This window comes from Eptesicus fuscus, chromosome 10 (genome assembly GCF_027574615.1).
Source record: "Eptesicus fuscus isolate TK198812 chromosome 10, DD_ASM_mEF_20220401, whole genome shotgun sequence".
In the NCBI taxonomy this organism is placed as follows: domain Eukaryota; kingdom Metazoa; phylum Chordata; class Mammalia; order Chiroptera; family Vespertilionidae; genus Eptesicus; species Eptesicus fuscus.
This window is the reverse complement of record NC_072482.1, coordinates 46,911,257-47,199,614: the sequence shown is the minus strand read 5'-3', so window position 1 is coordinate 47,199,614 and position 288,358 is coordinate 46,911,257. Positions and strand designations below refer to the sequence as shown.

Sequence of the window (288,358 nt, the reverse complement as noted above, 5' to 3'; positions counted from 1 at the left end):
ACATTGACAGGCAGACACTCCCCTTCACACTGTGGTTTCTAGTAATTCAAGTAAAGAACAGTGTCAATGGGAAGGTTCAAGGAAATTTCCTGAGGCCCAGAGAATTCTAATGGGATGTGGCCAGCCGAGTGTGGTCTAGCCCTACTGTAAAGGCAGAGGTCCTTTGCACAAGGCAGGTCCCACCCACCTCATATTCCTAAACTCACAAATAGGAGATCATGCAAGTGTCTGGGTTTTAGCATTCCCCATTCCTATCGGCAAAAGAAAATGTATATAATCAGCCACAGTTACTACTAATCTCCAGACTAAGAACTTTGGGGAAAAATAAAGATCACTGAAAAGCCCAATTCCTATTAAAAAACACACACACACAACAACAAACAATAAAAAAAAAATACCAATTAACTGAACAAACTATTAAAAAAATATCAAAACATATTTATTATATGCTAAGAATAGAAAAAAAAACTTTTGTTAATTTGAAAAAAAGCTATATGCCAAAATTTATAGTAAAGTTATATAAAATATAAAAATTTTAATTCCCCCTTCATAATAGAACAAGATAAATATTTCAAATATCTTTTTTCAATTCTAAAATGTAGAGATAAATTATCATAATTTTCAGATAATCTGACCATCTACATAAAAACATTTTATAGAAGCAACAGTTGCCAGATAAAACTCAATAAAATTCAATGTTATTCCTCCAGATCAACAATAATCAAATAAAAACATAGGTATTAATAATGATATAAATAAAACTATTAAATATCTAGACATTATCCTAATGAATAATGCCCATGACTGTTAGAACAAAAGTTTTAAAACTAAAAAAAACCCAAAGAGAAAATAGGATATTCATGCATGGGATGAAAATTCTATTTAAATTAATCTATAAATATAATACTAATTAAATTGCATAGGAAATTCCTAAGCAAACCAACAAATTATTAAAATTTATATGGAAAAATAAAGATCCATGAATAACTAAGTCTATTCTGAAAAATAAGATAAAGACCTCATCTCACAGATCAAGAAATTCTACAGATGGAGCTCCAGTGGCGCAATCGGTTAGCGCGCGGTACTTATAAGAAATTCCACAGAGCCCTAGGAACAATTTTTAAGTAATAACAACATACTACAAAGGCTGGCTCATACAAACAGAAGAAATGGAAAATACTAGAAATTTCTAAAACTGACCCATGTAAGTATGGAAATTAAAAGGTAGCACCACAAATCAGGGGGAAGTGAATTAATAGATAGCATTGAAAAAAAAGAGACTCAATTTGAAGAAAAATAATCTAGATCCCTATCTCACTCCATATATAATGGAACACCTTGTAGATTAATAAATGTAAAAAGTAAAACACTAAAGAAAAAGGATAAAAGGAAGGACACTTGCTCCATGACCTTCTTTAACAAGACTCCAAAATTACATAACCCAAGGTGAAAAATGAAATGATTTGACATTAAAATTTTAAGAAAAATTATATATTTGTGAGGACATAGAGAGATGCATTATAATGGGTCCCTATGTGGGGAGGAAATAGAAATGGGTATCATGAATCAAGAGCAAACAAAACAGAACAAGGGGCTCATTGACTGAGGCAGTGTGTCATGAGCCCAGGAGATGAACAACTTAGTCCTGGGCCCAAGGTCTGAAGGAAGAAAGGAAGTCAGGGAGAGAAAAACAGAAGCAAAGATCAAGGAACCACTCTGTCAAGTTTCGTTTATACCCATACTGCCCAGGGGGCCCCAATATGCTCCTTACAAAGCACCTTAAGTCCTGAGACTACATATGTTGCTGTAGAAGTGGAGGTACACTGAAAGAGCATATAGGTAAGAATTTCCACATTACACAGTGGACTGCATCAAGCAATACATTCAAAAATACTATTCCCCTCTGCACAAACCATGAAATCTGGTAGCAATGTTTTTAAATGAACCATGCTTACAAAATGATTGTGATTTTGGGGGGTACATTATAAGTAAAATTCTTTATTATAAGACTTTTCAAGGGGCAATTCAAAATGGTTATGACTCTTTCAAATGTCAAGGTCATGCAAAATGAGGAAAATTTAAGAAAGTTACAGATTGGAGGACAGCAAGGGAACATGATGATTTAATGCATCACCATTTCCTGAACTGGGTCCTGGAACATCCCCTGAACTCATATTACTGTTTTGCCTCATCCTATATAATAAAGAGGTAATATGCAAATTGACCATCATTCCAACACAAGATGGCTGCCCCCATGTGGTCAAAGAGGGCCGCCCCATGTGGACACAAGATGGTTGCCACAAGAGGGCTGGCAGGGGAAGGCAGTTGTGGGTGATCAGCCAGCAGGGGAGGGCAGTTGGGAGGGACCAGGCCTGCAAGGGAGGGCAGTTAGGGGTTAGCAGGCCGGCAGGGGAGGGCAGTTAGGGGTTAGCGGGCCAGCAGGGGAGGGCAGTTAGGGGTGACCAAGCTGGAAAGGGAGGGCAGTTAGGGGTGACCGGGCAAGCAGGGGAGGGCAGTTGGGGGCGACCAGGCTGGCAGGGGAGGGCAATTAGGGGTGACCAAGCTGGCAGGGGAGGGCAGTTAGGGGCAATCGAGCTGGCAGGGGAGCAGTTAGGCATTGATCAGGCTGGCAGGGGAGTGGTTAGGGGGTGATCAGGCTGGCAGGCAGAAGTGGTTAGGGGCAATCAGGCAGGCAGGCAGGTGAGCGGTTGAGAGCCCACAGTCCTGGATTATGAGAGGGATGTCCGACTTCCCATTTAGACCCAATCTCACCAGGATCAGGCCTAAACGGGCAGTCGGACATCCCTCAAGGGGTCCCAGATTGGAGAGGATGCAGGCTGGGCTGAGAAACACACACTCCACCCCCACCCCCGGTGCACGAATTTCATGCACCGGGCCTCTAGTTTCTTATTATAACTCAAATGATAATATAGAATGAAGCACTTTTTTCTACTTGGGGTTTCTTCCCTACTGCCCTGCACATGCTCCCAAACCTAGCATTAAGGGTTCAACCCCCCTGAAATCTCTTTTCTGCAATCTAAATATTCCATCTTTTTCAAGGCATAGCTCAAGTTCCATCTCTCCAGGATACTTCCTGATTAACACAACCCATGATTTTTATTAGAGCACTGAAGTTCAGAAAGCAATTCAAATCTGCATCATGCATTCTATTTTTGAATTAATTGTATATTATATGTCACTTGTCTCTAGATGTTTCTTGACGTTATCCTTCAATGTCCAAATTACATTTTGAAATTCTTGAAGCCAGGGTTATCTCCCAGTTTTTGGTGTGTGTGTGTGTGTGTGTGTATGTGTGTGCATGAGCATGTGTTTTAATCTTCTACAGCACCCAATCTGTCACCAGCTGTGCAAATACCATGTAATGAATTGTTTCTCTCCCCCCACACCCCACTATATCATTGCTGGGAATGATATCCAAATATCATTTGGACTGGTATTTGTGAAGGGAAATAACATACGTGATGAAAATTAAGTATAGCTTTCAACAAAGTTCTTATTGCCATTTGGTAAAAACAAAATTCTGTTTGAATTATGATGAAAACACTTGAGTGAAACAATTTCCACAGGAAGCTGTTAGCCTGCTGGAACATGTAAAAATACAGATCACACTGGAATGGAATTTAGTCATGTACTCCCTGATTCAACTACTTAGATAATGTACTTTCATTTAAATCGGCAGCTAAGCCCAAGAGAGGTAATGTTCTTTCACACACAGGTGTAACGAGCCATTAATCAGTGGCACAGGTAATATTAAAAAGAATAAAGGGATGCTGAGAAGCACTTGCTTAGTTACACTGACACACACCATATGGCCTCCAACAGCACTGTCCAGGGGGAAGTCTACTTTTCCCCAAAGTTGTTTATCCCATCAACATATGTGCTCTCCCCACTTCAACATTTCTCCTGACTCGGCCACCATGGGGTAAAAAGACACCCCCACCTTTTTCTCAAAAGCTCTTGAATCTATGATGGTTTAAGTTCCTTCCAGAAAGGAAGCTGGATTCTTGCCTCATCATGCCAAATGATCTTGTCTCCAGTTATACCTGAAACTAGCATCTTTATAAAATGCTAATTTCACATTCTGATTTTGATATATGTGCTGCCAAAGTAAGCACAAGATGTTGTCAATCCAAGTTAAATAAGCACGTTTTTGGGAAATGTAAAAAAGAATAATTAGACATTTTTTATAATTTATACATTAGCACATCAGGAAAAAGCCTCATTGTTTAGAGACTCTGCAAAAGAAAAATTCAAACAAAGGCTGTAAATGTGCATAATTCCATGGAGGGGAAGCAAAAGATAAGAGTTTAGATGTTGTGGGGGAGTTTATTAACCTACTTAAGGCAAGTCCTAAGATATCTCAGTTAATTCAGATGATTAGATGTTGGCTACAGGCTATAGTCTATCATAGGGAATACTGGCCCTGGCCTGCAGTGTTTCTCCTCTCCTGGGAAACATAATCCGCCTTCCCTCTGACAGTCAGACCTGTTTTCTGTTTGCCACCTTCCTCTGAGACAGTCTGCAGAACAGCCCTTGTCTTGTGGTCTTCTCCAAGCCACCTGGAACATGCTCCATTTACTTTTGGCAGAGTAAGGTTAAAAGGAGACCATGAAGCTGCCCTCCTATATGATGGGTGATTACAACTGTTATACCATCAGACTCCTCATGATAATTCCTTCCTCTAAGCCAAGGACTTAGACTAGCAAAGCAAGGTCACTTAACACCAGTAGGTATGTTTTAATGGTTACTTGACATGTAAGATGCCAACATAAAAAAAAAATTCAGCCCTGACCGGTTTGGCTCAGTGGATAGAGCATCAGCCTGCGGACTGAAGGGTCCCAGGTTCGATTCCAGTCAAGAGCATGTGCCTTGGTTGTGGGCACATCCCCAGTAGGGGGTGTGCAGGAGGCAGCTGATCGATATTTCTCTCTCATCAAGTTTCTAACTCTCTATCCTTCTCCCTTCCTCTCTATAAAAAAAATCAACAAAATATATATTTTAAAAAATCAGGTGACTTTTATATAAAAATACTGATTTCTTTTGAAAAATTATAGCATAGTCAAAATTCTACCATATCCCATGCATCAGCATCAGGAGGGATGCCCCTTTTATCTACCTCACGCTAAGGCTGAGTTTCAGTTGCCAATTACTACTGAGTTTGTGATGTGGTTTTTGTTACCTCTAATAAACTTGATTCACTACATTCCATGCTTGGGACCTGATGAAGGCATTTTTGTTTCTGACTTCTGACCATGACTATAAATCAGAGACTCTGAAAGTCAGAGATTCAGCCATTAGATTGTAAGGGTCTCTAATTTTCATCTTCTTACTCAGGTAAGGTGTTATGGTTTGACTTGTGTCCCTCTCAAATTCATATTCAAAGCCTAACCTTCAATATTTCAGAACGTGAACTTATTTGGAGATAGGATTTTTACAGATATTATCAAGTTAATATGAGAGAATCAGGGAGACTTTAATCCAACATGACTGGCATCCTTATAAAAAGGGAAATTTGAAGACATATATGCACACAGGGAGACCACCGTGTGAAGATACAGGCGGAGACCAGGGCAATGCTTCTACAAGCCCAGGAATGCCAGTGATTGTCGGCAAAGCACCAGAAGCTAGACTGGGGAATGGAACAGATTCTTCCTCACAGAATTGTGCAAAATAAATGTGTGTTGTGTAAGCCTCCCAGTTAGTGATACTTTGCTACAGCATCCCTAGAAAACTAATACATAAGAAAATTAACACTTTGCCTTAGCCAGGTTATACTTTCAACCTCCCTACTCTATAGTGCTACTGGGTCACACCTTACCTTTAATTATTCAAGACATGGGGAAGTCAATTTGTTTAAATCTGTCATTAGCAAGAACCTGTCATCCTTATTATCTATTTCCACCTAACTCCAAAGTGGGTATTAGAGAATTCTTAGAACTCCTGAGATAGTCATGCCTTGAGGCCTGAGTTGTGTGTGCATATTTAGGCATATTCTGTAGATATTTTTCAGGAGGAGAAAAGGGGATGGCTATTTGCATCATGAGGATGATAAAGGGTGAATCTGTCTGCCTTTGAGCATTTTTGTCCATTTATTAAAACACACTATTGGTTTAATTGGGCTGAGGGGAGTGGATAATTTCAGCAAAACCTTGGGATTTTTTTGTAACCTTTATGGGCTTTTTAAATTTTTATTCATTATTCAGGCTTTTCATTTTTGGACTAGTTTTTATCATTCATAACTCCTCAAATTATTTAGCAGCATTTTAGAAATATTAAACTTTTTTCTATCACTAAATGGAATACTCAAAAGCAAATTGGTCACAAATGAATGTTTCCAATCACTACATAAATATTTAAATATTCAGCTAATTTTCTTACCCCCGGTTTTATCAGCTTTTAGCATTTTTGCATACTAAAATTTCAGCCAATAATTACTTCTTCCAATATTTATACATGCTGCTACATGTTCCTTAAATTTCAGCAGTCACCATAAAGCTTTCTTTATTTAAAAATATACAAAATATGCAGAAACGGTTAAAGGTTATTTGTGTGAAGATGGCATTAAGATTTTAATTGTTATTTTAACATTGAAATGTGAATAAATAATGAGCCATAGTTCTCAGGATCATCTTGATTAATCACAGATATTATTCTACCATTCATATTAAACATCCAATTTAGAATCAATTTAAAATCACTGAGTTTTGCTTATTTCAAATAATTACTTTATAAAGGTCAAGCATGGCTTAGTGGTTGATTATTGTCAATTGAAAAACAATGACAGCTATTCTTTTAGTTTGATCTTTGAATAGGTAAAATGAACATCACCAGCCAAGTTTTTTAAGTTATCAAATAATGACTAAAAGTATTCTGTCTTTATCATATTCCTGCTTCTGCAGTTTAATAGACTAATAAACAGCTTCCAAATTTATTGGTAATAGATGTAGGAAGAAACCATGGAAGTGAAAAATAAGAAATAAAGATATGCCATAATTGGTTTGAATACACTAGTTTTTACATCTACCTAAATGGTTCTAGGTGAAACCTAAGTAATAGTTTTTCCAAATTTGACAAGCCTAATACGACAAAATGAAAACTGAAAGTCAGTGTGAAATTCTGTGCCTCTTAGTTAAGCGAATGACATGCAAATTATAACTTAACCCTGGATATCTTGAATCTATTATTATATAGTCAAAATCTCAAGCATAATAGTCTTGCAGGTCTAGAAGCAGATCAGGGATTCAATGATTCAGTGAGCCTGAAGATAAAACGATAATCACCTTAAAGTGATTCTGGGAGGCTTCCCTGGGAAATGAACAAATGCATCATCTTCAGTGGTTAGGGAAGTTAAAAGAGAGGAATACTTGAAAGACAAAAGACACTTATTCTGTGGTTTCTGGCCTCTTAATTTAAGAAAGTCAGAACATATTCAAGTGAGCACAGTCATTAGTAAAATAAAGACTTAGATCAATAAGAAAATTTAGAAATTTGAAAGCAAAAATGGGCATTTTCCATACATATATGTTACAGAAAAACAAAGACACTTTGAAGATCATTTCTTTTTTTAATTTCTTTATTGATTATGGTGTTACATATGTGTCCTTATTCCCCCATTACCCCCCCATCACCCCCTCATGCCCTCACCTCCCTGTTGTCTATGTCAATTGGTTAGGCTTATATGCATGCATACAAATCCTTTGGTTGATCTCTTCCCCCTTACCCCCACCCTCCCCTACCTTTCCTCTGAGGTTTAATGGTCTGATCGATGTTGCTCTGTCTCTGGATCTACTTTTGTTCATCAGTTTATGTTGTTCATTATATTCCATAAATGAGTGAGATCATGTGATATTTATCTTTCTCTGCCTGGCTTATTTCACTTAGCATAATGCTCTCCAGTTCCATCCATGCTGTTGTTATAATATAGCCCAAACATGTTGAAATATGTGAGTGATAATGGGATGATGGCTGTCATCTTGGGGTACCATTATGGACCCCCAAAGAACATCCTCCAGAGTTGAGCCACACTAGCAAACGAGAACTCTCAAACAATATTTACTTTGAAAGGAACTTCTATTGGGGGAAAATAATATAAAGCAGCATTTCAAAATGTGAAGAGGTAGAAAAATAAAAATTTCAGCTAAAATGTTTAGACCATTGTGGGAATTGGCTCACTTTAATATGCTTTTCAATTCTGAACACATTGGCAGTGTTCAAAACACATTACAAAAGTAATAGCATGGTAATGGAGTTGGGAATTCTGTAAAGGTTACAAAGAATTCAATTTATAAATCAAAATGACTAAAAATCAAAGTTGGGCCAACTGCCTTAAAGTATTGAATTTTCACTACTGTGAATAAGACAAGGATCTCATAACCATGAGAATAAGCAGTGACCAATAAGCGTAGGGCCTACTTTTAAACTGTTTAAACTCTTAGTTATTCTTTCTCATTCCTTAAAAAAAAGTTTTCCTGCATTTTTCATTGAAATCTAATCTCAGAGATTAGAAAATTTGAGAATTTGGTAATAGTCAAATATTTGTGAATGTTGGGAAAATACTAGTAGAATAGTCTATGGAAAGAAGGATGGCACTGGAATTACATGATCCCAATATAATCATCAGCATTGGAATTAAACAAAAACAAAACCCAACAAACAAAAAACACAGGACATTTTAGTTTTAAAAACAGTAAAATTATTATGTTATTTAACTTATTTTAAATATCTTAAATGCAGTCTTATAAAGAGAGAATTGTTTTCTTTAACACATATGGTTTAAGACTTTCTGAAAACCAAATGTGTTGGGGCTGTTTGATAAAGAAGCAATGTATAATATGAGAAATTTGAAGTGAAGCATTCTCAGAGAAAAATTTTAAAAAAGGGTGTTGAGCCTGGCTGCTGGGGCTCAGTGGTTGAGCGTCGACTTATGAACCAGGAAGTCACAGTTCAATTCCCAGTCAGGGCACATGCCCAGATTGTGGGCTTGATCCCCAGTGGGGGACATACAGGAGGCAACTGATCAATGATTCTCTCTCACGATTGAGGTTTCCATCTCTCTCTCTCCCTCTCCCTTCCTCTTTGAAATAAAAAATGGGGGCAGGGGGGGTTGAGGGCGTTGAAATAACTTTTCTAATTAAGCAAAAGGAAAACATTGATCGCACTGCTAAGAATCATCCCACTCCATGTATAAGATAGTTTTTTTATTCCTCTTTCAATAGATATTAATATGGAGCAACTGAGGCAGAGAAGAAAGGAAGGCCACTCTTTACATTCTACTAGGGTAGTGAGAAAAAATGTATATAACTTCAAGGTTAGAAAAACTTCTGACTTTCTGTCTTACCTAGCATTTTATAGTGATGCTAGAATGTGTACACTCAAAAATAGATTCCTCATATAAAAGGAAATTCAAGGGGAAATTTGTACAATATTTCTGGAATGTGTTCAGGATTTAGAGTACTTCCCCACTGCAGAAAATCATCCCATCTATTTAATCTAATTGCATGCAATTGGGACAATTTTATCCCCAAATTTATAATATGTGAATAATATAGAATTAATATCATAGGCACAATTGTCCATTAAAAACAAAAACAAAATGCTGAACTAAGATAGATAGCTTTATCCTAATTCCTATTGTATTCACTTGATTTGTAAATTTTGTTATTTCCTAAGACAATCATGTAAGTGAAAGTTTTTATCAAAAGTTTAAGAGAAAATGTCCATATTTGATGAATATATACCCTATTCTCAGAACTTTGTGCCTATCAATTAATTTAATTATCTTAACAATTCTAGGACTTAGATCTTAGTATTATCCCCATATTATAGATGAGGAAACAAAGGAGAGAGATATAAATTCAGATAGTTATATCCATTAAAGTAATACTTTCAAAAATAAGGACAATGAACTGTTACTTAGTTAAGCAATATAATATCTATAGCTTAGTATGTGGAATAATAGCCCTAACTTAAGAATTACTGGTTTAAACAATAATTAATAGTATTTAGAGAGAACATTACCAAATAGATAAGTAGTTATTATTTGTAATACATTTTTTATTTTGAAAGTTTGTTTGAAAAAAGAGCTTTAACTTTTATATTTAAGAAGAAAGTAGCCTTGAAAGTTACTGCTTAGAATCTTAATCTTAAGCCTTGTCTTAGGCTGAGAACTTCACTCTAGTCCTCATAGCTCACCTTGTCCTCTCTGAAGCCCAAGTATCTCAGGAAAAATAAATGGCCTCTAGAATATGTCTTAAAAATCAAACTGAAAGGTTTCAAAATATTAAAGCAAGGAAAACTTTAAAATACATTTATTCTCAAGAGAGCTCAGATAGGTAAATTTCATGTTCATAGGATGCTAATAAGATACATAGCAAAGTCCATGAAAAATAGTGATTCAAGACATTTTGAAAGTAAAATGCAAAGAGGAAAGGCTGCTGAGGATATCCAGATTATATCTGGGATAGTGCTTTGTGCATTTGAACTACTCAAATATTTACTGTATTAAGTACATGCATGAATAAAGGAGAATGAAAACCAAGTCCCCATTACTGGGTAAGAAAAGTACAAGTCATTCTGAGAAACCGCTCTTTCCCAAAAAAATATCTTTATGTCTGGAGAGCCAGATGCCTAATGTGAACAACAACCAAAGTCACAACAAAAATGACCAACCCCTGCTTGTCTGGGAACAAGGCTCACATATTATAGAGAGAGAATCATTAAGAGTTCCAATTGATGCTGTTGGTGCTATGTACATTAATTACTAAGAAATTGTTTCAATTAGTGGTCCAACCTGTTATTATTTTTTTATTAAAAAAGAAAGTCACCTCTTTTAGTTCCAAGCTTGTATACTGTCCCTTAACTAATGTTTCAGACATGTATTTTAAACTAGAATGCTAATCTAGTTAAATAACAGGTCTACATAACAGGACCCCACATTCTTATAAAGTACATTTTAACAGAAACTAAAAGTGTTAGAACAATTCATTCAATTCTCCAAATGATTTTATGTGTCATTAGTTAATTAATTCAATAGATAGTTTGGGAAATTTTTCATCTTTATATGACTTATCTTGGGCATATACAATTATAATAGATTTTTAAGGTATTATGATCTTGAAAGAACAATGATTGTGTATGTGTACATGGATGATGAGACCTGGGGATTATGTCATGTATTTCTCCTCTTACATATTTTTTATATTCCCTAAATTTTCTTTATTGACTATATTGAAATTTTACAATAAAACGTGAGTTACATAAACTGGAGGTATATCTATAGATAAATCGATAGATAGGTCTCAGAAGGGAAGACATATTTAATGGCTGGCATCTGTCCCAAAAGAGCTTTTAGCTTCTGTACACAGCTCTGTCAGTATCAATCTTTCAATCATGTATTCACAATTTGTGTATATTCTTATTTAAAATTTTATACGTGTACTACTCTATATATTATAAATAGCATAAAACTTACTTCAACATAGATCAGAAAAAAATCACATAAAATAAATATTAGAAGTTCAAATGCTTTCTTCCTTCACCCTAATGCAATCTTGAATTTTTAACACAAAATTCATAATTGGAATGTGAGTATATATATATATTAACCTATATTTTTAAAATCTGAAAACATTGCCCTAGTCTGAAAATAGTTATTAAGTTTCAAGAAAAGAAACTGAGATGGCATAAGTTTTATTGAAAATATGCCTGAAGGAATAGTATTTCTTTCACAAATTCTGATTGCTTAACTATTGCCTGGGTTTTTAAATCTATGCCATTTATCCTTTTAATTTTATTCTTCCTTTTATATTGCTCCAGTTTCTGCTTTTACTTGTCTTTTTTAATCTTTTACTTTGATTTAGATGCTAACAAATTACAACTTGCAAAGTGAACTTGGAAATCCTCTATCATTCCATTCCTAATGAAGTGAAGTTGCTCAAGGTCATACAGCTATTAGTAAATTTGGGATTAAAACTCCGATTTTTTTTTTTTTTTTTTGCCTGCAAGTACAGTGACCTTTAGAATACTACAGGATTGTTTTCTCATATTATTTTGAGTTCTTCTAAAATATACTTACATATATATACACAAAATAATATGACATTACCTCAGTCTAGCTAATCAATTCTGATTGAGAGTGGTCTCTGAAGGTATCTCATAAACACTGTTCTAGTTCATATAAAGCTAGTAGTTGTTAAAATAAATCCTTAATGCCAAGTTTCCTGAGACTAATTTTTCCTTTATACTTTGAGGCAGTACATTCTGAAGGGTCACATTTTGGTAAACTACTCACTCTGGATCTCTGCTTTCTTCTTCCTATAATGATTTCTGGTTTATTTCATGTAAGCATAGATGTTATATTCTAAAAAGTCATGCACACACCCATCCAAAAAATAAGACTTAAGTCTTTTGTCTTTAATGAGAGTCAAAACATAAAGCTTTGTGTAATAGAAACTTTATTAAATAACAATTTGAAAACTCTTGTTTCAAACTGAGAGGTGTGTTAACAGAGAGAATAATGGCTGTTAGCATTATTCATTTAAAAGCTTATATCTGAATCAAAATTTCATTAACCATAGCTTTTCTATTTTTGTGACTAAGCAATTATACTAAAAAACAATTATTTGGCAAGCAAATTGTAAAGTTCAATGGTGTTTAAGAGGAGATACACTGTAAACACCAGACAACAGTTCTGTTACAAGATTTTATGTGCCATTAGTTAATTAATTCAACAAACATTGAATGAATTAATGTGGTGTTTTGTCCCCCTACTTTGCACTGGGAACTGTCTGGGCTCATATGGCAGCAGGCAGGCATATAAACACAGAGCTCCAATAAAACAAATGCAGTAACAGAGATGCGAAGAAGACAGTGCTACTTTCTTTAAGTCCCAGTAAATGAATTGACGTTTCCCGTGTGCAGCCCAGGAAAAGGACACTCCAGGTGCAAAGACAGCATATACAGGGCCACAAAAATGTGAAAGAGCTTAGGGTTCCAGTTTTAGGGAGATACCAGAGCACTGGGAATGCAGGAATTAATAAGGGCAGTACCCTCCCACCCCCACTCACCACTCTCTACTTCCCTCTCCCGCAAATGAGTGTGACTTTTATACTTCATGCAAGAGGGATCCTTTGAAGGTGTGCATATGGTTAATTGATTGTATTTGGGTCTAAATTTATTAAAATTTGTTCAGATCTGGGGAAGGGGTTGGACAAGGAAATATAGATTTTCATTTCCTGTATTGTGACTCTCCATTCTAGCTGATAACAAAACAAAGAATTAAAAAAAAAAATGTGCCAATTAACGATAATTTGGTTTCTTTTGTCATTAAAATGCCACACATTTGAACCAGTTCAACGTTTAAATGTCCTATCAGCTGATTCCTCTCTTTAGAGGCCTCTTTTCTGCCTGCTTAGTTCTGGGTTTGCCTCTGGTAGAGGGGTAGGCAGGTAGACAGACATAAGCAGAGCAAGGAGATGGACCAGGTACAGAAGGTTGCCAGGGCAGAAAGCCCTGGGTGCCTAGCAACAGGCAAACTGGGGGGAAAAAGACCTTACCCCCAGGTTACCTTTCCCTCTTAGAATATTGCTGGTTATGTTTAGACCCCCTGACCTTTCATATCGCTGGTCATGCTATTCAAATCCTCCCCTGACCTTTCCTTCCCTCCCTGGCCTATTGCTAGTCATGTTGGTTAGAGCCCCTTAGAGGGAGAATGAACACGGGGACTGGAGAATAGGTCTTAAGCATTAAGTCCGCAGGAGAAATGAAGTTCTGACCTGAATTAAATACATCTAGGCCTCAGTTGTGTTCAGCTCCAGAAAAGAAGACAAGTGACCCCATGGCTGCCTCAGGACCATCTGTGATGACTAATGACCCCCTATCCTGGCACTGACCGATCAGTGGAGATCATCACTTGGAAAGGATACAACTGGAAAGCTGATAAATATCCTATTGAGATTCATCCCTGGGACCTCTTCTAAAATCCTCATTCTTAAATGCCCTTAGGATAGAGGACCAAGAGGCTCTCTCTGTGAGCATGCCCATGCCTTTCCCCATCCTCTCTCCACTGGGTGTTTCCTTGCCCCTCTCCCCTAAGCTCCAAGGGCCCTTCTTCTGCCTCTGTAACTGATTTCCTGAGCTCATTTCTTCTATGGCTCACTTCTACCTCTGTGACTTCTAAATAAAGTTGAGTCCTGGTTCTGAATTCTTTCTTAGCCAGAACTCAAGTACCAAGGTCCAGTCTCTCTCCACCAGTCCCAACACCTGGTGCCATTTCACTGCCAACAGTAAGGACACTGGAACTTTTCAGAGTCAGGAAGGCAGGTCTCCAGTTGGCATGTTTTCTTCTGAGTCCTTGCCAGCCTTCCTCAAGATGGCTGTGCTACTGTGCATTGAAATGTGGCACCCTCTGGTCTTTTGACTGCCTCACCCCAATCCACACTATACTTAATTTATATGTGCCCTCAGAGCTTCTACACACTCCCAATGGGGCATATGGGCAGTTGGTGTTTGCAGCCACATTCTGACCATGGGTAATGGGGAGAAGTATACCTTCCTCTACCATTTCTGCTGATAGCAGCTCAATGCTAGACAGGAACTTTCTTCAAGAGACTTGCATTTTCTTCAGGCATACCCAGGAAAGCAAGGCACTAATTCTAACTTTCCCTGATTCCTCAAAACCTATCTAGGTTGTTCAATAATTTTCCCATCCCAAGAGTGACAACCATTGGATAGGAACTTGGAAACACACATCTCAATTCTCTTTCTCTTTTCCTCTAGTTTGCTCACCAGGCTCTGTGATGTGATGTATGGAATCAATATGCCAGTGTCAAAAGTTGGCTTATTATCTTCTCCCCAGTAATATAAAATAGATAATCATTCACTTAACTGAATTATTCACATAAGTGAAACAGCAATCTATGCCCATAGGCAGATAAAATTCTATGATGCTATTTGATCTGGTTGGACCAAAAGAGTGTGTAGGAAAAAAAAAAAGTGGTATTTCTGAATCTAGAAAACCTCACATCTTAAAAAAGCCACGCTTTCAAATTAAAAAAAAAAGTCTCATTGAAAATGAAAATAGTACAGTGATTTAAAGAGCTCATAAAACACTCCTAATTACAGGAGGATATCAGGGAGTCACTAAGCTAGAAAGGGAGAGGTGGCATTCGATGTGAGTTGTTAATAAAGCATTCAAGAGATGGCAGTGCCCAAACTAAGACATACACGTCTGAGTTGAGGAGAAAGGCAAAACCTGAGTGATACCTTAAAAGTGGAATTGATAGGAATTGGTGACCAATTGGATGTGGAAAAGTGGAGCAAAAAGAAAAAAAGTTGAGGATTAGTTTAAGGTTTCTATTGTGGACATCCTGGTGGGTAACAGTACCACTAGTTTTAATAAAGATATAGACCTGATGGATGGTTTGGGGAAAAATGTTTTAAGTTTGATGCATTTATAGTTGGAGCTCTAACACTTAGAGTTGACTAATAAACATATGGTGTATGAATGAACAAGTATATCACAGAGATGTGAAACATATAGTCAATACACCAGTGATGGAAGTTGGCTTTTTTCTTCTACAAGCAAAACAGAATGCAAAACCATGCAGTTAAGTGAATTATGTGGCTATGCATACAGTAAAACAGCAGTCTATGCCTACAAAAGAAAAGCAACAAAAAATGATGTTATGCAGATATTTCCAAAAGCTCAACCATGGGCTCCTAAATGCACATATTTTCCCTTTTCTATTTCATCTAACATTTACTCAAGAAATACTTCCTAGGAAGTATCAAAAATGAAACTAAATAATAGGTATTTTTCCATCTATCCTTCATATTAATAATTTCCCCAAAAGGTCTAAAAACCAAAATCATCATAATTTAAAGCAACTCATTTTAACCTGCCAACACACTCAGAATAAGAGCCTAAAACCTAAAAATGAAAGGGAGAATAAGTTAACACTAAGTAGGAAATCAAAATAAAAATTAACACTGGCTGGTGTGGCTCAGTTTGTTGGGCATCGTCTTTTGCACTGAAAGGTTTCTGGTTCAATTCCCAGTCAGGGCACATGCCAGGATTGCAGAATGGATCCCCAGTAGGGGGAATGCAAGAGGCAGCTGATCCATAGATATCTCTGTCTTATTGATGTTTCTCTCCCCTTCCCTTCCTCTCTCTCAAAAAAATCAATAAAATAATATTTTAAAAGAGCATTTTGCTTTTTGTTTAGTCCTTTTTTGAAAATATAGGACTAATACGTTAGTGACCTGAAGCAAAAGAGTGAAGATGAAAGCAGCAGTATCACACATGGGGAAAATCCACAGTGTTCATCTCCTACATGACAGTTTAGTTCCATCATTCATTTCATATCCCCAGGACTTATTAATGAATGAAATGGAGATACCCAAAGGACACAGTGAAATTCTTCAGCAGAAACTAAAGAGAGAAATGACAAGTTATGGAGCCAACATTCTTTCTAGTAGTACATTAGGGTTCCTGGAGCTACACTGGACAGAGCCGGCCTTGTAATTTTTTAAAAGGCCTTAAGAAATACATAGGTTAAAATCATGTTTTGAATTTCTGTTTTAATTCTCTAATACTTTTCCATTACCAGAAAGAAAGAAAGCTTAGATATATCTGGTGTGTTTTCACAGAATAATGAATCAAGGAATAGATAGCAGAAGTCTGAATTTGGACTAAAATTGATTTTACTGTCTATCACAGCTTACAGAATGTCACTCTTTTCAAAGGTAGGTAGTTTGTACTTTGTGTCAGAGACAGCCATGGGAAAGGGACATTAGAACCAACAGAGTATGAATAACAATATTGGTCTCCCTACTTAAGACAGAGCGCAGAGTAGGAAACTACTGCAGTGTCTTTCTGGTACTCGGCCAGTTGTCTGGTAAACCAGAAAGACACTGTAGTGGTTTCCTAGGGCTGCCATAACAATTTACCACAAATTGGGTCGCTTAAAACAAGAGAATTTTATTCCTTCAGAGTTCTGAAGGCCAGAAGTCCGAACTCAAGTTGTCAGCAGGATTGCTTCCTTCTGGAGACTCTGGGGAGTATCCTTTCCATGCCTCACCACTAGCTTCTGGTGCCTGCCAGTAATCCTTGGCATTGCTTGGTTTGTAGACCCAGCACTCCAATCTCTGCTCCCTTTTCACTTCATCTCTTCTGTGTCTCTCTGTGTTTCCTTTTCAATCTCTTATAAGGACTACCCATTGAAATTAGGCTCCATTCCAATCCAGTATGAGCTGATCCTCTTACCTCAATTATATCTACAAGATCTTATTCCTGATGTTCTGGGTGAATAGGAGACACTATTCAACACACTACAGATGGATTACTAGGAAGGAAAGATAAAGCCAAGAGAAAAAAACTTGAAGGATCAATAAAGACACTATTAACTTAGAGTCAGCAAATTTTCATCACCAAAACATATCAAAATTTCCATATCAACCCCCTTCTACAGGTAGATGTGGAAGTCTTAATAGAAGGAAAAGAGGTGTACATTAATTAGACCACTGGGACCTAAATGGCTTAAACCCTGAGGAAATGATTCAGAGACATAAGAGATTAGAAGAAAAGATACCATAACCAGTTTAAACTGAACAAGTACACAGTCAAAAAAAAAAATTTAAACTTTTTTTCAGGTATAATTTGTTCTTTTTTATGTTAATAGATTCATTGACATTGAAATTGTAATTTGTTTCATTATTAAATATACACACAAACAGTTTTTCCAGGAATTATTAGATTTTTTTTATTTCTAAAACTTTCCATATCTAAGTCACTTTGTGTGATGTCTGCAGGCTCTGTAAATTAATAGGTATAAGCTACTGCACATAAAGGAATGCTTCAGAAAGGAAACTTTTCATCCAGTTGAAATTTTACTAAAACTTCAATCATGTTAGACTATCATTTTATGTATTTAGCTCCAGACTTGTACCTACTTGAGATTGCTGTAACTTATCACTTTAATGTCCTTCAGGAGATTCAGTCATTCAAAGAATATTTGTTGAACATCTACTTTCTATTACACACAGTTCCAGGAAGTAGGGATATACCAGTGACCAAGATAAATGAACCCCCTGTGCTCAAATGTTTACTATCTAAGTAGAATGAACATGTAAGCAAATAAATCATGTAGGTAGTAGAAAATGCTATAAAGAAAATATAACAGGGTAATGGAAGACAGAGGTAGTGTGGGGTGAAGTTTGGGGCTTGTAATATTTGGGCTGAGAAGTAAATGATGCAAAAAAATCTACAGAAAAAGCACTGAAGACCCAGAGCACAATTGCAAGGTCCTAAAGTAGGAGAGAGCGGATGAGCTCTGTACAGCAAAGCTCCACAGAGAAAGGTAGAGACATGCAGGCAAGTCTGTCCTCAAGTCCAGAGAAACCAATCTATTTCAGAAGTGAAAATGGAACTGGCTTCGTAGAGGAGCAGGGTTGGCATCATAAACTCCAAGAGAAAGAAAGGCACAATGGTTTATCAATTTGCTCAGGATAGAAGAAATCAAAACCACTAAAAACATTAATGTGACTCACACCTCAGGTCCAGCAAGTGTTGCTAGGATCTAGCACTTGGTACAAAGTCCTATAACATCCTGGATTAAATTAGAATTGTTTTCATGTAACAGTTCACAAGTGAACATTTTAGGGTAAGTGGGGATTTTCATATTTGGATGTGAGGTGGCAAGTCCAGTTATCACTACTTCTCAAGCAAAAAGATGTGAAAGGGGGAATGAAAGCCACCAGTCCAACAGAGAAGTAGGACAAATTTCTCTTACCTTCATCTTGCCGTCCAAAAAGTAGTTACATGATCACATGGAGGTACAAGAGTCTAGGGAATGCAATTTCTTGCTAGGTGGATTTTTGTCAGGATCAAATGGATAGTGGAAGGTAATTTGCAGTTTCTGACACAAATTAGAAAAAGGAAAGTTGTAAAAGAGGTTATGGCCATGACTAGAGCTAGAGATGTAGATGGGCTGTCCCCAAAGCACTGTACCAGCTCCTAACCAATGTTCACCCAAGACAGGGGGATGACGAGAATGAGAATACTGGTAAGTAATGATCACCGAATGCAACAGAAGTGAATCACTGAGCCATTGTTGGGACGGTCAGCTACCTACAGTGAAGTGAGAGCAGAGGCCTATATGAATTTGCAAGGAATCTCCACGCCCAAGGGTAGAACTCACCCAGCAAGGCTGTTTCCAAGCACCTGGCCCATAGGTGCTAAACCAGTAACTGTGACTATTAATTTTATTAATTAGTGTGCTCTCCAGACTGAGGAAAGTGTTCTAGGGAATATCACAGTTATGAATTAATTGTCACAAGTGTGGACATGTACAAATATCCCTCTCTATGTGGACACATTCAGTTCCTGGTATTGATTGCTATAGTGTGGAGACTGGTTTCAGATAGAGAGGAATACTGAGTAAGCTAAATCTATTTGTTCCTGATTTTTACATTGGGAGGCTTCAGAGAGCAAGTATCTGTAATTGCCTTATTGGACACAATATTACAAGTCCTACTGTTTCCATATTTACAGTTTTCACCATTTAAGTTTCTTTGTTGGCATAATGTGTATTATATTTCCCATTGTAGTGTATTCCTAGCAACTATTTCTCTATTTAGTTTCCATTGCTCCAAGTAAAGTTACCTATTTTCTATTTATCCATTGCTCTAAACCAGAGGTAGGGAATGTCCAGCCCTCAGGCCATATAAAGCCCATGAAATCATTTGGTCTGGCCCTGCCACAGCATTAGGGTAAGTTAATTAAGTGTTTGATCAAATATAGCAGGCTAATTTCTTTTTAAGTTTCTCTTTTTTTAATATATATTTTATTGATTTTTTTACAGAGAGGAAGGGAGAGAGATAGAGAGTAAGAAACATCGATGAGAGAGAAACATCGATCAGTTGCCTCCTGCACACTTCCTAATTGGTATGTGCCCACAACCAAGATACATGCCCTTGATCAGAATCGAACCTGGGACCCTTGAGTCCGTAGGCCGATGCTCTATCCACTAAGCCAAACCGGTTAGGGCCTCAAATGCTGTTATAAATATCCAAATGGCCCTTGGCAGAAAAAAGGTTCCTCACCCCTGCAACTGTCAAGAACATAATTGATTCTTTGAAAATTTTTGTTTAAACACAGAACTCATAAATGACCACATCAATGTTTTCTCTTTATAAATGCCATCAAGAATTTATAAAGCAACAAGTTTACATTTATATGTACACATGTTTTATAAACCTGTGACACATTACTTGAAAAAATTATTTTCCCTAAGTCTTTTAATCAGTAAAAAGAGATTGAAAACAATATATAGTCAACTTCTGCCTCTTCCACCTCACCACCTTAACGGCTGGTCCTGGAAAGAAGCAAGACAGATGAGATGAGTAGATAGAGATTGCTTTATAACCAATTTTGTTTGGATTACACATAATTCTTGATGGAATCTGAAAGTGGTTTTATATAGGGCTTAGATTAGACTTTAATCTCAAATACTAAAAAATTGAAATGGCTCTATTAGTTCTCAAGGCATGACAATGACCTTATGATTGAGATACTGAGATGCAGGTATTGAGGCAGCGCTATCATTGGCTGGGCCATCCAGTCTCTCTCTCTTCCTCATCACACACTTCCATTCTCCAACTTCCCCCCTGTACTCATTGGCTTTCCTCTAAGATAAAGCAGGACTCTCTCCAACCCTGATTCTGTCTAAGTGAGCTATAGCTAATATGCACTAACTAAACAACTTTTATATGAATGTAGATCTCTGTACCTCATATATATTCCTTTAAAAAATATATGATGAGCACCCACTATGCACCAGATTATTTTCTAGGTACTGGAAAGGCAAGTAAGGTATCCTGTCTGGTAGAATTTCCATTTTAGTAATTTTGCTCTCTTTACTACAGCATTAACCTGGAGTGCTAACCCTTGGCTTCCCACAGTGATTCCCAAATGTCAGTTAATATTTTTTTGTCCTGCAGCACAGGAATCCATTTGATAACAGGACCTATATATTTGAGTTCCCCAGCCAAGTCCCATAGTTCATCGGATAATCCCCTAGCTTTCATTTCCACTCTAATGTCATACTCTAATAAATCTATTTTCCAGTCCTTTCCTAGTAAATTGAATTCCACCTACCTCTTGCCAGTCTCCTGAGTTAAAATCCAGAGACACTTCATTAACTCTAAATAGTCCAAATTTTGGGACAGGTGTTCAACAATAGTTGGCCCAATTAGTCTTTGACAATAACATCTATGGATCCCTACTTTTATACCGAGTTCCCCCGTGGGGACCCACTGATACCTTGCATAGGACTTGTAAGTGCTGACTATTTTCCTGACTGACCCTAGAGATTGCTAAGCCCTCATGAACTTGGTGTCTTCCTTACTTGGTTGAAAACCTTTTCCTTTCCCATATTGATACAAACATCTCTCTCCTCACCTTAGTGTCGTATTAATCCATGTATATCTATGTAATAGAAAAGAAAGTTATGGGGAAATCTATAGCCGCAGAAACTCTTGTATCTGTCCCACAATCCCTTCAGGACATAGACTATGCATTATGTATAAATTGTCATCCCAGATTTGTCACTGCATAATGGAATGTAAATCTTTTCAATTATGACGGATAAACACCATACGATTCTCTGGACCTTAGCTTTGTTGTAATAGCAATCCTTCTGGAAACAACATGTGCTGCTACATTGGTCCAAAGGCCACTAAAAGCAGCATTTGGTCATGAGTTAGCCTTTTATTCAATTCCATCATGTTGGAACAACACCACACATAAAAAATGAACCTTAATGTGAAATATTTAAATTTAAATTTTATTATCTCTTGCTCTCTATTTTCATCTGTAAGTGCATTACTAACTGATGTTATAACTTATTTCAGCTCTTTCCTTAGTAAAGTGTAACATATCCATCATGCTGAAACACTTAAGTTACAGGCAGTTTACTCACATTAGATCTCATTAGCAATTACACTAGTGTTCAAAATACATTACCTCATTTGTCACATAGCCCGTATAGTTTTTTACATAATGAATTAGACCAATTAGTCTCACATGACAGAAAGAAATCTTAAATAACACTGTCCTTACTATGAGACAAGCTTGACTGAAGTGCAATGAAGGAAACTATAAAATTAATTTGTTTTGTAAAATGGATAGCAAAAAGAAGTACATAACCAGACTTCAAGCTAAATGTTTGTAGTTGAGGTTAGGCATCAGAGAGAAGAAAAATAGCAAAAGTTGTCTTGTAAAACAAGTTCATTATTTGTATAGCTAAGAGTCATGTTTAGATGTCCAAACTAACTTGTTTATAGACTTTTCAATTGAGACCATTATTGTCCTTTAGGGAAAACATTGCTGATTGTAATCAGCCAAGAGCTTTACAGCTATTGCACTGATCAGTAGCTAGAGATTTTTGGAAACATGAAGCCAACCCTCTCTCCATGGATTCATTTACCAGGACAGGTTGTTTCTTAGTGTCCCACGTACTCCCTTCAAAGGACTCTTTCCAACATCAAACCCAATTTCCTATCCACTGTTAATATTTCTTTCTTCAAACTTCAGACAGAATCATAAAATGCACAGGGTTGATAGGAGTTATCCAACCAATTTTACATGTTAACCTGAGGGGACAAATCCTAAAGATACTCCCTGCACTTCATGACCCCATACAAAGACTGTGTCTTTGTTCCTCATCAGTATAATAATTATCTGTCTCCTTTATAGATTATAATTACTTTCCTCATTGTTCGATTAAGGACTGCTGTGCAGTGAAATGACTATGGGCTGGTTAACTAGTTGGAAGTGCCCCCAGTCTTCCATTTATGGGCACAATAAATTATGTCACATAAAGAGTCAACAAAAGATACCAATCTGGGAGCAGATCAGTTCCTGAAAATATGCTCAGGAACCTAGAGGCAAAATTTGACCCAATAATTCCCCTCCAATCAAAGTGACTCTTAATAAGTAGTTTTTAATGTCATTACTATATAGTTAAAGATAATTTATCACTGAAGGGGGAAAGTAAAATAAAGATTCTGGGTCAATAGGGAAAAAGGTTTTCAGAGAATTCTCACATTACAAGAATGAATTTTCCTTTTCCTTCTGAACCAAGTATCCTTTTCAAAGGAAGTGTACATTAGAGAAAATAAATCACCGAGACAGTAGAATTAGAGTTTTTTGAAAATGCCTGATTGGAAAGCTCATTTTCCTTTTCCTACCATTTTCTTCTGCTTTTGCAAAAATATTTCTCATACAAAAAGTTATCTACCAGACTTCACTAATACATGTTCCTGATGTTCAAATTACATGTTTTAAACTGGCATAGTTTTTTAAAATTAGGCTTTTGAAAATGCTTATTGCTGGCTCTTTGGAAAATATTGACTCCAGTATTTGTCATTCACAGCTGAACTCAGAGAATCAGGAGCTTTGCAAGTTAACTTTCCTTTTTCTCAATTTGCAAAGTTCCACAGAAATTCTCATTATACCTGGTGGGCAACTCAAGAAATCCTGTGCCTCTGAATTAGGACAAAAAGGAGATGTTAATTAAGAATTTGCATCCTTAAGCGACCTTCAATATTGCCTTAAAAGCTTAAAAATGACCCAATTTAATCAAATGAAAAATGCAGTATGTCCTCTACTCTATACAGATGGTTGAAAACTCATTTCAATTAGTTTTTATTAATGAACTCTTGATATGCAGCCCTTTGTCAGTTACATTCGGAGATTCCTAGAATTATGTGAAATAGCTTCTCTCTCAAAGACTTTGCATTCTACATAGGGAAGCAATTTGTGCGTGCAAAACAAATAATTATATCAGAAATTATAAACTTAAGTGACATTATTAGGTTTAAGAGAGAAAAGCTCAAATTGCTACAAAGAAGATAGGAAAGACATTACTGAATATCCTTACCCCAGGGAAGGACTTGGCTATTTGGATATAGTTCAGGAATCGATATGTTTTCTCAAAAGAATTTTTAACTTTGCCTAGCTGATAGCCAAGTAGAACTCAGCCCTTCTCCTGTTTGAGAGCCTCCCTGCCACAGAGGGGCCTGTGGCTTCCATCTGCCCTCAATCAGCACCTCACACTTTCTGTCAGCCAGGATCCAATGGTCATTAAAAACACTAGATCCGCAACAGTACTCTCAAACTTGTTCCTAATATTTATATCATTAATTTTTTTAAATTATAAAGTCTCATTGGCTTCCTTGCTTTCTTTGGTGGCAATCAAAAGCAAAAAAAGGCAGACAAGTCCCTGATGATTGCTCAAATATGTGGCCTCCCTGTGCCGTTTCTCAGCATCACCTTGTTTGCTTGGACAGCATAAGCCAGAAAATTCATTTAAAGTTCTCTGATGTATTGAGATGCTTACAGAGTAAGTACTCTCTCCTGTCATTTCCAAGCCCAGTGGATATGCAGTCATAGATCTATGTCACTTGGGTTTTATTATTGTGAATCTAGGTCTCCACAAAGACACTTTCTTCAATCTTCCCTGGGATTTAATCATTCAATTCTCTAGTCCCAAGTGTAGCCCAAAGCCAGGGAAAGCCTGTACCTCTAACCTAATCTAGACAACAATAAAGGCAATAGTAATATTGGACATTTACTGTGTCATTATTATGTGCCAATCACTGCACCATGAAGTTTATGTATAATAGCTCATTTAAGCCTCAAAACCATGCTGCAAAGTCACTCTTACATTTCTATTTTATGGACAGACACCAAGTCTCAAGGACATTAAATGACTTACCCAAGGCCATTTAAAGTAGCTGCACAGAAGTGTCTAATTCATTTCTAGTGCAGGGGCTAGCATCACTATAGGGCATCGTTATGGGATGAAAACCAAGTCTGTCATGTTCTTTCTCTCACAGAAGAGTGGCTGACCATCTTCTGCCTGTCAGAGAGACCCAAAAGACACTGAAGGGAGACGGTAGTCTTTGCTCCATAACCTCTGAAGACTATGGAAAGGCATCCTTCAAAATCATAAAATCTTAAAGCTGATAGAAACCTTAAAGATTAACTAGCTCCAACCCATTGTTTTAAAAAATGTCCTATCAAGCAGTGCCTCATCATCAGGTCAGAATTAGAAGCTATAACCTAATTTCAAATCTAGGTGGTTAGTGTTTTCTGGTTACCTCATGAAGCTGTCAAATGACTTAAAACACTCTTCTTGCTGAATTACTGAGAATACTGAATATTATTATCAGCTGTTGTAACAAATATAACAAATGCATCCCAAAATTTAATGGGCTCAACATATTCATCACTTATGCATCAGTACAGTGTGGATGTTTCTGGATAGCAAGTGGCTTTTCCCTGTGGGGTGATTGAGGAACCAAGGTTTCTGTGGATCTCATGGTTTCATCCTCCTCTGGGAACTTAGCATCCTCTGCTTCTAGCTGGTCTAAGGGGAAAGGAGATGGACAAGATATTCTAGCATGTCAAGGTACAAGTGACACTAACGTTGCTCACATTTCATTGGTAAAAACTAGTCACTTGGCTGCACCTAGATGCAAACGGTCTGAGAAATGTATTGTCTGTCAGGCATCTGCTTCCCAGGACAAATGCAACCCCCTATAAGAATGACCATATATTTTGGGTAGACAGCTAGCCATCTCTGCCACATTTTTTTTTCTGCCACATACTCCTAAATAACAAACTCCAGTTTTAAATATCTACTGGTAGTTGAATTTAGAAGACTTCTAAACTTCAAAATTTGAGGATAGTAGATTAGATTATTTTTCCCGACATTTTGCTCCTCCCCTTAAAAGAATCAAACACCCATGCTCTTGCTGTGAGTCTATAAATTGTCTCCCTCTATGGGCAGTGAACACTTCCCCGCCCATTGATGTAGGGCATGAGGAGATGACTTACATTGGCCAGTGAATGTGGGTGAAAGTGACAGGTGCCAGTTCTGTGGTAAGGCCTTAAGAAAGACTATCTGCTCATCCTCTGGTTTCTCTGCTGGAAGACTAAGCCACAAGTTGTCACTCTTCCCAGAACAAGTTGTTATGTGGAGCAGAACTGAATCTAACCTGCATCTGAAACCAAGCACAGCTGATTTCAGCCAAACTGTACAAAATCTGGAGCAGGAAAATGAAGTGTTTGTTTTGTAAGCCATAAAGTTTTGAAGCCTTGTTTGTTATATAGCATTACCTCAACAATAGTTGATTAATACAATGAGGTTTGATCATTCCATGAGTATAAATAATTCACAGCTGTTCTTCTAGGCAGGAATTTGTCAGCAAAATGACCAGCTTATATTTTAAAGAAACCAAAGATTTAAGAATAGCAAAACGTGTTTCTCAGTGATGTTCCCAGGAGCATTTCATTCTCTTTAAGACTTCCAGGAAAAATATTTATTGTGTTTTTTTATGAGGAGAGACTAGTTCCTCTCCAGGAATAAGCCCAAGAACCCTTGGAGAAGAGGTAGGGACACCAATTGCAGAGCCCACTTTTTTTAGACCAAGGTGGCACAACAGACATTCCTCAGGCCAGTGGGGAGGGCAACTATGGGGGAATAAAACTTCCCAGGACTTCTCAGTGTTCCTGCAAAAAGCCCTAGCCTCTTGAGGTATAAAAATAGAGAATCTTTGTTTTCACTTCTCATAGAAACATTTTCAAATACACAAAGATTAGATCTATAATCACAGGTTTGCCTAATTTATAGGACACAAAGAATAATAACACATCTTCTGTCTTCCCCAAAGCCAACAGTTACTTCCCAGGATAGGCATCTGTTACAACTGTAGATGGCAGGGGAACTGGAGCTTTGCCTTCCTAGGTATTTACATGTCAAAAGAGACATATGCTAAAACTTAAAGGCATCTCTAGGCTGGACACCTGTGGGGCTATCTGGCACCTGCAGAGATTTTATTAACATAACAAAGGGTTGGAGTTAATGGTCAGGGCCATTCCCTGTCCAAGGAGATCCTTCTAGACAACTGCCTCCTTATCCCTGATCCTCACTTATGAGGTGTCTGGCACACGGGACATTAGACCTGGTTTTTATCATTATGCCCTAGGTTTAGGGCCTTCGGTAATGAGAGGCTGATGCATTTATTATTTACTGTGAGGTAATTAATAAGAAGTATGTCTCTGATCCTAAGATTTCATGTGCACATTCAAAATAAAATTAATAAAGATAAATATTAAAAACCAAACAACTAAAGGAATTGCCAATTTTATAAATTTTAAAGTTTGCTAAATTTGGCCTTATTCCCAGGGCAAATAATGCTAAGTAAGTACTCTATTTTTGTCTGCAGAATCCTCAATGGGAGACAAATATAGACTGGACACAAGCTGAAGCTCATATCTCAACAGCCAGCAAAGGACTGAAGCATCCTGCCAGCAACCACTGCATGAACTTGAAAGCAGATCCTTCAGCCAGTCAAGATGATGCTGCCTGGGCCAACAGCTTGGCTGTAACCTAGTGAGAGATCCTGTGCCATAACTACCCAGCTAAGCCACTGCTGGATGCCTAACCCTCAGAAACTGGGTGCGGTAATACATATTTTTTGTTTTTAATTGCTCCAGTTATGCAGCCTAGGTAACTAATAAACAAATGTAAAACTTTTTTTTGCAGAGTATGTAAGACAGACAGGGCCCAATAAATATTAGCTTATACCACTCGCTAATAATGGCAAGATACTTCCAATCAAGATGCATTTTCCCCTGCATCCTTTCCCCCAACCCCAAATACTGTCTCAGAAGTCCCTGAAAGCAAGAAGAGAGTATATAAGAAAAAATATTGGAATAGATAATGACTCAGAATATTTCAAATTAACAAAAGAAGTCACACTATTGGTCCAAGAAGCCAAGAAATTCCAAGAAGGAAAAGTAAAAGTGGTATTCTGTACCATCACAGTGAAACTACAGAAGTTAAAGCAAAAAACAATGTCTTAAAAGCATCAGGAGGGAAAAATTCATCTTCCAATATGTGATGACTTAACTATTAACTTATTCTGTAGCAACAATAAAAGTCATAAGAGAATGGATTGATATGTATCTTCTGTCCACCCAGAATTTGATACCTATTAAAAATATCCTTCAATAATGAAAGCAAAATAAAGACATTTCCAGATTAACAAAACACTGAGAGAGGAAACTACCAGCATATTTCAAATAAGAATATTCCAATGGGTATACTTCAGGTATAAGGAAATCAAGCTCAGATGTAGGTTCTGAGAAATAAGAAAGAATGAATAGCAAAAGAAGTTGAAATATTTAGAAAACTATTTTTAAAAAATATTTTCTGTGAATAAAAGAGAGAATAAAAGTACACAATAGTTATGTATAAGTTGGTAGGGAGAAAATGTAATTAAACTAGTCTAAGTTACTTTGTTTTATCTATAATTAAATTTGTATACTAGGAAGATAAGAAAGCATATAATAATTTCCAGTTATCACTAAAAGAAAAGAAACAGTGCATAATTTTTGAAATACTATGGGAAGACATGAAAAGATTAAAAAATCAGTTCATAAGAAGACAAAACAAAACATTTAACAAGTATAGTAAATGAAGAGCACAAAATAAAATGTTGGATGTAAACTCCTGCATATAAGCAATTATATAAAATATAAATTCACTAAATGTTCTATTTAAAAGACCATGATTTTTCAGCTGGAAAAACCCTACAATTCAACTATATGGTTTTTATAGTAGACAAATTTAAGACATAAAATCCAAAAAGCTTGAAAACAAAAGGACAGAAAAATTATAGAACATAAACACCACTCAAAAAAGAAAACAGCTATATTAATATTTTAAAATAAACATTAAGGTAAAAGATTTTTATTAGAGAGGTCCGGTTCACATGGATAAAAATGTTATTGACCCAGAAGATATAACTTAACAATTTTTATTTTGTGTGCATGTACCTAATAATATATTTATCAAAATATATAGTTAAAAAAACAAAACTTCAAAGAGAAATAGACAAATCCACATTCACCATGGCAGATTGTAATATTTCTCTTCTGGTAACTAGAATAGAAAAAAATCTTAACTTGGTGGGTGTATTTAGAACACTGTACCTAACCACTGCATTGTGAACATTTTGTTAAGCATTCGTGGAACATTTGCAAAAGTTGAGCATGAACTGGGTCATAGAGTCAAGTCCCAACAGCTTTCAAAGGATTGAAATATGTTCTCCCACCAAAGTACAATTACTCTGGAGTAGGGAAAAAAAGACCTATTTGTGTCACAATATGTTGAAATAAACTCTTCAGTATCCCATAAGTTAAAGAAAAACATCATACTAGTAAAGGAATTTAGGAAGTATTTAAAACTGGATGATAATATTAATTACATAATCTTGTGGTGATACAATTAAAGCAATATGTATAACGAAAATTGTTGATTACATGTGTTGATTAATCTTTAAAAGTTGTTTAATTAATGTAATAAACATCCATATTAAAAGTTAAAAGAAACCCAACAAAAATAGAATGGAGATAAAGAAATAAAAATAAGCTTAAAAAATCACTAAAATAGAGCAACATATAATAGATAGAATAAAAAACCCTAAGAGTTAGTTCTTTGAAAACATTAAAGAAAACATAAATATTACCAAGAATGAAAAAGGAAACACCACTTTGAATCCTGCAGATTGATTTATAGAAGAAGCTATTATGAACACCTTTATGCCAACAGATTTGAAAATTTAGGTGAAATGGATGACTATATAGAAAAAATAATTTTGTAAATAGTCTTAAAAATATAAAGTATCAATATTTACATAAAAATCTTTCCACAAAGGAAACTCCAGGCCAATATTACTTCTCTGGCAATTTCTATCACAAATTCCAAAGTCAATAATTCTAATACCACCCAAACTCATTCAGAATATGCAGGGGCTGGGAATGGGAGCAGAATAAAACTCTCCCAATTCATTTAACGAGTCTAGCATAATCCTGGTAACAAAACCTGCTTGGACAGTACAAGAGAATTTAAGAATTTACAGCCAAACTCACTCATGAACATAGATCCAAAAATTTAAATACAATAGTTGCAAATGAAACCCAGCCTGTGTAAAATAGATAATGCATTGTGACCAAGTGGATTTATTCAAGAAGTTTAAGTTTGATCTAATATTTGAAAACCAATCAAAGTAATTCACCACATTAACAGGTAAAGGGTGGATCTCAATAGATGCAGAAAAAGCATTTGATATAATAAAATTTTTAAATATTTACAACTTTATTTTTAAAAATAAAGTGACTATGAATCACTCAAACACAGAAATGAGAATCTTTGAGAACAAAATGGATACTTTATTTGGCGATATTAAAGAATTAAATGTATCAGAAAATAAATCATCTTTAATGCTTGAAAAAAATCAATTTTATAAAAATGATCATTGTCCTCAAACTGATCTGAGATTCGATGTAATCCCAGCCATTTTTTTTAACTTTTTTACAGAAAAAGAGAAATAACTATTAAAATTTATATCCCAAAAAGAGTTTTTTTCTGCCAAGAAGAGCCAAGACAACTGACTAAAAAAAAAAAATTGTAAGACTTACTGACTAGATGTCAAATTTCTTTATAAAGATAATGTAACATTGGTGTAAATAGAAAAAATGAATTATGACAGTGTAACATTGGTGTGAATAGAGAAAAACAAGCAAATGAAATAATATAAAAGCTGATCAATAGACTACACATGTATGGACACTTGCTTTACAAGACGTGTATTTAGTGGTGAGTACTGTGGATAGAACAGACTTTTACTAGTAAATAAATGGCATTGGAACAATTTGGTGTTCGTATGGGAAAATCATTCAATTAAACCATGAAGTCAGACCATACAGACAAATCAATCCAGGTGGATTAAAGAACTAAACATTAAATGAAAAACTGTTAAGCTTTTATGTGATAATAAAGGAGAATATTTGCATAACTTCAGAGTAGGGAAAAATTACCTTAGCAAGTCACAAAAAGCACTACCAAAAAGGACAAGACTCGCAAGCTTACTACATTAAACTAAGAACTTCAGTTCGTCAGAAGACATCTCAAAGAGAGTATATAAGCAGTATAGAGAGTGAAGGGAAACATACAAGGGAGGACTCCTATTCTAAATATACGCACACAATCACACACACACACACACACACACACACAATCACACATACACATACACACACATGCGCCTTTGAAATAGGCCAAAAACTAAAAAAGGCATTCTTTTAAAAAGAAGATCCAAATAGATAATCACATATAAAAAGGATTTGACCTCACTGCTAGCCTGGGAAACAAATTAAAACAACCCTAATGAACTAAAACTGTATACCCACAGATTCTTAGGTAGTTACCCTGGAGAAACTCTGGCTCATGTTCAAAAATTTCCACAGTGGCATTGTTCTTAGGAGCCCCAAACTGAAAATACATATATATATATATATATATATATATATATATATATACACATACATACTAGCAGTAGGGTGAATAAATAATTATGGCATACTGGAATGCACTATTAGGCACTATTCTAAAACAGTAAAAATGAATAAACCATGGCCACCTACAACAAGGATGGATCTTATAAATATTGATTAAAGAAGGAAGACAGAATTCAGATTTGATTATTTAATTTATTAAAGTTAAAAAATATAAAAGTAAACTACAGTCGCTTTTATGCATGCCATACATATGTTTATGTATACATACATATAGTGATAAAATATATGGAGGATATTTTTGGTCTTGGCAGTGTTATATTTCTTGACCTTGGCCATAGAAACATGCATGTTCACTTTCTATTATTTATTAAATTCTTCATCTATGGTTTATACATTTCTCTATATATATGATTTATGATTTACTTCACAAGAAGAGTATTGAATAGTAAAATGTAAATGAAAATTACTGTCCTATGCTTATTTGGTCCCTGCCCTCCCCCGCCCCCCCGCCCAGTGGTCTATTCTAAAAGCTATTATATTATTTTTTTTAAATTTCCATATGGGATTGCCATATATGTAATACATAACATGCCAGTGGATTTCTTACAGAGACAAGAACGGAGATTAAAGTAATGATTGCATCCACAGATTCACCCAGGCATTAAAAATGTATTTGTAAAACCCCATATACTCTTTGGATAAGTAATCATGATTTTGCAGCATTTTAAGATTCCTTTGAGGTAGTTCAGTGATGTGGGACTGAATCATTAGCCAGCTCTCTAATGTGTAACTTCTCTTACCTGTGAAGAGAGGCAGAAAATGAAGTGTTTGGAGTAGAACAGAAAATTCTTGTTAGCTGAATGCTGAGAGGCTGGCACAAGTGGCTATTTCTGAGATTTACATATCTCTTAAAGATGTCCCGAGGGATATGGCAGTCCCTACCTCTTGCAAGGTTGATGACTATTACCTGGAGATCTTTAAGAAGCACAGCTGGTGAGCAATGGGACATAGAAGCGTAAAGAGTCACAGAGATAATTCCAAGAACTAATATGCCTAGGGGTAGCCCTTTCAAGCTCTTGTTTAAAATCATCTTTTTATCACACTTCCCTCTACCTTTTCTGTTAACATATACTAACTTCTCACTAAATACTGACCTTTTTTTCTCCTGTCCTTTTTGGCAATTAAAATGACGATGAGGAACTGAGAAAAAGAGGAATGTCAAATGGCATCCATCAAAGATTTCTGATTCCAGCAAAGATGGAGTAACAGGGACCACATTTATCTTGCCACATTAAACAACTAGAAAACAGGATAAAATGTGTGAAACAATGGTTTCACCCAGCCGTCTACAGCTACAGGAGTGAAGACTGTGATCCCTGAGAGAAGGGAAACAATAAAGTGAGCCCTGCCATGGTCCTAGCTTCTGCCTAGAGAGTGTCCAGGCTACGGTGCAGAGAGGAGGAATACAGACTTCAGTTTGTCCCACTGCATTGAGGAAACAGAGATTACAGTTTGAAAGGCCAAGGCAGCTAGAATGTGCAGGGGAAAGTAGCAGAAAAGGACTCTAGACAGAGAGAGAGCTCTGCAAAACTTGCAGAATAGTTACATCAAGACTTTGGTCGAATACTGCCCTGCACATGTATGAGCAAACCTACTTGAGGGTAGGATGCACCAGAAAAAAATGTAATTGAAACATATGTGAAACTTGCACAGGGTTGGGACTAGTTTCTGTTCTCACCTACCAGAGTGATAAGAGCCTTGGGGAGAACACTTAGAAAGTATTATCTTAGCAATGGAGCTAAATTAGCACTAGACCAAAGTTTGCTCAAGAGTTTTCCTATAGTTAAAAGGAAGCCTCAAAATAATCTGAGTCCAAGTAATTTATCTGCTCATCAGAACAAACACCATCATTATTTTTTAAAATGTAATAAAATTCAACAACCATGTATAATTCACAATGTATGTCATCCAATCAATGTATGACATATATTGAATAGTAATCATCTTTACATATTTCCATACACACAAAGAAGCAGGAAAATATGACCCATAACCAGAAAAACAATCAATTAGAAATATACACAGAAATCACATATGATAAAACTAGCTGATATAAATGTCAAAACTGTTATACTATACCCCAAATATTAGTGAAGATAGAGGAAAACATGAATATGATAAAGAAATAGAATATATAAAAAAGACACAAATAATTTTCTAAAGATGAAAATATCTGGCATAAAAATTATACCAGATAAAATTAGAAGCAGATTAGATATTGCAGTGCAAAGATTAATGAACTTGAAAGCACATTAATGAAAACTCTTCCAAAATGAAGCTATAAAAAAATTTTTAAAAGACTTAAAAAAAATAAATGAACACAGCATCAGGGAACTATGGGACAAATATTAAGCACTCTGAAGTGTGAAATTGGCCTGGCTGGCATGGCTCAGTAGTTGAGTGTCAACCTATGAACCAGAAGGTCACAGTTCGATTCCCAGTCAGGGCACACGCCCAGGTTGTGGGCTTGATCCCTAGTGTGCAGGAGGCAGCCAATCAATGATTCTCTCTCATCATTGATGTTTCTATTTCTCTCTCTTTCCCTTCCTCTCTGAAATCAATAAAAATATATTTAAAGTGTGAAATTAAAGCCGCAGAGGGAGGCAAAAAAATACTTGAAAAAATAATTACTGAAAATTTTCTCAAATTTGATGAAATATGTAAATCCATTATCTAAGACCCTTAAAAGCCACAGAATTAATCTAAAAATTTGAATGGAGCCATGGCCTGTGTGCTCAGTTGGTTGGATGGACACCAAAAGGTGGCGAGTTTGATTCCTGGTCAGGACACATACCCAGGTTGTAGATTCAATCCTCAGTTGGGGCATGTGTCGGAGGCAGCCAATCAATAAAAAAGAAAAAAAAAAAGAATTTGAATAAAGAAGGATGAACATTTATGTAATAAAACGTAAATGGGGGCTAGTCTAGAACCATGTTCTCAGCAGTTCCCAAAGTGACTCTCCATCTTTGAAGAAACTGAATTACTTTATTTACTCATAAGAGAATTTGAAAATCATCCACAGTAGTGTGATATAAAAATGTACTTATAATTAAATTAATTAAAATTATTATTGTGTTCAAACATCCTTAAATAAATGACTATACAAAAACATTTATTGGTAATCCCAAGATCTCTTCTGTTTCATCTGAAGTCAAGTCTTTCATTTTTTTTCCTGATTTTGATTCTTTGGGCCCATAGCCACCACACTGAACAGACAGCACACAAAAGAAAACTGCCACTGCCAGAAGACAAGGTCACTGCTTGCTGATCCAGTCTGGGGCCTTCTTCCTGCCCCATGAACTAGGGCATTGTGGAAACCCCAACAGAAGCACACACCACATTTGTTCTTCCCTAAAATAATCATCCTTCAGCTTCTTCAATCACGACTCAATGACCTCCCAGCTACCTGAGCCTAAAACTCCCAGTTTATCTAAGCCCCTTCTAAAGTGAAACACAGGATGCGCTGAGTATGGCTGGACACAATTTGGTGTCTGACTTTTCTTGACCCACAATATAGTCCAAAAGTATATGAGTTCTTTAGAGCAAGAGTGTTCCTGTTGCTTTGTTTTGAATTTGTTATTTTCTAAAATCATGAGAAATTTTATATGAACTACCATCAAGTCAAACCTAACCCATACTTCATAAAACTGGCTTAAGATAATCTCCTATTACCTAATCTCTCCTTGGCCTATCAGTATCATTTAATTCTTAATTCTATAGCCCAACATAGTCACTATTCAGCTATTGGTAATCCTAAAATGTCATAATCAAGCACTCTTTGTTTTCCTCATGCTATAGTATAGTATAGTTTATTAAATATTGCACAGGGAAAAAACAAGGACAGAACCCTGTGGCATAGATTTTAATCAGAGAGAAAGCAGGCAGTGAAAAAAAAACCAAAACACAGAAGTTTTGGAATGCCAGTAGAGAGAAGGGATCCCAAGTTTTCCAAGTTACATATTTGGTCTTTGGAGTCCTTGTCATGGGCTCTTAAATTTATATGCATTGCTTAATGTATCTTATAAAAACAAGGACTCCTCTTCCAGAAAAAATAAATACAAACAAACAGAAACAGGTTACCGACATTATTTGGCACTTACAGCAAAAGCTAAGTCTACTTAAAGCTGAATTTTAACCAGAAGTTACTTTCGCAATTTCTAGTACATTCAGAAAATAATAACGGGTGGTACCTGCACATTTACAGAGTGAATATATTCCAATAAAATGTGCTGTGCAGCATCTTTTGTGAAAAGGAGTAGTATATTTCCTTGTATGAGTACCAGTAGGACTTTTATTATAGAGTTTTTCATGGTTCATATTCTAGTTCTGACATTTACTGTGTAACTTCTGGTAAGTTACTTAACTACCCTGTGCCACATTAACTCCTTTTATACATCTGTAAGAATGCTCATCTGTCTGTAAGAGTAGATCATCAGAGCTAACATTAGTTACTTGTGATATGCCAGAAACTGTTCTGAGAGCTTTAGATATTTTGATAACCAAACATGAGGCACAGAGAGGTTAAATAACTTGTCCAAGTTCACGCATTGAGTCAGTAGTACACTCCAGATTTAAACCCAGTCTGAATCCAAGAAACATGGTTCTACACATTACCCTGCTTCTCTATAGGCTAAAAATAGTGCATACCTCAAAGGGTTGCTGTGAGAATTATAAGAAACATTGCAAGGGAAATACTTGGACTAGTAAGAATTCAAATATATACTATCATTATTGCTTTAAAATCAGACATCCTTTTGCCTCTAACAGCACATTCCCCACACACCTTTCAAGGGATGTTCAATGCAGCACAGGACAGCTTATCATTTAAAATTGCATCAATTTGAACAGTTTCAAGATGATAATTTATTTCAAAAATGTTTTAAGTCTAGTTGTCCTTTGTAACTTCCAATAGGCACATGTACTAATCCATACAACACACATCAACTGAGTATCTAAATAGAATTTTCACAAAAAGAATTAATTTTAAATGCATTTGGAGAGTTTAACATGTAACAAGAAATCCCAAGATAAATGCTTTTACAAAAAATACTTCCTCTGAAACAAGAACAATTTACCTCCCCTGTCCATGTGAATATATGCTTCATATAGTCTGAGGGCAGAGAAAACACAATGAGTCAAAGACTAAAGTGGACAACATCCTGAGGGATTGGCTCCGGGGGGCCACAGAGCCAGCATGGAGGAGATGGGTCATATGATCATGACCACTAAACAAGCAGCTGGCCACCTATTTCCAGGAAGAGGTTCAGAGAAAAGGAAGAACTGCTTTCTGGCTAGCAAGTAAAAGCTCTGTGCTTCTGCAAAACGTAAAAATGGGGAGAGAGACGGTAAGAGAGAAAATACGGTCTCCTGGTTTTGTCATTGTGTCGTCTGCTGGCAAGTGTGAGGATGTCTTTGCTACGGAGCTGTCTGACCCTGTGAGATACTCAAAGCACAAGAAGTGTAGCACTGTCTCCTTCACAAAGGAGAGGATTGAAACACTGATGAGCATAACCAATAGGCTTAGTGAGTCAAAGCACAGCATGGACAAGGAGCCAGAGAAAAGACGCCAAGAAGGAAGTTTACGAGTCCCCGAACAAAGCCAATAAATCCTTCAGCGCCTGGGTGTCCAGGCCTCAGTCTGTGCACCAGATGCAGCCTGATGGATGGGTTTATCTGTCCCAGACGGCAAATAGAGATTGTTCTGCCTTTGGCCCCACACATAGCTGAGACAGAGCTCTAGTGTTTTCCCCCTCTAGCTTTCTTCAAATGTATTACATGTGTCCCACTCAGTACTCCAACTTCTTTGCCTTCCAGTATTAGCACTGAAAGAGCAGCCTTAGGTCCTCAGTATGCAAGGAGTGTGTTTACTCTCCTTAGACTGCCAGGACATCTTGAACAAAATCAAGAAAAATATATCTCCATTAATTCAATCCACTTGAAAGAGAGTAATATCTTATTTTCTTGCTTCTCACAATCAGAATCAACTTAGCACACTTTGGATCTTCTCCCAACATTCTTCACAATCACTTATAAACAGTATTCAGCAGTACAGACTCATGTGATAGAAGAGTGTGGCTCAGGCATAGTTCCTGTTTGCTCATAACTAGATATGGATTAGGGTTGAATGCTGGCCAAGGAGTCCCAGAAGCAAATTGTTCACCTTTACCATAGAGACGGTCAGTTTACAGAGATGCATCTTTATAAACTAGAGGACTGGTTTTATGACTAAACTAAAGAGCTGAAAGAGCCCTGGCCCATGTGGCTTAGTTGGTTGGGCACTGTCCCATGCACTGAAAGGTTGCTGGTTTGATTTCCAGTCAGGGCACAGGCCTGGGTTGCTGGCTTAATCCCCCGGAAGGGTGCGCTAGATGTTCCTCTCTCTCCCTCTCCCTTCCACTTTCTGTAAAAATCAATTTTAAAATCTTTATTTTAAAAAAAGAGCTGAAAGAGGGTCAAATGTGGTCTGAATGAACAGAATTAGGGTGGAAGATATAGGAAGGTGTGTGAGGAACACACTGCCTTGAGAAGCCCTGAGTCCCTATCATGGGATCGTGTAAATGACTGGCATTAAGCTTTTGATTTCGGAGGCATGCCTTTCAAAGACATCCATCTTGAATAAATATACTGCCAGATATATAATACAGCTACTAGCACACCAAGTAGATAAGGAACAGGCTGCCCCACCCATGAGGTTCCCCTTTTAGAAAGCCCTGAGTAACCTAGATAACTGACCACCTGAATGAATCGGCTTCTTTCCACTCTCTAATTCTTGTTTTTATGTTTTAATTCACCCATAAAGAATGAACCATGAAACCTTAGACACCCCACCCTCAGACACTAATAAAGGCAGAGAGAGCCTCAGGTTCTGTTCCCTCCCACTCTATCTACCTATAACCTCACTGTGTGGCCCACACGGGTGCAGTACACACACCCCCAGGACCCACAAGTGATGTCATCTTCTGGCTCCAGTCAAAGAAATAAATGTCTGTGGGGCTCAACACAAGTAATATGGGCCAGGTGAGTGCCTCAGGTATTCTTAGCCAATAGCATCACTATTGATAGGCTGAGACTGTCACAACACCTGGATAATTGGTTGCCAGAGATGTCCTAGATGAAGTAGCACCCTCATCAGACCATGACAGTCATCTTCCAAATAACCAAACACCTGGCTGACCTTTGCACTTGCTGGCCCCTCTTTGTGGAATGCTCTTCTCTAAGATAGTTACATGTTTTTTCTCCCTCTCTTCATCCATGACCATGTTATATTTATCATGGTAATGCAAAGATAGTTCATATAAAATTAATCTTTAGTGAAATATGCCATTGACAAATTAAAGTAAAAAAACTAAATAATTGGCTCAACAGATGCAATTTTTTTTATAAAATTCAAAAGTCATGATTTAAGACAGGATTATTAGGGAAAAAAACTATAGTGCTATTCTAGTGGAATGTAATTTTCTTAACCTGATTAAAATTATCAATCAAAAACTTGAAGCAATCAGCAGTCTGGACTCAGCAATATTGAAGTTGGACAAAAGACAAGAAAGACTTCTATGCTGGCTTCCATTCAACATGTACTATATACATCCTAGATGATGCAATAAGACAAGGAAAGAAATAAAAAGTAAAAAGATTGAGAAGAGAGACAAAAACATAATTGCCTAAATAAAAAAATTCAAGGTGACTTACAAAAAATGATTAAGTCTTTGAAAGAATATTCCTATATACCAGTATAAGCAAATTAAAAACTTTAAGTAGGGGGGAAAAAAAAGTCTTTCCATTTACAAGAGCAACCAAAACCTTTAGCTACTTCATTATAAACCTAAGAAATAAGATTCAAGACCTTTATGTGAAAAACTTTATAAAATACTAGAGGCCTGGTGCACAAAATTGATGTGTGTGTGTGTGTGCGTGCGTGGGGGGGGGGGGGGTCCCCTCAGCCCGACCTGCATTCTCTCCAATCTGGGAGCCCTCGAGTGATGTCCAACTGCCAGTTGGACATCCCTCTCATAATCCGGGACCTCTGGCTCCTAACCGCTCACCTGCCTGCCTACCCTAACCACTCTGCCTGCCTGCCTGACCCCCCCCCCCCAACTGCCCTTCCCTGCTGGCCTGGTCCCCCTAACTGCCCTCCCCTGCCAACCTGGTCGCCCCTATTAACTTTTTTTAAAAATCTTATCCCCTTCACACACAATTGTATTTGACTTCCTTGTTGGCTTCTCCCTGTCACACAATTTTTCTCTCTCCTTTATGTAACACTTTTTCTTACTGACTCATCATTTATAAACTTTTCTTTCCTCCTTATTTCCTACTTCTGTTCCATCATCCTTCTTCCCATCTTTCTCCTACCCTCCCTCCCTCCACACATTCCTTCTTTCCTTTATCTTTACCCCTGTCCTCCCTCCCCTTTTCCTTCCTTCCCACCTTAATTTTTTTCTTCTCTTCCTACCTGCTTTGCTCCCTCCCCCATTTCTTCCTTCTTCCCATTCTCCTTTTAAGCTCTACCAGCTCCCCTTTAAAACTTTTCTTTCGTCAAAACTGGTTTGGTTCAGTGGATAGAGCATCGGCCTGCTGACTGAAAGGTCCCAGGTTCAATTCAGGTCAAGGGCATGTACCTTGGTTGCAGGCACATCCCCAGGAGGGGGTGTGCAGGAGGGAGCTGATCAATGTTTCTCTCTCATCGATGTTTCTGGCTCTCTGTCCCTCTCCCTTCCTCTCTGTAAAAAAATCAATAAAATATATTAAAAAAAGAAAAAAAAAACGTTTCTTCCCTCCCTCTTTCTCTCTCATCCACATTCTTCTCTACTTACTTCCACTGTTTTAATATCTACCTGCCTAATTATTCACTATCATTTATCTTTTTCTTTTCTGACTCCTACTTTTAAAATCTGTGCCCAATACCCAACTATACTTGATTTTCATTATAGCTCCTACAGTTCACTCACACATCCTCTTCCCTTCTTTAACTCTGCTCTCTACTGACTCCTTTATAAAGTTCTTCCCTCCCTCCCTCCTTCCCTTCTTAAAGCTTCCGTTGGGGTTGAGGGGGGGGGCATTAACCCCCATCCCAGGGCTCGACCCTGGCCAGATGTTTGCCGCCCCCCCTTCCCCAGCCTCCCCACCACTGTCCTGCTCCCATTCCCTGCCCAGGACGCTCGGCCCAGCGAGGGTGGCCGAGGCCCGCACGGCCTGGGTGCTGCTGCTGCGAAATAGGAGCACCTCTGCCCAGAAGACCTCAGACCATCTTCCACCCCATCCCGGACCCGTGGGCACCTCCCCGCCAATGGCCGCCACCGCCTCCTCCCACATCTGGGTGGGGCTCCCTGCTCCATGCCGCCTGTGCCCCACCCCTCGCCTGGTGCACCTGCTCTCCCCCCACCCCCGTGGTTGCCACCCCCTCCCGTGTGCAGCCCCACATTTCCTTCCCTTTTCCATTCCTGCATCTTTTTCTTGTTCCCTTTCTGTGTTTCTGTTTCTCCTCTCGGCCTGTCTGCATGCAGGCCTGCCTTCCTCTCCCTCTCCTTTCTTATCCCCTCCTATCATATCCTATCCTACCCCGGGCCTTGCAGCTGCTTGAGCAGAGGGCGGGGACGCAGCCTGCTGATCTGGCCATGACGTGATGCTGTAACAGACAAATTTGCATATTCCTCTATTATTAGATTAGATGAGGAAAATACAAATAAAGGACAAAAACTATAACCTGAATAAATAAAGCACTATTATCCAGTAGTGGATTAGAAGACATAACATTATAAAGATATCATCAATTCTCCTCAAATTACACATCAATGTATTCAATTTAAGATGCCAACAGAATATTTTTATGGAACTTGACACATAAAAGTGCAAAATGTCAAGAATAGCTAAGATCATATTTAAAAGAAGAAAAGTGGGAAAACTATTTCTAACAAATATTAAGATGTATTTTGAAGCTAGTTTGCAATATGATACTGATGCAGAGATATACACATTGATGAATAAAACAGAATAGAGAGCCCAGGGGGGAAAAACAAACAAACAAACAAAAAACCCTTGAAAATATGGCTATTTTTTATATGACAGAATTGGCATTGACCACTATGAGAAAAAAAAAAGGAAATAGACTGCTCACAAAATTTTGCTGAGATAATTAGTTATCAACATGGGGGGGAGAAATACACTTTACACAAAAAACAATAACAAATACCAGCTGAACTACATATTTCTATATAAAATTAAACATTTCCATAATTTTTAAAGAAAATATAGACATATGCCCTTATCAACTTGGGTTAGGGCAGAATTTCCTAGACAAGGTGCAAAAAGCCTAACCCATAAAGGAGACAACTTTTATTTAACTAATTATAAAATTTAAGACCTTTTCACAAAAAGAGAGAATAATCAAAGTTAAAAGATAAGTCATAGACTTGGAACAGATATTTGCAACCCATATACCAATAGATAGTTATCTTAAAATATTCAAAAATTCCTCAAATCAATAAGAAAAAGAAAATAGTAGAAAATAGGCAAAGGATAGAAAAAGAAGAAAAATCACAAGGGGCCAATAAACATGTGAAAAAAGGCTCTCAGCCCAATTGGTAATAAAATTTAAATAATGAGATGCCATTCACTCCCATTTCACACCCACCAGATTGGTAAAAATATTAAAATTGGCAAGGATATGGAGCAATGGAAATTTTCACACACTGACATTAAGAGCATGAATTGGTCCAACTGTTTGGAGAATAATTTGGCAATATTGAGTAAATTTGTTTGTTCATACCCCTTCCGAGTTTTCATCCTGAGATATTTTTGCATATTGTTTTCAATGCAATGAGTGCAAAAGTGTTTATTTTCTTATCATTTGTATTTCTCATTGTAAGAAGTAATTATCCATGAACAGGAGAATAGAAAAATATACTATGGCATATGTAGACAATGGTATGTGATATAGCAGTTAAAATGAGCAATGATACAGCACTTAAAATAATCTATCAAAGTATGTAAACTCAAAAACATCCTATATAATAAAAGAGTAATATGCAAATTGACCCTAACGGCAGAACAACCAGAACGACTGCTGGACCAGTCACTATGAGGCACACTGACCACCTCTTGGTCCCTTTCCCCAGTCAGCAGGCTCAGATCTCCTGATGGCCACCTTTGGCAGGGGTGGGGCCGGCGAGCGGGCAGCTAGGGAAGATGGCCCTGATCGCAGGCCAGGCCTAGGGACCATACCTGCACACAAATTTCATGTGCCAGGCCTCTAGTTAACAATAATAAGAGCAAATACATAGTATTTACAATGTGCCATGTGTTGGTCTAAGTGCCTTATATGTATTTATTTACTTTTCTTCACATTAATATTTAACATTCATTACAAGCCTAAGAGATTGGTACTATTATAATCCCATTTAATAGATGAGGGAACTGAGGCATAGAAAAGTGAAGTGATTTACTTGAGGCCATATAGCTAGTTAATGGCAAAGGAGTATTCCAACCCAGTCTAGCTCTTAACTTCATTCACTACCATACTACTTCAAAATTTTTAAGTTGCATAGCATACTATTTATATTTATTTTTTTAAACATACATTTATTGACTTCAAAGAGGAAGGGAAAGAGAGATAGAAACATCAATCAGCTGCCTCCTACAAGCCTCCTACTGGGGATCAAGCTTGAAACCCGGGCCTATGCCCAGACCAGGAATCTAACCCTGACCTCCTGGTTCATAGGTCGCTGCTCAACCATTGAGCCACGCTGGCTGGGCTATATTTATTTTTAAAACTGCAAAAACAATACCATGTAATTAATGTACAAAGATATACAGATATGTTGTAGAATTATGAAATCGTAAATCATTTCTATTTATAACATAATTTACAGTAACGATATTTTATAAATTATAACATAAGTAGCATATTTTAAATGTTCCACGCTAGCCCTTACCCCTGATTCAAATCTCTCCCAGGTAAAGAAACATGAGGGCATTGCTGCCATTGACGACCTCGTGATGTACTTCCCGCTTCAGTTCACTCCCCTAAGGCAGTGAGCCGCTGTGGTCGGTACAGCAGTCACTCCCAGCCTCAGTGTCACCGCAGCCACAGTAGAGCAGCCTTTGATATGCCTGCGACTAGAGCAGGAGTGTTTGAAGAGACTAAGAGTGGAGAGAGGTGGGGGTCAAGAAAGGGAAGCGAACACCACCCCTTCTCATAGCCCGTTTCAATTCCACCTGTCCCGGTTTTAAGTGGATTTGCGCAGTCGAAACCACCAGTTTGGGCTTCACCACAGGTTCAGCCTACAATGTGGACACTTCAAAGACTTCAAAGGCAGGGGACAGACACAGTGCTATATCTGGAGTGAAACCAAAAATGTAGGATTTAGCAAAGTTTTCGGAGGGTGGTTCAAGGGCTTGAAGTGATTTCCACTTCAATACACTGTAAGTGAGTGAACAAAAAGAAATAAAAAAAAATTGGCCTGAGGAAAGAAAAAAAATCTCATTTTTCTCTTTTGTTAATGCTATAGAAATATCAATCCTGAGGGCTTGGTGAGATTTTTATAAAGCCTGTTCCACGAATCTGAGCCTGACTTTCAGGAGCAAAATTCAGGAGGCTCGACTTTTATGCCTTTCTACTCAGTTTCATTTTTAAATAATTGATAGGTGGAAAGGAAAGAAAGGAAAGTTTAATAGGAGGCGACTCCAAGCCAAGTTGTATGCTAGGTGCTTTCATCTATTTTCATCTCACACTCCTAACAACCCTATAAAGGAGTGTGATTGGTTCCTATTTACAAATGAGTACACTGAGGCTTCAAGTGGCTACCCCAACTTGCTTCCCTTAAGGCACAGAACTGAATTCAGCCCAACGTTTTGAAGCTACAAAGCTCATGCCTTTCCACCAGGCCATGAGGTGTTACGATAATTGAATATGAAAACCGCCTAACCTAAATAAGCCAAAATACAATCATTACTCCTAGTTAAAAATACTCATCTTTAAACTTATATACAAACCAAAAATGCTTTTTGGATCTCCTGAAAAACTCGCTGGGGGTTGATATTGTTTGGTTTTGGTTTCCTGTGATGTGTTTAGTTGTTTCATAAGGTTTTAACTAGTGCCCATCAGGAGTAATGGTGTGTATTGCAATAGGGGCTCAGGGGCTCCAAAGCCATCCTCCAAAGGCTTTCTGGCATCTAGTGTTTGAGTTCTAAACAACTAGGAAAACTAGACATGGTTATAGTAAGGGCCTTTCTAATTGAAAAAATATAGGGTTTTAAAACCAGCTTCTCTAGGAACTGTCTTGGCAAAATGAATATTGTTTAATTTTCATTTTGAATTAAAGACTTGGAAACCTGCGCAATACAGAGGCTAATGATAAACTAAGCTGAGCAGAGACTCCTCTGAGAGCCATAGCGATGTATTAAAACAAGAATTATTTTGTACACTGTGCTGTACTCCAACACTGGATTCTCAGCAGACTGCAAAATCACTTCCCAGATAATGAAATTATAAAAGAATTTTAATTTCATGTTAGAACTTGTATTACAAATTATTAGGGAAAGAAACAGGGGAGAACATCATTTTCAAGCGAACTCCTCCTGTGGATTGCCAAACGGATGGACTTTCTGATGAGAAGTCCTTGTGAAAAGTGTTATCAGAAGCAGCAGAAACACTTTAAACTTTCAAAACACAGATTCTGTTTGAGGCCAATGTGAATGTATTAAAGTGTCAAGGACATTTAAGGGCTGTGATTCAACAGCCCTGAAAAGGATCACTTTCAAAATTATGGAAGGCAAATATCACACACCTTTCGGTACCATGGATGCCTTATTGAAAGGGGCCAAAGGATCAAGGGCATGACACTCTCCCACCGAAATGAGCAAGCAGGCCTAGCCAACACTTAAGAAGATCACATTCACGCATCTGTGGGAACAACATTTCCAGGGAAGTAATGAGCTATGCCATTCCCCACAGAGTTGCTTCCCAAACCACGGCTGATTCCTCTGTAGAGACTTAGGATTTGGTTGAAATGAAATAACATATATTAAAGCATCCTCAGTTTAATGAGGCAAAAGGAATTTCCTCAAAAGCCTAAGGCGATAGAAGCCAATTCTATCATACAAGAATGTTTAAGGACATGTTCTCTCATGGTTGGAATCTTCCCTGTCTTTGAGGCTTGGAATTCCTTCTGTCCTACATCCCAACACCACTGAGGGGAGTAGGTGTTCTCCTAGAGATGGTCACACCAGCAGGAAGCAGGTCGTCAGGATTTTCACTTTCATTCCGTGTTGCAACCGGATCCAGTTCAGCATTCAGGCTAATTAAAGTCCCTTAGTTCATTGTGTGGGTCCCACATAGCCATGAGCCACCTGGGGGCAGGAGAGCACACCCCCCTGCAAAAGGAGCCCCAAGAGGGCAAGAGGACCAAAGGCCAAGAGAGCATGCTCTTTTGTCTAGGAGTTTAAATATTCAGATTTCACACCCTTGCAGTGGCCACGCCGATTCTGACCACTGATTCGCTTTTAGGTGTGACTGACAGGAAAGCATCTTCCCACGTCACTCAGACCTTATTGGGCATGGGTCTAAACTGCCTTTGTCCAGTCCCTTCCCCCATTGAGCAGCAGGGAACAGACTTGGTGAGTGTTAAATGAGCAAAGCTGTATAAATGGCATGCTTATATTAGCTAGTCTTCCTTTTACTCCTTTCCTGTTAAATAATAACCAGATTATTATGAAGGTATCATAAATGCTAAATAATATGTTATTGAAACATTATAACATAATATCATGAATATATCGAAACATTCCAAATGTTTCAACAGAGGGAAACACACACATATACACCCATTTACATACATGTATGTTTGTATGCATGCATATACATACAAGAGCATTCATATGTATGTATATTAAGTTCAGCATAATGAAAGCTCTGAAAGTATCTGAGGTGGCAAAGCAGCAATATAGTAAAGGAACTTTCCTTGACATAGGTATTTTTTCATTCATTAGCCTAAGAGAAACATTCTACCAAATAATGCATAGCATTTTGTCTAAAAAACCAATTTACTGCTGAGTTATCTCATTGTAAAACTGACTTCCAATGCCTCACATAAATCTGCTCAAAGCTGAAACCTGCCCTAGGCTGGGAAAATAAGAAGAAGTGGAGATAAAAGCAAGAGTAACACATGTGGTTTCATGTTGGCAAAGGCGTTTATCTCAGAGCACATGTTTAAATATCAGCAATGTAATCATGTCTTTAAAATCAGTTATTTTATTCTAAATTCAATTTCAGATTCTAACCACCTTTACTATACCCTTGTGTGATGTGCAAACCATTGAAAATTTTCACAAAAAGAGCTCTGGTGTGAGGAAGAGAACCAGTGTTTTCGGCCCACTGCTTTGAAGCTGACAGAGGACCGTGTATCTCAGTGAAAAGCCCACAGCTCCCAAAGCGCGATGAGTGATTCCTATGAAAAAGGCAAAAGCTAAGCAGAGGGTTAATAGTCTGGCTCTGGAGCCAGAGCAATTTCAGCTCCACCACCTAAGGCCTGTGTTACGCAACCTTTCCAAGCGGCAATTTCCTCACCTCTAAAATAAGGACAGCAGTAGTGCACACCTCATGGGGCTGTGAGGAGAAAATGAGCCAATAGTACTTGTACATCTCTCAGCTTTCTTGTGGCCTAGCATACGATAAGCATGCAGATGCTCAGTTCTTCTCCTGGCTATTGTTTTCATCATTATTTTATTTATTTATTTATTTTATTTTATTTAAATATATATTTTTATTGATTTCAGAAAGGAAGGGAGAGGGAGCCAGCGATAGAAACATCAATGATGAGAGAGAATCATTGATTGGCTGCCTCCTGCACACCCCCTACTGAAGATAGAGCCTGCAACTCTATCCCCACTATGCCCTGACCAGGAATCAAACCATGACTTCCTGATTGATAGGTTGATGCTCAACCACTGAGCCATACCAGCCGGGTGTCATTGTTATTTTAATTATGATCATATTCATTTCTATTAGAACATACATGAACTCATAGGACCCAGTTGGTTGACTAGATTTTACAAAGGATATATATGGTAGGGTAATCTTGGAGACATTTTGTTTCATTTTCACTTTATTTTCCCTTTTCCTGGTCAAAAAATGCCTTTGTGTGTCCTGTGTTCTAGCGTGGAGCACAAAAGTTGGCTAAAAACATCCCTTGACCACTCCCTGGCATTTGGTCTCAAAGCTTAAACTCATAGAAGGTTTTCTCATCGGGACCTCAGAAAGTAATTGTTTCATGGCACCCCAAGGAGAGCTGGTTCAGGGTCTAGGCTCAGCAAAGATTGCCAGAACCTAGCTTGGCCTGGAAAAGCAGAACCACCACCTTTAAGAATCATGGGGACAGCAGGTTGACCAAAACCAAAGGGCTCTCCATGAAAGTATTACTACAGATAGAATTCTGGTTTCTCTTATCAAGCTGCTCAGGAAGGGAGACTCAGCAACAAATGGGACTAAATTCCTCAAGACCTTGGTGTGGTGGGTACTCAGGACAACATTTTCTCAGTTTTTAGGAAAATAATATGACATTTCTTGCACAGCTGAGTGTGTGTTTGTATACACACACACACACACACACACACACACACACACACACTAGAGGCCTGGTGCACAAGATTTGTGCACTCAGGGGGGTGGGGGTCCCCTCAACCTGGCCTGTGCCCTCTTGCAGTCCAGGAGCCCTTGGGGGATGTCCGACTGATGGCTTAGGCCTGCTCCCTGGGCAGTCAGACATCCTTAGTGCTGCCACGGAGGTAGGAGAGGCTCCCGCCACCCATGCTGAGCAGTGCTCCCCCTGTGGAAACACACTGACCACCAGGGGGCAGCTCCTGCATTGAGCGCCTGCCCCCTGATGGTCAGTGCACATCATAGTGACCAGTCATTCCACCGTTTGGTAGATTTGCATATTGGCCTTTTATTATATAGGATACTAGAGGCCTGGTGCATGAAATTTGTGCACGGAGGGGGGTCCCCTCAGTCCAGCCTGCACCCTCTCCAATCCGGGACTCCTCAGGGGATGTCCAACTGCCAGTTTAGTAATCCCTCACTAACCCCCCTGCCAGCCTGGTCGCCCCATGCAGCCTGCTGTTTGGTCGTCCATCCGGTTGTTTCGGTCGTGACAGCCCCAGGCTTTTTATATATTAGGATGTGCATATGTATACACAATAATCTATAATAATAAAAGCGTAATATGCAAATTGGCTAAACGGCCGAACAGAGGAATGACTATCCTGATGACCTTCGGATGAAGCCGGGGCTGTGAGGTCTGAGGCAGCAGCCAGGTCAGCTGTGAGGGCCGAGGCAGCCAGGGCTGCAAGGCCGAGCCTTGCATGAATTTCGTGCATCGGGCCTCTAGTACATATATAAATATGTATACATATATACACATATATTTAAGGAGAGAGAGAAAAATCTATCCTCAATTTGATAATTCTAGAATTATTAATTATTAGTGACAAAATTCTTATCATAGAGACTGATGTGAAGAGATGACAGTGATAATGGCATATCTATTCTCCACAATATCCACACAAACCAGAATTAAACTGATCTACTTCCAATAAAATTTTCCCTTTCAAATTACTGCATTTAAAAATATCATATCTCAGAGGACTCAGGAAGTCGATTGCTTATTGACTTTCCAGCAGGTCCATATAGTGTAATGAGTCTTTATATCTCTATTTTTAAATTGCTTATTGGATTTTTAAGATTAAACAAAGCATAGGAGAAAAATTATAGTGCTGGAAATTGGGAGTTGGTCAAATAAGTACATTATTATCCTATCAAAACTATATTTAAACTTTCCAGGATGAATATTAAATCATTGCAAAGGTTGCTTTAAAAAATTCTTACATCAAGCATTTTATAAATTATATCTTTATAAATTGACTATCTTTTTTTATAATTTTAGTTACTATAATATGAACTTCTATCCCCATATAAAAAGTCTAATGGCCTTCTCTAGATTAGGTAATAAAATTAGTTCCCAACTTGAATGAATTTGTACTGCTATATAAAAGTCATAATGAGACTTTCCCTAAAAACTTTAAAATAGCAGTGAAATTCAGAACTTTTGACTGATACCTTATAATCAGAATATTATTATAGAGGCAAATCTGATCATGGCACTCCTCTGTTTAAAATGCTTCTAAGGCTTCCCGTTATTCTTAGGCTAGTGACCAATATTTTGAATGGAGCCTGTAAGTTCCAGCATGGCCTGCCCCTGCTTCCCACACAACCATATCACATGCCACTCTCCCTACTTGCTTTCTGCCTCCACATGCTTTTGTTTCTTACCACCTGCCTCCCTCACCCAGCTAACTCCTCCCCATTCCTTCTCTTTTTCTCTATGTTCTTCTGGCGAGCCCTGCACACTTCCATAACATTCATTTTTCATGTAATCCATTGCTCTAGGTTTGACTACACCTAAGTGATTTATTTATTTACAATTGTATTGAGCCCTGGCATTGAACACCAGTGACTTGGAATCATGTCCGTTGAAGGAGTGAGTGGCACCCGAGCTCAGCTTGCCCACTCTAGTAAAGCCCTCTCTTTCACCACCATAGAGGCAAGGTGAAGGAAGTTCTCTTCTTGCAGTGAAGTAGGGGGAATCCCACTCCTCACCATGATGACTATTCATGAGTTAGACAGGGACTTATTCCTATTTTTCCCATAAATATCAAATACTACATTTGTTTGGGAAGGTTTTTTTTTTTAATTTCTTTTACCCAACCAGCTTAGAAAAACAACAATAATTTGCAAATCATATACTCGATAAGTGTCTTATCAAATCATATATTTGATAAGTATATTGGATATTCTCACACTTAGAACAAAACAATAAAAGGACAAATAACCCAATTGTAAAATGGGCAAAGGATTTGAACAGACATTTCTCCAAAGTAGATAAGCAAATGGCCAATAAGAAGTACATGAAAAGATGCTCAGCATCATTATTCATCAAGGAAAAGCATTTCAAAACCACAATGAGATACCACCAGGATGGTTATAATCAAAAGTCAGACAATAACAATGTTGTTGAGGATGTGAAGAAATTGAAACCCTAATGCCTTGCTGGTGGGAATATAAACTGGTAGAGCTATTTTGGAAAACAGTTTGGCAGTTTTCTCAAAAAGTTAAACAGAATTGTGATGCAGGCTGAATTGTGTCAACCCACCCCCAAAATTATAGCCCCTACTACCTCAGAATGTGACTGTATTTGGAGACAGGGACTTTAAAGAGGTATTTGAGGTAAAACGAGATTGTATGAGTGGACCCTAATCCAACATAGCTGGTATCCTTATAAGAAGACGAGATTAGGAGAGAGAGAGAGCGAGAAAGAGAGAGAAAGAAGATGTGAACACACAGAGAGAGAACCATATGAAGACACAGAGAGAACCATATGAAGGCACAGAGAGAAGGTTGCCATATGGAAGCCAAAAAGAGAGGCAACAGAAGAAACCAAACCTGCTGATACTTCAATTTTGGATTTTTGGCCTCCCGAACTATGAAAAAATAGTTTTTTATAAAAATAAAACAAAATAAAAAAATCCTATCAAGATTTAAGATTTTTCTTCCATTTTTCATTTTTTAAATAAAAATTCCCAGTGGAAAACAATAGTTCTGAAGGGTGACAAAGACTTTTGCAGAAGACATAGAACAGAGTGTAGAGAATATAAGTGAAAGCTGTGTGGTACCCTAGTACAAAGCCTTTGTTCGGTGACTAAAGCACCTTTATAGAAATTTTGGAATCAAGGAATCTACATTTGCCAGAAGAAATAGCCCAGAACTTTAATGAACTGCATAAATCACAATATAATCAGTTTCACCCTTTTAAGTACAATGCTAGACTATTATGTATTTATTTTCATAGCTTTCTTTACTTATTTGGTGCAGTTGAGTTCAAATTGTACTTGTAAATCTAAGAAAGACAAATGTTTATGTCACATTTATTCTGGTTTTCTAAACTGCTCTGTTATAGCTATACAATGAAATTAAAACAGATGTGCTTTGAGAAACTGTGAGGATTTCTATTCATTTGTGCGAAGATGTATTTATCTCCTTTCTATCACCCAAAAAAAGGCTGCGCTCATTTTTTTAAAAAATGTATTTGTGCTACCCCTATGAGTCCATTCTTCTGGATATATAAAATTATCTCCAAGTACCCTTGGCCTTTAGTCTCAAAGTTTTTTGCCTCTTGGTATTCTTTAGTTGCATTTCTTCTATTGCTCAGTGAATGGGGGAAATCATGTAAGAATTCAATTTGTAAATTCTGAGTCTCAGGTCCTCGGGGCGCCTATCTCTGCCTCAGCTTCCTTAGACCAAGCAATAAAAATGCTCATGAGGAGGATGTTTCTAGACTGTGTGAAAAGGCTTCTTTTCTCTTAGCCTTAAATTAGAGGATTCTAAGGGACTTGAACATTGCCAAATTTTGGTATCTGCCAGGGTTGTGGAACCAGTCCCCTACGGATACAAAAAGCTGGCTACAGTTAATATTTATGGAGTCAAAAGTTACACTAAGAATTTTTACTGTGTTTGGGGTGCGGGGGGGGGGGAGACCTAATCCCATTATTGTTCAAGGGTCAACTGCATGTTTCTGGCATTTCAACAAGAAGCCTAAAGTCTCATAAGTATTTCTGAGGACAATCGTTCCAAGAATTTGAGGGGTTGGATAAGAAATGAGTGAGAAACAGAAGTTGGTATCAGGAGCCAGTGAAGTTTCAACAAATCAATTAGTTGTCTAACATAAAAGAAAGATGAGAAAAGGAGCTAAGGACTTTGGACACCAAAGAATGATTAAGCTAATTAAGATAAGTTTCAATGTATTTGAAGCTAGCATGTCAAAAAGCATGCAGATGTTATTTTTGGGTTTCTTCTTGCTCCTTGTGCTATTTCCATGCTCAATTATGTTTGTTTCATGGCTAGGGTTTCATTAGTCATACACCATATTCATTAAAAACTGGGAAAATGAGAAGCCTAATTTCAAGACCCTGACTACATTTGGTCCAGACCTCTTAAAATGCAGCACAACATCACCATCTAGTGTCCAAGACCTAAAACTTAAGTGAGATGTCACTGACCTATAAAGTCCTTGGACAGGAACATCAGGAAGAAACCATTATTCCAAAGGTAAGGAAACTGAGATTCGGACAGTAGAAGAGATGTATTTGCTTGTGCTCACAGACCGATGAGAAAACAGATCTCTTAACAACCAGTCCAATCCTGTGGTTTCAAACCCAGTTCGGTGATAAGTGGACCTAAGCCATTTAGTATTCCTACATTCTAACCAATGTCCTGGAATTCCTTAGAGGAAACAGCAACAAGAGGGGGAGAGCCTCTGTTACTTCAGTCTTCAACTCTAATCAACAGATCTGCCCTCAAGTTAAAATATTTACGTGACAACTAGAATGTTATCAAATGTTAAAGGGAACTTAAATAAATACAGATGTAATTAAATAAGCCTTCAACTAGTTCTGGAACAAAGAAAAACAATAAGAGAATTAGGTAAGGGCACGTTATTTCCCAAAGGGCTTCTTGTTTAATAACCTACAGTATCTAATATATTAATATCAAAGGAAATGTGCACCTTATCCACATATTATTTGCTTACAAGTAAAAATAAAATTTTTGAATATATATCTTCACCAGCTTTTCTATGTCATCTAAACCTTCAAAAGATAGTTCAAGCTAGGAATTCAAAACAATGACTATCATGATTTCATTAATAATTTTCAGTGTACTGGTAATTTCCTCAAAAAGTCACCTTTTAGCCCCTCATTAGTCTGGTTTACAGACACCCCACCTGTATCACCTATGAACCCATATTTAGTAGCATCTTTCTTTATCAGCAACCTTGGGAGACTTGGAGTAAGGATGGGAAAGCACTAGGATGGGGTTCTTTTTTCCAACTCATTCATAAGTCCAGCATCAAGCAGATTAACTGTTAATCTCTGCTTCTGCTTATACCAAAGGCCTTCACCTCCTTCCTTCTGGCTGCTCCCGGTTTTCAATACCCAGAGTTGAGTACAAATGGTAAGAGACAGCTAACAGTGCTAGTAATGCTAAGGGCACCTGCCATACTTCTGATTCTCTGTGCCCTAGCTGACTACTTACAACAAACCCCCTGCCATCAGAGCCCTAGCTTAGCTGGAGTCCTGACAGGGCCTCTGCTGCCCTTCCTGCCCTAATTCCATGCTTGCCTGAGGGGTACAAGGCTTTAATCAAAGGCATAAAACCTGGATTCTCAAGAAGGGGTAGGGAGCTTATCAGAATCACCTCAGGAGATTTTCCTAATTATAGCCCCCCACACACCTCATCTTTTCCTTACAGAGGGAGTATTTCATAACCCTCAGGTATGTTAGAGAAGGAAAAAAGAAGTTGGAACCCATTGGCTTCAAACAATGAGAAAGGTAAGGTTAATCTTCTTTTGATTCAGCTAGAAAATACTTTGAAAGAAAGAAATGAAACCTGGTCTCCTAAGGATGGAACTATAATAAAACCTTAATTAATTTGGACCCCATTAATTCAAAACATGTGATAATTAGAAAAATGGTTAGGTTGAAATTTACCTTTCCTCCAGCTGGGGGGAAAGTGGCTGAAAATTACTTTCTTGTGCCTAGGAAAAATGATTTTGCTAAGCAAATTAATATTTCCAAAGACAAAAATATCTCACTGATTGAGCATGTAGTTTTCAGACAATTTAGGTACATTTAACAGATAAACAAATGCTACTGTAATTATAAAGCATTTCTTTCTAGTCATTAGAATAGACTCCCCTAAGGACCTTTCCTAGGCAGCACTCAAGGAATAAAAGTCATCTATTAGAGATACTAAAATTAAAATTCTTTTCAAACTTTTCACAAGTCTGGCTGATTTACTCCCCAGTTAGGCCAATTTCTATGGTTTTACAGAATTCCATCTGCTGATATGAAATGAAAGCAAACCTTGCATCTCTTCTTGGTTATGTGTTTCAGTCATCAAATAATATCAAAGTCCATTCAGGTCATTATTTCAGCAAAGAGCAAAGTAGACAACACTTGTGAAAAAGTAAGAATTATGGGTAGGAGGAACCCAGCTTTGTAATAATGCACACAACTGGTTAAATACCAATATTGATTTAAAAATATGTATCAGTGTTTCTTCAACATTTTTTAAAATTCTATAGCTTGTGAAAAGATGTTATTTGGAGTGAGGTTTGTGGGAAGAATTGGGAGAGAAGCTCTGTGGCCAAGACATTTGGGGAAATGATGGATTAAACAGGTTAAGCAGGTTACTTTACCACAGAACCTTTTAAGAGCCTTTCCTAAGCAAACAGGCAATGTCTATTTCCAAGACAGCAGTGCAGTACTTTTAAAGGGAATCTTTTCTTCACTAAGCAACCAGGAACCATTCTCCCAATGCTCCATGAATGCTAATCATCAGAGAGATGCCACAATGAGACCTCACCTCACACCTGCCAGAATGGCTCTCATCAACAAATTAACAAACCACAAGTGCTGGCAAGAATGTGAGAAAATGGAATCCTAATGCACTGTTAGTGGGAATGCAGAGTTTACTAAAAAAAAATTAAAATGGAACTTCCATATGACCCAGTGATCCCACTTCTAAAAATGTAGCCTAAGAAAACAGAAACACTAAATTGAAAGAATATATGCACCCCTACGTTCATTGAAGCATTATTTTCAATAGCCAAGATCTGGAAACAGGCCAAGTGCCCATCAGTAGATGAGGGTATAAAAAAGCTGTGGTATATTTACGCAATGGAATACTACACAGCCATAAAAAGAAGGAAATCTTACCTTTTGAGACAGAATGGATGGACCTAGAGATTATTATGCTAAGCAAAATAAGCCAGTCAGAGAAAGACAACAAATACCATATGATCTGACTTATATGTGGAATCTAATGAACAAACTAAGCTGACAAACAAAAAAGAAACATTCATAGATACATGGAACAGACTGACAGCTGTCAGAGGGTAGAAGGATGGTGGGACTGGATGAAAGAAGGTGAAGGGATTAGCCGAAAAACATATCTATATATATAAAAGTCTAATATGCAAATTATTCCCACAAGAGTTTGACCTGAGACTGATGGCTCACTATGACATGCGCTGACCACCAGAGGGTGGTGCGGAACAAAGGAAAGCCCCGGCCAGCAGCCAGCAGCCAGGGAAGGGAGGCACTGGCCAGCAGCTGGCAACTGGAAGGAAGGCCCTGGCCAGCAGCCAGAAGGCCCCGATCCACCCTGATCACCAGCCAGGCCTATGGCCCCTATCCATGTACAAATTTCGTGCACTGGGCCTCTAGAATATACATGATACATAGACATAAAAAAATAGTGTGGTGATAGCCAGAGGGAAAGGGGGATGGGAACTAGGTGAAGTTGGGCAAAGGGGAGAAAAAATAGGGATGGAAAGAGACTTTCTTTGGGGTGATGGGTACCAGATGCAGTGTGCAGGTGATATTTTATAGAGTTGTGCACTTGAAACCTGTATGGTTTTGTGAACCAATGTCACCCCAATAAGTTCAACAAAACAAAACAACAACAAAAAGAACACAATGCTTTTTGGAAAACACTAAACCACTTGTGTAGCAATTAATGAGTATCCTCAGATTTTCAATAGTTAACCAAAAATTTTCCATTGCCTAATTATTTCAACTCAGCAAACAGAAATAATAACATAAAGTTATATCCATCTATAATAATAAAAGTGTAATATGCTAATTAGACTGGACAGCCAAATGACCTTCTGGACATCATTCCGGACATCCTTCCAGATGAAGCCACAGTGGCGGGGGCCAAGGCAGAGGTGGTTAGGGGTTATCAGGCAGGCAGGCGAGCAGTTAGGGGCATCGGACAAGCAGGCAGAGGCAATTAGGGGCAATCAGGCAGGCAGGCAGAGTGGTTAGGGGCAATCAGGCAGGAAGGCAGAGGCAGTTAGGGGTGATCAGGCAGGCAGATGAGTGGTTAGGGGTGATAAGCAGGCAAGTAGTTAGGGGCCATCAGGCAGGCAGGCAGGCAGGCCAGCGGTTGGGAGCCAGCAGTCCTGGATTGCAAGAGGGTGCAGGCTGGGCTGGGCTGAGGCTGAGGGCCCCGTTCACCCACCCCCCTGCCCTTGCACAAATTTTGTATACCGGGCCTCTAGTATTATTATATTTATCTACCCTATTGCATTTTAGTTTCTTACAATTGCTGGCTCTACCCTGAGGCTTTGTGAACTAAAGTTCCTATGGTTTGATTTAAAATATTTTAATTAAGTGAAGCTTTCTGCCCCAAGGCTTTCTAAAGCAATTTTCAAAACCTCAGAAACAAACAAATAATCATTATACCAATGGGTTACCATTGACAAACCACAACCATTTCCAGGCCCTCATTTCCTGCTTTATTTTACTATGCATAGAAGTATTTTATTTCAAATGACAACAGTAAATCACAGAGTTAGGCACCGTAGTTAGTAGTAGTTAGTACCTAAGTTATGTGCCCTGGATATTGTGGGGAAATACAAAGCTCACCACAAAACACCTCCAGCCACTGAAGAAGTCATCTGATACAGGGGCTGCTATGCCTACACCTAACATAGGACTGGAGTCATCAAAGTTTACCTGGTGGAGAGTTATGTCTGATTTCCTTCAAAGTGTTAGGAGTATACATATGCATTTTATTGTGGAATCCACACGAATCTGAGGAGATATCACAGCAGAATTTCTCAAAGTGTGGTTCTAGGACCGGAAGCTTCTGCATCACAGAAAACAAATTCTAGAGCTTAAACGTTAGCCTCATAAAGACCAAAATGTGATATTATGTAATCTTTCTAAGCCTTAGTTTCTTATTCATAAAATGATTTTTAAAAATAATATTACCTAACTCAAAAAGTTGCTTTGAAGAAAGGAAAATGATGATATATGTAAAACACTTTCTGTAGTGCCTGGCAGTATTCAGCTTGGAAACAGAACAATTAAGTAATTTTTTGGCCCACTGGGGAAACGGGAAGCCTTACTTAGGAAGGAAATAAACCTATCTTTTCCCTACAAAGTTTGTTCTTGAATGGCTGACTCAGGGAACTCTAGTATACTGTGAATCCTCTACAAGTGTGCCCCCAAATTTTGTTCAATGTACAAAATTGATCTTTGCTATAAAATCGGTCTTTGCTACTCCAAATGTATACTTTACTACAATGGCTGTTGGACAGGACATTTTGGTGATGGGTCCTGTGGTTGATAAGAGCAGAACTAAAACTTGCTGTACGGTAAGAGACAGCACATCTTTGCCCAAGAAATATCTAGAATTGACTGGACCGGATAGATGTGAAGTTGGCTTCTGGAGCTCAAGACAGTGCTGTCAGGACAGTGGACAGTGCCAGGGCCTGGAGAGCTTTCACAGGCTCCAGGGGCTGTGACCTCTAAGTTGTTTCCTTTAATCTCCCTAATACCTCATGATTGAGGTCCTACTCTTCTTCCCCCTGTTTACAGGTGCAGAAGCTAATGATTCAAGTCAATAAGTAAGGGGCCCAAGGTCACAGAGTCGGTATCCAGACCTCCCTCTGGCTCCTCACTGCATGCCCCACTAGCTCTCAGTCCTCGGGGTGCTATTGTGGACACTGCCATTATCGTTAAATGGTAGCAGTGATTGTGTCGAAATTGTGCTGAATTGCTTAGTGTTGTTTTGAGCTTTTCAATTCCTTCAAGTACACCACTAAATGTCTAATACCCCAAGGTGTGCCAAGAGCACAGAAAGGAGGCTAAGCACCAGGCTGGGTTTTAATGATAAGTTTCCACTCAGGTATCCTGCCCTGTGCCTTGCCTTTACAAACCATGCTGCAAAGCTTGGCCTCCTTTGATCTTGTCTTCCCCTAAAATGAGTTTCTCTAGAGCAGGTTTAAAACTCATATGTGTATTCTACCTTGAATGCCTACAGTGACCTGGAGTCTCATTTTCTATCTTCCCCTTTGGAATGCTCCCCCTGGCTTCTGTTTCCTGCTTTCTCAGTCTGAATTCTTAATCGGCCATATCTCCCCCTCATCACCTCTGGCCTTGCTGGTGACCAGTCCCTGGGGAAGAGCCCAAGTCCTAATAGAGCAGAAACTGCTCTCCTTCCATTTGCTGGAATAACCCGCGACTGCAGTCCTCCGCGCCAGGAATCAATTGAACCCATACAGCTTCGCTCTTATGCAGCTTTTCGACCCCCCACCTGCTTTTCCAATATCATCTTATGAGTTCCCTTCTGATCCAATCCATTACATGAAACTGAAGTATACTTCATTTATTAACTGCTCTTTTAAAATTCTGTGAAGACGTGGGGAACGGAAGAAGGCGGAATGATAAACGCTCAAAAATGGAAATTTTGGCCATTTTGGGAAAGGGGTGTGTTGAAGTCTCAGTACTTGAGGGTTTTCATTATATACTTCAAAGTAAAATTAACACTATTTCTGGGTCTTATTCGTGCCTTTTGAAATACATATGCACACTGGCAGCATCCCGTCGCTTAGTAAACTCGTATTTAAGACTGATTGATCCTCTTATCTTTCACTAAGACTTCTTGGCCTTTGAAGAGCATTTCCTGTGTCATTAAGATTTTCATTTCCAGTTCTTGAAACAGACAATAAACACCTCTTTTCCAGTTTTATGGGACAGTTGGGCCCTTGTCATTAGCAAACACTTCAGGTTTCTGAACTGACATTTTGTTCAAGAGGATATCAGAGGAGCTAATTAGGCTGCATCTCTTGCTTTAGAGCTGTTGGCCTTGGTGAAGCAGCTTTGTATGCTGAACTTTGCAAGTTGGGTTGAATTGTTCTCAGGCCAAAGCAAATCCCATAGTGTGGTGAGTTTAGCTAAGCTCCTTCATATATTGCTGCCTCGGCACCCATTTTTGTGACCAGGTGGTCCATAGGGGCCTGAAACTGGCACTAGCTGCCTCACGTACGCCCTAGAGAACAGCCCAGAGTCACAAGTAAATGAAAGTTCCCGATATGACTTCCCCAACAGTCCTCTTGACTGACAGCCCCCCACCTCACTTAAGGGCCTTTACCCATTAGATTAGACCTCATGGAGCTCACCAAAACTCTGCTCTTTTTGGTTTGAATTGGCCAGTTGTGCCTAAGCCTGGGAAATCCCAAAGCACTCCACCCATGAATCCTAGTAAAGGCCTGTGCCCCAGGTCCTACCTCTCTCTCTCCCTGAACTCTGCCTTGGTCTCCCACTATGGCTTCTTCATACATGCCATGTGCTTCCCCTAGGACCTGTGAGTAATAGATTTTCCGATTTCGATTTCCCTCGCAGACTTTTAAACCATGGCTCACCATTCAGCACCCTGCGTTGCACTTAATCAATGTTAATTTAAGAAAGTCATCGCATACAGTGACATAAATAGAATTTATGTCTGAGGTCTCTGAGATACTTCTGCATTTTTATCAAAAATACTCCCAGAATTTATCTGCATAAACAATAAAAATAGAGATAAAAACAAGATAAACTGGGTGTTTGTTTCAATGACCTCCCCGTTGATTTAAATAAAAGGTAGAAAAGAGTAAATTATTTTCTCAGAAGAAATGTGTTTTTAATGGTGCATTCAATTATTTGGTTTTAAAAAGATAGCACATGGCCCTGGCCGGTTTGGCTCAGTGGATAGAGCGTCATCCTGCAGACCAAAGGGTCCTGAGTTCGATTCCAGTCAAGGGCACATGCCTGGGTCGTGGGCTCGATCCCCACTAGGAGGCGTGCAGAAGGTGGCCGACCCATCGTGGATGTTTCTATCTCCCTCCCTCTCCCTTCCTCTCTGAAATCAATAAAAATATGTGTGTTTTTTTAAAGATGGCACATGCATTGCCAGTTCAAGGGTCTTTCTCTGAAGTAACAGAATTGGGGGCACATAGTTTTATATTATTTGTCTTAATTTTAAGGTCTGCCTTGCACATCATTACTGGGGGATTAGAGAAGGCTAAGCCCCTCTGGTTCTTGACCCAGACGACAAACAAGATGTCTTTGTGCTGTAGTTAGTGTCATAACCTAAGTGTTGAAAAGCATTTCTGACACTTCTACAAAGTTAATCACAAAATCCTAGTTCTTCCAGCAAAGCATTCACTGAAGACTCCAAACATTGGGCGATTCGGCACCAGCAGCATTTCTGATGTGCCTGCCTGCTGAACCTCCTCCAAATGTCTAAAAAAGGACGCCTGCAGCATCTTAATTCTAACTTATGTCTCCATTCAAAAGATTACCAGATCCAGATTTTTTAAAATAATCTTTAAACACAAAAGTGAGTATTTTCTACCTAAGCTGGAGATAGGGAGAGAAAGACAGAGCTCTCCCTCTTTCCACAGCTCAGGCTAATCAAGGGTTCAATCATCCTTAGACAGCTTCCTGGGCAAAACGAGCCAGATCTTTCATTTCTTTATCTACTATGACCTCCAGATAGCACAAAACGTAATGCCATGGATTATTTTTCTTGTGATTCATGGAATCTTTGCTCTTTAGCCATGTTCATAGTATCCTCTTGTTAACTGAATGGCAGCCCTTACAAGATAAGCAGGTTACAGCATTCCCAAGAAAGAACAAATAAGATAAACCTACAGTCTGAAAAACAAAATCAATAGACATTTTTCATGTTAAATTCATGTGCTAACTATACAAAGTTCACTGACGTTATGATCCGTCTCCTCCCAGGACTTCTATTTCTGATGGGATATTTTTTTTCAATTGTGACTATTATTTTTGTTCTCAGTAAATGTTTCCTTAGCCCATTGGGGAAAGGCAAAACTCAGAACTTTCAGATGTGAATTTATTGTCGATTCTTGTCTCATTATGTCTTTAAATTGATACCTGGTAGATATATTTATAGTGTTGTCTATTTCTGTAAAGACAGCAGCAATACAAAAGCCTAAAAACGTAAAAGTAGAAGAAGTAACCTGTAATTAAACTCACACTTCAAAACCTTCCAGCCAGCTACAGGCTAAGAGAAATGGTTCCTTTCAGATGTGGAGAAAGAAGTTGAGAGACTTGAGGCAGGCCACTTCCATGCTCTTAAATGTGTCAGAATTTAACAGTCAGCTATCTGGGAGCACCAACGGATCTATGAACAACCCCTTTCTCCCAACAGCTTCAGTTTATAGCCACAATTGGCCATTTATCCTCCATGTAGACTCAGTAATTTTCTTTACAAGTTTAAACAGTGAGTTATTTTGAAAAATTATTACAACACTGGGGTCGTTCAGGGGGCAACAGCTCCTGGTTTCCGTTGCCATTGGTTTCTCTTCATTGACCCAGGAGAGCACAGTGAGGTTTCACCTATCAGTTAAAGAGGCACATTTTTGTTAGGTGCCTGGGAATTTATACCTATGCAATAATGATTCATGTACAACCTCCTATCTCTTGTTAATGTGATCTCTCATGCTTTTGACAAACAAACAAACCCATAAAAAGTTAAGGCATCTATAATTTTTTGCATTTTAAATATTTGTGACAATTCTTTCACAGAGTACAAGGCATTATTTTAAAATAAAACTTTGTTACTTAGCATATATTTGCTTGGCATGCAGAATAGGACCCTGCTCCCATTGAGGAACTGTTCTGGGACAGTGGTTTTTCAGGAGTTTCAGGGAAATGATAACATTATAATCCTTTTCTCTTATTAGTTCAAGATTTACATGGGATATTTTACTTGAACACTTTTTCCCATAAGATTTTTTCTCTGTTTTTCCTTCATTATTAAGTAGTTGTCTATCTCGCACATTGCAAAGAAGTATTTGCTAGATTTTCATAGTATTCAGACATTTCTGATTGCAAAATAACACAGCACTATTTTATGTTAAACCATTGGATTTATATCTGGTAAGATTATTTCTACTCATCATTTTATTTTTTTAGTCCCTTGATGCAGTATCCATTCAAAATTGTTTATGGAATGCATTGAAGCCTATGGTCCATCCAAAATTATTTGGACTCTCTATGATGTTTCTGTTTCTTTACAAAAATGCTTTTACTACTTCAGAGGCCTATATACTAAAAGATCTATGAATAATGTTATCAAAGAAAATAAAGACTTTGGATTCAAATCCTAGCTCTTTCATTTACTGGCTGTGTGATATTAGAAATTAAACAAACAAACAAACAAAAAACACACAGAAAAATGCTTACATAGTAAGGTAGTTCTCATAGCCAGAAAAATAATGTGCTTTAAATACTTGTCACTAAGCAGGCATTCTATATGTTGAGATTAGTATTGTTTTTGAACTAGAATATAGTATAAGAAACCCTGATCACCCACCACACTCACCAGCTCCTTCTGAATAAAGCATCAATCAATAGTTCCTTAAGCACAACCCTTGGTTTCTAACACCTCACCACCCTTCCTATATGCCTAAATCAAGGCAATCATCTGAATCAAATCAGCAGTAAGTACATGGGTTGGCCAGTAGACTGTGGCGTCACCTAAGGTGAGAAATTTACACAATAACAAGACTATAATAAATCATGATAACCAAACAATCCTCTAAGATCTCCTCATAGAATGTGAATGTAAGGCACCCAGAGACCAGATGTGGAGCAGAGCAGATGTGAAGGGCTGTGTGGAGAGAACGTGGCATGTGATGGCCAAGAGGAGCCAAAACGAGAGAAGAGTCAGGAATGGGATGGAAGCAGATAGTTTCAGTAGAAGAAGTAGAAAGACGCTGACTCCTGACAGTGAGGGAGTGATGGATAAACCCATTCCTACGTGTGGCTCCCAGAGTTGTTATTGCTTCTCTAGACCATGTCAGGTCTCCTAGATGTTCAGCTGTGAACAGCCAATTGCCAATGATTCTTCATTTCCCATAATGTTTATCCCTTGTAATAAATTCCCTCCACCTGGTTTGTCTTTGTGCCTTGTGATCATCCTGAGTGTTACCAACATGGTAATGGAGAGTGGAAGGTAGGAGAAGCCAGAAAGGAAGGACTGACTCATAGCAGAGCACACTCCTCAGGTCTTTATTCTTCTCCTTTTGCCTCCATTCTTTCACTTCTACAACTTAATCTTAATGTTGAAAAGTACCATAAAAGTGACTTAAGCTAACTATCCACAGAACATTTATTGTTCAATGTCAGCCATTAATATACTTCCTAACTATCTTTCCATTTTCTCCTTTGGAAATGCCACCTCTCCTCCTTTGTTTATTTGTTTAGTGTCTGTTTCCCATGCCAAAATACAGGGTGTCCCCCAAAAATGTATACATACTTTAATAGCTGATAGTTCAATTTTTAAAAGATTTTAATAAACACTGTCTGTATAATTATTCAAAGAGTGTGTGTACATTTTTTGGGACACCCTAATAAGCTCCACAAAACCAGGCCCTTTGTTCATTTTCTGTGGTATACTAGTGCCTGGCTCTTTTGTAGATATTCAATAAATGTTTAAATAAAGCAAAAATTGCTTCATTTTAGTGATCATGTCTGACCTGCAACTAGACCTTTGGGAGTTAACTGGTTTTTTTCTCTGTTCAAAACCTGGGCAATTAGCCTCTCCTGGAAACTCCATGCTCTCTCAGATCCTTTCAGTACATTCCACTCTTGCATAAGTGACTTAAGATGTTTAATTTTGCTTTAATAAATGAACTCTAGTTTACACACTTCTTAATCAATGTTTAAATTTCCTGTAACACACTCTTTGCTTAACCCTGAGAAGATACCAAAAGAAGCTGGAAACACGCAATCAATCCCACAGCTTCCCACCTTAGAAAACCCTTTCTCACTATCATAGGTCCTAGTTCTGCCCTCTGCGGCAAAAGCAAACCAACTTAATCCCGCTATCACTAATACAAGTCAATAATATTAAAGTAATCAATAGGAAGATGGTGTGAATGGTCAATCTCATTAATCTGTAAGTAGTTATTTGCATCTCAAATAAGGAATTTCTTAATTCATAAAAGCTTATAGTTTCTCAATAAACATTAGATGATGAGGGGCCAATTTATTAGGTTTAGGTTTCTGATTTTGCTTCTTTTCTACTCCAATTTGTGATCTTCTCCCAACATTTTATATCCTTTCCTCTCTTTATATTAGAACAAAAGGAAAGAGAAGAGAATGAAAACAAGGGAAAATAAAAGTACTAGAGCAACAAATATTATTTAGCAATTTCCACCCACACATCCCTTGCCACCTTGATCATGTGTCTGAATATGTGCTATTGTGATGGATTACATACTGAACCTTGTCTATAACATCACAACTTGGCTAACTGTGACCTTATTCATCTGACATACATGTATTGAATAAATAAAGTATTTTCTATTTCCCAGAAGACTCAAAGCCTTGAAATTTTTAAATTAGAAGCTTTCTAGTTGAGAGGAACAACAGAGGTAAATAGAAAAGTAGCCTGATTTCAAAGTAAATAAAATGAGGCTGTAAACTAAAGCATTTGGAACAGAAAAATGCAGTCCTAGACAGATCAATAAGAAGAGTTTTTAAAGTGAAATAGGGCTAGGTTTTGTATTCTGAAACTGTATTATCTATTTTGTATGTAGCATGCACCTGGGTTACCTTCATTTCTGTTATAAAATGGTTTTGTCTATAATGAAGAAAACCAGCCCCAACGCATGTAGCTGTTGTGGCAATTTATTAACCTGGAAAGGTAAAGGAAACCCAAAAGGCCCAAGTTCCTAAGGCCATAGCCATGAGAGAGAAGCCCAAAGGGTGTGCGCAGTAAGTCATCATCCAAACTGACTCTCCTCTTTTTCTTTCAGAACCGACCTTTGCATTGCTTCGCATACCCCGGGTATCTCTTACTTAAACTACTCCACTACCCTGCTTTCTCTCAGGCATAAATCATCTGCTCCCACTGCTTCCATACTCTTACTTCCTTCAACAAGATTATGCTAATATGAATTCTCCCATTCAAGTTATTTCTAAAACCAATTGTACAGAATTATTAATTAGCCCACTTAATGACATTGTTTTACTATTTTGTTAACAATAGAGATATGGAAAGTAGCAATATGCAACATAATTATTGGCCAAAACTTGTAAGAAAACTTGTTTTTACATGAATATGTCTCTCTCATATCTATGCTCTTTGCCTATTCCATCACTATGGTCTGATTCAGGCGTTTTCACCTCTAAATCATACAACTGCCCATTCTAACATAGCCTTCTAACTATCCCTCTCTTATAACATCAATATCTTTCCATTCATCTCTCACGATACTAGGCAGTCTTTCTAAAATACAAGTGGAGAATATAACATCAGTCCATAGCACAAGGATGCAGATATGAAATAGTATTACATTTAAAAACTTCTGAAAGCTGCTGAATAAGAATTTTCATACTTTAGGATTTTATAAAAAACACATCAAGACAAGTAAATTTTAAAATATCAATAAAAAAACAGTTTAGCTATGGTTTACAGTAGACATAAATAAACAAATAAAGCTGCCATATGCTAATGCCTTTCTAGCTACTATAAGATACAACAGTGTCTTACATGCTGCAGTCCTCAATCTCAATAACCATATTTTGCACATTACTATCCTATGTATAATGTCCACATATAGTACAGTGAATTCTTAGAAAATTCAGGTGGAAAATTACTTTTTCTCCCCAAATTCAGCTAAATAGGTGGAAAATATAAATTTTTATTTTGCATTTTAATTTTGGAGCCTAAATTGTTTTGGGAGAAAAAGGTAGCAATACTCTTGATATCACCAACATTTTAAGATATGTAAATCAGGAGCTCGCAGTGGACATTTAATCACCACATAGTAGAGACCCCATCTGAGACTAAAGCCTTCCGCAAAGAAAGCAGAGCCCCAAGAAGGACAGAAACAGGTCCTTATCAGTGCTTACCTTATCAGTGTAACTAAACCTAGCTGTGCTTGAAACCAACCTATTGTCTAAATATCTCAAGTGAATTAGGCAATGATTTTTAATAATATGAGTTCAGTTTCTAACACTGCAACCTGGATCATCATGACTAATATAGCAACCTATTCTTTATAAAATATCAAGGTGAGAAAGGAAATATAGGGAAGATATGAGTGGTCTTCCTCCTATGGAAAATACACTCATTCATACTAGGGATTTGCCAGGCTTTCTCGGTGAAAGTTGTTAGAGATTATAGCCATTCCTTCATCTAATTGTTGCACCCTGCCCCAGGCCCTCTTCTAAGGGAACTTATCCACACTTGTGAGTCCAAGCCTGACCCCACAGCCTTGATAAACAGGCAGGAAGTTCCAGGACCTCTTCCTAGTCACAACAGAATTCTCTCTCCTGAAAAACTGAAATTGTCTACTCTCTGATGTTGCTTAGACTAAAAGGACATAACTTGGTGTGGACATTTTATACACATGCTCATTAAAAAAATAAATCAAACAAACAAGGCAATAACAGACATAACAAAGAATAAAGCTAAATATTTAATACACACCAAAGAGACCACAGAACGATAATTCCCTTGGTCTCAGGCTTATTCTCCTTCCAGGTCCTGGTTGCAGTCCCCCTAAGGTCTGGCTACATTGATTGCCCTTCAAATAATTCAATATATCTCTCCCCACAACCCTCACAGCTAGAGCTAGTTTGAATGGCTTGCAACCAAGCAATTTCGCTCTGAAAAATAGCCCATCTAGTGTATGTGGAATATTTTTAGATCCTTTAAAGAAAAGGCTAAACCAATTTGAAGTATGAATAAAGGTAGTTCCAACTTTTAGATTCAACTTGTGCTTTTGGCGACCCCATCTTTAAGAGAAATTCCACAAAGGCAAATCCTCTGGCCTGTGCACTGTTTGCAGGTTGATCATTTAAGGGCCTTAGATTTAGTTGTCTGGACATTGATGGAAAACATCGAATGATTCAGTACAGTCAGGGAAAATAAAAAACAGATGTACAAACCATATTTTTAAAGCATGACTTCAGAAGTACTTATGGGTACTTGTCACCAGAATGATCCTTCTAAAACCCTGAACTGATCATGCCATTCCTGCTTCTAATCTTCTTTTAGTGCTCCATTTCCTTTAATATAAATGCAAACTTATAGATGCTTAGTGCCTACGACCCCTCCAATTCCATGTTCCACTCAATTATTTAAGTATGCCTTACGAGCACTCCTTGAAGCCTTTCAGCACAGTATCTCTGACTCTAGAATGAAATAAGCACATCTTCTGGGGTCCAGGGCCACTGCCAATAGCTGCTCTTGCAAACAGAAAATTCCTGTAAAATATTCTTACTTGATGGCATAAGTTATTACATTCTACTCAATAATATATACACATTTGTTTTGATATATATATATATATATATTGTTCCCTGGAATTGACAATCCATGAGTTTTAAGAATGTCTCATTGGTTTGTCTATCCCTCATGTCTGTCCGAGTGCCTAGCACAGATTAGGTGTTCAATAAATATTTGTCAAATGAGTAAACAATTAATTCTTATTGGATGAATAAAGTCATATCTCTTCTGGGCCTTTTACACCCCCTGGCACAGGACTGTGTATGCCAGCTCGAGAAGCAAGGCTCTGGTCATTGAGAACTGCCTGTTCTCTTTCTAACACACTCTTCAAGGTACAATGAACTGTAATCTACTTGGAAGCTCTCCTCCCTACATGAAGGAGGGAGATTTTAGTGCTCTTTAAGCATCACTACTAGGAAATGTAATATATTGTATTATAATTATTTGTCTGCTTTACTGTCTTTCCTACAAGATCTGAAACTCCCAGAGGTGGTGATCATGCTGTGTTCCCCTCAGGAGCACCAGCACCGGGCCCATGGCGGGCTTGAAGGAACACTGTGTCGAATGAGTCAATGAGTGAATGATTCTGATGACTTGAAATAGACACATGGTTGCCACTGCTATAGATCTTGGCAGGTCACCACTAAATGCAGAAATCAACACAGTGAGACACTATAACATCTGGGATATGCCTCTGGCCAAAACATCATCTGTTACCTCTCCTTTAGAAAAGCTGGGCAGATGAAGAAGTTACAACCTGAAACACGTTACATTCAGAGACACCAATTCTGTAATTGTGCTGGCCCCAAGAGCTGCAGTACATTACTACTAGTATTTTCCACCTCAATGGGGCTGACAGCTAAGTAGTCATGAACTAAAGAGCAGAAGCACATCCCTCTCTCCCTGATCCTTTGCTTCAGCCACGTGGGCCAGTGACTATTGCCAGAGTTTAACTTTATTCTTAGCACAACTAAGCATTTAAATATGTCAGAAAATTAAACCCTAATGAATTTGTCTGGCAGCCCAAATATTTATCTTTTGCTTTAGAAACACCAAAGGGAGAAAATAGAATCCTATACAGGTAGGTCATGGGTACGTAGAATAAACAGCCACTCTCCAGTGCGGTTTGTGCCCTGCTCAATGTTAGGAAACCCTTCCAACATCACTGTGTCCTTCATAATCTATAACACTTTGGGGAATCTGGAAATTGTTTTGCTGCCAAAGCATAGAGGGGAAGGAAAGGCAACACGCCAGCTCCTCTTAAAGCAAGCACAAAAGTGCCATTCTCTCCTCCAGCAAAACAATGCGATTAGCTCTTTTATCACTAATTTTTCACTCTCCTCGCCTACTTTGTAAACACAGCATGGATGACTTTGCTCCTTATCAGTGGCAAACTGAATCTGCCTTTGTGGAAGCGCAGTCCATCAGCAGGCTTTCTGTGCATACGCTCCGTGACATACCCCAACGAAAAAAGACAGACTTTCATTTTCCCCAGTAATATCAGAGAGAAAAAAGCAAAACACAAAAAACAAAAAGGACTCCTCTGTACAGTATAACCTGGAGTTCATTTACTCTGCCAGACAGAATGAGATTAAAAACCAATCAAGGTCAAAGCTATTAGCATTTGGATCAGAGGGCATTTTGCCTGTTAGAATCTAGTTAGACGGGGCCTTTGTAATTGCCCAGTTTGTTTCCAAAGTGCCCTGTAAACACTAACATTAGCTAAAGCTTGGGTGGTCTCAGGCTACACATACGTAGCTCCAAGGCCAGCTTTATCTTTGATTAGCAGCAACAAAAATACGCAGTTCTTTATACACCCATTTGAATAGTCAATGAACCGCCTCATTTTTGCTGTGACATTTCCATTTCCAAATAAACCACAACTTGATTTCCCTTTAGAACCCTTCTGCTGTACATGTTAAGTACATGATTGACAGCTTCCTTGCACACTAGGCAACACTGAGGGTTAGCACGTTCAACTTAACAAAGAATGCCCTTGATCACCAGGGGAGACTAAGGAAATGTGAGTGCTAATCCAAAAGATAACCTTTTTTTAATTAAATTACTGTCAACACACCATGAAACATCTTATTTCTCAAGCTCTGGCACTAACATCTTCCCTTAGCTCGTATGCTCCCCAAAATTATAGCTGAACTCTGAGAGCATTTCCTACTAGACTAAATGGCAAATAAGGCATAGGGAAACTGTATATAACTTTGAGTGCATGTCCAACCCCTTCAAAAATAGCTGAGCAGTATTTACATTTCTGTAAATATCGGTACACATAAAGGAAACTCTTCTACCTTTTTATACCTTCTTCCTTTTATACTTCTACCTTTTTCTTCTCTACTCACACATATCTCAGTCCTCAAATCTCATCCCTGACCACATCAGAGGTCTGGCGTCTCCCATTTGTTATGAGTGTTCATACTCCGTCCAGGCTTTATGTGGGAACCATACAGGTTTGCTATTGTTTCTTGATTACTTATATCAGTCTTAAATTATTATTTGTTGATTCTCATCTCTCCTGCTGCACTCTGAGCTTCTCAAGGGCACGCTCTTGTCCACATTTTTATCACCAGCATCCAGTGCTTTCTTGGGACTGACTCACTGTTAAATGAATCTTTAGAAGAGCAGAAATCATTTCAAAAAGTGTTATATTCCTTTACTCCCAAAATCACTGAAGTGATTTAAATTAAACATCATGGATCTATGTATTAGCTGTCAGAATGTTGTAACTATTCTTAAGAAAACTTTATTATATATACTAATTCATGTTGGAATTATAAAAAAAACTCATAAATTCTCGAAGTTTATTTTTAAAATATTTTTATTGATTTCAGAGAGGAAGGGAATGGGAGAGAGATAGAAACATCAATGATGAGAAAGAATCACTGATCAGCTGCCTCCTGCATGCCCCACACTGGGGATTAAGCCCATAACCCGGGCATCGAACCGTGACTTGATTCACAGGTTGATGCTCAACCATTTAGCCATGCCAGCCAGGCAAGGGTTATATTTTTAAAATTAAATGTTATTTGTTGCATTGCTTTTACTACCTTGATTTGGCTAGACTGTTTAATTGCAAAGAGACAAACTCCCAATGAAACTAGCGGTATATATATATATATAGGAGAGACCAGGCTGAGGAAACTGCAAAGTCAAAGATCTACCCCTCTGTTCCTGTCTCTACTTTTGCTTCTCAAGTGACTGTTTAATTTTTTCTTCTGCCTCTATTTGGCATATCACTGTAATCTCAACACTGTGGTTTCATCCCTTGAGCCTGTATAATATTGCAGACCCAGAACCCAGAGTAATCTGAATTGTTCTATCCATGTCTCAATTCAAATTTTGGCATGGAAAAACTAGTTGGCCCAGTTTGATTTATGTTTATGCCTCTGGTCCAATCACTTATTGCCAAAGTCAACAATACATACACTGACTCTATTATGGGATATGAGTGGGATATGCTCTTTAAGATGGGAAGGAAGAAAGCAAAAACATACTAGACATCTCCATTATACAGATTTATGAATGTTTCTACCATGACAGAAAAGCTGAAGTAAATATTTTATTATCTATTAATGCAACTAATACTTACTGAACTTTGACTTTTTGAGGATCTAAGGTACATTCCCAGATACAAAGATAACTTGCAGACTCAGTGCAGAAGAAACACACACTGCAATGGGAAAGCAGGCATGGAAAGAGATAATTAAAGCATATTATGATATGACAACGTTCTGCCGGCTCTTCAACACATAATGTTGGAACATTTGGATATTCATATGCAAAAAAATAAACTTAGACCTAAACCCCACATTTCATACAAAAAAAATTAACTCCAAATGGATCATAGGCCTAAATGGAAAGTGTAAGATTATAAAAAATTTAAACAAAAGCATAGGAGAAAAACTTCATGACCTGGAGCTATGCAAAAATGTCATATATGTGAAAACAAAAGCATGTTCCATAAAGACTGATAAGTTGAACTTTTGCTCCATAGAAGATATTTCTAAAAGATTAAAAATACAAGTTACAGACCTGGGGGAAAGTATTTGAAAAGCAACATAATGAAAAAGAAAAAAGGTATTTATCTATATAAAAGCCTAAGTGACCATTGCAACCAAACGGACGACCGAACAGGCTGCATGGGGCTACCAGGCTGGCTTGCAGGGGGGTTAGTGAGGGACGACCAAACGACTGAACAGCAGGCTGTGTGGGGTTACCAGGCAGGCAGGGGCGGTTAGTGAGACTCAACCAAATGACTGAGCAGCAAGCTGCATGGGGCGACCTGGCTGGCAGGGGGCAGCAGTGAGGGGTGACCAAATGACTGAATAGCAGGCTGTGTGGGGCTACCAGGCTGGCTTGCAGGGGGGTTAGTGAGGGACAACCAAACGACTGAACAGCAGGCTGTGTGGGGTTACCAGGCAGGCAGGGGCGGTTAGTGAGACTCAACCAAATGACTGAGCAGCAAGCTGCATGGGGCGACCTGGCTGGCAGGGGGCAGCAGTGAGGGGTGACCAAATGACTGAACAGCAGGTTGTGTGGGGCAACCAGGCCAGCAAGGGGGGTAGTTGGGGGCAACCAGGCTGGCAGGCAGAGGAAGTTAGGGGTGAACAGGCTGGCAGGGGGGCAGTTAGGGGTGACCAGGCTGGCAGGGGTGGCAGTGAGAGGCAATCAGGCCAGCAGGCAGAGGTGGTTAGGGGTGATCAATCAGGCCAGGCTGGCAGGGGGGCAGTTAGGGGTGATCCAGCAGGCAGGCAGGTGAGCGGTTAGGAGCCAGAGGTCCAGGATTCTGAGAGGGATGTCCGATTGCTGGTTTAGGCCCAGTCCCGGGATTGGGCCTAAACCAGCAGTCAGACATCCCACAAGGATTCCCGGATTGGAGAGGGTGCAGGCTAGGCTGAGGGGACCCTTCCTCCCCCCACCCCCAACCCCCGTGCATGAATTTTGTGCACTGGGCCTCTAGTAAGAATTAGAAAAGAGGAACCAAAATTGTCACTAGTCACAAATAATAAAATTATCTTATCTACCTTATAAAAGATATTTTGAATTGTTTCTGATAATCATGGTATCTGGACCACCTCTGGGGATATTCCTTTTGTCTGTATTTTGTCTTGCTTTTTATTCACCTAATTCTGTATCCTCATATGCCTGATCAGTATTTGTTGAATGTTGGATATTGTGAATGCAAAATTGGACAAATCTGAACGATGTTTCATTCTTTGGAAAAGATACAAGTAAACTTTAATTATTCTTTGGGAAAGACTGTTTAAAACTTACTTTTTCAACTTATGTCAGTTTTTAATACATACTTTATATTTTCCCAGAAATTTCCCTATATGCTCTATCTTCAAATTTATTCAAAATAATAAAATTATGTTTGTATTTTAATATTATCTTATTTCTGCTCTACCTTGTTCTCTGTTTCATTCTATAGATATGTGCCTTCTCTCTCTCTCTCTCTCTCTCTCTTTTTTTTTTTTTTTTACCTTGAGCAATATTGCCAGAGTTTATTAGTCTTTTCAAATGATCAGTTTGGCTTTGTTGTTTCATTCTACTCTACCTTTTTTTTTTTCTGTTTCATTATTTCTTTACTTACTTTTATCCTTATTCTCATTTGATTTTCCTAGCTTTATTATGGATTTAATTTTTTAAGTTCTAACATTGGAAACCTAGTAAGATTTAATCATTATCTCTTCTTTTGGTACTTCCTTACAATGCATTTGCTTATCTTTTAATATCCAGTCTTTCTTGCTTATGTGGTCTTCTTTATATGTAGATATAGTTGGATTTTAGCCAACTATTCTTAAATCTTTCTGTGTTTGCTGAAAACAAGAAATATTTAAGGAGATTATTTTTCCTTTTAGGCTTTGATATGGGAGAAAGAAAGTACTGTGAAGCTGGAAATAAATTATTTTTAATATTGATATTCCTCTAATTAACTTCAAGACTTTTGAAACTTCCATAAAACTTCTGCTTACATTTTTCCAACTATTAGATTAGAAATATAATACCTTCTTAATTTATCATTTAGGTTTTTTTGAAATATAAATACAGAAAAGTTACCGTATTTTCAAGTTGTACATATAAGATAACATTACTTTTAAAATACATTATATTTTTCCTTGTTAGCTTAATTGGGAATAGCCAAGTTTAATCTCTTGTAAACTCATGGCCATCAATAAAACAGTCCAGTAACTTCCCTATTTTATTACATCAATCATGGTATAAGAGCTGAGATCACTGCTCTGACCCACCAGAAAGAAATACAAGAGGTACAGCCACGCAATGCACTCATTAGTAAGTTAATTCTGTGTTACTGATTAAATTGGGACAAGTACATTTAGAGGTATTTCTTAATTTCAGGTATCAATTCTTATTTCTGCTTTTAGAATATTTTATTTGTATTATCTGAGGATCTTTCATATTAAAATGTTGCTTTATCTTCTGATTTCCACAATTTCTCTTTTATTCTTCTGATTTTTTTTTAAATATTCTCATGATTCACGGTATCTCTCTTAAATCCCCATTATTCTTTGTCTCAAAAATATACTGAGCTAGTTTTCTGTTTTTGCCTAGAGAATAGTATACGACTGAGTGTGGCTTTTGGTATACTTCCAAGGTCATTTACCCAAAATTTATTTTAGCCTTTATTTCAATTCCATAGTCCATAGCCCTTATTTCACTCAATAAGAAATATGGAGCTCAGGGAATTTATTGACCAAGAAGTAGATTTGAAAATACTGACCCATGAGAAGCCTATATTATTTTCTCATTATCATTTCTCCAGAATGTCTGTGACCAAGAATTCCAGGATAAATATTGAGGGCGTAAATTACAACTTGGTCAACCAGAGTTATCAAATATAACTTAGAGACACTGAAAAGATGACTATATCTTGGAAATCTTTAAGCCTATTATGAACTATGGTTTCATAAAAGGATACTGTCTAATTTTAATCTACCTTCCCTATACTGGTCAAAAGAAGACAAGAACTCAGAAATCAGTATGGGTGTTTCTAGTCAATGTTTTGTGTGGGGGGTTTTTTCCACAAGAAGCATGGACATTTTCTTCTTTCAAGTAAGAAATAATTTTCTAACAGATTTTCTGTCAACTTTTAAACAAAGTTTCAGGTTAATAATTGAGGGAATTGTGTGTGATCACAGACAATTTCTAACATGTTAGATTACAAATATTAGATGTAAATGGATCCTTGGATATAATTTAGCCCAAACTTCTACATGGTAAACCTGAGATAAATGATTAATAATAAAGATATATGTTTGAGGTTAATTCTCTAAAAAATGTTACAAAGAATATATACTATAAGTCTGTGAGCAAGGATTTAGACATTTAGTTCTCTATTATCTGTTCAATGCCTAGTTTAATTTTCCTATTACACAAAAAATCCAAAGTCAACATCAGTTGTAAGAGTAATAAAAGGAACCATCATCCAAGAAATCTGATCACAGCCTTGATTCCCCCAAACTACTATAGAGTTGCATCAGAGATATTTCCAGTACTTATTCTCAGGGAGGTTATGCCTAACACATCTCTCTAAAGCTGATAATAGGCATGAGCCCACAGTTCAAAGAAAATTTTTTCTAAAATAAGTTGTGTTTTAGGCATTAACAGCACACAATATTCTTTTTACATGAGGCAAATTTTGTAATTGCATTTCTGAATCTCTTCTCAACATGGACTCTTAGCACCATTAGTAAGGAATCAGTCTTTCAGATGACAGGAAAATGTTCATGCTGGTGGACCCTTGGCACCTTAGTTCCCATTTTCTGTTAGAGGTTGAAGTTGCTTGATGAATGCCAGAAGTTATACGCAGCAATCTATATCTACAATTTGATAGGAGAAACCGACAATGATGGCTATTCATAGCAATGTTGCAAGAGACTGTTTTTGCCATTTCTGCCATGAACTTGCTAAGTGGTTCTCTGCATTTTGTAACTGCCCTTGAGTCAGCCATGTCTGTCTTAAATATTTTCTTAGAATCGTTTTGAAACAAATTTTTAAAAGAGGATAGGAGCGAGAGACATTTCTATTAATTTTGGAGGCTTAGGCAACATTGTGAAATGGGTGACTCCTGCCTTAAGCATCTGTGACCTAGCTGTTTTATTTGTGTGTGTGTGTGTGTGTGTGTGTGTTGTTGTTGGGTTTTTTTTCGTTTGTTTGTTTTCAGAGCGGGCAGTCTTACTTTCCCCTATTCTGTCTCTTTACTACAATCCTATCTAGTATTATTCCAGGAAACACCCTGTTCCCCCACCAATTAAACATGTTCTTTGAGAAGGATCTGGTAAACCATTTATTCTGAAGTATAAAGGACAGATAAGGTTTAGTAAATAACCTCCCTAAAGGCATTGGTTATTTTAGAAAAGGAAAAGCAATGTTTATAGTTAAGAATAATATAAGTGACTGAAATTCCCATTAAGGAATTCCAGATATTAGATAATAGCTATATATTTCTTGGAAAAGGTAGAGAGGTGTTTCAGTACTCAAGAATATAACTGTTGCTAGAGCAATAGTACTGTTTATAAGTAAAAGTTGTGTATTAGTATGTAAAAGAGATAAAATAAACAAAACAGGTTCTCTTCAGTTCTGAAGAACAACAACAAAAACAAGAAATTTCATCATCCTCTGAATCAAAGTTCAGTCTCACCCTTTTTATTTCTAGAATGTACAGTCTCAAGCAATGTCTATAATGGGCTTTGAATGAGGTCAAGAATGAGGCCACATGCACTGTTCCCCATTTCTGGCTGTGAAATGTGCTCTATATTCATATGCACCTCTCCCCACAAAGGTCTGAGGTGAATGAAGCAGGCTATATTTTGATATGGTGCTTTGGGATATAAAACAAGTGTAGAAGATAAAACCAAACATAATTTAACTCAATAAATACTTTTCTGAATATTCCCTTAAGAAAGAAAAATATATATGTTAAATATGCCTTATTTTCTCAAAAATCTTAGTTTACTGACTCTAAATAATAACTATATGCATGTTTCTTTATGGTACTTTTATACCAGAATGTATACTAGTAAATAATCTCTTAACACTAAGTCATTAATCCTTGGACACCCCATGGGGGTGCTGGTGGGAGAAGAGTGAGGATTGTGAGAAACATATAAATATGCTCACCTTGGGGGTTAAGTTTCCCAGGACTGATTTCATTTTTGCCTTGAAACAAAAATAGTGTGAGTCCTGCATAAACTAAAAATAAGAACAGGACTTTATTGCTGGCTTTGAACAAGTCACTTTGATCCCTATGTCTGAGTTACATACATCTCTGAAATGGCAAAATTCCATCAGGTTTTGATGTGTTCCAATGAACTAAATTATTTCAAAGGCACTTGGAACCTAGAGTTGTTCTCAAATGGCTACCAAAATTTCATTTTAAAATGTGTATGGAAATTACATATACCCATTGTAACATAAAATTATGAGTGAGATGAGATTGTGAGTACCATAGGAATTCTAGTATTCCCAAACACCATCACAGTGCAGGTTATGTAATTTTCCAGGCATGTGCAAAATGAATATGTGGGTTCCCTAAGAATAGCAAGAGAACAAAAAGCTTTCTTCCTTTCTTTGGCAGTCATTTTCTTGACCTATTATGATGTTTTCTATTGGCTATATTGTCATACTCCCTCTGGCCTATGTATGCTCCTGCAGAGAGTGCAGACCCTGCCCAGCAAGTCTCTGTCCAATGTGCAAGGGCGTTCCCATCTCCAGGCCCCACATGGTGTGAAAAGTGGCAGCAGTAGCTACGCTGGGACAAGCATGGGCAGGCCAGCAACCTGTCTGGGGCGGTGGAAAGCCGAGGCAGCAGCATGGATTGTAAGCTGTCCAAGTACCAGGTGCATGCTCTATTTTCTCATCAGACTTCACTCAGAAAACATAATTTCAAAGATAAACTTATTGAGGATTTCAAGACGGCCACCACAGAGCATTAAACCTATGCTTAGGGCCACCTTCTGAGATACTGCTTGTGCATGAAGCCAGCCCTGCACTAGTAAGCTATCGATTAGAAAGCTAAAAGGACAAGGATACTATTTGCAATATAAATAACAACTTTGATGAATTGTCTACAACTAACTCTAATGAAGATGTACAAGAGATCTTTACAGAGAAAATTGTGACATATTATTAAAAACACAAATTAGGACCTGAATAAATTAAGCAATGTACTACGCTAATGGATAGAAAAACAATAATTAAGACATAAAGTCTTCCCCAAATCAGTCCATAAAACACAAGACAGTGACAATAAGATTTTTTAAACAGAAATAGGCAAACCAATTTTTAAAAGTCATATGGAAAAGAAAAGTCTGATAAAATCAAAGTTAATTCAGAAAAAGAATTTTAAAATAGGGCTTTTCCATCAGATTTCAAGACTTATAAAGTTTTATTCATGCAAAAAAAAGAATGATAGATCAATGAAACCAAAGCCTATAGAGAAATCTGATATATGACAAGGTGACATTATAATTCAGTTGGAATTATGTAACCAATAGTAATGAAACAAAGGGATTTTTTTACATAAATATTAATTTAGATTCTTTGTTTATACCATACACTAAAACAAATTTCATCTATTGGGTTCAGGGCTAAAGTTGGCTGTGCTTTCAGTCTCCATGATGAACCCATTAGTGTGGCTTTACAAGGAGTAAGAGAGTATTGAATCAAGAGCCAAGTTAAGAAGAAAAATATTTAACTGCCAGAAGAAAATACAAGAGAGTAAATTATGATATCAGCATATGAAATAATTTTTTAAATCAAGATACAAAAACCCTATTCATCAGGGGGAAATTATTAAGATTAACAACGTAAAATTTTTAAACTAGAAAGATAAGACAAGACACAAACTGGGGGGTGGGGAGGGGGGGAGATCGTTGATATTTTCGATGCATCTAATTGATAAAGGACCAGAATTCAGACTATCTAAAGAAATCCTACACATAGATTCAAAATATGAACAACAACCAGCAGAAAATGGGCAAAAGATATGAAGAAGCTATCACAGAAAAGGAAGCCCATATTGCCAATAACCATTTAAAAAAAAAAATGCTTAACCTCCCTTCTAAGCAGGGGATGCAAATTAAAACAATGGTAAGGTGACATTTCACATCAAAAGATTAGATGTATCCTAGTATATATATTGACAAGAATGTGGGTAAGACAGGATTTCTACATGCTTGGAAGTAACAGTATAAACTAGTGTACTTTGTACAACAACTTGATGATATCCCATGAATCTAAAAAAAACAAAAAACATATGCACAATAACCTATAAATTCTACTTCTAAGTATATTTCTATTACAATTTTTGCATATGTGAACTAGGACTCATGTAGGAGATTTATTATAGGTTTAACTAGAGGCCCAGTGTACAAAATTCGTGCATGGGGGGGAAGGGGGTGTCCATCAGCCTAGCCTGCACCCTCTCCAATCTGGGACCCCTTGAGGGATGTCTGACCGCCTGTTTAGGCCCGATCCCACTGGGATCGGGCCTAAACGGGCAGTCGGACATCCCTCTCACAATCCAGGACTGCTGGCTCCCAACCGCTTGCCTGCCCCTGCCTGATTACTCCTAACTGCTTCTGCCTGCCAGCCTGATCACCCCCTAACCACTCCACTGCCAGTCTGATTGACAACTAACTGCTCCCCGGCTGGCCCGATTGCCCCTAACTGCCCTCCCCTGTGGGCCTGGTCACCCCAAACTGCCCTCCCCTGCCAGTCTGGTTGCCCCTAACTGTCCTCCCCTGCAGGCCTGGTCACTCCCAACTGCCCTCCCCTGCTGGCCCGGTCACCCTTAACTGCCCTCCCCTGCAAGCCTGGCCCTCCACAACTGCCCTCCCTGCTACCCTGATCGCCCACAACTGCCCTCCCCTGCAGGCCTGGGTCCCCTCCCCCCCAATTGTCCTCCCTGCAGGCCTAGTCCCGCCCAACTGCCCTGCCCTGCTGGCCTTGGCTCCTCCAACTGTCCTCCTCTGCTGGCCTGGTCAACCCTACCTGCCTGCCCTGATCGCCCACAGCTGCCCTTCCCTGAAGGCCTGGGTCCCCCCCAACTGCCCTCCCCTGAAGGCCTGTCCCCCCTGAACTGCCCTCCCCTGCTGGCCTGGGTTCCCCAACTGCCCTCCTCTGCCATCCTGGTCACTCCCAACTGCCCTCCTCTGCTGGCCTGGTCACTCCTAACTGCCCACAACTGCCTTCCCCTGCAGGCCATCTTGTGGAGGCCACCTTGTGTCTACATGGGGGCAGCCATCTTTGACCACATGGGGGCAGCCATCTTGTGCCTTGGAGTGATGGTCAATTTGCATATTACTCTTTTATTAGATAGGAATATAACAGCAAAAAGTGTAACATACATTATCTCTTACCCTTTTATTTTTTTTTATGTTAGTGTTGGTTTTTATTGAATTCATTGGGGTGATGTTGGTTAAGAAAATCATACAGGTTTCAACTGTACAACTCAACAAAACATCATCTGCATACTGTATGATGCACTCACCACTCAAAGGCAAGTCTCTTTCCAGCCCCATTTTTACCCCCTTGGTTCACTCCCCCCTCCCCCACCCCTTCCTTCTGGCTAACCCCATATTGTTGTCCATGTTTATGTGTCATATATATGCATTTTCGCTTAATCCAATGAAGTTTTGTTTCTTCCACTTTGTCTCTACCTCAGAAGTTACACTTTTTACTTTCATTTTAATAACTACAAAATTTTAATGTGCTTATTTGAATTAGAAAAGTCATAAATTAACATTTGTATCCTCATCCTGGACAGCTCAAGGATTACATATATATATATATATATATATATCTGTATATAAGAGATATAAAAAAAGATGTAATACAGGAATTTGCTCACCTGGTGATAGAGGTCAAGATATCCCATAACCTGCTGTGTGCAAGCTGGAGAAGCAAGAAAACCTGTGATGTAATTCAGTCCCAGTCCAAAGACTCCAGAATCAGGGGGCTGATGATGAAAATCCTGGTCCAAAGACTCATGAACCAGGAGTGCTAATATCTAAGGGTAGGAAACGATGGTTGCCAATAAAGCAAAGAGAACAAATTCACCTCCCCTCTGCCATATTGTCTTATTCAGGCCCTGAGCAAATTAGATGATGCCCACCGTCCCTGGGGAGGGTGAATCTTCTTTATTAGTCTACTGATTCAAATGCTAATCACAGACTCTCCCAGAAATAATGTTATACAGCTATCTGGGCATTCCTTAGCCCAGTTAAATTACATAAAATTAAGCAACAAAGGGAGTGTTCAGTGAGCTCCTACTAGGTCAAGTACAATACTCAGCACTTCACTGCTAGGTCATTTAATCCTTACAATAATTTTCTAGTCTTACAAATGGGGCAAGGGGCAACAGGAAGTCTGAGAAGATAATTAACATGCCCAGTGCCCCACATAGGTGCATGGCAGAATAAGGGTATAAACTAATGAATGACTACATCCAAAGTCCCTGCTCTTTCTATCCAATCCTGCTACTACCTTAACACCAGCATAAAACTTTCTCTCCTTCTCTCTCTCTCTCTCTCTCTCTCTCTCTCTCTCTCTCTCTCTCTCTCATTTGTCCAGGAAACAAAGAATTCTTTGTTTTCATTTAATTTTATAGTATTTTATTTAATGCACAATATATTTATCCCAATTTAGTTAATCAGATAAGGTTCAGCTCTGTCCTGTAATACAAAGAGAATCTAACCCTAAGGGGACTAGATGGAGAATAAGTCCATTTAAATGGATGGGATGATGTCAAAGGGGCCCAGGAGGCAGAGGTGCCCAAGCAGATGGAGGCAAGAGGACCCTAAACACAGATTTTGCCTTTTGGCCTCCAGTCTTTTCTATACTTGCTATTTCTACTCACTGTTTTTGATAGCTCTTCTGGCATTCCTAAACCCTTGCTAATGCCCCACAGGTTACACATCCAGGTACAGAAATCTTCAAGACTCATACCTATAACTCTTAAAAAGTTCAACAACAAACTCTCAAAATGAACTTAAACCTTTTATTTCTTCTTACATGCACTCTTTCTGTTTGTATCATCCAAAGAAATGAAAGAAAACAAAATCAATTCCATTTCATGTTTGGATTTCAGCAAAGTGTGAGAATGATTTGAGCCATTTCCTTGTCCTATTTAGGGAAATATGTTTTCCATGACATGGTTGGCTGGAACCACACAGGTAAAATAAAATGTTCAAACTACTTCCCTTCTGATCCAGAAATGATGAGCAATTTGACATTCTGTATCCCCCTGACTGCAAAACAGAAACCTCTCTGTCAGAACCTATTCTTGCAATATTATACCTCTAATGTGTGGGAAGTTGTTTGAGGCAAAAGGCAGCAGTCATAATGGGATTGTGTTTCAAAAAAGAGCTGGCTGCAAGGCCATGCTGTAAATGAAAAGCATAATAAAAGGAACATTACCATTCTTAAAAAACAGTGAGACTGCTCAAATAACTCATTGCAGGCTATTTTATAGTCCCCTAATTCTGTTTTTAAAATCAAATCCAACTCTAAAAGAATAGCTCACTCCACATTGGGAAGAAAGCCAAACCACTTCAGTTTATGGAGAATCTCAAATCCTACCTGCTAAGATTCATTCATTCTTTCATCATTCATTCATTCATAAAAGCATGTATTGAGCACCAACCATATGTAAAGTATTGAATTAGATAGCGAGGAGCACTTCCTATGCAGTATTTATAACCAGAGGCAATAAGACCTGTACATATATCACTAATAGAAAGCATACCAGGTTAAATGTGCTAAGAGAAAAACAAACAAAGATGCGATGGTAGTGAGAAGTTGGGAAAAATAAATTCTGGCTGTGGGGATTCAAGAAGACTGAGGAGGAAGTAGCATTTAGGCTCAGCCTTGGAGGATGGGAACAGAGAACACCCTTGACAGGAGAGACAGTGTGTGAAAAGGCAGGGCAACAGAGTGCACTCATGGAAAGGCAAACAACTCCATTCAACTGGAATCCGACCAAAAGCTCAAAAGGCAGATAAGAGCAGGATCATGGGGAACCCATTTCGCTAAGGCTAGTTGTATGGCCCACTGTCCAGCAAAATCTTCTGATCATAAAATAAACTCAAGAGTTTTAGTTGGCTGCTGTGAGTAATCTGCTTTGTAGGGGAAGACTGAAAAGGGGATTACTACATAGTCAAAGAATGACTATGAAGATGTTCTCTCTTTGCCTTGGTTGTTATGATGCTAAAGTCAACTCCTCTAGCAGAGAACGAGGACTGCTGGCATTTATTTTGCACACCTCACTCATTTCTGGTTTCATGTTAGGTTCCTTAGTCTATTTTATCCTTTGTTCTTAGTTCTTCATATAAAAAATATACTTCATATTCCATATGTTTTTATTGTAAAACAGTGACCAAATAAACAAATTAAGATTTGCAACATTAAGATTTACATGAAGAACAAAATAAAAAAGGGAGGTATGCCTCCAAATGAATCCATTTTCCAAAAGTTATTGAGTAACAAGTGCTGTAATTTCTACAGACAGAAATGTTTTCCATAGGTAATTTTTTGTATCTATGGCTCTATAAATACAAGTGAACACTACTTTATATAGTAACATGTCTTTAAAAAAAAAAGAATTAGATCTCTTAACATGGAATTGTTAAGCAAGCAGGCAAAATCATTTTTTATGCAGTGTTAAAGCAACAACCAAATCTGTTTTTGCACTAAATCCAAATCAATGCTAACAACAGCATTATGATGTACTTTAAGAGCAAAACATGACAATTCACAGTTATCTGGCATGTCCAAATATATAACATGGCCATAATAGTAATAGTGATAGTGATAGTGATAATGGATAATAAAACATGCATCCTAGGACATCAATGTCCTATGCATCTTCAGATGACTCATCATATCACCCTAAGTGGGTGAATATTTAGTTTTCATTAAGGTATAAATCTGAGTACTAAGTATGCAATTCATCAAGGTATCCTAATACTTTCTGCTCACCTCAGCATTGTTCTAGCTGTAAACTGACAAATATCAAAGATCATTTCAATATAATAGTATGCATGCTGATGCATGTCAAAAGAAACATCCAACCAATGACCAAATGGCTTGCCTAGGTCTAGTTAAAACATTGTTTATCCATCTAAAGCAATGAGAATAAAAATGAAAAGCAGGAGGAATCAGAGCTGAAATTCCTGTAGTCCTGTAAATATTTGCCATGAGCACTGGGAAGAGATAGTGGATTACACACATGGTTGGTTGTTTATTTCATCTGTTAAACAATGTCTTAGCAGCTGTTGAAATAGATACTTAATTATAAAACATATGCCTTCACCCTGAGTTTATGGAGGAGTATAGTGTGAATTCTGTACCAGCATGACCAGGGAGTCAAAGCTCGTCCTATTTTGGGATATAAATACATTTCTTTGAGAGATTTTTAGCATTTGCTAGACTCATACATATTATCTAGCCAATACCTCCTTCCCAAAAATATGTAAGAGAAAAAATAATAAAGGCAGGAAGCTTTCAAATTTCTACCTGCATTAACATACAAGAGCATAATAGTTTTGAAACCATTTCTGTTTAATAAACACCCATTCTTGCATTACAAGAGCACCTCAGGGTGCAATAAAGTCAATAAAGCATAGATAATTTTGAAACCAACCCTTCTCACTTCCTAAAAGATCCTTTAACTATAAAAAACAATTTTAATAAAAAGGCAGCTGTACTCAGATCCTCCATTATATATAATGTATTTCATCATGACATAAAAGTTTTGGCCCAAAGACCAACTTTAAGGAATTCACAGTAGATTAATGTCGTTATTAGTCATGACTATGTACAACAAATCGTGTTCTCACGGCTCTTCCAACATGAGGTTAAAAGAGGAAATTTAATTTTAATTTCTGTAGAATAAATCCTTAGCTGTCCATCTACCTTGGTTACTGCATGAAGGATGAAGTTGAAAATGAAGTCTTTCTTATCCACTAAAGAGACTGCCAAAGGTATTGAAGAAAGAGCCACATAATGAACACTTTTGGTCAGAAGTAACAGCATTAAGTTACAACTCTCTAAATCAAACTCCAGAAATGCCTCAGGTTGTAGCAACAGATAATAGGGTCACCTGTCTCCACGTGCCCAAGACCTAGAATGTCAGTGCATAGAAAATGATGAAGCTCACAAAAAGTGGCAATTCTTAAAGCACAGAACCCCATAAAGCACATTTTTATATCAGGTATTTAATTTAGAATTTATATTATATATAACTTATAATGTATATTTAAATTAACTTATGATCAGAGCTATTCTTCTGCATTTTTAAAATTACTTCTTTTGAGAGGCCTTCCCTGACCACCCTATGAAAAGTAGCTACTCCTTTCAGTTCTAATTCCCATAACTTATTTTACTTTTCCTCATAGCACTTATCTCCCACTGACATTTTATATTTTATATTATGTGTCTTCCAACTAGTTTGTAAGTTCCAAATGGTGAGAATGTTACCATTCTCCAGTGCCTAGAATAGTGTCTGGTATATAACAGTCACCTATTAAATGAGTGAATGAATGAATGAAATAGAACAAGTTTTAGATCTTGATGGGAGTCTCTCTCTCCTCATCTCCCATGGTGAACTCTTCCAACTATGAGCAGGTAGTTGAGTGCCTGGCTCCTAAGGAGCATTCAATACCTCAGAAACTATTTTTTGGGTGAGTGGTGTATGATTTCCTACTGTAACAAAGTACCATAAACTCAGTGGCTTAAAATTCTTATTTTATAATTTATTACCTTATAATTTAATAGACCAGAAATCTAACACATGCTGAAATCAAGTGCTGGTAGAGGTTCATTATTTTCTGTAGACTCTGAATGAGATATGTTTCCCTGTCATTTCGAACTGCTAGACTGGCTGGCATATTCCTTACGGGGTGGCCCCCTTCCTCTAATCTCTTCACACCTGTCTCCTCTGTGGTCTTCAAAACCAACAATGGTAGGCTGAGTCTTTCTCACATTGAATCACTCAGATCCTACTTTTGTCTTCTCTTTCTCTTTTCAGCCTTCCTCTCACACTTTTAAGGACTCTGATATCATTTTATTAGGCCTACCTGGATAATCAAGGATATTCTCCCCATCTCAAAGTCAGCTAGTTAGCAACCTTAGTTCCATCTGCAACCTTAACTCCCTCTTGCCATTGAACATATATATCCACAGGTTTGAAGATTTGATGTAGACACTTTTGTGGGCTGTTATTCTGAGGGGGAGGGGGAAGTTGTGGGTTGGTGAGTGTTTGAATGAGTGAGTGAGAACACCTACAAACCAGTGAAAAGGTTGTTCTAAGCTGCACAGTAACTTGACAGGTTATGTAAAAGTAGTAAGATTTTTTTAAATGACCAAATACGTTTTTACTCGAGGAGAAGGGACATGGGTAATCCCTGACTCCGCTTTTGATCAGAAGAGTGAGATAATAAAAGTTGAGTTTATGGAAGACTAATCAGGAAACAGAGCACCAAATGCTTCAGAGAAAGAGGAGACTGGAGGTAGCAAGACCCACAGAGGAGGCAATTGTGAAGAGATCTGAGTATTAGGGATAATGGCCTGAGTTAAAGATAGAAAGAGATAAATGTGAGAGATACTTCAGAAAATGATAGAATGATGATGAGGAATAAAGAAGAGACAGGAATCAAAGATGTCTACAAGATTATGAACCCAAGAGATTAATGAAGAAACCAAGAAGTGGGAAGTGGAGCCAGTGTTCACATATGAAAGACATAAGCTTGAGATCACAAGATCACTAGGTAGAAAAGTTCAGTTTTATCCAACCAGACAGAGTTTAGATAAGGAAACAAGACAGGAAACCATTACCTTGGAAGTAAATGATATCCTCAAGAGGTAATGTGACAATAAAGGAGCTGTAGCCAAGGACCCTAAGTTGTTTTATCCAGAATGCATCTCACCTGCATCCACATTTCTTCACTCCATAGTCTATCAACCTGCTCCATTCCTTAGCTCAGAACCACTCTCACAGACACCTGAGGGTGATTCTTAATGAGCTGCCACTTGTGTTCTGATTTCTGCTGCTCACCCATGTCCTGGTATCTCCCTGGACTCCAGCCAAACACACTGAGAGTTTGGGCTGCTAACTTCTGTTCCTGATATCTGACAGCTGTCACAGATGTTCCTGGGCCCATGTTAAAACTCCTGGTGTTTGAATCCTTGCTGTTTTTCACATCTGCTAAGTGTCCTCTCCTTGACTTCTCTTTAAACTTTCTAGACCTTCTGCCCACTCCTATTTCTGATACTTCATCATTTGGAATCCAGATTTTCCCACTTTTTACCTATACCTTGATTCTATTGAAAAAAATGTAAAGGAAACCTTATTCAAAATGGAGTGGGGAAGCCACAAAAGGAGAACTCTCACACATATACCATTCATCGCAACCTGTGTAACAAGCAGGAAAAAAAAATATTAAGAGGATTTTAATAAGGGAGGACATTTTTCACATGGGAATTTCATCTCCTGCTTAAAAGAGAAGAAGAAACAATGCACTAACCTGCCCTTGTAGCAATGCACTAACCACCACTTTCAGCCAATAAAAAATCACCAGTCTCAAACCCTTGTTTTCCATCAATGAAATTTCATTAAAAGCTGACCTTCCCTTTGTCTTTTTGGACTTGCCTGTAGCTTGTTATAGTTTGCTTGTTCCAAATTGCAATTCCTCTACTATTCCCCAATAAGCTTATCTTTTATAATAAACTGAGCTTGCCTTAGTTTACCTTTTGTTTATGTCAATACTATTCATTTCTACCTACTATGATATGGAGGTAAACAACACAGATCTCTGTAATGAATGTAACAAAACTCCCAGCTGATATGCAGAAGCACATTGACCTGCCCAACTGGGCTAGAGATATGCCAAGAGAGGAATGTGCTAACCTCACTCTCCCGTCACCTTCAGACTTGGAGTCTCACCTGAAAACTCCTCTGTGCTGCACAATCTTCTACAAGCATTATAATTTGAACCAAAAAAATTGAAAAGCATAGATCTCCAGTAGAGATCATAGAGGAGATGAAGAGCAAAAAGAACACTCAGAGGGAAAAATGAACCGGGAAAACAGTGTCATGGAAGCCAGAGGACAAGGACATTTCAAAAAAGGGGAGAAGCAGCAGTGTCAATTGCAGCAGAACAGCCAAGAAGAATGAGGACTGAGAAAAGGCCACTGGGTCTATAACTGTACAAGTTCATTTTTCATGTCAGGCAAACAGTTGATTCAAAAAGAAAGTGTAGGACTAAAAGCAACTAAAAAAAAAAAAAAAAAGGTCAACTTGATGCCTGAAGAAGCAAAAGAATGTTAAAAGGTATCAGGAACACTTTACTGGTAAAGCCTAAAAATATGCAGGAAACTTAAAGCTATCTTCAGCTAGCAATAACATAACTGAGAGAAATCATTTACATAACTGAGGCAGCTTATTAAATCAACCATAACTGTCAACATTTGCTTAAGGATCTCAAAACAAAAAGGAATGAGAGGCAAGTGTTTAAGTTAAATAAAAATTAATCCAGTTCACAATCAAATGGAAATGTCATAAGCCCAAAGAACATTTATGTGTGGGATTTCATTTCAAGACCCTAAATCTAACAAGCTGAAATTACCATGGCATTCAATAGTTTGAAATGAAGAATCTCCTTTTAATCAGATATTTTCATTTCATTCAAAAAAAAAAAAAAAAAAAAAGTAACAAAGAGTCCTTAACTTGGTTTCCAGAGAAGCAAATATTTCTTGTGCTATTAAGATAAGCTTTGTAACAGGATAAAATGGAAATGGAGCTGTCCCTGCCCACCGCACTTCCCATCCCTCTCCAGGCCTTCCAACACAGATTATGTTTCTTGCTTGCAAATGGAGGCTTGCCACAGCAACTTGTGAAAGCAGCTAGGTAAACATGAGTGAGATCTAGTGTCTTTGGGGAAAAACACATCATATTTGCAACCTCAACCTCAGTACACAGGAGCTCTTAACCAGTCCTCAAAACCCAGTTGCCTGTCACTATGACAGGTAGAATGATAAAGTAGTGTTGAGTAAGAAATTTGCATTCAGATAGAACTGAGTTCAAATATTGGCTTCAATACTTATTCCATGACCTTGGGCAAGTTACTTAACCTTTTCAGACCTAGACTTATCACTTTCAATATCTACCTAAGTTTCTGTGAGGATTCATGTATGTAAATGGCTGGCACACAGTTATTTGAAGGATTTGCTATTTGTCTCCTTCATCATCATCCATTCTCATTCCCCCAAAAACCATTTTCCTGCTCTCCTGAATTCTGTCTTCCTTTGCCTCACCTGGGTGGTATGGGTCTCTCTATGCAACCTCCCATACTCTGGCCCTAGTTCACATTTCAGCTTAAAGATCTATGGATATCGGGCTCCTGAGGAAGCTAAGTACCAATGGAGAACAAAGACCAGGAGAAGGAGAACAGCATACATGTCAATCAATGTTTATTCAACCAGGATTACTGGAATAGGACCAAAGTCACCCAGTGATGAGCATGGCAGTTTTCAGCTACCTGAGTAATGGTCAGAAAACTGGGCAATGAAGTCTTTCATTGTTTGGAAACCAACTCTGCCAAGTCTATATCCCAAGTTACTACAGTAAGCAATTGTACAAACATTAAAAGTTCCTAATAAATTTGAGGGGGGGGGGGTCATCCTGCTCATTCAGCTTTGCTGTCCTCACCTAAATTCAAATTTCAAATAATTGATCTAAGACTTGATTACCTAGAAGCAAAGAAAGAATATTAAAAAATTTAGCTAACTTTTTTCACCTTCTTACATGTTAAATGTATTACTGAAAGTCTTATAACTAAAATCAGGAAAATATGAAAAGTTAAAAGGTTTGAAGAAAATGTGATTGGGTCAATTCCAATATGGGGTAGAGCAAAGCTGTTTGTTAAGCATGATCTAGCATTGAACCATGCTCTCTGTAAAGTTTAAGTTCTTGCTTGTTTTAAGGAAATTTGACAACATATTTAAAAAACATCTTAAGTAAGCAATAAGTAGTTCAAATTGTAAAAATTGATGGGAAAGAAAGTATACTGAATCTTATTCCCAAAAGCCCAAACTCTTTTGAAACATTTTAGTAGTTTAATTAAGAAATCTATTAGTGATAAACTAATACATTCTTGAGTTGATTAACACTGCTCAGGACTTAACCATGATTGATAGCTATTTGGTAACACAAAGATTTCCTAGAGATAACATATTATTATTCTAAAGTAACCTTTTAGATCATCTAGCTAAAGTTGTGATGCCAGGTTCGAAAGATTTATAACTATGCATGTCTTACAAATAAAAATAAAACAAGTATAGAAAAACTAGAGGCCCAGTGCACAAAATTCATGCACGGGTAGGGTCCTTAGACCTGGCTGGTGATCAGAGCTGATCAGGGCCTTCCTTCATTCTGTGCCAACCCCTGGTGGTCAGTGCACGTCATAGCGAGTGATAGAACTCTCAGTCTCCCGGTCAAACTCCTGCAGGGACACTTTGCATATTAGCCTTTTATATATATAGATAGTAAGTCAGTTAGGAGGGAGTCAAGAATTGAACTCATACTTTTTATAGAAGAGAAGGCAGAGTCCTCAAACTGGTCCAAGTAACACAAGGAGTTATTGGTGAAATCACAACTAACAAGTCATCTACTGGCACCTTGTCCATGCTGTGGATGCGTCATATTGCTGCTACCTCACTGTTCAGGCTAGTATCTGATGGTCAAGGGCCATGCTGAGTCCATTGGCTCAACTAGTGCAGTCTGTGTAGGGCTGCAGTCATATCTCATCAGTCCATTCAAAGTCTGGCCTGCCTTGTCCATTTGTCATCTAACACATTCACTATGGCTTTCACAGAGATTCACCAACCAATCTATGGCAGAAACAAAATGGTAAAGTCCTTGTTGATTAAAAAATTTTTAAGTGTTATATGTACATTGTTTAAAAATCAAATAGTACAGAATATTATTATGAAAAAAAAGTGTTCTCTAGTCCATTCTCCACTGTGAATTCAACCACCCTTTGTAGTCACAGTTTAGTCAAGTGGTCATAAATATGTAAAGCATCTCTTTCATGATTTCTTAATTCTAGACATTAACTTTTGATTCAACGATACCCAAAAGCCCAAACTCTTTTGAAACATTAAAGCTGAGAAAGGTAACTAAATTATACTTTTTCCCCGTTCCCTCCCCATCAAGTTTTATTAGTAATATTACTTTTAGTCCTTCCACTGTTTAACTTCATAACTTTAAATAATATAGCTAACCTTCCTTATAATGTTCCATTGACTAAAAATTGTATCTCTTGATTTTCCATTGTTAGATAAAGAAATTAGGACCCTCCCATCCCTTCCACATCTTCCCACCATCCATCCTCACCTCCTGACTCCTGTCAGCGCTACCGTAACTTTCATAATGTCAGGGTTTATAAAAGTCACACTTTGCTCCATAACTATAATGTTCAATATTTTGTCTGTGGGTTGATCATAAAAGTAAAATCCAATAAAAATATCATTTACAATATTATGATGAGTACTTTTCACTACAGAATCAAGTTATGTCATTGGACCTAAAGAGAAAATAATCCTATACATCACCAAATATCAAGGGAGAGTGATACAAGTATAAGCATTAAATAGTACCAAGCTACTCCAGTCTATCAACAGTACTAGAATTATAACCCATTAAGAAACACTTCTTTTTAATAATCATAGGATTGTGACCAAAAAAACAAAAATCACTCTTTATGACCTCAGTATATTTGCACACTCAGCAAACATGTTAAACTCAGCTACCTGTAGCCAAAACTAGCTGCAGATATTCAAGGCAATATCTTGGATTCTCATCAACAAATTGATGTTTATAATAAAAGAGCTTCCCTAACAAAGAGAGGTGGCTCTGTATTTTACAAAGGGCTTACAGCTTCAAGTCCAAATTATACTTTGCTACACTTCAGCAATTTACTCCCCAAGCCTCAGTTTCCTCATCTAAGAAAAATTAGAGCAATACAGTCTATCACATAGGCTAGTTGTGAGGATTATGTTAGAAAATACATGTGAAATGAATGGAAAATTATAAGCTGCTATGCAAATACAAGGTATTATTGTTATTAACCAAGAACACAGGGTGCTGCTTTTTATGAAATTAAAATGCAGTACAGATACCTAACATCAAATCAAGGCCATTTGGAGATAAAAGAATCAAAATAGTATGTGCACAAATTGGTGTTATATCCCAGGAAGGAGTTTAAAACTGCTCAACAAGACATTAAGAAACCTGCTGCTTTAGATAACTTATTCAATACATCGATAATTTTATGCAAGACAGACTCAGCAAGGAGCCTCATTCTTGCAGCTATGTCAACGACAGTAGCTTCAAGAACTTCTGTATGGAACATTTCATTGGTCAAATGAGGCTAAAATAAAAATGGGTCTTAAGGTTTTGTGTCATGAATCTACCCATGTGTGCCTGTCAATAATAAGGAATTAACTCAGATATCATTTTGTCTCGTCAAAGGAAATTTTAAAATGTCCAGGAACCTAGATTGATTTAAACACTCTTAGTGCTACTCCTTGGACAGTCTTTCTACATGTTAATAACAACTCCTTTTATCATTTCAGCACATACAACACACAATCTTCTGGTATTATTAGACTACTAGAGGCCCGGTGCACGAATTCGTGCACCAGAGGGGTCCCTTGGCCTGGCCTGTGGGATCAGGCCAACACCAGCTCTCAGATATCCCCCAAGAGGTCCCGATTGCAAGAAGGTGCAGGCCAGGCCGAGGGATCCCACCAGTGTATGATCGGAGCTGGGAGGGACACGGGAAGTTGGCCAGCCAAGAGGAACTGTGGGAGGACTCCAGGGTGTGTCCAGCCCCTCTCGCTCAGTCCCGATCAGCTGGACCCCAGCAGCAAGATAACCTACTGGTTGGAGCGTCTGCCCCCTGGTGGTCAGTGCATATCATAGTGACTGGTCAACCAGTCCACTACTGTCCCCTGGTGGTCAGTGAACATCATAGTAAGCTGTTGAGCAGCCTTAGAATATCATTAGCATATTACGCTTTGATTTGTTTAACGGACAACTGGACGACCAGACACTTAGCATATTAGGCTTTAATTATATAGGATCATTCAAATTCAAAGGACTATGGAGACCAAAGAGTCCAATCAAATTACCCTAGGGATGTAAAGGAGGATCTAGGTCTGATGTAGGAATTACCCATGGCACATGTTCTTCACAGTATCTTACTAGGAACCTCAAGTCCCCAGCAAAGAGAATACCCATGAATATTACTCCCCCAATCCCCAGGAGACAAAATCCTAACCTAAGGACTCTATGTCAGTGTTCAGAGTTGTTCCTCCCATGTTTGCCTTTTCTTAAGTTTAACACAGACAACCCTGGGGACCAAAATCATTGAACTGTCTCTGGGATCCGCTAAGACCAAAATATGCCTGAGAAACATCTGCATTCCAATAAGTTAGTTGTGATCCAGTGCAAGACGATGGGACTCGTTAGAGCTGCAGACCTGCTGAACTCAGGCCATCTCCATTCCTATTAAGAGGCTGCCTCTTTTACCCTTAATGGCAACTGAATTTTTCCTCAGCTGTTGATGAGAGGAATCTCTGTCTTTATTGAGTAGATATTTCCCTCAAGTGTTGCTCTCCTTAATGGCAATTTTACCCTATTATGTGTATTTCCCAGGGAGCCAAAGAATGTTAATGAATGTCAAGTCCACGTTTCTCTCAGTGGCTGGATTTCCGAATGTGGTTAGAGCAGTGGACTGCTGCAAGCGCACATGCTAATCAGCCTCCATCTGCACAGGAGGCTGCTTGCAGAAACAGACAATTATTTTGCTCCATGTAGGGCTGCTTGGAGAGGGGGAGCAGCTGCAGAGAAGTAAATTCCCAGGGCTTATGATGATTAGGGACCCCCCAAAGTACACTTAAGTCTTTGAAATAAACACCAAAAAAAAGTTTCCAAAAAACATGAAAAAAAGAATCCTACTCTTCGGTTCCCTTTACCATTTATTTCAAAGCCTTTTCCATCAGAGGAAATATTTCTCTCCAGCTGATTCAGGGACAAGGGCCCAGGCATGGGGAGCTATCCCACTGTGTACTCAGTAGTAGGTGGGTAGGTTTTCCTTTCAACTAAATGAAGAAGTTCTGGAACAGGAGGCCACAGACAATGCTATGCCATTGACACTTGAGAGTGGAGAATATTAAATATATCTCCCGCAGAGTAATCGTTTCTCTACTGCAGTGTGCCCAAGGGGAGAAGTCATAAATGAATTACTGATCATCATAGGAATGTTGAATTTACAAACCACCAGACATAGTCTCTGGTGGCCTCCATTCCACAAATGGACAAATTTATGACTCTTTAGGCACTGAGAAACTCTACCTCAAGTAATCACTTGACATCATTATTTTGAAGTTGAGAAATATTAGATGACTCTGCTTCTCATGTTTCACCCCAAGCCTGGAAATATGTTTTTGGAAGGGAGGCACATGCACACCACAAGAAAGCAGGGATCATGAAGGCAATCTGATAACTGAAATGGTAGGATTACCAAAAGAGTTGCCCATTTCACCACATGGCAGAACAGAGCGATTTTCACGTCATCCCCTGACCCTCAGAAAGTCCTAATATGCTGCCTTGGGTGTCTGAAGAGGAGCAAGGAGTGACAGAGTTTTAGCTTCTGTTTGGACACTTCTAAAAGCTTGGTGTTGGCCACATATAGAACTCCTGTAAGGTCATGATCATGGCCCGTCCTGGGTCAGTAGGCCTCTGCTCTTGAAACCCCAGGAGAGATCTTAAGCAAAACAGTGGCAGCTTTAAGTCCTGGAGCTTTCCAAGTGCCCCAGGCACTCTTGGAACAAAGCAATATCCCCACAGGGCACAGCCCAGGTTCTCAATGTGCTCCAGGAAGAAGTAGCATCCCCAGTCTGCTGCACTCTGCACTGCATCTCAGCAGGGTCCCAGGGCCAGAGTAGTAACTCCCAGGTTAGGGCAGAAAAGAAGAGAACAGAGGGGTCTCCTAACACAGTTGGCTATTGGCACCACCAAACAGAGACTTGTTTCTGAAATCCATCTGTTCGGTGTCAGTGAAGGCTTCCCTGTCCAGGAGCCTGCCAAGCCTTCTCTGGAACGATGGTGTAGTAAACTGATAAAATTGGCTGGTTAGATTACAACTCCTCTGGAATAACAGGCCTCATAGCTGCTGATATGGAAAAGAGGATCAAGGGTGGGGGAAAAAAATCTTCCGATTAAGAGAGAGGAAGAGGAGAAACTAGAAAGATGCTTATAACCTATGTTCTGCCTCATTTGCCTTAAATAGAACAGAAAAAAATTAACAAGTGAATTTGCACCTTCTCCCCCCACACAGCCCCCCCAAAAAAAAACAACAAATGGGAAAAAATTCAGTTTGCATGTCCAGATAAAAATGATAGGAAAGTATTGCTCAAATGTATAGTCCAGAGATTCAAATGGTCTAAAACATGCAGAGAGGGATGTAATTGCCTAAAGCAAGGCTCTTTGCACGCCACACCAATAACCCAGCCACAGGAAATCCTGACGTCTGACAGCATGGGTGTTTATCTTAATCTTGATCCCAAGGACTCACCTGGCTGTATGCTAACTTCACTTCTATACTCGAACCTCAATCCTGAGTGATGGTGGGAAATATTCCCAGCCAAGGAAAACACATTTTTGTGGAGCTAGACTAGGAAGAAAACAAAACTTTCATGACCCTAATGCAAAATTTTCTAAGAGTCCTTTCATTTGAACTGCACTCTGATGTCAAAACTTAAAAATATCTGCCCATTTGTTATCTCATTTAATCACTATCATCACACTTGAAGGCAGGTCTCATACAAGTCCCATTTTTTAAGGCCTAAAAAATGAAGCATGGGAAACGTAAGTGAGTGGCCCAAGATCACTCAGCATCTTGGTGACAGAGATGATTTCAGAACCTAGATTCTCCAGTTCCCTAATTCAATATGACTAGTGTTCTTATATAAAAAATAAGAGATTCAAGACACAGATACACACAGAAGAAAGACAATGTGAAGAGAGAGGAAGAAGACAGCCGCCTGCAGGCCAAGGAGAGAGGCTCCAGGAGAAACCAATCCTGCTGACACCTTGATCTTGAACTTCTAGCCTCCAAAATATGAGAAAATAAATTTGTTGTTTAGGTCACCCAGCCTGTGGCAGCTCCAGAAAACTAAAGCCCCAAAGAAAGGAACCTGAGTCTTCCTCCCAAGAGAGACTTTTTGACTAGTGGCTTTTCCCTTCTGTTTCCACTGCCTCATCCATAAAATATGGATAAGAATAATTAATACTTAGCCCAAAGTCTTGTTATGAGAATAAAAATAATAGGAAGAACTACCCACCTAGCAAGCAGCAAGGATTACTTGCTATTATTATTACTCAGAGTGAAGACTGGATCTTTACCTTTTGTGACTCCTCAAGGCACCTTCATCCAGTAAATTCCCAATAAATGGCCAACTAAATGTTCCTAGGATTAGCAGTTTCAACAAAAGAGAAATTAAAACATCATATTCATGAAAAATAGGTTCATATGGCTGCCTGTAAGTAGATGTCTTAAATTACTGACCATTGAGCTGTTAAAACAGGTGCAAATAAAATATAGGTCATAGCCTAAGACAAGTAGCAGTGGTCCATCTAAAATAAATGGAAATGGGGCTCTAATAACATTCACATTCCATTATTTAGCTATTGATATATCCTCAAAATATCATAGAAAATAAAGCATATTTAGACTCAGAAACAAAAAATATTATCTAGCAAATGCTACAATTTCAGAGAGGAAAATAAGCACAGGACTGCATTTTATTTTGCATTAATGTATGACATTTTCTGCCTTGGAAAAGTTCATGGCTATGGTGCTCTTTTGTTGTTTAGATTGTGTGTGTGTATATGTGTGTGTGTGTGTGTGTGTGTGTGTGTGTGTGTGTGTTGCCTTTTTTCTCCACATGCATTATGGTTGGATGTAATGATTGTGAGTAAAGTTAATTCTTAGAAAGGAGCAGTCTTACCTTATACATATTAATAAGTGCTTTCTTTGAGAAGCAATGACAGCCCTTGATACATTTTGAAGAAAATGAAAGGGGAAAAAACCCAGCACCACTATTAAGAACACCCCTGAGGTGATAGAGAGCCACATCTTTGATACATCAGCTCTTGGTCTCAATGCACACACTTATTAACTCACCTGTGCACCAAGAATTAGAATGAGCTCCTTCTTTAGACACATATTCTTAACAGCGGTCCCAACAGACATCCTGGAACCTAAAGCAGGGCTTCCATGTGGGCTGTGGTGTAATTTTCTCACAGTCTCACAGTACAGTTTGTACCGACAGCATCTCTCAGCAGATTAGAGACAGGCAGCATGGAAGTGATCATTAAAAAGCTTGGCGAGGCCAAAAGGGTGGAAAAAATATCTCAGCTCCAAGCAAAATGCTGTCCTTTACTAAGAGAAGGGCATGAGGTTGTGCCTTCCAAATTATTGCCTCAAAGATTCCAAATGATCTGAAATACATACACAGGGACAAATGAGTGCCAACTCCAGATACCCACATTTATATGACTACTGTGCCTTTTCTTCAGAGCTACTCACGGTGCTCTGCAAACACTGTTTCATTAATCCCCTCCAACTCCCTGGGAGGAAGTGGGGTGATGGCAAGTAGCTGTAGCTAGAGAAGCAGCAGCACAAAGAAACCCAACTAAGTGCAGAAAAGGTTTCAAGAACAAATGCCTCAACTCTCAGGCTTTTAAAAAGCATCCACTGCAGCGAGGTCACAATTTAGAAGAACTACTAAAAACAGAAAGGGGATGCAAATTAACCTGTATAAGTGGTTTTCCATTCTTTTTATACGTTTTATGAGTGTATTAGTCAAGATCCTTGGGATCACAAAAAAAAAAATGACACCCACAGTGATGAGAGTTGACTGCAGGAACACTGGAGGAAGAGAAGTTGCCTGGGAAATGCCTTGTCTGTTCCAGGAGCATTAAGAGTCCCAGGACTCCTGACTGCACAGGACCTGGGATGGAGGCCCAGCATCATTCACAGCCACCACCTGGCTCAGAAAGAATAGTAATAATAATACCTAACTCCACTGTGGAGTTAGCTATTGGGTGGCATAACAAACCACCCAAGCCTCGGTGCCTTTACACAACGACCATTTACTATCACACATATATCTGCACATTAGTTGAAGTTCAACTGATCTAGGCTGGGTTCCCCAGGAGCTCTAATGCAGGCTGCAAAAGCTGGAGTGACCCCCCTTCTCATTATGGGCTGGGGCTGCTCTGCTCCCTGTGCCTCTCATCATCTTTGAAAAAGAAAGCAAACTGGCACCTATTCTTTCCACCGCACTGGTCAAGAAGGAAGGCAGAAACAGGCAAGACTTCTGATACCTCGACTCAGAACTAGGATGTAGTCAATTTCACCCACATGCCATTGGCCAAAGTGAATCATGCAGCCAACCCTAAATGTAAGGGGTAGTCTGTGCACTGACCCCCGCTTGGGGTCAAGGCATGGTGTGAACACAGAAGGCTGTGAAGAATCAAAGCCAGCAGCTCCATCTACCTCACTAACATTATCCTGAATTAACTCATTGACTTAATCCTTACAACATGCCATGTGATAGGTAATATTATGCCATTTTAGAGACAAAAAGACTGAGGTTTAGAGAGGTTTGCAAAGGTCTAAATTCCCACTGTCTTGTAAAAAAGTGTCTCCTAGGGAAAAGGTCATGCCAACCCCACTCAGAGACAGATATCTGATATGATCAGCCCTTATATGGTTGCCTTCAACAGCACCCAGACCCTGCAGGCAATCAGCTATGACTGGCATAGCAAAACTAGGATGCTGAAACTATGTGGTTAGAGCATAATCACTCCACAGAGAAGGGTATCTGGAGGTGTTATTCTCAGAAAAGGGCTATTGTAACGCCCGGAACGCTGGCCGCACTCACAAAGCACCAAGAGAGGCTTCTCATGCAAAAAGCAAAGGGTTTATTGGTACAGGCATGCCCGGTCCCACAACATACTCTGAACACAGAGCAGAGGTTGTGGGCCCCGAAGCAGGGTTTGAGCACAGGTTAAATACACTTTAGGGGGCAGGGTCTTTCCATTTTACAACCCAGTAACTTTCCACTGTGGTTTTCTGCTTCCTGGAACAATTAAGACAATTAAGTCTGTTGACATACAAACATTTTTCTTTAGGTATACACAAGCTCTTGGTATCGGGTTCTATCTCAAAGATAGGCTATCTGGTTTCTATCTCAAAGTTCTTGGCTGACTTATTCTAATTGTCTTCAACTGACCTTGTCTTCAACTGACCTCAGGCCCTTACTGAAATGCTGGCTTTTATGATTTTACAACTCTTCACTATGTGTTGGGTTTTATGACCTTTCCAGAAAAATAAGATTCTTTCATGTTTATCAAAGTCCCAATGAGCAGCTTCCGGCCAAGTAAGAGAAGATATGCTAAGTATCCACAGCTACATTAGGAGCCGGATTCAGAGTTGCCCTTGGGGAATCCATTGGACAATAGAAGCTAATACATAGGAAACAGAATAATATGTAATCAAGTACTTAATGAGGATATCAGGGGTTTTGAATTAAACCATTTAAAATGAGCACAGTCATTTTCTAGCCTTTCCCACCCTTATCACTGTAGCACATGCACCCCAAATGAAGACAAAACTCTGGCCCAGAGTAAAGAAGGGAATCTGAAGTCCAAAGTTTGAAAAGGCATCAGGAAACATTTATCCAATGTCTCCTATATTCCAGGCAATTTACCTACATTACCTTATTTAATTCTAAAACTTTATGAGGTATCAGTATTCTCATTTTAGAGTAGAGTTAACTGATACTTGAAAGATATAATTTTCCCAGTGTCTCACATTCAGAGAGGTGAAGCCAGGATTCACATCCTGTATCTCCATGCACATGATCTTTCCTTAGATTGAGTAGTATTGCTTATTAGAGATAAGCCATATTTTCAGTTCAACAAGACTTCAATAGAAGTCTATTTAAACACTAGCTTTACATGATCCTACCTTGATCAGTGAGAAAGTTGGGTGCCGGAAACCGAACATTGTCACTTGGTAGTTATGTGAAAAGGGAACCTGGGAAGGCTGGTCAACCTTGAAGCTAAAGGTCAGAGCAAACCACTCCCTATCTAATTGAGATAATGGTAACTGAGGCAACTTCCCCACCAAATAATCATGTAAATCCTTATTGATAAGATAATCTGTCCGTTACTGGAATTACCTGCCTAAGGGCAATGGGTGTATCTCAAATCTCTAATAAAAGGGATAGCAAAGGCCAAAGCGTGGCAGTCCTCCCACTAGAGGTGGGCTCCCGCCTGGCCCCACATTTTCCCAAATTGATTCTTTTCTAGCTTCTCTTCATTTTGATTGCGGCCTTCTCCAGAAACCGGACCCGAACGGGATCTCTGAAACACGCGGGATGTGACAAGGGATCCCACACAGTTGGGGTTATGTAAAAAGTGACCAATAGTTTCAGTAGCATAAAATAGATGACAAAGGGTTAAGATTTGAGGCTGGAGATGGAATATGAAATGACAAGTGGCTACCACAGGATTGTAACTGACCCTTCCTACCCAAATCACAAATGTGATTTGCAAGGCCAGATGCTCCAGCTGTGATGGAGGCCTTACTCCCTTCATACAAGCTCACACACAACTGTTCACATTTTATTTCACTGCTGTTGAACAAGGCCCTTCATGTCATTTAATTAAAGCCTCAGGCACCAAATAATCTATTTTAAAACTAATTCTATAACTAATTCACTTTAAGCAGATATTATTGCACAATTCAATCCTTACTTGTAGCAATTATTACTTTTTAGTATAATAAAATTTAGCACAAATTGTGTAGCACCTAGAACCCCTGACTTGAAACTTGTAAGCGGGTGCCTAGATTTACCAGCTGACTTTTAAAAAGAAAAGAAAAGAAAAAAAGCCATTCCTAATCACTCTCTCCCAAGAAATTAAACAAATGAAATGAGTCTGGGTAGGTAGATCCATTTTTGAACTTGCTAAATCCACCCAAAGCTGTGAATTGTTATAAAATCATTGACAATTATTATCATTTATCATGTTCATTTACAGTAAAGGAAATGGTATTGGAGGGTTAATTATATAGATTATATGCACTTAAGTGGGACTGAAAGAAAAAAAGAGAGAATTTCAAAAGGCCCTACAACTTCTGAAAGAAAGCACTCTTGAAAGGTTCTAATACTGAAAAAAAAAGTCCTCAAATCCAGTATATTGGAATATTTATTTTATCTAAGATTTAATGTTTAATATAGTTGTAGATCAGAGAAATAACAAGATGCTTTGCACCAAGAATATCATATTTATTGAATGAGCTATATCATTCAATATGCTTACAGACTTCCTCAATTTAAAAATAATACAACATACTTCTTGATTTGTAAAGCCACTACTGGCTCAAACTATAACTCTTATTTCAGAGCCATTATACTTTTTCTATACCCCCTACTAAAATTGCTAGAAACAGAAAAACTCAATCAAATGTTGGAGATACTATTTTAATGTCTAAGCCTTCCTAGCACTGAAATCAAGATAGCACCTTACTAAATCAGATAGACTGTGAGACAAATACACTAAGAAGCAACTTCCCTACGTGATTCACACTGAGAACTCAGGCAGAATTCAGGGACAATGAGTTAGAGGTTAAGAATACTCCGATGAGTGTGTGGCTCAAAGAGAGCCTTCAGAGAATGACAGAATACAGTGCAAAGCCCAAGATGTGGTTGTTATATACTCATGACACTGATTTTCTTTATGGGAAATCTGAGAAAACGAATTTTGTTTTTCACAGAGATGCTAACAAGGATAGCTATGGGGGAAGGCCTAAAGCTGGTAAGGAACAGAGCAGTCTCCCAACTAGTCCAGGAGAAAATAAAACAGTGAGCTCAATGAATTATTTCAAAGTGACAAGAATGGATTTGATCTAAATAAAGGAACAAAGGCCACTGCTGTGGAATGGGAGGAAGGGTGTTTACTTGCTGAAGGAGAACTAAATGTTTGCATTTTTTCTATCTAAAAAAAAAAAACACACACACTACAAGGTTATGCATGGGATCTTAAAAAAGAAATCGATACTATAGTATTGCAACATTCTGCATTCCATGCAAGATCAGCAGAATTGCTTTTGATGCTATATACACTTTCCAGGTATGGGATGATATATGGCTAAGAAAAAGTCAATCTTAATAATTAAGACTGCTTCATCAAAATAATAATAATCTTCCTCTCCTTCACTTCACAATTGTATGCAGCAATTAACGATGTGGTTGCATTTCTCAAATATGCTGTAATTGCCTTTTTTTTTTTACTCTCTTCTGAATCATTAAAATTCTCAAATTACCTTATCATTCTAGTTTTAAATAACCACCAGAATAGTTTTTCTATAGAGAAATACTTTTTCTTTTCCAATGTGTATATTAAAACAAATTAATTTTTTATATATTTGTTTTAGAGAGCAACTTTTTGCGGTGAGGGTTTATTATGTTTCTAAAGATGACTACTTTTGAAAAAGAAACCAGTGTAAATGGCGTAATCCAAAATCAACCAGTTTGCCTCATGAAAAAAAACTCCTCAAACCTACACTGTATTTAAGTCTCCTAAGGGAGAGTATCTTGAAGACTCATTTGGGACAAATTCTGGAATGCTGTTTTTTAGGGTATTATGGTTCTCATGTTTCCACCAGACATGAGATATAACTCTCCGTTACAGCAACCAGGACAGCTCAAGTGAACCCCAAATAGCTGAAATAAAGAGGAAAGGAAATCCGTACATTACTTGACCCTGTCAAGCAAAAGAAGATTCATAAGCCTATTATTTTATAAATGCAAGAAACTGTGTAAGAGCATAACTCATCTTCCAAATCCCATTTATTAAAGTTAAGAAAAATCTTTTCTTTATAGATCATTTGCTCAAAATATTTTTCTTTCAATTTTTATGACTAGCCATTAATTTTCATATTTTAACATACTGAGATGTATTTGAAAGTAGTTTACTAAATAGCGTGATTTATATTACAGGGGGAGTGCACATTTGTTAAACATATTCACGAATTTTTCTCTTCTAAGAAACTATATATTTTCCCTCAGCAGAAAATATACAGAAAATCTCTCTTGCTCAACATGTATCTTCACAGAGACTAAAGGATACCAGAGTTTTCTCAGACAGATAAATCTCTAGGATTCAAAGGCCCAGCTTCTTCAAAAGTAGGTCTTTTTAGGGCTACCAATTAAAATTGCCTTAGAAATGGTAAGAGAGATGTCAGCATGCAGAATGTAATGTTGGAGACCAAGAGCACATCTCTGTTCTTGCATTGCCTCTCCATAAAGTAAAACTGGAACATGGGGACAACCATATAAAGATTGAAAATCAGATTCTTTTCTTCTATTTAAGGAAACATATAGATACCAGTATCTCTCAATGAATGAATCGCATAGGTGCCAATCATCTAAAACAGAATTTAAAACCCAAACTATTCATCCTTGACTCTATAGAAGTATATATAGATACTTTATATTCTGATGCACATTTTTATCATAATTAAATTTTCGATTTTGAAAGGTGGAATAATATCATGGGATGCTAGTAAATGATTCCTCTCCTGCCAACTTGCCTATTAAAACAGCTAATGGTATTTAATCCTGTGTCCCATGCCTTAAAGGAGGAATATGGTAAAATAAATAAATAAATAAGTAAAGGTTACTTTATGGTTTAGTTTCCAGAAGACTAAACCCTGTAAAGAGATTATACCGGGTAAACAAAGTAGAAGAATTTCAGCTGGGTTGGTGAGAAGGAAGAAAAAAGAGAGAGATTTGGATACTTAAGGATGGGGCAAGATCTGAGGAGCCATGCAGACAAGAACAACAGACACTTAGTAAAAGGCTCTCAGAGGGGCTTTGATTGTCCAAGAGCCAAGTGGGAGCAGAATAGTCCTCCATAGACTGCCTACTCTTCACTAGAAGGAGCATCACCCTCCCCAAGGCCCAGTGTGCGGGGTCCTTTCTGCACTAAGGGCTAAGGGTGACCCCTCATGAGCAGGCTCATTCCCTGTCCTACTCACTCTGAGCAAAGAACTACTAGCTCATAATATCCCACAGGCCCGAGACAAGGGCATGGAGCTCAAATGCCTAGCGGGGTGGGATAGGGCACCTAATTTGGGGCATCCTGAACAGAGACCATGATTATCCACACCCCTTTCACGTGTGTTTTATTTTGGCTATGTTAAAATTAGTTTGTAGCAAATATTTGAAATTCTGGAGACTACTCCTTGTCCCAACTCCCACCCGGGGAGCATGCTATGTTAAGGGAGAGCATTGATAGAGGACTTATCGTTCCACAGATAACCCCTAAGGCACAAAACGGCATATGAGGAATGGAGATCACAGTTTGACCTGTGGAACGTCTTTGTGAACAAACACTGCAGCCTACCCTGGGGGCATCAACACTGGAATGGATGAGAGGAAGAGGAGAAGATGCTGCCTCGGTCCTAAAGCATCCTTCTTCATCACAGGTGGACTCACCTTCTCCTCCCTCCCCCGCATTTCCTCAGAATATCTGGTGTCTCACTGCTCGGTGACACATGCACCCCTGCAGTTAATCCTGAAGTTTCCCTAACTGAGCATCTTTAAAGAAAGAAAAAATGAATGATTGAGGGATATATTCTTCACATAGGAAATAAAAAACAGTACCTTTGACTTATCTGTGAAAGCCTGGTCTTCAGAGATTTTAGAGGCTATTCATGAACACAATAATTACTGAGATAGATTACACCCACACAACCAAACATATTGCACACAATCCATTTGTCTTCTGCAGGCGCTCCACAGTGGATTATGTAGTTTTCATTAGTTTTTATTTTGTAGAGGTTAGATGTTAGATGCTGATAGTGATATGAGAGAGGATGAAGAAATCAATCTTCAAGTCATTCTGAAGCAGAATGAGAAAAGCAGTTTGTCAATGTTGGCCTAGTAAGTGCCATGTTTTCTTCCACACTTAAAACATTGGACCCCAAAATTACAAATTTATCATGCTGTTTACCCAGGCAGCACTGCCTTTGGGAATTTTATAGAATCTTAGTAAAGAGAAATGACAAAAGTCAGCCCATTGGTTCACTCTCATTCATTTGTTTGCTTATATACTTATTCATTCATATATTGAGCAACCACATGTTCATAGAAGGTTCATAGACAGAGAAATACTTGAACTGTGGCTTTAAGATCAAGCAGTCTTTTCCAGCTGGTGTGGCTCAGTGGTTGAGCATCAACCTATGAACCAGGCATTCACGGTTCGATTCCCAGTCAGGGCACACGCCCAGGTTACAGGCTTGATCCCCAGTGTGGGGCATGCAGGAGGCAGCCTATGTTTCTATCTCTCTCTCCCTCCTCTTCCTCTCTGAAATTAATCAAATATATTTCAAAAAAATAAAAGATCAAGCAGGTGCTTGCCAGGTGGCTAATGGGAAAGCGGGGAAGGAATCCAGGCAGAGACAAACATCTGCAAAGGGACAAGGTATAGCAAACTCCACATACTTCAGGATTGATGGGTCATAGAGCACGATGGTTAGAGACCTAAGGGAGAAAAGGCTGGAAATGACAGCAGGAGCCAGGTCCTGAAGAGCCTTTTATGCCATGTAAATTAATTAGCAAGATCACTGAGGCCACAGTGGGGCAAGAGATGAGACAGGCAGAACTATTAGAAGGCTGTTGCTGACAGTGACAAAAACAATGTTTAGAATTTGACTCTGAAAAATTCCAGCATTGGAATAAGTGCTGATTCTTTCCTTTACTTCCTACCACTAGGTCATAATTTCAGGCCTTCTTCCAGCTCCCATCTGTATGTGATGCAACTTGCCTGGTCCACTCTACACATTTTTAACTTGAATGTCAATGTGAGGTCCAATTGGTGCATATGCTTCTCCTTAACAACCAAATTTTTGACTTGGAAACTTATAAAGACAGCCAAGATAATTACTTGAGAAAACTTTGAAATGAACCATGAAGAGTCAACCCAAGAATTAACCTGTGCAAAAACAAACCAGAAGCATCTTGCAAATCTAATTATAAGGTATCTCTGGGACCATCTGTGTGCCTTCCTCAGGAGGGCATCAGTGAATTCCCTAGTCCTGTAAAGAATTATGGGAGGGAAAAGTGTTCACCTCTCTTTTCCCCACTGCTTCTAGTTCCCAAAAAAGAGCTGCCTACAGTCCCTTCTGGGCTGGCACTCCATCACTGCCTCACACTCTTCTGCTACAGAGCTCATAGGCACCCCATGTCAACTAGGTGATAGGCCCCTTCCTTGTATTGGTGCCAATAGCAGCAGAGAATTCTTGGTCTCTCTCTGGACAATTGTTCTAAGATCCAACATAAAGGTAAAAATTTATATCAACTGCATTTATAAGACATTATTTATGTTATGTTAATGAAGGGGTTCCTGCAAATACTAGGAGGCCAGAGCACATGACTCTTGCCCTAAAAGTTCAATATGAAATGTGCCTACTACAAATACCAACTCCTGTCTTGTGTCTATGCAGTAGGAGGGGGTCTTAAATGAGCCTTTCTGGCTTTTGGAAGGAAGAGAAAAAGTTTTGCTCTGAGGCCTGATAAAAAGAGTTTTCCTTCCATTTCCTTAAAGCCTCCATTATATTTTCTTCCATTGGCACCCTATTAATACCTACCACCAAACACAACTACTGAGCCGTTTCATGTCCTCTCACATTTGTGTTCCAGTAACACCGCCTCTGTGTTCCCATCTGTAAAATGGAGAAAGCAGAATGTACATCTAGCTCCTTTTATTAAGATCGCTCCTCTCGATAAGTAACATTGGAGACCAAAATTTCCCTTATCCGTGGTCAACCTAACGAGACATTTTGCCACCCGTAATCACCATAAAAAGGCTTCTCTATTAAACTCCAAGTTCTAGGTCTACCCTCTAATTATTTCATTAGCAGAAAAGCAGAATTAAAGGATGAATGAAGTCAGGGCATTGACCCAACCAATAGCTATGTTACTAACTGGTATAACAACAAGCACCCAACTGTCCACTATCTGAGCAAAATGGGTACAACTTTTGGCAGTTTGTTTAAAACCTCCGGGAGGAGGGATGCAGGGCAAGCACGGAGCTTTAATCACAGATGCCAGCCCTGGAGATGCATTTGATAGCAAAGCCTTTCCCCTTCATGCATGCTTTAGTGTGGCAGCCCGGAGAGAAGCAGATTTTTCCTGTGGGCGGAGACCATATGCTTCTGTGTAAAAGCAGAGATAAAATTTGGCTCCTCTGTCGCAGCCTGTGCTGTGCGACTGGTTTTCCAGCATCCTCATTTGAGAGAAGTTCCAGGTATGAACTGAAAGCTTGGTTTAAAAGAGACAGAGGCTGCTGAAGCATGTCTCAGCTCAGCCTGATGGATCCATAGAGTGGTTATTTAAATGGGCTGTTGTTCCAGGCTTGTCTGGAATGTCTATGAAACATATGACAGAATTCTCCACTCTCCTGAATCTCCTTTTTCGGCCAACTATGACTAGACAAGCTTTTTTTTCTTCTTTTTTCAAAGTAAATCACACAGCAAAAGCTTTTGTGAAACTTGTCTGTAAACGGAGACTCTATGCAAAAGGCAGGGAGGGAGGGAATGCCGTCTCTCTGACAAGCAGTCATTATTTGGAGGAGCATTCATGTCACCAGACATGAGCTGTATGCTGATGAGTGAAGACCAACTTTCTCAACAGTTTACATGTCCTAGAATAAGTATGCTAATTACCTCAAGGGAAAATTACTATATATCTTTGACTCAGCATTCAATCCTCCCCCAATTCATTTTACTTCAGATTAATTTGCCCGTGGACAAAGTCTTTAAACTACCCTAGCAGATTTGAGACAAGTAAAGAGGAATTGGGTATTGGCAGGCAGCCCTTCCCTGTTAAAAGTCAAACCTGATACTTCCTTTTCCTGAGGCAATAGTGATTCCTTCCAGGGTTCTTATTCTGGGGCCAGAATAAGCTTTAATTTTTTTTTTTCAGGCCAGGCATTCTATCTCAGGAGTCACCATGCCAGAAGCCATTCTGAGTATCCTGCCCTTATGCAATCTCTCTGCTCTTGTGTTTGCATAGCTGTATCAGTTGTCCCAGCCTCTGGACTTTAATTTGTCTCCACCCTTTACATCAAAAGAAGGGTCAAGTTTTAAAAAATTGATTCTCATCATTCGTATTGGCTTATATACTTTAAAACCTACAATATATAAACACAAGCAATTTTTTCTTTTATTTATTTAAAAGATAAATACTGATTTATTTATTTTAGCCATTGGGTAATTCAGGCAAAATACCTGTTCCCCAAATTGACAAACAAAATAAAAATTGATTTTTTTAAATTTCTTTATTGATTACGGTGTTACATATGTGTCCTTATTCCCCCATTACCCCTCATCACCGCCCCCCATTCATGCCCTTACCCCCCTGTTGTCTGTGTCCATTGATTAGGCTTATATCCATGCATATAAGTCCTTTGGTTGATCTCTCCCCCTTACCCCTACTGTCCCCTACCTTCCCTGAGGTTTGACGTTCTGATCGATATTTCTCTGTCTCTGGATCTGTTTTCTTGTTCATCAGTTTATGTTGTTCATTATATTCCACAAATGAGTGAGATCATGTGATATTTATCTTTCTCTGCCTGGCTTATTTCACTTAGCATAATGCTCTCCAGCACCATCCATGTTGTTGCAAAAAAAAATAGATTTTTTTTCTTCCCCCTAACCCTTCACTTTCTAGCTAAGCAGAAGTTTGTAACAGAAGAGCAGTGTCCACAGATTCCGTGTGCACTCTACTGGGTCTGTGAGGAACGGGCTCAGCCTGACAGAACTAGGAACATTTTCTCAGGGCATGTACCACACAATATTTCTAAAAGTAAAGTGTTCTAAAATGGAGCAAGTTTCAGATTCTAAAGAACAATGAATATGTTGAATAGCAGTATAGCTAATAGGAGGACTGGAAACCTGCCCCCGCCCCATGCCTCAAACTATCTTCCTTAAACTTCCCAAAATGCCACCATTAAACATGCAGGACCTTAAATTAGCTGGCCTGCTAATAAAAAATATTTTTCCCAGTGATTTTAATAATTTTGCGGATCTTAGAATTTTTTTAAGAATCAGATGAAAGGTATGGATCTTTTCTACAGAATAAGGCACATAGGTCCCCAAACACAGAATCCTGCATATCATTTTAGGGGATCATAAACCCCAGGTTAAGAAACCCAACACCAGTGTCAGCTGATGCAATCAAATATTTTCTCTCGACATATAACCAAGATAAGCACATTGACAGAGATGGATGGTAGAGATGTGTAAAGTGGATGAGGAGGAATAAGGTCCATGAGCATATAGGGAGTAAAAAGCAAGGGCTTTGGAGGAGTGATGTGGGAAAAGAATCTCTACTTGATACATGTTTAGAACCAATTTGTACATATGCAATGTGCTTTGAAAAAGTTATGTTGTTTTCCATGACTATTATGATATTACTTTTATACTCATTTTTCAGATGATGATAGTAAGCTGAGAGAGAGTGACTCTGGCAGCATTTATATTCCCTGGTTGTTGAGCTAAATCACACGCAGTCAGGATGTGATTCTGTAATCATAACTGGACAAGGGGTATGTGTGAAGCAACTGTTGCGTGTACTAACAGTCTGCACATCTTTGTTAATCCTCCCTGGGTATATTTTTCTATTGATTTATAGAGAGAGTGGAAGGGAGTGGGGGAGAGAGAGAAACATCAATGTGCAAGAGACGCATCAATTGGTTGCCTCCTATCTCAACTGGGCCAGGGATTGTGCCTGCAAACAAGGTACTTGCCCTTGACTGGAATCAAACCCACGACCCTTCAGTCTGCAGGCTGACACTCTATCCACTGATCCAAATCGGTTAGGGCAGTCTGTGCATCTTAACTGGGAGGGAAGAGAGTGAATATCTTCATGGCACTTCAGTTTCCGAACTCAAGTGTCAGACTGGAAGGGCAGTAGTGATAGCAGCAGCACATGATGCTGAGTTCTCTCTCTCTGAAAAGTGACTGCTGGGAGCACAAAATGTCATGTTTATATGCTGTAGGAGAAATTACCAAAAGAATCATAAATCCTGTTCTTTCTATTTTCTTATTTTTTCAGACACAAAAAGATTACCTTGTAAGACATTTGAAATCAGAGAGCTTTGGCCAATCTGAAGCTTCCCGGGAAGTTATGCCCAAGAACTGACATCACAGCATTAACCCTTATCTTTAAACTCGGGTCTTTCCTGTTATTGCATTGTCTAAGTGTACCAGAAGCTTTTCTTCTTTCCTCTAAAGATTTAGACTTTTACAAAGAATTTTACAAGTTCAAAGCCCAGTGCACTGCAACTCTGCCAACTTGTGATATGTCCCACCCTCCCCTGGCCAGTGGAGACTGAGAACCTTTAAAAGACAAAATGAGTTCGATATGTGAAGAGAGAATGAAAGAAAAACTCAAAGAGGCTCAGAGCAGCAGCTGCCCTTACTGAGAACTGCTGCTGGAAATTCAGCGAAGAAAATGCATGTGCCGCAAATAGGAATTCCACTGAGGGGGAAACCAAGGCTCTGTCTGTCTTGTGAAATTCCAACCCATGTTAGCTGGAAGTAAGACTCCTGGTGAATCCTTGGCCCTAAGATAAATACAGAAGGAGAGAAAGTTAAGAGAAACCTAAGCAAAACTGGGAGCAATGTTCATAAATGACAAGCCCTCTTTGACTTAGCCATTGAGAAATGGAGATAGTCAAAAGGAATGGCTATGTTGGGAGAAAGCGATCAAGACTCATGTCAGAGAAGTGTCATGTTGATTTAGACAGACTGTAATCTTTTTCCCTTTTTTAAAAAACATTGATAGAGTGGGTAGTTTGATATCCACTCTGAAACTATCAATTTAACAGCCACTGAAGCATGGAGTAACAAGATGTCAGAGTGTCCCAGTCAGCCTTCAGGCTTGTTCAAGTTCCACCCATGAAGGAACTGGAAATTGGAGGAAGAAAGGGTCAGATCAGCTTTTTTTTTTTTTTTTAAAGGAGCACAAAGAAGACATGTGAGATTGATCTTTTATAAGGAAGGAAGTTTAAGGCAAGAAATAGAAAGTCTAGCACGTTCTAAACCATAATTTTAAAAAGATGCTAATCAAGACTACATTTGGAGAAGCAAAAACATATTTATTCTCCTCTTCGCTAAAACTGTTTCTGTCTATGTATAACTGCACTTCTTGGATTTCATTTGGGATTTAGAATGCTAAAATGGAATAGCATTGATCTTCAGACCAGAAAGCCATAGACAGTACAAAGTAAGCTAAGTAGCCCCAGGAAATCCCATCACTCTTTGCCACTGCTTGCTTCCCCCCGCCCCCCCGCCCAGCATGCTAAGCTGAACAGTTTATTTGAAACTACTCTTCCACCTCCTGACTCCCTTTTTCCCCCACCACTGTGCTCACAGTTTCCTGTTGACTCACCTTTCGCTTTCTCTCCACTTCCCCAGGTCTACATTTGGAAGGAACTGCATCTTAATCACACTGTGCTTCTCTCCTCGGACCTTCCTGGAGCAGGACCTTGTATGCTGTGTCTTTGCTCAGTGATCAGTCTTAGCCGGGGGACGCTTTCTTCCACCTGCTGCTTCTGCAGCAGCAGAGGGTCAGCAGGCCGGCATTCGTTAATTCTTCCTCTGCTTCCTCCCTCGAATGGTCCTTTGTCTGCTTTCTTTCTCTTCTCTTGTCTGAAAATGGTCCTGAATTCCATTTTCCTCCTTTCTTTTCCCTTTCAACCTCTGTCAGTTTCTGCTTATTCATGTCTCCAACCTCAAAAATATATTTGTTAACCTTCATCCTGATCTTTCTTTATGAGGACTTGACTTGCCTCTTCATCCACAAGCAATTGCCAAGGAGACTAGATAAGTTAGCGTCTGCATAGAGCTCTTCTGAATGCCTCTTATCAACACCGGGTGCCCTGAAAAATGAGGAAGCACAAAATGCGGCCTCTGTCCACTTCATAAAAGGTGCCCAGTGAGACGGTAATATTGCTCTTATATTCCCAGAAGAGGATTAAGCTCAATACAATAGTATTTCATATAGAACTCTACAATAAGCAACGCCTTTCCAGAAAATAGCTACAAACTGGGGGAATGTAAAGAGGTCTCTAAGCAGCCAAAGTATGTCACAAACTCCAGGCACTAAAGCTGAGGCACTTGTCCCAGAGGAAAGCCACCGGGGATTCATCATCACTCACTGATGTTTATGGTCCATGTAATCCTGAAGGCAGAGATCAGATTGCTCATCTCATAGTTCATTAGAAATAGCAAGTTTGAAGAAGGGACACAGACTAACTTAGACAAGAAAATTTACAGCGGTGAGAAGAAATAGTACACAGTCCAGAAGTAGACAAGAGCTATAAAAGTTAGAACTCAAAGTGCATGGAAGTGTGTGAATTATAGGTACAGACAGTTCTGTCACAGCAAAGCATAGCTCAGATGTGAGGTGTGATGTTTTAGTAACATGGACCCAAGAGAAAGACACCAGGGTGCTGGGGTAGTGGGATAGCAGCAGCAGTTCTGAGTTTTTACTTGAGGGATTTTAATGGTTAGGAAATGATTCGTGAGTCTCCCCATGTTTCATTTGCTCCGAGACCATGTCCCCAGGTTTACCTTCACTGCTCCCCATTCTGTACCCACTGGTTTTCACACCTGATCTCAGGCTCCAGAGGTAAGAGAGAAAGTGCTCACTCACCCCTTCAGGCCAGACAGGAATCTGGGTACCAATGCTGACCACCACATGGCCCACTATGGCCTCCTATGCCAACTTCTATACCTGTCCCTTCCAACTCAGCCAGCATTGTTTAAGAATCCACTGCAAGCCAGACACTGTCCCAGGAACTTTCAGGAAGGCAAGAGCATTTGGTCCTCACTATAACTTGTTGGGAAAATATTGTTATCCCCATTTTTAGAAGGAACTGAGGTTCACTAGCAGAAGAGGTAAGACTGAAACTCAGTTCTACTGACTTAAAGCCTGTGGTTGTTAGACTACACCACGCACTCTGATGTACAGGCAAACATAATGAGTCTCCTATCCATACCCCAAATCACTTGATTGTGCCAATTCAGAATGCATTTTCTTTATCCTTTTTAAAAAGCAAAACTATATATTTCTGAAAGTTTCTTTGTATTTTATTGGTTACAAAAATAACCCAAATCCAAAATCTATACTATATGTAGGTATTCAAGATTAGATAAAAACAATTTAGGAAAAGTTCTTCAATGTCGCTGAACTGCAATTTGTTCATATTTAGCAAAACATATATTAGGCAAACTCACATTTTTGGAGAGAAATTATTTTCAGATGATTCCCAAATGGTTCAGCCTAGATGAGAACAAAGAGCATAGGGTATGGCTTATTTCCCTTGACTGATTTAATGATGCTTTCTTTGTTCACTAGGATACTGGCTTCATTTGTATGTTAATAATGATCAAAATCAGTGGAACACTCAGTGAAAACATTCACACTACAACCATTGTAATATCTATTCAAACAGTTTTCTCAAAGGCACTTTAATGAGATCATTAATGTTGTTTAAGTTGATGTAGCACTAAAAAGGGAGGAGGAAGGGACCTAGGCGGGGGGGGGGGGGGGGGGTCCATATTTTAATATTCCAATGTGTTCACCACATATCCAGTCCCAAGCATTTTTCACATCCCAGTCCAGAAACCACACTGTTAGGAACGGAGCTGGGAGACTGGGCAAAGGTGGAAACACAGATCCCCAGTCATTGGGTAGTGGTTAGGGTCCAGTCAGGATCACTGAAACCTCCTGGACATTTCAACAGGGTATTTATTAGAGGCAATTGGTGACACGGGTGTGGGAGGACTAAAACAGCCTTTTAGATGGAAGACTGAGAAGACAGAGTTACTAACTGTAGGAAGCAGTGCTCCCTCCGGCTGAGGAAACACAGAAAAGAACCTAGAAGCTAGAGGAGTCACCCCTCCTCTGGGCTCCAATGTCTGAGAAGGGGCCACCATAGTGGCCACGCAGGGAACGGGAGGTGGGCCTTATTGAGCTGGCTTGGCCATGACCGAGAAGAGGGGGCTGCACAGCTGCTGGTGGTGCCTCTGAGGGACACCAAGAAGTGGGTTCTGGAGACTGGGTGCACCTCCTGCTGATGAGGTGATGTGCCATCCAGGGACATTTCAGGAAAATCAAGCAAAACAAAGGAGCAAGTCCTTCCTCATTCACCCCTTTCCAGCCCCTCCTCCTCGTGCCCCTAATGGCAGAGTCTAAAGGGAGCAGCCAGCGCAGCAGATGGATGGTTTGCAGAGTCCCAGTCCCAGCATCACAGAACAGAGTGAGGAAAGGGCGTTGGAGCTGAGCCTCAATAGCTTAATAATTGGCCCACTTGGCTTCTGCTGCCAAATCTAATAGGAAAGATAAAACACATGTGCAAATATAAAGCTAAAATTAACAAGTAACCCAACATTATGTAGAACATGATGATGTAAGTGTTCGGCGGAGAACATATTTCCAAGTGAGGAGATCAGGAAAAGCTTTATGGAGGGCATGAAATTTCACATCAGTCTTGAAACAGGATAAAGCTTGAATAAAATGAGAGAGGACAAAGGAAACGTTGGGCAGAAGACACAGTATGAGCAAGAACAGGGTGGCTGGAAATCACAGAGAACAACAAACTGGGAAGTAGATGGGAAAACATTGTAGAGGGCTTTATATTTTTAAATACTTTTAACAGGACTCTGCCAGATTGTTTGCATTCCAGGTGATAATATTCAAAAATTCGCATAGGAAGTCACCTCTTTGCCGGGATGAAAAAAGCCCTCACGGTAGAGTATCTATATATATATATATAAGGCCCCTCAACAATCAAAGTTGTGACCTTGCAATTCTCTGTACTGCTCTACAGTGCCAGGCTCCCCACGAGTAGCCAGCAAATCAAAGAAGTGGTAGATGTTTCACTAAACTCAGTGTGGTGTTTAGACTATTTGGAGTTCATTTTTGGCACGATCTCTAGGTGGAAACACTTTTCATTTAAATCTCTGCCCAACTGCTGTGTGCACAATGGTTTAAATGACACACCAGCTGTGTAACACAGTCATCTGTCATTCCCAAACGTAGACAAGAATATCATCAGTTCTATGAATAAATATATTTATTTCCCATTTATGGTGGCTAACACTTTGGAGAGTAACTGCATACAATGTGCCATCAACTTGGAGTTGGGGTCTTTCATATGAATCTATGGTACTACACCACTGTGTGGAGACAGACTGGCTCAGGGGAGAGAGGGATTTTGTGCGTGTGCGTTTTGATTTTTGTGGTGTAAATACTACCACCATTGCCAATTCCAAGCTATCAACCTGAAGTCACAAACCTTGGACTTAGGAAAAGATGTGCAAAATTGATTCTCCCAAGCCAGTATGAGCTAGCTCTAGTGCAGTGCTGTAAGCACTAGGTAGACAAGGAAATGATGAGATGTAGCCAAGTGAAAGGGGCCTAGAAATATGGATTACAATTTAAACTAAGGGAGCAACACAGACACAGAAACCAATAGAACTTGCCAGAAGTATTGAAAGCCATTGAAAACATGATCATAGGGGAGGAGGAGGAAAAGAAGTGACCAAAAATGACCAGTGTGGTCAGCTGCCTACCTGGTGCTCTAGCTTGGTGAATGACCTGACCTCCTTTATTGACGATGAGCATTTTATTCTCCCATAATCTATTCTAATATTTTATATAAGAAAACTTGGGAAAATAAATTGTATCTATTGAAAATTCTGAAGCTAAGATGTGTGACTTTTATTTGAGAAATGAGGCATAAGCATAGCTTCCATGTTTTCCTCATGACTTGGAGAAATGGCCCATTTCTTTGTTCCGAATAGGTTAAGAGTACAAATAAACATGTTCTGTAGTGTTCCTGATGCATGGTGTGACACTCATGTAGTCCATTGCTAATGGCCTGGTCAACCAGCCTGAGTCCAGTAAAATATTTAATTCAGCCATAAAAATGACTACATTAAAAACTGAATTAATAATGATTAGAATTAAGTATTAACCATTCAATTAAATTTCAAAAATCCAGGGACTTTTAATTCTCCTTATGGAGAAAAACAGAGTTAATACGCTTGACAAATATTTAATAAAATATTTAACTTCACATTCACATCCAATATGGAGAAGAAAAAAGTTAAAATTTGATATCATAGGTTATAAAACTGTCATGTGCTGAGCTTTTACAATGCCCTTGAGTTAAACTAGAATGCTGATGGAGAATAAGCTTGTGTTTTCAATCAAAAAGGAGGCATATAAATCGGAGCCAGGAGTCAGTGCATTTTTCAACCAATGAATCTAATCATTTAACACAGTTTCTCGTGGAAAGCAAAGGATTTGAGGGCTGGTGAGTTATTAAACTTGTGCTGCACTCGACTCAAACACAAACGGTTGAGCACACACAGAGAGAAATAGCAGCTGTAGCTGCTGTGAAGGTAGGCGCTGGTAACCGTTCCCTGTCCTGCAAACAGCACAGCATTCAGCCTCACGTTGGAGGAGCGCCTTGTGCTTATTCTGCCACCTTGTGTGATGCACACATACTACAAGGCCAAACATCTTCAGGCACTTGTTCTATTGGCCCTTAACATGCTGTTTTCTTCCTTTAAAAAAGAATACTGATGGCTCTATTTCAATGGTTACCTCTGCCAAGTCATTTGTGCAGCTGAAGAGCAGTGATTTGACTCCCGAGGTATTTTTGTCTCAGGAGTATTAGCTTGTGATGCAAGGGCAACAGAGGCTGGCCTACACACATACACAAAGAAAGATGCTCATAAAGACGCGGGCATGATCTTGCTGGGCTCAGATGACACTCGGTCCAGGGCACCCGCAGGTGGCGATGAAGTGGAGCATGGAAGACCACAACACTGATTTTGTGCCTCTGGGAAAGTGATTGGTGGGTAATCCTTGGCATTGTGTAACCTGCTCCATCCTCCATCCTGCAAGCATCAACGCCAGCTCCACGCAGCTTCACTGTGTTTGCATCTATGCTTAGTACCAGCAGCAGGGATTTGGAACAAGACCTTCCAAATGACTTCCCTGCCTCCTCTGACAAAACATAGGAGAATGGATCTCACAGCCCAAGCTGAGCTGCATTTGGAAGTTGGAGACATCAGGAGCCGAGGAGCCTGCGAGCAGGGGGCACAGTTAGATCTCCCAGACCAGCCGCCCTGGACAAATCTGTACAGATAGCAAGCCAACTGTCTTTAGGCCAGACATGATGCTTGTCAGTCGGCAAGGGAACTGAACCACATGTACTCTGGTTCCAAAGTAAATGTCAAATTTCATTCCTGGCAGGACTGAATTCCTGCTAACACTGTCTTAAATATAACCACACAGGAGCAATGATTATTTAAAATCATAATACTTAGGAAATAGTATCATTTTTAATAATATTACTCTCCCTTTTAAGTGCTATATTTGCTGATGAAATTGCTCTTCTGATCCTTATAACCATATCTGAAACCTCATCCATTGTTGAAGACAGTTTGCAACGACCCCGATTAGGTGTTTTGTTACCATGTGCAGAAAGCACTTCTCCAAGGAGGCTGTGCACTGGGGAGAGAGAGCCTGGCTCTGGCACATCTCAGGCCTGGGTTTGAATCCCTCCTCTGCCCCTTTGACAAACTCTCTAATTTCAGTGTAAAAGAGGTCAAAATGCCAACGTTGGCAGAGTATCTCTGTGTTAGCCATAATATATGCAAAATATGCAGCACATAAGAGACGCATAGTAGGTGCTACTCCACATATTATAAATATTCTGTCAAGTGTGGTCAGAAGACAAATTGCAAAGAGAGGGAAAGAGAGAGGGAGACCTGAAATGCATTATGCCTGAGACTAAATGATGTTGATATACTTAAGTCTTATACTTTGATATCACTGAGAAAATAAAGTTTCATTTCTTTTCATCTTGCTATCATTTATTGACAAGGATTTAACTGGAATATAATGTTATGCTGTGTTATTTTATGTTATGCTGTGCTATATAGTGCAATGCATTTCAATTTATGGAATTCCTACTCAAAGTTTAAAGGCATCATAAGTGACAGCACATGGGAATTTATTGGATGTTTACACGATCCCACTGACAGAGTTGTGGCAGCAGAAGATCTGGAGTTGCATTATTTGAGAGCATGAGGCTGCCACTGAACCAGATAAATTCCATCTTTCAGAATAATCTTACCAAACACATGAAGAAAATGATGTGAAAGATGTTTTATTTTTTTACTTTTATTTATTTTTGTTAATCCTCACCTGAGGATATTTTTCCCATTGCTTTTCAGAGAGAGTAGATGGGAGAAAGAACAGGGGGGGGGGAGGGAGAGAGAGAGAGAGAGAGAGAGAGAGAGAGAGAGAGAGAAACATTGATGTGAGAGAGATACATTGGCTGGTTGCCTCCCACAGGTACCCCAATGGGGGACAGGGATCCAATCCGCAACCAAAGTACATGCCCTTGACCAGAACCAAACCTGAGACCCTTCAGTGCACAGGCCAGCACTCTAACCGTTCAGCACACCAGCCAGGGCAGAAAGATGTTTTATTAAGAGAAAGCAGCAATGAGTTCTCACCCTTACTTGAACATGGACAGAGTATGATAGTCTCAGCTCACAATGAGCCTTATCATCATCCACTTCAAATACCAGACACCACCTGGCCTCTAGGCCTCAGGACTCCCAGGACCAGATGCTGCCTCCTCGCTTAGTATTGGGTCACCCCCTAGGCTCTAGATTGGGAAAGGGGCCCTTCCTTAGCCTCCAAGGACACCAACAGACCTTCTAGGTCCCCACAGCCACCAGGATTCCTCCCACTCTGTCCTATCAAGGGCCTGTAGGAAAAAGTATCTTCCCCTGAGGACATTTCCCTTTTGCTCTCAGTTACAACATCTTGAGTAAAAATGCCTTCTCCAGCATTTTAAGTCGGCAAGTCTTGTCATTCTTTTCAGAACAGGATATGCATGGGTGAGGTGAATGTTGCCTATGCCCTTCTGTCCTTTGAGGGCTTTTTCATCCAGGAAAAGAAGCAGGACTCTGTCACTGTACCCAACCTCAGCACAGGGCCACATGCACAGCAAAGGACTACTCATGTTTGTTGCTTGAACAACCAAATGAATAAACAAACTCCTATGTTAGTCACGAAGATTTTCAATAATTATCAAGGGTTAAACTATTCTATTCAGGAGAATATTCTTATTTTACTTAATCTTCCAGAATGACATCTAGTGATCTTTTAAACAGTTTCTGCCACCTGCTTCTATACTTGTTATCATCCATTTCTTTTCTGTCAGAAATATTCGTGTTATATTTAACTGAGACCCTAAAAGAAACTTAACATCTCCTGATCAGCATCTTTTAATTAGCATGTTGAACTTCCCTGAATGCCAGAGTAAATTGCAATATTCATCGAAATTACTAATGCTGACAGAATTGGAAAACACTAGAATATTAAAACTGGTGCAAACCAAAAATCAATTTCCAGAGAAACCTTACAAGATAGGAAAACAAAAAATAATGACCAGAAAAAATTATTTTTGTTCACTTTAGAGAAATGTCTGAATCTTTATGCAAAATGATGTTTTAGAAACGTATTAGGTTTCAATAATGCATATCTACTAATTTGGTAAAGCATATAATGACAAGTGAAATATTTAAAACACTTTCTGACATGTAGCAATTAAGAAAACATTATTTTTTAAAAGTTTAAGCTGACAAATATTTAAGGAGATAACAAAGACTAAAACAACAATATTAATAATATTAAGAGCCAGATCCATAAAAATTAAAGAATTTCAATTTGTTTTGCCTTAAAAGGTGTGATTTTAATTGGTTTTTGTGTTACCATGAGGAGACACCTAGCCTATTCTCCATCTCTATAGAAAAATGGGACCAGGAAAAAAAATTGGCTTAAATTTTAAGGATTTCTACAAAATAAGGAAAAGAAGATTATCAATATAAAGATAAATTAACACTAAAATGGGGTACCTAAGATGATTGGAAGCTCTGTTCCTAAATAAGTCTAAAGAAGGTCTTAGTCAAATAACCTGAAAGTCACTCTTTGTAACCTGATTTATTGATGACACAGAATCAATTTGTATGGGGAACCTTTCATAATTCCCCATGGAGTTCAAGAAATATTGTAATATTGTAATGAAGCAAGGAGACCCCAAAGAGAACCTTAATTCTTCTCCCTTGTCTAGAATAGAAAAAAAAATTCATATAATCTGAGCATCAAAAGAATGTGCACACCCAGAGGCAAGAGAGATTCAAAGGAATACAGCAAAAGCCTGGACAGCCCGAAACACACTTACTTGTTCTGTTTGACTTCTAGGAGCATCTGTCTTTGCATTCCTCTTGTCTATCTCACTCCTGTAAGCAAGAAAACAGATCAAAGTATAAAGAAGTTCTTTTCAGGTGCTCGAGAGAGCAAGAGACTGCCTGTTTCAAACGATGTCTCAATAAAGCATGCCAGAGCACTGGCTACATGATCATGCTATTAAGTCTGAGAATAACTCCCCAGATTAACACCAACCCCGCCAGAAAGCACTTTTTATTGGAGAATAGATTTTTTGACTTACCATCAACACCAGTGGATTGAGACCATTTGGGACTTGGCAAGTTTGACAATATCTCTCTGAGTTATATTGGAGCAAAGATTCTATGTGTTTCTTATGCAGTTCTAGAGTGGCGGTTCTCAAAGTGTAGTCTGGGACCAACAGCATCAAAATCACCTGGGCACTTAATAGAAATACAAATTTTTGTGCCCCACCTGATCGACCAGATCAGAAGTGTGGGAATGGAACCTAACAACCATTGTCTTAACAAGCCTTCTAGGTGATTGTAATGCCTGCTAAAGTTTGAGCAGCTCTGTTCTAGGGCAATGGCACTCGAGTGTTCCTGGGACCATGTTAGCACTCGTTCTTCGCTAAAGAATCATAGGACAATAATTTACCCATCCTAGTCTATTATAATAGAATACTCTAGTTCAGAAATTAGGTGTCATAAAGAACCAAAAGATGTAAGTGAAATCATTGCATGGTTGAAATGGATGAGTGTTCTCTGTGACTTAAGAAGACACAAAAAAGTCACAAAGAATTGTGACATAATTTATGGTGAATAAAGGATTGTTTTATTATGAAACACAAGCTTCCATATGTCACAGCTGATTTATAACTAGGTGACATTGTTGTTAGGTAAATCCTGAGCTTAAATGGCCTACTAAAAAGTGAAACTGTTTGAGGGGGAAACTATATGCTCTAAATCTTAACTATATGCTCATATCAGCTGAATAACTGATGCAGAATCTCACTAGTTAAATATAAAACAGCTAACATTTCTTATGTTGTATATTGCCAGTAAGTGTGGTTGAGGTTAGTATCACTGCCCCATTCGTTAAAAAAAAATATATGGGGGGTGGGGGGAGTGAGAGAGCCAGAAGAAATTAACAGAAGAATTTATATGCATATATGCATAACCCATGGACAGACAATAATACAGTGACAGCCTAGGTTGAGGGGGTCAAAGGGAAAAGAAAAAAAAAAGATGTATGTGTTTCCTAAAGCATTTTAACACTAAAAACAAAAGATACGTATATAGAAACACACAGAAAAAAATAGAACATATCCTCTGACTACAGCACACTAAAACTAAAAGATAACAATATAATTAAATTGAAACTCCATTTACTGGGGCAGCAGGGCGGGGGGGGGGGGGGGGGGGGAGGAGCAAAGGGGACATAGAAAAAAAACTATCTTCTTAAAATAATTGGGCCAAAGAGGAAACCAATCAATATAAATAAAAGTAATTTTCTGTGTGTTTACTTCAGAATTTGAATGCTGTATTTAGCATGGTCTGAAGTAAACTATACACTATTAAGGTAAATGTGAAATTTGCTTTGGGGGTGGGAAGGGCGAGGGCTAAGAAGCGTCTATTGAAATAACTATGTCTTTCAGAGCAGCTAAAACTGAGGAACAGTGAGAAAAGAGATGAGAGAGATGTGCTTTGTGTACTTTGATGTCCTGGTGGAGAAAGCAGAGTAGTTTCAACAGGAACCTCACAACTCCATTTACAATGTAAGGAGACTCCCTCCCTGGTAGGCGTTAAAGTGGGTGGGAGGTAATAGCTCCCAGGGGGACCCAGCTGGCTGTGACACAGGATCTAAAGCAGTGTTTGTTCCCAGTGTTTCTCCTGAGACACTAGGTGTCTCTGATTATTCTCTAATCTCCAAATTTGGGGCCACTTGTTCTCCGGGGCCACAGCTTGCTTTCATTCTTTTAATTGGTTTGAGTCAGAAACTACAAAAAAATCGAGAATAGCAACTAATCCGTGTTTGTTCTCCTTTTATTCCCGATCTAATGGAATGCCAAGGACTGTGTCAGCATCGTCCACCTTGCTTGCCACACTCTGTCAGTGGTGGGGGACTTGGGTGTGAACTTTCTGGACTCTGCAGCTGTTCAGACTGGCCTGGTAATGGTCATGGGCACAGAGAGGTTTTGCCTGTAGCCTGCAGCTTCGCCTCAAAGGGACATGAGCAGGGGGTCAGAGGGGTGTGTTCTGATGCCTGTGGGGGAGAGAACACGTTTCCTCTTTTCTGCAACCCTCTTATTAGAGTCCCTGGCTGTACCTAAAAATTAAACTGACAAAACAGATTAACGGGAGAAAAGTATACCGTTTTATGTAATGTAAGTTTTAGGCGATACAGGAGCTGTCATAAGGAAATGAAAATCTCCTTCCAAAAAAGAAGGTTAAGCCTGGTGTTTCATGCTAGGAGTGATAAAGGGTGGAAAGTCTCGAGGAAACCTGCTAGGACAGAGGGCATGAGCTCAGGGTGGTAAGCTGGGGAAAACTAGCAAAGCCTGCTCATTGGGATTCCTCTCAGCATCCTTCTGTCTTCTCGGGTAAAGATGCTCCTCTCTTCCTTCTCTCTGACCTTGAGCCCTTGCTTCTGCTGTTTCTTAAATTCCTTCAGCTTAAATTATCCAACATACAAAGATGCCATATTCTGGGGTGGCTTATCCTGACTCCCTTCGCCCTCGTTAATGCTTTCCTAGGACAGGTATTGAAGTCTGCGGTGATATGCCGTTATAACCTTTTTTTAAAATCTTAAGTAGGGTACAGAGGGATGCATTTTTCTCTAACTTGTTTATAGAGATATTTGTATCCAAGGAGGAAGCAGGCAGAATTTCAAAACAGAAAAGCAGTTTGACTTCATGGTTCAGACTGTAGCCTCTGGAGCCAGACCCCCCGGGTTCAAGTCCTGGCTTTCACTAGCCTCTCTGTGCCTTTGTTTCCTCATCTGTGAAGGTGTGAATGGTATCTATCACACAAGGTTGTTTCAGGATTAATCAGATTAATATTCACAAAATGCTTAAAGTGGTGCTTGGCAAATAATAGTTGATTTATTGATATTAGTTTAACACACCTTGCTTCTTAACAGTCATCTTAGCCTGTTAGACCTGGAAGTTAAAATGAGAAAGAAAAGGTGATGGATGACAGACCACAATCTTAGACCCAGTTAGGGGAATTTTCCTGAGATCTTCAATAGGCCAGCTAGTAATACAATGAAAGCTTACTTAGATATAACAAATGGTTATAAAACACAATAAACTTTATGGAATTCATTGATCTACTTCTAGGTAAATTTATGTTCAAGTGTTCTTATTGTTTAAAATAAAAAAGAGAAAGGGAAAAATAATCAAATTAGTCATTTAGGAAAAGAAATATAAGTAGCTTCAGAAAACAGAAAAATACTAACAATAAAATCATAAATTTAAAAAAAGGAAAATAGTAGTTAATTCATATATTCGAACATAAATCTTAAGAAAGAAACAGCATAATTAGAAAAAGACAATATAAAAAACAGTTACAAAAAATATTAGGAAATTATAAAATATACAATGGATCATTATAAACAAACTAGAGGCCCAGTGCATGAAATTCGCGTACTGGGGGATGGGGCGGGAGGGTCCCTCAGCCGGGCCTGCGCCCTCTCGCAGTCCGGGACCCCAAGGCAGATTAAAAAATAAACCATCAATTCCAAGTAGTCAGTATCCTAGGATTTTAAAGAGGGATATTAAAAACTTGTACTATATCATATCATATTAGTAGGCTAAATAACAAAAACTGAATTGTTCAATAGATACCTATAAGACACTTAATCCTCATTCCTGTTAATGACATTTTAAAAAGGAATAATGGCTACTCCCTTGACATTATTAACAAAATATTTTCCCAATTAATCCTGATATTATATTTCATGCGGACATATTATAGTGTTTTTTCCTAAATGGGAGTTCTTCAGAAACAGCCATCTGAAATGTTAATATGTACAGTTCTGAAAAACGGAGGGCATGGTAAGAGAGTATGTTATGAAGACTCCTTGTCCAAATAAATGTGGGAAATGCTGAGTTGAACAAAATTTAAACACTTTTTACCTCAGGACTTTTTATAAACATTAATATGGTGGTGAGAATTGCACATCTCAATGGACTGCAATCTTTTTCTGCTCAAAGCATAGTTCCCTCAAAATACAGTTTGGGAAATGTTGTCTTAAAGGAATTCCTTTTATATTCAGATAAAATAAGGATGCCTGTTATATCTTACAACTTATATTGCTTTAGAACTTCTGACTGGTAAAAGCAGACAAATAGGCATGAAAATTAAAGAAATGTGAAAAATACAGATTGTATTATATAATCATATAACATTATATAATTATCTTTAACTATATTATCTATAACCATTATGATATATGTATACTCCCAGTAGCAATAAGACACATAAAACTTTATGCATCTTCTGGCTAATAAAAGTAGACTATATGAAAAAAATAAAAAAAATTATAAAAATAGAAATATTTTAATAAATGAGCAGACTTATAATATTCTCAAATAAAAAGGTTGACTACTACAATCAAAAACCCATTTGCATTGGCAGGAACTTTAAGGATAATTTTAAAGTTGCCTGAAAAATGAAAAGTGAGATGAGGTTCTCTCATACCTTGATTGTGTGATTTAAGTTATTTTGGAAAGCAACATGATAAAGCAAGTCATCAGTCTTTAAATGGATCAACCCAGGAATTCCACTTTGGAGTCTAGCCAAAAAAAACAATACAAAATCTGGAAGTGTGGTATATGCAAAAATGTTCCACATTTCATTATTTATAATGTCAAAACCTGGAGAGAGCCTAAATGATAATAACTGCCATTCCCAGATCATGCATTCACTAAATACATGGCAAATTTACAGGTGTGAAAACTGAGCTCAGAGAGGGAAAATTACTTGCTTCTGGTCACAGAACAAGAAGTTGTTGAGCCTACATTCAAGCCCGATTTCTAGATGAAGCCCATGCTCTGTTCACCATCTCACGCTGCCACCAAAGCTATAAACAAGGCACTATTTGAAATAGCACTGGCAAATATGTTCTCCCATGCAGTGGGCTTTCTTGTTGTTTTGTTGGTGGTTTCTTTTGCTGTGCAGAAGCTTTTTATTTTGATGTCCAATTTGTTTATTTTCTCCTTAGTTTCCATTGCCCTAGGAGCTGTATCAGTAAAGATATTGCTATGACATGTGTCTGATATTTTGCTGCCTATGGAGTTTTCTACGATTTTTATGGTTTCCCATCTTACATTTAAGTCCTTTAGCCATTTTGAGTTTGTTTTTGTGTATGGTGTAAGTTGGTGGTCTAGTTTCATTTTTTGCATGTATCTGACCAATTTTCCCAGTACCATTTATTGAAGAGACTGTCTTGACTCCATTGTATGCTCTTGCCTCCTTTGTCCAATATTAATTGAGCATAATGGCTTGGGTCTATTTTTGGGTTTTCTATTCTGTTCCATTGGTCTGTATGTCTGTTCTTGTGCCAGTTCCAGGCAGTTTTGAGAACTGTGGCTTTGAAATACAGCTCGATATCTGGTATTATGATCCCTCCAACTTCGGTCTTCTTTCTCAGGATTGCTGTGGCTATTTGGGGTCTTTTTTATTCCACATGAATTTTTGGAGAGTTTGTTCTAGGTCTGTGAAATATGTCGTTGGTATTTTAATGGGGAGTGCCTTAAATCTATAAATTGCTTTGGGTAGTAGGGACATTTTAATGATGTTGAAAGAGACATGTAATACTTTAAACAATAAAAAAGCACTATTTAAAGAAGTAGCTCTCCTCTAGTCTTCAAAGTATTATGACCCTTCACAATAAAGATGTAAAAATCTTGTAGTGAAATGGACAATGTTTATAATATTATAAAATGTTTTTTAAAAAGCTGTAAGCATATATGTACACTATAACAACTAAAAGGGAAAACCTACATGTCCAGAAAGAAAGGACTAGAAGAAAACAGTAAAATGTCAATATTTTTTTTTGTGTTAAGATAATCACTTTATGGACAATATACACTGAGTGGCCAGAATATTATGATCTCTGAACACATAATAATCTGGCCACTCAGTGTATTTGTATCTCAAATGGGTACCAAAAGTATTCTAGACTTTTGCTGGAGATCAACCACCTATTTGCCTTGAGCTTTCTATCAGCCAGTGCAAAGGGGAAAACTGATCAGGTGCACGATTTATAGTATCTTTGATATCAAATAAATGAGGTACTCAAGAGAAGCACATTGAGTGGCCAGATTATTATGCGTTCAGAGATCATAATAATCTGGCCACTCAGTGTATATTCTTTTGTTTCTAATTTGTTGGTAATGTAGTTATATTAATTTATCACTTAAAAAAAAACCATAAATTGAACAAAGAGTAAAAACCTTATGACACACAGGAGTAAAATCCATAGGAGAGGAAAGGTGTGGGAGCTGTGTCTAATACAAAATTTGTTTCTTTCACAGCACCTTGTATGTACTCTGCACATATTATGAACTAAATAAATATGCTGTGATTAGATTGAAGTATAGCCACATATTACATTTAGCTTTTTGCAAGAAATTGAATGCTCATCCCAAACAACTATGGACAAGAAACAAAAAACCTTATCTGATTGAAATTACAAGGGAGAGAGGAAGAATACAGTATCCATTTTGAAATTTGGCTTCAGCAGTGTAGTCTATTGATTTTATAATGTCCAGAGCAACTAAATGCAACAAACATAATGTGCCACACAGTACACTGTCTACAGTTACTTTGATCATCACCTAAATTTCAGAGAAGAGGGTAAGAGACATAGATACACTATCAAAGAAAATTGATTTTTTTTTTTTTACAGCTAATGACCTGTGCTGGGTGGCAGAACACAGTATCAAAATCACCATTCTGTGTTCAGATAATTTCACCAGCCTTCCCTGCTGTTCCTCCGCCACTCCCACAGCTCTCCACCTGCCGCCAGCCACCTCGCTCCCAGACATTCTGATGACCACACAAGGACGGTTCAAAACGTGACCCAGTAATTTGTAAGGCATCTTTGATCCGTGGGGCCTTTTCCACTGTGATACAGAGATTAAAGTCTCAGGAAGGGAAGAGTGGTGATATATCTTTCAGGGAAATTGAATTTTTTGTACTAGAGGTGAGAACACTTAAGAGGACACTTTATCCTCAGTACAACATTTCCTTTACTTTAGGAAAACAGTTTGGCCTGGAATGGCAGTGACGTACTCTGGATTCAACTCCCAGCTCTTCCCCTCTCTAGAAAAGGTATGTATTATGATGGGAACACTCCTCCCAAAGTTAAACACCATAATCCCAGAACCATTAAACTCTAGAGAACAGTATTTAAAAATCTTCATTGTTGAAAGTATTATATATGTCCCCTTTTTTTCCCCATTGACCCCTTCTAGCCAACCCCCCACCCCAGGCCTTCAATACACTATTGTCTGTGTCCATGGGCTACGCATGCATTTTCTTTGGTTGATCTCTTCCCACCCCACCCCAGTCTTAACATCTGAATTAAACTTGCATCATATTCAGAGCAACACATGAGCCACGGGCAGCTGCTCTCAGTCCCCTTGGGTAGAAGCACCTCCCAGTCCTCACAACTAAGGGAGGGCACTGGGAAAAGCCAAATCACCCATGAGTTCTTTCTGTTTTCTCCACTTTTTGTTTAATCTGTCACTCATTACCACTTACTGAGCAGCACTGTCCAGGCTGAGATGAAGGAGATGCAGAGGAGTAGGGGAGAGATTCCTCTATTAGAGAGAGAGTGGTGTGTATAGCTTACCATTGATACAGAGCAATGAACCTGAGTCCCCACTGAGAAAGGGGCCAAGATGTTCCAGCTATGTATGGAAAGATGCGTATACTCCAATAATCCTTTTCATTTTATCTTTGAAAACAAAATGATTTAACAATCTCAACAACTAACCAACTATATGTCTGACTTGGAACCAGGCAATGGAGGAAAAAAAAATGAGCTTAAATAATGTCACTTTATGGTTTTCAGAATTCGCTTAACAATAACAACAAAAAATGAAGTGGAGGTTAAACCTAGAACCAAGGGAGAAACAAATAGAAACAATGGATTAACCTGAAGCAAAGAAGATTTTTGAAAATGTTTTTTGAAGATTCGAGATTATTTTGAGGAAATTCTCCCACGTTAACAGAAGTATCATGGTAAAAGGAGTAATAAATAATCAAATTTATTAATGTAAAGTGCCTATTGCAGACTTCTTCACTTATTAATGTTTACTCAAGTTACTCTTGAGTAGATCATAATTGCTTTTAAACTTCCCATTTAAATAGTATTGGCATCCTTCTTCTTCCTCTCCTTCCTTCCTCTTCTGTTTGATATGTCGTCTTTCAATTCACTCCCTCTGCCACCAAACCAAAATGCCCACTCCCTCGAGCTGACATCACTTAAATACTAATCTGATTTAAGCAGCTAGCACCAAGCATTAGTTATAAGGGACAAATAGAATTAGTCCTCCCAGAAGGTACTGACACCTCAAAATTCCACCAATTCATTACTGACCTCAAGGACAAAAATCGTTGGAAGTAACCATCCTCAAGCACATGAAATTCAGAGAAACCCTGACATTTAGCCATATTCTCTGAGACTCAACCTCTACCAATCCACACCCAACTCATGAGCTTTGCAAATTACTGTACATCAGTGGACTTCTGGTAAAAATCAGTTATAGCTTTGTGCAATATTGACATCAAAATCAGAGTTCTCCCACTGTCTTTTTCTTTCAATTCTTCATTAATGTTAACTTTGTTCCTAAATTAATTAAAAGTCTTACTGGCCACAAATTATAACTTCAAATTCTGATATGCAAATTCCTCAGAAATTCCCAACTTCCCTGGGTTGTTTTATTTTTTCTTTTCAAAACAAATGGCATTGGAAATTAAATTGACTTTTTTTATTTAAAATCCCCGTGTAGCTCAAAGCGAAGAAAAGAAACTATTAGTACTCAGGTAACCCAGAAGCCACATTTGCAATCAACAGAAAAAGCAAATTACTATTGTTTGCCCTGTCAAGTCTGGTTTAATAGGATTTTCCAACACATAAATTAGAAATCACAAGAGCAAAGGCTGCATGTGAAAGGGATGGACGCGCTTCGCCATCCAGGAAATTCTGCTCTGGAAAATGAAGAAGATAAAGGAGCGCCTGAAATGGGGCTAAAAGTATAACATATAGGTGTAGGTATAGTTATATACAGGCATATCTCAGAGACATCGAGGTTTCGGTTCTAGATCACAATAAAGCAAGTTGTAATCCTTTTGTTGGTGGAGGGTCTGTTCCCTAAAAATAGACAGCAACCTTCATGAGTATTTGTAGAAGAGAGTTAAATGTAACATCTTTGGTAAACTTAGCAAGAATTACCCCAGCAAAGAAGAATGGTCGCTCTGTGCCTCCTGAGGGTCTCTCGTGTGAGTACATATGATTATATACATGAAGGTAAAGGGTAATGTATAATGCTCTCTCTCTCAAACCCTGTAATTGGAGCTGCCCAATTAGGAGAGTCTGGGTAATTGATTCAAGGGCAGAGATATTTAATCTGGGGCAGCAATCATGTCAGCATAAGAGATCAACAGGAGTAGAGTGCACGGAGCCAGCTCACCTTCAGGAAATCAAGAGTGTGCGCCCTAGGAGCGCCCGCAGTGCCACGTGGGGAAGAGCGCGCGTCCGCGGTAGGGTTGCGTTTGGGACACCTGGCTAATGGAGCTGAGGGGCGAGACACCTGGAAATAGTGGGAGCAGCTGAAACGAGAGGAATCCAGCCCGAATTGGTGAAGGAGAAGTGGCTGGTGAGACAGTTTGCAGCTGGGAAGGGCAGAGATCTCCTGGAAAAAGGTAAAACAAGGTTCTGGGCATTAGAATCTGCCGGATCTCTAAACCCAGAAGGTCAGGGGAAAACTACACGGCGCCAAGCCGCGTCCCTGAGGACAGGCAAAGTGTCTGAACTTGAGGAAAAGGGTCCACGGGACTGCGGGAGGTAGTAGATTTTAGACCTTGGAGTCTGATTTGAGATCTGAGCTCAGAGGCAGCCCTGAAGAGCTAACTGCCCGACCGTGCAGTGCCGGCAAGAGAGGAGATTGCAAAGACACGGTCCGCTTCGCGCCGGGGCCTGCGTCTTTCTCCACTGAACCTAGTTCATAGGACCTTTCAGATACAGACACCTACCCGTGCTGAGGTGCAGGAGAAGGGGAGGAGTGGTGGAACCTGGGGAGAGTGGGCAGAGGTGGAAGCGTGTCTGGGGCTGAGTCACATCGGATCCCCGGTCGCCATTTTCTCCTAAGAGATAACCCCTCCCTCCAGTCTCCAGGCAACCATTATAGTCACACCCAGATACCACTCTGATTAACACTATAGGATTTGAATACTCCCTGAGGCCATAGGTACCGCCCAAAAGAAAAACCTTTAGTATCTATTAAGCAGTTATACTACCAGAGCTCCTCAGAGTGCTTCAGTGTGCCTCGCTGGCAAACTTACCGAGGGTGCTCCTCTGAGCTGCCACTGGGAGTAAGCACCTATCCACCACAGGTACAGCATTAAAAGCTGAGTCTGCCCACCCCACAACTACAGAACTCTGGGCAACACAGTCACGCCTTTCCAGAGTGCAGGCCCCCCCGAGCCACATCACCCCAACAGACGGTTCCTTGGAGCCACTGTGAGTCCCCACTGGGCAAGTGTAACTTCAATTTAGGGTGCAAGACAGAAAAATTTGAATACTACCCTCCACGACTGCTGACCTCTAGACACTGCAGTTGTGCCTCTCAAACTCGCAGGCCTACATCAAGAGAACCCAAATAGTTCAAGTAGGGAACTACATTTGATTACCAAGCCCAGGAAAACTGAGAGATTATACCAGTAGCACCATCACCAAAAGATCCTGGGTAGCAAAGCAATTGGAACTACAATCAAAACATTACAGGAAAACATGGGGAGACAGAAAGGAAATTCTCAAAGGAAGGAACAGGAAGAATCACCAGAAAGGGAATTAAATGAACTTGAGGCTAGCAGCTTAACAGAAAAAGAATTCAGAGTATTCGTTATAAGGATGTTTAAACGGATGGATGACAAATACACACAACTCAATGAGAACTATAAGGAGCTGAATGAAAACGTCACCAACATGAAAAGAAACCAAGAGGAGATGAAGAACGACATAGCTGCAATAAAGAACACAATGGAAGGCTTAAAGAGTAGAGTAGAAGAGGCTGAGGACCGCATCAGCGAATTAGAGGACAAGGTAGGAAAAAACACACAAACTCAGCAGCAACTGGAAAGGAGACTTAAAAAGCAAGAGGAGAGCCTAAGGGAGCTTTGGGACGACAAAAAACGAAACAATATTCGAATAATGGGGATAAAAGAAGGAGAGGAAGAGAAGCAAGGACTAGAAAACCTGTTGGAAGAAATAATGACAGAAAATTTTCCTGATATTGACAAGAAAAAAACTATCCAAGTCCAAGAAGCATTCAGAGTCCCAAACAAGTTGAACCCCAAAAGACCGACATCAAGACACATCATAATTAAATTGACGAACACCAACGACAAAGCAAGAATCTTAAAGGCTGCAAGAGAGAGACAGAAAGTTACCTACAAGGGATCTCCTATCAGAATATCAACTGATTTCTCAACAGAAACACACCAGGCCAGAAAGGAATGGACTGAAATATACAAAGTGATGCAAAACAAGGGACTGAATCCAAGAATACTATATCCAGCAAGGCTATCGTTCAAAATTGAAGGTGGAATCAGAAGCTTCACAGACAAAAAAGGGCTAAGAGAGTTCATCACTACCAAGCCGGCAATGAAAGAAATGCTAAAGGGGCTGCTGTAAAAAGAAGATAGAGAAAGGCAAGAAGAAACATAAACACTAAGGAAAAATATGTCAACAAACAGGTACTTATCAATAATAACATTAAATGTAAATGGATTAAATGCACCAATCAAAAGACATAGGGTAGCTGAATGGATAAGAAAACATGACCCATATATTTGCTGTCTACAAGAGACCCACCTTAGAGCAAAAGATTCACACAGACTGAGAGTGAAGGGATGGAAAAACATTTTTCAGGCAAATGGAAATGAGAAAAAAGCTGGGGTTGCGATACTTATATCAGATAAAATAGACCTCAAAGTAAAGGCCATAATAAGAGATAAGGAAGGCCACTACATAATACTAAAGGGAGCAATCCAGCAAGAAGATATAACTCTGGTAAACATTTATGCACCTAATGCAGGAGCGCCCAAATACATAAAAAATCTCCTGGAAGATATCAAGGGAGAGATCGACATCAATACAATCATAGTAGGGGACTTTAATACACCACTGACATCAATGGATAAATCCTCTGGACAAAAAATTAGCAAAGGAACAGCAATTCTAAATGACACACTAGATCAGATGGACTTAATTGACATCTTTAGAGTATTTCACCCCAAAGCCATGGAATATACGTTCTTCTCAAGTGCACATGGGACATTCTCAAAAATAGACCACATTTTGGGTAACAAGCAAAGTCTCCCCAAATTCAAAAAGATTGAAATCATATCAAGCATTTTCTCAGACCATAATGGCATAATATTAGAAATAAACTACAATAAAAACATTCATAAAAATTCAAACACTTGGAAACTGAATAGCATGCTACTAAACAATGATTGGGTTATCAATGAGATCAAAGAAGAAATTAAAAACATCCTGGAAATGAATGACAATGAAAACACAACATTGCAAATCCTATGGGACACAATGAAAGCAGTCCTGAGAGGGAAGTGTATAGCTCTACAGGCCTATCTCAAAAAACAAGAAAAAATGCTAATAGATCATCTAACTCAACAACTCAAAGAATTAGAAAGGGAGCAACAAGAAAAGCCCACAGTGAGCAGAAGAAAGGAAATAATAAAGATCAGAGCAGAAATGAATGACATAGAGACCAAAAAAACAATACACAAGATCAACAAAACCAAGAGCTGGTTCTTTGAAAGGATAAATAAGATTGATGAACCTCTAGCCAGGCTCACCAAGAAGCAAAGAGAGAGGACCCAAATAAACAAAATCAGAAATGAAAGAGGTGAAATAACAACAGACCCCAAAGAAATTCAAAGGATTGTCAAAAAATACTATGAACAACTCTATTCCAACAAACTAGACAACCTGGAGGAAATGGACACATTCCTAGAAAAACACAACCTTCCAAAACTTACTCAGGAAGAGACTAAAAATCTCAATAGGTTGATAACTATGGAAGAAATTGAAGCAGTCATCAAAAAACTTCCAGCAAACAAAAGTCCAGGGCCAGACGGGTTCACAGGGGAGTTTTACAAAACATTCAAGGAAGAGCTAAAACCTATCCTCCTCAGACTATTCCAGAAAATTCAAGAAGAAGGGACACTCCCAAGCTCCTTCTATGAAGCCAGCATCACCCTAATACCAAAACCAGATAAAGATAACACAATGAAAGAGAATTACAGGCCAATATCCCTCATGAACATAGATGCCAAAATCCTCAACAAAATTCTAGCAAATCGAATCCAGCAGTACATCAGAAAGCTTATACACCATGACCAAGTAGGATTTATCCCTGGGATGCAAGGATGGTACAATATTCGCAAATCAATAAACGTCATACATCACATAAACAAATTGAGAGATAAAAACCATATAGTCATATCAATTGATGCAGAAAAAGCATTTGACAAAATCCAACACCCTTTCTTGATAAAAACTCTCAGCAAGATGGGAATAGAAGGATCATACCTCAACATAATAAAAGCCATATATGACAAACCCACAGCCAACATCATACTCAATGGGCAAAAACTAAAACCATTTCCCCTAAGAACAGGAACAAGACAGGGATGCCCACTCTCACCACTCCTATTCAACATAGTGTTGGAAATACTAGCCATTGCAATCAGACAAGAAGAAGAAATAAAAGGCATCCAAATTGGAAAAGAAGAAGTAAAACTGTCCTTATTTGCAGATGACATGATACTGTACATAGAAAACCCTAAAGACTCCATCAAAAAATTATTAGACTTAATAAATGAATTTGGCAGAGTAGCAGGATACAAAATAAACGCTAAGAAATCTATGGCATTTATATACACCAATAATGATCTTACAGAAAGAGAGACTAAAAAAGCAATCCCATTTACCATCGCACCAAAAAAATTAAGATACCTAGGAATAAACTTAACTAAGGAGGTAAAAGACCTATACACGGAAAACTATACAACACTGAAAAAACAGATAGAGGAAGACATAAACCGATGGAGGAACATACCATGTTCATGGATTGGTAGAATCAACATCATCAAAATGTCCATACTACCCAAAGCAATCTATACTTTCAATGCACTTCCCATTAAAATTCCAATGGCATACTTCACAGACCTAGAACGAACTTTTCAAAAATTCATCTGGAATAAAAAAAGACCCCGAATAGCTACAGCAATCCTGAGTAAGAAGAATAAAGTAGGAGGGATCTCAATACCAGATTTCAAGCTATATTACAAAGCCACTGTTCTCAAAACTGCCTGGTATTGGCACAAGAACAGACATATAGACCAATGGAATAGAATAGAGAACCCAGAAATCGATCCAAATCGCTATGCTCAATTAATATTTGATAAAGGAGGCATGAACATACAATGGAGTCAAGACAGTCTCTTCAATAAATGGTGTTGGGAAAATTGGACAGATACATGCAAAAAAATGAAACTAGACCACCAACTTACACCATACACAAAAATAAACTCAAAATGGATCAAGGACTTAAACATAAGACAGGAAACCATAAAAATACTAGAGGAATCTACAGGCAGAAAAATCTCTGACATATGCCAAAAGAACTTCTTCGCTGATACTGCTCCTAGGGCAATGGAAGCTAAAGAGAAAATAAACAAATGGGATTACATCAAAATAAAAAGCTTTTGCACAGCAACAGAAACCATCAATAAAACAACAAGAAAACCCACTGCATGGGAGAACATATTTGCCAATGATGTCAACGATAAGGGTTTAATCTCCAACATTTACAGGGAACTCATGCAGCTTAACAAAAAGAAGATAAACAACCCAATCAAAAAATGGGCAACTGATCTAAATAGAAACTTTTCGAAAGAAGACAGAAGGAAGGCCAAGAGACATATGAAAACCTGCTCTAAATCACTAATCATCAGAGAGATGCAAATCAAAACAACAATGCGGTACCATCTCACACCTGTCAGAATGGCCATTATCAACAAGTCAACAAATGACAAGTGCTGGAGAGGATGTGGCGAAAAAGGAACCCTCGTGCACTGCTGGTGGGAATGCAGACTGGTGCAGCCACTGTGGAGAACAGTATGGAGTTTCCTTAAAAAACTAAAAATAGAACTCCCATTTGACCCAGTGATCCCTCTTCTAGGAATATATCCTAAGAAACTGGAAACATCATTCAGAAAGGATATATGCACCCGTATGTTCATAGCAGCACAATTCACCATAGCTAAGATTTGGAAACAGCCTAAGTGCCCATCAGCAGATGAATGGATTAAAAAACTGTGGTACATCTACACAATGGAGTACTATGCTGCGGTAAAAAAGAAGGAGCTCTTGCCATTTACAACAATATGGATGGAGATGGAGAACATAATGCTTAGTGAAATAAGCCAGGCAGAGAAAGATAAATATCACATGATCTCACTCATTTGTGGAATATAATGAACAACATAAACTGATGGGGGGAAAATAGATCCAGAAACAGAGAAACATCAATCAGAATGTCAAACCTCAGGGAAGAAATTGTGAGGTAACCAGAAACCCAAGAATGCACGAGAACGCCTTTCCAGCCATGCTAGCAATCATCAGATGTAAGGTAATTTTACCCGGGATAAGAGGGTAAGTATTTTGGACTTATGCTCCTGACTCTTCATGGGTAAGACCACTCATATAGGCTGATCCCCTGACTAACGTAGTCACCAATAATACCAAACACCTTGGTTATCCAGGAGGTCCATGGGGGGGGGGGGGGAGGGGGCAAGAAAGTATAAATACACAGGGGTCTCCACCCAGCTTCCCTTTTGTATGACACAAAATCAAAACAATGCCCCTTTGTGTGTAAAATTAAAGAGAGGTTTCTGGCTTGTGTGGACACCAAAGAAAGGGTGTCACTACTATCACTACTTGCCCATGGTAGAAGTGCAGAAAATGTAACCAAGACCTTGTCTATACAAAAAGAAATAGACAGCCAGTTTGAAAGGGTATTGCCATGGACTGGAACAAAGAATATCCTTACATGATATTATTCTACACTGTCATTAAAAATTTTCCCAGACTTGGATCACCCCCATTACATATAATAATTCCTCACACCCATGGGGTGGGGGGAATCATCTGTTTGGTGCTTGGAGACAAACGTAACACATCTCTAGATATTTTAGAATTACAACAGCATACTATATAATAACCCCAAACAAACTTACAAACTAATTCTTTGAATGTCTGGCAGCAATTTTAAAAGGACATGAAAGGGTTTAATCCCTTCCACTATGTAGAGGGCCCCCTGGGAAGGCACCTGAGCATTCTAAATTGGCCCCTCTTGCCCTTTTAGCCAAGAGGGACCTGCTTCTCACAATCCAATTGTCCACAGCTATTGCCTGAGCTTCTGTTCATGCCAAGGGTGAAACCTCATGATGGCTGGTACCATGGATGTGTCTCTCGCCCAGTGGGGTGAGCTGGGCCTCCCTGGAGAAGAAATCTGGATTCCACAAGATATGTGATCAGTGCTGGGACCCTGCCAGCAGGCGAGGGGATCCCAAGACAGGTGCTGGGCGCGGAGGCCATGGGGGCATAGGCGACCAAGGAGACAGAACTAAACCTCACATCACCCTGCTTGGCCCCGGAGGATGGCTGGTTAGCCAGAGATGGGTAAGATTCCTCAGGGAAGGAACAACCTAAGACAGGCACAGTCGCACAGGGGCCATCAGGAGAGAACTTGGGGGTCAACAGAGGTGGGGCACAGACCTTCACCCCCCCAAGTTTGCAGGGGCCTGAACCCTCACCCCTGCTGAAGGAGATCTCCTGCCCCCATGGCTGCTCAGCTTCACATGCCCAGCTCAAATCGGGACCCAGGTAACAGAGACTTGGCCGACAGCAGATGCCCTCTCACCGCAACAAGACTTGATGGAGATGTCTTGCACCCATGATCCAGGGAACTGGGGTCTAGGATATCTAAATCCAGCCTAGCACCAGGAATGCTCAGGGCCTACTCAAGAAGGCAAATAATCCTCTCCACTAATAATTACAGGGTAAAACAAGATGGTTGTTAGAATATTAAATTTGACAGTAAAATAGTAGTCAAGTTTTCAGACTAATTTAAATTGGCCAACCAAAATAAGCAAATACTCTAGAAAAATCAATTGTACTGGACAAAAAAGCTGTTACTAAAGTGTTAACTAAAATTTTTATTGGTAGTTCATCTCATGGTAAAATTGCAAAACATATAATGAACCTAAAGCAGTCACATTTTAGTGCAAAAAAGTAAAATTTAAAAGCTATCAAGATTACAGCATAAAATTTCCAAAAGCCTCCCAATATTTAAACCAAAAAAGGGGGGATAGTAGAAGAATATCATGTAAGGAAAAATATCCTGCAAATAAATTACATCTAGAAAATTTTTACTTTAGAAAATTAACTTTCATTTGTAATGCTAACAGCAAGTCACCCAGGTAAAACATACATGGTGTCAAAACAAGCCAAAGGAAAATCATTTGGGCAAAAAAATGAAAAAGGATCGCAAATCAAATTCATAGAAAATGTTCCTTTATTAACTTTTGGTCGAGAGTGTGTTTGTATGTTTTCAGAGAACAGCTCCGAGACATGTGGATTCCTGCGATAGAGGGGAATTGACAGGAGTGCTCCAGCCATGAAGTCAGGGGAGAGACAGTCCAGAGATGGAAGACGCTGACGATGCCTTGCCATACTAGCAGTCAGCAGATGTGCGTCACTGCAGATTGCCCAGGACCAAACCGGAGAGGGTCGGACCTGCAATACCGCCGTTTGTCCACCATCCAGAACTGAAGTATCATTGCCGTTATGAACACATTAACAACTGTTGGACATAGAAACCGGGACTCAAAAGAACTGTTGGCCCAGAAAGAAACTCACTACAGACTGATTCATTTGCCTCTCAGCATAACCATTATTGCTTGTCTCATTTTCAGTTCCTATAAGTGTATTCCTAGTATCACATGAGCTCACTCATCTAGGGGAAAAGATGAACAACATAGACTGAAGAACAAGAACAGCATCCATCAGACTGTCAGACCTCAGAGGGAAAGTAGGGGAGGGTGAGGACAAGGGAGATAGATCAACCAAAGGACTTGTGTGCTTGCATATGAGCCTAACCAATGATCACGGACAACAGGGGGAGGGGGGCTTGTGTGTGGGGGGGATTGGGAAGGGAACGGGGGGAGGGGGTTGAGGACAAATATGTGATACCTTAATCAATAAAGTAATTAAAAAAAAAAAAAAAAAAAAAGAGATCAACAGAGATGTCCTTACTTGAATTAAAATCTTTGTTCAAAACTCTGCAATTACACCAATGAGAGAATATAGCTTCATCATTTTCTCAAAAGGAAACATGGATATTGCTTTCTCCTTATTTGGGACAAACAGGAAATGGAGTCCAACACGTTCCATGAAGGGATTTCCAATATTTATCTCCTTCTCTTTCTCCATTGGCTATGATGAGAGCAGAGACCCAGTAGGGACCCAGAATACATGTCCAGGTTTACATGAAGTATTAGGTCAGGCAAAGAAGATGCTTCTAATTAAGAACTAATTGGTACCTTTACTTATCTCCAATGTTATAAATAGGATGAATAGATTGCCTGTGGCTTAAGACAGAAATCGTAAATCAGAAAGGTGGTTGCCACAAAGTTGATGTCAATTCCTGGAGCCATCTAGAGGGGAAAAACAGAGAAAGGAACAGAAAACAGGACTCATTTCCTGAGCACCAGTGCATGCATGACAAGCTCTCTGCTATATGCTTGACACATGTTATGTGTCATGACAGTATGTCTCTACTATGTGGTTCCAAAAAGACAGAAAGACCATTCAATTTTTTTTTTAATCAACCTAAATGGAAGACTGTGATTACATTAAACTATAAATGACAATAGTTAAGTCTGGATGGAAAAGGCATTTCTTTTTGAAGAATTGTTCAAGGTGATTATTTAACCTACCAATATGTGCTTGATCAGCCTAGTATTGGGCAGGATGAAAGATTTGCTATTCCGCTTTGAAGTCCTGCAAAAGCACAAGTCTTCTGGTTCAAACCTCTACAAATGCCAGGTGATCATTGCTACATCACCTTCATTGGCATAAAGATATGTTTGGGGGTAAAACTGCCTCACAAATACCACTCGACTATATTTAAAGCTGATAAATAGCAACAAAAGCAGTGGTTCTCAAGGGTTAGATTGATAAGGGTCCCCTGAGTGTGTATATGTCTGTGTGTCAGGTACTAATCTGGAATGGGGCCTAGGAGTGGGCACTGTAACAAACAACCAGGCAGTTCTTATGTAGATGGCTGGGCTCACTCTTTAAAAACACCCACCTACTGTTTAGTGTTTGGCATGACAGGATGGCCATAATTACTCTTATAGTCTGAGGACTGCATTCTAGCTACAGAGATGTCAACTCGCCAATCAATGTTGGTTGAATTTATTAATTGAACCAGTGAAATTAAGGCTGACACAAAAGCCCCTGGGAAATAGAATCAAGGTTACCAAATAAGCTATTACGAAGCCAAAGTCAGAGCCACCTGAAATTTGGCTTCAGATCCTCCCTGCTTATACCCACTTCAACTTCTCTGACTTTTTTCAAAAGAACAGCATCTACACAAACAGCTTTTATCAGAGCCTCCAACTGTGACAGATTATTACTTAGCAACAAACCTGGAATTCCCAGGCCCTGCAGGGCTGGTGAGGAGTCGCTGCTACTTCAAGATGGTCAGGAGTTTCTGTTGCAGCGAATCACAGCTGTACTCACAGTGTGTCCTTCTTTCTTCCTCACTCCTTTGCTGGGCGGAGACTAGCTGCTCTATAACATCTTCCTTGTTCTTTGCATCTGCTTTCCTGGCAATTTGAAAATCTGTCTCCTTAGCTTGCCGATACCTGGGGGCCAGGTAAAAACGATCATGTTCTATAATTGGTTTTTTATAATCCTAAAAGTCTCCCAATTTCATTTCTAAAGACAGGAATAGAAATGTCAAGAAATGCATAGGTAAGAATGACTGCCACCATTCCTAGACAGCCTCTTCCTGCCGGGCTGTCTCCTTTCCACAGTGCCCGTCCTGCTTTTCACACACACGTCTGTGCACTCATGATTCAGTGAGCATGCCCTTCACATTAGCACTAATGGAAAGTAGGCCTGTGCCCTGAGGATATAATGGGCCAGCCCACCTGAAGAAATAAGACTTCTAAATGCCTGAGGCAAATTGGTACCTGCCCACGAAACATCTCAGCAGGTACGCGGTGCAGTCCCACCCAGTTAAATCAGACACAGTCCCTGCATTTCCAGCCACATTTCCGTCGCCATTCTTAAACTTCAGAGAAGTGGAATGCACTCCAGCTAAGCTTATCTGGAAACTCTGACTTTCATCTTCATGGAAAGAAAAGGGTTTTGAAAAGAAAATTTAAATGAAACTTCAAACCTCATTAACCAGCCCTCCAGGGGCAGGCTACTGGCAATGAATCACAAGGCTACCCTGCCTAATGGGAACCATAAGCTGACACGGGAATCTTAGAGCCACCCTGGCTGCGCAGCTACTGCTTCGGTGAGAGTCACTAATGCTACAGCCTGGAAGTGGGTTCGCCTGTAGCACCCAAAGGGCACCTTTAACGGGCATGAGGGAAACTTGCGTTTGTTATTCTGCCAACTCCGCTCCCCAAGATTTATTTGTATTTATGAAGCATTTTCATTTTATGTAAGTAAAATGCATTAATGAGAAAGTAAAGTCATTCTTCACTTTATTTTCTGCACCACATGAATTTTCTGACCTCTCACCTTCCAGTATATTGCAGTAACATTCAGGAAGGCCAAAGAGTCAAGAAAACTAAGTCTTGATTGGGAGGCAAAAATAAAATAAAATAAAAATCATGCACAGAGGTGCAAGGAAAGACAATAATCAAGTAATTTGCATAGTATTTCTGAATTTTCTCAGAGAAATTTCCTATCTATTATCCTTCTCAATGCAAGCATCATCCTTTCTGTCCTGAAATAATTTTAGGTATTAAAATGCAACTGTAATTATTTCTATAGGAAATGTCAGGCTGAAAAGAGCAAACTCTAGTGTGCTTTCTGGTCATGTTTCTCTCTTTTAACGTAGATTTAATGAGCAGTCCTCAAGGGCTCAAGGGGGAACAACACAGTGATAATCCTCCATTTCTCTACACAATCACCCACACTGAGTTTCTATAACCACAGTTCTCTATCTCCTGCTTTCACCAGGACAGCCTGTCTTTTCCCAGTCCAACTCCTGGGCTACACCTCACATCCACTTTATTGTCAAAGTTCACAACGACTTTTCAAACACTTGCTCCCTAATAGTATATGGTGTTGCTAGATGTTTACAGTTATCACAGACATGTAAATTTGGGACTAATAAAGTAACTAGGATAGGAGCTAAGTTTCAGAGAAACCAAGATGGTGGCATAGGTAAACACCTAAACTGCTGCCTCACACATCAATTTCAAAACTACAACTAAAAGAAAAAACGGACATCATCCAGAACCACAGGAAGGTTGGCTGAGTGGAAATTCTACAACTAGAAGAAAAGAGAAAAGCACACTGAGACTCAGAGAAGCTGCAGGAAGCAGAGTTCCAGGCGAGACTCTGGGGACCCAGACTCATATGGGGTGAAACTGGACTGTCAGGAAAGACAAAAGCACACTGAGACTCAGAGGAACTGCGGAAGGCAGAGGTACCAAGGCACGCGTGCAGAGAGGGTGGGCAACTGAGTGCGCGGCTAGCTTTCTCAAGCGGGAGGGAGACAAAAGCTCCCGACTGCACTGAACTCCAGTTCTGGGTGAGACTCTGGGACCCAGACTCATTCAGGGAGAAACTGGACTGTCTGGCAGCGGGCAGAACTCGAGGGCAGCTTTCTCTCAGAGGTGCTTGCAGTGATTACCGCGGGACACTGAGACACAAGGGCCTATTAGGGCAGGGCTGACAGGATACCAATGTTGTTTGCTCTGCCCTGAGACTCCGCCCCATCTAAGCTGAGCACAGAGGCTCTTGCAAGTCTTGTCTCATAAGGGTGTCTCCAGCACAGAAGTTCTCCCAGCGTAAACACAGCTGATCCTCACAGCCAATTGGAGGTCAATTCCTCCCAGTGATACCAACAATAATCAAGGCTTAACTACAACAAGACTATGCACACAGCCCACAAAGGGGTGCACCAAGAGTGTCCACCTCAGGAACTGGGGAGGCTGAGCCACTGGGCCCTATAGGACACCTAGCACACAAAGCCACCATACCAACTCAGGGAAGCAGCCAAAATGTGGAGACAAAGAAACAGATCACAAATGAAAGAAATGGAGGAAAGCAAACGACTGGATATAGAGTTCAAAACCACGGTTATAAGGTTTTTTAAGAATTTTCTAGAAAAGGCCGATAAATTTAGCGAGACCCTCGAAGATATGAAAAAGGACCAACTAGAAATTAAGCATACACTGACTGAAATAAAAAATATTATACAGAGATCTAACAGCAGACTAGATGATCACAAGAATCAAGTCAAAGATTTGAAATACAAAGAAGCAAAAAACACTCAACTGGAAAAGAAAAAAGAATCCAAAAATATGAAGATAGTGTAAGGAGCCTCTGGGACAACTTCAAGCGTACCGACATCAGAATTATGGTGGTGTCAGAAGAAGAGAGAGAGCAAGATATTGAAAACCTATTTGAAGAAATAATGACTGAAAACTTCCCCCACCTGGTGAAAGAAATAGACTTACAAGTCCAGAAAGCACACAGAACCCCAAACAAAAGGAATTCAAAGAGGACCACACCAAGACACATCATAACTAAAATGCCAAGAGCAAGAGACAAAGAGAGAATATTAAAAGCAGCAAGAGAAAAACAGTTAGTTAACTACAAGGGAGCACCCATATGACTTCAGCTGATTTCTCAACAGAAACTATGCAGGCCAAAGGGAGTGGCAAGAAATATTCAAAGTGATGAATAGTAAGAACCTACAACCAAGATTACTCTACCCAGCAAAGCTATCATTCAGAATTGAAGGGCAGATAAAGAGCTTCACAGATAAGAAAAAGCTAAAGGAGTTCACCACCACCAAACCAGCATTATATGAAATACTGAAAGGTATTCTTTAAGAAGAGAAAGAAGAAGGAAAAGGTAAAGATAAAAATTATGAACAACAAATACATATCTATCAACAAGTGAATCTAAAAATCAAGTGAATAAAAAAATCAAGTGAATAAAAAAATCTGATGAATAGAATAAACTGGTGAATATAATAGAATTCGGGGATTAGAAAAGGAGTGGACTGACAATTCTCGGGGGGAAATAGGTTTGGAGGGGGCAAGAAGAGACTGGACAAAAATCGTACACCTATGGATGAGGACAGTGCGGGGTGGTAAGGTCTGAGGGTGGGGTGGGAACTGGGTGGAGGGGAGCTATGGGAGAAAAAAGAGGAACAATTGTAATCTGAACAATATTTATTAAATTTAAAAAAAATAAAGTAACTAGGATAGTAATTATTCCTATTTATTGAACACTTTGTACAAGCTATACACCAGGCACTTATAACTACCTGATAAAGTAACTACATGGCAAAGTAGGTGTTACGCTCATTTCATAAGTGACAAAACTGCAGAAAGGATCAATGACTTGCCAGTATTGATAAATTAGAGATTCTAAATAAGATCTGTTTGGTGGCAATGCCCATATTCTTAATCACTACACACAATCTCATGAATAGACAGGAGTCCTCCTATTTCCAACAAATCCTTTCTTAGACTTGACATTACTGTCTAGGAAGAAAGCATACACAGAATGTTTGACAAGTTTTTTGCTTGTGTTTTTAACCACAGCTGTAATTACCACTGTTGCTATTGCTGCTGCCAACACATCTTTTAATTATTCAAATACTGCTAATATTTTTGATAATTTCATGTTTTATAAACAATAATACTCAACAAGACACTCTTTTAGCACAATCAAATGTACCTATGCAAACACTCAGAGAATGTCAGTTTTAGAAATTATTAAGAATAAAGACTTTTAAAAAATGTTTAATATGTTTTTATTTATTTCAGAGAGAGGAAGGGAGAAGGAGAGAGTGATAAAAAACATCAATGATGAAAGAGAATCACTGAATGGCTGCCTCCTGCACACCCCTTACTGGGGATCGAGCCACAACCTTGGCATGTGCCCTCACCAGGAATTGAATCATGACCTCCTGGTTCATAGGTCACGGTGCTCAACTACTGAGCCACGGCAGCTGGGCAGTACCATTTCTTATTAGTGCTCCATTGATATTGAATTGGTTCATCATCATAGATGCCTATATTTTTATTTGATTTTGATGTTTTAATGCATGCATTTTGTTGTTGTCATTTTATGTTTTAAAAGTTGATTCCCACCCACCCACGTGCACTCTAGTACCTACAGCCTGGAAGTGGGTTCGCCTATAGCACTCAAAGGGCACCTTTAACGGGCATGAGGGAAACTTGCGTTTATTATTCTGCCAACTCGCTCCCCAAGATTTATTTGTATTTCTGCCCATAGTAGAAGTTCGGCAAATGTTTGATTTGACCTGAGCCATTAGAGATATATTCATTCTCTAAAATCCATAGGAGAGTTAATCTTCTAAACTATTAATTAAGGCACAGCCATCTATAATAGCAACATTAAAGACTACTAAGTCATTTATCTTGAAGTCTGTAAAGCAGATTTCTGTTGGCAGACTTGAACAGCTCAAAGCATCTGCAATATGAGTGAATAGGTCAATAATCCATAGATTAAGTGGTCACTAAGTACTAAAACTCTTTGAAATAATAGGCCATTAGGGCTAAGATAGTTTCATTCATGGATATAAAACTGACTTTCAAAATAGTCTCTAGATATGAATTTCTAAGCTAGATCACTCAAGATGTACTGAGAAAGTTATGTGTTCAATCACTTAACACCTTCCTTAGCAATGTGATACAAGTTATGTAAGGTACAAGAAAAATTGTTGTTCCTAAAGAGCTTACAATCTAGTTGAAGTCTTATCTAAACAGATCATATCATAATAATTATAAATCCATATTGTCAATGTGCAGCATTGTTGGAAAGGAGACTATTGTATCAAAGGAGGTTAATGTACCATCTGAAGTGAGCCTGGCTTAGTGGGAGAGAATCACAGACTGAAAGTAACAAAGGACATAGAAACTAACCTAAAATGAGGGGATCACACACAGAGCAGTAGCAGATTCAGGATGTCTCCTCAGTTTCCCAAAGTCCCTCCAAGCCCCCAAAATAGTGCATAGCTGTCCAAGATGAGGCAAATGAAAAGTATAAGTAATAAGAAGTGTAAATGGTCTAAACTATTTAGTTACTAGGCAGAAATTGTTAAATTGGGTTTTAAAATATTTACAGTTTTGGGCTTTGTAAAAAAAAAAATAACAAAAAGCATAAGGACTCAGAAATACTTAAAATAAAAGTTTAGGAAAAGAATGTATCACTTAAATATTAGCCAGAGGTTGGATTAATACCAGAAAAAAATAATTTAATAAAAATACATTTTAGACATTAAAGAATGTTACTGGGGAAGATTTATCTCTAATCTCAACATGCATGAGACAAAAAAATTTGACAATACTGTAAGAAAAAGTTGGGAAATTTTAGTATACCTCTCTCAAAAATTGATAGATGAAACAGACAGAAAATGAATAAGGTGATAGGAGATTGAAAAAACTATAAAAGAGTTCAGTTTAAATGACATATATAGAACTTTGCATATAATAATTCTGCACTAAAAATACTGTATGATAATTACCACACAATAGACCAAAAACAGAGTTCATCGAATATCAAGGAATCACTGTAATAAAGTCCATGTTCCTTGGCCATAGTGCAAGTAAATTAAATTAAATAACAAGGCAAACCATAGAGACAGAAATCAGATCAGTTGTTGCTGAAGGCTGGGAATAGAATAAAAGATGGATCAAAAAGGAGCATGAGGAAATTTTATATGTAATAGGGGGGATCTATATTTGATTTTAGTAATGGATTCATGACTGTATATATTTGTCAAAACTCATCAAGCTATAGACTTAAAATGGGTAAACTCTGTTGGGAGATGATGGTAGAAAACTCCTATTCTGTCATCTTATTGATGTCATCCTTCTCAAAATATTTTTAATACAAAAATAATAGTCTATCATTTTCTCATCTTAGTTATAAACATTGGCCCAAAAGTCAAAAATAAAGTATTATCAAACAAATCCAAATACATTATCTCTACAGTGTAAGAAAATATCCCATATCAATAATACAGTCACACAAAACCCCACACTCAGAATGTCACCATCTTGAAACTCTTCATAATTTTATCTTTGAATTTGGTGAGTGAAGGCTGATGAGACAATGGAGCATACTGGGACCTTAGATGCTTATCTCCCACCATGCATTGCCTCCTCACCTCTCAAGAATTCTCAGCTACATGCTCCCTGCTCCCCAACTAGCAACTGTTGCTTCCATCTCACCCCAACGGGTCCTAGGAGTTGGTTGAGGTTGGACATAGAAGCCCCAAGTAGGATAGGGTGCAGAACAACTGGGAGGCTCTGTACTCGCTCTGTAAGTATCCCTGATCCTGAGGGAGAACATTAAATAGCAAATTTTAAAAAACATAAGTCAAGGCAGAAAATTTTTTTCCTACTATTTGAAAAGGGTCCACATTTGCATATTGTACTAGACCCCACTAATTAAGTAGCCAGCCCTGTAGGCCTTATGTTCTTACCCTCCAGCCATTCCCAAGGCCATACTGGTAGCATCCGTTATAGTAAACTTTATTTTGATGTCCAAACAAGCCAACCTCACATTTTCCCTTGCTTCTACACACACTGTTATATCTTCTCAGGTATCTTCTGACCATTGCCACTCCAAGGCTACAAGGTGTACTTGAACAGTGCTCCCCTTTTCCCTATCCATGTGCTAATATACTGTAAGTGCTATTTAATTGTCTCTATTGCTACTCCTATTTGACTGTAGACTCTGGGATGGGAGGAGCTGTGATTGTTTTTCCCCAGGCACCTAGCATGGGCTAATGAATGAGCCTTACATTTCTACAGCATGCTCTGATTTCCCAAACATGCACGCACATGCACACACACAGGCACCATCAGCAGGTTTATATGATTATATTTATTTTACAAATAAAGTAAAGAAGCTTCACTGAAGTTAAATGATTTGCCTAAGGCCACACAAGCTATATCGCCCTCCAGAATAACTCCTGGCAAAGAGACCATTTTAAGTCCTTAGGAGATCAAGGAGGGAGAGCAGCTGAATGGGAGAAGACAGATTTTTTTATTATTCTTATTTTAATCTTTATTGTTCAAAGTATTACATATGACCCTTTTTACCTCCATTTACCCCTTCTAGTCCACTCCCATCCTTCACCCCAAGCCTTCACCACCCTATTGTCTGTGTCCATAGGTTATGCATATACGTATATGCATATAAGTTCTTTGTTTGATATCTTCTCACCCACTCACTCTCACCTTCTGATATTCTTGTTGTTGTTGTTAGTTGGAGTGACCAAAAACATGGATGCGTGTTAATAAGTCTTGTCCTTGATACATCTTTAAGAAATGCTTTCCTCTCCACATTGAAGCTATAGTACAAATATAATGTAAATATTAAAGCTTAGCGTTTTAAGGCACTGTTGTTAGTTTAGACTCAGAGCATGTGGGGGTAGCTGCAGAGGGAGAAGTTTTGATGGTGTAAATATGAAAAGCCAAAAAAAATTATACATGAAAAGACCAGGACAGTCACAAAAGGAGAATTCATGATCAGCTGGAATGCAAAGAGGATAAAACTTTTTCCAATAAAGGTTTTAAAGTTCCTTCATTGCCACAACATGGAGAAAGCAGCCACCTCAAAAAGAGGATGCTAACCTTTGCAAGAAAAGAAAGCAAATAGCAGGGATTTTGGTTTAGAGATAGAGAAATGCAACAACCACTGACAACCTTAACAATAATTCAGTGACAAACCATGTAACAAGGACAAGACGTATGTATCCATGTGTTTGTTCACTCCAACTAACAACAAAAAATAATCCCATTCAGCTTCTCTCCCTCCCTGAACTCCTAGGGGCTTAAAGTGGTCTCTTTGCTGGGAATTACTCTGGTGAGCAGTATAGCAGAAAATTTAAAAAGAATCCTGTGCTCAGAAGGGCACCATCTTGGTTTAATGCTCTGTTGCAGCCACCTGGAAATTCTTAGTACTTTTTTAACACGGTTTCCCATGTTTTCATTTTGCCCAGGATCTCACAAATTATAAAGCTGGTCTGGATAGTGGGGTGAAAAAAAAAATCTATTTAGCACACAACCTGCAGGCAGCTGGGCAGGACACACCACACTCGACTGCTATGAGTGGCTAGCTAGTCAGGTCAAGGGAAACCTCTGGGAGACCCCACAAGGGCAGAACCTCTGCCCCAGGGCCCTGAGGCTACTCACACCTTCCCCTACACCAGGGGCCACTTTGGAAACTAGGGTGGAATTTTAAGAGGGAGAAACAGCAGTAATAAAAGCTTAAAATTTCAATCAACTGAATATTTATCCAAAACATGAAACCAAGATATCTTTACAAATTTAAGTTTTTAACCACCATTTTCAGATATTGCACTCAAAACAAAGGGATAGCTATAGTAAATAAAATTGTCCTTATTTCCCCATTTACATCATTGCATGCAAATTTTTACTCCTCTATAGAAGGAAAGTCATGTACTCTCAGAAAATGAACTATTTCTGGTTCAGGAAAATTTGTTGCCTTCCCACACATGAGCTACCCATGAATATTTTTGGTGTATGTGCCCTCATTTGAGACACTATTTTGTTAAGCTTTCTAAACAAATGGTGGTCAGACACTGGTTTGGGGTTTGGGAAGGCTATTTTGTCCTCTTTCAGCAATCATCTGGACAGGTAGCTCTGAAATAGGCCTATATTCATGGTACTGGCAGTAAAATATGACAATCCAAAAAAAATATGTAAAAATATGCCTTCCAGAGCAGATTTTTAAAATATACCAGGCAGTATGGCTTAGTGGTTGAGCATCAACCTGTGAACCAGGAAGTCACGATCAGATTCCCAGTCAGGGCACATGCCCAGGTTGTGGGCTCCAACACCAGTGGGGGGTGTGCAGGAGGCAACAGATCAATAATTCTCTCTCATCATTGATGTTTCTCCCTCTCTCTCTCTCTCTCTCTCTACTCCCTTCCTCTCTGAAATCAATATGTATACCAGATTGTTGGTTATTGTTTTTATTTCAAAGTTTCTTATAAAAACACGTGAAATAATTCTTTTCTTTAAATTAAGGTCACTCAGGCACAGCAGATATGATCTCCCACTTAGGAAAACATTTCATTACTTCAAAATAATGTAGTTGGCCATAAAATACTCTTTCCTTATGAAGTTAACAGGTAAACTTACTGGTATTTCTCTTCCTCATCTGTTTCTCCTCCACGCACATGCTTTCTTCACCAAGAAGTCCCCTGATCTGTTTCCCCTGATCTTTAACTTAGTCCATTTGGTGCCTCTTGTGCTGAATTTTATTAAATGAGAAGAGATGGTCGTGGTGAAGCAGACAGAGAGCTCTGACAAAAAGGCATATATAGTTTCCTATCCCCAAGTTAGGATAACACGTGTTAAGCCCACAGTGTTGCACTTTGCATATAATAGGTCCTCACAAAGAGTTAGTCACTTCCATCATCTTGCTCCAGTTATGCTCTCTCCACTGCCCTTTCTGGGAACCTACCTGAACCAGGCTTGTTAAGAAATCTGATCAAGGATGCCCAGGAAAATCATAAGCAAAAGCACTGCTGTGAGAAGTTAATTAGGTTATAAAGGGCTTAGTGATTGCATCGTAGTTTTGTGGTGAATGTCACCTGATAACTTATTACAGTGTATCTCAATTTTTCTATCCATATACAAGCACTAGAAGACAGATACCATGACTCTCTGGTTCCTTGCCACACCTCAGCACCCAGGAGAGCACATAGTAGGCCCTTAATAAATATGTGTTAAATGAATAGGCAAATTAAAAAATCATAAATGATGACATAGAAAATCACATAACCCAATCCATTTCACAGTGGCTCAGAGAGTTGCCCAAGGTCAATGGAATATGCAGTTAACCCTAAAAGTAATGGATTTCTAGGTCCCACTGCACAGATCCCTGAATTATCAGCACTTTCTCCAACTGAAATAACATGAACATAATTTTCTTCCCAATTATTCTGGCTGAAGGATATACAGGAGGTTCCGGGGGTGAAAGATTTATGGCACAGCTTCTGGGAAAGCCTAGAAACACCATGGGGCAACCGCAAAAGGTCTTACGGTAATTAAATCGAGAAGCCAAGGGACCCCTGGAGGCATGCACCATAGGCAGGGGGACTGTGCTCCTGGAGGAAAGCACTTTTGCTGACGTCCATTATATAAAAGATCCTTAGGCAAGCAAGATGAAAGCAAGTACAAGAAAGGAAAAATGCCTATGGTTTCCTATTGTTTCTAAGATTCTCATATACACTGACCTCTAACATAGCCTTCAGCTCAACTGAAAGATTTCCCTCTACCATTATAGCAAGGTGGCCAATTCACATCCTAAAACTCAGATATGCTGCAACTTCTTTTGTATCCCTATGACCGAACTAAACCCCTCATGCGCATCTCCATCGCACTGGGAAATAGAAGACTGGGGAAGATAGAAATGGAGACAGTTGAAAAAGAAATTTTAAATTAACAAAATTAAAGATTTCTCTATTAAAACTGGTTTAAAAGAATTTCTTTAGGTCTCATTTGGAAAAATACTCAGTCTCTAGTTTTTTTTATGACATCCCCACATTTTTTAAAGAGAACATGGCATGTGGGCATAAAGAGTAGCTTGCAAGCCTTCAGTGTAATGGGGCCAACTGAGGTTGGGACTAAATCAGCCTCAGAGGGTCTTCTGGGTCCTGTCAGCAGGGCAGCCCTGGGCCTTGAGGTCCTGTTCTGTGACCACTGGGGGGCAGCACTGTGCTGGGACAGCAGCTGGTGTCCATGTACAAGGTTATGCATCTCTGCTTGAGAAGGACCCCCTGATTCCTGATTGCCCATTCTACATCTGTATGTTCCCCCAACAGGGCTCATGGGAACTTTGTGATCCTCCTCACCCCAGTCACTGGCTTCAGAGACTGAGAAGTGCCAGGCTCATCTCTAACCCATGGCTAAATTATATCCTGCCAGTATGAGCATCAGGTTCAACATATTGCTACTCAGACAGATGGCTGCCTCCCCCCCCCCCCCCGCCCCCCAGGCTACTGCTAGGGAAGCAGGACATTCTCTTCTACCCTTCCACTTCTGCTTCCTACTTGGTGAGAACATCCTAAAGGTTATATCCCCTTTCTCTATCCTGTGGGTATATTTGTTCTAGTAGGTATCTGCCCTGGCCTTTTGTAGGCGTAATAATTGAAAGGTAATGAAATATATGTTGGCTTATATTTCCAAAAATAGTATATATCCATTTCACTATAATCTCAGAGATTTCAAAAGGATATAGGTTTGACTCCTATTATTTTGGCCAGACATTGTTCAAAGATTAAGCTACAATATAAATAACATAAAATAACACAGTAAAAATCTTACTAAATGTAGTAGCATTTCCAAGTCATAACTAAGTTTTGGTTTCTTTATATTTATAATGTGGATAATAACACCTGCTCTGCCTACCTCTGCTGGATATAAGGAAAATACTATAAAATCTATAAAGTTTGGAGAAATGAAACTTAGGATCGGAAATCCATAAAACAAGTTTTATTCTTGAGCCCCAACCTTGTGGCATAATGGAACCCACTACATACATCAAGAAAAGCCTGACCAGACATCCCCTGACAATCTCTGAAGGATCAAGCATCAGTGTACCATCACACAGCATAAAGCTTGGTGGGGAATATAAAGGTGCTATTGTTGAACCAGATCCTATACGTACTCTATTATATTCATAGAAAAAGCCACATTTACATGAGTGTGGTTGAAAAGATTTTCTGCAGCGCAACAATTTTATGGGGACCTGAGTGTAGGAAAGGTTTGATTGAAGTGCATATGGCAATCCTTGAAGACTGACTTAATAGAAGGAAATGCCTGTCAGCCTCTGGAGCCCTGGGCTGCAGTAGTTCAGAGCCCACAGATGCTGCAAACACTTTTAGGAGCCTTCTTCTGGCTAGCAATGGGACACATTTTGAATCAAATAATTCTGCAGAGGAGGCTTATTCTGTAGTAGTCTTCCAAGTATCTGGAACCCTTTGCTGAGAATGATTATATTGTGTAGTCCCAAATCCACTGCAAGATGTACCAGCAAGGACCCACCTCAAAAGAAGGGCAGGGCCGAAACCGGTTTGGCTCAGTGGATGGAGCGTCGGCCTGCGGACTGAAAGGTCCCAGGTTCAATTCCGGTCAAGGGCATGTACCTTGGTTGCAGGCACACCCCCAGAAGTGGGTGTGCAGGAGGCAGCTGATCGATGTTTCTCTCTCATCGATGTTTCTACTCTCTATCCCTCTCCCTTCCTCTCTGTAAAAAAATCAATAAAATATATTTTTTAAAAGATGGGCAGGAACACAGAAAGGCTGGGGAATGCAGTGGCATGATGTCCAGCCCAGGATGGATCTTATTCCAGATGCCGGGCTCTCCCTCACTCCTGCGATTGCTTCAGGGTCCACACGCCCCATTTTCTCCACATGTATCTATAGAGTAAACGCTTCATTTCACCTTCGATTGAAAATGTCAGGTGTGTGTTTTTGTCATGGCTAGATATGCAAAGTCCTAAATATATATGAGGAAAGTTTGAGGATTTAAAAATAGCACTTTATTAGTTGTGGCTTTCGGGTGCCTTCTAACTCATCCAAGACCGGTTGCTTTCATCTCACTAGCTAGACAAGGATCCCTAACTGGTGGTCTGTGCTTACGTTTCATGAACTACTTTCCCATGCATTGCCTTATGTGATTGTCTCATAAAATCCTGACATAACAGCAACACAGGCATTGCTATCCCAAAGAGAGAAGGGCCCAGAGATAACATGTGGAAAACATTCTCTTCTGGTAAGGAGAAGAGCCATGATGAATGCCCAGGTCTCCTAAGTCCCAGGTGAATCCTTCTGCCTTTTCTCATGGCTTCTCAATCACAGATGCATTAAAGTTTATTTTTAAAAATGACAGGTAGTCACGCTTCTTTCAGCTGTAGTCCTTGCCTTGACATGTTTTCTTATATGATTTTCAAAAGGTAGATATTGCAAACTCCCAAATCAATGTTCTTACCTATTCTATTCCTCTGTTCACATGATTCCATGCCAGCCATGGGGAAGATGAGTAGCAATCATTTGTCTCCCTGATTAAAAGGTTCAGAGCTATCCATTATTTTCATCTCTCAATACAAGATACAGGTAAAGATAGATATTGGGATTCTGAAATGGTATTGATTAGCCTTTACCAAATAAAATGTGTAATTTATGAAGATATAAGAGTCCAACTGACAGAATTCTGACTAGAAGAAAAAAATACTCTCATCTCATAAAACAAGCAGTATATGCCACGCCTCCAATAAGAGATATTTTATATCTTAAATGCCAAGTTCAGGAAGGACCAGAGTGGTACTGGCTTCCACTTCCAGGCAGCACTATACCTGGCTGAGTAACTGAGTCGCTCTCTGGAGAGTCTTGGGACGGCAGCAATACAGATGCCTACTCTTCCACCTTCTAGATTCCTAATGAAATTATAAACAACATTTATATTTACACTTATATTTTAATAATTCTATATTTAATAAGTCTGTATCTAATAAGTCTATATTTATACAGAGCACAAGGCAGAAGATTTAATCCAATTCTGCCAAATGCTAACAGGAATGAAGGAAGAATACAAGGCCAATCCATGATTATCCTTGTGGACAAAGAAGAAGTCAGTGAGGAGAGTCAGCAGGTCAATCTGAAAGGACCAGACGAGAGGCAGGAGCTGGGGTAAAGGGCTGCCTGTGGACACTGTGGTGATATCTGAGTGCAATAGTGGCATCAAGAGATGCTAGGAATGCTGCCAGCCACACCAAGAGGGTAACTTGATGAAAGGCCTAAATTTGAAAGAAAAACTTTTAGAAAAATATAGAGTAATACCTTCTTAACCTTTGAAAAAGGTGAATTCTTAAGACTAAAAGCATAAACAAATTAAAATATTAATAAATGTGACTCACTTAAAATGTATACATTTGCTATCAAAAATCATTTAAAAGGAGAAATGACAAGTCACACACCTGAGGAAGTTATTTGTAATGAATATAATCTATAACATATTCATATCCAGAATCTATATATTGAATAAGAAAAAGATAATACACTCTCCAAGCAACAACAACAAAATTTGGGTTTCATTAAAATTAAAAACTTTTGTGCATAAAAGAACATTATCAAGAAAGTGAAAAGATGACCTACAGAATAGAAAATGTTTGCAAACCATATATTTAATAATGGTTTCATATACAGAAGATAGAAAGAACTCCTACAACTCAACAACAAAAATATAAACAACCCAACTTTTAAAATGGTAAAGGACTTAAATAGATATTTCTGTGGAGAAGGTATACAAATCACACATGAAAAGATGTTCAACATCAATAGTCACTAGGGAAATGCAAATTAAAACCACAATGAGATACTGCTTTATACATACTATTCTGGCTATAGTTTTTAATAGGAAATAAGTGTTGGAGAGGATGTGTTGAAAATTGGAACCTTTGTACATTTATGATAGGACTGTAAAATGGTTCAGCCTCTGGGAAAATAGTTTGGCAGTACTGTATCTTAAAAACATTGAATTCGAAAAGTAAGATTTCCATGACCGAGCAATTCTATTCCTATTTATATATACCAAAAGAATGGAAAACAAGGATTCAAGCAGATACTTGTATGTCAAAGTTCAGTTCAGCATTATTCTCAACAGTCAAAAAAAGCAGAAACAACCTACGTGGCAATTAACATATGAAAGAATAAACAAAATGTGGTATATACCTGTAATGGAATATTATCCAGCCATGAAAAAGAAATGTTGTTCTGATACATGCTACAACATGGATGAACTTGAAGACATTACACTAAGTGAAAGAAGGGACAAATATGTGATTATATTTTCGCAAATATGAGAGTAGGCAAATTTATAGAGACAAAATGTATATTAGAGGTTACCAGGGACTGTTTGGGGTGGGGAGAGAAATTAATTACCACTTAATGGGTACAGACTTCTATTTTGGATAACACAAAATTTCTGGAAATAGATAGTGATGATGTTTGCATAACACTGTGAATGTACTTAATGCCACTGACTTATACATGTAAAAATTGCTAAAATTGCAACTTTTATGTTATGTATATTTTACCACAATAAAAAAGAATAGAAGGAAACAGATAATTAAGCCAATTGGTAAGTGGACAAAACATATAAACAGAAATTCAGAGATTATTCAGCCCAAAGGCCAATAAACATAATTAGATGTTCAGTCCCATCCTATATAATAAAAGGCTAATATGCAAATCGACCAAATGGCAGAATGAACAGTCGCTATGACACGCACTGACTACCAGGGGGCAGATGCTCAGCGCAGGAGCTGCCCCTGGTGGTCAGTGTGCTCCTACAGGGGGAGCACCGCTCAGCCAGAAGCCCTGAGCTGAGCTCATGGCTGGCGAGCACAGCTGCAGTGGCGGGAGCCTCTCCCGCCTCCAAGGCAGTGCTAAGGATGTCCAACTGATGACTTAGGCCCGCAGGGAGCAGGCCTAAGCCATCAGTCAGACATCCCTTAAGGGCTCCCAGACTGTGAAAGGGTGCAGGGACCTCCCCTGAGTACACAAATTTCATGCACCAGGCCTCTAGTTAGTAATAAGGGTACAAAAATGAAAACTATAGAAAGATACTATTTATTACTCATTAGATTAAAAATTATAAAATAGCCTGACAACCACAAGTGCGGGAGGGCACATGGAGCAATTGGAATGATGATACACTGCTACTGGGAATGTAAATTAGTATTCTCCACCTTGAAGGGTAATCAGCAATAACTAGTGAAGTTGAAGCACATGTAACAGGACTCAGCAATTCCTCTCCTAGGCATGTATCCTAGAGAAAGCCTTGCATGTGTACATAAAAAGGCATGTACAGAGAAACCAAAATGGTGGCATAGGTAAACACCTAAATTGCTGCCTCTCACAACAATTTCAAAACTATAACTAAAAGACAAAACGTCTGTCATCCAGAACCATGGGAAAGCTGACTGAGTGGAAGTTCTACAACTAGAAGAAAGAGAAAAGAGCATTGAGATGTGCACAAGCGCTGAAAAGCTGAGGTACAGAGGGGCGCGAATTGGGCTGGCTGCGGGTGTCTGGGGGCGCTGCCTCTTTCAACCTGAAGGGAGACAAGCTCCTGATTACTCTGAACTCCAGTTTCTGGGGAGATGCTGGGGAACCCAAACTCCTATGGAGAGAAGCTGGACTGTCTGCCATCGGGTCAGAAAGTGAGGGCGGCTTTCTTGCAGAGGTGCACCCAGCAATCATTGTTTACTGCGCTGGGGCACGGGACGCGGGGACTTGGAAACACGGAAATGCAGAGATGGCTGACTGGCAGCCATTGCTGTTTGCCACGCCCTAGCCTAGTGACTCCCTGAGTCCCCGCCCTGCACAATCTACAAACCCACCCAAGCTCCACACAGTGGCTTTTGCATATAAATGGCCTGCCCTATCGCAGCTTAACCTAACAAACTGCAGCTCTGGTCAGACAGCTCCAAAACCTCAAAACCCCAAGCAAAGAGGAGAAAACTGTAGTTCTCGCTATAGCTCCTGCTGGGTGGCCTCAGACAGTAGCTGACCTGCATCCCATTGGAGAACCAAAAGCTAGTGTATCTAGTGGTCAGTGTGAGACGACACCAGATTTCAACTAATCATATCCATAACTGACACATTCAAGAGGCAGACTCAGTGAGCACCAAAGCCCCACTGAAACAAGTCCTGCCCCATAAGCGTGTCTCCAGCTCAGCAGTTCTTCCATTATAGACACAGCGGGTCCTCACAGCCAATTGGCCTGGAGGTCAATTCTTCCCAGTGACACCAACAACAATCAAGACTTAACTACAAAAAGGCTGTACACACAGTCCACAAAGGGGTACACCAAGAGTGTCCACCTCAGGTAACTGGAGGCCATATAGAACACCTATCACACAAAGCCACACTACCAACTCAGAGAAGCAGTGAAAATGCAGAGACAAAGAAACAGGTCACAAACAAAAGAAATGGTGGAAAACAAATGACTGGATATAGAGTTCAAAACCACGGTTATAAGGTTTTTCAAGAATTTCCTAGAAAAGGCCAATAAATTTAACAAGACCCTCGAGGATGTGAAAAAGAACCAACTAGAAATTAAACATACACTGACAGAAATAAAAAATATTATACAGAGACCCAACAGCAGACTAGAGGAACGCAAGAATCAAGTCAAAGATTTGAAATACAAAGAAGCAAAATACACTCAACTGGAAAAATACAAAGAAAAAAGAATCCAAAAAGTTGAAGATAGTGTAAGAAGCCTATGGGACAACTTCAAGTATACCAACACCAGAATTATGGGGGTGCCAGAGAAGAGAGAGAGCAAGATACTGAAAACCTATTTGAAGAAATAATGACCGAAAAATTCCCCCACCTGGTGAAAGAAATAGACTTACAAGTCCAGGAAGCACACAGAACCCCAAACAAAAGGAATCCAAAGAGGACCACACCAAGACACATCATAATTAAAATGCCAAGAGCAAAAGACAAAGAGAGAATATTAAAGCAGCAAGAGAAAAACAGTTAATTACCTACAAGGGAGCACCCATATGATTGTCAGCTGATTTCTCAACAGAAACTATACAGGCCAGACGGGAGTGGCAAGAAATGTTCAAAGTGATGAATAGCAAGAACCTATAACCAAGATTACTCTACCCAGCAAAGTTATCATTCAGAATTGAAGGTCAGATAAAGAGCTTCACAGATAAGAAAAAGCTAAAGGAGTTCATCACTACCAAACCAGTATTATATGAAATGCTGAAAGGTATTCTTTAAGAAGAGGAAGAAGAAGAAAAAGGTAAAGATAAAAATTATGAACAACAAATACATATCTATCAACAAGTGAATCTAAAAGTCAAGTGAATTAAAAATCTGAGGAACAGAATAAACTGGTGAATATAATAGAATCAGGGGTATAGAATGGAGTGGATTGATAATTCTCAGGGGTAAAGGGGTGTGGGGGATACGGGAAGAGACTGGACAAAAATCGTACACCTATGCATGAGGACAGTGGGGGGGGGAGGTAAGGGCAGAGGGTGGGGTGGGAACCGGGTGGAGGGGAGCTATGGGGGAAAAAAGGAGAAACAATTGTAATAATCTGAACAATAAAGATTTATTAAATTTAAAAAAAGACCAATTAAAAAATTATCCCATAAAAAAAAGGCATGGCCAGCAGTGCTCATAGCAAGGTGTTTGCAAAGTCAAAAACTAGATACAACCTAAATGAGCATCAAGAGAACGATGGGTAAGTTACCTGTAGTACCTTCATATATGGGAGACTGCATAGATGTGAAAATGAATAACTGGAGCCACATATATTCCCATGGATGAATTTCACAAACATAATGCTGAACCAAAAAAGGCCAGTTTCAGTAGAATAGATGATTCCATTTACATAAAACGTTAAAAAATGAAAAGATGTACACCCATTTTCTTATACATATTCAACACTATATTCTATATATTATTGTCTTTAGTAAAAGAATAAGATTTAAATGGGAATAACAGTTACCAAGCTTAAGAGAGGGGTACTACTGGTTGGGGTAGGGAGGGGATAAGATGAGAAAGGATACAAGGAGTTTCAACTTATTGGTAACATTTATTTCTTAAACTGAGTGGTGAATACAGTTATTCATTGCATTACTATTTAGAGCCTTTTCTGTTTCAACATTTTAAAAAAGAAGATTAAAAAGAATCATGCATTTTTTTGTATATCTTGTGAAAGGCACTGTGCCTGCCATTATGGATCCTGAGCTACACTGCATGATCTAGTTCTGGGTAAAACAAGTGCAAGAATGCATAATAGCTAAAGCTCATGAATATCATATTGTATAATATAAGGATTGAGAAAGGTAGCCCATAAACCCTATTGTCAAATCCTGGGAAAATAATTCCATTTAACAGTAGACACAAGAAATGGAGAGAAAAATATATATCTACTAGAGGCCCAGTGCATGAATTCATGCATGGGTCGGGTGTGGCCAGCCCACCCCAATGGGGGCCGATTGGGCCAGGCTGGCAGGGGGGAGGGGCTGCGGGCAGTTGGCTGGCTGGCCCCACCCCCAGTCAGAGTGGGGGGGGGGGGCTTATCAGGAGCAGGGCTGGCAGGGGAGAGGGGCCGTGAGCAGTTGGCTGGCCATCCTGCCTCCCAATCAAGGTGTTGGGGGCTGATCAGGGGCAGTGCCGGCCGAGGGGAGGGGCTGCTGGGGTTTGGCAGCCGGCCCCGCCCCCGATCGGGCTGTTGGGGGCCAATCAGGGCCGTGCTGGTGGTGAGGGGTTATCAGGGCCCAGATAAGGCTGGTTGGCTGCCACAGTGCGTGTCATAGCCACCGGTCATTCTGGTCATTCTGGTCATTCTTCCGTTCCGGTTGCTGGGCTTTTATATGTATAGTGTATAGATATTTCATTACCTTTCACTTCCCTTTCTATTTTGAAGGTTTGTGCCAGATTTATTTTTCCTTATCTAATTTCTTTAAGTGCTTCATTCCCATAAGCCATATGAAATTTATATTTAGAGAGGTAAGGCCTGGATATGACCAAATAAATGCTTCACCCTTGGATGTCCATACATGAGGCTGTAGAAACTCCATTCCATATTTTCAAAGTTTTACACACTCAACTTGGGTAAATTTGAATATGCTTCACAATATTCTACCCATTTCCCACATACTAAGTAAAAAACCAGGGGTCATTTTCACATTTTCCTTATTTAATAGTTTCATACCAGCCTGAATGCAACTTTATATATTCAATAGTTTCACACCAGCATGTGGAAGTGGAAAAGGACACTCAATGGGTACCCAACAAGAATTCACAATATTCATTACACCAACTTTTATATTAATGTAAGTTTAGTCTATATTTAATGTTAAATCTTCATTGTAAAAAATATATATATAATCTTTAAGGGCCACCCTCTATTGTCAAGGGAGCAAAAAAGAAAAGTATATTCCCTGTTTTATCATAGGAGTGAAAGTTAAGGGGCTTGACTCACATCACATATTAGAACTTGACAACTTAATAAAATTATCTCGCTTAACATGTGCAACAACTGTATTATTAAATTAAATATTATTAATAGTTACTATTATCATCACTATTAATTATTTGCAGGTGCAGAATCAGAATGGAAAATGAAATTGCATATTTTAATTCCTATGTGGCTTCTGGAACATGATTTTCATCTCTATCAATGATATTGTACCCTTACCCCAGTCCAGAGTACACAATAAATTAGTTTCTAGTCTGCCTCCTTGGCGACAAGAGTCCCCTGTAGCAGTGTACAACATCAACTCACCTTATTGAGAAAATGGTCACGGAGGCTTCTCTTCATGTATTTTGAATTTTTCCATCATTGAGGAAATATTCACTATATATAATTGCATGCTTTCTAATACTGCTTTCCTTCAAATTGGATTTTTTTCCCCCGTAGATTTTAAAACTACTTCCATTAGAGAAATGTAAAAACAGTTGTAATTTCAGTAATTTGCCACTTCCCTCCTTTTGGGATAGCTTTAACTCATTGCATCTGAAGGATAAATAACTAAATGATCTTGAAATATTTAATGTGAAAGAGTTGCCAAGATTTTCAACACAAGAAAGCACATCTAATATGCCACAAAAGGTAACTTGAAAAACAGAATCTTTTTAGTAGATATATAAACTCCTATTTAACTACTAGCACTTTCCATTTCCTTATTCCTGCCCTATAATGAGCCATTCCATGTTTATTGGTATTCAACTCTGCTACTAGTGCCACTAAATACATAGTTAAGGCTTTGAGAAGCTATACTCTCTCTCTCTCTCTCTCTCTCACACACACACACACACACACACACACACACACACACACACACACGCACACACACACACAAAGTAAACCAAACAGCAAGGAAAAGCAACCAAAGCATAATTACTAAGAGCCCTTTGGGGGTAAAACAGAGTAGTGTGTCTTAGATTGTGGAGATTTAAACATGCCATAAAATTGAATCCTATACTCTCTCTCTCTCTCTCTCTCTCTCTCTCTCTCTCTCTCACACACACACACACACACACACACACACACACACGCACACACACACACAAAGTAAACCAAACAGCAAGGAAAAGCAACCAAAGCATAATTACTAAGAGCCCTTTGGGGGTAAAACAGAGTAGTGTGTCTTAGATTGTGGAGATTTAAACATGCCATAAAATTGAATCCAGCATCCTGCAGTGGGCCAGTGGACTGCTTTTGCAGAACGTCCCATCTCTGAGAACTGCAGCCATCCAGAGAGTAATAGTTTTCAATGAATTTAGACATTCACTATCCAATTCATCCGGGTTTCCACTGGCCTACCACAAGTCCTATGAATCAGAAGTACTCCCTACCAAGACTCAAACTTTAAAGACGAAGACTATTGGGGGAGTATATTATTTTGGCATTATGGCTTTATAATGAGAATGTGACCCCCTCACTCCACATAAAACATTTTCCTTGGATCCCATCTCTGACCAAAGAATCCTCAAATTGCATTTCTTAGAAGGCTAGTCTTAGCCAAGTCCATGGGCATTGGGAGCTGTGATCATTTAAGATATCAACTTCCCCAATTGCTAAAAATAAATCCCAAAAAATAACTGAGAGGAAACCACATGTCACTTTGAAGACTATTAAAACAATATAAAGAGACTGGAAAACTCGTTTGAGTTTTTTTTTAATAATAAGATAGAACCCTTTTAGTAGCCTGGGTTTCTGAGGATCACTCCCAAGGCATAATAAAATAATAACTCACACTGACAGAGCACTCACTATGTACCAGGAGTTGTTCCAAGGCTTTACATATGTTAAATCACATTTTCTCATAACTTTATGATATATATTCTACTAATATTCTCATTTTACAAATGAGGAAACTGAAGCACAGAAAGGTTAAGTAATTTGTCCATGGGTACACAGACAGTGAGCAGGAGAGCTAAGAGTCAAACTCAGAAAATCTGTAGTCCATAGTTTTCACTGACCTACTCTGGTACAGTCCAGTGTAAGGTATGAGTCAAAATACAACCCAAAACAAAACTAAAAATTAAATAATTAACCTTTTCATTATCTTTTGGTCAGTCCACATAATTTATTTTTTCATGCAATGTATATTTATTGAGGTTCTACTTTGTGCCAAGAAGTGGAGATAGAGAGAAAGAAAAGTTATTTTAAGATGCTCAAGAGACCAACAAGAAAGAGACAAAAATGAAAAGATAAAAGAAAAAGAGAGAGAAGCTCAGGGTACCGTAAAATCAAGTACTTATAATACATGTCCAGTGCTAGAACTACATTGACAAAATATATCCTAGCCTTTAAAAAGGGAAGGGGAAGAAAGACAACAAAGAAAAGTCTCTTCACTGACTTTTTTTCCAAATCCAAGCATTGCCTTCCTGTTTCCCACCACCCACTGCTCCCATCTCCAAGGGCCTGAGGCTTATGGCAGCTTTACTAAAACATTTTTCTTAGCATTGAGTTAGAATTACAATACTACCTTTATAGGTTTATGCTCCCTTTGATATTCTAAAACCAGTGTGAAAGTTGACTTCAAAAATTTTCCAATAGCAAAGGTTTGTTATATTAGCAGCTCAGACAATGCAGGTGTTTGAAACCAGCACAGAAGTCTGACCATCCATCCGGCCAGGCCCAACTTGAGTGAAATCACTAAAAATCCGTGAGCCTACGCCCAGGCCTTGCAGGAGTATCGCTCTTTGCAAACCAAGACTGTGTCACTATACAGACTCTTCAGAAGCCATTTGCAGGCTGCAGGTGGAAAGTACCTGAAATGGTTTAAAACTGAGGAGCAGGGAAGACGCTCGTCCTGGGAGGACAACTTGAAGCTGGCTTTTCATTCTGCTTGAGCTGATTCTGCTGGAATGAAAGTCATGCCTTGTTTCAAACACCCTCCACCTCAGGCTGCCTGCTTGAGAATTCAGCTCAAAGTGAGACCAGAATGGCTTTCTTTCTGGAAGGATTAGGCCATGGCCTGAAGCTTCCCATATTGATTTTGAAATTCACACGGCCATTTAGAAGATGGCTTCTCATATCTCTTCTGGCCCCCTGCTCCAAAAGAGGCCCTGGATCTCCCTCCTCGCCCTAAGGAGACTGCACCTGTCAGGAACTAAATCATTTAAGGTCTCCTCTCCAGAATTAAATGCGGTCTCATTTGCTGTTTGGGTTTTTTAATTATAAAGTGGAAAGACAAAACAGAACATGTAAAATCAGATTGATTACTGCCTTCTACAACTGCCTTCTCCCATAGGGGCTTGGGCCATTGCTTTTCTTTGCCTCAGTTTCCCTTTCTAGCAAATTACAATAATCCCTATTGATGTCAGTTTATAAAGGACACTAGTGTGAATTTTTAAAACTGTATTCATTGGCTCTCTCAGTTCCTTAAATGTCTCTGTATGAGTTTCTCCCACAAAAATTGGGACCAATTTTCCTTTCCTTCTGCTCCATTGCATCCAAGCGTCACCGGAATTCTATAGAGCTTACCAGAATTTGAAAAGTTGCTGATCTGGTGGGCACCTCAATTGACCAGGCATCGGGCCTGGGGCCTAATTTCTTTTCAGCCTCTAGCTAGGTCAGCTCTTATGTCACCTCCCAATTCATTCCCCAATTATTCATCGATCATCTGTAATAATGTCAGATGCCATATAGGTGCTAGGGAGTAACAGGGCACGTGCTCAGTTCTTGCCCTCAAAGATCCTGCATTTAAAAGTGAAAATAGGAAGGGGAACGTCCAATCACGGACAGCCCTGAACCTGGTTCACAGAGCAAGCCTGATTTAAAGGAGCAAATCTGCAGCAGCTTTGGCCTTTCCCCTCTGCCCACTCCTAACCCCAGACCAGGCCATGTAGGAGCAAAGATCCAGAAAGCAGAGCTAAGTGACCTCCCAAGACTCCTCCTCTGGCAGCCAGAACCACATGAACCCAACTGACAACTGCTGATGGGAGAGCACTGATCCTCTCTGTGATGTCACTCTCATTGGAGAACTCTCATTGCAGAGGGAGGAGGCCAAGTTTGTCACTGTGTGGCTCATTTCCCTTGGTTGGGAGCTTTTACAGAGCCTTACCCCCAAGTCCTTATTCTGATCACTTTCCTGGAAATAAAGACTCAGCTCAGGAGGGGCCTGGTGTTGTTCCCTGCAAGCTTCCACTGAGGCTAAATTTGCACCCTCACACATAGCGCCGCAGGAAAAGCAGCCTGCCACCTGTACAAGGAAATCCTGGCTCTCTCAGGGCTTCCAAGATCTTGCTGACTCCATGGTGCCACCAACACCATCTCTACCACACACACTCGTGCCTTTCCACTGTGCTCTGTGCAGGCTTTGTGCTATCCTATATGTGTGGTGTGTGTGTGTGTGTGTGTGTGTGTGTGTGGGTGGGTGTGGGGTGTGTGGGGGGTGGTTATGTGTAGGTGTGTAGTGTATGTGTGTGATGTGGATATGTGTGTGTGTGTGGTCTGTGTGTTGTGGGGGGAGTGTGGTGTGTGGTTATGTGTGTGTGGTCTGTGTGTTGTGTGTATATGTGGTGTGGGTGTATGTGTGCCCACATGTGCAGCACACATGCTTTTCTATCTTCACAACAAGCTTATGAGTCAGGGCCTATTTTTATGCTCATTTAATAGATTATGAAACTGAGACACAGCCTCTGGTTTCACACTGATGACAAGGAAAAGTCTGCCAACCTTGTCTATTTGCTTTGAGGCTCAAGGAGGTAGCACAGTGAAAGCACCGTGTAAACAGTAAAGCTTCCTGTAAACATAAGTTCTCATTAAAGACAAAATGAAAAGATTAAGAAAATGGACAATGATTTCTTGATAATAAGATAAAAGCCAATAACAAGGCTTTATGTTAGCAGATATAAGCTGTAGGTCTTTGTTCTAGCATCTGCCAATATAGAAAGAAAAAGAAGCACGGAGAGGACAGAATAAATTATTTCTGAGAAATGTCTTTAGAAACTGGCTGTGGAGGAAGCGTCATGGGAATGATCCTTAAGATGAGCAGTCTGTGGGGTGCTGGAGAAAGCTCAGCCTTCTCTTTACATTACATTATATTACATAACTCAGGGTTTCCTTTCATACTGCCAGCACTGGAGAGCAGTGGAGAGAGAAGAAACCACCAGCACAAAGAAAGTTACTGGAACAGAACTTCTAATGTCAAAGAACTTCAAACAAACTAAAAGGGTGGGAAGAGGATATGTTAGTGATGCTAGCTTAAGACAACGTTCCTAGAAAACCATAACATTAAACGTAGAACAGGCTAGCATTAAACAGTTACATAGGAATTTGTTTGTTCAACATTAATGCCTTGGCAAGGCCAGACCAAATGATTTCTTGGGTCTTATATGGCCCTCAGGCTGGACGTTCCCCACCCATGCTTTATTTTATTTTTTTAATATATTTTTATTTATTTTAGAGAGAAAGGGAGAGGGAGAGAGAGTGACAGAAACATCAATGATGAGAGAGAATCATTAATTGGCTGCCTCCTGCACTCGAGCCTGCAACCCTGGCATGTACCCTGCCTGGGAATGGAACTTTGACCTCCTGGTTCATAGGTCCACAGTCAACCATTGAGCCATGCCAGCCGGGCTCCACCCTTGCTTTAAATCATGACTGTGCCTCACCAGGAAGTCAATATCCAGCTGATCTAGCCCAGAGTCCAATAAAAAGGAGACAGGCCCAGTCAGCTGTCATTTGAGTTTCATCCACTTCTGTATCCACAGCAGTAGTATAGTGCCTACCACATAGAAAGCCCATCTATAATAATAAAAGGGTAATATGCTAATTAGACCAGACATCTTCCAGACGTCCTTCCTGATGAAGCTGGGGCCAGAGGGAAGCCAGCCCGGGTTCCGGGTGCTGGAGGGAAGCTGGTGCCGGCAGCCAGAGGAAGGAAGGCCAACTCTTGCACGAATTTTTGTGCATCGGGCCTCTAGTATTATAATAAATAAAAGGGACAAAGTTCTCAAGTACTGATTTTGCCATTAAATAACCTTGTAACCCCACCTCTCTAAACCTCACTTTGCCTTCTGTAAAGTTGGGTGTTAGAGAGTCTCTAAGCTCTCTTTAGTTTCCAAAATTCTGTAATTATATTGTTCCCATTGAAAACCAGATACTTAGGAGAAAATGAAAAGTTCCTAGGTTACTGGTCTTTTCAATCTAAGCCTGCTAAGCATAAAAGTTGGAAGTCTTAACTGATGAAGAATGCCTCATGTACAAGATAACCTGTTCACCTTGCCCTGTTGTTCAGTGCACAAAGGAAATTAGCATTTCCTGGGGAAATGGCTAGAAAAGGATATTTGAATGAGGATCACACCTATCATTCCTACATACAAATAACTCAAAGCACAGACACCACTGAAAATTGGGAATTTGTAGGCAAATGTGGTGCTCATATAAGTTCATTATCACAAGGGAGTATTGATAACTTGCCAAAATATCATGAGCCCAATACTAAATATGAACAATACCAAATGAGCAGCTATAGCTTAACCTTGGCCTGTGAGAGTTTATACCGTAGGTCTTTCCAAATGACAACATGAAATTAATGTGGTATTTGAGGACCTTAATGACAATTTCAGAATGGGTATAAGCCATCCAATCAATTGCATGGCAACTAGCTACAGCAAGTTGAAAAACTCAGTGACCTGATTGTAGTCTATTCCCTGAAGTGCTAAATAACAGGGATTAAAAGTAGAATTCAGGAAAAAGGGAAACTGCCAGTATCATTTCAAAATCAGTCAACATGTATGTAATCTGTGCACAGTGCCGTTTTTGCCTTAATTAGATGAGCCAGAAAGATTTGGAGAGGTGCACGGCCAACTTCTTCAGTTGCAATACACTTGCTCCCCTCACTGTCCAGAACAGAATCTCCAACCCTCCAGCCCCCAAACACGCTGTTCTGCAGCGCCTTTTCTTCCCGGGCCTTCCCTCTGAACTGAGTGAGCACACAATTGAATTAGGTCTTGCCATTAGAGAAATTGGTCCCTAGAGAGCAGCTCTGAAATCATCCAAGCAGAAAAGTGAGAAAGCACGTTTTATGGTTTGCTGAACGATTTGAGGCTATGTATAAACCAAGAGCCGAGCCTGCCTCTTGCTGAGCTCTATCCATGAATTCCACATTAGATCAACGGGTGATAAATGCTCAGATAAACATTTTTATTTTATGCCTCAACAATTTATCCTCTCTTCCTTTCATCAGACTCTGTTGACCCAACTGACTCAGTGAAAGCACACATTCAGGGAATAATTGTTTACCTCTGCTCACTCAGGCAGGCATGTGCGAAGATTCCACCCATTTGTTATCCTGGTTACTTTCTCTCCCTCGCCCATTCATCTTGATTTTCTCTCCCATGCTATTGATTTTATGAAAGAGACCTTTTTTTAACTTGTTGCTCCTATTGACATAACTGTTTTGCTATTTTGTCTTACATATTGTACTGTAAACATGTTGTGTGAGATAGTTCATTTTTTCCTGTGGGAAAAAGCCTGGTGTGGGTGCTAGAATAGCAACTCAGGGGCAGAAAACAAATCCTCTCTCCTGAGCAGTCTTTCCAAATATCAGGGACATTTGAATAAAATCATGCCTAACCTCCTTGCTTCCCTTTCTCCATTTGTGAGCAAGAACGTTGGGAGTGGCTAGCACAGGGTAAACAGATGAAGCTACATTTGGAATGCATTTTGGGATCACTAGATAAAAAGCTCTACATAAAAAATCAGAAATAATAGCATAGCTATCAGTTTTGTAAATACCTTCACCACAGATGAATTCCTCCATGATATTCATAAAAACAAGAAGTGAGGTGTTCGGGAAATATATGCATATCATTTTAAAGGCAAATTTTTAGTTTATGTCAAGCATTGTCATGAATTGCTGTACCAAATTATAATTACTACTTCTTGAGAGACGTTTTTAAGTGTATCTACTTGTAAAATCAATTTAATAAGAAACAAACAAAATAAAGTAAATGTGTAGTTGGGTGGGAGGGGGAGTCCCAACAACACTTAGAGATGAAATTAAGAATTATGTATCTATATTCAAAGAGTTCCAAAAAATATCTTACTTTTATGGTTTTTATGTCAGCAATTTTTATTGAGATAAAATTGGTCTAGCACATTGTATTTTCTTGAATATATTAGAATCATGCCTCCAATATTAACCATATTTTTTGTTTTGTTTTTACTTTCTATTTCTTATAAAAGATAAAATGAGAACAGTATCTCATCACTGGTGAACCTAATTCTCTGTTAACTGAAGCTTTTCCTAGTCCTCTGTAGCCCAGAGAGAATGTAAACACTGGCCGTTAGGAAGTAGTCTCCTTTTGTCTTTTGCAGTCTTCAGAGGTACAGCCTAGTGAACATATATATTTCCCCTTTACCTTCTCTTTGAGGCTCTAAGCCTGAAACAAGCTCTAATAGGACACATTGTATAAAGAAATGTATAAGTATTTAAATGCAGATTAAAGTGCCCAATAGGCCATATGAGAGGCAAACATGTCCAACACTACCAAACTTTTAGACCCAAACTTTGACCCTAAAGAAACCAACGAAGATAACATGTTAAAAAAAAAAAAATACAGGTACAGGCATAGATGTCATTTTAAATCTCATTTAAAATTTTCTAAAATCTCAAACTTTTGGACATCAGACTGACATTGTTTATGATTTATTTATCATCCATACTTGGCCAACTAGAAACAGAACCCTTTCCCAAAATACCAGATACACAGCTTAGAGTTGGAGGAAATTGTGGGAAATATTTCTCAAGGCAGTTGTAGTTCCACAACCAGAAATACTCAAGTTGTTTGAAACTGGATTATCCCATTTCAACACAATTTTTATTCTTGTAGATATAAAAAAAAAACCAAAACGATGGGTTTTATTTTAGGTCACAAAGGATCTTACATTATTGTAGGTGGTGTTTTTTTTATTTTGTTCAGAATTGTTTTAGTATTTATTAACTAATACCATCATTATTGAATATTCTCAACACTTGATAGTCAATCAGGATTCCTGAATTCTATTTGGAGGGTGCTGAGAATACAAGAGTATTTCAAAACTATAGCATTCTTATAATACCTTACTATTCAATTATTAATTTTAGAAAAACCACATAAAGCAGGTTTGGCTTAAATAATATTTATAGGCAGTCAAGGACTTTTAGAGGGTACTCATTTCTACTCAGATACTCATGGATATTTTATCAAATCACCCTCTTTGAGGGAGCTGAATTGCGCCCCCCCCCCCAACCCCAAATTTATATGTTGAGATCCTAACCCTCAGTATCTCTGAATATGACTATATTTGGAGATAGGGTCTTTAAAGAGGTAATTAAGGTAAAATGGGTTCATTAGGGTGGACCCTAATCCAACATGACTAGCATCCTTATCAAAAGAAGAGATTAGGACTGCACAGAGGGAAGACCATGTGAAGAAAAAGAGAGTAGGCAGCCATCTACAAGCCAAGGAGAGAGGCCTCAGAATGAAACCAACTCTGTAGATACCTTGATCTTGGACTTCTAGCCTCCCCTCCAGAACTATAAGGAAATAACTTTCTATCGTTTAAGCCACCCAATCTGTGGTACTTGGCAGATCTAGAAAACTAATGCACACCCCTTCCTCTCAACGACCTTGAAGAGTTAACAACTTTTCAACAGAGGGTTAGTTTGGCGCCCTAAGTCTACTTACTAGTTTCCAGCTATGCACCGTTGTGGTTACTAGATTGCCATCAGACATCTGGAGACTCTCTGCTGACACGATTCCATCAGGAACCTTGGGGCCTGTCTATTTCATCCACAAGTTCCCTGTCACTTAACACTATTTCAAAATGCAAGCCCCTTTGGCTGCCTTGTCTCCTCATGTGGAAGCAGCTCACTGTCCATCTGTGTATTTCCAGGCAGTGGAGAAGCCACCAGGCAGGGGGAAAGCAAGGGATTCTTAGCTGCCTTCTCTTTTTTTCAACTTAAAACATCAATGGTATGGCTTTTAGTCATTTGTTTTTCTCCCTTATTTTAAATTTGTTATTTCTTTCCAGTTTTTCTTGTTTGGGAACAAAGATTATTGTTCCTCAAAGACATTTATTTTGTATTTACTTGTGCCCTCTTGAATCACCATTGAATCCATGCATTTCTTAATAAATGGAGTAGAAACTATTCTAAATCTGTCTGCTATTCTTTAATCCCCTACATGAAATATACATGTGTACATTTTTCTAAAACTAAGCACAGCTCATTGTGGTAGAATCAGACTTGTTGATTTCATTTCTTCTCTAGAGTTTCTCTTTAAGTATTCATAGTTTACTGGCATCTTGCATCCTTTTTATCTTGGCCCAATTTTTACTTGCTTGGGCATTAATGGTCCATTTCATAATTGTTTTTAAATAAAACTTTCCACAAAGGACCAAATTATAACCAGCTAAGCAGTTAGGTATCACACTGGGGAAGTCCCCCCACCCCCAGTGAGATGGCAGAAAGCCACATCTACTTAAGGAAGACTGAGATAAGTAGGCCTGGAACCCATCACTCCTGAACGTAAAAGTGGTTGTTCAACACCAGAAGTGGTACCTAAGGCCACATTTACAGAAGAGGCCAATTACTGTAAAGCATGTTTAGTTTCCCCAAACACCTAGAAATCTGAATGCGAACCAATTTAAGGCTATTAGCATTTCATAGTCTCTTCAGTGTTTCAAACAGTGATAATATCCCAGTTGGAGAGGGAATATGACTGAAGAATCGTCTCTTCCTCAATTAGCATACTTGAATAGTCTGATCAAGCAAAGCATTTTAAATCTGCCCATAAATTTCTTTCACCCTCAACTCACTAGAGTGGTGGTAAGTTGGTACAGTGTTTTGTTGCTTTTGCTAACTTCCTATGAAGTGCCAACTTAAGTTTTGCTTTATTCAGTTCCCTTGGTAGAAGAGACTGACCCAAACATAGCATTGAAATGCAAACTGATATGGTCATCTTGTGAAGCAGGGGTTGAAGATTGATTCTAGAGGACTCCCCATTCATAACCTCTGCCTTTACTACTTCTAGCCACTTCTATTGACCAGCATGGCCAGGAGCAAGATTCCCCGAATCAGATAATCAACTTTCTATCCAAATGCAGAACCTTCCAAAAATCATCATGGAATACTTATGAATACTCATAAGTCTGAGGAGGAAGTTAAACAATGACACTCTAAAGTAGCATTTCTCATTCCATCGGATGTATGCACTGCTGGTTTATAGATGATTTAGGTGGTCCACAGGTGAACTTTTCTATTATAATGTACATATAATTATTTAAATAAAATATTAAATCATTGTATTTTCATTAGAAAAAGTATATAATTGGCATAACAAATCCATGATTTCACAGACTTATTCTTCTATACTTATTTATACTATACTTAAGGACTAAGTCAATTTAAAGAAAGATATTAAGTAAATGACAGTACTAATGGTAAGCAGACAGAGCAAATATTGTGAAAGTAATTGATGAAAGATGGAAATTTGGGAAAGGCAGCACAGAATTTCTTTCTAAAGCCTCAGGCAATTCTTTTTCCTGTTACTGAGCAGGATAAACAAAAATGAATTCTACCTGGTGCATAGTGAAACTGGAGTACAATAAAGATGAAACAGTGTTTTAAAATAAATAGATAATCTGGAAAGCAAAGACAGTCCATAAAGGACTTCCTAATAAAAATACTAGAACCTGGACAAAAAAGAAAATAATACAAAATGCTGAAAGAAAATAACTGTCAACTTACTGTTTTATGCCCAGTCTTTCTATTATTGAAAAGTGAGGACAAAATACAGACATTCTCAGACTACAAAACTGAGCATAAATACCATTAACAATCCCAACAAAATATCTTTCAAAAGATGCACTTCAGGGGGACAAAGTTAGCCTTAGAATGGAAGAGTGAATAAAAAGGAAAGGGATGTGCAAGGGGAAATGGTGAGCAAAGAATTGGAAGCATGGGAGTAAATCTAAGCATCACCTTGGAAAGTTAATAATAGTGACTAATATTGAGTTTTTAAAAATTATGTGAAACTAAAATATGGGACAATAACATCCAAGCTATGATAGAGGTGATAAGAACTACTTATCACCTCTATCATAGCTTACTAAGTTCTAAGGTCTATATATCATTTGGAAAGAGAGCAGATCATTGGCTAATCTTTGGCTTTATTAATGTCAGAAACATGTTGAAAAATAAATGTGTGTATGAAGTAATCATTAAGGAGTGAAAAAGGAAATAACATTCCAACCAGCAAAGTGGAGGGAATAAACAAAATCCCATCATCTTATTGAAAACTAGAGGCCTGATGCATGAAATTCATGCAAGAGTAGGCCTTCCTTCCCCTGGCTGCTGGCACCCGGGACCCAGGCTTCCCTTGCAGCCCTGGCTTCATCTGGAAGGTCATCCAGAAGGACGTCCAGAAGGATGGCCAGTCTAATTAGCATATTACGCTTTTATTATTATAGATAGAGGAGATAAAAGAAGGATAAGAAAAACTACCAACAGACCCAAAGCAGAATCTAAACCTAACTTGGACACTACGAAAGAGCTACATCCAAAAGCAGGTTGCTTGTTTCAACATGCAAATGGTTTTCTGTTCACACACAGCACACTCTATTGCTGTCATTATTCTCACCACCACTTTTTGTTACGGAGACCAACAGATTTAAGTTGCCAGAGTCTAATTAGGAAACCCCCTCCATCCACAACTGCAGTTATGAGGCTCACCCACCACAGGTCCTCATTATCCCTGTTAGTTCTCAGTTTTAGAAAGCAACCATTTGGAGGAGCAAAACAAAAACCCTCCCCAAAAAGGAGCTCACATTCATAAGTACACATGGGTACACTCCAAAACTCTAGCGCTTGTTACACACTTTTTTTATTATCTTGATTCTTAGTATGCACTGTATAGATCCCTGAAGTCAGATCCTCTTCCCACTATAATTTAGCTAAGATTCTGTTACATCTGTCTGAAGAAAAAATTTAATTTTCAGAATGGAAAGTAACAGAGCTCACCTGAAACTGAAATTGCAAGGTTGGAACTTCCCTGCTTCTTAGCCTCAGAAGGCATGTAAAAAGAATAAGATTTATGTCCCTATACCTAAAATATTTTGAAGCAATTATTTACTTAATATTTTGCTAAATTACCGAGGATTGAAGTTTTGATTAGGGAAGCAAAAGAGAAGTCTGCAGGTGGCCTGTAAAGCTAATTTTGAAGATAGCTCTGCTCAGCTCAAGCAGTGGTCTTGAAGAATATTAACATAGTGTTAAAAACCACAGTGCCCTCTGGGTGTTCACCTGCCATAGAATTTAATTTACTTTATAACTCTTCTAATAGACTGAGTCTCATCCATTAGGCAAATATAACATAGACATATTGTCTTGTTTCTCTAAAGAGGAAACCAGCAAAGACAGCAAATTCATTCTTACAGAATCTTTTGCTATTCTAATTTGATTCAAATTCAGGTTGTGTGGTGACCTGTCCATCCCTCATTCAGGATATAGGATACTGCCTACATGGCACAAGATATTGTGTATTATAGCATTTGTAATATAAACAAAAACAAAAATCAAATCAAGTAGACAAATTCTGTGATGATAACTTTACCAGTTGAACTATAGATGTCATCATGTAGTTGCCTAGCATTCATAGACTGAAAATATTTCTAGTCAATGTACTCCTGAGTTCAGTGTTTGAGCTGTTATCCAAGCCTCATAAGGCAAACAGACCCAGAACTGGATAATTCTGAGAAATGGTTCATGTTAGTGGTGGGGGGAAAAAAAGGCTTGGAGCAGTAGGCAACCTTTAAAAATAAAAATAAAAGTAAAGTGAATTAAATATGACATTACAATAGAGAGGAAATTGAATTCACCTGCATACGATAAGGGTGGCTTCATTATTCATGGGCTTCCTGGCTGTGCTGTGACACTGAAGACTGATGAGGCCACCCCATCTCTGAAAGATAAATTCAATACACAAGGTATTGTTCTAGTATATTTTCTAAATGTATAGAATATACTTAACAGATGGCAATGGGATAGTATTTTTATCTTTAGACATTTCTAACAAAGAAGGAACATAATTTGAAGCAAGGCAAACCTGGAATAAGTTTCATACAGATTCACCTTCCCAACTCACTTGGCAAAATTAGAATAGTTTCTCAGGAGGAGAGATTGGAAGCCAAAGGCTTTAGGATGCTTTAATAAGTCACCTTGGTAGAAGTGAGTTCTTTACCATCAATAAAACAGTAGAGAATGTGATCTCCCTAAGCCTTTAAATAAGAAAGCCTCCAAACATTTGGAGAAATGATCCAAAAACAAAAAAAAATTTTTTCAATCAACCTTCACTGACTCATTTAGTTAGTTTAATCTTTGTCTACCAGGTTTTTTTAACTTCTTAAATTTTTTCTTGGCAACTAAGAATTCTTTCTATTCATCTCTTCTCTCACTCCCCCCAAGTTATAAATTCAGTTGGATAGTTGCCACACACCCAAGTCTGTATCCACATATTTCCAACATGCTTTCCTGAGGCTTTTCTCCCATTTCTTCTTCCCATTATTTGACCACTTGAGTTCAGTAAACCCCTCATTTACAAAACACCATGATGTCAGTCATATAATGGCTTTTAATGTGAGATTATGGTGATTTCTCTAAAATAAAGTTACCTTAAAGCCTACTTCTCAAATGTATAATCTAGAAGTAGTTTAAAAGAAGGTGAAAAACCGCCAGGGGGAAAACATAAAATCAACTTAAATAGCATGAGATACTACAACAACTTTTATAGTATTTTTGGAGAAATCTTTGGACTATGGAGGAAGCTACTTGTCCAAATGATTGCAAATTATCTAAAAAACACAGAATAGTTTCTTTGTTTTCAAATGCTAATGTTTGCTCTTTCTTAATTATAGAGAAAATCATTGCAGATGAGGTGTCATTGTCTCTGGTCCAACTGTTCCAAGTGAAGGACTGGAATGGCAGTTTTAATTGAAGTGGATGAACTTCAGGATATATTTAATCTTCTAAAAGTTGAGATGCTTCTCTCCTGAGTCCTTATAATTAAAATCTCTAAGTAGTAGTTTCTTGCAATGTTTGGTCAGAATTCAAAACTTTTAATCTAAAAATTCTACTTGTGTGGCTTTACTTGTGTCATTAGTGATATGTAGTCATAGAGTGATATGTATTTTTTGTTACACCCTGGACTAAAATAGGGTTTCATATTGGTAGCATCAATTTAAGTTATAAGCTCGTGGCTAAAATGTTAAGGAGGCCCTTCTTGCCTATTGTTAAACACAAAATAATTACATCTCCAACAAGTTGGTGCTTTCTCCTTTCTTACTTCCATTCAGCTCATAACAACAGCTATTAGATAGGTATTTAAACTTATATCACTTATTGGGCTTTCTGTCTGTTCACTATTAATGAAGTATTATACAATGTGCAATAAGTGAGGTGAGATAACTATAACACCAAGATTATATACTATTGCAACATTCAGAAAGTGCTTTCAAATGCATAATCCCATTTGGCTCTCCCAATAACCCTGTAAGAGTTATATTAACTTAAAAGACAAGGACTTTAAGGTTTAGAGAAGCACTGTAACTTTCCCAAGTTTGCACAACTATCAGGAAGCCAACCATTTTTTATTCTGAGCAACGTTTTATTTCCTACATGTTTGTTTAAGGATGTCCTGATCCAATTAAGATTTGAACTGACAAGCTCTGTGTATCCACTGGATTTTCTCTTCCTAGGAAAAAAGAGTTATCCTGACTCAGAGGACAGAGATGATGTTCCTGGAAGAAGTGAGAGTGTTTGGATCCACTCAGGAAATGCTTTAGAAGTTATTTGGAGAAACTACAGGAACACAAAGTCACCAGGAGCCTGGAATGGCAACCACTGAAGAAATGTGAAAGGACACGTACACAGGAATAAAGTTACCATGCAGAGGAAGGAGGACAAGGTGCAGACATTTAGAGATTGAAACTACCAGAAAAATATTCAGGGAGAATATTCCAAATACCTACAAAAGAGCTCCTTTCCATGGCCAAGCAAATAAGTATTGCATATTTGAATTTCCAAAAGTTAATACTATGCAGCAACTTTTTGAGGAGAAAGTTGAAGGGGATATTAGGGCTGAAACATTCAGGGTTTTTGCCTTAACAGACCTTGAACTCTGCAAGGGAAAACCAAATGAGTGAACCAGAGATATCTCAAGAAAGCAAAGATAATCTTATAGAACAGAGGGAAATCCACCCAAGGGAACTATTTCACAAAACCTCCACACTATTTGCCTGACCTACAAAGAGGAGGCCTCTCTTCGATTAATAATAATATATTCCACCCAAATGGCAACTTGAGACACCTCAAAACAGCAGCCCTATGGGCATAGTGACTGAAGAATTCATAAGTGTGGGACTCAAACTTAGATCTTATGACACTAAATTATATTCTCTTACATGATCTCCACTGGCTAGCTGGTTTATCCCATGTCTTCTTATAACCCCTCATTTTGATACTTTTAATTATTTATCAGTTTGTCATTAATTTACTAAACACTCCATTCAAGATTCAAACTCCATAAGTCAAAGTTAGCCTGGCCCAAGACCTGCCACTCTCCAATTCTGCTGCCCTCTCCTGGCTTCCTGCAGCTTGTCAGCTGTCTGTCTGTGTTTTTAACCTGAATATTACCCTCTGCTTTGATATTAAAGGGTCAGCATGCAATCTGCAGTACATGTGTTACCACGGGAGCCTATCAGCCTATCTCTGTGAAATAAAAATCATTGACTATCACTAAGCATAGCTTAAAGATGTACAGCGGCATTTCTTTTCTGCATTGTGGTTTCTCAATATCTACAAACTACCTTTTAAAGGGAGAGGGGAAAATGGTATCAAAGAAAAGGATGACAATATTTTTTGTTACTCCAGGATGCATCCTATTCCAAATAAATGTGTACAACATTTATCCTCTATAATGTAATATGCTAAATAATTTACTACTAATGTTTTAGAATAATAAAAGAAACAAGACTTTTATCACTGTGACCACCTTGGAATGGATAATAATGTGAAATAGAACGAAGGTGGAGGAAGGTAAGAAAAACGGAGGCTGATGTGTCCATCCATTCAGAAATTGAGGCGAGGTCATTAAAGAAAGCCTGCTCCCACATAAGCCAATGAATAACTCAAGCATAGCTCATAATATATATAAATTACAAGTACTCATGATTCCTCAGAAACTTCTAATTCTAATTAGAATTGAGAGAATTGACTCTGAAAATGAATTATGGTAATCAGATTATTATAAGACTTGAGTCCCAGGAAATCAAGAGTCTTAAACTATTAATTGACTCATTTTGCAGAAAGATATATACTTAAATCAACTTGGATTTCTCTATTGGCCCTATTTTACACCAAAAGAAGATAGGATGAGGGAGTGAGCTATCGAGCATACAACCTGTGACTGATTGGAGATTAAGAAGAATTTAGGATGGTTTTACCATTAAAACCCTGATAAGAAATATAGCTATTTTTAAATCAGATGCTGCTCCAGCACAAGAGCTTTGTCCTCATTCAGTTTTCCAATTACAATAATTAAAGAATATATAATTGGCTGTGCCTTACTCTCAAATGTGAGAACATTTTCTTCACACATAGAAACACGTGCGCACACATCTAAACATAAGACAAAGCTAGTACATTCATTCATTCAGTCAGTCACTTATTCAACAGATATTTATTGAGGGCCTCACCTGTGTTACACAGTGAGAATAACAAGATAAATTTCATATTAGGTACAATGTTTACAGACTGATTCAAGTTAATCTTACAAACTGATTCAAGTTTACAGACTGATTCAAGTTAATCTTCCAGGACTACAGTTCTTGCTCAAGCGGCAGACATATTTTATCAGATGTCTCACAAACTCCCATCGAAAGTGCTTGATTGTCACCTGACACAAGGCCAGCCAATCCTAAAGTTGGCCAGTAAGCAGTCTGACCCCCCCCCCAAAAAAGCTAAGCAGAAACGATGAGATTTCCCTCCCAGGACATTTATGGAGCAAATTGTAGGAGACTGAAGTAATTGATCTGAGAGCTAAAATCCACAAAGTAAGGGGCATCAGAATAGCTAAAGTGCCATATAAAAGGTGAAGCTGAGGAGATTGTGCTGTGAGTCAACAGAGGAATCCATTCGGAGAGGGAGAAAAGAGGAGCATGGGCACGACCCAGCAGAGACATGATCGAGACCAGGATGCCTTGAGAGTAGCAAATCCCATGAGGTGCCTCATTCCTGATCACTTCTCATCCCAGGCTATCAAAATTTTGATACTAAAACCCTCTTTTCTCAAAGTATTTGGGCGAGTCTCTGTTCCCAGACCCTGGGTGACAGAATGTAGGCTCCAGGCAGTCCTGTGCTCAAGGTATCAATAACCCATTGAAAAGATTAGAAACAAACAAACAAAAATCCAGAAAATCTCACCCCAGTTTTGAGTCAAAATTCTGTTTTGATACAAGCACTGATATGTCAGGCTAGTAACTTGATAATCCACTTTACATGCAAAATAAGGACACCCCCCACCCCCTCTCCAACCAGCCTTACCGTATGTTAGAAGTTTAGAATTGCTGAGGAAATTCTATATGAATCTGTATATCGCTGTCAGGCTCCGCTCTGCACTGTTTAAATCCCCCATGTTGCTTACCCTGAAGTTATGAACAGGAAATAAAGGCAAAACGGATGGCACCTAAGCTAGCAGAGAGACAGATGTAAGTAAAACACAGCATTGTACTGTGGAATTTGTAATTGGTCCTAATCATATTTAACATCTGTTTCTCTACTTTAGCATATAATTTAGATGAAGCAGCTTAGAAATCTCAGCAAGAATCCATATTTTACATTTATTGAAAGAGGAGCAGTTTCCAAGTGATCGAATTGCTCTGCTAATTCACTCATAATAATGTAGCAATTTGTAAAGTCTTTTTTTATTTTCCTATGAAATGTTCTTAATCAGTGGTCCTAGCTACTAAAGATTCCCCATATGCCAGCCCACCAATAGCAATGGATGTAAGATCATTTACCCAGAAAAACTTATGAGAATTCTCCCCTTCTTGGATATGTCTCTCTCTTCATTTGACCTCTAACTTCACCTTGCTGCTGAAACTGCTCTCTACAGAGTCACCAACTGCCTCCTAATGATCAGAATCAATGCACCATTCATACATCTTATCCTCCGTGGCTTCCCAAAGAAATATAATCTGCTCAATTTAAAATTCTCACTTCCCATTGCATCATAGAGATTGGTAAATCCTATGAATTATGGGAATTTGGCTCCAATCCATTTCTCTGACTGTTCTATCTTTATCCACTTCAGAAAAAGAGGTCTGTGACCCTTGGTCTAATCAAGGACTACAAATATGTTCTATTTGTTCTGCACAGTGTTTTTGAAAAGCCTGACTTCATGTGTTACAATCCCATGATTCTCATTATAATCTCGAGTTATGACTTCTCTTGAAAACTCAGAGGATCTGGCAGCACCTGACCCACTCATTAAAAGTGACTCCCAGTGGTCTCCTTAAGGCAGGCCCACCTCCTTGGTGCCTTACATGCCCCATCTCACATGCAGTGGGCAAGTATACTCTGACCCCAGGCTTCCTCCAACTCTTCAAGTTACCTGCCTGGCCCTTGTAGGCTCTTCCAAACCCTTCTCCTAAGGTACCTTCATCAACACCCTCACAACAACAGTTGATATTTGCTGTGTTCTAACTTCTGCTTTTTTTTCATTATCTTTTTAGGAATCCTATTACTTTCCATAGTTTCAAAATTACTTCCTTTGAAATGATGCCTAAATGTATACTTGATCCTTATCTCTTTTTTAGCTCCTTACACACATTGCTAACAGCCTGATGGTCACCTCCACTCAGAAGCTTCACTTACAACTTAAATTCAGTATACCCCAAGTTGATCTCCTAAGTGGCTCCATCTTTCTAACCCCAGAGGGCAGCTTCTCTCACATTCTTCATTTCTATTATTTCTCTCTTCCTTCTAGTCACCTAGGCCTTAAACTTCCAAATCATCTTGACATCTTCTCCTATTTCCGATAAAGCTGGTGCTAGGTTGATAAGTTGTGCCTCTTGAATGCCTCCCTCTTCCACTGCCACAGGCCAACTTTATGTCATCATAACTTCACTGACTCTACTGAGCCAGGCCCTGCACTAGCTGCTGACTTTTTATGGTATTTCCCAGCTGAATTAGTGCAGTCTCTCTTTTTTCCTTGAATGATACTTACACTCTCTATTTCATTCTCCATGCTATTGCCAAACTAATTTTCCTAAGCACAGCTCTGACCCAGTTCAAGCACATTTCATTTTCTCCCCTGACTTCCAACTGAATGAGGAACTTCCACAATATGGCCTAGTCAACTCTCTTGTATCTATCTCCTCACTACACCATAATGCAAGCATCACGTTCCACACAAACTAAACTACTCACCATAGTTACCCAACTCTCTATTTCCCTTTATAGTATTCCCTCTGCCAGAAATCATTCCCAACCATCTCTCCCCTCTCTGTTCTACTTAAGGCATGAACCCCTTAACTCCAACACCTACAATCATTGTGTCCTTGTCCAATCAATTATTCTAGATTAAATTTTCTTGGAGCAAACATTGTATCTGCTACAACAGCTAGGATAATGCCAAGCACATGATAGACACTCAATATCTATTAAAATGAAATGGGAGGAATCAAATTTTTATGTCCAGCTTTTTACTAAAACTTTGAAAGAATTGTATCAAAATTAAAGCATCAAGTATGCAATTGAAGGAATCCAATTTCAATAAAGAAGTAAGTGATATTCATTAGTGCTTCTCAGGGACTACAGTGTGAGACACAAAAAAAGTCAGTATTGCAGAACACCCACCTCAGGGCAAATGGGACAAAATCTTCTCAACGCTCAGGACCCCTCTTGACCAGCTGCTCTGAGTCGTGGGCTGGCAGCCTTCCTGGGGCTGAAGCTCTGGTACATGGAGTTTCCTTTCAGCAGGATCCACTCACTTATACTCTCCATTTTTGCTTCCTTCTGTCATGGCACATCTTATTTAAGCTGATGGCATTTGAAAGATCCCTCTGAATAACTGATGACTTTCTGGAAATATTCAGAGAGCATTTTTGCCAAGAACAGGAGCCCCATTTGAGGAGCTGGTCAGATCAGAAATTCAGTTTCAAGACCAAATTACTTTCAACCTGAAATCTTCTATCAGCTTGGAAAAGGAAGGACAGTTCTGGTCAGCACTTAGCAAGGAAATAGCCATATCTAATGAGGAAATATTTTTTAAAGCAACAAATACTACTCATTTCAATGAATGAGAGCAGCTTTGGGCATTATTGTCATTGCCATTACTCTTTTGTAGAACATAATCACTGCATATAATATTGCTACATGCAAATCTCATGCCTATACATAAGGCACAAAAAAATAAGCTCACGGTTACATTTTATGTGGCTTTTAATTTTTTTTCAAATATTTTTATTGTTTTTTAGAGAAAGAGGAAGGGAGAGGGAGAGAAAGAGAGAAACATCTATGTGAGACAGAACCATCAATCTGCTGCCTCCTGCACACCCCAGGCATGTGCCCTGACAAGGAATCCAACTGGCAACCTTTTGGTGCATGGGATGACACCCAACCAACTGAGCCACACTAGCCAGGGATTATGTGGCTTTTTACAAGATAAATTACCTAGTGCTAAGAAGGTCCAAAGATATATAGTTCACCTATGTATAGGGGGGTGGGAAACCACAAAGAGCAAATGGTGATAATCTCTTTTCTCATGCAGACATTTCTAACACAGTAGTAACAAAATGCTGCCTGTCTAGTCTCCATCAAAATAGATCTGGTCAGTAACAGACCATTTCTGTGTCAACTGTGAGTTAGGCCCCTGGACTTCAAAGATTATGAACAGTTAATTCCCAAACAAAGACAATCCAACTATGGTTTGACTGCCATTGGAACAGGGTTTCTTAATCTTTCCTGGCCCTGGCCACTTTGGGAGCCTTATGAGTCTTCTGCATTCCTTCCCAGAAATGTTCTTAAATGCAAAACATAAAATAAATGGTATTAAAAGGGAAATGAGTTATATCATAAAGATATTTTAAAATTTGCAGTACAGTGATCTATGTGCTTATTTATTAATGGATTTAATGGAAAGATCTAGTGGATTTGTCTAGTAACTACCATAATATCAAAGTAGAGAGGAGCATACATGATATTTAATATACATCAGCAATAATATGTGCAAATACTTGTGTTGAGGTCACACATACTACTCATTACTATAGTACCGTATTTTCCGGCGTATAAGACGACTTTTTAACCCAGGAAAATCTTCTCAAAAGTTGGGGGTCGTCTTATACGCCGGGTGTCATCTTATAGGGAGGGTGTATCCCAAACTCTATATTTTAACTGGAAAAGTTGGGGGTTGTCTTATACGCCCAGTCGTCTTATATGCCGGAAAATACGGTAGTTCATTGCCTACATTCATAACAAATAGAAATGTGAAAATTTAAAGATTAGTGAAATTACAGATGTAAGGTTTTTTCTCTCAAAGTTCACAACCCTTTGAATTTTATTCTCATAAAGAAAAGATGCATATCTATTTAATTAGTTCTGTTGGTTATTTTAAATCCCCAACATTGTTAGAAAATTTATACCCATCTTGAGTCAATATTCAGCATGTGTTTGGCAACTCAATGGCTCTAACTCAGCAGTTAAGAAGGGAGGGTCAGGTGGGGTTGTTGCTTGTATGCAGGTCTGTAGCTCTTTTTTTCTGTTCATAAGATTAAGCAATGCACATAAATATTTTTTATTGCACATCTTTCCTGTTAAGGTTTTCATTAAGTCCATAGATTCTTATATAACGTTAGGATTATCTGATTTATTTGTTTAGACTGGAGAGCATCTCTTTAGCATGCTGTGGTGTTCAGTAAAGGGCTTCTGACAACAAGCAAAGATTTAAACAATCATTTAGTAATCAGCAGGCCTCCTCAAATCACATCTTAGCTCTAAGCCCAGGTACAAATCAGTGGACTTGTTATGAACAAAGCACCCCATTTGTTGAAATAATCTTTTTAAATCATCCCTGTGGTGAAATTCTTATTAGACTATAAAATAGTCTGTGCACAACAGAGGTATATATTTTCAATCAATTATTCCAAATATTGATATTTTACTAGATGTTGAGGAAGTCCAAAAAATATGAAATAGACTATTTTCTGCTTTCAAGAAGTTGCAATCTAGATTTAGAAAGAGAAAGATCTTGGAAATTGGAGACATCTCACCTATATTGTTTCCTGTATCCAGCTGTCAATTTCTAGCAGCCATATCTTCACCACATTCATTGCAGAGAAATCAGATTTTATTCAAGAGAGGTATCCCTAAGGAGATATTTCAAAACTTGCAAAATCCAAGACTAATTTCCTCATAGGAATAAATTTAAATGGAGGCTTTCACTCTCAAAGTGAATTCCGCTATACTCATTGTAGTCCAGGGGCAGGTTACAGTGATGTTTATTATACAGACATGTCCCCACAATCTTATTAATTTTTTCCCATTATCCTTGACTAAGTATGTGACAACTCTGAAGAATTTGAAAGGAAGCCTGCTTAGCTGTTCCTGCTTAGTTTACTCAGGATTATTTTTGCTACTTCCCAGAGTTCTTTCTGCTAAAGAAGAGCACCATAAAATGGCATTTCAATAGCTCATAATTTTTCAAAGAAAACCATCACTGACAAAGCTTCAATGGGCTTACAGGTTGCAGCATCACACAGTGATAAACAGCAGCCAGGATCGCTAGGCCTGAGGAGACAAGATGCACTTTAGGCCTCTGCAGTGAGCAGGTCTGTGTGTACCATGGCATATGTTTTTGTGGAAAGAGCATTGGTTTCAAAGCCAGAAGTAGAAGCTGCTCCAAAAATTGTGTCTTGCACTTAAATATATTTGGGGAGGCGGGGGTGTTAGGCAAGTCATTTATTGTCTAGGAGCTTCATTTTCCATGTCAGAACATGACAGCTGCCTTGCCTGGTTCACAGGAAGCTGGATGAGTATATTAAAAAGCATTTTATGGAAGGATCCTAATCTGATTTATAAGTGTTGAGGGGGCATCTATGCTAGTTAATGAAGGAGCCTGTGTGAGGGCAGTCTACTAACTAAAGAGAATTAAAGACAAAACCCCTCATTCCCTGTATATTCCTGATAAAATCTCCTTCAGAAATCTTTCTTTAATAAAATAAATAATATACGCTCACTGTGAAAGTCATTCAAATAGCTCAGAAGTGAATAAAATGGAAATGCGATTCCCCCCTTCTCCCACTCACCTCCAGCCCATCTTCCAGAATGACCATTGTCCCCAGTTTGATGTATAGTCCCTTACACAGGCCAGACATCTTAGCAGTGTGGTGATGGCAAGGGGCAAGGCACAGATGCCTGTCCTCAGCCCCATCTGAGAAAGGAAACACTTCATCCTGGCCTTGGCTCTGGGCTGTGTGGCAGTGGCAGTACTAATGTTGACTAAAATCATGCCAGACGCCTTGCAAGTAATTCTGCTGTTTCACTCAGGTAGAAGTGGGAGTCTTCACATCTGGATACCACTTCCCTATTCTGAAAAAAGAAATGAACGGCTTGCTGTCCTGAGTCTGATTAGTGGCATTTTAGCCAGCCTGTGGGATGTGGCCCCTTTTCCCTCACCAGCACTGGCATGTCAGAACCAGAGGAGCTTGGCCAGCTCAGGGCTGCTGCTTATAAATCAGGCCTGTGCGATTCAGTGTGGAGAACAGGACTTCTCAGAGAGAGCACAGGCCCACTCGGCCAGGGGTGCTCTCAACTCCTGATTTATAATCGCTTCCTGGAAAACCAGGTGCAAAATCCAGGTTTATAAATCAAGTCTATTTTATTTAGGATTTATTGGCATTATTTGAAAATCTGTTTCGGGACTTGTAAATCTATATTAGGATTTGTAAACCTATTTAAAGATATGGAAATTAATTTTGGACTTACAAAACACTAAAAACGGTTTGGCTACAATTACTATGAGGAAGAAGAGAGACATAAATCAAAGGCAGGCTGCTAAGATTTGCTGGCAGGTTCCATAAATTGAATCCTGGGTCTATAACTTCAGGTGAGTACAGATTTATAAATCCAACTTGTGAATCACCAAAAAAAAAAAAAAAAAATTTCAAGATTTTTATTCTAATTTGAAGTATTAGAGAATGGCATCACTGTTGATACCCTAAATGGTAATCATCTATTGAGACTGAGTCAGTAGATGTTTGATATATATAATGTTTGATATATTAAAAATTTTTGATATATTGCTGGGAAACCGGCAGGTAAAGTGGTCTGTGCTTCTCCTTGGCCTGTGGTAAGAGCCTAGGAAGTCTGAGACCATAACTGGGCAGAGCCTGGTGAGAAAATCACTACATTAATTCGGAAACTCCAGGTCACTTTGGCGGTGAACTGAAGATATTTAACAAATGTTCCTGCTCCACAATACAAGCCAAACCTCAACATCATGTCTAGAGGATCTCATTAGATGGTCTACTTCCTGAGTAAAAATATTGCCAAGTGGGCTGATCATAGCTGCCAAGATTGTTATTATAAAGCAATGATTCTCAACCAAGGTAATTTTGCCCCCTACCCAGGGAATATTTGGCAATATATGAAGACAGTTTTGGTTGTCGTAACAGGGGAGTGCTACTAGCATCTAGTGGGTAGAGGCCAGGGATGATGCTAAACATCATACAATGCACTGAATAGCCACCCATAACAAGGAAGTGTCTGGTCAAAATGTCAGTGGTGTCATGGTTGAGAAAAACCTATCATAGAAAAATATTTAGCACAAGCCAGTACAGGATGACTGAATCAGGACCCCTCCGTCTCAGGTTCTGCTGATTTTGCCATTCAGGACAACTCAGGAGCTTTTTTCCTGTATAGTTCATTTGAAAGGTGAATATATTCAAAATTCATAATGTAGATCACATTATGAATATGCTTTGCTACCTCAAATGCACTCTATATTTGCTCAACAGGCCTTCTGTAGAAACTGAAGTTATAACATTTGGTGAAATTATATGAACTGACCGGAGAGACCCCTTCATTTTATTTGAAAACAAGTATGTGAGTTGGGAAGGAAATACAAGGCAAGAATTCTTTCAAACTTTGTTTTAACGGTTCTATAAAGAAACCCCATGTAGTGAATTCCCTGGGAGTCTGAGACCCTTTTGATTATATGGTGTTTGGAATAAAATAAAACAAATCCCATGTTATTTTATTCTGACCTGAAAATGATTTCTAAATGATCGGCTTGGGTGTTCTTTCCCTCTACTTATTGCTGTGTTCTTCCATTTGAATTACTGCTCAGCATCACCTCAGAAGCAGGCTGAATATTGGCCAATTGCAAGAAGACAGCCTCATATTGAGATGATAGCAGCTCTCCTCACACTTTCCCTGTTCGTGGGCCTGGCCATTATAAGAACCAAAAGATGGAGACAGGACTCGACATTCAAATAGTGTATTTAAAGCACACAGTGAAGTATATTGTGCAAATGCAAATGAACAGAAATATGGCATTGTAAGAGCTCAGCCACTTGTGCAATTAGGAAGGAAATCAGGATTGTTAAGTGCAGCATCCAGCAGAGCACTCAATTCTGCACACAGAAAAAAAAAGAAAGTTTAAAGAAATATTGTGGTGACTTGGATCTTTGGAGAGTTTAAATCCCAAATATCTGAGATGCAACCAGTGTATAGGTAACTAAGTCATACCGCACCTGACCTTCTGCCCTCAACAAACAGTTCCCCAGTGAAATTCTAAAAGGCACATCAGTCCACTGACTTAAGTTGTGTTTTGCCCCATTCAATGAACCATCTATGGTTCTAACTCAATAGCTTCCAAAGTCATTTTCCCACTTTCCATAACAACCTTAGCATTGAAGGTACACAAAGGCCAGCAAGGACGCTCTCTCCTCAGGGCATTTGGATTGTTTTTAGGAGCTTAATGTAAAAATACTGGTTAGAAAGAATCAGGAAAATATTAAATTTCTGGAATTTCATCATTCTATGTGAGATAGCACTAAGCAAACAAAGACACCTGGTGGTTAGAACCAAAGACCTCATTTTATATTAATTCATTTATCTAGTAGAAAAATGCCTAAGAAAGGGATAGAGGCCTGGCGGGTGTGGCTTGGTGGTTGAGTGTTGACCTATGAACCAGGAAGTCATGGTTCATTTCCCGGTTATGGCACATGCCCAAGTTGAGGGCTCCATCCCCAGGAGGCAGCCAGTCAATGATTCTCTCTCATCATTGATATTTCAATCTCTCTCCCTTGCCTTTCCTCTCTGAAATCAATAAAAAAATATATATTTTTTTTAAAAGAAAGGAATAACAGACATTTTCAGGATGGCTCTAAGGAAAAAAAAAAAGATAAGTGATATTTGTTATCAGAAAACCTACTCCTCCCTTTGTTCTCCACTTCCCTCTGCTGCCAGAATGCACCATGTGCAGCAGCCCTCCCTCGAGAACATACAGCTCATGCACATAGTCCTTTATAATACTTTTCTCTCCAATCACACTGTCAGAATTTTTATATACAGCCTTCAGATCCACAATTCATTCAGCAAAGAATGATTAAGCTAACATTTATTGTGAACGTAGGTCTTCCTGGGCTCTTCTAGGTGATAGGATTACAAAGATGAGTAAGCCACTATCTGATACTGAGGCACTCACATCTAAAGGAAGAGGCGGGCCTGTAAATAAATAATCATAACATAACATATCCCATGTGCTGAAAGAAAGACACTTCAAGGTACAAGGGAATATAGAGGAAGGCGGTGACATCTTCAAAAAGTGACAGCGCTTGAGCTGTTTCCTGAAAAATGAGTGGCATCTAGGAGGAAGTGGAGCAGAGAAGTGGTGGGAGAGACATTCTAAGTGAAGAAACAGCAAGGTCAGACTCAGATGCATAAGGAGGCCAATGTTTGAAGTATTAAAAAAAAACATGAAGCATGGCTAGAGCAATGATTTTCTACCAGCAGGGAGCAGGAAGAGACGGTAGTATCAAATCACCTATAACAAACTACATGCCCCATCAAAAAGCACAGCCAGAATCCAGGATGCATGAGAGGTAAACTGAAAAGAAAGATAAGAAGAGTTGCCCTAACCGGTTTGACTCAGTGGACAGAGCATTGGCCTACGAGCTAAAGGGTCCCAGGTTCGATTCCAGTCAAGGGCATGTACCTTGGTTGTGGGCACATCCCCAGTAGTAGGTGTGCAGGAGGCAGCTGCTTGATGTTTCTCTCATCTGATGTTTCTAATTCTCTATCCCTCCCCCTTCCTCTCTATAAAAGATCAATAAAATATATTTTAAAATAAAAGATTAGAAAAGTAGGTTGAACTAGATAATACAAAGATTTAATCACTGCCAAGTCATTAGTAATATGCTTTCCTTTTAGGTCTTTTTTATTTTCTACAACTAGTACATATTCAGAGAAATATCTTACTCTTTGGGTGGGTTTGTTAAGTGATACAGACTTCACAATTTCCTCATTTTCTATGGCAGCACATGCAATAACATCAATTAAGGTGGCATAAAAGGTACAGAGGAGAAACTAGGGGTCTGGAGAGTGCATAAAAATATATAATTAGTTTTCGGATAATTCAACATTGACTATTGGGAAACTTTTTTTCATCAAGTTTATTAGCCTTATGAATAGTCAGACACAGATAAGTTAAGGAAACATCACTAAAACATGTCAAACTAGAATGGCTAAATTAAGCACCTGCGTATGGAGTTTAGGGAATAATCCCAGAGACATATTATATACATACAATATTTCCTCCTGTGTTGTCAAAGAAAAATCTTACTTCTTCATATAAACTTCTTCCTGATCTCTCAGGAGGGGGAGGAAATAATCTCAATTGACTATCTAAATCTTTCCTGTAAAGTCTTTCTAGTCTTACTGATGTCAAAACCAATAGCAAAGCAAATTTATATGGGAAATAAATCTACATAAGAAACACAAGTTGGGAAAGATTGATAGATGCCTGGTCTCAGATTTTTGGGGGGAATAGTTCCTAAGACCTAAGGCATATAAATTGGTATTAGTCTCCCAGGCACAGTAGGGGGAAGGCTAGAGGGCTCTCCTTATCGAATATTAGTTAAATACCTCAGTCTGCTCAACTGAAACCTCAGTTTGTGAGGAGGGAAATTACAGATTGAAAAATGTTCTTTTTCTAAAAGTCTGGTTGTGATGTTCAGTGAAATGATAAATGAATAGGTTGTTACTAGCAAACTACAGTAATTAGGCCATTCCTCATTTCTTTATTGGAGGCAGACCCAGATGTTTAATCTTCATTATGTGATCATTTAATTTTAGCAAAGTATCACTATTGGAAATATTATACATTAACTTTTCCCCCTCCCCTTTTTTAAAGGTGGTGATGAAGGGAAAACAAAAAGCTTACTTATATCGTGTCTGAATTTTTAGGAGAAATAGGATCTTAATTTTAAATTTTATGTAATATTAGTACATCTTTTCCTAATTTGTATAGTAATATTAAGTGATGTTATGGTAATATTGTAGAAAATATGAAAAACATAAGATATTAGGAAAATTAATATAATCGCTCACCATTACACTTTCCTAAGAAAACCATCATTGTTAATACCTTGGCACATTTTCTTTCAGCTTTTTTTTCTTCGGGATTTTATTTTATAATATTCACAAAATAACAAGATATAAACTATTATCAGACACACAGAGGCATGTCAATGAAAGCAGCAAAATATGATTATTTTAAATCAATTTTGGAAAACTTAGAAAGCATTTTCATACTAATCACTGATCGGGAATAGCCACAATAAAGAATTAAGTTTGCCGAAACTGGTTTGGCTCAGTGGATAGAGCGTCAGCCTGCGGACTCAAGGGTCCCAGGGTTCGATTCCGGTCAGGGGCATGTACCTTGGTTGCGGGCACATCCCCAGTAGGAGGTGTGCAGGAGGCAGCTGATCGATGTTTCTAACTCTCTATCCCTCTCTCTTGCTCTCTGTAAAAAATCAATAAAATAAAAAGAAAAAGAAAAAGAATTAAGTTTTCCTTCTTATCTTTGTGCCTGAAATCAACTAGGGGAAATGAATAAACAAAATTAACAACTTTCAAGAAATAAATATCTTCAAAGAGCTTGAATCCTTAATTTCCCCAAATAAGAGATTTGTGATCTAAGCCCATTCTTTTCAACTTAATGCATGGACTCTTCCATGGGCTGGTAAAAAGCAGTTCAGTAGCCACATCTTCCATCCTCGGTGATAAGACCTCCTGCAATAGGATCAATAAGACCTGCTTTCATAGGACTTTTTTCTTATCCCATAACCTCAAAAATCATTTTGTGCTGCAATGATCACTACAGGGAGGAAAATAAAGAGACGTTGAATCTATCAAAGTTTTTCGTAGTGAGGCTGGTTTATTTCAGGCCATCACAGCGTGGTGGTTAACAGCTCTGGAACAGCCAAGGGATGGAAGCAGAGGAAAAAAGAAACTGAAAGATCCTCTTCTTTCTTTATAGGGACCTTCAAAGTTAAAGGGGAATGAGACTCATCTTCCAGGCATTTACCACCCAATTTGGCATTGGGAATTTCTCTTTTTTAAATTACTTTTAGAGAGAGAAGAAGAGAAAAAGAGAGAGAAACATCGATTTGTTTTTCCACTTATTTATGTATTCATTGGTTGCTTCTTGTATGTGCCCTGACCAAAGATTGAACCCACAACCTTGACGTATAGGGAAGACACTCTAACCAACTGAGCTACCAGCCAGGGCTGAACTATGGGAACTGTGAATAAGTGATATAAAAGGAAGATCCAGGTCCAAATTAGTTTGGGAAACCAGTAAGCAAATTTATTGTTTATATTATTTTCCTGGGATTTTTCTATGCCATATACACTATGAATCTCCCAGAGAGGCCTGCAGCACATGGTGTTCCCAAAATTTATATTCTAATGTTTCCTCTTCTCTAAGTTCCACAGAACTCATTTTCAGAAATAATTATTTTGTATGTTTCTTAACACCCAGAGTTGAGTTCCAGAGTTGATTCCTTTTAATGTGACTATCAAGGTCTTACTTATAAATACAAAGTCATAATTATAAAGTACTTAGATGGCATGAAACTTTGCAGCATAGTATTTGAGAAAATATCTCTGAACTTAATATCACTGGTGTAGGTTCAAGTGCTGTGCTAACACTTTAGGTTTATAACCTTGTGGATCTTAGTTTCTTTCCCTGTAAAATGGAAGCACAAGTCTTGCCTAGATCACAGGACTTCCATGAGGGTAAACTGAAAGCTCTTCAGGAAATAGAGACTGCATAAAAACGTCTGGGAGCTACTACAATGGTGATGTGTGCCTGCTTCTACCCTAGAATGAGTGCTCTTTGTCAGTTGTTTCACATAAGCTATAAAGAAAGACTCTGTGTCTTTGTCAGCAGCTTTCTTTCTGAATTTCTATTTCTGTACCTTTGGTAAAAGATAAACTAAGGTATATTAAACATCCTATATAATAAAACCCTAATATGCAAATCAAGCGAACTGCTGAACCACCTGTGGAACAACTGGTCACTATGACATGCACTGACCACCAGGGAGCAGATGCTCATTGCAGGAGCTGTCCCCTGGTGGTCAGTGTGCTCCTACAGGGGGAGCGCTGCTCAGCCAGAAGCCAGGTTCATAGCTGGTGAGCACAGCAGGGGGATCAGGCCTAAGCCAGCAGGCAGACATCCCCCAAGGGGTCCTGGACTGAGAGAGGGTGCAGGCTGGGCTGAGGGACAACCCCTTCCCCGCCCCCCAGTGCACAAATTTCATGCATCGGGCCTCTAGTTTTAAGAATTTATCTGAGCAACAATCTGTTTGAAATGGGCAGAAGCACTTAGGAGCATTCAGCCAACAGGAGCCACGAGAAAGACTTCTATAAAGTGCAGATGCAAAGAAAAGAAATTACTTGGTTGGCTATAGCTTAAAGCCTAGTTGGCTGTGGATTGGTTGTCCTTAGTGTTTTTATTTCATAACCTTTACACATGTATAGGCTCAGATTTTGGTTTGCTTGCCTTAGGTAGACCACCATGGCATTTCAGTCACCTCAATCGGATGGCCTCTTTGTTTAACTATTTTAACACATTACAGTGCATTTTTTCTCTTAAATTGTTTTCTGTGTTCTTATCTCACTTCCAATAACAGACCAAGAATTCTTTGTAGGCAGAGCTGGGGCCTAATATTTCCCTTGATTAAGAGACTGATGGTATAATATTCAAAAAGAAAAGATCATCAATATAGTTCTCCCATAGACAGCATGTTCATTGATGCAGATGTACATACTCAAAATCAGATGATGGAAGACTAATAGCTATAAACTGCTCTGTTAGGATATTTACATCCATAATATCAGTCAAAATGGTCAAACCATCTAACCTGTCAATACAGCACTGAAGGTAGGAAAGCTTTATGACTGAGAGAGTTGATTATCAAAAAGAAATATACCCAGCGAACACAAGGGGCAAATCAAAAGAGGTCAGAAGTAGAAAGTACGATGCATGTTGATAAATGTACTCTCTCCAAACAAATAATACCTAAGTTAATTTCATAATAGCTTTACTACATTTTAAATATGAGACCAAGAATTAAAAAACTGTATTTTTCCCAATTCTACAGGGTGTCCCCCAAAAAAATGTATTCACAATTACCAGCTGACAGTTCAACTGATGTTTCTTTCTTTTCAGATTTAACCCACTGGAATTAATAATTATTCCAAGTGAGTATACATTTTTGGATTCGCCTTGTATTTGCAGTTAGAGAAAGAGTGCCATCAGACTGTATGCAGGCAAAACTCTATTTGAATTTCTTTGGCTTAAGTTATAATCTAGCACAGGCTTTCTACAGACAGTAGTCGTGCTCCCTATTATGTGAGCCAGTCCTCCTCAACCTTTCTTCCAAAACGCCCTAACTGAAAGGCAAGTGTGCTTATTCCTGGAACCTGAGAACCCACCTCTGAAGCAGTTCAGCACAAATGTGAAATTTCCTTCAAGTTTTGTATTTTACTATCTTCAAATGCAGGAAATTGTCCAATGTATTCATAATACATTTGCATCTGTTTTAATATAAAATTAATAAATATATTTCTTATCATCAAGGAAGGTGTGCCATGTGTCCATGGTATGCCTTGCAGTACCATCTGCATGTGCTGAATGTGAGCATTCTAGTGAGGATCGGAGCCCAAACTTCAATGTTAGCAATCTCATTAAGCCCTTTCATGTTATCCAAAGATTATAACAATTTAAAAAAATAGCTTCCTTGAGAAAGAGAATATTGTAAATTCACACATGAGTTTCATGCAATAATAAAAGAACTTATTTTAATATGAGAAACCATAGAGCAGATAAAGAGCCATTGTGGCGAGGCTATAGTGTGACTTCACGCTCTGAGCAGAGTACATTAACGTAATGAAGCTAATGTTTCCACATTGAATTGAGAAAATTTCTTCTTAATGGTTTTCTTCTTATTGTAACTTAAATTTATGTCAAGGAGCCTTACATTTCCCTAAGGAAACATGTTCAAGTTTTTTGCCTTCAAACTTCATCGATATACAAGCCCTCTCAAGTCCCACTGTGGGAAGGCAAGCATTGTGTTTTGCTTTTCAAGAAATAAGAAATTCTTGCGCTATTTGCTCAAGTCTACAACCATTTGACATAGATGTTTAGGCCAACAGTATCTGACTATGGTGTATTAAATGCTATTTATAAAAAGTAAAGCTATGCTAATGTGCCTATCTGCTCCTTACTGCTTAACAGTATTAAAGATTAAAGCCAATTGTTTTGTAAACTGAAGAGGCTATAATAATTTCTTGGGAAGTGCTCCTCGTCAGCATTCCAGATAAGGTTGCTATTAAATTTTTGCTGCTATGGATGGCTGGCTTGGACCATTATAGACTTAAATTGAGTTGCTGTGGTGGTTATATAATAAAATGAAAGAGCCTGTGGCCTATAGTTATGTGGTGTACCATTTAAAGAATTGGTACCACCACCTGATTTATAAAAAAAATGGATCTGTTTGTATTATAGTTGCAAGCTTCTGAATGTCTCAAAGTGATTTAGATGAAATATCCAAAGAATTCTCATGTATATCAAAGACAAATAGCAGTTTTGCACTAACCTGCTTTCAGTAATCATTGAAACTTACTGGGTGATTACAGGATATAGCAGATTCATGGTTCTTTTTTTTCTCTTGTTAATTTAATTACATATTGCTCTGAAGTGAGGGTAGTCAAGAACCTGGATTTTTTAATAATCATATAAACTACTTGTCCAGATTAAAGAATGGTCATTTAGATCTGTTCATTCTAACAGAGCATGTTATTTGAGAATCCTCATACTGCCTTGAGATGACTACACATTATTTTAATTCTTAAGTGGGCCAAAAGCTTAGCAAAAAAGATAAAGGATGACATCAAATTTCTTAGGTTTAATTCTTCTTTCTTTCTAATAAAAAACAGAGAAAATTACAACTATCACTTTTATGGGGAGAAATAATTTTCTTCTGCCTTTCCCAGGTTTGTAGCATCTCAGTTCACTACCTAATTCTAGAGAAGCAGGTTAGGCACAATTTTAAAATACTTATTTATGAATATTACCTTTATTCTCAAGGTGTTTCCTCTTTCTCCTTAGCTTTAAAAAAACACTGTACATAAATACAGCAATGTTTTTCTTATTACATGTCTATCAACAGAAACGTAATCGTTTTGTTACTATTTTAAGATCAGAAATTCAAGAAAACTGAATTTAAGAACTCAACAGATGGACAGATTCAGTGATAATGCAGATCTTGGCCATCTCCAATCCATGGCAATATAAATTGCTTTGTTAAACCTCCAAGTCAGCAGTATTTGACTAGCATGACAATTTTTTCATTTATAGTTTTCTCTAAAAATTGAAAAACTCATGCATTTTGAATTGATCCAATAGCTCAAGAATACCTGAAATGCTAATCATTATCCTTTTTCTGGGTCCTTCAATCACACTGCCTGTTCTGCTTCTCTGGGAGAAATATGTTTTCCTCTCCAATGTATCCTTATCTTTATCTGTGTGCTTCAAACTATAGAGAGAGGACTTAAATGCTTAGAGAGTTTGCTTTATTATGTGGCTCTATTAAGGCTAAGAATGCTGCAATCACAAATAGCCCTCTGAAGATGCTGTATACCTAAGCAGACACATTTTTTTTCAGTGATGAAAAGCAATTTATGGCTTTTTCCATTGCCCCAGAAGTCCTTCAGAAAATGGCACTTACAAGAATAATGTTATAGCATGCAATCAAAGAAGATATGTTTTAAAGATTAACTGAGCTGTCCAGCAACCTGCAGCAATGACAGCTCCTCATGGTCAATACACTGAGAAATGGCAGTGCCTTTGGGAGCACAGCCCATCAAATGAATGGGGCACCCAGCTGGAGCATGATGTTGGGGAGTGGGCATCTATGGGGCAGTGTCTGCTTTGGGGAGTACAGCAAGGTGTCTTGTTCAGGTCTTCTGAATCCTGTGTTGTTTCACCTTTTCACCAGAGTAATTTTTTAGAAAAACGCAGTCTTCTGCTATCCAATCAGTCTGCAGAAGATGAAACCCTGTGCAGGGTTAGGAAGACAGGCAAATCCCAGACTTCTGTATTTTGGAGACTCTTCCTAACCAATGTCCCAAGTTATACCTTCAGGATTTAGTTTTCAAAGTAAGTTATTTAGGCTAAGTGCTAAGATCTGGGTCACTAAATTCGAGTCATGGAACTGAAATTAGTAGCCAAGTGGAGTTTTATGTATGAGAAGGCTGCTCTTCTGTAGCCAGTATCAAGAGTATTTAGAAATCAAGAAAATTTAGAAAACTAATTTCCATGGACTTTATTTTTTCCATTAATCAACAAATCCAACTTGAACTAAATATTTGGAAAGAAGGTTGTATCTGTATGGTTTCTGTACTCAGGCAATATACTAATGATGCATAATTTATGGAATGCAACACAATGTAAAATTATTTTAGTCAAAAAATACTTTTAGAATAAAATAAGAGCCTGTGCCAGAAGAATGATAAAAATATCAAAGACTTACATACTGTTTGCTGTTCTAAGCATTTTATGTATATAAAGTTAAGTATATAAAATAAGTTTTGCAATTATCCCCATTTCAAAGATGAGGAACTAAGACATAGTGCTGAGTAAGGACTCTCAGCTAGGGTTGGTGAAGCAGAGATTTGAACTCCAGAGTCTGTGTTTTGAACCCTCTGCTATAAGTAAACTAGGTTGATAAGGAGGAGGTAAAGGTAAGATGAGTCAGTTAAAGCAGGGAAAGTAAGGTGAGACTATGAGGTCACAAGGTTGGTTGTAGTAAAATGAGTAAATAATGATTCTGAATGACCATGAAGTAGCCAGTCACTGGAGAATTATGAATGCCCTATTGAATTGAGAACCATTTGATTAGAAAGACATTATGTATTCCAGGGCATGTGAATTATGTAATTTAAGAAAATACATTTTAGCAAGGTAAACTATTATAAGAGGGGGCTATTTTGAATGTAACCAAATATGCAATCAGTTTGTAAAACAATTTGACATTGCCCTGTAAAGGTAAACATTCACATACTCTATAATTCAGCATTTCCACCAATAGCATAAATCCTAGAGAAGCCCTTGTGCATGAGTATCAATAGGTATATAGCACTATCTGTTTACAATAGCAACATGCTTAAAATAGTATCAAATGCTTTTCAGTGGAATGAAAAAATAAATTGTAGTGTATTCACATAATGAAATATTACACAGCAGTAAAAAATGAATGAACTGAAGCTACACTCAACAAAATAGATGAATTCTGGTAATATGGAGTTAAAGCAAATCCAAAAGCCTTCATATAACATTAGCATTTTATAAAAGCCTTGAACAAATAAAATACATATATGTACATATATGAAAAAACTATTTTTTAAAAAGGAAGATAAATTAAAAATTCAGTTCAACAGTCATATCTGCTGAAGAAACAGAGACAGTTTTCATATCTGATGGGGAGACAGAAGTTTGGGATAAGATAACACAGATATATGATGCAAGTTACTTTCAATGATCTATTCCTTGAGTTAAGTGGTGTTTTAGTGAGTGTTCATTATTTTATTAATAAATAAATACAGAAAGAAAGAACACTCAGAATTAACCACATAAAAAGGGAAAAGAAACGAAAGGAAAGGAAAGGAAAGGAGAGGAGAGGAGAGGAGAGGAGAGGAGAGGAGAGGAGAGGAGAGGAGAGGAGAGGAGAGGAGAGGAGAGGAGAGGAGAGGAGAGGAGAGGAATGGAGAAATAAAGCAAGAAGAGAAATCCAGGAAAGAAGGTTCCAGGAAAAGAGTGAAGATGAAAATGGGTGTCATCGAAGCATATCTCCAGCTCTTAGAATCTTCTATTTCCAAGTTCAGTCCTCTCTCTATTCTTCCATAATTGGTTTTCTATAAGAAAATAGCCCCTTGATCAAATCTTCCATATTTTTATATTGTTTACTACACCCAACTCAAGACTAGGCAAGTGGTATGTCCTCAAAATTATAAGGAAAATGAATAAAATTGAGTGGAAAAGACACCAAAAGGCTAGACAATGCAGATGGGCCTCACAAATCACTGTCTTCTGCCCAATGGGTGTAGCTCAGTGGTTGAGCATCAACCTATGAACCAGGAGGTCACAATTCAATTCCTAATCAGGGCACATGCCTGGGTTATGGGCTCAATCCCCAATAGGAGGTGTACAGGAGGCACCTGATCAATGATTCTCTCTCATCATTGATGTTTCTATCTCTCTCTCCATCTTCCTTTCTCTCTCTGAACTCAATAAACACACATTAAATTTTAAAGAAATAAATCACTGTCTTCCAACTCAGAATTCCCTTCTACAACACTCTGACATTGTACTTCTGCTTTAATACAGCCAGTAATGAAAAAAATCACTATTTTGAGATAGTTGGTTTCATTGTCAAACAGATAAAATTATTAGAATGGTCTTCCTTATAGAGATCCCAGGTTGTTGACTTTAAGTACTAGATCATCTCTGTAGGAGAATGAAAAGCAAATTTATTCCCTGTCCCATAAACTGCCTTTCAAATATTGAAGAAAAATATAAAACCCTTGTAACTTGCCTTTTTTCCAACATAAGTTTTTTCTAATCTTTATAACATGATTTCCAGGCCCATTTCTTCCTTCTCACCCAGTCTCTCCAGACAATAACACTCTCATTAAAGCACAGTCCCCAGAAAAGAGTTCAATTCTCCAGATGAAGCTTGGCCAGTGCAAAGTAGAAAAGACTTAATAAATCTTCTCTTTAACCTGAAATCAATACTTTTAAATTTGCCATGTGTAAAGGGGTAGGCTTTGGACCTATGAAGAAAGAAACCAGAGTTTAAGGATAGAAGAAAAAAGTTTTCTTTTCCTCACAAGAATCATTCTATAGATATCATAAAAATAACATACTATACCTGTAAAGCATTTTAGAATCCATTAAATGTTTTAATGTACATTATCAGACTTATTCTTTGGGGAATTATCATGGTCAAGTGTTAGTATTTCCATTTTTCAGATGAGAAAACCAAAATAATGGAACAAATAAGAGATGGAGTTAGAGCTAAAACTCATGTAATCTCACCATATAGTCTAGCACACTTTCTATGATAGTATGTTGCTTCAAATAATCAAATAATCATTAAGTGACTGACCTCCCTCTAAACAACAAACTAGGAAACAAATTTTGCAACAGAAACCAAAATACATTGATTTTAAAATCAATAAGAAAAACACTGAAAATCCAATAGAACACTGGACAATGAATTCATCTGTCAGGTTAAAAGAAACACAAATAGCCAATAAACACATTTTAAAATGCTCAATTTGACTCAGAGTTTTAGAATACAAATCAAAACATCAGCAGGCTATCATTTTTCACTAATCAAATTGGCAAAATTAAGAAAAAATTGATAATGCACAATGTTGGTGAGAGTGTGGGGCAATAAAGTATTTAACAGTGACAGTAGTTGATTATCCTAAACCTGTTTGTCCCCCAAATAAAATATAGACTTGAGAAAACCAAAAATTATTTCAAGAAGAAATTGTAATTAAATTTCTATTAAAATGTCCAATAAAATATGTAGTTTAAGGGATGTAGAATATTGCCTTTTAAAAAATGAGAGAAGCCCTAGACAGTTGCTCAGTGGTTAGATTTCTGTCTCAGGACTGAAGGGTCGAGGGTTTGATTTCTGGTCAAAGGCATGTACCTCGGTTTCGGGTTCACTCCCTGCCTCCTCCAAGAATGGTCCTCTAATTTACATATGTGCATCTCTTTTATATTCTGAGAAGGGAGTCTCATACTTAACTAACCCCAGAACTAAAACTTTTTTTTTGTACTGGATTTAATTCCAAAGATATAATAACTAATATGATTGGATATTTCAGTGGCCTCACATATTGCAATTTAGAATGTCATATGCTACAGTTCTTAATTCTACTATAAGTGCCCTTTCTTTTCAGCTTAACTGCATGACCAATTAAATACTCTGCACAAAGGCAAGGTGACTCTAGAGGGAAACATGCAATTATGTAGTTTCCAAGTAGTAATCATCTTAAATTAATCGCTGTTATATAGGAGTTTTGATCACACCAAACAATATTGACAATTGCAACTCAATTCCGAGATATCCTCTTACTCTGCATAGCTATCTATCTATTCAGTCATGCCTTCTCGTGTTTGGGAAACATATATGACTCATGGTACAGTTAAATGAGTGTTTCATTAACTCCAAAGAGAGTGTGGAAGAAAGAACCTATGGGTACTTTTAAAAAAAATACACTGGCTCTCCTTATGTCCACTTGGGTTAACATTTCTGACTTTCACTATTGGTAAAAATAGTGTTGTTATTGGTATAACCTCGTCAAGAAAATTACATATTCGTTTTCCATGCTTTTCTCAAATCCTCCATCTTCTAAAAGATCTAAGATCCTGTCCCATTTAAACAATGAGTCAACTCAGCCATTTTTTAAGTCTCTCAAGATAGTGATTTGACTGTGTTCCCTTTTTCCCACTAAAATAGAAACGTTTGAAAGTAAAGGCTGGGACTTATTATCAAAGATCCTTTGTAGTTATTACACACAGAAACTTTGTGCCTCTGATGCCTATCACAAATTTAATAAGAAGATATAATTACTGCAAATAGTTCCCTGCTTGAAACCAATGCCCATTTCTATTACATCTCTTTGAAATAACCATTTGTACCTGGCCAGTATTGCTCAGTGGTTGGGCACCGACTCATGAACCAGGAGGTCACAGTTCAGTTCTCGGTCAGGGCACATGCCCAGGTTGCAGGCTAGATCTGCAGTAGGGGATGTGCAGGAGGCAGCAAATTGATGATTCCCTCTCATCATTGATGTTTCTACCTCTCTCTCCCTCTCCCTCTCCCTCTCCCTCTACCTCTCCCTCTCCCTCTCTCTCTCTCTCCCTCTCCCTCTTCCTCTCCCTCTCCCTTTTCTTCTCCCTCTCTCTGAAGTCAATTTAAAAAAATTTTTTTTAAAGAAAGAACCACTTGTTATGAAAACACCACCCAGGAGCACTCACTCATGAGAAAGCACTGGGACACGTGTGCAATCAAATGATACCTGTCTGGGATACTTGTCTGGGTCCCTGACATTCTCTGTTGTCAGATGGCCAGCATTAACACCAACATACATGAAAAGACATAGCTAAGCTCCAAACTCCAAACTCTCACTCCTCAGCAGTGTTTATCTAGTTTTCATACCCTAGAAAGAAAATGCATTCATTCAGCATGATGAGATTGAGGTCAATTTGATTGCCAAACTTTTCAGGGTTGGTGTTTTACCGTTCAAGCTGTTCAAGATTAGAATCTCCCCAGCTCTTTAGAGTTGCACTATTTTCAAGCAAAGAGAAAAGCTTTTACCATTATTTTTTTAGAGAAAATAGCATTTGGTTGATACCCACACCTCTCTGTCTCATCTGAACCCAACTTTCCTCCTGCAAATCAGTTCTCTTCATAGTCAGGGCATTTCTGTTTATTCCCCCTTATCCTCTACTTCCACATCCTCTGACCCCTTTCTCCTAGAGGGTTAAAAGTAAAGGAGACCATATCCCACTTAGAACCCCAGAACAGGGGACTGACAGAGTTGTCACAGCTCAGCAGTGAGACATCAGGCATCTTGGAATCTAAAAAAGTGGATGGAAATTTTTATGAGTCGCTGCTTTTAACCATTGAGGGAAGGCGGGAAGGCAGAGGTAGGTGGGTGAGTGAGAAGAGATCAACCAACGAACTTGTATACCTATATGCATAACCCATGGACACAAACAATAGTGTGGTGAAGGCCTGGGGCAGGGAATAGGGGCAGACCAGAAGGGGGTCAATGGGGAAAAGGGAACACATATATAATACTTTGAACAATAAAGATTTAAAATAAAAAAGTTACATATAGACAGCAAACAAAAATAAATAACTAAAATAAATGTCTCAATGACATGAAAGAAATGTGTATCTGTATATTTGTGAGTAGAGTTTCATGCATTGTTGCATCCAAGGTGTCATTTTGGTGAAGGTTAAAGGGGTCATATATTAGTGGCTAGGTTAAGTCAAAAGATATTTATGAGTAAATATTTCTACTTCCCAAATATTAGGGAGAGTGAATGGACAGGATAATGAAGAAAAATATCAGCAATAATATATAATAGAAGTTATATGGACAGTACCACTTGTTAAGATGCCAAAGATTCTTCACAGGCCCCCATGCCTCAAACTGTGCCAAAGGATTGTTTACCCATAGAGATGAAGGGAGGTGCTTAAATCTTTAACTCAGAAATGAAACTTGAAGGTAATTGATAGCACATAGTCCTCATATCCAGAAATATAATAATTAAGTGATTATATATCCAAGATTCTCTGATAAACATCCTTTCCAGCTGCTGGTCCAGTTCCTTCAGGATCTATAACTAATTCCAGAACCATTAGTGTGTGGTCCCTGAGTCACAGGCACCCTCCACTCCTCAAGTTTCTAATTAGAAAGGCTTAGCTAACCCAGTAACCATCCTTGCCTAACAATTTCTCAGAATCCCCTTGTCCTTACACAGCACACATCGCTGTGCTTCTCCCTAGATTGAGTTTGCTAAAATCTCCTCAATGCAGACAAGTCAGACTATTTCCTAGAAAGTTATTTGTAAAGGTCTATCTAGGAGCTACTACAAATTTTCAATGGAAAGGGATGAAGATTAGATAGGCAGATCAATTGATAGATTGATTAACTGTCTGACTGATGTCGTTCTTGCCCTTTCTTCAGGGTAAAGAGATCTCAGCTTTAATCATCCAATCCAGTCTTGGAAATCACTTTCAAAATAAATTCAAGAAAATCACATCAGTTTCAAAATATTGTATTTTCTTCAAGCACAAATACCAATACTGCCTTCCCGAGCAAACCAATTTCCCAAATATCAGAAGAATTTTGCCTGTGCTTTACATTCTCCTGCCCCAACTCAAAGAGGAGGTTTTCATGAATGCAATTCCCAAATGTTATACATTTCTCAGAGGCCCATTGTTTATTTGAGCAGTTGAACATGGAATCCAGAGTTTTGCTTTTTATATTTTCCTCATAAGTGATCTAATTAATTTCCTGTCTCTGGATAGTACAATTTCATAAACCAACCCCCAAAGAGAGAGATCTGCTCTTTTCCCTGGAATCTCAAGAATGAAATCAACATCCACTTTATAAGAATGAGAATATTAATAAATGAAACCACAAAACTGCAACACCCACTGGGAGCAGTGCATTGCCCAGCAAAGTTATTTCACAAAGGAAGAACCAAAGGGCAGTCAGTCTCGAGTACCAGAGGATCGTCCTGATGAAAGCCACATGGAGGAGGAATTCACAACTCAAGAGGTTATCAAAATTATCGGGGGACTACAAGAATGTATAAAACCTGAGTGCCTCTCCAGACCTACTCACCCAGATTCTCAAAAGTGTAGCTCAGGAATACAGAGTTTGTAATAGCTGCTCCGTGATTCTGATGACCTGCCATTGGAACAGTGGTTCTCAACGTGTAATCCCCAACCATCAGCAGCAGCATTAGAAACGCAAATTACTGGGCCCCACCACCAGCCCACAAATCAGAAATTCTGGGGATAGGGCCCAACAAGCCACCTGAGCTTTAGCAAGACCTCCAGGTGATTCGGATGCAGCTAAAGTTTTGAGAATTATTGATCGATTAAGCCCTAGCCAAAAAGAACCAAAGGATTTCATCCTTATCTGGTCCTTTTGCAATTTGGAAGAAATTTAAAGGTAACTAATTTCACTTTCTAGGGGTTCTGACAGTAAATATTTATGGAGGGAGCAAACAGAGTGTAGAACTGTAGGAAAGAGATGACACCTGAAGCCACAATGCCCAAGATGCTGAGAAGATTTCGTGCCCAGCAATAGGCAAATCCTGCACATGAGAGAGAATATATTAAACATGAGTAAATGGGGAACTTCGGTTTCCTGACACTTGCAGAAACAGTTTAAAGAGCTTATAACAATATCATCTAGGTTAAAGGGATGAACTTAACTAGTTTATTGTTTTATTTGAGTTTTTGCCCATCTAAACAGAAAAAAAAAATCTTTTTATAATGCTTGTGTCATTGTCCTTCTCCCCACTTCCTTCTGTTTCTGCAAAGTATCGCACGTCTAGCTTCTTTCCAAGGCTATTCTTACCTTCCTCTCTGACCCTTGGAACTTTGAATATTTATTTAAGAATCTGAGATTTTAGAGTAGTGTTTGTCACCTTATTTTCATTTTCACACCTTTTTAAAGAGGCATTTTAAAACATTTTTGTTATCTTCCTGTGATATTCCATAAATATACCATATAGCTGCTTACATATTATGTGTATAGCTGTGGTTTATACTTAAAATGAATAGGGCTAATCTTATCCCCTCCTCCCAAAGAACTCATTTGTGTCCCCTTGGGGATGATAATATCATCCCTGTGGAGGATGTACCCTTTAGAGATAGAAGTTCAATTTTGTCCTGAGACACTAGATGTAGGAGATGTCCCATTCATTTTTCTAATTCAATTTAACTCCAGTCTAGCAATCCAATGAAAGCATTTGGCAGAAAAATCCAGCCTTAGTCATTCAGGGGCACATGCACATGAGGACTGGGACTGTGCTGGGAGGTGGCAGAGGGACCCTGGCTTTCAGTCCATCATGGTTGCCTCTGAGGCAGTCTTGGCCCTGCCCCCTCCAGGGACTTCAGGGAGCCAGAGCAGAGTTTCTCCCTCTCCTCCTGCCCCTTCCACATATCTGCCAAACACACACAAGGCACTCACACTCCCACTATTTCTATTGTCGGGCTATTTTTCTGCCCCCTCAATCCTAGAAGTCACCTCCCTATTAACCTAGCTCCTCCTGTGCTAAGCCCAGACTTTAAAAAACAAAAGCCTATTATTTTAATCCCCTAATACAAGGCAATCCCGGGTCACACGTGGCTGCCCTCTGGAGGTGGGGAAGGAGCATACCCAAATACTGCCCATCCTTGGGAATAAACCCACCAGCCAGTTTATTCCTCAATGAATTTATCTTGCTTTGTCTAAGTTCCAGACTTTTCAGAGACTGAAGTCAAGCTGATTGAAAGTGACAGTTTAAAACCCTGGAGAAACTCCACCCCCAGCAGGAGTTTCAGAATTCTTGTTCCAGACTAACCCCATGCTACAGTAAGCGCACAAGATTAGCTTCAGAGGGAGAGAGTACTAATTCCAGCACCACCAATTAATACCTATGTGAGTTCTATAATCATCAGTGTCTTCGTCTGTGAATTGAGAAAAATAATAATACCTATTCTAAAGGGTTATTATGGAGATTAAAAGAGAATGAAAGATAAATTCTACCACAGTGCATGGTATCGGGTAAAGGATCAATAGATCCTTATCATTGTTAGCACCAACTAAGTCCACCCACTCAAATGTGAGTTTTCTCATTTTTTTGATTCAAAGCACCTGATCAGGGAAGGATCAAGACATACTGAATGAATAAATTCACTATAAAGGTCTCCCTCTTCAACAAACAGACAAGATAGTATTTTTGTAGCTCAAACTCAAGTCACAATGGTACTAAGTGGACAGGGAGGGATCTGACTTGGAAAACAAAGTGGAGGAGTTCCTGAGTGCATACAGTGGCTGGAGGTGAAAGTGAACTAGGCTGGGCCAGGAAATAGAATTAGCTGTCTTGGGACCCACCTTTATTCACATCAAACTGTATCTGGGTGCCTCGGTAGCTTTGCTCTCATTCATTGGAGCGAAATGTCCTATCATGAGGACACTTGACCGCTTTTGATCAAGGGGATGTAATGTTGCAAACTTAGAACTGGCTAGTGAGAAAGTTAACTGTGAACTGTTAACAGGTATGACTTGATATTCATCAACAGCTTTTTCTAGAAACTTTCCAACTTTTGACTTGCTGTATTGCTCTCTTATACCTGATTCAGTCAGCAGGGAATAATTAGCAACCCTGCCACACAGGAACAGAATGTGCAGACTTGAGTTGATGTTGTGCTTAATGAGCCTATTTAAAAAGTTACAAATCACCCAGCCTCCCATCAGCCTCCACTTAGCACTTTCTCATGCAGAGTACAGCAAAAATCAGAGCTCATACTGATAGGGTAATTCAGTCTTGAAATCTACAATTTGACTCCATGCCAAGGGCCATGGGTCTATGGAAAACTAGGAAAGAAAGCAGTTTTTCCTTATTTTTTTATACCTACAATTAGTGGGAAATAAAGATCAAGAAAAACTGACAGTTGGTCACTTTATTTGATATATTTGAACAGGTAGTGTATGTATGAATATCATCCTGATCATCCTGATTTGTTAGATGGCAAGAACTTTAAAAAAAAAGAGACTGTCATATAAACATCCTACTAATCTGTGAAGTCATTTTTACTTTTGCTCAAGCATTCCTGATTGGGAAATATGCTCAAAATACTCTTTCTTATGTCAGACAAAGAAGAAATTTCACATCTGCTCTCAGTTTGTTGCAATGGTGACTCTACTGGGATCCTCTTTTTAAAAGTCCAATGAGTTTTGCAATTAGGATATGGAAGAGCCAGAGGTGGTGGCATGAGTCATCCTGGGTTGGCTCTTAAGAGACCTCCCACCTGCAAAACAGGGAAGGTTAAGTTCTTTTTCTTTCACTTTTTTGTTGTCCTTTGGTCTTCTGCCCCACTCCTTCCCCAGTTAAGCCTATTACATGCCTAATTCAAATGCCATTCTCCTTTTCAAACCTTATTTTCAGAAAACAGAAGTTTTTCTCATTGAAGTAAGCAGAGAATTAGAAATGTTTGACAAAAATAGCTTTGCTGATTCACCATTTGGAATGAATTTGATTTACCAAACCCTCTCTATGCACACATTATATGCATACACTAGCCCCTTGCTCCACCCCTGCATCACCAGCTGCCTGGATGCCTCTTCTCCTTGACACTATTCTCTCTCTCTCTCTCTCTCTCTCTCTCTCCTCTCTCTCTCTCTCTCCCTCATGATCCTTTTGAAAATATTGCCCAATTAATGCATGCAGAGCACAAATCTTTATGCCTCATTACTGGCCATGGTAGTCACTCAACCAGAATTCACTAGCTACTCATAGAAGACTACCATAATTTATTTCTCAAATATTAATACATATTTTTAAACATATGTAAAAGACCCCCATATTTCTACATTAAAATGCCACTTTAGGGTTTAATGCACAATCACTGTACTCCAAATTACATTATCAATGTGATCCATAGTGCAATTTTCTATGTCTATCATGACTAGTAGAGCTTTTTATCTTGACTACTGTTTCATCTAAATTATATAATTTGGATTAGAAATAAATTTTATGATTCTAGAAACATGTTTATGTTTTACAGGTTTGTGGTATTATTAAAGGACTTAGTCATAGTAATAATCATTTAGCAGTAACTAACCTCATAGACCACTGGATATCAACAAAAGTAAATTGAAAATATAATTTACAATATGTACGTATGATTAACTCCTGGCATGATAATAAAATGTGACAAAGTGAAAAGGAGCAAAAGAATAAACTCTATACTAAAAATAAAAATCCAAATAGTATTCTGTAAAATAAATAAAAATTTGTTGATAAACTTTTCCAATAATAGAAGAATCCTCCTAAGAGACAGAGTAAGCAACAATTACTGAGTACTCACTGCATAGCAGACACTGTTTTGAGTGATTTACATATGGGAATACTCACATAAGTCCTATGATTTAGGATTATTATCACTATTTATCAGATGAGAAAACTAAGACGCAAAGAAAAGAAGTAACTTGCCCAAGATAATAAGTCTCATGACTGGTAGAGCTGGGATTTAAACCCAGGCATCCAGCCCTGAGGTCTGTGCTGGTAACTATTATGTTTTATGGTACTTCTACATAAAGTAATAGAGGCATGCAAAGGGCTTTTAGATGGATGGGTTGTTGTTTTTTAAGTTTTGGTTTCTATAATATATATTCCTTTGGGGGGAAGAACAGTGAAAAAAGTCTTAAAACTAGAGAAGGTTCGAATGCAGCCTCTTTACACATGCTGAAATCTATTTTCTATAAAATATTAATAATAACTGACCTGAAAATCACTACTGGTAAATAAATATGATAATAAGTTGAGTATGTGATTGATCCTGGTTCTTACCAAGGAAAAGTGAGTTTGAATAAGAACATATCCAGCAAGCATTCACCAGAGAATTTCCATTATCTCTATTATAACACAATTCTAAAAATGTTTCTTTTATAATTTGCTTTGAAGCTATATCAAAAGCATACTACTTTTCACTCTCTGAAAACAGTATGTGAAAGTTGAGCTAAATATTACTCAAGTGTTTGAATTAAACTTTTCACAAAGCATATTGGAGGCTCATAGTAAAATATGAAACATTTCAATTTGCAGCATTTTTCTAAAACTTTAATAAAGTATGAAATTATTTTCATTCTATTCACAACTTCAAATAGTCAGAATGGACTAATGATATGCTGTGGTAACAACAACAAAAAAAAGCAATGACAAAAATAAAGCCTTATTTCTGCCTTATGCTACCTGCCTAACTATATCTACACCAGTCCCTTTGATAGTTGGGACTAGGGGAAATTCTACTCATTTTTGTCACCCAAGGATTCACGGATAAAGATTACACATTTTATGATTCCATCATCTCAACTAAGGTTCCAGGTTCACAAAGAGAGGGAAATAAGCATAAGGAATCACACATAGGTTGTATATGTCCACTGAGGAATGGCACTCAATTATTAAAACACTAGAGGCCCGGTGCATGAAATTCGTGCACGGCGGGGGGGTTGTCCCTCAGCCCAGCCTGTACCCTCTCCAATCTGGGACCCTTCAAGGGATGTCCGACTGCCCTCTCACAATCCAGGACTGCTGGCTCCCAACTGCTTGCCTGCCTGACATCCTGATTGCCCCTAACTGCTTCTGCCTGCCAGCCTGATCGCCCCCTAACCACTCTGCTGCCAGCCTGTTTGCCCCCAACTTCCCTCCTCTGCCGACCTGGTTACCCCTAACTGCCCTCTCCTGCAGGGTTGATCACCTCCAACTGCCCTCCCTTGCAGGCCTGGTCCCTCACAACTGCCCTCCCTTGCAGGCCGGGTGCCTCCCAACTGCCCTCTCCTGCTGGCCATCTTGTGGTGGCCATCTTGTGTCCACATGGGGGCAGGATCTTTGACCACATGGGGGCAGCTATATTGTGTGTTGCAGTGATGATCAATCTGCATAGTACTCTTTTATTAGATAGGATAGAGGCCTGGTGCATGGGTGGGGGCCAGCTGGTTTGCCCTGAAGGGTGTCCCTGATCAGGGTGGGGTTCCCATGGGGCATGGGGCAGCCTGAGCGAGGGGCCTGTGGTGGTTTGCAGGCGGGCCACGCCCTCTGGCAACGCAAGTGGAGGCCCTGGTATCTGGAATTTATTTTCCTTCTACAATTGAAACTTTGTAGCCTGGAGCAGAGCCAAGCCTGGGGCTCCCTCCGAGGCCCGCAGCCATTTGTGTTGGGGTTATAATTGAAACTTTGTTGCCTTAAGCAGGTGGTCCCGGCCAGGGTGTGCAGAAAGCTTTGCTTCCCCTGTTGCCGGCGGCAACCCTGGCCTGCTCTCTCAAGCTCCATTCTGCCGCCATTTGTTTGAATTTGTTTACCTTCTATAATTGAAACTTGTAGCTTGAGTGGAGGCTTAGGCCTGCAACAACTGGTGGAAAGCTTGGCTTCCTCTGTTACCTAGGAAACCTTGCTCTCTGTGGCTGTAGCCATCTTGGTTTGGGTTAATTTGCATACTTGCTCTGATTGGATGGTGGGCATGGCTTATGAGTGTGGCTTGTGGGTGTGTGTCGGAGGTATGGTCAATTTGCATATTTGTCTATTATTAGATAGGAAGTGCCATGGCCATTCCTAATGTCAATGCAGCAGATGCCTGAAGGAGACAATGGGAATCTTGGAGTGCACAAGTGATACCTTCCTGACATTTTTATTTTCATCAAGTTTTTAAAAGTACTTATTATGTTACATTAATTTATAGGTCTAAAGGTCAATAAATTCAGACATTTCCATTTTTAAACTTACTGTACAAACAAAATAAAAGCAAAAGCTTAGTAATTTTATAATCTTTTATATGGAAACTAGAGGCCCGGTGCACGAAATTCGTTGGGGCGGGGGGGGGAGGGTGCGGGGAGTTCCTCAACCCAGCCTGCACCCTCTCCAATCTGGGACTCCTCAAGGGATGTCCGACTGCCCTTTCAGGCCCAATCCCAGTAGGATCGGGCCTGAATGGGCAGTCGGACATCCCTCTCACTATCCGGGACTACTAGTTTCCAACTGCTTGCCTACCTGCCTTCTTGATTGCCCCTAACCGCTTCTGCCTGCCAGCCTGATCACCCCCTAACCACTCCCCTGCCAGCCTGATTGATGCCTAACTGCTCCCCTGCCAGCCTGTTTGCCCCTAACTGCCGTTCCCTGCAGGCCTGGTCACCTCTAACTGCCCTCCCTTGAAGGCCTGGTCCCTCCCAACTGTCCTCCCCTGCTGGCCATCTTGTGCCGGCCATCTTGTGTCCACATGGGGGCAGCCATCTTGTGTGTTGGAGTGATGGTCAATTTGCATGTTACTCTTTTATTAGATAGAACAGAGGCCTGGTGCACGGATGGGGGTCAGCTGGTTTGCCCTAAAGGGTGTCCCGGATCAGGGTGGGGGTTCCCTTGGGGCATGGGGTGGCCTGGGCGAGGAGCCTGTGGTGGTTTGCAGGCCAGCCACGCCCCCTGGCAACCCAAGCAGAGGCCCTGGTATCTGGGATTTATTTATCTTCTATAACTGAAACTTTGTAGCCTTGAGCAGAGGCCAAGGCAGGCCAAGGCTGCAGAAGCCTGGCTTCCTCCGTCACTGGGGCAACTCAAGCCTCCTGCTCTCTCTAGCTCCGAGGCTGCCACCATTTATGTTGGGATTTATTTATCTTCTATAACTGAAACTTTGTAGCCTTGAGTGGAGGCCTGGGCTGGCCAGGGTGTGTGAAAAGCTTGGCTTCCTCCATCGCCGGGGAAACCCAAGCCTCCTGCTTGCTCAGTGGCTGAAGCCATCTTGGTTGGGTTAATTTGCATACTCACTCCTGATTGGCTGGTGGGTGTGGCTTGTGGGTGTAGTGGAGTGATGCTTAACTTGCATATTAGTCTTTTATTAGATAGGATGAATTGCTTTGAGGATAAAATTCATTTAATCATTTCACAAATATTTATTGAGTTTTGTTTGTATGGGACTTTCCATTAAATGCTATGAGCAATTCAAAAAATAAATTAAGAAATCAAGAATCTACCCCCACAGAGCTTTAAAATAGGCAAGATAAGATGTCTACATAAATCAATCAAGTGGGGTGCTTATTAGATAAATATCCCAAAAGGGGTCAAGAGAATTGTCATGGGTGTTCAAAGGCGAGGGATCTTTAAGTAACAATTTTGAAGCTGGAAAGGACTTTATATATTTTAGGGATCAACATCTTTATTTTACAGATGAAGAAAATGAGACCCGAAAAGGTTCAAAATAACTTATCCAAAATCAGTTAGGTAATTGCTCAAAGATTGAAATGTATTTGCTATAAATGAACTCTGCAAGGAAAACAAATGGGAAAAAAAAAAAGAAAAGAAATGTATGCAGAAGTTTAAGGAGCACTTAGATAATGAATATTTGAAAATTAGATCATTAAAATTGCAATTTCATTTATAATTAGAAAAAAAGTTAAGTAATTGCCATACTGGTTAGACTAACACATTTATACTTTAAAATCAGTAAAAGTAAATGCTATTTATGTATAATGAAACCTTGTACCTTTAAAAAATTCTTTATGAATTGTTTTTATATCATCTATTTTATTACCCCAGAAAGCACTAGCCAAAATCTTTGAAAGCTGGAACAGTAATTTAAACGCTTAGCCTCATACCTTTTCAAAAAGCCAGAGAGGAAGAGAAAATACAAGATTAAAATTACAGCAACTTTATTAATTGCTGCTCAAAATGCCAAATTTACATATGTTTAAATAAATCTAAATGGCAGAACTGACCACTAAGCGTTTTTAGACAAGTTTGGAAAAATTAATTATGTTCTTCATCTTTTAAAAAAAACAATTTAATATTCGAAGCATTTGCCTTTTTGTCAAAGACAATAAATTTGATTAAGCTTATATAAATTACACTGTACTAAACAGTATAATAACTAAAAACACATGGAAAGTGGGGTTAGCCTTACTCATTGCATCACTCTCAAATTTAAAACTAATACCAAGCATATATGCTTGACTTAGAGACTTTTTCTAGTCTTCTTTTTAAAGCTGCTATTCATAAAAAGGTCAGTGGGTTGTCTTTTTAAAATAAATCTGTAATCACTAGAAACTGTCACTGTATCTGACCAAAATCATGATGAAAGACCAGAGGCTAAGACTTGAATGCAGTAGCTCAAAGACTAAGAATGAAACAGTAGATGGAAGAATTTGGAGACAAGGCCAAGACCTGTCCCAGTCCCTCAACTGAAACAACCCATTTGACTTTTGGTAGTCGTAACCTTGGCCATCTGCACATTTCTTAATCCACAATGACTCTTAGCCATGAGCTCACACTTTCCGAAATAGTAGAAAACCACCAAGAAGCTGTGGGTCTTAGGTTACCTTATGAATCTTGCTGGCAGTTTATAGGATACCACCATTTATTCTCCACAGGAGTCGTTTTCAGCTTTCCTGCTTCCCCAGTCCACCAAAGCAATGCAACACTACAACCAAAAAATAAAAAGGTGTCATCTCATCAATGGTTTTTGCATATGGGAAGTGGGAGCATGCAGACCAAAGGAATATCAAAATCTCAGTTTGCTTTCCCCTTCAGCATTTGTTTCTATTCCCCCACCATGAGCATCTATTGATGAGCACTGCTCTAGAGCTTTGCAGTAAAATGTCCTGATTCGTCAGGCTTTTATTGTAAGCCTGTAAGGCTCAATGAAATGGAACAACGCCTGCTAAAAGAGAGCCTCAGACAACTCTATTGAGAGTGTGAGCCATGGCGAACCCCTGTCCATCTTTCGGGCCAGAGTGTGCCTATCTTGCCTCTAATCCTCCAGCGGTTTACTCGGTTTGAGCATCCCCATCACTACCATCTCTCCATATGTACATATGTGCATGTACACACATACTAGTATAGCGGGACAAATGCAAACATCAGTGTTCAAAAGGTCTTAAAATTCTCATCTAATCTTTGCAATGACCCCATAAGGAAGGTGCTATTAGGCCCAATTAAAAGTTCAAAAAGTAAGGTGCAGAGAAGTTCAGTCTGCCCAAGATCTTGGAACTAGGAAGTGGCCAAGTAAGGAGTCCAAATGTCTGTCTATCAGACCACATCCCAAAGACTGCTTCTACTTCTAAGGTAAAGAGGAAACAAATGGGAATCCCAGAGTTACAAGCCAGCACTTCCCAGGTGGACCACTGATGTTACTGCTGCCTCGACTTACTCCCAGATCCCACTATGCTGTGTGCACATAAACTGTTTTGTAAAGACAAACCTGTAAAGTTTGTGTTTTATTGCTCATAACTCACCATAGGATAAAGTATGAAACATCTCAACCGGTATCCAAGATTCTCCACAATCCCACCTGAATGAATCTTTGCAAGCTTACTTGCCACTGTTCCCTAAGTGACTGCAACTTCCAGTTCTGGCAAACTGATCTGCTCACTCTCCCCACAGCAAACTTTCACTTGACCAACCCACTTCAGACCAGCCTCTCCTTCAGCAGAGTTTTCCAAGAAATTCTCATGATCCACTCATTTGGCATTTATGTATTTTTGATCCAAGTTTGGGAATCTGTTTATGTGGAAAGCGATTTAAGTTATAGGCAGTTAGATAGTTAGTGCCCCTAACCCTCATGCTGTTCAAGGGTCAATTGTACTTTAGAATGCTCTGAATTATACTTTATGTGACAAGTATGACAGGTATCTATAGGCTGATGGAAGATACACAGAATGCCATAGCTAGAAGACAACTGAGAGGTTATCTGGTCCGAAGCTAAAGAAAAGTCGTTGGCCCTAACCAGTTTGTCTCAATGGATAGAACGTCGGCCTGCAGACTGAAAGGTCCCAGGTTCCATTCTGGTCAAGGGCTTGTACCTTGGTTGCGGGCACATCCCCAGTAGGGGGTATGCAGGAGGCAGCTGATCGATGTTTCTTTCTCATCGATGTTTCTAACTCTCTATTCCTCTCCCTGCCTCTTTGTAAAAAATCAATAAAATATATTTAAAAAAAGAAAGAAAGAAAAGAAAAGTCGTTGAACAGTGGACAGATTTGCTGCTTATGATGTTCATTCAGCTACTATTTGATTTTACTACTCCAAGTACTCTAATTAATTCTATATTTATTATGTCTATTTTTATCTTGTCACTAGCCAAAACCTGAAAATGAAATAACTTATGAAAGAGCTGGAAGCCAGTTAACCTGACTCCTCCTTGGAACCCAAGTCCCTATTAACCAGGTGAGTATATCCTATAGCAGCCAGCTCAGAGGCTGTACACAGCAGGCATTTATTCACTCATTCTTTTGTTATAATTTATTTACTTTCCCAACTTTTTTGTCCAAATAAAGTGTTATTCATATATATGACTCATGTAGACAAAATTTTTACCAAACCAGTAATATTTTAGAGCAAACATTCATCCTTGATTCCTCCTTTTCCCTTAAACTCCATATCCAAGTGTTTTCTTTATCTCCAAGGTCCACCTGCTTTTCACTCCCTCTACTTCCTTCATCCCAGCCCAGGCCATTATCATCTTTCATCTGGACCACTGCAAAAATCCCAACCTGTTTCCCTTCTTCCATTTTCCCTCCGACCCTGCTCAGTCATTTCTCTTCACAAGAACTTCACCCATCCCATCTTCAACTTAAAAATATTCATTTTCTCATTTCACTTAGAATAAGATCCAAACCCATTCCCACAATGCAAAATCTACCCTTACATTTTCTCAGACCTCTTTCTCCACACACACCCTGCTTGGTTTTCTTTCTGTCCCTCAAGCATTCCAGTCTCTTTCTTCCTCCAAAGCTTCTCCTATCTACTAGCAGGTCTCTCTCTTCTTTCGGGGCTGCCCCCTCTGGATTCATGTATCACTAAAACGTCATTTCTTCAAATCAACCCCTTATCACTACCATCCCCATTATCCCTATCTCAGAATTCTCTTCCCTTCACTCCAATTACCACAATTTGTACTTATGTAGGGCACTTGTTTTATGCCCATGTCTCCTCTATCCCCCGCCCCCAGGCTGTGAACAGATAATGAGGTCAAGGACCATGCCTTGCTTCTCACTATCTCGCTGCCTGGCATCAAGTCTGGCCCAAAAGAGGCAATCACTACATTTTTTTGAATAAATAAATGCTCTTGGAGATATTCACACACACAAAAAAAAACCTATATATATATTGGACTTTATCAGAGGGGCTACCATAAGTAAGGTATTTTACCATATAAAGTACAATTTATTATATCTGTGTAAGTCATATTGGCTCTTCTTCTTTTACAGAGATATGTGGTGAAATAGTAAATCTGGACTTCAACAGGGGTTTGACTGTTTCTCTGGTCATATCCTTTTGCAGGAAAAAAAGTCCTAAGTTTGAGCCATCAGCATCCCAAGTTTCTGAAGCTTCCCAGGAGATTCTGACTCCATGAGTAGGGAATGGAACCAGGGATTTGTACTTATAAAATATTCTCTCAGATAATTCTTGTCATCAGAAAAGTTTGGTAAACACTGTGTTAGATCAGTTGTGACCAACCCTGGCTGCACAGTAAGATCATGTGGAGAGCTTTAAAAATTACTAATACCTCAATATCCCCCCAGGGGTTCTGACTTAATTGGTATGGGGTGGGCACTGGATGTCAGGATTTCTGAAAGCTCTTCAGTTGACTCTAATATACTGCAAAAGTTGAAAACCACTGGGCCTGATGATACCATAACAAGATAGATTTGTAATAGATTGAAAAACCGTGCCAAAGAGGATGCCAGTTAGCACTGATGCCAACCTGTGAGAAAGTTCCTTCTAATGATAACCATAGGCTTTGAGCTCAGTCTTTTCATGATCAAGATTTTCCAGTGACCAGATGGAAGTAAAAAAGCATGCTTAACAGTTTTTTCTATTGCACAAAACTATGAAAATATAGTTTGGATGACAGAATTAGAATCTAAAACATTTACCATCCTGGAAGCATGGGACAACAATGGTACTAAACAGGTGACTACACAAAGGCAAAATAGGGTAACATAGCTCAACAGCAGAGTAATTTGGAAAAGACTTAAGTGTTCTTTGTGGTATTGAGCTCAATAGTTCTCTACAGGATGATGTGGGTTCCATGAATATTGTTTTCCATTCATGACAGTATAATATTTATCATGACAGAGGTGGTCACCCTACTCCACACAGAACTCAAAGGCATCACAGATAAAGGACACAGATGATAAGACCAGGCATTTGCAGAGGGGAGCAAAAAGGTAGCCTATGGAGGAAAAAATAGGGACAAGAGAAAGGGCAGAGACATAACTATAAATGTTTGAGGGTTGTTATGTCGAACACAAATTAGGTTTATTCTGAAGACACTAAGAAGCTATAAAAAGATGGACTTAGGCTCGGCCAGCACGACTCAGTGGTTGAGCATCAACCTATGAATCAGAAGACCACAGTTTGATTCCTGGTCAGGGCACATGACCGGGATGCAGGCTCGATCCCCAGTGTGGGGCGAGCAGGAGGCAGCCAGTAAATGATTCTCTCTCATCGTTGATGTTTCTATCTCTCCCTTCCTCTCTGAAATCAATAAAAATGTATTTTTTTTAAAAAAGATGGACTTAGGCTCAACCTGCATAAGAACTTTCTAATAGTAGTGTCTAGGGGTAATATGAGCTACTTGGGAAGCAGTGAATTCCCCATCAGTGAGAATCTTCCAGGCCTAAAAAGAAGAAGTCACAGGTGGGCCCATCTTTCTACCTGATCCTTCATTTCGTATCTATTTTATTGCAAAGCAGAGTTAATCAGAAAAGTTAACAAATATCCATTAGAGCCTTGAACTTGCTTGTGTTGTGTAAGGAGAATCTGGCCAGGGCTGACCTTCTTTCTAAGCAGTTAGTCTGCTCACTTTTTTCCTCTTTGTTTCATCCATTCTTTTTTGGGGGGTGAGGAGTGGGGTGTCAAGCTGAATAATCCCTTATTTCTTTTTCCCTCTTAGTTAGAATAGCTTCTAAAAGGAAAAGACTCATAAATCAGCCTTTGAATCCTAACAATACTCCTTAATTTGACAAAGGTAAGTTATATAATTTACACTTTTTTTATACTGCTTATTCCATACTAGTTTCCTCTTTTTCCTAAGTTCCAACCAAAAATAGCCAATGAGACATTTATCATGTGCTCACTTTGTCAAGCACACTGTGACATTGAAAAATATCAGAAAAATATGCACAATTCCAGACTTGTTAAGCATTCACAAACTGCTAGATGTTCCTTCACTCATATATATACTGAGCACCTACAATAAGCTGGTACCTGGATGTGGTCCTTCTCATAGAACATAGTCTCTGGGGAAGAGGGGCATTAATCAAATAAACACCTAAAAATGTGAAATTCAAACATGATGGAGCTTTTAGAACAAAAGATTTAGTAAAGTCAGGGATTATTTTTTGGAGAAAATGGCTATTATGGCTAAAAGTAGACATTTCAGTATCTCAACAGAACTAAGTGAGACCCGAGCTAAAAGTTCAGTCCTTAGAAAAGTCTTCACCCCACTCTGCTGTCACCCTCTAGCACATTACCAGTTTTATTGTTTCATGTAGCATCTATCAGTTTTTCAAATTATCTTACATGCTTACTTTTTACATTTTCATTTTCTGTCCCCAGAAAATTAAACTCCAGAAAACAATCTAAAACTCCAGAAAGGCCCATTTTTTTTCTGCCTGGTTTTATCACTGTTCCCGCAACCACATAAATAGTACTTACTCAATACATATTTTTTGAGTATTGTTGGGTATTTTAAATTTGCTGATATGTAAATAGGTTTTCATTACTGAGAATGAGAAAACTGATATTCAACAAGTATAGGAAAACCATGGATGACCATTTAGAACCAAAGGAAGTATTAATAATTTGAAAAGGAGACTTTTATTAGCATAAATATTAATTTTCTATAACATAGTTCCTCAGACAACCCACCTTGAAAGTGGAGTTGGATAAAGTGGATAAATGTCATCTCCTGTATCTCCAAAAATGGGGTTGTTGTCAAGTTTGCAAAGGTACCTTAGCTTCCCTGTTCCTGTTAAGTTGTTCCAGACATTTAGTGAGAACTGAGTACTCGCTAAAGCTGCCCCAGAATCCACATGACACGGGCTCAGCTCCTAGTCTCAAAGGCACGTGCCTTCTGGGACACCCCCTCTGCAGAGGCAGCACCTTTCACCTTACTGCCCTCAGTCCTCGCAAAGGGGCCTCTATTCTCTAGTCTGCTTCATAGAGCAAGACGACTCTGAGGCCTCAGTACATGGCTAACTGCAGCCCAATTCTGCCCTTCCTAGAGCACATTCTGGGCCTGCAGGAACCTGGAGAGCCCTGTCCCAATAGCCTTGCACCTGCTTTAAAGGATTTCCTAGGCCTCTGTCTTCCCAAGGGCATATGGAGGCACAATGCAAACCCTCAGGCAAAGAGGCAGCTATTTAGTACAGGGAGACTAGGACATAATTGTATGAGGTGTTCACCGCAGGGGCTTTTCATAGTAAAGGATGTTGTTGCTGCTGGGAAGAGAAAGGATTCAGGCCTCCATTTGCCCCTGTCTGACTCTGTCCTGAAATTGTCACTCCTGTCCCTGGTGGTATAGTGGCTTTTCATCGTCTTCTCTTATCGTAGCAAATTTGACTTTGGTTGTCGTAAAGCTGTTGATATGCTTCCAAATAGTTCTTGAGTTCGTCACCTCTTTTGTATTGCCATCACTACTGTCCCATCTCTTCTCCCCAGATTACTTCTAAATGTCGCTACACTGATCTCTTCATGACCCACCTAGCCTCTACCCTACTCTGCTATTGTGAGAAGTTTTCCAGATTTGCTTAAAAATCCTTGGAGGCTCTCCAGCATTTTATGAATAGACTTTAAACTCCTTAGAGTGGACAAATGGGCCTCCAGTCTGCTGCTCCAGTGCCAGCTCCGGCTCGTCACAGGGAAGGGCCAAGCTCTTGCCCACCTCTGTTCCTTTGCACATGCAGTCAGCTCGGTCTGCAGCACTCGCTGTAATTACTTAACACTCATCTGCCAGGTCTAATGCAAGGGTCACCACCTAGAGAAGCCTTTTATTTTGTTTTTTAACAACATATTCATGTTCTTATTCCTCTTATTGTGCTTTAAAAAAATTGTTCCCATAACCATTTATACCCCCATACCCTCTTCCTCCTCCATCCACACCCCCCTCCTCTGAGCTAGAGACCCTCCTTAGGGCCACCATAACACTGGAGCACCTCTCTGTCATAGTTGTCTGCTTTAACCTAAAAGACTAAATTCCTTGAAAGCAAGAACCAACTCTTTCAGCTTTATATTCCCAATGCTGACACGTAGATGATTTTTAAAAATATTTGTTAACATTACCATAAGTAGTTATATGTAAGACACTCAGGCTTTTAAACTCTTTTATAATCATTTTGAAACCAGAACATCACTTTCTACTTCTCATTTGCAAGAGCTGTATTTATTATTCTTAGCCTAACATAAAATAAAGACCTGGAAGGTAAACACACAATTTACATAAGTTAAAATACTATTATAAAACAAACATTGTGGAAAATGTTCATCCATGCTAGCAATCAAGAAATGCAAACTAAAGCAATATTGAAAAACATTTTGTACATCAAACTAGTGAAAAATATTTAATGACAAAACCTAAGGTTGATTAGAGTGAAACTGTTACATCTTTTACTGTTTCTGGCATTGCAAATTGGTATGATCTTTTTTGAAACTAATTCAGTAATATTTATATAGAAGCCATGAAGATATTCATACATTTTGGCCCAATAATTGGATTTTTGGGATTTATCCTACTCAATACAAGTTTTTTAAGAGGAGCAAAATGTTACAAAATATTCAATGGTGTGTTATGATAGCTAAACACAGAAAAACATCTAACGGCTCAAATGTGTCTTAATATACATGAACATAAATTGGGATACGATATTTTTAAACCATATAACCAATAAAGAATTTGTATTGAAAACAGGTTTTTAAAAATTCTATAAGACAAAGACTCCAGCAGAAAAATATCTGGACAGGCTCATTGAAATGGAATTTTTCATTTCAAAGGTGAAAAAATGGTCAACAGACACTGAAAGATGCTCAAGTTCATTAATACTTAGGAAAATGCAATTAAAACAAAATAAGCTATCATTTACACCATTTAATGAGCAAAAATGAAAAAGTGACAACCAAATGTTGATTTCCCCTGACACGACCCAGAATTTTTTCTTTTCAGATCTAGCCTAGAGAACTTGGAATTACACTAGGGAGATATGTACAAGACGCTTCATAGGAGCACTTTTTGGGGTGTTTTGTTGTTGCTTTTTTGTGGAAAATTGATTTTTTAACTTTATTTTTATTGTTGACACTATTACAGATGTCACCTTCTGCCTTCCCTTTCCCTCCCCCTGCCCTTTGCCCACCTCCTCCTAGCCACCACCCCCTTTCCCTCTGGTGATAACCACACTGCTGTCTGTATCTATGTGATATGTATACATATTTTTGGCTAATGCCTTCACCTTCTTTCATCCAGTTCCCCACTCCTCTCTCTCCTCTGACAGCTGTCTATCAACAGTAAAACAGTTAAATAAACTATGGTATATTCCACAACGCAATACCAAACAGTAGTAGAAATGAATAAAATACACTGTTCACACAGCGCAGAGAAATCTAGGATTAAAATGTTAAGTGGATTAAACTAAGTACAGAAAAGTACATAAAGTATGATTTCATTTATAGAAGTTTTAATGCACAACTAAATTTACTGTTAATTATTAGCTAACTTATTGGTTAGGGACATACTCGTGTATGAAAGTTATAATTAAAAGCAAGGAAGAGATAAGCACACTATTCAGAATAATTCTCTTCGGGGAGAGTAAAGAAAAGAATAGTAAAAGAAGGGCACAGGGACTTTACAGGTAAGGGAGAATTTTCATTTCTTTAACTAGGTGGTTAGCATAGAGTACTGACTGTATTATCTTTACATTCCACACATATTTTATAAATATCATTTGTATCATTCAATGTTTAATAAAATTATTTTTTAAAAGAAGCTGGTCGCAAAATAACAAATATATTATATACCATCCATATAAAGTAAGGGCATATTGGTGTAAATGGTAACGTAAATGGTAGACAGAGTGAATCAGTTCTCAGTGGTCTAGGAAAACAATATAGGATGACATATTTCTTTTTTGATCCCATTAAAAAGAAAAATTGAATCTTCTGTATAATTATGTACAATTTTCATAGAGCAGAAAAAATTACAAACCTATTTTAGAGTAAAGACTAAGGTAGGTCCACATAGTGGGATTGAATTTGGATATATTTCACCTCTGGAGTTTTCTCCTGCATTTCCTTCTTATCCCTTCCCCAATAGCCCCATCAATTCAATATCATTTATTGTTTCAGAGGTCAGTCCAAAAAGAGAGAGAGAGAGAGAGAGAGAGAGAGAGAGAGAGAGGAAAAATTCTTGGCTTTGAGTTTCAAAACAAGAGGTAGGCGCCCCTAACAGAGAAAAAGGTTTTAAGGCCAAGACTATTGATTTTCCAGAACCGAGTATTTTAGAACTCACCGAAGCGAGCTGGGCTTAAAATTTATGCAATTAATAATAGATGGTAACAGTAATCGCTCAAGAGCCTGACTATACTTGAAAGAACTCAAATTTCCCCTGTATCCCCAAAAGGGATAGAAAATAGCCTTCCAGTTAGGCCCAGTAAAACATGAAGTGATCTTCATGGACATAGCTAAAGTAAAAATTATTTAAAATAATCATTTTAGCTTCAGTTTATCTGTTTCAAATTTCTATAGTTACAGATTTTATAATGTATAGTACAATATAGTACTAATATAATGTTAAGTGTAAGTAATTTATGAGAAATAAATATGTTTGGAATCAATGCTCAAATTATTTTGCTGACGTATCACCAGATGCAGCAAAGGAGAGACCAATGATCAAAGATAGTGGACAAGTTACACCTTAGTGAATGCCCTTTCCCATCATTGCCTAAATTTACACAGCATAATAGCAGCTGACACTGAAATGTTACCCAAAGCAGAAATGGAGACAATACCCTGACATGTTATCATGAGGAGAGTAGGGAAGGGGTGAATTGATAGAGCAATCACTTCTAAAAATTGTATCTACCTGGAAGTGACTCTATAGGTTTCAATATTAGGAACAGTGAGGGTTTTGAATGGAATTAAAGGCATGTTTGCTACACAGGGCTTAGAAAATGTCATAATCACTACATCTATATTTTTTATCCCATTAAAAAAAATGTATGAGTTTACATTAAAAAAATGACAGAAATAGTACATTTTTTATTCATACTTTGTTTCCATATATAGCCTAAAATATTTTACAATAAGCATATGTTTCTTTTGAGACTAAAAAAAGTATAAATCTAATTTCGTTTTGAAAATTGTTTAAGAAACTGGTCCAGGCAGGTATGGGAGGCAACCAATGGATGTGTGTGTGTGTGTGTTGTGTGTGTGTGTGTGTGTGTGTGTGTGTGTGTCCTCTTTCTCTACCTCCCACCTTCCACTCTCTAAAAAATTCAATGGATAAAATATCCTCACTCCTCAGGTGAGAATTAAAAAGAAAATAAATCAACAAAATAAAAAAGAAAGAAATCTAATAACATAGAAAAATGATTAGACACTATGAAAGAGTGAGATTTGTCCTAGAAAAGCAAGCTTGATTTAACATCCAAAAATCACTCGATGTAATACACCCTATTAATAGAATAAATGAGCCAGGCCAGTGTGGCTCAGTGGTTGAGTGTTGCTCCATGAACCAGGAGGTCACTGTTGGATTCATGGTCAGGGCACATGCCCAGGTTGGGGGCTCAATCCCCAGTAGGGGCTGTGCAGGAGGCAGCCAATAAATAATTCTCTCTCATCATTGATGTTTCAATCCCTCTCCCTCTCCCTTCCTCTCTCTGAAATCAATAAAAATATTAGAATTTAAAATTTTTAAGAGAATAAATGAAAAAAATACATGATCATCTCTATAGACACAGAAAAAACATTTGACAAAACCCCACACCTTTTCATGACAAAAAAAAAAAAAATCAACAAATAAAGAATAGGAGGGAACATCCTCGACTTGATAAAAGGCACCTACAAAAAATCCACAGCTAGCATCATACTTAATCATGAAAAACTGGATGATTTCCCCCTAAAATTAGTAACAAGACAAAGATATCTGCTCTCACCACTTCTTTTCAACATCGTGTAGGGTGTTCTAGCCAGGACAGTTGGGCAAGAATAAGAATGTCCACCAAAATATAATACATAAATAGGATATTATACTGCAATGAGAAAAAATATTATTCCACATGCAACAACAGAAATGACTCTCATAAAAGGTACAATGAGCAAAAGAAGTCCATCATAAAAGAATACATACCATGGTGTTAGGAATTATAATAGTGACTGGGATGGAGCATAAGGGAGACTTCTATGGAACTGGTCATATTTTATTGCCTTAAATGGGTAATTACATGGTGTGTTCACTTTGTAAAAACTCTTAAATGTACACTTAAGATTCATGCATTTTCTTGTATGTATATTCTATTTCAATATAAAGTTTACCTCCAGTAAATAATATTTCTCTTCTATACTGGTTTTCTAATGTAACCAACCAGAAAATATAACAACATGGAATTAGATACCATTATGATTATTTAATTATGTGTGAACATTTGCTTATTCTCTAGCTCAGTGGTTCTCAGCCAGGGACAATCCAGAGGACATTTGGAGTTAATTCTGATTGCCACAACTGGGGTTGTGCTACTGGCATCTAGTGGGTAGAAGCAAGGAATTCCACCAAATAACCCCCCACAACAAAGAGTTTTCTAGCTGAAGATATCCATTTCATGCTCCAATTCCTCCAAAACTGTAAATTCCACAAGGAGAATAATCATAGCTCTTTGGTTTACATCTCTATACCTATAGAACCATCAGAGTGCTTGTACAAACTCTTCAAATGTACAATAGGTTCTCAATAAAAAGTTGTTGAATTAATAAATGAATCTCTATCCACCCATCTGTCAGGTAACGCACACAGCTTTTGTCTTGTATCTTAGAGTTCTCTCTCAATTGTGCCTAAGTGTACTGCTTGCTTTGGAAGACCTTGCTTTAAGAAAGCCAAGCAGATTCCAAGGGGGTGGCCCAGGGGAAAGAAGGCATGGGGCCAATCACTCAGACCCACATGCAGTCTAGGATTAAGCAAAGTGGTAGGAGAAGACTTTCAGGATCACACATGTTAGAACAGTCACCAAGAGAAAAAAAAAAGAAATTTCATGTTAAATCACGAGATGACATTTTTAAAATATGATTTTTCTCAGGGAGTTCTCTATTCTCTACATCCTTCAGGAATTTATAAGAACTGGTTATAGCTCTAGTAGGTGGGTGGCTGCCTAAGGATATAGGATCATAGTCATTTCTCTCCGAATAATGGTCTGCACCTCACATTTTGAGAAAAGCTGGTCACAAAAGGAAACTTGTCTGGTTTTAATTTTAAGCCTTTTTCTGAGGTTCTGGATGGAAGTTCTGGCTCTACATTTCACTTTTAAACCTAAGCAGAAAGGATTTAGAAGGCATAAGCAAATAGCAAAGAGGCTGAATAAATGCTTCTCAAATTATTTGCGTGAATTTGGACAAGTCAGTTAGTTGCTCCAGACTTTCCTTGTCTCATCTGTAAACTATGTGAATTAGACTAAACAACCTCAAGGTCCTTTCACCTAAAATTTGATGATTCAATGATTTAAAAGGCAGAAATTGTAAGCTCTAATGAGGTGATACTTTGAGCTTTGCCAAAACGCAGGGTTTTTCCAAGTAGTTCCCCTATTACAGCAGAGTGCAACAGCTTTGCTGGATACCACCAACAGGTGTGTAATTAAGCCTGATCTTTCTCTAGCATAGTTCATTTTCCACTGATGGGCCTACAATTAAAACAACTCCCTCCCCAGAGAAGTACACACCAGTGTTATACTTTTCATCTTTAATTATACTAGTTGAAGATGAGTAAATGCGCCAGAGATCCCAATTGGGAGGGAGCCGATTCATTATGTGGTTGTAATATGCCATCCAGTCTGCATTTCAGGTTATAGCCTCTGCACAAGGAAGGTGGCCCTCGACAAATCTGCTCAAAAATAACAATGATTAAGTCTACCCGCAACTGCCTACCTTTGCACTGAAAACTGACAAATACTAAAGATCTGGACCTTTTGAAGGGATAAGTACAGTATCAAAGCCAAAGCTAATTTACCACTTCAGTGCTTTTTAGAAGGGCCAAAATAGGCTGTTAATACTTTATAGAAGAAAAGGGAGAGCTTCCAAATTTTCATATTATCACTCCCCTTTCTCAGTCAACTTCTATTATAGCTCTCTCCTTTTTCTCAGAGCACTTATACAATCTGACTTCATCTTTTCATCTATTTATTTACTTCTTTATTGTCTGGCTCCCTTCATTGGAATTTCAGTTGAGGTTGGGAGAGGGGGGATGTGTTTCATTTAAAATCATATGATCACTTGGAGTACAGTGCCTGACCATTGGCACACATTAAATGTTCTTGGCTGAATGAATAAATATTGATTCAGAACATTTCCTTTAAATGTATTTCTTGTTGGAGGTTCAGGGGTCTGAGGTAACTGATGTTGAGCCAGTGTGCCAGACATGGCATCTCTCTGGCATTGTAATACTTTTAAATACCTGGTAGGTCTGGGTTTTGTGATTCCAAATCAATTTAATGACTTAGTATTCAAAACCCATGGATCTGGTTAGGTCATAGTTTTCAAATCTGGAACTAAGCCTGGGAATTTTGTCCTTTAGCAATAGGTCTAGGTGTTCAGCCCATCCTCTCTGGGCTCAATCTAATAACACCTATCTTGGCTTCTGTCTGGGAGCAATTTATCACTAGGGGGCTAATTGCCCTTTGCTCTAAACTGCATCCCAGATATTATAGGGACAACTGGTCACTCTCTGGGGCAGGAAGGCATAACAGAAGTAGCCTAAAGAGGACTAGGGAATCAGACTTTCCCCAAGCCTCAATCCTGCCTCTTATTGTTTCCCAACTTCTGTATAAACACCCCATCCTGACTTTGTGTGAATATCTTTTTTTTTTCCTAAAGATTTTGTTTGAGAGAGAGAGACATCAATCGGCTGCCTAGTGCATGTGCCCCAATCAGGGATCGAACCTAGAACTTGGGTTTGTGCCCTCACCTGGAATCAAACCTGCCACCTTTTGGTGTACAGGATGACACTCCAACCAACTGAGCCACACTGGCCAGGGCTAAAACTAGACTCTTAAATGGTTTTGGATTCTGGGCTGTGGGCAAAAAGGGCCTCTCTTAGCAAGAACCCATTTTCTCTCTGCCTTCAGACAGGACAGCTTCTATCTAAGCCTGTCTCTTTTTGGTAGGACATTATTGAGGTTTCAAGATATAGTCCATAAAATCCAACATCCTGTGACTTTGCTAGCAAGCCCCTAATTTATACCCTAACATCAGTAAGCACATGGCCTAAGCACCACGATACCAAATGGGACAATAACCATCTGCTTCACTGTTACATAACACAGCTTTCCATGTCCACCACCTGATATAATATTTAAAAATGCAACTTATTTCAAAATGTGATTAAAGTGTCTTCACTCTCCTTCACCAACTCTAAATCAGCCCATTCCCTATTGTAGGATCATTAACACCAAATTTTAGAACTCATTTTTTTAAATCAGAAGGGTTTTCTGTTGCAAGTAAGAGAAAATATGACTTAAGCAAACAAAGTACATTTTAGTGATTCACATAACTAAAGTGTCCACGGTTGACTCCAAGGTAATTCTTTCTTACGCAAGGAAAATTGAAGTGTCATTACCAGAATGGCAGTGCAGCAACTAAGTCTTGGAAGGCCAAAATTGCAGATATCCCTGACAGCAGTCAACATCTGAAGACATTTTTGGTTGTCATGACTAGATAGGGTGCTACTGGCATCTAAGGGTAGAGGTCAGGGATGCTGAGAAACATCCTGCAATCGCAGGCCAGCCCAAAATGCCAATGGTGCCAAGACTGATACCCTGACCTATAAAGAGTAACTGAGATAAAATATTTCTGATTGATTGTACCAAAGGAAATGGAAATATAAGATGAAGCAGGCAGGAAATATAAGCATACCTAGAAGACTCGGTGACCAATCAATTTAAGGGCCTGAGTGGGAAAAGAGGAAGGTTTCTCAAACACCAGACAATATTTAAGACAAGTGCACACATTGTTCAGCCAGATCTGAACTATATTTCTGAGAAGATGGCTCCAACATATTTGCTTTTTTAATCCACAAAAATATATAACTTCCATATACTAATCATTATGCTAAAAATAATTCTTAAATATAATTAAAGACCATCTAAAAATGGTCCCGTGTTTGTACTTATTCTCCTTGACTTCCCTGTAGCATTTGAAACTTTTGACTACTTACCCATTTCTTACATGAAAGTCTCTTTATCTTTGTTACTGTGGTCTGTATTCCCTATTACGTATGTTCTATCTGTCCCTCACTGACTTTCATGATCTCAAATGGCATCTCTAGGTGGACGATTTATAAATATGTATCACTAACCCTTACTTCTCTCCCCAGGTATTGTGTCTCCAGTGGTCTGTTAGACATATCCTCTTAAATATCTCCCTGTTGCTTCAGATTAAACATTAATAAAATCAAGCATTTCATTTTCCAACACCATATCCCATTTTTGACTTGTACATTTCCTCTTAAAAATTTGGAATCACTCAGGTTGTGGTACCATCTTGGACTCCACTCTCCACATCAGTCACCTGTCCCAGCAGTTGCCCAGTCCTGTCAAGTTTCATTTTGTAATCTCTCTTGCATCTTTCCCTCAATTCCAAGCCTCACTGCCACCAACCTATTTCAGGTTCTCATAGCTTTACACTAAGCTATTGCAGTAGAATCCTCCCCACTGACCTCCTGCTCCGTCCTGTGCCAATCTACTCTGCACACTGTTGTTAAATTATATTTCTTCACAATTGCTTTGATGATATCAACCACTCTGCTCAAAAGTGTTCAAAGTCTTTCAATTTCCAACAAGATGAAAGGTAATAGCTTTAGCCTGGATATCAAAGTTCTTGATAATCTAACTTCAATGCTACTTTTTAATCTTGTTTCCTGCTGTTGACCTGTATAGACATTCCTCTTCAAACACAGTGGTTTCCTAACTTTTCTGCATACATCTTCATGATTCTGCTCACACTGTCCTTTCAACTTGTAATACTCTACCCTTTCCTTCCTCTCAAACATACTAATCCATTATCTCCCCACCACTTCTACCACACTACTGGAGCCAATTAATTCCCACCTGCACGCTCAATTATAATCCCTATTACCTGGTCTGCTATGACTGCATGTTGAAGCAATTTTACCAAACCTCTCCCCCCATATTCTGGATCCCATCTCAAGCCTTGATTGCTGCTTTTCCCAACAGAAAAATACCCAACCATATACTTTAAAACCTGGGCCCCCCACATCATTCCTAAATGTAATCTCAACTCTTATGCCCAGTTTTTTAAATATAACTTTTATTTGTTTTAATTTTTTATTTTATTATTATTTTTCAATTACAGTTGACATTCAATATTATATTAGTCTTAAGTAGGTAGCATAGTGTTAAGACATTTATATAACTTATGAAGTGATCCCCCAATGTACTCTTCTGACACCATGCATAGTTACTACAATATCATTGACTATATTCCCTGTGCTATATTTTATATCCCCCGTGACTATTTTGTAACTGCCCATTTTTTCTCAATCCCTTCATCACTTTCCCCCAACTCCCCTCCCATGTGATAACCCTCAGTTTGTTTTCTGTATCTATAAGTCTGTTTTTGGTTTTTTTTGTTCATTTATTTTATTCTGTAGATTCCACATATAAGTGAAATCATATAATATTTGTTTTTCTCTGACTTATTTCACTTACTATCTTTTGGGTTTGTTTGGTTTATTTCTGGTCCAAGTTTCTGTCCTCTCAGTGACTCTCCAGCTTCCACCCACCCACACTCCTCTCCCACCTCCCTGAATATGCAGTACTGTTACAAAGTCTGCCTCTCCCCATATGGCCATGTCTTGTCTCTATGCTGAGACATCTTGCTACTTCCATCATGTATTGTCTAAAGCCAATAATAATTCTGTCCCCTGAAATTAGGTCTGTGGTTGTCAGAGTGAACCAGAGTCAGCACCACCTGGGTCAGCTCCCCAATTCCTGTCCTACACTAGTAAGGAGATCTAATTCCAGCCCTAGGACCCCCTCTCCTGGACTAGCCTGCAAATTTTAAGGACACTAACCAGGACCCACTTCATTCCCAAGACACTGTGCTCTCTGATGCTGTAAACATCACCCTCTGTCAAGCCTAAACTAAGACCGCACTCTCCTATCAAATCACTCTCAAAGAAGCATGGCCTGGTGATGCATCCCCAATCTAATCTTTTTATACTCCAGTAATTTGTGTGGCCTGTATAACTTATTTGGTAATTAATTATATATTGCCTTTTGATATATTTTCTACTATTTCCAATAGCTATTTGAAGCCGAGTTCATTTAACTTTTCACATTGACTCATCTCTCTCAACTGTATGAAGGCAGTCACTCAACGAGGAGAAAAGCAGTTTCCAGAGCCAGACGGCCTTCCTTTATTAGCTGTGTGATATCTGATTTCGCTTTTTCATATTTAAAGTGGTTAAAATAGCATTCCTATGACATAGACGAAAGATTAAATGCTAAACATAAAGCACATAGGACAGCTCACTTATGTTTATTTTATAACTAGAAAGTGTATTACTTTTTTAATGTTATAGAAGAACATTTATATTTTACCCCAAATCATTAATAGCATATATCCTTGAGGACTGGTACATCTTTGAGGTCTCAGTTCCAAGGGAAAGTATGTGGGCTGACATTCTGCAATGGAAACAAGCAAGTAAGTAGGACTCAGTGCATAAACAGACACAAAATCCTGAAGAATGGCATCACTGGACCATATATTTTGTGCACAAGTTGTTTGCTCTTTACTTGTCATTGGCCGCTGATCGTGGGAGGTCTTGGAAAACCAAGTTTTTATCTAGAACAGAGATCAGGGGCCTCCAATCAGATACCCATAGATTTTCAAATCTTGCCCTGGTTGAATTATGCCTGGAAATGCAAGGATCACTTTTTAGGATTTATGGTTTTTAAAGTTGTCTCTGAGCTGCCTTAAAAAAAAAAAAAATCCACACAGGGAAGTAGTAAAACATCAAAAGGTAAAGCAGCTTCCCTTTTTAGCTAATTTTATTGCTTAAAATGTTTACTGTGTGCTCTTCTAATGTCCTTCAACATATTCATTTGTGATGCAAAGATATAACGCTAGATCAAAAGCACATATGCACCGTGTTTAGAATCATTAAAATTTCCACAGAACTCCACTAACAATTTTGGTTGCTTGCCACTAAGTCAACAATAGGTTTCAAATGCCCCCTCTTCCCTCCCCATATTTTGAGTAGTCAGATTGGTTCAAAGGGTAAGCTGAGAAAGAGAGCAGCATCCATTTCCATTCAAGTTTTGAGTGGGATGGACATTATGATTGCAAGACCCTCCAATACCTTTGGATGATGATACAGGATCTCCCAATGTGGCCATGAAACCCATCCAAATGTTTCCCTTCTCCCCACCCCACCCCCGCCCAGTATGTCTTGTATGAGCAGTGTTCTCTAGGACATCAGTCTAGAAAATACAGTCAAAAACCCTCCCCAGGACTTATTCATACCTCCAAAACTTGCCTTGGAAGTACCAGCCAGCTTGATATAAAATGATGACAGATCATTTGACCTCAAGGCCTTACTCTCTAAATTATCAAGGAGAAAATGTATTGATTTGAAGAACATTTTGTTTTTTATTGGATTTATTGGATTGAGAATTTTTGTTTTTTATTTTTCAGAAAACAGAGACTCTGTTTATATGCTTCCCAAAATTCTATGATTTTATAAAATTCTATCAGGACCAATAATTTTCAAAAACTTTTCCACCCCAAAGCAGTGGATAAACTGCATACATCATTATGAGAGTGTAATTTCCAAAGGGTAGATAAATACCACCACCAGCATTTCCTGCCAGGAAGGGGGTAGGCATTATTGGAATAGCTAAGGAGCTGGAGCTTTATTTAAAAAAAAAACCTCAAGTGATTCTGCTATGCTCCCAATTGTCACATAGGAGCAGGTGGGGATGGTCCCTGTGCTCTAGTTAATAATCCTTGATGTTTGCCGATTCATTTTCCTTTCTTCAACAAGTCAATAACTACCAGAGAATTTCGGCTGCAACAAAATTTGAATATACAATTTGAAAGCTGAGAGATATAAAGGATATATTTTCTGGTGCTAGATGAATTCATTTTCAAGTAAATAGGTTACAACCAATCTATAGGTAGTTCGGTTTTGGGGTGTTTTGTTTTGTTTTTTAGTTTTTGGTATGTTTATATTATGAAGTTGCAGCCTGATAAAAATTTGTGGTGATTGGAATTCCAAAAGCCTGGGAAACATAAAATAACTACATTGTAAGACAGCAGTAGAAATAACCACTCACATTTTCATCCAAGGTGAGAAACAATTTATTCAAAGTACTAAAAATGGATGCTGATTTTGTTCGTTTTTATCATGAGTATAATATACTTGGTGGAAGGAAGGAAGTTTTTTAATAAGTGGGCTAATAAACTTTTCATAGTTAATCAGGCTATTATAATGCAATCTTCGCTATGTATTTCAAATCCCATAACTTCTTTATTTCTTAATTTCAGAACGCTGGTAACATTATGGAGCTGAGAGTTTTCCTCTGCTACTAAATCCCCAGAGTTGCGGCCTCAAACTAGATCACTTTTCCTTTACCTCACTGCAAAGTACAAATTACTAATCAATAGAAAAAAAATCCCAGTTGTATAATCTTTCTACATTAGCATCTCTGGCTGTATGCTGGATTTAGTAGTCTGAACAAGATGTTTCGTAATGCTACATTTTTCCTAGACATTTACATCAGAAACAAGTCCCCAGGCAATATTTGGGATAATAGATGAGAGTGTCGAGATGAGGGATTATCTAGATCTTTCCCTGCTCCCCTCAATCAAAATGCAATTAATAATGAACACTATGTCTGATAAAATGTGTGCAGTCTGTCTCAGTGAATAAACACAATGATGGCAGGGGTTTCTCACAAATGAGGTGGTTTGTGTGATAACAATATTCGCTGCAGGTAAGAACATAATAGCTTGTATTTATTACATTCCTATTGTCTGACAGATGCTTCACACTGTACTTTGTTCATTAATTCATAAACCCCAGAACAGCATGTAAAGTGGTTATTAGAACTTGCATATTTATTAATATTATTTTAATTCAAAAAGTGTGCTAGCCTGACTGTTGTGGCTCAATGGTTGAGCATGGACCTATAAACCAGGAGGTCATGGTTTGATTCCCAGTCAGGGCACATGCCTGGGTTCCACGCTCAATCCCCAGTAGGGGGCATGCAGGAGGCAGCTGATCAATTATTCTCTCTTATCGTTGATGTTTCTATCTCTCTCTCCTCTCCCTTTTTCTCTGAAATCAATAAAAATATACGTTTATTTTTAAAAGTATATTAACTAACCCTAGTTCATATAGCTGGTAAGCACTGCAGCCAATGTTTGAAACCACTACTTCATGGACACATTTACAAACTCTGCTTCTCTTTATAATTTTATTTCCAAAACTAAGTGGTCATTGATTTAAGTAAGAGCTTATACCTTGATAATAAATCCCCTAATAAATTTAAATTGTTGTGTGGTTGTTTGGTTTTGGGAAGATTTTGTTTTATTTTGCTTTTCGTTGTTCCCTCCTCTCAAATTTGTACTTTCATGAGATTTCTACTTTGCTATAAGAAACTAGAGCTGGGAAGTTTTTCTTTATGGTTACATTTCTGATAAGGTCACAAATCTTAAGTAAAAATAAATACTTTTCTTCAAGAGTAAATGTGGACAGCAAAGCAAATTAATAATTTTCTTACTTTTCTATTTCACATAGATGTTAGTTGGCTCTGAATTTTTAACAACATTCAAACTGTGTAGAGCAAGCATGTCAAACTCACAGCCCATGGGCCGCATGCCTCATTTATTTGGCCTGTGTTAGCCTTTGAGTTTGACATGCATACCTTCTTTGATTTGGAATGATTATTGTGTGACATTTTTACTTGTTAAATTACAGCAAAGACTACTGCTAATAAGAAAGTAACTTTTATCATTTGTATGTCAAATAGATGATTACAAAATCCATCCAGGACAGGTTTAGGCAGTCACTACTTATGGACAATATTTTTCTGTTTATTAATGGAGGACAGTAATAACAGGGAAGGTAGAAAATAGGAAGTTTCCATTCAAATTATGTGCATATTCACAGCATGAGACACTAAAGCTACTTAAGACTCCTTTCAATTTAACTTGAATAATTCATACATACAGCATAGTTATCTTCTAAAAAGAAGCTACCTGACTCATTAGAATTTCTTATTTTACATAGTATTAAAGCTTGAAACAGCTTTAAAAATAATTGTATAGGACTTACCAACCAAATGCTCTTTACCATTTCACTTTCCTATAAAGAGGTGTGTAAATATTGACATAAGATACATTTTTAAAAATTTATTTTTATATAAATTTATTTATTGATTAAGGTATTATATATGTGTCCTTATCCCCCCATTGCTCCCCCACCCCCCACACTCATCCCCTCACCCCCCTGTTGTCTGTGTCCATTGGTTAAGCTTATATGCATGAATACAAGTCCTTTGGTTGATCTCTCCCCCTTACCCCCACCCTCCCCTACCTATCAGACCAGGTTTAATCTACCTTTTGTAAGTACCCTCAACACAAAGAACATACAATAACAATGGTAATAACAGCTAATAGTAATTGTCCATTTAGTATGTACCCCTTAGCCTGTACCAACAATCCCATTAATAAGTAATATTATTATACACATTTTACAGATGAGGAAAAGTAAGGCTTTGAGATATTAATTGACTTGCCAACCATCACATTACAAGTAAGTAACAGAGCCAGAATTCACCCCACATTTGTTGGACTCTAACTCTTACACTGTGGGATCTCCAAAGCAATACAGAGGCTCCCCTGGCCCTAAGGAAGATCACATTCTTACATAGTCCTGGCTGCCACACACAAAAGACTTAAGTGCATTTACCAAGGCAAACTTACTTATAAACAAAGAGATGAACTTGACCCTAGCCAGTTTGGCTCAATGGACAGAGCGTTGGCCTGCTGACCGAAGGAGCCCAGGTTCGATTCCGGTCAAGGGCACATCCCCAGTGTGGAGTGTGCAGGAGGCAGTCAATCAATGATTCCCTCTCATCATTAATGTTTCTATCTCTCTCTTCCTCTCCCTTCCTCTCTGAAATCAATAAAATATATTTTTTAAAAAGAGAGATGAACTTGGTTCAACTTAAAGCAGTAAGTGCTAATTCAACAAATGCTTATTAGAATACCTACAGCTTACGCGGGACATGTAGGCCGTCGTCACTACCAGATCTACAAGGACATGGCATCTCTGTGCTCCTGAACCTCTCCTCTGCTCTCTTCTGGGTATCCAGCACCAGCTACCTCTCCTACAAATGTTCTGCATGACTATTCAAATTACATTTTTTATAATTTTCATCTTGTTTGGGACTGTTTCAGTGGTTTCATTATTTTCTCATCATCACCACCACCATTTCTATCTGTGGCTGTCAGCATGTAGTTACCCCCTGGGATCAGCAACAGGACCCCCAGGTTCACTGAGCCATACACGACCTCCCTTTCTCTCTCCACTTGCCAGATGGCCTCAGCCTCTCACTGAAGGGAGAACCTAACCACCTATCTCAGCCTCCCTGTTAACACGTGCCAGAAATGCAAAGGAGTTAATGCCCCTCCCCCCAACTCCTGCAATAAATTCAACCCAGTGAAAGCAGGAGATAGAAAGGCTCAGCAAATAAATACTACACCTTTCCTTCCACTAAGACTGTCTTGAGCTGCAGTGGTTCCATAAGTCCCCTTCAGAGACACATATTAGCAAGTTATCTTTCTCATGAAGCTCAGCAATACTCCACCTCTTCCCTGCCTCATTCTCTTGCCGCCTCGCTCTTGCTGCCTTGGTATGGCGCCTTCCTCCCCAATAAAGCATTAGCAGTTTCGCCTCAGATACTCTGTTTTCTAAGAAATCTAGGCTACATACTTCCCCTAAGTTCTCTGCAGGTAGTCATCTCTGGATCAGTATCTCTTCTCAAAAAATATTTTCCCAAAACATTAGTACATCCAAAACATGTTTGCTTGTCAACATCTCTTTCTTCAGAGTCTCTGTGGGTATTCCCAGTCCAAAAATGAATTGTGAAGTAAAAATTTCATTCACAATTAATTTAAGCAAAAATACTTCTACTAGCCATCACTTTTAGATTCATTCCTTTGTATAAGCATTTATTGTTTTTCTCTTTAAAATTTTAAATATCCTTAAAGAGATAAAACATTACATTATTCATCATAGTTCATATAGATTAAATTACCTGATTGATAAAATTGATCTAATTATTACATTGCAGACAGCAAAGACAGTATATATGCCTGGGTAAAGTTCTTCTACATCCAACATAAGGATCTAGAAAATGAGGCCTTTGGAAACAGGAAAGGGATGCAAAAGATGGGATGAATGAATGAGAGGCAATAACACATGCTTCCAATTTTATCTAGAAACAAGACATATATTTATAAAACAATAAGTTTCATTTTTTCATTCTCAATCATTAGTTTATTTGAGAGACTTCTATAAACTATTTTTTAAAGTTCATTACAAATAAATAGAGATTTATAAAAATGAATATCTTCAATGTATCCTCATTACCATTAGGAATATTTCATGGGCCAACACCTTGTCTCCACCTGGAAATGCAGGGCAGAACAGAGGACTGCAGAGCATTTCTAGAGCAGAGAAAGAGAAAGAGCGAGAACCTACTAGAGGAGACCTTGGTATTGTGAACAGTCATTAAATACTTTTGCTGTTGTACAGTCTATAAATCATCATATGACTAGAACCAAATTTTAAGCCCCATAAATAATAACAGGGTTATGACTGGGGACCATGGTAGAAATCTGAGAACATGTAGATGGTGATTCACTTGGCATGACTCACAAAGCACCCATGTGGGCATAACATTTAGAAAAGATAAATCAAAAATTGTATCCAATTTGAGATTTCACAGCCACTCACTGTAACCATTTAGTTAATCTTCGCTCATTTATAAGTCTGTATTATTCCCAAACTAGTTGTGGTATCGGGTATACAAGCTAAAAGAAAGCCTTGGTTTTAGGAATCAATTTTTCTTTAAAAACTGTACTGCTTCTTCTAAAACAGAATTTTTGACCCGTTTTCTCTTTTTTTGCGTGTCACTTTTTTTAGTTTCTCATTCACCTCATTTTAGTCAGGCTACATGGTGTCATGCTTAGTCTACTCATTTTTCTTGGCAAAAGAAGGCTATTTAACCTCTTGGTCATGGAACAGCTTTCAGGCAATACAATACTTAACTCTCCTCCAACATTTCTTCATGACCTTTACCTAGAAACTGGCCTTTATTAGGTTGAAGGCATAAGTACACACATAACCTGGTTTGACACATTTGACTGACTTGGCAGCTCACGTGCCTAATTCGTAGTCTTGCTGCCTTCTGGAATTTCCAGAAAGAATTTTGCTGAGTGTCTTGGTTGGAAAAAGAGGGGTAGTTTCATTGCACAGATGTAGTAAACTGTTTCAGACATAATCATAATACTTTACGTTTGATTTCCATCTAACTTTTCAAAATACTTTCACATCTATCCTCTTATTTAGTGTCTAGTGTGATGTGGGAAAATGAAGGGAGGCAAGAGTAAAAAAAGAAAAGAAAAGAAAAACTTAAGGGACCCAGGAGAAGTTTGCTTTACTGGAGTACATGGGGAAGAGAATTTAGAGGTCATAGGGGAACATAAATAGAGCTGTTGTGCTGGAAAACCCACCATAGGACCAGAAGTACTTTAATTTGTAGATGGAGGACAATGGGGAACAATTTCATTATATTGGAAAGTGCAATCATTCTTATTTTATATGATCTGTTTCAACTGAAAAGCTCAGTCTTTGTTCTATGGTACACAGACTAGCACAGGTACAGATTTGGAACATGGACTCTGGTTCCAAATCAATCAGGGTTTGAGTTCTAACTGCCACTAACAAGTTTTTGGCCTCAGAAAAGTTACATGTCTTTAAGATTTAGTTTTCTCATCTGTAAAACTCATCAGTGTTCTCAACTAATACTGTAATGAAGCCAATGCCTTAGGATTACTTTGAGGATTATGTACATGCACTGTGAGGATTACATATAGCTCCTGGTGCATATTAAGTGCTCAATAAATGGTAGCAATTGTTACATAGCAAATACAAAGGGTTTGACAATGTCGTCTTTTTTAAAGGGGCCTTGGGAAAGAATGACTGGTTACAGCCAGGTCAATATAGAGATCCTCTTTTTTGAGGTTCATCAGTTCTCCCTACACCTTTGGCAACTCTCCTTCCTCTTTATGAAAATGAAAATAAAAAGTGGTGAAGTAGTTAAATTAATTAAATGATTATAAGATGTCTATTTATGACCAACTCTGGATGCACACATATACAAGCTCTACTAACTCTACCACTAAGCTGACTCTACCACTGAAGAGCAAGAAGCAATGACCTATGGAGTAGTTGACTCTTCTCATATCAAAAGTCAGTGGTGATGATGTCTTGACCTTAGGGTATCAACAGTCAGATACTCCGTCTGTTCCAGGATTTCATCATTATGAAACACCATGTTGGCCTCCCTAACATTCATTTTGAAGATCTGAAATAATCTAACTCTATCAGTGGCTATGTGTGCCTCTGACATTCAAAAAATTATGCCATTTAAAAAAAAAAAACACCTATATTTCTACTATCATTCTTGAATACTAAGTTCTATAAATTTATAATGTGCTATACAAACATTAAAAAAAAAATTCAGTGCTGAATCCAGAAAGGATCATTTAAGAATAGATTAAGTGCTTCATCTTAATAGGAACTTTCTGCTCCTTTCCCACTCTACCTCATCTCCTCCAAAATACACCCATCCTTTTTATTGGAGGAGGTGATGCTTAATTAGCACTTACATTGACTAAGAACTGTTCTCCTATGTGTTTGAACAACTTGCAGAGGTGCCATCAATCTTCAGCAGCAGCCACATGGCTCTACAGGCTCCGCTCCGTCCATCATTTGGAAGTTCCTTTTAGCAAATGAAGTGGAGTACCACGAAAACCCTTCAGAGATCTGCATTATATGTATTAATCATGGTCACTCTAACAAAGCTTCGAGCCCTTCTTCGTCTAAAAAGACTGCTATCTAAAAAGACTGCTAATTGGAGTTCAGGGCGTACAGGAGACAATGCTGTTTCTGTGCTTTCTAGCCTAGAGCTCATCTGCAGAATTCAAAGCCTTTTTTTCTCCTTAAACAACTTAGCTACAAATAGAAGCGTGGTCCTGTACTTATCTCATTAAAAGAATCCAACCTCCAAAGAAACTTTGTGTTTCCTCATCCTGCAAAGACAGGCATGGTGTCTCAGTCTGGTTTATAATTAACACTGCCCAAGGACTAAATTGCTCTTTTATTTCCAGTTAAAGAAAACTTGCAAAATAGTGTGTAAAATGAGATCAGGCTCAATGCAGGCATTCCTCTCTCTGAAACTGAGTGCAATCTTATGAAATGAAGTGCCAGATATAGTGTTAAGATTAAATTTTCAGTTACTAATTTCAAATATGATGAATTCTATTCTGGGGGCAAAGAGGTGGGGAGTTCAGAAAGCTTAGGACCAAATTTTTTAATTGCTTCTGAAACAAAATCTTCCTTATTACCACATTAACATTTATAATTTTGATAGGCATAATGTCAGGAGCTAGACTGTAATTTGGCCTATAATGCTATATTTTTTAAAAAGCTTTCTATTTATTCATGCATTTCCCAGTAATCATTTAAAATGTTAATTCTCTTCAGACCTTGTAATAACATGTACAAGAAAAATACTATTAACTTCATTTATGGGTTAAATGGATGGAAATGAAGTTGATGTGACTTAAAAATGTCAGTTTTGGAGGACAAATCAAGGATTTAACTGCCTTAAGGCCAATTCCTTCTAAAAACAGATGGGACACCCGCCCCCATCCTACCCTCACCCACCCTACCCTCACCCACCCTACCAGAAGGACATGTGCTGCCTGTTCTACTGCATCAGTCTATAGGCCTTATCAACATCCCCTGCCCCAAAAAGGGATTGCAACTATGCACCACTCCTCAGCCTCTTCAGCTTTCCTAGTTTCCAAGCATGGGTTTCTTTCAGACAACACAATTATTCCTTTCTCTTTTTTGTCTTTTACAAGTTGCATTTCCCATCCACCTGCTCTGGCCCTCACCTCACCTGTCTCTTCCCCCACTCCACTGCTTGCTGGCTGCTCCATGAAAGTGCTCTCAAACGTGTCCATCTCCACATCGCTGTGCCTTGCTGGCTGACTCTGCCTACCTTCCCCTTCCCTGTCTTGATTCTATGATCACTCACCAGCACTCACCTTGATCATCCTGCTTCCCATGAGTTCCCTTCACTACACCATCCCAAACTACCTTCACATCAGTGGCTCAGCACTGCAGTCTTACCTGTCCCAGCTCAGATCTGGCCCCTCTTTCATGTCCATTTGCACAATGCTTCTCAGATTTTAATGTGTATACAAATCCCTAAGATCTTGCTAAAAGGCATATTCCGACGCCATGTCTAAAATGGAGCCTGAGGTGCATTGCTAACAAGCACCCAGGTGATGTGGATGCTGCTGGTCCAGGAGCCACACTTGGAGTAGCAATGACTTAGCATCTAAGATGTTGGCGTGTAGACCATACTGTCTCTAAGTTTGTCCACTTCTTAAGCCATATACCACTGAGTCTACATGAATTATTCACCTTATATAACAAGTATAATATTATGCCTTTACAGATTTTGTTCCAGTAATTTCAGTTTTCAAAACGCATACCCAAAATAGCTTGCCATACCCACAAGCACAATTCTGTCCCTTAACTTGCTCCAAGGCTTGTGGAATCTATCAGTACTGTAGGGGCAAAAAAGATTTTGAAATGGATTTGAACATGGAGTGCTGCCTGGAATTCAGTAAGGGCTCGTTTCCCTCCTTTGTTATTCACTGATATTTATTTATTTATTTATTTATTTATTTATTTATTTATTTATTTATTTATTTGAGAGAGAAAGAGAGGAATGAAAACAGACTAAAATAAATTAAAATGTCCAGGTGCTCTTGCCTCAGCCATTGGCTTTTTGTGTGCACCATAAAGTATTGAATGCCTCTGAGCCTCAGTTTCTCCAAACATAAAATAGAGGATTTTCCACTCAACTCTGTTAGGATTTACAGTCTCTAGTGAAACCTGCTGTGGAAAGATGCTATAAAAAATGTAGTGTGTTTTTGGATCACATCTGCACCAAGACCAGAAACAATTTTTTTAACAAGAAGAAGGGCTTAGTGTTCTCTATTCTCCACATTTTTTTCCTCTAATGAGGTATGGAACTGTGTAGACCATAATGATTACAGCCTAAAGTGTAGGTTCAGTTACTATGTAATCTCATAAATCTCTCTTAGTCATAAGTAACAGCTAACCTCTACTTCCTCTGATATTTTATTTACCCTGTAAATCAGCTCTATTCTTTCACTTCGCACAAAGGAAGTTGGGAACCCCGACTCTCCCAGGAATGTAGAGCCAGACGAGGTATTTGCGTGTGCCCTGACCCAGGAACCCCCTAACGGTGAGCCTCATGCAGGGCATGGAGTCCCATAATCACTAAGGACAGTTGTGCCAACAGGGTTTTGGGAGGTCAAAAAACTGCCTGAACTTCTGCAGCACAACCAGCTAGAACAGAGAATGGAATCACAGAAGTAAAAACATTAGCAAAAACCAGTTGTTTGGCATCAAAGCATGTCTTTCTCCATTTGGTGTTGCTTTTAATTAACTTCAATCACACTGGTGCCTGTGTGGACACCATGTGAACAAACATGCAGTTCCCCTTTCGTGCGACTTTGCTCCCTCGCTGGAGATTTGTCCCAGATGGGGGGAGCTGCTGTGACTTCCTGCTCCTCTGGAGCAAGGCACCCCGGACCAGTAGTGACCAGGACAACAGAACTGGTGAGGAGGTGTGATGCCCCTCATTTGTCTTCTTCCACCCTCCACCCTGCTCCAAGAAAGAGATATGGAAAGATATGTAATAATAAAAGCGTAATATGCTAATTAGACCAGATGACCTTCCGGAAATTAGCGTCCAATTTCACAAACTTCCAAGGGAGTTTAATCACACAATGAACAGAAAGGCTTAAAATAAAATGATTTGCATGGCTCCTCCCTACCAACAGAAAAAAAGAAAAAAGAATCAACTTTCTCAGATTACTTTTTTAGATGCTCTAAATTTTAAGTAAACCTTGCATATGGTATTTATGTTTACTGAATGTTTAATGTGTGTGTGTTTGCATGCACACTCACACTTACATCATAGTTCCAGAGAGCTAAAACTCTGATTGTTTCCATAAGTTTGAATCACCAATTCATGCTATTGCTACATGAATAATTTCCAAACAGTATTTTCTAAAGACCCAAACAAACCTATATGACTGCACTCACAACAAACAAACATCCCAGATCACTTGCAGCCTAGTTGTCTCCTCCCGAGATAAGAACACTCCACTTTGCTTCTCCATCCCACACTGAACCTCCATGATTCACCAGCTAACTCACAGCACCCAGCTTCTCTTTCCCTGTAAGAAAGAAGCTGGCAAGAGGATTCTGAATATACACCCAAATCTACTAGAATTTATATTTTCAACTGCCAAGAAACTGAAGAAATCCACAGGTTGACAATATTGAACTGAGATTTGAGTCACTGCCCTTCTTTTAAAGTTCACAATTCCCTGTTCCTTTTATAATTCCAACTTCCTCTGTGTACAGTTTAAAGAGGGCTTTATGCTTTTCCTACTCTTCCTATGTTTAAATGAAGTGCCTCTCATACTGTCTTTGCCTAATTTTTAAGCTTTGGGAACACTCAACCCTGTTTCTTTATGAAGGGGGTAAAAATTATCTCAAAAATACAGATAGAGTGCATCTCACCTGACATCAGTATTCATTCAACCATGTTTTTATTCATTCAACACATCTCTGTGGAGTGTCTAATTGGGCACTTAACACTAATGGAGACACAAAAATAGAGAATATATATATATACATATACATATAATATATATATATATACATATATGTATGTATCTCCTATCTAATAAAGAGGGAATATGCTAATTGACTGTCCTGCCCTCAAAGATGGCGGCACCCACAGCCAATAAGGAATGAATATGCTAATTGACTGTCACGCCCTCAAAGATGGTGGTGCCCACAGCCATAGATGGTAGCACCCAGTCCCCTTAGCCCCGCTGAGGCGGCAGGTGTGCAGCAAGGCCGGGCTGCCCCCAGGTGGGCCCGGCCTTGCTGTGCGCCTGCCTCTGGAGTCCCCCAGTCCCCTCAGCCCCCCAGCCACCCAGGGACTGGTCCGAGAAGCAGGCAACCCTCGGATGGCAGCTGCCCAGCTGTCCAGGGCCAGCTTGAGGCACAAGCAAGCCTCGGATGGCGGCTGCCCCGCCACCCAGGGCTGCCCGAGGCTCAGGTAACCAGGGCCAGCGGAGGCTTGCGCTGCCAGCAGTAGCAGCAGCAAAGGTGTGATGGAGAGTTGCCTTCGCCCCTGATCGCCGGGTCATCTCTTGCCCCTGAGGGCTCCTGGACTGTGAGAGGGGACAGGGTGGGCTGAGAGAACCCCCCTCCAGTGCATAAATTTTCATGCACCGGGCCTCTAGTATATATATATATATTTAGATGTCACCAGTGAAAGAAGCTGGGGAAAAGGTGCATAGGACTCTGCACTATTATTTTACAACTTCCTATGAGTCTATAAGTATTGTAAAATTAAGTGTGTGTGTGTGTGTGTGTGTGTGTGTGTGTGTGTGTGTGTGTGTTTTAAATAGGGTGATGGGACTGTTCAGGACTCTACCCATTGTCTCTGTCTTCAGTGATTTCATATCTAATGAAAATATGATAACTTGGTGGGGGAAGGGGACCCTAGCCAGACAAAGTAATGCATGGCACATGTGTAACTGTGCCCAAATGTTTCATCTGTGGTAGACATTACTAATAATTCAGTCAGCCTTCTTTCCTGAGCTCAGACATCATCTCAGAGTCCTTCTCAACGCAATGCTTTTCCAGACAACAACTGTTAACGAACTGGAGCTGGCAATAGAATGGAAAGCCATTTGCTACCCTTGTATTCCTCTATCATGCCAAAGAGTTTCTCAGGTATTTTCACTTTAATAGACACGCTTAAAAAGAAAGCTCCAATTTCCAGACCATATTGTGATCTTGACTAGTAAGATAAATGTAATTATTAAGAGTTTCTATGCATGGTTTTACATTTTTTCTTCAAGGTCCTCTCAATATTGTATCTGAAGATTAGTTATTTATTATCAATCTTAAAATCACAACACTTTTTGGAGATGCCCTTTAAACTACGGGTATCTCTATAAGAAATATACATATAGCAGTAAATTATTTCTTAATGAAAGTAGTAATAGAATTCCACAGTACGTGATTCATAAAACGCATTTACAAAATAAGTACCCTGCCCCCAGCATCTATGTACTTTTAAGAATAAACTACATGCAGGCTCACATATATATTATTTCTGTAATCCCCTTTTGTTCTACCCATCTTTCAAGCAAATAAGTGGGCAAATAACATCTACTCCAATCTTATTAAGTGCACTTAATAATAAAAGTGAAGGCTTTCATTTTGACATATCTATAGCACTCCAGACTGGAATATACATCTGTCACATCTTTCAACATTTAACAAAGGAGAGCATAAAAAAGTTTTAGCATCATACTGAATTGAGTTCAAAGCCTGGCCCAGTCTGTTTCTAGCCAAGTGATATTATTCTGCCTGGGACTCCGTTTCTTCAGCTAAAAAACCATTAGTCTCTGACTCACTGGGTTACCACAATGAGACAATGTGCACAAAGAACAATGTACAATCATTAATAGCATTCACTTATTTTATGTTATTACTGCACTTTTTTTGTTTTGTTTTCTTATAACAATTGAAATAAAAACCTACTTACATTAAATGGCTATCAGCCACTTCCAATCAAGATGGTGAAGAGTAGGTAAAAGTTTTGCTAGCCTCATACCATGACTACATTAAATTACAACTAAACTGCAGAACAACCATCCTTAAGAACCACCTGCAGACTAACTGAACTGAAGTCCTATAACTAAGGAAATACAGAATAAGCCACATCAAGATTGGTAGGAGGGATGGTGACCAGGAATAGATATGGAAGCAACCTAAATGTTTATCAGTAAACAAATGGATAAAGGAAATGTGGTACATATATACAATGGAATATTACTCAACCATGAAAAGAATAAAATCTTGACATTTGCTGCAACATGGAGAGAGCTAAAGGGTATTGTACAGAGGAAAACAAATACCATATGGTCTTACTTAAATGTAGTACCTGAAAAACAAAATAAAGAAACAAAACAGAAGCAAACTCATAGAAAGCACTTTTGAGCACAATAGTTTATCATATTGTAAGAACTATGCATGGTGTCAGATGGATACTGGACTTATCAGGGTGATCACTTCATAAGTTATATAAATGTCTAATCACTATGCTGTACACCTGAAACTAATATAATACTGTATATCAATTATAATTGAAATACAAAAAGTTATTTTTTAAAACAAGGCCATAAAAATTATTTTAGAATTTTAATTTCTTTTTTTTTTTATTTACTAGAGGCCCAGTGCATGAAATTCCTGCACTGGGGGTGGGGGGTGGGTCCCTCAGCTTGGCCTGCGCTCTCTCGCAGTCCAGGACCCCTCAGGGGATATCTGACTGCTGGCTTAGGCCCAGGGATCAGGCCTAAGCCAGTAGTTGGACATTCCTCTCACAATCCAGGATCCCTGGCCTGTTCACTGCTCCTTACCGCTTGGCTTGCTGCTCCTTAGCATTGCCACAGAGGCGGGAGAGGCTCCTGCCACCACCACTGCGCTCACCAGCCATGAGCCCAGCTTCTGGCTGAGCGGTGCTCCCCTTGTGGGAGTGCACTGACCACCAGGGGGCAGCTCCTGCATTGAGCATCTGCCCCCTGGTGGTCAGTGAGCATCATAGCGACCAGTCATTCCGGTCATTCCACTGTAACAGTCGCTTAGGCTTTTAGTATATAGACTAGAGGCCCAGTGCACGAATTTGTGCACAGGTGGGATCTCTCTGGGTGGCCTTCAGGGATCCAGCGTTGGTTGTTCGGTTGTTCTGCCATTCAGTCTATTGCATATTACCCTTTTATTATATAGGATATTGTAATTAATTTGGTTATATAATACATCTAGAACTAGTGCTTACATACCACACAAATATAAATCATTATATTTCAATAAGTATTTTTAAATGTCTCTTCAACATTCAGATTGTGTATATACCACTGAAACACTGTTTAATAGATGTACACCAGTTGCCATAATTGAACCAACTTAGAAATAAATTCAAATTTTTAAAGAAATTATAGATTTTTCCTATTTTAAACTATCAAATCTGAACTGTCAATATCTCAGCAGCAATTAAATGACTGGGTGATAGCATTTGCCTTCACATGTTAAATCTTTTGGTTAAGCTAACTAGAATAAAAATTTTAAAAGAAATGAAATACTAGAGGACTGAAATTTTTTCCCTTTTCATTCTTTATACATGCCCAGAACACAGGAGTCTTTCTATAAATGTTATTGCCAACTGGCTAAAATGCAAATACCATTATATGAAAACTGAAACCATTAAATCTATATATTTGGTAAATAATATAATTGCTAAGTTACTCAATTCCTTAAATTACTAAACATTCAGTAGTGTGATTGGAATGCATATTACAAATAATATATTATTTGAACCTAATTTCCTTTGATCTTATAGAGTATTTGAATTTTATGACTATTACCCATATATTTTTTAACTGAGTTTACATTTCCAATGTGCTGTTTGGCCTAATTAAGAGTCTTAAAATATGAACTATAGAGAGGTTCTAAAAATAAGATACAGTCATAACTTCTATTATTAATTTATGATCTCAAGTAGCACATACACAAAGGCTACAAGGATAATGTACAAATGAACTGACAATCTAAGTCAATCTGAGCATGTAAGCATTCAAGTTTTCTTCTGACTTGCCCTCTAGTTGAAAAGATCAAAGTGACGCCTGGAATTATCATTGCATTGGTTTCAGTCATCCCAGTTTCACAGCGTCCAGTCATTTTGAGCGTTCTATATTCAGCGCAGCTGTTGTTGTGACTCTTGAGATGTTAGACTCACTAATAAGTTATTTTCCAGTCTTTTGGCAAGAAGGGGGCTATAAGAGAAATGGCCTGTCTTGATGTGTTCCAGCTGGAAGTAAATATGTTCTCCCATTGAAAAACAGGTCATTGCCGGGAGGTTTCCAAATTTTACCTAACTGAGCACTGGATTAGGAATTGCTAAAGATTAAGGAAATAGAGGCATGTCGTGATTCAAGCCCCAGGAAGAGGTTAAGAACTCTTAATTTCAATCCCAGGTTTCCTTGCTAACACGTTTTACAACCTTGAAAACGCCACTTAGCCTTTGGCTGTGCTTCCATAGCTATAGCCCTAATTATTTAATATTTATTGAAAACTCATAAAGAACTGGTTCCTGAAGAGAACATAAAGCAAAAACGACTAGCTCTGTTACTCCAGGGTTTATTTTATAAGGACCCCATTAGCAGTATTTCACAGCCTACCATTTTGAAAACCCATTCTGCACTTGACTAGAAAAAGATCATTCAATATTTAGAGAAAATTCATTAGTAATTTTTCAACAGGATGAAATAGAGCAGATGTAATTGGCTTACATTTTTGACCTGGTACACAATTCCAAGAAGTCCTTAATTCAGAACAAAGCGAAGGCCTTCATTAAAATCTGATTACTAGAGTCTATGCTTTGAAAATGGACTAAGAAAACAGCCTAAATAAAGGGGCAGTTGTGAGGTGTTATTTCTTTGGTTTTGACATAGTTGGGATTTGATGTTCATTTGTTTATATTTTCAAAAAGTTTGTCAAGCTGTCAAACTTTAGTGGGAAAGTGGGGGCGGGGGTGTAAGAGATCAACCAAAGGACTTGTATGCACACATATAAGCATAACCAATAGACACAGACACTAGGGGGTTGAGGGCATGTGCTGGGGGTAGGGGGTGGGTGGAGGAGGTCAATGGCGGGGGGTGGAAGGAGACATATGTAATACTATATGTAATACTTTAAACAATAAAAAAAAAGTTTGTGTTGAAGGCAAGAAAAAACAGTGTTCTCCCTTCACAATAGCCTAGAGGGGGCTCCTTTGTGTTCAATGCACAACCGATTTTCCTTGATCCATGTTGCCAACATTCTTTGTCCTAATCTAACAAACTGTTTGTATGGATAGAGTTGCTAAGAATATCTGGGTCTGCCACTGTGAATACTCACTGACATTTTCAATATTCAACATGACACCATGGTGCTACTGCTTATCCATGGGTATGTATGACTGATTGGTTTTCCCTGCAGTGAGGAACTGTTTTTAGCAGCAAATTATATAGGCCAGGATCTTTAAAGCAGCTATGAGAGGGTGGGTTTTTTTTCCTTTTGTTTTTCTTGGAATCTTTGTTTTAAAATGAGGTTCCATGATTATTTATCCTAGCCTCAAAAGCCATGGAAAATGTTACATTTGAAGAAGATGACACAAGCTGGAAAGCATTTAACCAGTTTGTCGAATCAGTTTTGGAAGCAATATGTAAGTACTAGAAGCCTGATGCATGAAATTCGTGCAAGAGTAGGCCTTCACAGCCCCAGCTGCCTCGGCCCTCGCAGCCCTGGCTTCTTCTGGAAGGTCGTCCGGATGGTTGTTCTGCTGTTCGGCCGTTCGTAATAAGTGTTGCATATTACGCTTTTATTATTATAGATAATATACAAGAAGATATTTTCTCTCTCATTTTATGGGTATGCTTTAAATTTTTATAAGAGATCAACCAAAGGACTTGTATGCACACATATAAGCATAACCAATAGACACAGGCAATGTAAAGATGGAAGTAAATAAAGGTAGGAAACAGTTACCATATCTAGAGCCATCAAACTGCTTTTGCTCACATTGTTATATCCTTGAAAACCTATCAATTTAGTCCCTATTACTTCAAACTATATGAGTATTTGTGCAAGAGCTAGCCTGCAGGTTTTTACTTTAGGACTATCTGTGAAAAAATAACAGTAATAATAGATTGCAGTCAGTAAATTTATCCAGCGTTATTAGAGAATAAGTGCCACACAGATATATTTAAGAGCATAAATTTTTACTGAACATCATTTCATATTTTCATGATGACTGTTAGCACTGTAAAAATAATTAACTATTGCACTATGCTTTAATACAGAAGTAACCTCATGGCTATCAGATGTTTGCCCCTACACTAAATGGCCCCAGGCTGCTTTATAATGGGGGATTCTACAGCCTCAGACTTCTCTACCTTTCACTGTGAACTGTCATTTTTAGTATGTGGAGTCTCTCACTCAACCTCAAAACCACCTTTGTTTCTAAGGTAGAGGTGGGGAAAAAACCAAACTTCTTATAAGTTTGGGCTTTCCGCTGGCTTTAATTCCATTGGAAGAAGACTCACTAGACAGGATGATGAATTGTGAAATGATGGAACAACAGAAGAGAAAATAGTTAGACAAGTGCACAAATTATGTTTTCTGCCGGTAATGTATACCAGCTGTTATTTCCTATCTGATCTTTGTACAGCTTGTTTTCTCCACATGCTATAATCTTGTCTTTACCAGACCTCTTCTGCTTTATTCTACTTCTACACTTTACCAATGAGATTTTACATCCTAATCCTATACCCTCAGAGTGCTGCCCATTTTCCTATGGACATCTGCTAGCCCTGTGGGTTAGATTTTTTATTCTAGTCATACATACAGGTCTTGGATGAAACTGTAAGAGTTTCACTAGGCTCAAGCCCAGCTCATTTGGAACACTAGTTATAACTAGTAGCTGTAGCTCCAAATTGTTCTCATTCTTCTAATGTTAAAACTGATCCTTTGCAAACCTCATTAGAGAAAATCTCATGACTTATCTATAAGATCCTGCCATGGCAGAGAGTTAAATTATTAGACTCTCATGTAGTCCAATGAGTCAAGGCAGGCTGTCCCTGCGGAAGCTGCCACCACCTCAGCACACGGAATAACACAGCCAAGGAAATTCCAAACTGCTATTCATCACCCATGTAAGAAAAACACTTCATGACCTTCAAAGTGGGCTATTGTCCATTAATACAGCTCTCTGACAATGCTCAACACATTTACTCGTGGTGGATTTGACTCTTGGCTCAATGAAATCTAAAGGAAGTTAACTAGAAACGCAGAAGGGCAATTTTTATTGCTTATTTCTGTGGGAGCCTAGAGAATTTGCTTAGGAATCTAAGTCCTTTGGCCTGAAGTACTCAACCTGTCACTAACACACACAGCAAGTTCATAGACTGGCAAAGACTGCACAGATCTACTCCCCCAGGGGGAATCATATCTGTTTGTCCTACTGTGCAGAGACATATTTTAATAGCAGCCCTATTCTTTAAAATTAGTGTCTGTTTCATGACTAATTTTACAGGATTATGTGTGACCATTAAATCAATATACCCCTTTGCAGAGGGCAGTAGTCACTTCACTTTCAAAAGTTAAAGTTCTTTAAAACCATATTATTTTCCTCTTTCAGAACAGCAAGTCAGTTAGAACTGTTAGAATCACCCTCAAACAATTATGTTTTATAATGTGTTTTCACATTGAGCAAAGGCAGGAGTGGGGAAATGAGCCAAAAGCTCTCCGTCCGTATGAAACCGTAAGAAGCCTAACTAAAGAGGTCATCTATCCAGAAGCTAAGGCTGCTTCAGAGGGCTTAGCTCAGAGTCCATCCTTTGGTCGACTACAGAGTGGGCTCTGTCTTCACCTGGGGTCAGTGTGTGCCAGGGGTCAAACCCGACACTGAAAGTAGAATAATTACCCATTCAATACCTGACTCCACATCATGAAACTTCCCTCCAAATTATGCCTAGGTGATCAGAAACCATGTCCAGGTGCCCCTGGTGCTCCTCCTGCTGAACGCCTTCCCTGTCCGCCTGCCTTTTCTGAAGCCCGGGGCAGACCATGCAATGGACTAGCCCAGCTCCATCTCCCCACTGTCTCTGAAGAATGGCAAACCTTCCTTTCAACTCTAACACCCACTCCCGCTTCCCTGCCCTTTTTCTCCCAAGCAATGTAATTCAAGCTGAAATACAGAGCTGCTCACTTTTTTTTTTTTCCCTTTTCTTTTTTTGTTCCTGTTGCATAAAAACTGAAAGGGGGAAACAAAGGCTCACATGAACTCTAGAGATTAATACCCCTTCTGGTCCCAGCTGTCAGATTTATTTCTTCTTTGTAGCTAAATCAGGTCATTACGCTCCAAATCTTTATTCCAGATGAAAGATTTAAATCTCCACAGAACTTGGGGAGTTTGGGGAAGGGAGGGCATATTAAGCTGCACATAGTAATTGGCTATAGTTTTATCTGGATGTTTGTATGGCGGCTGCTATCAAATTCCGATAAACTTTTATTGACCCCTTTCACTTTCCGGAGTCCCTGGGAATCCGAGCAATCAACTGCGTTGTCCCAGCACTCAGACTTTTGTGCTCAATTATAAACTCTCTCCACATCTAAGATGTCATGTTTCTACAGCACTACTTTAAACAATCAAAGAAATTAAAAGATCCTTTGGGTTGCTTTGTAATAATAATCATAATTTTAAAAGTTACTATAACTCAAGCATTTGTCCTTGACGTGTTCTGAATTGTTTCTTAAGAATTTAAAAAAAATAAAAAAGCAGACATAATGGAAGGCTTAGAGATCCCATTTAGCTGCTTAAAATCAAAACCAAAGAACAGCAGTGGGAGCAGAAGTCTGAAAAAGCATTAAGTCATCAAAATCGCCATTCAGTGAAACAGCTTTGGAACAGATGTCTCTCCCATCATCTTTATCCCAAGGACCCGGGAGGGGACATTAAATATATTAATAAAGATAATAGAGCAAATAGCCTTAGGTCAGTACCACTTTCCCATATAGGTATTCCTCAGGCAGACTTGTTAAATGGTCCCGAAGCACCCCTCGCAGTTTTTGCTTCATGTAGCAAACTCTTATTTTCTCAGTATTTCAGGGATAAAATGATGATGCTGAGCACTGAGCCCTAAATCAGGATACCTTTGTTGTACCTGTAGAAAACAGGGGTGTAAAAACTCATATAGGTCTAGTTAGGTTAAAGGGAGCCCACTTTTGTTCAGGAGCCCCACACACACAAATCCAGATTTCTGCAGCCTTTTTGTGTTCCAACTTCTTCCAGGAGACAGCAATCATTGTGATTCTATGTGGATGGCACCCCAGAGCTATGCAATGCAGAGGCCCTGGATTTAAGGCCCTTTGGAAATGTCCACTTGCCACATTGTGAATCATGTTCCCTTTCCAACCTCAAGACAGGTTCTATATTCAATTGTTTCAAGAACAGAATACTCCTCTGAAGGAGGAAAGGGGGAGCCTTCAAGGAGCTGGAAGAAAAGTTCTTGGGTCAAAGCACTTATGTCAACAGTCCTGTGAAAGCTGCTGGGAACCTGCCATAAATGTTTGAAATCCTAACTGAGAGAAAGGCTAGAAACTAGGGCTGCCCCTGATCATAACCTCAAGGCCCCATCTGACAAAATTATCTCTGACCTGCTCTTGTCATAATGTCTGAAATTGCCCCCTCTGAAGACCTCCTCCTTGTTAAGTGCATCTCCTCCAAAAGGTCCCTATTTAAATGCTAATGTTTTGCTCACCCAATATCAGTCATTAGTTTATCACATTAGCCTCAGCCACCCAGGGAAAACGGAACTTGGTTGGGTAAGCACTAATGAAAGACAAGGTGAAAGGGATGTTCCAGAACATGTGTAGGGACCAGAGATGTGAGTGGTGGTGGTTAAACAGAGTTTACTGGGGTGGGCAGCTAGAGTGACAGGCAATATACCAATACTCCCCCTCTCAGAACTGGGGTACACAACATGCTTCCTGGAGGAGGGTGCTTTAAAAGGAAGATTAGGGGATACTTTAAATAAGCCTTATTAAATCCATTGTAGTTTTATCTAGAGCTGGTCCTAGTTGGGTCTAAGTAAATCCAATAAACAGAACCGAAAATACTAACCCTAATCCTAACAAAAAAGATGGTCCAAAAGTCCATATGCCTGCAGAAGAAAACTCAGCTAGGAACTTGAAGCACATACTTGGCCCTTGCCATTTAAGATGATTCACTGCAAACTAGGTCAACTCTGACAGAATGACAACTATTCCCACAGTGGCTTTGGGATGTTATTTGAAAATCAGTTTATTTATTTTTTAAAGGCAACATCCATTGTTAGGCTTGTTTTTCTTTCAGTTCATCTAAATGGAACCATCCTTATCTGCAAGGACATATACCTTTTTGTGGAGCTTTCCACAATGTACAAATGTGTTGTGTGGTAATGATCTTTGTGGTTAAATTGAGATGTTCTGTACTACAAAAGCCTATGTGCATATAAAGCCTGGATTAGATGCAAGAAAGAACTATTCACTGGGTGCCTAAAAGCACAGAATGAATAGCATAAGATGGCATAATGTTTGTGCAACCTATTTTTCAAACATATTTAAATCCATCTTGTTTTATTAATTTTTAAGTGATACTTATTCTCAACATGCTCAAATGTCTCCCAGAGGGAAAAGTGGTCTACAAGAAAGCTTTTGATCTTCATTCACTTTCAAGCATCTGCAAATTATAAGACCTGTTGGGGAGATAGTTGGCTCATTTGTTGGCTGAGAGGCACTTTTGTTTTCAACAGGAAGAAAAATGTTTGCTTAAATTTGGAGGAATCTCCTAAATTTAGGAAATAGTAATGTCTCTGTATAAATGAAAATGTGTGACTTTAGGTATTTTCCATTGGCTGTTCACTGGGGAAAAAAATTCAGAATACTCAATAAAGCAGTAACACAGTATCCTTTAGAGTACACGTGTGTTCAAGAAAGCATCTTTGCACTTACGGCATGACCTGCTGGAGGTGAGAAAGTTTGTTCCTGGGCAGAAGGAAGATGACCTGCTGAGATAGAATTGTGTAGTGTTGGTGAAGACAAATTTTTCTGGTCAAACTGACTTAGACATGATTTCTAGTTCTAACAGTTTCTACATTGAAACTGGAGAATTCCCTTAATTCATCTGAGCCTCAGTTCCAGTATCTGCAAAATTGGTATAATAATAGTCTCTTTTTTATAAGATTGTTGTTAAACATTAAAATGAGGTAATGACTATAAATGGCAATGCACATATAATGCATAATACCTGTCACGCGATAAGTATCCAATAAATGACAATAACCTGTCACATCATTATTCATCCTGGACATTTTAATCTTAGGCTACATCTCTATCAAGCCCTTGATATGGACATTTTGGGTCAAAAAATTTTTGTGCAATGAGGTAATTTAAGGCAGGGTATTATTTACAATTAGAAACAATACAAGCATTCTCAGGTGCTAGTGTAACTTTCATAAGTGAGTTCTTGTAGTTGCACATAAAATATTTGAAGCAGTCATTTCTCCAAGCTCTGGGGAAAAGCTAGGGATATGCATTCTTAAGCATAGCATCTAGACAGGAGTCATCAAGTCTCTTTACTAATGGTTGCTTCAGAGGTGTCCGAGATACCTGTGAACTACCTGTGAACTGAAATCAGTTTGTCACCAAGAGAGACAGAGATAACCTGAAAAGGTTACTGTCATGTGTGGCTAAACTCCTGATTTCCAGCTAGCGCGCTGTGAACATCTTAACAAACAAGAAAATCACTGATTCAGTCATTCCTCTTCTCACCAAAACCATTTTCCATCTGTCAAAGAGACATAATCTCAACACGGTTTGTTGAGCATGGACAAAGACGAATAATCTTTGGTGTCCCTGTTATTGACTCGCTAAGTAAGTCCAAGAACAATGCCAAACAAACAGCCCTCAGCTGGTGTTTCTTGTTCAGATCTTATAGATTTTTTGGGAATGTCTAAATCATTAAGAAAAAAAATCATAAAGTCCATTCCCTATAATCCTATACAATAAGAGAGGAATATGCTAATTATCTGTTAATAAAAGAGGAATATGCTAATTATCTGTTATGCCCTGAGGCGTAACGATCAACCCTGTAATGACCAGATCACAGATCTGCAGGAGGGTGGGGCAGCGAACAACACGCGGGGCGGTGGAAAGCTACAGGATGGGGCAGGGCAGCAAGCTAGGGCAGGGGCTACAGGAGAGCGGGGCAGTGGGTGGAGAGCTACAGGAGGGCGGCAGCAACCTACTGGCGCATGGATTCGTGTGCAGGGCTACTAGTTGTATATATAAAGAAACATGCCCCAAAGAGGTTAAGGAATTCACCTGAAGTCAGAAGGCTATGGGCAAAACTATTTAGAAGGCATGGTCCCTGATAGTCTACCAGGCCTCTTTCCACTCTCCACATATATGACTTAAAAAAAGAAGAGACATTTGCATCTTTTTTTAATGCCAGATCTTATTTATTTGTTACTCTTAGAAAATCTCATTTTTTGACTGAACTCAAAGATAGAAGCCCTCAGAGAGGACAGCCTACGTCTCTTGGAAATCTGTTCCTGGCATTTATCTTTGGCCTCCTTCATTCTCTTGGCCAAAAGTTTAGCATATCCTGTGGCATCTTCCTTATTTTTTTTAACATACTGTTTCTTCAGAGCAATATGCCGATGTTTGTGCTGCAGGATGCATGGAGTAATAAGATGCTGAATCTTGGGTGCTCCGATCCTAGGTTTCTTACCTTCTTTATTTGGGGGCTTTCTCACACCATTTTGGAGGACATCATCTTTAGAGAGATTGAAGTTGTGGACTCTGCTAGCTCTTTTGGGACCTTGGCAACAAGGCACAGAAGTATCCGTGAGACCAGGAATATCTTTCTCCCCTTTCTTCACAGTGACCAAGTTAAAAACACTCCAACTGGCATTCACAATGCAACCCCAAACAGATTTGCATTTTCTTCCTCCAGTCCTTCTTGGTCTATAACAGAAATGTCCTTATTCAGTAGCAGGCAGTCACAACGATGGGTCAAGGCACCCTGCTTCATGGGGAAACCTAGTTTCAAATCACACAACCCTTCCATTCTTCACCCAGAGCTTCGGCAGAAAGTTCTATGGCCATACACTTCTTATAAAAAGTACAGAGTGTGTGTTCATCATCCACTTCAATCAGTTTCTGGCAGCCAGTGGCTGGGAAAGAGATGTTTAACTTCATCCTGAAGCAGCTGAAAGCCTTGGAGGCGCCACGAAAAAGAGCTGCTTCTCTTCTGATCCCAACGTGCATGAGTCAAAAGGCAGATTTTCATGGGGAGTTGCAAATCAGACCACTCTATTGAAACCAGTAATTTTATCCAATGTTTATTAAAACAAATCAAGTCATGCTACCCTGTTAACTTCGCCTAGTATCCTCGGTATACTATGGCCTAATAATAACATAAAAGATCAGAAATCTATTTAAGCAATGAGACAAGCCAGACCATGCAGAAATGCACAACTTGAATCCGATTTATAATTATAAAGTTCTTATGATAAAATTTTTGTTAAAAAAAATTACTTTTTCAGGTTTTCTCCAGTTAGCCCAGTTCCTTCCTCAATCACTTTTGTGAGATCTGTGCACACACACACACACACACACACACACACACACACTTCCCATCCCTCCCTTGTTTCTGCCAGGAATTGCACACTGCACTAATTTCAATAACACTTCTTCAACAAGGACAGCTGTTTTTGTTTGTTTGTTTTTGTTTTATTTCTGATTTGTAGGAAAGAAAGGAGAAGTCAGAGCCTTTCTCAGTACAGTGAAAAGCTACTCAGCTCCTTCTCAGAGCTGGGAAGGTGTGTGTGTAGGAGGCTGAAGAGAATTAAAACATCAAACAAGAATTTGTCTGTTCTCTATCAGTGTGAAAACTAATATAGAACTGGAAACCTTGCTTCACGCTTCCTTACCCCAGTGCCTGCAAAGCTCACATAGTACCCTATAACTCAAACAGAGAATGAGATGGCCTGAGGGCATTCTGCCAGGGAGTCAGGAGCAAGGCGAGACCAAATTCAAGCTTCCCTGGTACTGAAGACGACCATTAGCTTCCACTATTTCTGACTTTTCCACGCTTGCTATCTAATTATGTCACATCTTGAAAATGCAGCGAGAGAAAATTCCATTTCAGCTCTAATAATAGAAATGGGTAATATTTACCACTTCAACAGACTGTGCTGTGTTGTGAATGAAGGCTGCCTCTTCAGCCACATCATAGAGATGAAGTTGCTTTGGCAATAGTAGAGCATGTGGGAATTAGAAACCTAAGTAGACTATGGGAGTGATATGATTTTAAGAAAGTAATTTAATATAAATAGTGATGTTAAGTGGCAATCTCATCCATAAAAAATTGCATGTTGGAAAGGCAACTAAATGTCTATGTAGGGGGAAGGGGAAAGGCAATTTTAAAATGTTATTTTGAAGTATATTAGTGGCACCGAATCCTACTCTATTGAAAGATCAGATCATTTTTTCAAACAAAAGCATAGTCCATAAATAGTAATAGCAATATGCTGCATTCATCAAAAATAGGAGGAAATGCCAAGATGTCCTTGAGCCACAAATGTAAACAAAATCACTGAATTCTGTATAAAGCACAACTAGTGTGGTAGAGCATGAAGGAACAGCCTGAATGAAAGTTTTAATAAAGGGGTCTGAGGAGAAACACTGCATCAACTCTGCTTGGCTTTTCTCCCTGTTTAAGTCCACGATTTGCTACAAATTTCCCATTTCCACCATGGTCATTAATGTATCTCCCCATACATTAGGAAGTTGCATGTAGACACTCACCTTGAGGAAGTTAGAGATGCTTTGAGCACATTAGAAAGAGTGCACTTGTTTTCTGGGTCACAGTTAAGGACAGACAATAGCAGCTAGTGCAAAGTGCAACAGTCTGCCTGGGGGTGGGGGACAGAGGAATGATCCTAAATTTAAAAGGGCAGCAAATTTGCAGCAAATAAACTTCTTGAGATACCAGTAAAGTTAAAGAATTGAGAAAGGATATGATCTAAGAGGAAGAGTAATTGATTAAGTTCTGAGCTAATTAATACTTAACAAACCTTTATTGTGCCACAGTGTGTCCTAACAGTTGAGTTGGGGCTAGCTAGGAAGCAAATGCCAGGACCCCAGAGTCAATTAAATTAAGCCTTAAGTGCCCTCAATGACACTGTCTTCAGTGAGTCTCCTTTGAGATGTGGGGTAAGTGGGATAACAGACTTCCACTAAAAGGTTTCTCCCAACTTATCTTGGATCTTGACCCACTGCAGCCTGCTATCTGGATCCTCCCTCAGTTGGTACAGCCTCCCTAACTCTCTGGTACAATATAGTGAGCAAAGAAAGCGTGCTTCATTACAGAACCTTAGGAAAAAGTGTCACCACCATGATACACAGAGGCCTTATGGGAAAAAATCTGTAGATGTCTACATCAAAATTTGTGAATATATACATCATGTTCTTATCATTATGTTACCTTGCATATTTTAAATGCACCATAGTTTAAATAAATGCCAAATTGTCTAGCTATTACATACTGCCAAATATGCCTTAAGTAGAAAAGGACTGTGCAATTTATAATCTACAGAAACCATGAAAAACTTCTAAGCCATAAAGTGTGGAAGCTAGGATGAAAGAGAGTGTTTCACTTGCTTATAAGCTTTAAAATATTGTTTTTTAAAAAAGACACTCTAAACCAAGAGTTTGTGAATGCATACATCATTTTAAGGAATAATCCAAAAGCAAAATACTTGAAGAACATGGAATTCCACTGTACTGTGAATATCAGATCTTTCCTGGGAGCAAACCCTTTTCCAGGAGTGGAAGGTATTCAAAGGCTCTGACTGAATGTCTAAGAGGAGTAGAGAAGAAGCAGCACTCTTTAAAGAAAGGAGTTATGGTGGAGAGAAAAGGTGAAAGAGATGTATGTGGTGCAGACAATGCAGAAGAAACTGCCTGTTTCATAGTTTTTCCCATGGTTCCATGTAGCAGCCATGAGAACCCACACTGCAGACATCCTATGACAGGGAGTGAAATTGATCCAGGGCTCCAGCTGCTGTTCTATGAAATCCTTCTGAGCCTTTGCCTCAAGGCTGTACCTTCCACAGGCAGCTGCCTGCCAGAGACCTTGTGCAGCTGGGGGCTACTCAGGGGATGGGTTCCTGGTTCCTGGGATATAAGAGACTCCTTTTTTGTCCAACTTGGACTCAAGGCCTTGGGGAACCTTCCACAGACCACAGGGCATTCTAGGATGCTTCCACCCAACCTTTTCTCCCTCCTTCACTCACAGTCAGGCTTGCCTCGGGGTCTGACAATTCTCCAAGCCTTTCTAAATCCCTCTCTATTTCCTTTCATAGGCATCTCCCCTAATAAAACCCTAGCACATTCAATTGTCTTTCTCTCTGCCAGAAAAGAGTGTGCAAGTGACCTAGACGTCTGAAAGATTTCTTTGTTTCCTGCAAGCCTCACCTTACCATATATATGCAAGGTTCCTCTCCATTTTTTTCTCCAGAAAACCTGCATGGACTATTAAAAATTCTCCTTGGTGAATTTACCTACCTTGTGAACTACTCACACCTATTTGGAAGACCATTTTTGAGAACACTTTAAAAAAGCACTCTAACCACAATGAGGCAGTTTATGCAGAGACAGTTCATGCAGTCAAATAAATTCTCATCAAATGTTGGAAGCCAGGTCTTGGTTTGGGTGCCTTACTTTTAATATTTTAAAGCTTATAAATCAAGTGAAACACTCTCTTTCATCCTAGCTTCCACACTTTACACTTAGGAAAACAAGGGTTTCGTGGTGTTCTGTAGGTTATAAATAGCATAGCCCTTGTCTATTTTCCGCATTTTTGGCAGTATGTGATATCTATTTGGCATTTGAATTTCAACTATGGTGCATTTATAATATGCAAGGTGACATAAGCCATAAGCTGGGCTTCTAAACTGAGGCTTTTTTATGAATGATATTTAAAATAATGTATCAGGAGGTTAATACCCCACTTGAAATTGTCTCTATGTCTCTTTCTACACACAATTGGTTTGATTGTTATGACTGTCAAGATAAATTAGTAAAGAGTTGAGCCAATTGTGCCTTTAGACACAGCTTTAAATACCCCTACAATAGATGAAAAGTGAAAAGGTTAAACTAGAAAACTTCTCAGGTTTCTTCCAGCTTTAATAACAGGATTCTCTATTTCTATGGTGTAATCTGGTTCAGATATGTTTAGAGTTCTCCCTCCGCAACTATGAGTTCCCTTTCATGAAATCTGAGTACAATAGAATTTCCTTCTCTAAACATGTTCAGCAACCATGATTCCAGTTTTAATATATAGGGAATGCTGGGCGACTGCTTTAACTAGACTCGTCAGATGATCAAGAACCATAGCATTGCCTCTGAGAAGGGACAGATCCCTCTTGCCCCGCTCCTTCTTTCTGTTGCTGCTTTTGGGGAATAAGGATGGGAGAATTAGAAGGGCTAGCATACTCTAAAAACAACCCAACACAAATCTTCCCTAAAGATCATGCTTTCTGCAACCAATGCAGAAAGTACATTCTAAAGGGTCTTGACCATTGAACAGTGACATTTAACTATGCTTAATCATGAAAGTCAAGGCTTCACTTCCCAAAAGGTATCCACATCCTAATTTCAGAATTTGTGAATATGTTATGTTACATGGCAAGGGGGAATTAAGGTTCCAGATGGAATTAAGGTTGCTAATCAACTACCTTGAGATGGGGAAATTATCCTGGATTATCTGGGTGGGGTTCAATGTCATTATCAGGATCCTTGTAAGTAAAAGAGAGAGGCAAGAGAGTCAAAGTGATGCGATATGAGAAAGATAAATTCTCCCGGGGAGCCTCTGGGAAGGAACACAGCCTTGTCTACATCTTAATTTTAGCCTGAGACTCATTTAAGACTTCTGACCTTCAGAACAATAAAATAATAAATATGTGTTGTTGTAAGCCACTAACTTTGTAACAATTTGTTATATCAACCATAGGAAACTAATACATCCTGCCCTATCATCTGAACAGGAAGAAATTTTGGATTTAAAATTCTAAAATCTCTGTTCAAATAATAATTGTAAGAGTGAATAAAGTACTCTTACTTGTTGGGCTTCACATCTATTGCCTGCTCAGAACCTAAGGCCTCTTTTTTTTTTCTCTTGTCCATATCCAAATTGCCATCCCCCTCCACTCCCAGGACAAAGTCCTATAGCTTCACATTCAGAATTGCTATTTTAAGAAAATGTCTCAGTCACTCATTCAATTAGTCATTGAGTCAACAAGCTCTTATACCTATAGCAAGATCTCCCCTGGACCTCAGGCATAAATATCTAACTCATGCCCAACATATATTTCAACTTAATATGTCCAAAACCAAAGTCCTGATTTTCCTACCCCATCTGCAACTTCCAGAGTCTTCTTCACTTCAGATGATGCAAAGTCCATTCTTCTACTGGGTAAGGTCAAAATGCTTACAGTCATCCTTGACTCCTCTCCTCTCCTCTCCCACACTTCCCATTCAATCCATCAGCATATCCTGTCTGCTCTGCATTCAAAATATGAACACTTCTCACTAACTTCATGGTCACCACCCCATTCAAGCCACTATATTCTGTTGCCTAAGAGCCTTTAACTAATCTTTGGCTTTGCTTCCTTCTGTCTATTCTCAATGCAACAGCCAGACTGATCACATTTAGAACATAAGTCCAACACCTTCACTCCTCTGCTCAACAATTCCCATCTTTCTCACTCGGAGTAAAAGCTGAAGGCCTAGCTCTTTCCTCTGCTGTCCACTGCCCTCATCTCTATGACTCTCTGTGGTACTCACTGGGCTCCAGAAATAGCCTCCTTGTTGTTCCTAGAACAAACCAAATACACTCCTGGCTCCAGACTAACTATATTGTGCTTTCTGCTCCCTCTGCATGATTCTCCCTCAGTGAGGCCTTTCCTGCCCACCTTACATAAAAAAGAAACCTGTCTCCCCCTTATACCTTCTCTTGCTGTTTTCTGCCTAATTTAACCTGCTTTATTCTTTCCATAGTACTCATTGCCATCTGACATATGATATATTTACTTGTTGATTTGTTAATTGTCCAACCCCCCTCAACTGCACTAAAGCATAAGCTCCATGAAAGCAGAAACTATTTTTTGTTCACTGCTTTAAACCTAGCACCTAGAATTGCACCTGGTATATAATAGGCACATACACAACCATATTTAAATTAAGTAAATTAATAAATCAATCAATCACTATTGAGCCCGTGCTACATAAATAACCGTTCCAGGTCCAAAGGATACAAAGATGAATGAAACACAATTTTTGACATTGAGGAATTCATAGTCTAGAGCAGTACCGTTCAATAGAACGTTCTGTGATAATGGTAATGTTCTCTGTGCTGTCCAGTATGGCAACCACTAGCAACATGTGGTTACTGAGCACTTGAAATGTGGTTAGTGTGACTGAGTAACTGAATTTTTCTTTTATTTTATTTTAATTATTTTAAATTTAAAAGGCTAGTGGCTACCATATTGGACAACACAGGTCTAGAAGTGGAGACAGATATATGAACCTATAATACTGTAGGAATGCAACATAGTTAGTGCCATGGTAGAGACATGCAATAAAGTGCTGTGGGAACCCAGAAAAGAGCCACTAATTCTGCCTGAGTTTAGTTTTCCCCCAGTAAACCCTCCAAGAGTGCTTTTCCCTCAATTCATTTGGTGTTCTTGTAATTATTATTTATTTTTAATTATTTACTTGCTGTTATAAGAGTTGGAGCTGTACCATCCTCAGCTACTGACAGGTGCTTTGTACATAGTAGGTGAGTAATAAATATTGGTTTGACTAACAACCTAGATAGTTATGGAAGGCTTCTTGAGGAGATGATATTTGAGTTGCATCTCAAAGGATGAATAGGAGTTTGCTAGGCCACGGCCAATATAGGGTGTAGGGATGATAGGCAGGAAAAACGACACATGCAAAGGCAGACAAGCATGAGAGTTCCAGCACTGTTGTTAGTGGAAGCAAGAATTCAGTGTGATTGCATATAAAAGTAGATGTACTCACTTCTTACCACGTGAAAGTTCAAATTAGACAATAATTTTATGAGTAAGAAATACAAAAGCCAGTGTGAAATTAAGAGTTGGGTAAGTGTTTAGTGAATTGTGACCAAGTAGACTTAGACTTTTTCAAATCTTTAGCCCATAGCTGCCTTGTAATAAGTATAGACTAAAGTTTCTCTAACTTTTTCCTAATCTAGAATATTGTGATATTTTGGCTTGTGGGGCCCTTAGAGATAATTTAACTGAAGACTTCTTTTGTCAGATTAAGGAAATTAACATCCATAACACAGTTTTAGTTAGTTAATGTAGAAATGGGACCATAATCCAGTTATTTTAACTCACAGCCTGGTGTCATTACCACCACACAGAAATTACACAACCTCATTTCATCCTCTCACCCTGACACAAAGCAAGCAGTAGCCCCACAATATGTCTGTTACTAACCTCCAATCACCTTATAAAACATACAGAAAGAAGACTCGGTCATGACTCTGTCTATGTATGAAAAGAACCATCAATGCTATCTAATACAAAACAACCATTCTAAGTCTTAAGAAACAGTAACGAACTTTGACAGAGTTATTTTAGTAATGCAGTGTGATATGAATTCCTACTTTTGCAAGCACAACACAGGGCAAGTTCTGTGCAGTAAATTCAAGTGATATTGTAGCGCATATCTGATTTCCATCCTGAATCAACCACTCTGTAGCTAGGTGATCTAGAACACCTCATTTAACCTCTCTGAGCCTGTTTTTTAATTTTTAAAATTCACGTGTTAGATCTCCAAGGTCTTCTTCAGCTCTATGTTTTACATATGATTTAACTAAGAAGAGAGAAAAGAAAGAACAAATTCCCACTTGGACAGAGGTTTACTCATATTTCTCCACAGTCAAACCAATAATCCTAATGATATTTCTCTTTCATTCTATAAATCTGTCATACTAGACATAAGTCATATGCCCCCAAATTGAGACTAGTTCTATATCCTTTACAGAAATTCTGTTTGACTAACTCAGTGGTCAGCAAACTCATTAGTCAAAAGAGCCAAATATCAACAGTACAACTATTGAAATTTCTTTTGAGAGTCAAATTTTTTAAACTTAAACTTCTTCTAACACCACTTCTTCAAAATAGACTCACCCAGGCCGTGGTATTTTGTGGAAGAGCCACACTCAAGGGGCCAAAGAGCCACATGTGGCTCGTGAGCCACAGTTTGCCGACCACAGGACTAACTGTTGTGCCAGTGTCCTAACCATCTTGTACCAGCACTCCAAGATTCAAGACATCTGTGCTTTATCAGTGGGGCATCTTACTTTGCAAGCCACAGTGTCTTCATCACTAACCCACAACCATTTTTTTACATTAAAAATCTATTGACTTCCCCAGGTACAAATGGGACAGAGGATACGCTTTGTCCACTTTTGTATTATCTTCCTTCAAAATCTCTGGGGCCTTGGAAATAAAAAAGAGTCTAATTAACAACAAACAAGAAGAAATAGAAATAGTTTATTGCTATAGGAACAACTGTGTCTTACTTTGTGATATACATATATGTGGTTCCCCAGACAGAATCACCATGGTTTACCTTTGACTGTTTCCAACACTCAAGTAGAAAATTTATCTCCTTCTTTTCAATTCAGTTCCATCTTTCATGCACATAGGTAAAATTTCTCCTTTGATTAATTTCTTTTGACATACATGATGTGGATCCCTACTTCCTTGGGCTCTCCCACATGTACCTAAACATTCACAGTATGTCTCTGAGAATATAAGGATAATTTCCTGCAAACACAATTAAGAACAGATGGCTAAAAACTACAAGGTAGTATTTGCATAAAAAGATCATCTTACTTTGACTGTAAATTTTTACATTACTTTTAATTGTTTTCCCTGAAAAGGGAACCCCCTCCTTTAACCAAAAGATAACAAGAAAATTTGACTGAAAAGGAAACATTTCATAGCAAAGGCACTGTGAAGAAAAAAGTAACACAAGTACATAAAAGAATGTGACATACTGTGAATGAAAGTGTCACATCTGCTCAAATGTACAAGAAATGTATACTGAACCTGAGAGACTTTAACCACCTCACCTTCCCAGAAGCCACAACAAGCCTGAAGTGATCCAAAAAGCCTCTGCACCAAAAATCATGTATTTATTCCAATAATAATAATAATAACAACCCTCAAAGCAGAGTTCATTGACTTATTCTCTTCTGTAAATCAAACTTACAAAGTTGGCCATCTTATGTTCCCACTGCATTTCTATCCTGATTTATAGACAGAAGTTTGAAAATAGATTAAAAGCTTATGAAAAATAGTTAAAGATGAACTATTAAAAGCAGACATAAAAACTAAAGGAGGAGTCTATCTTCAACTAGAAAATTACAACAAAAGTGATCAGTAAATAGAAAGTTTAGAAAAACAAATGACCCTTTCACTAGAGGCAGCCTTAGATGATCAGTTTTGTTCCCACAGAAATCTGCCACCCAGACCAGAGCTGATTGAACTAGGGCTGGTCACATGATATAAATGCAGCCAAAAGTCAGCTGAGCAGTGAGCTTCAAGACAACCTGGTATAAAAAGATTTGCTAGAAACAAAGAAACACCCAATAAGATTCTTTTGGGGTGGAGGGGGAGAAGGAAAATTCCAATCAGATTCCATTCTAAAATAATTTGACTTGATAGAGAAAAATCAGGCTTTTAGCAGTGAGAACTGAAGCTCTGAATAAGATCCAAGAGGGGCCAAGAGCAAACTGAAGTCATAAAGAAATCAAAGATCTATGGAAGCACAAACCAAGAGTAAGCAAGCGCTATGATAAAACAGAATGGGGCACAGATTTATTAGCTGAGAATAAATGAGACACACATTAAACAAGAGGAGATAAATGGAGATTCTGTGAAAATCCCTAGAACTACCTTAGACCTATTTCTAATCTTGTGCTAATTTTTCCTTTTCTTGGATTTCTCTGAGACTCTCTTTAATTTATTCTTCAGAAAGTTCCTAATTACTTAATGTCATCATTTCTTAAAATCAGAAATGCTTAACATGTTCTTTGTCCATAAACTCTGGGGTTTTTATAATTTTCTCATTGATTTATTAGAGTTCTTTATGTATAAAGTCTATAAGTCTATATGTTCAATATCTGACTTTTTTAAAATATATTTTTATTGATTGCAGAGAGGAAGGGAAAGGGAGAGAGAGAAATATCAATGATGAGACAGAATCATTGATTGGCTGCCTCCTACATGCTTCCCACTGGGGATTGAGGCCACAACCCGGGCATGTGCCCTTGACCAGAATCGAACCCGAGACCTTTCAGTCCGCAGGCCAACGCTCTATCCACTGAGCCAAACGGGCTAGGGCCAATATCTGACTTTTAATATAATAATAGGTAGCAATTATTGACAATTATATCCCATATACTGTAAAACCATTTTATAGGAATTATTTCATTGAGTCCTCAAAATAACCATATGCTAATTATTGTTACTGATTCATAACAAGATAAGGAGCTCACTCCAGAAGGTAAGATAATTAGGTCACAGGTCATGAAGCACACTGTTAAGTTCAGCAGACATTTTTATTGTTTCTATGAAGAAAACAGAACACTGATTCACATTTTGTTATAACCTCTTAATTTCATTAAAAACTTTAATAGTATTTATGATTCTGGTTGGATCCTAAAAAATAGACCAATAAATTTGATGCATCTGGGGATCCAGAAATGGTAAAGTCTTCTGACAATGTATGTGGCATCAGTGCTAAACAAAGAAGCCCTGGTGCCACGGTGAGATCAAGAGCAGACTTTAGGAGCTGGTAACTAACTGATGGTTCTGAGGAATAATGCATTTGACTGATATACAGTATAGGAATGATTGCAGAACAGTTGCTGCCTGGAGCTCGGAGAAATGGCTATGACTGATTTGTCTATAAGCCATGGCTGGATTGATAACTACAGTAAATGCACAAAAAGCAAATTAGACCCATAATCTAATGGCTGTTTAAAAGGTCTCACTCACTGAACTGAGAGTCTAAAAAAATCACATGTAATTAATAGGTTTTGCCATCTACAAAACTTTTCCTGGTGGCTTGTGAATATAAAAATGGATTTGAGAAATTCATCATTCAATTAGTATACCTCCAGCTGCATATATCTGAAAACCTAAATCAAACTGGATCCCACAAAGAGCCAATTTATTTGCTCAGCGGTAAGCTGGGTTTTGCCCTTGACCAATACAATGACTCCAACCCATTCCCCTGCATTGCTCTAGGTTTTTCCCTCTTCCACTGGGGCAGAACAATAATCCCTACTACTCTGGTCTCACACCTTTACTCTTTCTGTGGCTCCCTCTATAAAGCAGGGAAGTTTTTCCCAGAAGCACCTCTCCCTCAAATCTCCCTTCATGTCCCATTTGCCCAAAATAAAACATGCACAAATTCTTGGAGCAATCTCTCCAGCTAAGGAAATGGTATGCCAGTGTCAGCCTGGCTTGCTAAAACAGACACTGATGCTGACTTGGGAGTAAAGCTTTACTGCGATTTTCTTAGACTAATTGGGGCTCTTCCTTCTAGCTGAGGTCAATGCCTCAAACCTCCTGCCTGCTGTGAAATAGATGACTCAACCCCTATGTCCAATACAATGTCCAAACCAAACCTCATTAAGGAGTAGACAACCTACAGTGTAAACTAATAAAGATCAGCAATAATTTAGAATGTTATAACATGAAGGATGTAACAAGACATGTTTTTGATAATAGACATTTCCGAAAGAGAAATATTGCCTAAGGAGAATTGGGAGGTTAGACTGTCAGTGTGTCTGAGTCTAGCAGTGACCAAAGAAAATTATGCTGCGATTCTAGAAGATGGATTCCAGCAATTTAGGCAGAAATAACCGTAGGGCAGAGAAGGATTAACTCCAAGTTATATTAGCCTGAGGAGGCTTCCCTTGGGCAAAACCTAATCTCTTTGCTGTAAATCCTGTGCTCACCAAGCAACCTTCTGAGTGATTATTTGTCCTTCTGAGAGACTAACCCCACAGAAAGGGAGTACCTTGTTAAAGAAGTGTTCCTGATTTTAAAAATCAGTTCTGTTTCCCATGGTAAATGGGTACTGGTGGCTTATAAATCATTCTCCTGTATTTTGTTAGAGAGATTCTATCCTGCAAAAACTGATCACCCTGACAAAATAATACAAATGAAATAGCAAAAGGAAAAAGCTGAGACTCAGACACAAAACCATAATGTCTCCATCAAGGTGTAATCCCCATGAGGAATGGCCTAAATCTGCCAGATAATGTCACCCTGACATCTGAGCAGCCCAACAGAAAACCCACTACCCAGTTCCCTGACTTTTAATTGATCAGATGGCTCCTAAAGAGGTGCTAAGCAGAAGGGTTACGAGCCAAGTCTTTAGAACCAAAGAGATCAGAGGATAAATCCTGACTCCTTCTCCCAATTGTGTGACCTTGAGCAAGTCATTTAACCTCCAAGATCCTGTAACTCCAATTATGAAATGGTAAATATTACCAAGTTGTTATAATGATTAAATGTAAAAAAGTTCAAAAAGTGCCTATCATATGATTAATAGGTTTTGTTTTGCTTTTTTAATATTGTGGCCCTGTGTCAATATTATGACTTCTGCATTTAACTAAAAGATATATGCTAACCTTGCCCAATACAGCACTCTGTGATAAATGAGAGCTCAGTAAATGGAGAAAATGGGAGCAAAACGTAATCTGAGACACCAGTATAATTTGTAATATACCATCTTGATCTAGATTAAATCAGTGTGAGGTCCCAGCATGGCTAAACTTTGGTTGTTGTCTGCTTCCTAATCAAGTGGCATTAAAGTATCTTCATATACCTGTTATTTATTTCTGATAAGTTTTAAAAAAATAGAAAATTCCAAAAAACATTAATTCAAAAGAATGTGGACTCTGGAGACTGTGTTATATGAGGAATAAAGAAACTAGAGCATATTTAATCTAGAAACAAAAAACCAAAAGAGAAAATGTGGGAAATGTCAGCCTTTCTCAATATTTGAAGGATTGTCATGCAGAAGAAGGAACAGGGTATATGTACCTTTTACTTCTTTGTCTCCCCCATTAGACTAGCAAATGCCTTGAGGGAAGAGAATGAGCCTTATCCTTCTCTGTATTCCCAGAAATTATCTTGGTTCTGGGAAGACAATAGATACTCAATAAGTATTTGTTGATTGGATGAGATGGGTGGATGGATGATGCAGTGAATTGAATGGTTGATGGGATGGAAAGAGTAACAGGTGGATAGATACTGTTTAAATTGGCATAAGATGTTCTTGCTAGAGTAAACATTAGAGAAGAGGAAGCTAAGGCTCTAAAATAGTAAGGAAATTTCTTCAGGTCACTCAGCTAATTTGTGTGAATGCTGACTAGACCACATCAGCCATGATATCTAGTTCAATATTCTCCCTACTGCCTTCTTTTTATTAAAATCTGTGCTGAGTTGTGACCCCACAAAGTTTGTATGTTAAAATCCTAACCCCCCGTCGCTTAGAATGCAAGTTTACTTGAAGATAGGGCCTTTAAAGAGGTAATTAAGTTAAAAGGATGTCACTAGGATTGACCTTAATGCAATATGACTGATGTCCTTATAAGAAAAGAAAATTAGGACACAGACACATATGGAGGGAAGACCATATGATGACACCGACAAGCCAACAAGAGCGGTCTTCAGATGGGGGCTGGGTGTAATGGGGGAAGATGGTGAAAAAGGTACAAACTTCCAATTATAAAATAAATAGGTTCTGGGGATGTAATATATAGCATGGTGGCTACAATTTACTATATTTTATATTTGAATTTTGCTAAGAGAGTAAATCTTAAAAGTTTTATCACAAGAAAAAATTGTACCTGTGTGTGGTGATGAATGTTAACTAGACTTCTTATGGTGATCACTTCACCATATATGCAAATATCGAATATCTATGCTGTACACCTGAAACTAATACAATGTTATGTCAATTATATCTCAATAAACTGAGGGGGGGGATATTTTTGTCACATACACATTGCCTCTCTGAACAAGAACACACACACACACACACACACACACACACACACACACACACACGCAGCAATTTCCAGGCAATCATGATAAATCTTTTAAAAATAAATAAGTAGATGATTGATGATGATGATGCTGTATCCTGGAGCCAACAAACTCAAGGGAGTGTTTGTTTGTTTTTCATGTGTACAAGTTTGTTCATACTCTCATTGAGAAGTGTTTTGCCCCTTAAGGAAAACTGAAATTTGAATTATAAGGCAGAAGTCTGACCTCTATAATTAATTTTGAGTATCCACACCAATTTGCATCAGAAATAAAAGAAGGGGGGGGGGGTCCTTAGAAGAAAAACACCTTGATCTTGGACTTCTAGCTTCCAGAACTGTGGGGAAAAAAATAAATGTCTGTTTTAAAACACTTAGTCCATGGTACTTTGTTATAGCAGTCCTAGCAAACCCATACAAACTCTGAGCCCTTTCCTCTGTAATGCAAGCTTAATCTATTTTATTCAGTAGCCTGTCTAGAGCAGTGAAGAAGGCATTTCACCTGGTTTGCACTTAGAGGCCTATAGCTACTGCTGCCTTGAAATTATAGACACTTTGATTATGTTCTTATTACAACACTGCATGTTTGTCACTTGAATCTCAAAATAGCCATGTAACATCAGTAAGTGACTTAGGCTTAGACTAATTTAGTGACCTACTCAAAGACACAGAACTGGTTAAGTGGTGGAGCCACACAGTTTGAAGCAAAGTCTTCTGAACCCTTCACTCTCCAAGAATATCAGAGAATGTTTAGAATCCATACTGTGTGCCAGCCCTATGCTATGTGCTTTACATTTATTACCTTAGTTAGGTCCCACAACAAACACATGGGCTAGGTTCTACCATCAATCATCATTTTGTATATGAGGAAACTGAGAATTCTACTGGCTAAATAACTTTCCCATGATCATATAGTAAGTGGTGACTTCAGACTTTGAACCCTAGCCACCTCCTTCCAGAGCCTGCATATTTAACCACTGCACCTTTATGACCTCACATTCATCTGTCTTCTCTTCAGGAACCTCCTCCACATGTCAGCCTGGCATAATGATTGCTCTCTTCAGCAAACGCTCCAGCTGTTGCTAAAATATCCATCCTCCACATCTCCCGCTTTGCAGAGCAGGTGCACGTGGCCCACCTGTGGAGCAAGGAACTTCCTGCCCTCTAAATGCAAGGGGGCAGGGGGAGACCTGGGGCTTGACATTTGATGTCAATGACTGACAGCCTCTGATTAAACCATCCCAGAGGCAGGAAGAGTTTGATGCTACTCTATTTTTTCACTCACACACACGGTGGCTTTCCTCTTTGCTTTGGGATCACAGCCAATGTGGAAACTGAAATTCTTTCTGACAACGTTTGCTGAATTGCCACAGTGAATTAGTCCAGATCCCTGTGGACTGCCTTTCTTTTTGTGCCAGTTTGCCACAATAGCAGCAGCCAGGAGGGTGACCTAGAGCTTTTAGTCTAGACATATAGTCATCAGAGGCCTTCGAGTCTCAGGGCAAATTTACAAGCTTTTGAGAGAAGAGCTTGTCTGATAACAAAACCAACACCTGGTAATTGACACCCTAAAGATAGAGAGTTCTGCAAAGAAATGTAGAACTGACAGTCTTCTCAGCATGTCATGCTATTTAGGCGTGTCCGCTTTTGCTTGTTTTGCCGATGTCAGCTTCATATCCAGAGCCCTCTTTCTAAGACTAGTTCCTCCTCTTCAGCTCCAGAAGTGCCTCCCCAGGGCCCTCCCTCAAACATGAAGAAAGTGCACTCCCTTCCTCCTTCCCTCCACTTCCCTTTAGAGTCCAGAGCTGCAGCTGATCTCATCAGGAACCCCCACAAGGTTGGTGGGACAATCCTGAAACTCTCACCACGAAGCCCACCATACTCAAAGCCTGCCTAGGAAAAGGCCTGCGGAAGCAACCAGCAGACAGATGTGGACTTTTTTCTGGGATCTCTGTATCCAGATTTCCATTCAGGAACAGAGAGGGCTGCTAAGAAAAAGGAAATGGCTGAATAGGACTTGCATCTGCATAGTAACCCTATTTCAGACCCTGGAGGGTGAAGAGTACCCCTCCTTGAATTTAAAAAATGCTCTTTTCCTTCCAGAATAAGCAATGTAAAGCTAAATGAAAGTCAAGAATCTCTCTCTCCTCTCTCTCTCTCACTCTCTCTCTCTCTCTCTCTCTCTCTCTCTCTCTCTCTTTCTCTCTCTCTCTCTCTCTCTCTCTCTCTCTCTCTCTCTCTCTCTCTCACACACACACACACACACACACACACAAACACACACACAGCCTCTGAAACCACTCACTTTATTTATGGAGTGCTTGGAATGCTGAATGATGTGGAAAGGTGTGAGTTCCTTATAAAATGCAAGCAGCATGAGCAGGAAAGAGTCGCAGACCATTCTACCCAGTCACTTTGGCTGCACTGCAAGCCCAGGCTTGAGAACTAAAAATCTATCTCAGATAATTGACATTTATTTGATTGAAACAGCAGGGTGCCCTCCATCACCATGGGAGGAGACCATATGGAAGAACAGTGAGAGTGGAGATAATGTTTGTCTACTGAGTGTGCCAATGTGTTTAGAGATTATTCACAGGGCTCTGGGGACTCCAGTATGATAATGTTTCAGCCAAATTAGAATCAGATTAATTGCTCTAATCTAATGGAAAGACAATGTTTATCAAATTATTGCTCTTTTCACCACATGATATTGCAGTGTCATTATTCTTTGGGTGTAAGAAAGGAAATGAAAAGACTCTTGTAGCACATCTGCTCAAGAGTTATATGACAGTGCTCTTCCCACTACACATGGGACTGCAATGCGGTTGGCAATTCTGTAAAGTAACCAATAAATTAAAGTCAAAGATCTGTAGTGGATAAATCTGATAGAGTCCTAGGATATCAGTTCATATTTTGTTAAGATAATCTAACGTCAATTATTTTTTTCTACATTTGAGAGATTTTCTTCGTATTACGTACGGAGTGTTTTCCTCTATAAACAGGGAAGTGCGTTTTTGAGAAACCTTAAGTAGCTCTTAAAACAAGATTCTAAAACTCCATTTCAAAATATCAAAATCAGCCTACTTTTTCAACACCCAGAGAGGAACTGAAGGTTTTGTCAACTCATAGCTCACAACCCTCTATGGATTTAGGTGAGAGAGTGCAATCAATCTCCCCTTAATCCACAGAGGACCTTTAGCTCCTCCGCACTAAAGGAGTTTCCCATCTCGCTGTCCCCTTCTGGCCCATCATCTGCATCCCTGAGAATTCTCAGAGGTTTCAAACACCAACCAGGGGAGAGGTAGAGAGAGTCACATCCACGCTAGTGGCCTCACAGAAAGGTGCTGGAGATCAGTCAGTGCTTCACAACTAGGCTGCACGCCCGGCTCAAACAGAGAATTTGGGAGGAAGTTAGAGAAGGATTTTTCTGACATCCACACTCCACAGGGTGCCCTGTTGGTCCCTGCAGAGCAGGGAGGAAGGATCAAGTGCCACAATTTGTATGTTCACTCTTGTGTGCAAACCAATTACTTCAAAATAACAGCAGTGCGAAGTCCTCAAATGTTCATGGAGGCGGTGGGAAGGTAACTGTCTTGTTTCTGCTGGGCCCTGTGCCAAGCCCAATCCATCGCCTTTCCTTTCAGACTAGTGCCCTTTGCAGAAGGATTACAGCAAATGGGACCAGACAGAGGAAAGATGGAAATTATTTGCTTTATCATTAATTCTACATTGATGTGACACTTCTAACAGAAGACAGAAATCAACTATGCACTTTTCATATTTAGTGCTTATAAGACATTGATATCATTAAGGTTGAAGGTCCTCTTAGTTACCTATGCTTCATCTCCCCCCCCCAAAAAAAAAAAAGTTAGTAACATCCTCCAATTCAAGATAGCAAACACATATAATCACACAGGCTGAATAAAGAATCAAGTCAAGAATATACATTTTAATTTATGCCATTGCTAACTTTTCCTCACTGGTGCCCTAAAGTCATTCTTAGGGTTTGAAAAAAATTTAAAGGCATGATTATACTATCATTACTCAGTTGGTCGAAACAATGCCTCACATGTCATTATAGCCCATATTTATGGGGTGTTGATACAAGGTTAGGTATATGTGAATAGAATCAATTGCTCTCTGATCTGTCCAAGCTCAAATCTTGCTGTGATTTTCATGTTGCTGCCTCAACAATGGAATCCCCTGTGTTAAAAATAATCATTCTTGAGAAATAAATGAAGACTATCACAGCTCTATTGATGCCTATGAAAACTGTGTATGTTTTCCAAGACAAAGCACAGAGCTGTAGATCTTTATTAATTACAATGCACCGGAACAAAAGCAAATGCAACCACTGTAATTAATGATGCAATGCCTATAACCCTCATCTAAATGCTTTCATTTCACTATAATATAACAGTAAGAGCCTGAGAAATTATTTTAATCCTTATTTTTGCTATTCATTTGGGAAGGTTGTGTGACTCAGTCTGAGGCATATTCACACATTCATTTACATTTTTATTTTAAAGCCTTCATTATTGAACTTCCTTAAACCCTACCCTATGATTTAGAACTGAATTTCAAGACTTTTATTGTAAGCCAAGTATTTGTAGTAACATCAGTGTAATTCATACAAATATTGTGAATATGACAGGCATATGTTTTACCTCTTCAGGTGGGAAAATTAAACCTATTTTTAACTGAATCAAGGAATAACCTTAGCAATATATTCGAATAGTTATCAACTTGGGTCAACTTATAATAAACATAGAGGAACAAGCTGCCAATCCACAAATATTTGTCTAATGTTTATAATATATAAATGTTAAAGGAGTGTGAGCTATCACCCTAGCCCCAAGTTAGAGTGGCTAAATAAAGACTAATGGAAAACTTAGAAAACAATATATGCTGATTTCAGTGGTTCTGACTAAATTACAGTAGCAATTCTAGAAAGAGAAATTGGTGTTGAATACAGTGAAAGAATACCTTTACAGAGAAAGTAGAATTGATGTCGTCCTTGAGGGCTGTGATTTCAATAGATGAAGAGAAGGGTAAATAGAACAGCAAATGCAGAGTACAAGGAAGGGCAAGAGTAAAAGGCCCACTTGCCGACTGAGAGAATTTTTAGAGTAATCAGGAATAACATTGGAAAGGTAGTCAGAAAGAATAGTCCAAAAGGAATGTCAAAAACTTGGTGCAGTAGGCAATGATGGGCACAATGACGGAGAATGACAGCTATGAGAAGTTGGTAGATTAATTAATTAGAGAAAGGAAACCTAGGAATCAAAGAGGAGAGACAGAGTTTTTAAGATTAGGATTTCAAGGACAGTGGCTCTGGGCTTTCATACAAGCAAAGTAGACAATCATACCTGCTGCTTATTTTCAGAGGTCCCTATTCAGAGTGGATGATATCTAAGATTTAGAGCCTCCATTGATTCAAAGCAAAGCATGATCCTATTTTAAAGAAACTTGAGTTGTAGTAATAGATCTTAGCAATATGATAAACTGTTATCAAGGGTAATGAGTTTAAAGGTGTTTTGTGTGTGTGTGTGTGTGTGTGTGTGTGTGTGTGTGTGTGTGTGTGTGTTGAGAGAGAATTTTTATCAGAGGAAGGAACATAGACTGATGGCACTGTAAATTCAAGGGAACAGGAAACAGACATCAGGGACTATAACTGTTTGAGTGAGCATCCTAGAAATAAACTTCATAGGCTTCAGTTTTAACCAGGTTACTGTGTGGAGAAAATGGACAGGATGGAGGAGGGGAAATAGTAGGAGGGTATTTTGCTTTGCAGACGGTGGTAAAGTGTAGGGGTTTTATGCCTGGGTCCTGGCATCAGATTCCAGAATGACATAGCCTTGGCTATGGACAGGTATTTTCTCTAGAAGAAGAAAGAATATATTTTCCAGAGACTGAAAGATTAAGACTAAAAATAAAAACAAATTCCATATAAAATAATAAATAGTCATGTTGAAGGACAGAAAGCATAAAAAAGGGAGGGGAAGAAAAGGGAACAATGCCAGAATTGACCAGGAATTTACATGGGAAAACAACATATAAATGGGCTGGAGACAAGATTTATAACTTCTTTGTCTGAACAGCAAGGGCCAGGGTACTGGATAAGAAAGTGTTTATCAGTGAGCAGTTTAAAGGTTCACACATTTGTGGAAGACAAAATTTGAAAGGATGGTTGCTTGACAGAATCACGACCAACCTAAGAAGTTCTCAAGAAGTTGGAAAAGGATTACTAGATCTAAAAAGTAAAACCTACCAGGAAAAAATATAATATATATATTTGGACTTATGTCCAAAATAATCAGCAAATTCATGATGGGGATATATATCTAAATATCAGCCTCCATTGAAAAGAACAATGATTTTATCTTACAGCACACTCTGTGTGACTCAACAGCATAATATGGCTACAAAAAAGCTACTAGAGATTACATTTGGCATAGTAATTAACACTGTAAGCTGCTCAAAATCATGGCATTTAAAATAATAAAATGCTGTTTTGCAATCATGACAAGTCTAGTGATGAGCTGAACAGCTAGTTTGCAACAGCTCTCCACCATGTGGTAACTTAGGACCCAGAGTTGCTTCCACCTTGTAGCTATGTCCTCTGGGGCACAGGATCCACAGGGTGGTCATTCCTTGGGATGTGGATGAGACCTGCAGGTGGCATCATCTCCATACATATTCCATTGGCAAAAATTAGTCACATGAACCCTCTGAAATGTACTGGACAAGGAAATGTTGATAAAAATATATTTATTGGCCGAAACCGGTTTGGCTCAGTGGATAGAGCATCGGCCTGTGGACTCAAGGGTCCCAGGTTCGATTCCGGTCAAGGGCATGTACCTTGGTTGCGGGCACATCCCCAGTAGGGGATGTGCAAGAGGCAGCTGATCGATGTTTCTCTCTCATCAATGTTTCTAACTCTCTATCCCTCTCTTTTCCTCCTGTAAAAAATCAATAAAATATATTTAAAATATATATATATATATATATATATATTACATGAGTACTAACAATCTCTGCCACATAAACTCTAAAAATATTTAGCAAAATATAGCATCTATCCTAACTAATAAAAGAGTAATATTCAAATTGACCATCACTCCAAGACACAAGATGGCCACCCCCATGTGGTCAAAGATGGCTGCTCCCATGTGGACACAAGATGGCCGCCACAAGATGGCCTGCAAGGGGAGGGCAGTTGTGGGCAGTTAGGAGTGACCAGGCCAGCAGAGGAGGGCAGTTGGAGGGACCAGGTCAGCAGGGGAGGGCAGTTGGGGGGGACCAGGACTGCAGGGGAGGGCACTTGTGGGTGATCAGGCAAGCAGGGAGGGCAGTTAGGGGTGACCGGGCCAGCAGAGGAGGGCAGTTGGGGGAGACCAGGCCTGCAGGGGAGGCAGTTGGGGTGGGGGGGAAGGCCTGCAGGGGAGAACAGTTGAGGCAACCAGGCCTGCAGGGGAGGGCACTTGTGGGTGATCAGGCAAGCAGGGAGGGCAGTTAGGGGTGACCGGGCCAGCAGAGGAGGGCAGTTGGGGGAGACCAGGCCTGCAGGGGAGGCAGTTGGGGTGGGGGGGAAGGCCTGCAGGGGAGAGCAGTTGGGGCAACCAGGCCTGCAGGAGAGGACAGTTAGGGGTGACTAGGACGGCAGGGAAGGTCAATTAGGGGCAACAGGGCCAGCCGGGGAGCAGGTAGGCATCGATCAGGCTGGCAGGGGAGTAGTTAGGGGGTGATCAGGCTGGCAGGCAGAAGCAGTTAGGGGCAATCAGGAAGGCAGGCAGGCAAGCGGTTGGGAGCCAGCAGTCCTGGATTGTGATAGGGATGTCCGACTGCCCATTTAGGCCTGATCCAGAGGGTGCAGGCTGGGCTGAGGGACACCCCCCAGCCCCGTGCACGAATTTCGCACACCGGGCCTCTAGTATATATATATAAAAGCCTAAGTGACCAGAATGACCAGAAGGACAAGAATGACTGGTTGCTATGAGACGCACTGACCACCAGGGGGGCAGATGCTCAATGCAGGAACTGCCCCCTGGTGGTCAATATGCTCCCACAGCCAACCTCCCCTGGCTGACCAACCTCCTGCGGTCCCTCCTCTCTGGCCCGGCCCTGATTGGCCTGGCTCCAATCGGCCCTGATCACTAGCCAGGCCTAGGGACCCCACCCATGTACGAATTTCATGCACCAGGTCTCTAGCTAAGAATAAATAAGGCAATTGCCACTTTTCTCTGGGGTGCTAATCAGACTTCACCTGCAACTCAGATATTCAGCATTAGTACATGGGTCTTACACTCTAAAAAAGATGTTGAAACACTGAAACGTTCTGGGGAGGGCAACAGGAACAGAGAGGGCAATTAAAGTACCATCATATGGGGAATAGTTACAGTAAATGGAGATGCTTAATCTACTGATGAGTCCCAGGAGATATAGTTGCTGTCTTCCAGCATATGAATGACTGTCATTTGAAAGAAATGTTAAAGTTGTTCTTCAAGGCCCCACAGGGTAGAATTTGGCAAGCTTTATAAAAAGGAGATTGGCCAAGGACAGAATAAACTGCCTTTGAATGTCATACTCCATTTACTGGAGATAGTCAAACAGACCTTGGATCACCAGTTGCTGGTCACCCAAACCAGTTGATTCTCATTAATCATGAATTCTGTATTTGCTTACTCATTAAAATTTCATTGAACCCCCAAACTAATACTCTGGTACTTTCTTGGTCATTTTCAGGCATGAGCAGAGCAGCAAAAAATTTGCTCAACGTGCATTTTCCCACCAGAGGTTAAACAGCTGACATCTTGTTTCAACTCTCACAGTGTAAACAAGCATCCTTTTTGCAGTCTATCTAGTGTCTCGGTTTCCTCATGTTTGTGCTTTTTTGTTGGTGATTTCACTGCTTAAAATAACTCCCAAGTGTACACAGAATGTGAAAGTGCTTTCTTGTATTCCTAAGCACAAGAATGTGCCTTTACAGAGAAAATATGTGTTAGGTAATTTTCATTCAGGCATTAGTTTTAATGCTGTTATGAGTTCAATGTTAATGAATTAATTATATAGAAAAGAAGGTGTCTTTAAATAGAAATACATATAAAACAAAGTTATGTATTGATCAGTTGATCAAATACTGTGACCAGAGGCCTACCCTTTATGTCCCCTGAGAGTAATGATTCAGTATTCACTAATCCATTGTTAATGGTGACTTTATACAACTAACTTGAATGGTGTAAATAAACTAACTCTACAGATTAGGAAAACAATGATAATCTTAGCTGACAATTACTGAATATTTATCAAGTACCAGGAACTGCAGCAGGGATCCCTTCTTTAATTTCTATAATAATCTCATGAGACCAGTAGCTTCCCCTTCTACAGATAAGCAAACAGAGACTTAGACTTATCTGAGGTCCCAGGATTCAATTTCTCATAGCCTGACTCCAAACCAGGAGTCTTAATCTCTGCCCTTCACAAAGTCTCACTAGTTTTCCCACTCTGAACTGGAAAGATGTTGTGATTTTCCCTGACTCACAAGCAAACCATGCCTGAATCCCTCAGTGCTTGTTACCTTGTTTCCTCACCTCCTTAGACCAAAATAAATAAACAAACAAATAACATCATAACATAATATTATCTTTGCACTAGTCGGCAAACTGTGGTTCGAGAGCCACATGCGGCTCTTTGGCCCCTTGAGTGTGGCTCTTCCACAAAATACCATGGCCTGGGCGTGTCTATTTTGAAGAAGTGGTGTTAGAAGAAGTTTAAGTTTAAAAAATTTGGCTCTCAAAAGAAATTTCAATCATTGTACTGTTGATATTTGGCTCTGTTGACTAATGAGTTTGCCGACCACTGCACTAGACATTTATAAAAGCAGAGAAGAAATATGCATTGCATTGCTTTCTAAACCTCAGATGCCAACACCATCAGCTCTTTAATAGTTCATTGATGAGGAGACCAGATGCTGTCAAAGAGCCCTCCTTGCAGAATAAAAGAAAGCAGAAAGGACCCACTGTTTACCCCACAACAATGTCTCCCTCTGCCCCAGCCCTGCCACAGCAGCCAGAGGAAAGGGGAAGGGGCTGAAACACTGCTCGTAGCCTTTCCTCTAGGTCCCTGAGGACAGGGCTCACTTTGTTCTGCAAGCCCTGTGACTAGGATATTGATGCGGCAGGATTCATGAGATATAATCAGCAAATATCTTTACTTTCGTCTCCCAATATACTTCTAAAATGTATTTAGTGTAGGAAAGTGCTTACACTCCCCCAGGTGCAACCTAGAGCAATACCATACCTTTTTAGTTCACTGTCAGAGTACAAAATGCTCCCAGTCACGTTAGGTCACAAACACAGGCTCAATTTGGTAATTAGAGCATCTTGTCCTCTCTTTCCCCTACTTCCACACCCTGTTCCCATCTTACTGTCTGCCATGGCTATCGTGGGGGAAGGTAAGAGAGGGAAGGGAGGAAGAAAGGTTTCATTTGATTGGCACTGCGGACAGCTTCATGCTCACTGGGCCTGTCGAGTATTTAAAGCCCTTATTTTTGAGGCACACTGAGAGCTCCTTGGAGATTCTCAAGTACCGAGATCCTCTGTTGCCACTTCTTAGACTCAGGCAACACATCTCCAGTCTGACTGGTCACCCAATTCCTTGTGAGCTGCTGGGACTCCATCAGCAACCTAAATCTCTCCCTTTCTGCTGCGGTGCCATCACCCCTTTAATCAGTGCTGCTAAACAGGATCAAAGACAACCACCACATCAACTCTCTCCTGCCTGACTCACATCTGTCATGGGAAATAACCACAAATTCTTATCTGAACAAATTCAGAGACTACAGATTAATCCCAATGTATCAGAAACAATCCATTCCTCCAGTAACAAGGCAGCTGGACAGCCCATCCTTCATATGCTAGGTCGCCCGGGCAGAAGGCAGACGTGCGTGGCTCACTGCAGGGGCACATCTCAAGACCTCCAAGTAGTCTTGTTGAAGGCCAGAAGAAAAGAGGGCAGGCACCCTCCATATTTTCCTTGTAGAGGAGGCAAAACTTATGAGGTATCCAGCACCTTTCTCCAAAGAAATCCTTGACAGAAATTCCCTGTCCACAAATATTCACCCTCCCCACCTGTTTCTATATTCAAAGTGAGTCAAGGATTAACACCTACTTTGAAATTCCAAACAGATGCTCTGTCTCACAACTCATTCTGGTGTCTGATATCGATCATGTCTTGGTACCTTGGTTAAGATTCGAATTTAACATTTTCCCAAGACATAATTTGCAGTTTACAACCAGTCAAAAATTTGGAAGTAGTGGTTCTATGTGAACGTCATTTACTGTAAGCCATTTGCAGTTATATACATAGTTGTCTTTGGATTTTTAAATTTATTTTGTCTTCTAAACTCACACACTTACAGTAATTGAAAAAAATTATGAAATGAGGCAATAAACTTTTACATAATTATTTCCGAAAGAAATAATGAAAATTCGTGTCTTCAAAGTAAACCTGCAGGCTTAACAAGGGATGAAGTCCCTCATGTAGTGGGTACAGAGTCTGCAAAATAGACTAGCACAGCACTTTTATCCAAAATGTCTATTAGATTTCACCTACATTGGGTATTGTTTTGACAACTTCTATTTCTCAGGGATCAATTCCATTTTTTTCTCTTTCTGTTTCAAGGTCAGTGGTTGGTTCTTAATCTTCATATGCTTATATTTAAAAAAAAAAAAAAATTTTTTTTCATTAAGGCATAAAAAAAGCATAACTCCTTAAGCAACTTTTAACCTAAAGTCATTTCTCATTTTTTAAGTTCTTCTTCCTTTTTAAAAATATGCAGTCAGAGCTAATAATTCTTTCTCTTAAATCCTCAGTTTTAAAAGGGTCACAAAAAAACCTTTGCCCTGACTCTTGCAGAACACAACTATTCTTCTTTCCACACTGAGGTGCTTAAGTCATCTCCTTGTACCCAAAGCATATTATTCTCCAACCAAAAGGTCAAAGCCCTGGAGTTACCAGAGAACTTCAGAGGGTTTCAAGATACTAATGAGATAGACAAGCCTTCGCCATGCTCACAGTGGCTGCCTGTTTTGGAGATGTTTAGATAGTATTATTTAAAACCAGCCAACTTATTTATTTAAAACCTTAGGGGAACACTTCACCTGTCTAGACACAAAGCCACAAAATATAATCCCAAAGACAAATTGAATCTGATCATGTCGCCTGCCTCCCATTTAATAACTTATGATTTGCTTTCCAGTATTCAGAGCCGGGGTCTCTGAAATGAGGTATGTGCACCCAAGGGATGAACAAGATAAGCCACTGGAGTGTGGGAGTAAAGAGATACAACTTCTCTTTTTAGATATCTAAAATATAGGAAAGTAGTTAAGGATTTCTAATATTTAAAATAGGCATTGACTTCAAGGATTTGACAGTGGAGCCCTCAGTCCTTCATTCTTTCTTAAGCATATTACAACACAGTTCAGTTTATATGCTCACGGTGAAACAGATTTACAGGTTATGCGGGATACTTTTCACTAGACCAATCATCACAAAATGGACAAGTGGCTTAAAGAGATCTTTCAAAGAGGCTGTGGATTAAAGAAAATACTAATGATGCCTATAAATAAGAAGAAAATAGCAGGACAAACGTTCCTGCCTTCCCAGTTTGAACTTGGAGGAGGTGAACGCAACAATGAGATAATCAGACTTCTCAATGAGATGCATTTACTTAAAAAAAATAAGTAAGCACAAAATCCGTTCCTTCTAGGTAAAGGTGACAGTGTTAGAGAGAAAGAGGAAATAACTTCTTTTCAGGAAAAAGCTATTTTTGAAGAGAGCATTTAAAAAACGAATGTTTAGAAACATTTTCCCTCTTATATGATTTTTGTTGCTGGAAACTGTATGTATCATTTAAGAACCAAATCCAGATACTCAAACTTACAATTTCCTTACCTGTTTAAAAATTTCCAAGTGAACAGTTTTAGTGGCTGGAACACATTGTGAACAATGAATTGTGTAAAATACAATAACAAAGCACTTTCAAATTCATTTGCATATTGGCAAGCAATTGATATTAGGGAAAATGTAAATATACCAGATAAATTAAAAACTTTGGCATAATTGGTAGTTTTGAAAAAAATAATAAATTGTAAGTGAAACCAACAACATACTTCTTTTACTTGAATCCATGTATCTTAGTGAGTTATTTTCCACTGTGATACCATTAAAAATGCATATCAAAGAGAATGAATTTTAGAATAATACCTTCAAATAGCCATACATCAGTGTTAAGCCTAAATTTTCAAAAATAAAAAGCACATGAATTAACATTACTCTCATTAAATATCATCATTATTAGAAGGCAGCCAAAAGGTGCTATGAACCAATAATAACTAAAATAAAAATTATTTTAAATATGCATTTTACCTTTAGTTTATCTGTATCAAATTTCTATAATTATACATTTTATAATATACTAGAGGCCCGGTGCACAAAATTCATGCACGGGGAGGGGGGGTGTCCCTCAACCCAGCCTGCACCCTCTCCAATCTGGGCCCCTCAGGACCACTGGCTCCTAACTGCTCACCTGCCTGCCTGATTGCCCCTAACTGCTTCTGCCTGCCAGCCTGATCACCCCAACTGCCCTCCTCTGCCGGCCCGATGGCCTCCAATTGCCCTCCCCTGCTGGCCCAATCACCCACAACTGCCCTCCCCTGCCACGACCCGCCTCCTCCACGCGAGGTGGTGGAGATGCCGGGACTGGCCTCCTCCTCACCGTGCGGAGCCACGGGACCCCCAGGCTTCACTGCGCAGAGCGGCCTCCAGGCCCAGCCTCTGCTGTGCACGCAGCCATCTTGTGGTGCCATCTTGTGATGACATCGCAGTGGCCATCTTGTGACAACGTCACACGAGGGCGTTGCGTGACGCCACCTAGGTTTCATTATATAGGATTCAATATAGTACTAATATAATGTTATGTGTAGGTAAGTTATGAGAAATAAATATATTTGGAATCGATGCTCAAATTATTTTACTGAGAAAGATGTACAAGCAAAGCACAGACCACGGGCTTGGAAGTTCAAGTTCAGGGCTCCTGGTTTGGCACAGGTCCCTTTCATTCTAGCACCCTCGTTTCCTGTCAGTTTCCCTCCACTGCCCCCATGACCACAGACACCATGTTTTGGTCAGTCTGACAAGCTATCTCCTAAACCAGTGATGGGCAACCTTTTGAGCTTGGTGTGTCAAACTTCGCCAAAAAACTGAGCATAACTCGGCTAGTGTGTCACTTTGAGGAAAAAACATTATTTCGCAAATGTTTCATCCTCAGGAGCAGCAAATGTTTCATCCTCAGCATGCGGCCGCGTGTCATCAGAAATGGCTACGCATGTCAGTGCTGACACGCGTGTCATAGGTTCGCCATCACTGTCCTAAACACTCCACACTCTCTCATACCTCTGTGCCTCAGTCTAGAAGGTACTGTCCTCTCTTGCCCAACTTTTCCTTTAAGACTTAGACCAAATGTCACCTCCACTATGGAAATTTGCTCCACTCCTCAAAGCATGTCACCAAGGAGATCTGTTTGTGGGAAAAGTTGATAGAAGGAGGTGTGATGATTTTGAATCTCATTTTTGCTACTTACAGTCTAAATATGAGGAAGTTGTTGAAACTTGTTGATTTTCAGTTTCCTCCTCTGTGAAATGGAGATTCTGCATTAACTTATAACAAAGGTTGGCAGACTTTCTGTAAAGGTCCAGATAGTTGGCTTTGCAGGCACAAGAGTCTCTCTTGTAACTATTCTCTGTTCTGCCTTTATAACACAAAGTTGCAATAGATAATACATAAACAGATTGGTGTGGCTGTGTTCTAATAAAATCTTGATAAAAATAATTAATGGGCCCTAACTGGTTTGGCTCAGTGGATAGAGCATCGGCCTGTGGACTGAAAAGGTCCCAGGTTCGATTCCGGTCAAGGGCATGTACCTTGGTTGCGAGCACATCCCCAGAGGAGGTGTGCAGGAGGCAGCTGATCGATGTTTCTCTCCCATCAATGTTTCTAATTCTCTATCCCTCTCCCTTCCTCTCTGTAAAAAATCAATAAAATATACATATAAAAATAAATTTTAAAAAATAATAATTAATAGGCTGGATTTGACCCACGGATCATAGTTTGTAGTGAAGACTGAAGTAACCCACACAACATAAAATACCTGGCATACAGTGGGTTCTATGTTCTAGGTCAAGAGAAGCATCAGTATACAAAAAATAAGCATAAAGTGGAGGAGAAGGATATTAAACAATCACATCCCATCTCTCACCAAACTTTACTACTAAGAGTGGAATTGATCACGGTCATCACAGGTCCATGAAAGCCACTTCTATTGCCTTCTTTTATTTACCATGGTCCTGTTATAGGCATTAGGGAAAATGTACGAGCAGAGCAAAGATGATGGGCCAGGTACAGAAACTCACCAGGGCAGAAAGCCCCAGATGCCTACCAAGGGAAAAAACTGGGAAAATAAGAACCTTACCCTCAGGGCAACATTTCCTCCCCTAGCATATCCTGGTCATGTGGTTTAGCCCCCTGACCTTTTCCTCCCTAAAGATAACATCTAAGCATCAGTTATATTTCAGCCCCAGGCCCAAAAAGGTAGCAAAACCAGACAAGTGATGCTGTGGCTGCCTCAGGACCAGCTGGAACAACCCCCTGACCTCCCCTAAGATAAAAAAGAGATGAATATCCTCAACACAAAGGACACAGCACAAGCTCTCCCCCAGGGGAGCACACCTAAGCCATTCCCTTCCCTTCTTCCCTCTAAGGGACTCATGAGACTTGCAACCAGGGCAACAATTGGCAGCAGCAGCTCATCCCAGGCTAACCCCCTGAACCTGTCTTCAAGGGCCCCTTTTCTCTGAATTCTCAGTGAGCCAAAACCTAGGCTCTCCTGTTGCTTCTTTTATACCCTTCCTTGTTTCACTACGCATATTTTTGCTGTGGCCAATAAATTCTTACTTTGCTACACTATGTCTCTTGATGGAAATCTTTCCTTCAAGAAGGTAAGAACTGAGGTCTCCTCATCTCACTGGTAACAGTTCTATGAAGAAAATATAGATGGTGTTATGAGAGTGCATAGCAATGCTCTATGGAAATTACATTGCAACCTGAGAAAAGAGTTAACCATGTGAAGAAAGGAAAGAGAGAGAAAAGTGTGTCCCAGGTAAAGATCAACATGTGCAAAGGCCTTGAGAAGGAAAACAATTGGGCCCACTTTGCAAAACAAGAGGAAAGCAGAGTTTGGGGGTCGGAAGAGTCTGAAGATCGGGCTGGATAGGTAGGCGTGGTAAGGAGGCCTCATAGGACATATAAAAGATTTGGGATTTGATTCTAAGACCCAAAAGGAAGCCTTAAATGCTCTTCAGTGATCTCATACCCAACATATAAAAGTTAGTGATTATTGTTTTATGTAATTATCCTATACTAGAGGACTAGTGCACAAAAATTGGTGCACTGGGTGGGACGGGGGTCCCTCAGCCCAGCCTGCCCCCTCTCACAGTCCAGGAGCCCTCAGGGGATGTCCTCAAAACCCCTTCTGATTACACCTCTCTTTCCTTTTGGAACAGACCACTAAGACAGCTGCCTCAGCCCTAGTGTGAAATGTGTGGCCCAGTTGAGTGTGGGACATCCTCCCTACTTCTGAGTAGGACACAACTTGGAGGCAAACACTGGGACAGAGCATCATTACTCAGGCATAGTGAGGGCTCACAGAGCATGAGAAGCCTAAAGATTGAAGTAACCCACACAACATAAAATACCTGGAATACAGTGGGTTCTTAGTGTATTATGTTCTAGGTTAAGAGAAGCATCAGTATACAAAAAAAAAAAAAAACACACAAAAAAAAAAACAAGCATAACGTGGAGGAGATGGATATTAAACAATCACACCTCACCTCCCACAAAATTTTACCGGCACAGGGGTCAATGTGGCCACTAATGGCAGGAGCAGCAATGGTGGTGGCATTCTGCCCCACAAGACTTCAGAAGTAAGCAGTGGAGCTCAAGCGCGGCTCAGCTCAAGGAGCACATGGTGCTGGACATCCTCTCACGTGAGGCACTACCTGCCCTCTCCAAATCAGGTGTTTACAGAGCTAATTGGCTAGGTCCACACGAACAATAATCATACTAGGGGGGAGCAAGGGGTCTTATGGAAGCAGGTGAAATGCAAGGCATGAAACTGGTTCACAGTACCCCAGCACTTCAGTTCTATTAGTAAGAAAAGACAAATAAACGTTGGGATTAAGGGACAGAAAAAGAGGATGAAAAAAAGAGAAGCAAAGAAAAAAGATAAGAGAAAGGGAAAAGGATTAGAGAGACACAAAGGAGAGGAATACCGTGCTCCTCTTTGCTTGAGTGTTAACTAAGAGGGGAGAGTACCAAAGGTGTGATATTGTGATTCACAATAAGAAGTATATATTAGGCCCAGCCAGTGGTGCTCAGTGGTTGAGCATCAACCTATGAACCAGGAGATCACGGATCTATTCCAGGTCAAGGCACAGGCTCAATCCCCAGTAGGGGGCATGCAGGAAGCAGCCGATCAATGATTCTCTCTCATCATTGAGGTTTCTATCTCCCTCTCCCTTCCTCTCTGAAATCAATAAATATATTTATTCCCATTCCTAGCACAGAGATCCTAACACTCTTGGAATTTTTTTAAGGGATGAGAACAATAAAGGTACCTTTTGTTGTCAATGAGTTGACATTTGAAAAGTCCATAGGTAACCTGACAGAGAGCTGGTTGCCAGAGGGACTCACCATGCATGGAAGATTGGAACTTTCAATCCCACCCCCTGATTTCTGGAGAACAGAGAACAGCAGGAGGTTGAATCAGTCACCCATAGCCAATAATTTAATCAACCATGCC

General features: G+C 39.0%; 1 pseudogene; it reads right to left on the bottom strand.

The window, feature by feature from the left end:
- Positions 1-255,727: 255,727 nt before the first annotated feature.
- LOC129150637 (40S ribosomal protein S6-like) lies at positions 255,728-256,469 on the bottom strand (annotated as a pseudogene).
- Between the last annotated feature and the right edge of the window lie 31,889 nt (positions 256,470-288,358).